Source organism: Crassostrea angulata, chromosome 4 (assembly GCF_025612915.1).
Source record: "Crassostrea angulata isolate pt1a10 chromosome 4, ASM2561291v2, whole genome shotgun sequence".
NCBI lineage: Eukaryota > Metazoa > Mollusca > Bivalvia > Ostreida > Ostreidae > Magallana > Magallana angulata.
The window spans coordinates 13,459,519-13,746,610 of NC_069114.1; the positions used below are offsets into that span (position 1 = coordinate 13,459,519).

General features: G+C 33.6%; 18 protein-coding genes, 1 long non-coding RNA gene and 2 pseudogenes across 28 annotated transcripts in view; 6 read left to right on the plus strand and 15 right to left on the minus strand.

Moving 5' to 3' along the window:
- Positions 1-4,330: 4,330 nt before the first annotated feature.
- LOC128179629 (transient receptor potential cation channel subfamily M member-like 2) lies at positions 4,331-28,592 on the minus strand. The gene is made up of 26 exons (XM_052847134.1): positions 28,363-28,592; positions 25,501-25,786; positions 25,141-25,250; positions 24,744-24,841; positions 23,256-23,425; positions 22,839-23,012; positions 22,507-22,701; positions 21,957-22,131; positions 21,556-21,721; positions 20,169-20,316; positions 19,876-19,942; positions 18,127-18,246; positions 17,906-18,036; positions 15,001-15,257; positions 14,281-14,424; positions 12,893-13,034; positions 12,433-12,507; positions 10,632-10,772; positions 10,393-10,524; positions 9,962-10,219; positions 9,024-9,201; positions 7,907-8,378; positions 6,777-6,955; positions 6,425-6,548; positions 6,020-6,230; positions 4,331-5,433 (listed from the first exon to the last, which is right to left on the minus strand). The coding sequence occupies exons 2-26, from the start codon at positions 25,756-25,758 to the stop codon at positions 4,906-4,908; spliced, it is 4,653 nt and encodes a 1,550-aa protein (XP_052703094.1). The 5' UTR covers positions 25,759-25,786; positions 28,363-28,592; the 3' UTR covers positions 4,331-4,905.
- A 4,822-nt stretch (positions 28,593-33,414) lies between these two features.
- On the minus strand, positions 33,415-33,812 carry LOC128182071 (uncharacterized; annotated as a pseudogene).
- Positions 33,813-44,613: 10,801 nt separating this feature from the next.
- Positions 44,614-45,421, minus strand: LOC128179632 (sarcoplasmic calcium-binding protein-like). The gene has a single exon (XM_052847136.1). It carries the CDS (start codon positions 45,404-45,406, stop codon positions 44,825-44,827), a length of 582 nt encoding a protein of 193 aa, XP_052703096.1. The 5' UTR covers positions 45,407-45,421; the 3' UTR covers positions 44,614-44,824.
- Positions 45,422-51,622: 6,201 nt separating this feature from the next.
- LOC128179630 (transient receptor potential cation channel subfamily M member 7-like) lies at positions 51,623-75,049 on the minus strand. Its single transcript, XM_052847135.1, has 27 exons — positions 74,923-75,049; positions 74,148-74,452; positions 73,735-73,844; positions 73,380-73,483; positions 72,988-73,157; positions 72,420-72,593; positions 71,759-71,953; positions 71,062-71,236; positions 70,641-70,806; positions 70,079-70,108; positions 69,203-69,350; positions 68,404-68,470; positions 68,075-68,194; positions 67,726-67,856; positions 66,864-67,114; positions 66,541-66,684; positions 65,965-66,106; positions 65,510-65,587; positions 63,037-63,177; positions 62,076-62,207; positions 61,424-61,675; positions 60,869-61,046; positions 60,333-60,510; positions 58,727-58,905; positions 58,508-58,631; positions 56,455-56,686; positions 51,623-55,147 (listed from the first exon to the last, which is right to left on the minus strand). Exons 2-27 carry the CDS (start codon positions 74,409-74,411, stop codon positions 54,608-54,610), a joined length of 4,425 nt encoding a protein of 1,474 aa, XP_052703095.1. The 5' UTR covers positions 74,412-74,452; positions 74,923-75,049; the 3' UTR covers positions 51,623-54,607.
- Positions 75,050-77,257: 2,208 nt separating this feature from the next.
- Positions 77,258-77,674, minus strand: LOC128182072 (tripartite motif-containing protein 3-like). The gene has a single exon (XM_052850690.1). The coding sequence runs from the start codon at positions 77,672-77,674 to the stop codon at positions 77,258-77,260; it is 417 nt and encodes a 138-aa protein (XP_052706650.1).
- Positions 77,675-82,969: 5,295 nt separating this feature from the next.
- LOC128182073 (uncharacterized) lies at positions 82,970-88,647 on the plus strand (annotated as a pseudogene).
- A 7,350-nt stretch (positions 88,648-95,997) lies between these two features.
- LOC128182074 (THO complex subunit 3-like) lies at positions 95,998-97,652 on the minus strand. The gene is made up of 3 exons (XM_052850692.1): positions 97,640-97,652; positions 96,386-96,560; positions 95,998-96,163 (listed from the first exon to the last, which is right to left on the minus strand). Exons 1-3 carry the CDS (start codon positions 97,650-97,652, stop codon positions 95,998-96,000), a joined length of 354 nt encoding a protein of 117 aa, XP_052706652.1.
- Positions 97,653-103,173: 5,521 nt separating this feature from the next.
- LOC128179514 (E3 ubiquitin-protein ligase TRIM71-like) lies at positions 103,174-104,823 on the plus strand. Its single transcript, XM_052846951.1, has one exon. The coding sequence runs from the start codon at positions 103,174-103,176 to the stop codon at positions 104,821-104,823; it is 1,650 nt and encodes a 549-aa protein (XP_052702911.1).
- Positions 104,824-109,190: 4,367 nt separating this feature from the next.
- Positions 109,191-120,402, minus strand: LOC128181267 (transient receptor potential cation channel subfamily M member-like 2). Of its 3 annotated transcripts, none has more exons than XM_052849605.1 (9): positions 120,258-120,402; positions 114,509-114,813; positions 114,095-114,204; positions 113,746-113,849; positions 113,354-113,523; positions 112,792-112,965; positions 112,191-112,385; positions 110,436-110,610; positions 109,191-110,174 (listed from the first exon to the last, which is right to left on the minus strand). In XM_052849605.1, the coding sequence occupies exons 2-9, from the start codon at positions 114,770-114,772 to the stop codon at positions 110,005-110,007; spliced, it is 1,362 nt and encodes a 453-aa protein (XP_052705565.1). In that variant the 5' UTR covers positions 114,773-114,813; positions 120,258-120,402; the 3' UTR covers positions 109,191-110,004. The 3 variants fall into 3 exon arrangements, with proteins under 3 accessions (XP_052705565.1, XP_052705567.1, XP_052705566.1); XM_052849607.1 differs by having other exon boundaries at positions 120,303-120,394; XM_052849606.1 differs by having other exon boundaries at positions 114,509-114,810; positions 120,258-120,394.
- Positions 120,403-124,241: 3,839 nt separating this feature from the next.
- On the minus strand, positions 124,242-125,168 carry LOC128182075 (tripartite motif-containing protein 2-like). The gene has a single exon (XM_052850693.1). The coding sequence runs from the start codon at positions 125,166-125,168 to the stop codon at positions 124,242-124,244; it is 927 nt and encodes a 308-aa protein (XP_052706653.1).
- A 15,213-nt stretch (positions 125,169-140,381) lies between these two features.
- Positions 140,382-154,180, minus strand: LOC128179299 (MMS19 nucleotide excision repair protein homolog). The gene is made up of 26 exons (XM_052846695.1): positions 154,092-154,180; positions 153,856-153,904; positions 153,382-153,485; positions 153,139-153,224; positions 152,567-152,717; positions 152,291-152,416; positions 151,940-152,001; positions 151,526-151,687; positions 150,805-150,882; positions 150,035-150,115; positions 149,766-149,823; positions 148,429-148,583; positions 147,976-148,051; positions 147,284-147,491; positions 146,630-146,724; positions 146,361-146,468; positions 144,859-145,102; positions 144,604-144,697; positions 144,189-144,260; positions 143,642-143,768; positions 143,298-143,455; positions 142,555-142,741; positions 142,160-142,242; positions 141,674-141,841; positions 141,217-141,377; positions 140,382-140,613 (listed from the first exon to the last, which is right to left on the minus strand). Exons 1-26 carry the CDS (start codon positions 154,171-154,173, stop codon positions 140,580-140,582), a joined length of 3,009 nt encoding a protein of 1,002 aa, XP_052702655.1. The 5' UTR covers positions 154,174-154,180; the 3' UTR covers positions 140,382-140,579.
- Positions 154,181-154,561: 381 nt separating this feature from the next.
- On the plus strand, positions 154,562-159,971 carry LOC128181503 (ubiquitin domain-containing protein 2-like). 2 transcript variants are annotated; one of them, XM_052849926.1, is made up of 3 exons: positions 154,562-154,774; positions 156,366-156,602; positions 157,098-159,971. In XM_052849926.1, exons 1-3 carry the CDS (start codon positions 154,708-154,710, stop codon positions 157,484-157,486), a joined length of 693 nt encoding a protein of 230 aa, XP_052705886.1. In that variant the 5' UTR covers positions 154,562-154,707; the 3' UTR covers positions 157,487-159,971. The 2 variants fall into 2 exon arrangements, with proteins under 2 accessions (XP_052705886.1, XP_052705887.1); XM_052849927.1 differs by having other exon boundaries at positions 154,565-154,774; positions 156,375-156,602.
- A 4,013-nt stretch (positions 159,972-163,984) lies between these two features.
- Positions 163,985-170,543, minus strand: LOC128182426 (uncharacterized). Of its 3 annotated transcripts, none has more exons than XM_052851045.1 (2): positions 170,368-170,543; positions 163,985-167,231 (listed from the first exon to the last, which is right to left on the minus strand). In XM_052851045.1, exon 2 carries the CDS (start codon positions 167,220-167,222, stop codon positions 165,495-165,497), a length of 1,728 nt encoding a protein of 575 aa, XP_052707005.1. In that variant the 5' UTR covers positions 167,223-167,231; positions 170,368-170,543; the 3' UTR covers positions 163,985-165,494. The 3 variants fall into 3 exon arrangements, with proteins under 3 accessions (XP_052707005.1, XP_052707006.1, XP_052707004.1); XM_052851046.1 differs by lacking the exon at positions 170,368-170,543 and adding an exon at positions 169,868-170,043; XM_052851044.1 differs by lacking the exon at positions 170,368-170,543 and adding an exon at positions 169,781-170,043.
- Positions 170,383-175,227, minus strand: LOC128182427 (E3 ubiquitin-protein ligase TRIM33-like). Of its 2 annotated transcripts, XM_052851049.1 has the most exons (4): positions 175,045-175,226; positions 173,787-174,791; positions 171,000-171,121; positions 170,383-170,420 (listed from the first exon to the last, which is right to left on the minus strand). In XM_052851049.1, the coding sequence occupies exons 2-3, from the start codon at positions 174,780-174,782 to the stop codon at positions 171,119-171,121; spliced, it is 999 nt and encodes a 332-aa protein (XP_052707009.1). In that variant the 5' UTR covers positions 174,783-174,791; positions 175,045-175,226; the 3' UTR covers positions 170,383-170,420; positions 171,000-171,118. The 2 variants fall into 2 exon arrangements, with proteins under 2 accessions (XP_052707009.1, XP_052707008.1); XM_052851048.1 differs by lacking the exons at positions 170,383-170,420; positions 171,000-171,121 and adding an exon at positions 171,764-171,985 and having other exon boundaries at positions 175,045-175,227.
- Positions 175,228-181,499: 6,272 nt separating this feature from the next.
- LOC128182076 (tripartite motif-containing protein 2-like) lies at positions 181,500-183,096 on the plus strand. Its single transcript, XM_052850694.1, has one exon. The coding sequence runs from the start codon at positions 181,500-181,502 to the stop codon at positions 182,586-182,588; it is 1,089 nt and encodes a 362-aa protein (XP_052706654.1). The 3' UTR covers positions 182,589-183,096.
- Positions 183,097-186,165: 3,069 nt separating this feature from the next.
- LOC128181552 (sex peptide receptor-like) lies at positions 186,166-187,935 on the minus strand. Its single transcript, XM_052849993.1, has one exon. The coding sequence runs from the start codon at positions 187,576-187,578 to the stop codon at positions 186,355-186,357; it is 1,224 nt and encodes a 407-aa protein (XP_052705953.1). The 5' UTR covers positions 187,579-187,935; the 3' UTR covers positions 186,166-186,354.
- A 2,527-nt stretch (positions 187,936-190,462) lies between these two features.
- On the minus strand, positions 190,463-194,951 carry LOC128181009 (uncharacterized). Its single transcript, XM_052849259.1, has 2 exons — positions 194,365-194,951; positions 190,463-191,945 (listed from the first exon to the last, which is right to left on the minus strand). The coding sequence occupies exons 1-2, from the start codon at positions 194,807-194,809 to the stop codon at positions 191,599-191,601; spliced, it is 792 nt and encodes a 263-aa protein (XP_052705219.1). The 5' UTR covers positions 194,810-194,951; the 3' UTR covers positions 190,463-191,598.
- A 25,201-nt stretch (positions 194,952-220,152) lies between these two features.
- LOC128181286 (matrix metallopeptidase-21-like) lies at positions 220,153-235,095 on the minus strand. The gene is made up of 8 exons (XM_052849639.1): positions 234,351-235,095; positions 232,321-232,434; positions 230,303-230,772; positions 227,555-228,335; positions 223,674-223,970; positions 222,496-222,750; positions 222,016-222,191; positions 220,153-221,879 (listed from the first exon to the last, which is right to left on the minus strand). The coding sequence occupies exons 3-8, from the start codon at positions 230,462-230,464 to the stop codon at positions 221,562-221,564; spliced, it is 1,989 nt and encodes a 662-aa protein (XP_052705599.1). The 5' UTR covers positions 230,465-230,772; positions 232,321-232,434; positions 234,351-235,095; the 3' UTR covers positions 220,153-221,561.
- LOC128181287 (uncharacterized) lies at positions 230,767-232,056 on the plus strand. Its single transcript, XR_008243303.1, has 2 exons — positions 230,767-231,474; positions 231,868-232,056. It is a non-coding gene; the product is annotated as an uncharacterized LOC128181287 (long non-coding RNA).
- A 25,031-nt stretch (positions 235,096-260,126) lies between the features above and the next one.
- LOC128181452 (uroporphyrinogen-III synthase-like) lies at positions 260,127-278,755 on the minus strand. Of its 4 annotated transcripts, none has more exons than XM_052849851.1 (9): positions 278,646-278,755; positions 274,073-274,239; positions 273,342-273,510; positions 272,298-272,363; positions 271,525-271,599; positions 270,926-271,024; positions 269,906-269,991; positions 266,404-266,502; positions 260,127-261,497 (listed from the first exon to the last, which is right to left on the minus strand). In XM_052849851.1, exons 2-9 carry the CDS (start codon positions 274,145-274,147, stop codon positions 261,384-261,386), a joined length of 783 nt encoding a protein of 260 aa, XP_052705811.1. In that variant the 5' UTR covers positions 274,148-274,239; positions 278,646-278,755; the 3' UTR covers positions 260,127-261,383. The 4 variants fall into 4 exon arrangements, with proteins under 4 accessions (XP_052705811.1, XP_052705813.1, XP_052705810.1 ...); XM_052849853.1 differs by having other exon boundaries at positions 270,938-271,024; positions 278,609-278,754; XM_052849850.1 differs by having other exon boundaries at positions 278,609-278,754.
- Positions 278,756-278,961: 206 nt separating this feature from the next.
- Positions 278,962-287,092, plus strand: part of LOC128179865 (U5 small nuclear ribonucleoprotein 200 kDa helicase-like) — a 40,976-nt gene continuing 32,845 nt past the window's right edge. The window contains exons 1-15 of the mRNA XM_052847522.1: positions 278,962-279,119; positions 279,314-279,477; positions 279,735-279,906; positions 280,720-280,909; positions 281,155-281,213; positions 281,351-281,455; positions 282,276-282,428; positions 282,546-282,645; positions 283,279-283,496; positions 284,112-284,232; positions 284,886-284,941; positions 285,271-285,408; positions 285,720-285,875; positions 286,257-286,427; positions 286,891-286,949. Coding sequence (XP_052703482.1) covers positions 279,075-279,119; positions 279,314-279,477; positions 279,735-279,906; positions 280,720-280,909; positions 281,155-281,213; positions 281,351-281,455; positions 282,276-282,428; positions 282,546-282,645; positions 283,279-283,496; positions 284,112-284,232; positions 284,886-284,941; positions 285,271-285,408; positions 285,720-285,875; positions 286,257-286,427; positions 286,891-286,949 — 1,907 coding nt within the window. The 5' untranslated portion in view covers positions 278,962-279,074. The remainder of the gene's footprint in view (positions 279,120-279,313; positions 279,478-279,734; positions 279,907-280,719; positions 280,910-281,154; positions 281,214-281,350; positions 281,456-282,275; positions 282,429-282,545; positions 282,646-283,278; positions 283,497-284,111; positions 284,233-284,885; positions 284,942-285,270; positions 285,409-285,719; positions 285,876-286,256; positions 286,428-286,890; positions 286,950-287,092) is intronic.

Sequence of the window (287,092 nt, forward strand, 5' to 3'; positions counted from 1 at the left end):
AATGTTGTTGCCAAAGCAACACAATTGAAGATACCTAAAAGCTAGTAAATTACAATTCTAATGTATGCTGCATCTTGATAATTATGCAAAATTAAAATAACTGTATGGTAATGTTCAAACCGAAAGTAGGCGTTTTTGTTTACTTACATTGTTATAGCACCATAAGTAGATGAACAAAATCGTTGGTTTTCCTCATGCAGTTCTGTGTGTTGTATTTTGGTGTCATTAAATTATCCAGATCTTAGATAATAACACTGTTAAAAACCAGCATTGATCGTCATTTAAACGGAAGTAGTAGAATCGGCAGATTCTAAAGACCAATTCTTTTTACTGCACAAGATTTTTTAAAAGACCGAGGTTAGCCTAAAAAAATTTCGGTAAAGGAGTAAGAAAAATTAAATGTTGTTAAAGCGCACTTCACTAAAAATAGATTATAGCATGTACCACTAAATGATGTTTAATATTTTAAATTTGTAACCGACACCAATTGAGACAATTACTGATTTTATAGGTTTTAGTTGAACTAAAATCATACTTTATTAATATCTATTGGATAACATTTTTTCAGTATCAAATACTCTTTATTTTGATTGATTTAACAATTATCACATATCAAGTTATAATTAATAATCCAATTCAATAGATTTATCTACGTGCAAGATACAATTTTGTGAATGTAAATTTCTCAAATATAGGAATAATAATGTTCTACTGGTAAAACTCTTTATATTATTTGATATAAATTATTATAATATATGAATAATGAATTGTAAGTGCTATTAAATTTCGTGTGTAGCATATGCCAATAAGATGAATACCTTTTCAGCGAGCTTTACAAATTGTCAATCAAAAGATGAAATTCTTCTGTAAGATGTCTATTTCTTTACATGTTGTAAAAGATTAGAATGGTTGTGTCGTTGTGAAGATTATTAAAGAATCTCAGGAGTAATGATCGGGGCCATTATTCGTCGAAAAAAATATAATGATCCTTTTGCCAGTAGAAAAAAGTCATTTCAAATCATTACAAGGTAAAAAAAAAGTTGACCCGATTTTGCCTATTAAAAACTTCATAAGGTTTAAGTGTTATACAGTTAACAAAGTCAAAATAAGTAATTGAATGTTATTGAAATATTAAGAAATACAATCTTAAAAATCACTAATAAAATGATAAAAAATGATACAAAGAATTACTCCTGACAAGAACAAATGTTACTTTTAAATTAAAACAATGCTCAATATAACCTCTGTATTTGTGACTGAAGTAAATGCATGGTAGATTAATATTTGCATCGGATGGAAACCCTAATCTTCAATTTTCAGAAATCACTGATACTAGCTTACTTGTAGCAATATACCTTCATCGCCTGTATATGGTGTTTTGTCTCTCAGTTGATTCGATACGCAAGGGCATGCTCTTCGTATGAATAGTTTCTAAGGCGAAGCAAGCTACTGACAAGTTGATAAAACATGACTATCAACAATCTCGTTTGAAGTCATCGTTTCGTAAGTTCTATGGTCGATACAATGACCTTGTCAGCAAATACAATCTTCCACTGGGTCGCATGCTGACTGACGTTTTTCATACTAATTGTTAGACCATCATTAATCACCTAATTGTCTACGGACTTTTCCATGTTTTTTTCCGATTACGACAAAGAGCACACGCACGTACACAGTGGATGTTACCGGTCAGCAGAGGATGATCACTCCTCCTAGGCACCTGATCCTACCTCTATCTACTTGGAGGTCCGTGTTACTCTGCTTTGAATTTGTATTTCGCTTTATGGCCTTTTGAGATGTTTCACGGTTTGTTATTGTCATTTTTCATTTATTTACTAGATTGACAGACGATATTCAAGTCTTATTCCTGATGATAATAAGAATGAACATATAATGGATAGAAAGAGTGTAATTTTCTTTCTTTGACAAATTTATTATTGTATAAACTAATAAATACCAGTTACAACAATTTGTGATATAGGTTATTTTCAAACTTTATTTATCTTGTAAGGGGTCAATTGCTTCCTTGCACACTCTTTTCTCTCTTAAATGCATTGATATATTAATCACCCAAGGGAATGTTTTAATAGAGTTTTATTATTAATACAAGATATAATTTTATTTTATAAAATCTACATGAAAAGAAAAAACACATGTTGAGTACTGCCTGTCTTTTCCATTTCTTAATTAATAGTCTGATTGTGTACATACAGCCACTGACAGTACTGGACAAGAAGACTTGGAGAAAAAGTCTAAAAAGATTAAAAAATAGTTCCACGTATGAATGTAGGATCATAAAAATAATTTTAAAAACTGTCCTTTACGCATTATTTAACATTGTTTCGTTCATCAAGCAAAATTTTAATTCAAATTTCTATTATATGTGGTATGTATATTGTCTTATTTTATACTTTATGGGTTGACTATGCGTGGTTTTTTCGTATACGTGATTCTTCGAAACTTAGCAACATTGACTACCATAAGATTACAGACTATTGCGCCTGTGCAGACTGATGTCAGACTCCAAATAGTTGATCATTCAATAAAAGAATTTGGCATGTTTTCTGTTCAACATACTTATTGACAATACAATAATTTCTTTTAACTTTAACACATTTTATATGGATAAATGAAGATAAATTAAGAAAGTGTACATACGCAATATGCATAATCATTTCAGCATTCGGTGCTTATATGTTTATTTGTATGATATATTTTTGTATCGTCGATTATATACGATAATCGATGATTATTATATACGCTCTTTGTCATGGATATGGATAATAAACGGGACAGCCATTTTTCGTGCCATTTAGCACGCTTCTGTTGCTAAATTATACAAAGTTCCAGAAACTTTACCGGGAAATCTCTCTTTTCAGATAGGATAGATATGACTAATCAATTATATTTCAAAAGTACATATCAAATTCGTTAGGTAAGTAAACGTTTCATTAAATCTAACAATAAATCGATTCAAAACGAGTAATGACGTTTAATTGTGCTAATACACCGTGATAAGTTTTTTACGAGTTTTAATGCACATTGACCGTTTCACATTTCCAATGCAGACATACTGTGGTTTCATCAATGTTCGTTGAATACCAATTTTCGTGGATTTCGATATTAAGTTGATCTATGAAATTAAATGTTCATTGAAATGCAATTTCTATTAACATTTTGTATTGATTGGGTCATTGGCCAGGAAATTTACGTATCCTTGAAACTGTGATTTATACTTTATCCACGAAAATTGATACCCTTGAATATTAATGAAACTACAGTACATGTAAGAGGAAATGTACACTGAATGTAAATATTTGCATATCAGAAATCTAATTGCAGACATTACATTTTAAATGCCTTTACAGTTGTACCAGAAGTCTATATGTACAAATCATATTTGGAAAAGGTTGTACTAGTATATCGAAACAAAAGATGCCATCAGCAGTTATATATAAGTCAATGTGTATGAACTCTAAGTTACTAATACCAAAAAAAATACGCTTAAGGATAAATATCTTCATAAAAGGTTATTAGTAATCGGGACGGAATTTTCTGATAATCATCACAAAACAATATCTCAAATGTAAAACCTTTCCTGTGTAAATAGTCAATTAATGTGCAGTACAAATAAAACACACGGTTCCAAATGATTTTTTTCTTGATAACAAGAAAATAAACAATCAGTGACAACACATACATTAGACATAACAATAGACATATAACATAACGGAACAACATAAAATTACTAACAACTTATTAATATATCTACTTACATTTATAAATTAAACTGAATTTTTTAATCATGTATGCAAATTAATTTTCTTTTAAATTTGCTCACATTCGTAGATCCATGAAAATGATTATGAAGCACATATATGAGGCTTTTGACGGACTTAAAAATGATCAGTATGAAGAGGCACCATTTTTAATAACACAAAAAAAAGACTTCACAATAGAACCTGACATAAACCTTTCATAAAAGACACACAGTTGACTAGCTAAAACTAGGCCATGAGTTTAATATGCGTATATGTGAAATCATTATTGTATAATATTATGGAAGACATAGTCTCGGACGTATTACGTGAAAGCATATGTTTATTGGGCGGAATCAAAAGATAAACATTGTAAAAGACCTATTAAAATGTAAAAACTGATAATATATATATATATATATCTATATCTAATGAAAGTCAAGACTAGAAAATAGAGCTATTGTTAAGTCATCCTGTTGAAAGTATATTTAAAACTCTGATCTTGACACATGATTTAAGTGCAGACATTATTGAGTATTGTTTTCCTAAAACATTGTATCCATTTAGGGGCCCATCGCCGCCCCCCCCCCCCCCACACACACACAGCCCCAAAATTTGTAGATTTATACATGTTGTAGATATATACATGTCGAACCTGATGAAGGAAAGTAGTAAGAATGTCAGTAACGTACTATAAAATATGCTGAAAAACATATGGGACATACTGAATGAATATCTAAAACATTATTCATTTCACTGGCTAATGCTATTATACTCAGTATAGAGATAATCATGCAGTACATTGTTTTTTAATAGACGATTTTGAAAATTACATCAGTGTTGAAACAATAATTTTTACTTTAATAAAAAAAACCATTTTTGTTTTGAATATTCTTTAATAGGTGTGTGTAGTTTTGCTAAAGAATAAATCAAAACGTCACGGAATGGTACAATGGGACGAACTATAGTTGATTAATTGTTCGGCTTTTGGTTTATCAATTAGCATACTATTAACTCAACGAAATTAAAGCTCTGGCTCTTATTTAAATTGCTCTACATGTTTTTTTAGTTTCAATCTTTGATAAATAGATTAAATTTTCAAATGACTCGTCAATTGTTGTTGTAATCTAGCTATTAATTTGAAAAATTAATCTGAATCCGATAGCTGTCGATTTCGACGAAATCTTTGAAAAAGTTTTGCTCTAGATCGTAGCTCGTCTTCCGTACTACTCTCCATCCGCCTCAGTGATAACCGTCTCCTCGTTATCCTGGGAACGCCTGTATCGGAACCACTCGGTGATGATTCTGAACTGGTTTCCGCTGGAATACCCAGAGTTTTATACTGCACCGGATATTTTACTTGTTCGTTGTCCTCACTGTCAGACGAGTCGCCCGACGAATGACGTTGTAATGACACACGCCGATGTGTGTAAAGAGTTCTGTTATCCGGTTTGCGGTTGATTGTCCATGGAGACAGATTTCTTGAATGTCTAAGAGGCTGAGTTATCCCAGGCTCAGGAATATGGATCCGAGCTTCGATGTCTGTTTCAATTACAGGCTCTTCTTCATTTTCTTGGTCTGTTACATAAATTTTCTTTTCTTCTTTCAATTTTCTCTTATATTTTCTGTCCTTCTTTGTCCCCGCTCTCTTAATTTTTTCTTCATCCTTCAGGGTCTATATGAACAAGACAAATCATATAATGAACAAGCTTTTAATTGAATCATTATATAAAGTTAACTTATAACATCTGATTTGTGTAAGCTTGTAAATGCTATCAACATGTTCATGTGAATCATTTTATTTAAATTTGCAATTATCTTATCTTGTATTTCGATGTGATTAAAGTATGATTTTCTTAATTGATTAATAGTTACATCCGAGCATAGATAGATAGGGCGTGTGTTTACTGCTTTATTGTTTGTAATAAAATATGTTTAAATAATATGTTGAGATAATCTTAATTCAATGTCAAAATATCTCAGCACATCTATACTGCAACAATGATTTTCTTCCTTAAACTTTACGATATGAAAGTAAGACATAAATCCAATCATTGGTGTTTAAATTAAAGCAGAAGAAGTATTATATCGTAAAAAGATAGATTTCTCACATGATGCATCGTTTTTCACAAGTTGGTATGTTATATATGACCAACATCTACGTTTTAAAATGATTGGTACTTTACGTCACAAATTAATAAAATACTGCTTGTAATATATATATGTAACAGTTAAAATTAAGACAATGAACAACTTGAGACCTCTGTTGCCACCTCCATGGCTTCCTTCTCTTCTAGCTTCTTGGCAAACTCAATTACAGCCTTTGGTTTGGGCCATCTATTAGACTTTAACATTAAACGCTCAGATGTGTTCTCTCTCGTTAAGTTTGCTGTCTTTGTGTTGAGAAGTGTGAGGACATCTTCCTGATCAGCCGTAAACTCTTCCTCCACCAGATTAAAGAGTTCCTCAACCCTGTTCATTTTAAACATTGAGGATTTTGCAGTCATCTTTTGTTTATATACTTGTGTATTTTGTGCGTTTTTATTTTTCATTTTAGAGAAATCAAAATCACATGTTGAACAATAACTTCGCATAAAATGCAAACTATGGTTTTTACTAAACAGCCCTATTTTCTCTGCACAACGTGATTCGAACTTTATTGCTACCTTTTCTGAAGTTTGGACTCGGCCGAATCCTTGTGTTCTGATTTCTTATGCCGCAGATAGTTGGCCATTTCCTCTGTCTCAAAAAGTTGTAAATATTCCAGATGTCGCTCAGTAAACTGAACTCCTGCAAAGAAAAGCAACAAGATATTAATGGACTATGTCGCTCAGCTACACTTACCGATCAGACGCAACCTAAAACTAGAGCAGATTCCAGCTAATCCCAAAATTTACTTCCGGTTTTACTTCGGGTTTACTCGGGGTCTGCTTTTTAAAACTTTGCGTCTACTCATGGTTTAATTTGAGCGACATGTACCTTTAGGACCATTTCACATGACCTTTTTTCAACATTTACCTTTAGAGCTCTTCTTACAGCAAGTTTTCCTTGCTATCAGTTTGAAAAACAGGTACAAATGATGGATTATACTCAATGGGGGAATCAATGCAGTCTTATTGTCAAACTCCATGGTTAAGAAGTACATTTGGAACTTCCAGATTTCGTTGGATTTTTCTTCCACTTTAGTAAAGATGTGGCTGAATGAAATCAAATTAAAGAATTAAAAGATAAACAGTAGCAGAAAAAGCTTAGATAATTTCACGTAGCAAATAATTGAAGGACGATAATATTTTCATTCAGAGTGCTTTGTGAATAGTCCTTTTTTATTGAGTCCACAAAAAATAAAATTGTCAAATGTTCTTGACCAATAAATGCTAAATGTAAAAGGCCATTCAATTGATACAATAATAGATAAATTTGTATTCTATAAACATTTATAACGTCAGGAGCCTGTGAACAGCGCAGGGGTTATTTTTCTTAATAAATAACTGACAGTATTTTTCAATATGATCCTGATTTCCTGCTGTAGGGCTACATATCAATATCGACACAACTTTAATTGATTTTTTTTTATAGTTTGCATGTCTTACACCAATGATATTATAATCTCCAAAGAAATGAGTTGTAAAAGGACCTAGTATATACACTTACTGGATTGGCAACTTCGTTACCGCTATGTTTACATTTACTTCCAATGAACGTTTTGAAGAAAAAATTATTTTTTTTTTTCATTTTCCTTCACATGAAAGACCACATCACGTAAAACATCCGTACCAAAGAGAAACATCCATACGGTTATAATAAACTTGCTTATGAATCGTTGTGAAAAACACGATTTCAATAAGATAAAATCTTGTATAAAAATTGTTTCTCATTAAAACAAATAGATGTGTTTTTCCTGTTGATACAGATCTGTTTCATAAAGTTTGAATAATGACCCGAATTGAACAATGACGAGAATTCTACGGCAAACCGTACGCGCATATCTACGCGCATGTAATGATTTGTTGTGTTCCCCGTTGCGAAGTGTTTTGCTAACGCTGATGGTAATAGAACAAATTATAAACAGCGTCTAAACCAATCAGATTTCAGTATTTAAATTGAAAGCATAACAATTTAAATATAGTGACTAAGTAAACGCGCCTTACTTGAATATGGCAATGAGAAGATTGAACAACAGGATAGTGCCGATGATGAGATATCCTGCACACAGAATATATACCAATACGATATTTAGATTCTCCACGTGTAATATTTGCGGACTCATTGTGTTCTTCTGAGGTAGGGCATTCCAACAAAGACATTCAATGTCCGTTATCGATGAATTGATCAAGTTCATCCGTACTGAGGAATTCCAGCACGGACAGTTAATGTCAAATATCGACGAATTGTTGAAGTTTATTTGTATTGATGAATTCCAACAAAGACATCCGATGTCTGATAGCGATGAACTGGTCAACCTATTCTGTACTGAAGAATACCAACAAGGGCAGCCTTGGTCCGATTGCGATGAATTCGTCAAGTTCATCTGTAATGATGAAATCCAACAAGGACACTTAGTGTCCGATATCGATGAAGTAGTCGTCGGAGTTAAAACTGGACTTCCAGCGTTGTCCGCCGCTAAGGAACAAAAGGAAAAACTAATCTTAATTAATAATTGGATAAATTTTAAGTATTAAACCATTGAAGTAAAAATACTTGAAATAACGCACAATAAAGGCCAAACTAAAACATTTTACTCAACACAAGCTGAAATGTGGTTATTATTTTTGCAATCAGAGAATTCTACATTTGAATATATATGATAAGAAAAACACAAAAAGAAAACATACCTGAACATGTTATAATTATTATTTTAGAGCATTTGTGCTGTTTTATCCGCCATTTAAAGTACATTGCTCGCATATGTTAAATAAAGCCGGATTTTACATATAAAATCTTGGTTTTAATTGATCAGTTAAGTCTGTCTTTATTTTTTATTGAATAAATAGGATCAGGTGGGTAATAGGAAATGTGTTGCAGAGTACCATAGGATGTTTGTTTTAATATTTTTATATCTAGAAATTGTATTATGAAATAAAATGTTTGAATTATAAAGTTTCATTCCTTTGTGTGCATAGGTTTTTAGCTCAGTATTTAGTGCTTTTAGAATCTTACTATTGACAATCGCATCTAAATGCATTTGTTTAAAATGATAAACTTTTTCAAAATAAATATCTAGTTTTATTTTTATTTTTGGCAATTTCAATAACTGAAATACATTACTTTTCATTGATTCCTCAAATTTAAGTTCTCCATACAGCTGCCAGTAGGGATGAAATAAAATGTCTGTGAAGATTTTCCATGATGCTTCTGTTTGCCCATACAGAAGCGAGTGTCTGGACACTCCGTAAGCCGCGAGAAAGACAATTACCACTAAGAGAAAAGTCGTAAGTTCGGCGAACTGTAAAAATACATAACATTATTCAGTGTTGTATATTTTAATCGACTCAATTTCACTTTTCACAAATTCATTTTGGTTTCATTTGATATGACAGTAACTGTAAAAAATAACTTTATATCGTGGAGGTAATTGATAGTAATGCGACATGAAATAGGTATAGTCTTCAGAGTGTAATTCTATTTTTAATGGTGTATGGTTAGAATGAAAACTATGGTAATAGCACTTCTCTGGAATAGTTTCTTAAAGTAGGCATTTGTGTCAAACTTTAAGAAAGTGACGTTTTTTCAGCATAATTTATAATTATAAAAAAGCAGACAAGTTGGATATTATTTTAGGCTTGTTTTGAAGGATATGTTATTTACATTTTTTTCAAATGTTAAGCCATAAAATTACAAGATAAACCCATGATGGCCTACATGGGTCATCGAACATCATTTTAAAATTCAGCCACAATGGCGATGGTCTTATTGTATATCGGATGTCACAATCGCGTACGAATCAGCATATATCATAATTCGACAATTCAAAACTGGCATCTAAATGTGAGTGTAAACAAAAGAGAGGCAACAATAGTAAGGTTTTGGATTTAAAAAAAAGGAACAATTGTCTACTAATGTATACATGTATTGTATCATTTTAAAATATGAATACAAATAAAATAAATATAAAACATTTAAGTGGAAACTGAAAGAAAAAAACATTCTGCCTTTATATTTGGAAACGTTGAAAATTTATCAAAGCATTGCAAACTCTGACTCACCATCATTTTGATCATCTCAAGCTTGGGTCCAAGACTGCTGTTTGCTGTGTACAGCTTCATTATTCGTATGTAGAAAATTATACAGTTGATTGAGAATACAATCCTGACATTAATCGCATTCTCGTTCGTATGCATTGTAATGACCTGAATTACAAATGCTAATAACGCGAACAATAGATTGAACAAGTCGATACATTTTAGCATTCCGTACCAGTCTCTTATCTTTCCACCAAAAGTCGGGGATGGAAAAGTCAGTAGCTATAAAAAAAATTAACTCAATAATCTAACAATAGAATTCGAACTTAAGATTCATAAAAAAACATTTGAAGAAAAAATGATGACTAAATGTATATAATTATAAATTGTTAGCAACTAATATTTGCAAATATCTGCATACATATCGATATTGCAGGAATTTGATGAAAACTTACTGTGTAAATTTCATCTACAATGAATGTAAAAATCCAAAATATGCAGATTCTCTCGATTGTGGTGATTTCGTTTGGTTGGTAGTCCACTAATAGAAAGTAGGTAAATAGAGCCACAAAGAAAATGTACAGGATCTGTAAAAAAAAAAAATCAAATACTGTAAAAAATTTTATTACCATAATATGGGAAATACAATGTTTGAAAAAAAAATCAACTAGCAGGATTCCAGTGTTTGAATTACCGAGTAATGGGTAAACTTTGTAATCGGAGCAGTGTAAAACGTTAGGATTTTCTGGAAAGTCCTGACTTTCTTCTCCCCCATCGCATCGACATTCAAAAAGGGCGTAAACAGCAAGAAAGGGAAAAATACAGTCACTAAGACCTTAAAAAAATCCAAAGGAAACCGGTAAGCTTTATCCTGTCCGTATATACATAGTAAGTTCAATTTTCGCTCCATTCACTGGCATGCTATTTGTGCAATTAGATTATCAAATTTGTTAAAACTTATTAGATTCCAGCAGATTAAATGCATGGAAATGATTTGAAATAACAATGCTCAACTGCTATTTCTATTAATGGAGTGTGCGGCCATCTTAATCATTTGTGAATTAAAGAAATGTTTTCAAAAGATAAAAAAGCAATAATTATGACGTTCGGCATGTTGTTTTGTATGCAATGTCCGCACACAAGACCAGAAAAATGCCTTTGTTTATCACTAAAAATGTCAAAATGAAAAAAGATATCAAAGACGGTCATTTGTGTCGGCTCTACAAGCATTGCTGAGAAAAAGGTCAAAGCTTACTTATCTAAAATATCGCTATGCATCACATAGAGTGCACTTTTCTTCTTAAAATGTGTTAAAAAACCATCAATTCGCACAAAATATTTTTCTGTGGCTATGGAGGTACACTGAAATTATATTTTCTTTGAAAAATATATGTATATTTTATTTTTCTATTTAAGACGATGAATTTTTTGGAACCCTACCCTACTTCTCAAACGAATAAAATTTAATTCATACTTATTAAATTTAGTTTCAAAAAATGGAACTGGTATAAATATGCCTCACTCTGTCACGTTCAACACGTATTGTTTTAAATTGGCATATTGTGCTTTTAAAGACACAAGAGTTTTATATATTGACTGGAATTTTCCTGTTCTAAAAACAGATCACATGCTGAATGATAGAAAACTTTTCCCTATTTTGAGGCAAAGTTACATGAATATGCAATATTCAACCTTTTCTTCAACAAATGGTTGTGGAAAGGAAGCCAATGAACCACACTCTTATTTTTTCAGATTTTAAATTTTCAAAATACGTCTGCACTTCCACAGTTGTTCTAAGTGATTAAAAACAGTTTTCTGTTCTTGTATGCCTTTTTCACAGAATAACAACATGAAAAACATCGTTTTTATTACTTTTTATCTGTTGACAACAGTGTTGGCCAGTTTTTGGCAGATACAAGCCAGTTCAAGAAATGTTAACATTGTTATTCTCAAATGTACACATCCCCTTAAGAGTATGTTTAAATGTCTACAATTTAACGTTATTTCATTATCTTCTTTGTTATCAATAGAAAGTATTACTTCATTTATTCAAAACAAAATCGTTTTCACATTAAGCAGTTTCACCAGGAATAATAGATATCAAGATTTTTAGCTGATACATTTAAGGTGAGATATAAGTTAGAAAAAGATCAGAAAGGATCTATAAACCATATACGTGTGTTGCTTATATACGTGTGTTGCATGAAGCATGAACAATTACATGTACGTTCATACTTGTTACAGATTGATTATCTAACTAAAAACAAGAACATAATACACATCGAACATTACCAACAATGAGCATTTTGTTTTTCAAAGTTTGACCTTAAGATTTCTATAAGATTCTATACGGTTCATAATTAAATGCTATTTATGATGAATTCATCATGCCATATCTGATGACAAAAATATTAAAATTCATCAAAAGATTACCCAAAAAAACCCTTTTTAAGATAAGTCAATGTGACTACGATTCACACAGGTGTTAAGATTACCTGCCATCGAGATAAAATCCCCCGGCGCCATGTGGCGTCGATCGAATTTCGACAAGCTACAGAGGAGAGATAAACCTTTAAAGAAAAGAGAAGTATGATAATCAGAGATGTTCAAATCAACAGTCAATTCAAATAATAATTTTTGTCCCACTTTCTGCTGCATGTTTGATAACTTGCTCATCCTTGGGTAAACAATTATTATCAGATTCTGCATTGCAGTAAAACTTATTCCTCAGAAGAATTTTGTGGTATAATAAAGTGTCTCTTTTTAAATACAATGTACACAATTAATGACCACAAACTGCACATTTCAAAATTTACATGTACAGCTTCAAAACTTTGAAATATGTCAATAAAACACATGTCCTTACAAATTGACCTTGTCATTTTATTTGTGTTGGCATCAAAGTTAAAAGCTTCGTTTTTTAGCATAAAATTGTGTACAGTAAACGAAACACACCATGTTTTTTCCGGAGGCTGCGATCTGTAGACTGGTCATTTCACTCCAGGAAGGAGACTTCCTTTCCGCCAGCATCATCGCCTTCTCCTTCTGTTTTGCATGACATTCGTCAATCACGCTTCTTGCTAAGTGCTCAAACTCACTGTCAAAAGATATTACTGCCACTGCTTTCAACAATATTCGTTGCAACCAATTTTCGCGGATGTCGTTCTTCAGTTAATCAACGAAATTAAGTGCACATTGAAATGCCTTTTTCCTCATAACACATTAAATTAAAAAGACCATTGCCAAACTGTGTTTTCTCGATTTCGACAAAACGCGATGTTCACAAAATTATTGAAACCACAGGAAATGATACAGAAGCTATTTGGTTTTACAAACAAATATATGGATTGCAATAAATATTTATGCCACTCTGCATCAATTTATATAATTGTTTCTATTGTTAGAGAAAAATTAATATTTATCAGAATAACTTCGGTTAAATGGTATTGTTTCACATTTTAATTTAGCGAGACCCTAGAAAATGCAAATTCTAGTGTTGCAAGTTTTTATACTGGTTTAAAAATCTCAACTGTTAAGCAGTGAAAGCAATTTAACCCTACATAAGATATCTTAAATAGCCTTAGTCGTTAAGTAGTGGAAGCCCTTAAACATATCATAATCTACAGTAGAAAAAAAATCTTAGAATTGTGGAGAACTGAAAATGTGAAGTTTTAATCAATGGAAAGAAAGTCTGTATGAACAGTCTTTGTTAGTACCAGACATAAACAATCGAATTTGATGCAATCATAATATATTTATTTGTACACTGTGGTATAACAATGCGGCGGCAAATACAATAATCATCGCTGCCAGAAAGTATTACATGCTGGAATCATACTCATTTATATAATTTATAGAATAATTTTCATCAGTGCTAGATATGTCAATCGGATTAAAATTAGATCCTAGATCATCTCAATAATTTTAATGTCGCTTTACGAGCATCTGACAAAAGGTCACCTCCTGGTGAACTTTGTTTTTACAAATCAGATTGTCAGTTCCATTCCTCGGTTATGTGTTTTGGAAGTTATGCCTATGTATTCTCTGAGGGTGTCTAATATCAACTTTCGCTTCGTCTCTAGCTCGCTAATACCCAGAGATTCGAGAACATGTCCCAATGCTTCGTAATTGAACTCCATTTTTGTTTGAAACCCGAAAATACCATAACACTTTCTCTCATTGTCTAAGGTAATTCATGAATATCCGTAAATCAATGTTCACAAGGAGATGACCTCAAGCAGGGTTTCTCCAGAACCTCGTATAGCAACAATAAAAAAAGGAACGGATCATGGATCTGATTTTAATCAGATTGCTAGATAAGCCATTGTATATTTAAAACTTACTCTTTAAAAATCAACACTTTTTCTTTCAATGCGGATTCATTTCTATGAACATTCTTAGCCATGCTGCCATAAATTCTTGCTGCAGCCACTGCACTGGTGATTGGCTCACTCCCCATCTGCCAGGCAAACTTTGCCATCTTTTGTCTGATAAATATTGGATTAATAATTATCAAAATGACAAAAATCGTATACATATATGTATTCTCATTTTGGGTTCTTTTTTTTAATTATCATGAAAAGGAAAATGAGTATCATTACTTACCAATTTAAAGCTCTTTATTTATTTATTTATTCATTCATTTATTTATCTATTTATTTATTCCCAAATGCATGTATTGTAAATACTATGAATTCGTTTAAGGCTTCATACGAAATCGAAGAATTTTAAGAATATCTGTTTCTATTTCAAATATATGTTTGTAAAGTTTTCCCTTATATTATAATGGTCTCGTTTAAGATCAATCTTCGCGTTCTACGAAGATATATAAACATGAGAATCAGAAAAATCTTTTTGAATGTAAAATTAATGATACTGTAAAATATTGCTTTTTAAAATATTTGCTAGTTTGTATATTGAAACTTGGGAGATCAATTCAAATTAACTCATATGAAGATATAATACCATTTAGATAAAGAACACAAAACAACTCAACCGCAGTTCATTTATCAGAATGATAATAAATAACTTCAAACTACTCATTGACTTTTTGGTAACTCTACCTTAACATTAGAATGGACCAAACCATCAGCTGTTTATATGGATGTTTAAACAGCAGTTGTGGCTTCTCGGGTTTCAAGTCTAAGGAGTATTTTCTCCCTGTTATATTGTCATTAGTTTTCCTTTCCTCTATATCGTGGTCGTATTTGTACATCAGGGACTCCATTAAGCGTTTAAGATTGTCGTATGAAAACGTTGAGCGGCGAGTTTTACTACTCATCAATTTCTTTAGATGATCTGCGTCCGCTCGAAGTAATGACTGAAAAAAGCATACTGTTAAAAGTACTGTCGGGAGTAATCTGAAAGCTGAAGACTGCCCGTAAATACGCACCGTCACACAAGTACCTGGTATGTAAAGCCTTAGATTTCGTTACACCCGATTGCACATCTGAAGCTTTCTTTTGTGTTTTTGGATTTTATGCATTTATGTCTTATTCTATGTGCATAGTCTGTTTGGAAATTATGCATTGACAAATTTATTTGATGTTAGTATTTTACAGGCTTGAAAAAAGTGCGTAAAACTTGATAATTTCATCGCGACCGAGTAACACGGCGAGGCAATATGTACATGTACGTCCACCAAGGTGAGACCTCTACAGCAAAGTACTTTGAACTGTTTAGAGGTCTTTGCCTTATACAGGGGTTGTAGGGACAGCAGTGATGAAAGAGAAATATGGCGGACAGTGCCTATTTACGAGCGGTGTTCAGCTTTAACCGATTTTTTACGAAGAGCTCTTATACAGATATGATACAATACTCAGATTTTAAAATGAAAATTTTTGATTTTATCTTTAAAAATTTATAGTTTAGTTTAGCTAATCAATTAAAATAATATACATCTTAGTTAAGGAACGTGAGCGGTAAACAAAAACTTCTACTAGTTCAAAATATTATGCAAACGATTTACATTGTCATCAGTTTATATATGTACTTTATTAAAAAATGGGTAGTAAGTGTAATATTAATGGTACCGTAAAAGATTGTCGTTTTTGAATATTCATTAATTTGTTTATTGAAACCCGGATGTTCAATTTAAGTAAGTTGGAAATTTTGAAAAGCTTTGATATCAGCAATGGATAGGTAAATCTAGTGACCCGTTTAGTTTAAGTTCATAGTTTAAAGAAACAGAAAATTATTTAATTAAAACCAATCATTTATGAAGGCTGTGTTATCAAATATTACCCATTTGATCTATCCTAATGGTGTTAGATTTTTTAAACCAATTTAGATTATTTTAATAAAGAAATCCTCATAAGTTTTATATTAATTAATCAATTCAATATCTTCCTGTATTTTCTTCTCATTGAGACTTTTCTAATCTAAGTCCTATTAAAAAGGGTTAACACCGTAAAATACGTAAATGCATGAAACAACTCTTAATTACAGATAACACATATACAAAAAGGTAAAAAAAAACTCCTTAAAGTAATTATCCATACGTCACAAAACAACGTCTGACGTCATTCATGCGTTATTACGTCTTATCCTTGCCCGATCTACATGTAATTGAGACCTAATTTTAAAAGGTGTATTTCAAAACAAAGAAATCAAGCTGACATAGAAATCGAATCAAAAATCCTGACAACTGCAATAAATTGGGCCTACCGGGGTAGTAATCAGCGAAATAACATGACTGTGTCGATTGCGTACTCGTTTTCAAAATATAGACCGCTTACTTTTGTCCTACATAAAAATTAATCCATTATAAGGTTGAATTTAACCCAATTATTTGAACATTAATCCTTGAAGGTCGATAAACATCCAAAATTAAATCCTGACCGAGATCTATATTCCAGTGCATAAGGGAGATAAAAACACCAGGGGAAATAATTTGACCTATATCATCTTTATCCTATTCGCTTAGCAACGAGCATAGATTTTTTTCCCCAAAAAAATGTTTTTAGAATTAAAATCATGCGCTGAAGAGAAGTTATTTCATTATAAGAACAGACTTTAACACCAGTAAAAAAAAGTTTAAATAGAGGTTTTGTCTTGAAAGCATATATCAGGTAGTTAGCATTATCCACGCATGTGACTGCAATTTCTAAATACCAATCTCGATCCATAATACTTACCGATATCCAAAGAAATCATCTTTTGCGATTTAAATAATACAGATTAATCAACAGTTTGTTAAAATCATGTTTTCTATTTAACAATAATCAAAACATATTTTTTAGAGTTATGAAATAAAAAAACCTATGCACTGTTTTATTTATACGGATCTTTTTTCAAATGTATATTTTAATGATTTTTCCAAAAATATGCCAATTGTGATCCTGAAAGGGCCGGTCCCTTGGGCAATTTTATTTCCAGTGGATTAAGGGCGTTAAGGTTTAAATAATATCAACATTTTAGAGAATGCTGTACGTAAGTTAAAATTACAACAGCTTAAATGCTCTTTGAAAAATTATTCATTTTATATAATTTGTATGCAGATTTGTCTATTTTTTTTAACAAATAAGCAAGTGTAACATAGTTTTGAAATAATAATTCCTTTATTTTACATAGGATATAAGTCAAAAAATGTTTTTGTGAAAGTCAAATTTCAGACTTCTTTATGTATGAGAAAAGCGCCATTTTCCGCAATCGGTTCTTATTTAGCAACGTTCCTAGATTTTATAATACCGATGGACCAGCCAACAGGTTAAAATTTGATAAGAACTTATCCTCAGATACACGTTTAAAAAATATGAAAAAAATTCTGTACGTATTTTATTTATCTAGTTGGGTATGGACTATTACCTTAACTGTTTAATTCTTTCAGATGATGCATATGATCTTAGGATGCATCAAGTGTATGAATATTTGATTCACAAAGAAAAGTCAATATAAAATACATCCAAAACTATTTTACTAAATGCTTAAAGAAAACTACTTTTTTTATTCATGAGATCTATAACTGACCTTTTGGTAAAGTTGTTGTAACCTCTCCTTCGAGAGAAACTCCTTCATCCCTACGTTTTGTTGTAAAATCAATGCAACAAACTCTACCTTTTCTTCGATGATTGCTTCCATTAGAATGTCATCTAAACTCCCTAAACCACAAAGAGATTGAGTTCAATCAGGAGGGATAAAATAACGATGTGTGCACTGTAGATTAAAAAAATTATCGAGATCTTCCATACTTGGTGGCCACAACACATCTTCCCTGAAGATCTCTTCTTGGGCGATGTCAGCTCTGTTCCAGGTCAATGCCAACTGCAGTTGGTTCTTCCGGATTTCAAAAGAATCCTCTGCAGCTTTAGCTAAAATAATATATTTCAGCAATAAATATTTTGTTCAAACTGCTGTAAGCCAATTATCTCTCTTTGCCACTAACTGCCATTCTACTGCCTCCTACGTTGACTGAGTTGACTATTAAACAACATCAGGTCTACATTTTGATTTTACACATGGTAAACTTAAGTTTTATTTTATGTTGATAAAGTTTTATTTTTTTCATTGATGTTAAAATTTCACCAAAATGTTTTATCTTCAGCTCATACTATCTTTAAACAGGCTTTCATCGAGCGATAGTCGAGTAACCGTTCATTTATTTGTACCTGTGTGTTCTTTAAACATGATAATATTACTGTCATATATACCGTCCCATTAAATCAAAAACATTTAAAAACTTAATTTGAAATTAAATAAAAAATTATTTCATCTGAATGTCAATTAGCAAATTTTGGTTTTTCTTTTTCCCTTGTGACGCTTGCACACACTTGAGCTACATGTCACTTAACGCAAATCAAACGTGTTTCATGTTTAGTCATGATTGTCCCTTCCTAATCAGCTATTGGAGTTAATCATTATAAAAACAAACGCCTTCCGATTATTTTTGACATCAATTATTTATTTATGCACTGATCGAATTGATAATTTACAATAAAAGAAACATTCAATTGTTCCTTGATTCAAAATGATATTTTGATCAGATCAATGAATTAGAGGCTTAGGATATATACCAGGGGCACCGATGAAATGCACTTTAACTTATGAATCAATAACAAATATAAGAGGAAACTGTTTACTAAATGAGTACGAGCAGTCAAAACGTTAATGCGTTGAAAAATGAAATGTTTCTATTTTTCTTTTAACCAGTAAATCGACTGACAAAATTTTATTCGATGATCGTCATGTCAGAGCAAAAGTGTAGTAAATGTGTACTTGAATACTCGTTGACATCATTAACTTTTGTATTCTAGAGAAATTATCTGTTTATTGTGTTAAAAAAATAATAAACCATAATTAATTTAATTACAGAAGAAAGGCCTCCTACAATATTTTAGCATGGTACAGAGGGTTGCAAAATGTATCAACAGTGGAAATTTGCATGAAATTTTAAATTTTTGCAAAACAATTGCTGATCTCTGAGATATCAGTATTTTACCAGTGCATAATTTAAAAAGTATCAGATTATGTAAAACTATTACCTTTCCCAAGATAAAAATGTTAAGGTCAAATATACAAGTATGAACAGAATAAAAAAAAATCCAAAAAACATTAACTTATCATTATTTCATATCTAATTGGGTTGTGAAATACTTAATATAAATAATAATAAAATCCAACTTTAAGACACAAAAACCCCATTTGAAGTGTAGTGAAAATACATTTGAGCTGCACTCAAGGTCAATTGAAATGTCTTTTCTGAATAGGCATGCAATTAATGGAAACTATAACTTTGAAGACTACAATAAAATATTTCATTTCATTTTTACAATACCAGTTTTATCTGATTCAACGAATAAGAATTTTATTAAATCAGTAAGCAATTTCAAACGATTTTGGATATCAACTAGGACCATCAACACAGGTTTCTACTCTGATAGTATTATCTGTCAATGATTCCTATCATATCATAGCAAATATGGTAGAATGTTTATACTCACAATTCAGCAAGGCCGTAAGAATGGCAATATCGAGGTCTTCATGTTTGTTCATTGGAAAGATATTAATCTGTTAAAAAAAAATAAAAAGTTAATAGATTTAATCCTTTTATAAACCATGAATTACGAAAATTGTTTCAGGTAATTTATTTTTCAATACATTATTTATACATTTACAGAAAGTCAATTAAGGAGGCCGAGAGGTCAGCAAATTATTCATTAGATGTAAATCTGTATTTGACATTTATATGTATTATAGTAATAAGAATTCCATATATTTTAGCTTAAATATGTACCAAATTTCTGTGTTCCATGCATTTCATGACATTGGTAAAATGAATTTCTATATTCTTATCAATTTCGTTCTCCTTCCATCTCCCCCCGTAGGCTTCATTTATCTTGTCTCTCAGTTTGATTTCATGTTTTGATTTCAGCACCCCTTTGCTAACAATGAAAAGAGATAACTAACCCATTAGCACCTTCATGTCATCTACAGTAGATTCAAACATATCTTTTACAACACTCACCATAGCATAACATAGCATTGAAATCCCATTGCATAACATTGAAAGGACTAAGTGCGGTTTTATGCAATTTTTGCCCCCCAAAATCAAAGCTCTAGAAAGAGCTTTAAAATAAGGTGAAAGATAGTTAAAATCATATTGGAAATAAAGGTGTAAAAAGTTATCACCACAGTGACGTCATAATGTAGAAATGACGTCATGAATATTGCATTATTTTGATAAATTAATGTTTTGTGGCAAAATATGGGTGTTTTCCGATGATTTTTCGACTGGGAAACATCGAGCGCAGGCTTGCTCAAGTACCATTTTTTAGTATGATATGTATAACTATCTGAAGAAAAACATATTTTAAAATCGCACTTGAGCAGACCTGCGCTCTATATTTCCGAATGCAAAATATAGAGCAAAAATGAGAATATCTTCATTTGTTTGCAAATTTGTTGGAATTAGGTCATTTAGGTGACGTCATAGATAAACAGCGAGTGAGCAATGATGACTAAAATCAAGATTAAAGTTATTCCTCTTTACAATGATTTCTGAAGATTTCATTTTTATACGATACTATTTAAAAATTGGTTGAAATCGGGGGCAGATATTTGACCATACCGCACATAGTCCTTTCATACCATAACATTGAATCTCATAGCATATAATTAGATTCTCATAGCATATCATATCATACCATAGCATAGCATACAACATCATTTCAATTCAGTTTGTAAAGATTGATTAGAGAATAAATGTTTACATTGCAGAAAAGTGGTTAACTGTGTTTTTTTTAATATTTTAATTCGAAATGTTTGTATCTCCTCTGTATGTGGAGGCGTTTTTTTCTTAAAATCTCATATCATCACATAGCAAAGCATACTATAGCATACCATATCATTAGGCCTTTCGATTCAATTTATCGTAGCATAGCACACAAATCTCGTAGCATATCATCTACATCTCTTAAAATATCATTAAAATCCCATACCATAGCATAACATTTCTAAAAGATATGCATGAAATGACTGTATTAACATGGTGAATACTGAAAGTAATAACATTATACAAAATTTTAATCAAACTTGTATTTATACCAAATAGTTTCTTTATTTTTATTTTTAACACTGTTTTATACATTTTCTTGTAACATTATTCAGGGGTAATAGCTTACCTGCTACGTGTGTGAGAATAAGCATAGGCCAGGATATCTGCCGCCCGGCCCGTTCCTGAACAGACGACAACAGGAATATTGTGATTGAGAGACACCATAGCGTCATTGATAGCGTCAGTCCCGCCCTCTAAGATCACCAACACAACTGGTATTCCTAACCCACCAGCTGTCAAAATTACGAGGTAATCGATATATTCTCTCTAATTAATATATATATATATATATATATATATATATATATATATATATATATATATATATATATATATATATTTTTTTTTTTTTTTTTTTTTTTTTTTTTTTTTTTTTAATTTCGTCTGGCCAAATTTTGGATTTTTATTTAAATATCTTTGTAACACCCTAAATAAAGAATTCATTGAAAACATTCCATTCATTTATACCTTGTGTTGGTTTAGAGACTTTCTGCTCAAATAAAGCCCGAAACTTCGATGCTCCTTTATAATTGTTCCTGAATCCATCGTCCACAAACACGAAGTGTGTGTGATTTGGATTTAAGGGCACAGGCTTACCATGTTGAATAATGTTGCTGGTCTGAAAATGCACCGGGAAACAGCCCTAAAATAAAAACAAGAACTGAGTCGATACAGAAATATGATTTAATCATTCGTTTTGATTGAGTTACTTATTTGTTGATGAACATTATATTAGTAATGTTTGCACTTATACCGAGAAAAAAGTTGGGCATTGAGGAAAATAGAAGACAATTTCATCATTTCTATAAGCAGCTACTTTAAGGAAAATCCTAGAAACAAAGTAGAACCATCTAGGACGAACTTTAAAATCCCATCATTCCTACCTTACGTTCACTCTTATTAATTTACTACTGAACATTTAAAGAATAAAACAATATCTTTCATGCATTAATAAATGAAACTGTGTTACAAGTAGTCTCAAATTACTATAAAAAACAAAATTGGTCACTGTACTCACATTTCCGTCACTCTCCAAGTTTTTCCTGTCTTTGACATATCCCCATGGCCCTATTCCGATAAGTCGCAGGGTGTGGGTGATTCTGTCGTTATCCCATAGAAAGGACTGTCCCTCACTGACCGCATTTCCGACAGCCTTCATCACCCCAACGTTTGATCCAGTCGTAATCATCCAAGCGTTGGTTGACTTTCCTGCCTTAGGAGGATATTTACCAAAAATGTAAGTAAACTGGCAGAAAGTAATTATTTTAGGAAACAATATAATAGGCCTACGATTAGGAAGAGAAGCAGGATCAGAAATAGGGGGAAGAGATGTAAGATGATGTAATATACCTTAATGAGACCAGTGTTGAAGGTTTCTCTCATCTTGTTGTCCAGCTTGAAGCTCTTTGCCCCTCCTATTACAGATATACACAAGCTTGGACGTTTGGGTTCCATTATTTTCCAGTGTTTATCCATTAGTTCCAGGCATCTGTCTACCGAGTCATTGTGACTTAGTCGAATATACTGAAATAAAAGTTTCATCAGTTCGACGTACTATGTAATATATTTGTTCATGGTACCCTTTAGACTCCAATGATTACATATAGAATAGGAACTAAGGTGCAGGCACATAGAAAATGGTTATAGTATAGAACTTCTTTTGTAACATTTAGACACACACAAATCGCAAAAGATTATATTAACCGTTAAACATAAAGAATAACATATTTGAAGTAATTCTCTTATGAAAATGACACAAACAACTACCTTGGCAGGTTTGGAGTTTTCATAGTTTACGAAACAGATTTTGCCAAACGTCGAACAAGACGTTTTTCTGAAAGCATCCTCTTTAGTCCATGTAACTTGGGATAGAATTGATGCTAAATTTTCTGGAGGAGCATTAAAGAGGTTTCCATAATTTATGTGGCTTCGCAACTCTGGAATAGTATTGAGAATTAGAGGCTTAATGGACAATTTAAAAGCAAGTATCCATTTATTTCACATTTTTTTAATTTATAAGTGCTTGATATTTTAAAGCATGGACATTATGTGTTGGGAAGTTTAGGATTAGAACGCTAAATGAATACACAAACACAATTACAGAGGCAAATTAGACAAATTTTCCAATTAAATCAACTAAATACATGGATATGTACGTGTAATGACTTGTATAAAATAAAGTATTTATGGCACTTGAGATAATTGATTTTATCACATTTGCCCGGTAATCATTTTAAAAATCCTTATAATTATTGAGTATCTGATATTTCAATCCAATATCTTTTTAAAATTACAAACATTAAGATTTCCCCTATTGAAAACCACAACGTGTAAATTTAAAGTAATGCTTCTTGAGATGAAGATCTATGTCTTTGTATTCTACCTTGATCTTTACACTACTTTGGGTCGCATTTTTGTCTGGTAGCGAGACAGTGTACTCTATTACACAATGCATGGATCGTAATTTGCAACGTGTCGTTTTGTAGTTTCGAGTAGAAAACCAATAAGGAGATATGCTCTTTTATTAATTCTAATATAAGCTTCAAATGCCTCGTTTTGTAGTTTCGAGTAGAAAACCAATAAGGAGATATGCTCTTTTATTAATTCTAATATAAGCTTCAAATGCCTCTTGTGATCAACCATTAAGAGAGAGAACGTACATGTAGTTTCGACTAACGTTATTCCATATAATATAAGAATTATTATAAAGTAATATACCAAACCTTAAACTTTTGGTGTCTGCATGAGGAGGTAATAATTAAGTGCTCTAAATTAAATACATTCAAATAAGAATTTTGCTTGAAACCAAAAAATAATTTCATTTCTGATAAAATAAAATAATCTCCTTTTTGTGGAATAATGGGTTTTCAAATGAATGGAACAAAATGAACCCCTTTTACCAACGAATACTTTGTAATATGTTTACATTAAATTCCTTTAAGATTAAATCAACCCCATTGTTTACGTTAGTCACATAAGTGTCATGCAAAAGATAATGAGCAATTATTGACATTGATTTTATTTGACAAAAATGAACAAGAAATCACTGAAACAAGTCATATATGAAGAACAATATCAGAACGCTATCTAAATAAGGGAGACATTCCAAACCATTAATGTCAATAATATTTTAATCTACTCGTTCATTTACATGTATTATATAAGTCTAGAATGGCCAATTATTCCATGGAACAAGACATGGTTAAATATTGACATCCCAAATTGTCCAGGTGTTAATTTGAAGAAGATACTCACCTTCAGGAACAAGAAATGTTTCCACAAGTTCCCTTTCAGCAAAGTTTCGGGCGTTAGAAATCCCAACATGCTCTGTAAAAATTTCTCCACAATGACACCTAAAGGAAAGAAAGAGAAATAAAATAAATACTGACTCAAAATATTATGATCTGCCATCAAACATTACCTTACATGTTTTCTCTTTTAAAATTTAAATATCAGATATCCAAGTGCACTTAGTCTAATAATTTAAACTTATACAAGTATATAATTGAGAAAACAAATATTTGAAAAACTCAATAGGTGAATTAATCTTTAATTTAACATTAAATAGAAAATTAACATTTCTACAATTCTTTTGAAAAATATGCCTTCTTTGTTCTAAGATTAACCTTACTTTAAATCCCTGAAAACTTACTTTAAATCCCTGATCTTTTTTACCCCAATCTTTTCAGGATCTGGTACAAATTTGCTACACTCAATTTCGTGAAAATTTTGTTTCACAAAACATAGATGTGCTTGATTTCTCTGAAACAGTAAATTGACAATATCAGATTCAGTTATCGCAAAGATGTTTGTTGTGTCATGATCAATCTAGTTGTTTAATTGTACCGATAGTATAATTTCATTAGTGTAACCACTACATTTATTCCATCTTGTATATAAATGCCATACATATCTATCTATAAAATGAAAGTTTTTGAAGATACAAATGTACATAGTTCAAGCATATCCTGCATATTATTTAAGTTCTCGTACATACAACTTTTTTACATACTTTATGGAAGTCAGATTCTTTGCTCTGTCTATCTATGCGATCTTTAGGAATGCGACCAAGTCCTGGAATCTTTTTGCGCATTTCTGAGTATCGAGCCTCTTCTAACGTCAAATCAGTCTGTATCTCGTAGTATCGGTCCTGTTGGTATTTTCTCTCGGTCAAGGTCGACGGTCCTGCTCCCCCTTGGTCTGAACGAAATTTAACCCTGTCATATTTCTCTGAGGGGTGTATCTTTGTGTCCATAACAATACCCGCCATTTTTTATCTTTTATCTCTTGGTTTCTTTCTAGAAAAAAGTTATGTCAACTTTGAGTGTATGAAAAGCAGCACATTTATTAAAAATTGGTTAATAATTGGTTTTTGACTTCATGCTAAATTTCTGATAAAAATAAAAATATACTAGTTAATGATATATGATTTGAATTAGGATCGACAATGTGTGATATACACAGATAAAGTTGCCAGCGAATTACAGCAATACTACTTACGAGTACTTTATGAAAACAAAACTTGGTTTATTTCAATGATATGCTTATAATTTGTTATTTTCATCTCTTATAAACCAGTTTTAAGAAAAACCTATGATATGGCTATTGAATGAAAGATGCAAATAAATGTTCTAATTGTTCGATGCATCTGTTAATGAATAATATATCATATCTTATGGTTATTGATATAAAGCTACACATTCAGTTTCTGTAAAACTGTTTACTAATTGTGATGTATACGTAACTATGTCATTACTATGCCATAATGAAATTGACAATGCATTAATAGTGCCTGTTTGGGAGAGTATCAGTTGAAATTGACAACCCAAGAAAACCAGTGTCAACTGACACGAAGCTCACTATTTATTTTATTATATTGAATGTCATAATTTTAAAGAAAACTTTACTGCTCTTATTTATAAATTGACATGAATTCTACGGCACACCGAACGCAAATAGTTTACGCGCATGTAACAATTTTTTGTGTTACCCATTGGTTGCCAAGTGTGCTGCAAACGCTGACGGTAATAGAACGGATTATAAACTGTGTCTAAACCAATCAAATTTCAGTATTTAACATTATTATAAATCTTATTCATATTGGAATATGTCAATCAATGAAACCTACGATTTAATGCTCGTTTAGTTTAGATGTATGATGCATATATAATGAGCATTGCCATTCTACATTGACCACAAAGACCTTTCTCAAACTTATTCGGTAGGGATCAAATACATAAAAAAAATTAAATCTTAAAAAAAAAAATACAGTTTGATAATAATTTGGTGTACAAAGTTGGTTTTTACAAGTGAATTGACAGTGATTCGTTAAACAAGAATTGATGCCATTGGTTTGTCTACATTAAAAAAAATGTGTTTAATTTGCCCATTAGCATGATTTTTGCTCATCTAAGGCATTTCTATGTGTTGTTCCATGACCCTCTGGCAAACAATGCTAGAAAATTCAAATCAGTGCTTAATTTATATCTGGAAATAATTTTAACAACAATGTTTGACGTCGAAAAATTCCAGTCTTGACGTTGTTGCTAAACCCTACACATCGTTTAGTTATATTTGTTATTATTTCTTTTACAGATGAGTACACATATTTATTTATATAGGCGTATGCAGTAAATTGTAGTCAAATGATATCAGGTTACTATGGATTTTTAAATCAGTTTTGGCAAATTCAAATTTTGATAAAGCCAAAGTCGAATCATTTTATTTACCATTCATTGAATGGGAGGAAAATGAATTAAAAGAAATTTGTTCATGCTAACCACTTTTCCAAACAAATTCTAAATAAGAACTTTAAACATATCAAATTATCTTATTCATAATCAAAACAAGTTGTGGTCTTAAAGTACTCCAAGGTTGTTATTTAACATTTGTACGAGGAAGTTTATATTGCTACCATGGCACCATTGTCTAAGTCCATAAAAGATGTTTAAATATTAATCTCTTAATCTTTTACAATTTTTTTCAATTCGTTATTTTTTTTAGCGCTCTGAAAGGAAATTCGAACTTGATTTTACCCGCACACGCTTTTACAAAACTTTGTAACAAGAAATTTAGTTACTGCAGAATAGCGCACAGACTTTAGATATGCATACAGAAATTTTTCTTCCTATAAGTTGGTTTCTATCATTTACATTTGGTCTACACTGACATGACATTTTACATTTATGAATAGTTGTATTACTTTTTTTACAATTTTACTCCGTCTGCAATTAAAAAAAAATTTGTTTACCATACATGCAACAGACATTTTAATTATGTTCATACAGAAATTTTTTTCCGCACATCTCTGATATATATACTATTTTAACTCTTATTCTAAGTTTTGGCTGAAATCAATACTCGCCAAGTATATATCGGCAGTAAAATATTCAAAAATGAAATAGGAGTTAGCGGTAAAAACTGAACATTTGCACGGAACAACATTAGCCGGGAAGGTTTAGATGTGTCTTGTAGGTACTGAATCTATAAAGTAGAAAATTAATTTTCAAAAAACTCTCCTTCATTTTGAAAATGGAAAAAATATCTAAATTTCAACCTAGAACCTATAAACCAATTAATAAATGAACCAAAAAAAACTGCACTTAGAAAGATTGAAAATTTGAAGTTAGTATCGGATATGTTATTAATCAATCGAAACACATTTTGCTAAAAACATTTTCACATTAATTTATATGAGAAACACGTCACTTAGAATTGAATGTTGTTATGGCAACAATTTCAAGATTCAATTGAAGTTATTAAGTTGCAAATTATTACGTAGGCTGTATTTCATTTTTTATGTAAACTTGAAATTAGACTGTATAAACCGTATCTGTCCAAAACGAAAGTAGACCATTTTTTTAAATTTACTTACATCTCTTATGGTATCACAAGTAGGGGAACTAATATCATGCCTCAAAACAATTATGTTCCTCATACATTTCTGAATCATAATTTGGTGCCAGTAGATTATCCTTCTTAAAAGCTCCTTTAAAAAACATTACGGATTGTCATGTGAACGGAAGTGGTGGAATCAGCAGAGAATTTAAAGACTTCTTCGTTTTACTGCACAAGATTTTTTTAAAATTCCCAAGGTTGGCCTACTTTATTGATCTGTTGGAGAAGTAATTAAATCTACCGATGTTAAATCGCTCTTGTCTAAAAATAGATTAGCTCATATTATTGAATGTTGCTAGAACTTTAATATTTTGAATTTGTAAGCAGATAAAGAGCAATGAGTGCTGTATCATATGTTTAGTGGTACTCAATTTATACTTATTAGATATGACAATTTGAAAGTATCAATGTACTTAGTTTATTAAGCAAACAACACATATCAAATTGTTGTTCAACATCAAATTAGTTGGAGTTATCTATATTTGTGCAAGATACACTTTTTAAAATAAGTATATCAATTGTATCTTTCAAAACACTTCATTTTTCCAAATAATTGAATAAATAATGAAAAGGCACTTTCAATATCTGAACAAAAAATCCTTTTGTTTTTTATCTTTATATTAAATATTCTGAAACCAAATACTGATTGCAGTGGCATATGACACTCGTAACTTTACTTGAAGCTGATGAAGGGATGGGAAAAAAAGAGAAAATACAACTTCAATCACAGATTACTGGAATTATTAGTACTTAAACTTTTATTTTAAGTTCATATAATTAAGCAAAAGTAGGATTTTGTACGTAATAATGTTATGCATTAAAATATATTCTACAGATCTAGAGCAACACAACACAACAGTACGATTTTGATTCATAAAATGGATTTGATATAGACACCATTGTGCTATTTATCATTTTACTTACGATCAATTATTTTCAAGTATGGATACGCTATGATATACAATCTAATATTCAAATTACTTTGCTTTTATTTACTTACATATACTGGTGAAAGAGGTTAGAATATTGTTTAATAAATAAAATTCTAAAGTTTTTAGCTCACCTGAGCTGAAAGCTCAAGTGAGCTTTTCTGATCACATTTTGCCTGTCGTCCGTCTGTCCGTAAACTTTTCACATTTTCAACATCTTCTAAAGAACTACTGGACCATTTTTAACAAACCTTTGCACAAATCATCCTTAGGCAAAGGGAATTCAAAGTTGTGAAAGTTAAACGGCCAAACCCTTTTTTTTTAAGGAGAGATAATTAGAAATTAATGAAAAAATTTGAGAAATTTTCAAAAATCTTTTTCTAAATAACCATAAAGCCTGGAAAGCTGAAACTTGTTTGGAAGCATTCTCAGGTAGTGTGTAGATTCAAAGTTGTGAATATCATGACCCCCAGGGGTAGGGTGGGGCCACAATGGGGGTCGAAGTTTTACATACTAATATATAGAGTAAATCTTTAAAAATCTTCTTCCAGAAACTAATCAGCCAGGAAAGCTGAAACTTGTGTAGAAGTATATTCAGGTAGTGTAGATTCAATTTTTTGAAAATCATGATCCCTGGGGGTAGGGTGGGGCCACATGAGGGGTGTTAAACTTTTACATAGGAATATATAGAGTAAATCTTTAAAGATCTTCTTCTCAGAAACTAATCAGCCAGATGATTCTTTATAATTGTTAAGACTTTTGCTCCAGGACAATTCATCGGCCTCACAAGAAGGTTCAAAGTTTGATGTAGCTTTATATCCCATATATAAACACTTGTTAAGGATCTTTTTGAGAACTGCAATACTCAACATGTGATATGACTATAAAATCATCCCGTTAGAAAAGGGACTGATGATTATAAACATAAGAATATCCAGGGGGGAAATGGATTTTATTTATACATGATCTACATGTATTGTTGTACATTGTCCAGAAAGTTTGTATTATGACTTCATGAAGCTGATTTTATAATACCTATTGTTCCTCAAGTGAGCGATGTGGCCCATGAGCCTCTTGTTATGCTTTTTTTTTTAACGTAAATTATCATTTCTTTATTCTTCATAATATCTTCTCAACAGATTGCACTAGCAACCATTTAGACCTAAAACATTTTCATCAGGCAAATTCTCTATGTTTATTAAAAATCGGCATAGATATTATATAAAAAAAGAGTTCTGCCACAATACACTTTGTTTGGTAATTCACTTTCTGATAAACGCAAAGGTAAAACAGAATTAGCGTATTTCTATTCATGGTTTTGGAGGAGACATTGTTTAAAATATTTTCTAATTTCTTTTTATATTGCAAATGTTTATCTAGATGTAGCAAACCCTTCCAGAGATTACGTTAGGAAATAATATAACCATTTCATTATCATATTGTTTTAAAGACTTAAAAAATCTATTGTACAGCATCATTGGTTATTAGCAAACGGTTAGTTTCTGTAAAACAGCATAACATCCTGTCTGTTTGTTTTTATCGTCATCTGCTGTAAACTGAACCCACTACCTGTTGGACAAGGAAATGTTCATAAGCGGACCGTGCTGAAAGGCCCCTTCGCTACTTGTCCGACTTCCTCTAGGTATCTTCATGTAACGCAATATCTGGGACACATTTGTTGCAAAATATACCAATTTCTTGACGTCGATGATAGAAAGGACACGATACATCAAAACGTACCTATAATTAGTTGTTGAATATTTTATTTCATATATTAAACTAATGGCATTTTTTTTATATTCAATCCAATGCAAATTAGCATTTCCATCTATTATCTTCGTAAATTAATCAACAAAACCTTACTTAGACTACGTGTAAGCGTAAAGTTATATCACTTCTATATCATTGCTGAAAATCGGCATATTATGACAACACAGGAAACAGGAAAGAAGTGAAATCTGTCGGTATTTTTGAAGATGAGATGGTCATTTTTAGATGGGGTCACGTGACCCCGTCTTTTAGTTTACTGTCAGTCGAATTCTCAAACAGGAAGGTACGCGTAGAAACATACAATAAGTCTACGCGTAAGAAAATAGAGCAGAAAGTTTTCATGCATCTCAGTAAATATATATTTTAAAAAACCGGCAATAAATCTTTTTAAGTCCTCTATGTATAACCCAAATTCTATAAAGAAAATAAACAAATAGTTTTATTGATCAAAATATTCTATTGTTTAATGGGCTCGTCCACCAGCATAAATGTCATGATGAATTGTCAACGGCGTTGTGCATTCAGTTACGTAACTCATCCCACGAATCGCTACAACTATTGGATCCGAGCAAGAATAGTAGACTCATTGTATGTGTTCTACGCATGCCTTACCCTCTACAAAAAGCATAGATACAGGTGCCTGTAGTACATGTAATATGAATTTCTAAACCTAGGTACATATTGTATAATGGTGTTTGTATCCATTAGTTTGTCATAAATTATGGAAACAAGCATCGAGAAATGAATATACATAACATTGTATATATTCAAATTCAGTTAATATTCTGAATCATGATTACTTCTGCAAGTGTAAACAAAATGTAGTGCTTTAAAAGAATGTTTTTACTCGATGTGCTCATACTCAGAATTTTGCAAGAGAAATTGGAAAAAAATTCAAGCAGTTTAGATAAATGTAATTAATATTTTTTAAGTTTTATAGTTCAAGAAAAAATATGAGTCACTTTATGATTCTTCGGGAAATCAATTAATCGACCGCAAAAAGTTTTGCATCACCATTAGTTTGAATAGGAGTTAATATCGATTTCATTAAATGCTGTAACAGATATGCAACCTGTCCGAGAAAATGGGGGATTTTTTTTTATTAAAAATTACTTACATTTTGTAGTCTTTTATCATGGCAGTATAAAGATTTGTCGGGCGTTGTTTGGTATCATTTTGTTCTGCAAGTTCTCCAGCGTATGTTTATAGCAAAGAACAGTCTCATGCACCGTTAATGTCCTGGTAACGGCCAAATAAAACAACGCGACTTTTACTTCCTGTTATATTTCAGGCGAAGCTTTCGCAAACAAGCGCGATATTCTTTTCATTTTAATTTAATTTTAGACGAGGTTTTATGAATTTCATACATACACTAAGCATTTTAAGGTAAATCATTTCTCATATATTTTTGTTCTATGATTATTGAGTGAATACAAGCTTATGAATTTACTGTTTGAAAACACTTAATTTTGTATAGAGTCACATAGCGTTACGTTATGACGTGACTCTGTTTGTGGATGCTATAGAAAAGGTTGTAGGTCGATCGAATCGAAAATAAGTTTCCCAAACGCAATGTGCCAGTTTTGAAAAGATGTGAATTTTATTATTACAATCTATCACCTGAATACTACCAAACTTCATGCCCGAGCCGAAGTCTGGAAGGGTTATACATAGCTGTCTTACATTTATGTATTGAATAGGTGTTTCATTGGCTTCCAGTCTAGTTGCGGTATGACTGCTTTTCATCTCTAATGGAATTTTGTACATAGAAAATAAAAACAAGTCTGAATTTGCCTTCTCGTTCATTGACTCTTTAGTCAATTAAACTGGATTTAAATTTTGAACAATGCTTTGTGAGCAAAATCTATATAGATTAAACATTTTGGATGACCAATACATCAAACAATATATAAAATCTAATCGATCGAAGAACGTAATTTTTTGTTAATGTTATTCTTTTTTCAATACTTTATAACGGACAAAACCAGTCACATTCATGATTTAAATAACAATTTTACAGATATTCTTGAATGAAGTGTGATATGATAATAATTAGTTAAAAGAAATATTATTATAATATTTTCAGATTCATCTTGAACTGTAAAACTTAAAACGATTTAAGAATTCTTTAAACGATTATTTGTTGTTTTGTTTCGTCATATTCAGCTTATTTTAACATAACATAAACTTCAAAGCACCCCTCTGTCATATCGAAAATACTTGTTTAGATGTCAACAACCATGCTTTGATCGGATTAGTTCCTTTCATAATTCATTTACCATTTTTTCATTATAACTTTTTGTAAAAATGCTAAAATATTTTGATCAATTTCAGTGTTCAAAATAAAACGGTAAGTTTCCAAAAATTTTCATGATGATATCATGTTTGCTTTGATCGTCATCTGCCTTTAACTGAACCCAGGCATCAACTAATAGCTGTACAGTGGGCTTTCCATGGGCGGTCGTGAATAGCTCGTATGCCTCTCATTCTTTCCCTCGTCTACCTGGCCAAACTTAAAAACTTTGAACCCATAGGCGAATTCATCTTTGGTAAGAATCTGTTTCATGTCTGCTGTGACATATTTTGCAATGTCCTCGAAACATCGCTCCATTTCCTTACGGAAAGCAGCATTGTCTCTTTGGTAGGCCTCTTCAAGGGATTTCACGAATTCATCTTCCGTCATCGTCACCTCGGGACCCTTACGGAAGATGTAGTCGTTCCACCATTTTTTTTATTTCAATTCCCTACTATTTGGTCCCTTGCCTCCTAAGTGGTCTTGAAACTCCCCACTTTGAAGATGCCTTCTCTCGTAGTTGGTTTCGAATTTTTGCAAACTTCTCAGCCGACTCGTCCATGTCTTCAGAGGAATATTGCTGTCGTGGTTAGCATCTAATGTGTGAAACCAGATTGACCACTTTGACTTCAAGTATTCCTTTTTAGACGAAGGCTCTATGAGCCTCCTCTATTGCTACCGGTCAGCTCACATGTGACGTCGATAGTGGATTTGACGGACACCACCTAGCGGCAAAAATTGCAATATTTGTTTGGGATTCATATTTCAATATTATTATTGAAATTAATATCTTGTTTGCAATTACAATAAATAGAACTATACATATTGCGATCAATAAACACAATTTCTCTCGAAAATTTTTGTCCATGAGTCATGAGTTTAAGAATAGGAATGGTGTGTAGTCGTTTAGTGGCTATTTATACTTTTTATACAGCTTCGTGTCCGTGACGGCAAATAATGAGGATTCCTCAAGAACCATCTTGTGTTGACCGAAATATTGAATTATCATGAGATTCAATGGATAAACACGACGTGGTTCTTAGTCTGTATCGCATATTACTTGCGCATTATCAATTAATCTCCTGCGGAGATATATCTTTCTATGTATAGTACACTCCCGCCCCCGACATCGATCCAATAAAATGATTATTCAACAAGTTGAACCACTGCTATATGAACTTTAGTATTCCCCCAATTTAGTACAGACAATCGTGATCGTAGCATGGCACATTTTAGTTAAGTTTTACTTGGCATGCATACTAAACCTACTATAAGGATAGTGAAACAAATAAATTAAACATCCAGATTACACCCTTTAACGCACCCCCCCCCTTCCACACACACATTCAGTGTGTGCACAGGTAGAGTACCCAGGCCACGTGCTGTGAAGCTTGATTAATCCTGCATTGTCTGGCCAGCGCTGTCAATTTCAAAGTAGGTTGGGAAGTCAGTGTGTTTTTGCAAGCTGATAAGAGAATTTGCGTGAAAAAAGTGTAAAAACATTTGACAGAATACATATTTTCTTTTAAAAGTGAAGTACGGGGTATTACAAGATCCGCCGCGGTATATTATTTAAAATTTAGCTTTAAAGAGATGTTACAGCGAATTCTCTTCATCTTGGATATTTTTAAATATAGTTAGATAAAAGAATAGATCTTGGATATTTTTAAATATAGTTAGATAAAAGAATAGAAGTCGTGCATATACTGAAAGATTGAATCTTTTTACAGCAAAAAAAAAACTTGCAATTGCGTGTTAAATATTTTTCCGAAATTCTTAATTTATATCTCTAAACTTTTGTTTACACCACAAGTAAAATCTGTATAAATTCGTGATATTTTCATCCCTTGCAGAAAGTCACGATGAAATGTTTACAGTTGATGCGCAAAGCTGTTGATCAAAAGGCTGAGCTAGCAATATTTACTTATTGGACCGCCTGAAATGATTAAATCAACGGTAATTTTGAGCAAAATTAAGCAAAATGATCTTTAGCGCGTTTCTTATATATAAATATTTCATCTCCATAACTTTTTGAAACGCTTAGAAATATATTTGATCACTCTCTACAATTGAAACGTACATTCTGCAAAAGAAAAGAACAACAACTATGCGAGATTAAGATCATGCACGTATTACCTACATGTAACATTAGGGGTTTTTAAGGATGAACGATTTTTTTTTCATATGAAAAAAGTTCACTGTTCAAAAGTTTTGATTGATTATGTATCATAAATTTTAGTATATATTGTGAATCATTAGGTATAGTTCTAACTTACAAAATATTTTTTTGTTTGTAATTTGTTGTGGCATATTCCATATAAGAGCATAGATATGTTATATTTAGTATTGCAAACTCTTAATTGATACTCTACACCTTCTATACCTTAAAATTTGAAGAAGAAAAAACCATTATTATTTTTGGGAGTTGATTTTTATCAATTCTCCTATGCAGTTACTCTGGCAAACCGGAAGTGAAACTGTGTTTGGACCTAACCACAGATCATCGCCAGGGGCGTAGCTAAGGTTTAAGGTTTGTTTATTATGGAAGCATATTAAGACAGGGAGAAGCCCTGTTGGGGGCCCAAGGGGCGAAGCCCACGGAAGCTGACGAGTTTTCAGCATTTCAGACACTTAATTTTGAGTATCCAGAAAAAGGAGTTCCATCAAAATAACCCTGGTTTTAAATGTGTAAAATTCTATATCTTACTTCATCATCATAATAACATTAACGATAAAGAAGAAAAAGTAGTGTCTGATTTATGATGAGATTAATTTAATTTTATATATAACAAGTACCCCGTCCTTCTCTAAAATAGTAATAAAAAAATTGCTCACACCTCGTAATATCCGCATATTTTCTGAAGGTGGTGCGAAAACAGATTTCACTAGCGCTGAGGGCTGACATTTACATGTATTGTAGTTTATTTCATTTGGTTTCTACTCATTAATTAATTAAGTTCGTTATTGTTATTTTACATTCAAAATTAAAAAAAAAATGAAAATATCAATAGAAATTCAAATGATCAGAAATTGTTTTAAATAGTTATATGTTAAGAACTTGATTTTTTTTTACAAAACAATGTGGAAGCACCTACTTCCGCGCTTCAATGGAAGCTACGCCACTGATCGCCGCTGACAAGACCTTGTTCTCGAAAATAATCGATAAATTCGATGTAATGCATTATGAAGCATTAAATATTATTATAGTTCAATATTGCTTGAATCCATATAATTTTCCAGAAATATTTACATTACTGATACATAGTTTGATGGAATTTATTCTATCTTAAAATATTACGCAACATGATTCATATGATGTTTTCCCAGAATTCTTAAAATTGTCGGAAAAGCCCGAAAATTCATATTATGAAAATATGCGTTATTCAATTACGGATAAGAAACTACTTGGCATGCAAAATTACATATCGTTGATTTTAAGATAAATATCAATCGATGAAATCAACTCCCGTTGGTACTTCAATACTTGGAATTATTAGATTAATCTCCTCCGCAATGATGCCTCCGTCTCTCAGTACTTTCAGTACTTTGATTTCTGTAATGATATTAAGATAAATGAATTCGGTCAGTGTCAATAGGATAGGTTCTTATTTCATAGTATTTAATGATTTGATTTGGACGTCGTCGAAACAGCCGTAATTTGAACATAGATATTAAATTATGCGCTGTTTTGCGTTTTGATTATTATTTCCATCGTAATGAATTCAAATATTTTTCTACGAAAGAATGATAGCGAGTTATGACATATCCACTGTATCTTTCTGGTGGTTTTTCATAGTATAATTTTTTTAATAACATACTACCATGCAGGCCTCGGTATTATGAACCTTTTTATATAAACAGGTCAAATTTCAATCATTCATTAAAAAAAATTATCATTTAATTATACTTGAAGTTTGTAAGTATTGATCAACATAATATAAAGACACTATTACTTATTATATAGGTTAGTTACTGACTCACTACGGAAATATATTGGGTTGATCAATCTCATAGATGGCGAGGCGAAGCCGAGCCGTCTATAAGATTGATCAACCCAATATATTTCCGTAGTGAGTCAGTAACTAACCTAATAAGTGTTTTGTTTTCCCGAGGACTATCAAGCGACATATATATACAATGTATTCACAAATAGCGATGAAGCCATGTACAAGATGCCTAACATCTCGTCCAATTTAACTCATTTAAATTATTCAAAATTCAATCTCACCTTTCAAATACTCTTTAAAAATCCTTGCTTCACCCATGTTTACTTACAATGTTTTGTTGCTATTCAATTTAAAATGTTTTTTCCCTTTCCTCTGCAGAGATTTGAGCAAATTTCGACGCTGCCATTTTGTTCTGCTCCAGACAAAACAATGTGACGTCAATATTCAAAGGGCAACTACTCTAATTTTAAAGAATTTCAAAGGGCAACTACTCCAAATACTTTAAGAACTTACGGCATGCGGTTTATGTATTAAATACTATGAAATGTCGAAATGAGTAAGCGAAGCGTCGACCAATGACGGCCATATTGCCTAATATTATTTCTCACAGAACAAATATAGAGATATATATGCTATGTTTAAACCAATGAAAATGTGACATTTCAGTCCAAGGGAAAACAAATTTAAATAGTAGTTCATTTTTAATCACAACACAAGAAATATACTAGTCCTGGTTTTAGGAAACTGGACTTTTTACTACCTCCTTCAATAAGAAGTTTTCTTTGTTTATTGCAAGAACCACACAAGTGCCTAATTGGCGAACCAGTGTATCAAAGAACAGGTAAAACTTATCGTTTTTTTCTCCAAACACAGATGATACAACTTGTTACTAAGGGAGGAGATTATCCTGCAAAGGTGAGTGCTTTGTCTTTTCATTTAAGGTTTCTCCACCCTTGATGATTTTAGGATAAACTCCGTGTATTTTTTATTTAAATTATAGGGCAGTTATAGCGACGACTGTTCCCCAAGCAAACAACACATAATTGTTCTACTCATTTCTTTATTTAATGTATTTTACCATATTAAGTCCATTTAAACTTGCCAGTATGAAAGCAAATTTACAGTGCATTTTGATACAATTTTCCAACAATGAATAAGTACAGTTTAGCAACATAAACGTCTATAAATTTTGAAATAATGGTTCAAACTCCCTGAAAAATTTATTTGTACATTTGTAATTCATTATATATCCTATCGAAATTTTTAAAGAAACCTTTCCCTTGCCAGGTAAAAAATTATAATTGTAGTCTCTGTCACGTTTGCCGATGTACAGTTTATCAGATCTTCGTTGAATTCAGCGATTTTAACTCAAACTACTCTCTATGAATTGTTAAACATTAGTGTCATTCCAATAGATTAACATAGTCTAAATGTGTTAAACACAAAACTACATCAAGAAATATTAGCAAAACCATGCATAACATAACACTAAGAATATAACCGATAACGGTACAATATTTGAAATCTCACGATGACATCATGGAACAATCGAAATACCCTAATTGGTAAACAGACTCGTTCCTTGAAAAGCTTACTATGAAGAATTGATTTTTCATTCACACATATATTTTATTCTATATCTGGAAGCAGCCTGAATTTGAAAGAATGATACTTTTCTTACTTACCGTGATTTCGATTCATTCATTTGATTTACCTTCATCCCTAACTTTTATCTTTACCACTTTATCGGTAATTTAAACCCTTTTGGATAGTTCTCTGGTCATCCTTTGTGTTTCAAGTCATTTTAAATCAGTCCATATATTGCTACCATAATTTTTAATATAAAAAAGGGAAAAAAAACAATTTTTTCAGATTTTCTTCTATTTTACTACAAATTTATTGATTTACTGAATTTGCTGTTGATATATTTTCTCCAAAAAAAAAAACAACAAAATGATTAAATCAATATCCATTTTTAAAAAAAACTGTTAAAGTTGTGTTAGTGATATGAATACACAAATTTAAATGCAAAACTCATTTTTGCCATCTTTAAATTTGAGAAATTGTCATTCTTAAAGTAAATGTATATTTAGCATGTCATTCATTGTAGGCTTTAAAAAATAAAATTCATCAGAGAGGAATTGGGGAGTCAATATCTGATGCTAGGTTATGAACTTTTTTTTTTATAGTTTAAGGACGATGATTAGCATGTTGCAAAAGTGTGAATGGAACAAGAGGATAGCTAATAAAACAAAAAACTACTTACTTGATCACTTAGGTTGTTTGTCGAAAGGAAAAACCCTTATGATTTGTTTAATTTTTTGATTCCGGGAAAAACTTATCTGCATTGTGACTAATATTCCCCATTGATAGTACAGTTCATAGAAGTACACAAACTCAGAGACATTTGAAACACAAATACAAAAAAAAATGTTAACGAATACTACGACATTCGTAGAAAATAGTAACAACACGTCATCAATCGAACCCGCTGCAAACATTGCAATTAGTCAAAAATCCAATCCACACTTTGCAAAAGTTGTTTCCCTTTGCGGTATTAACACAAAGGTCAAAAGGTAAAAATCCAAACTTTTTCCTTCTTTATGCTACCAGATATTTGCGAGTCCTGTGATAAAATCTCTGAATTTATTTAATTCCTTCGATGTGTGGGTTGCCCCATCCTTCACAACGGAAACGGAATTTTATTTTCAAATGACAAAGTTACAACTTTTTAAACTACAAAGGCTACTGGGAGAAACCTATGGTTTTTTCCCTAAAGTTAGCGGCCAACAAAGGACATAACTTTTGTAAAGTGTTGATTAGTCATATTGTCGGTGATATTCTCTTCGCCTCATCAAGCGAACTGACATGCTGTTACAAAAATGACATTTGCTTATCAAGCGTATCTGCTTTGCATGTATTTGCATGCATTGTTGTGGCAACTCAAAATAAGTTGAAATTGATTTTGTGTAACATACAGGTTACACTGATTTAAATGGGAGTTGGAAAATTGTTGATTACAATCAGCCAATGACCTAATGGCTGACAATGAATTAAAATAGATGTTTGTGCTCAAGTCAACAGTTGAAACAAATTACAGAAATTACACAGAATGCGACTACTACTAGATTTCAAATGTCTTCTTTATCAGGTGACAATATATATTAAATCAGCTTCCTCTTTTTTATATTTGATGTACCAGAATATGTATTGCGACTGTAAAAAGAAAAGGGTTTCTTATTTCTTGGTGTCATTATCTTTTGAATTTGTTTTCAAGCACTAACACTTGAGTTGTAAGATCTACTTCCATTCTATTTTCGTAAAACACAATCTCTTATCAAGCGTTTCCTGTTAAATGTCTCAAATTAACGCATGTGTACATGCATTAATATTTGTGTAAATAATTTTCGCATTCATATATAATATAGGTTGAACTTGATGAGCAAGCTATACAGGGAAGATATTACCCCACGAATTAAGCGTATTAAAACTACTTGCAAACAGCACATACAAGTAACCAAATTTAGTACGTACAACTACGAGCGACCTTTCGGCTTCAGAATATCCACGAGGCACACTTCTCCTCTACAAGTTTAATGAATTGTTTTTGTTTTGGTTTTTTTATATTTACTTTTTTGGCCAATACAGGAATTTGTTTTTCAATTTGAATCACTGTAGTTATATGGAACATAAAATTGAGTTTCAGTCAAAAAGGCTTGAAATGTTTGACATCTAAACAGTGAAGATTTTAATGGTGTATGACACATTTTCATACGATATAGAGATTTCAATGATCATGTTAAACATATATAGTCACTATTTCACAATTCTTTTAACGTTTATAATTCTTATATTTGTCATGTAATCTTGTAAATCCAAATGTGCAATCGTGGTGGTATGTGAGCCTGAGTATGAATGTGTGTAATTCTGACCATGTAACCAATAAAACTCGGGCATAACAACATAATGATTTGACTCAGTTCCCTCGTATGATGCACATTTTGCAGTTTGATTGTTTTTGTTGGTTAATTTAACCTTCAACTTTGCACAATTTCAGTCCGTACATTTTGCATTTGCATCTTCATGCTCGGAAATAAGCACATCTGACATGATACAAATTGACAAAATCTTCAGTCTACAAGTTTGTCGAATTTTAATGACTTTTTATGGCAAATGTCCGAAATGGACCAAAATAAACATAATATTCAGTTAAACTGTTACAATTAACTTTTATAGAACAACACAATTTTCGATCGAAAATGATATTTTTTGTAAAATTATTGAGGTATGATTGAGAAACTGGACCGAACAAGAAGAGGTGCATGTGTGTACAGATCGTTGACGGTGTGACGAATGCGCTAATTTCTGTAATAAAATTTCCATGGTATTATACAAAAAGGGGTTAACTTTTTCTACAAAACGAAATGTCTAATTTCTTATATCTCTAAAATAATTTAACATGTAATTTTAACTGGATATATAAGCTGAATGCGTACTATTTTATAATTAGACGGATCCAGAAATCTTCGTTGGGGTGAATATATGTTGAGTGGCATAGGGGTTTGGAGCCGTTATGCCCCATGTAGCTCTATTGCTTCTGAGTTCGAAGAATTTTTAAAGAGGATTTTGAATTAGTTAAAATTAAACGAGTTGCAATGAAATTACGCGGAAAAATGTATGTTCACATAGCTATATATATTTTTACCTTACCTAATCTTTCAGCTTTTCTGATCAAATTTTGTCTGTCGTCCGCATGTCTGTCCGTCCGTCCGTTTGTCTGTCTGTCTGACCGTGAACTTTTCACATTTTCAACATCTTCTCAAAAACTACTGGGCAAATTTTAACCAACCTTGGCACAAAGCACCCTTAGGCAACAGGAATTCAAAGTTGTGAAAATTAAGGATCATGTCCTTTTCAACCGGAAGATAATTAAGAATAATTAAAATTGTGTTTAGAAATATTCAAAAATCTTCTCAGGAACCAATCATGACCCCTTGGAGTAGTTCTTGGGGTCAAAATTTTACAATGGAATATATAGAATAAATCTTTGAAAATCTTCTTCTCAGAAACTAATCAGCCAGGAAATTTGAAACTTGTGTGGAAGCATCATCATGTAGTGTAGATTTATTCATTCAGTTGTTATAATCATGATCTCCCGAGGGGGGGGGGGGGGGGTCCCATGGGGCAACAATGAGGGTCGACTTTTTACATAGGAGACGTCAGACAAATTTTACCGTATATCAACTGGTAGAATTTTAATCATAAAATCTTTTAAAATACTATATACTTTATTGACAGTTATTTTTCAAAATTAAAAAGCTGCTTTATAGTAAACAGTACATGTTCACAAGTGACTGTAAAGCTGTACTATAACAGCCCGGCCTCTTAAAAATTTTGATTAACCATCTTTACTAAGTGAGTGTGTATTGAATCGGCATTTAGAACGCCATAGTTATGTCCCGTGATAATTGCTTAAAATCAAAACGTCAATCTTTACCTTAGGTTTTTTTTATATGTTAACGACAAAATGAATCATTTTCAAAAAATTAATTTATACACATTTTAATTTCACGACAGTGAACCTTTTCTTTGGAATTTTTATTCTTAATATTTTTTGATTTCGTATTGATAATATGTAACTCAATAATTTTATTGACCGACCGACAGACCCCGTTGAATTTTTCTTTTTTCGGGTGGGTGGGGGTCTTGTATCAACCTCATTGTTTAGCAATAATGATGCTTTTGTGGATATTTTCTTTAATCAGCCGAGCTCTATACTGCTTTAACAATTTGTTTCATTTACACTAAGATAATAAAAATGCGTGTTTTTCTTATTGATAATGTGTAACTGAATTATGTAATTGACTGACCGGCAGACCCCGTTTAATTCTTTTGGGGGGGGGGGGTCTTATATCAACCTCATGGTTTAGCGATATACTTGTGTGGATATTTTCTTTAATCAGCCGAGCTCTTTAGTGCTTTAAAAATTTGTTTCATTTACACTTAGATAATAAAAATACGTGTATATGTTTAGTTTTATCTTTAAACAAAGTCATAATATGTAACAGTTTACAGATCTAAGAAGATATATCCGATGCCGATCGAATTCTTTACTCGCATCTTTTTGCATCCATTTTCTTGATTTAATGTAAAACGAGCTCATAATATTTTTTCCGAAAAAACATAGTTCCCTAAAATGTTGTTATCCAGAGATAATATGAAGAGACCTGATGTTTTTTTTATTCCGTTCCCATTCAGGCGATTACGGTATGCCCTTTTCTGCAGCTAATTGATTAGCCCATGTATAGAAGTTAAACTATATTACTTCTATATCATTGCTGAAAATCATCATTTTATGACAGCACAGGAAATGGGAATAAAGTGGTATCTATCCGCATTGGAGACTAGACTATGTTTTGGAAGATGAGATGATCATTTTTTAACTTGAGTACTACTATGAAAAACTTTAAACAAACCTGAAAAATTGAAAATACCAAGTCCATTAAAATGCCCCAAAATGCGGGTTTTTTTTTTAATAAACACATAGCAGAGAGATTGAAATTGATTTAATTAATAATTGATGGCGAGAGAAATATAAAATAATAAACGCGGTGACATCAATTTTTCTATTGTCAACTTTCCTTACTTATGTAGCAATATACCTTAATCACCTGCATATGGTGTTTTTGCCTCTCAGTTAGTTCGATACACAAAGGCATGCTATGAACAGTTTTTAAGGCGAGACAAGCTACTGACAAACAAGTTGATAAAACACGATTATCAACAGTCTCGTTTGAAGTAATCTTTTCGTAAGTTCTATGGTCGATACATCGACATTATCAGCAAATACAATCTTCCACTGAGTCGCATGTTAACTGACATTTTTCATACTAATTGTTAGACCATGATTAATCGCCTAATTGTCTACAGACTTTCCTGATTTTCCCGATTACGACAAAGAGCACACAGCGGGTGTGATCGGTAGGCATATGATGCTTACTCCTCCTACGCACCTGATCCTACCTCCATCTTTTTAGAGGTCCGTGTTGCTCTGCTCTGAATTTGTACTTCATTGTATGGATTTTTGAGATGGTTGACAGTTTGTTATTGTCATTTTTCATCCATAAGAAAAATAAAATGTACAATTACGATATTGTATTTGCAAAATTACAATTTCACAGATATAAGTTTTAAATGAGGTGTGTGGTATAATAATGATCAGTTTTAGATATTTCATTATATTATCTTCAAACCAATCTTAAACTTAAAAGCTGACACCGATTCAAGAATTCTTAAAACGATTTATTATTGTTTTGCAACATTCAGCTTATTTCAACAGAGCATAAACTTCAAAATGTATCGAACATGCTTTTTTAGTGCTCAAAAGCCATACTTTGATCAGGGTAGTGCCTTTCATAATTCATTTGCCATTTTATCATTTTAACTATATTGTAAAATGCTAAAATATATCGTACAATTTCAATGTTCAAAAGCAAATGGTTAGTTTCCATAAATTTCCATAATGATATCCTGTTTGCTTTGATCGACATCTGCTGTGAACTGGACCCAGGCGTCAACTAACAACTGTACGGTGAGCTTTTCATGGGCGGCCATGAACAGCTCGTATGCCTCCTCAATCTTTTTCTCGTCTACCTGGCCGACCATAAAAGCCTTGAAAGCATCGGCGAACTCCTCTTTGGTAATATCTCGCTTCATGTCAGGTGTGAGAAAGTTTGCAATGTCCTCGAAACATCGCTCCATTTCCTCACGGAAAGCAGCATTGTCTTTTTGGTAGGCCTCTGCGAGAGAATTCACGAATTCATCGTTCGTCATCTCGAATTCATCGTTCGTCATCTTCACCTCGGGACCCCTACGGAAGATGTAGACGTTCCACCATTTGTTGATGTCAAACTCCCTACTCTCTGGTCCCTTGTCTCCTGATTTGTCCCTTCTTTCTAATTCCTCCTTAATTCCCGCAAACTTCTTGGTCGCGATGCCCACGTCCTTAGTGGATATTACACCGTCGCGGTCATCATCTAATGTTTGGAACCAAACTGACCACTTTTTCTTCAAGTATTCCATTTTTCTGTGATGAAATACAGATAAATGAATTCAGTCAGTGTCAATAAGATATATACTTATATCCTAGCATTTAATAATTTGATTTAAACGACGACGAAATAGCCGCAATGTGACCATAGATATTATGTTGAATTATGTTTTGAGTATTATTTGTTTAATGTGTATCATATATACCATATTACTCACACAACGAGGAAAATACAAATCAGTTTATGGTTATGTCTTTTATTTGAATAAATTTAAATATTTTTCTACGAAAGGATATCACGAGTTCTGACAAATCCACAGTGGGGTTTTTTTTCATTCACAAAAGTGTGAATGGTACAAGAGGATAGCTAATAAAACAAAAAATCTACTCACTTAATCACTTTAAGTGGTTTGTCGAAAGGAAAACCCCATATGATTTGTTAAACCTTTTTGATTTTGGGAGAAACGTATATGGATTGTGACTAATGTTCCTCATTGAAAGTACAGTTCATAGAAGTGTACAAATTCAGAGACATTTGAAACACAAATACAAAAGAATAATTGTTAACGAATACAACGACATTCGTAGAAAATAGTAGCAACACGTGTTAAATCAAACCCGCTGTAAACATTGCAATTAGTCAGTATACTTAGTCCAATCCACACTTTGCAAAAGTTGTTTCCCTTTGCGGGGTCAACCCAAAGGTCAAAAGGGGAAAAAAACCTTTTTCCTTCTTTATGCTCCCATATATGTGTGCGTTCTGTGATAAAATCTCGTTGACTTTGTTTTATTCATTCGATGTATGGGTTGTCACATCATGGGGCAATCAAAATACACAACGGAAAAGGAATTTTATTGTCAAATGGACAAGGTTACAAACCTCTAAACTTCAATGGCTACTTTGAGAAACCTATGGGTTTTTTCCCAAAGATGGCGACCAAAGGACATAACTTTCGTAAAGTGTGGATTGGTCTTTAGTGTCGGTGCTATTCTAAGTTGCTTCATCAAGCGAACTGACATGCTGTTACAAAAATGCCTGTAAACGTATCCGCGTTGCATGCATTTGCATGCATCGTGGCAACTCATCAAAATAAGTTGAAATTGATTTTGTGTAATATACAAGATATGCTGATTTAGCATGGAGTAGGAAAATTGTTAATACAATCAGCCAATGACCAAATGGCCGACAATAAATTTAAATAGACGTTTTTGCTCATGCAAATGGTTGACACAAACTACAGAAAGTATACAGAATACGACACATACCAGATTTAAAATGTCTGCTTTATAGATGCAAATCAGCTTCCTTTTTAAAAAAAAAATTTAAATAACAAAATATGTATTGTGACTGTAAAGAGGAAAGGGTTTCTTATTTCCTGGTGTCATTTTCTTTTTTTGCATTTTTAAAGTACTAACACTTTAGTTTCTATGTCAGATATAATTTAAGTTTATAATCGAAAAACATGTAGTCTTTATTCAAGAGTATCCTGTTAAATGTCTGATATCAACGCATACATGTATGTACATTTATTAATATTTGTGTAAGTAATTTTCGCATTCATATATCATACAGGTTGAACTTGGACTGCAAGCTGTAAAGGAAGATATTACCCTACGAAAGAAGCGTGTTTAAACTACTGTGGTTTCATTAATATTCAAGGGTATCATTTTTCGAGGATAGGGTAAAAATCACAGTTTCAAGGATACGTAAATTCGTGGCTAATGACCCTTTCAATACAAAATGTAAATAGAAATTGCGTTTCAATGAACATTTATTTTCATGGATCAAGTTAACAACGAAATCCAAGAAAATTGGTATTCAACGAATATTGACGAAACAGTACTTGCAAACAGCACATACAAGTAACCAAACTTAGTACGTACAACTACGAGAAACCTCTCGGCTACAGAATATCTACGAGGCACACTTCTCTTCTACAAGTCTACTGAATTATTACTTTTTTTTTACTATTTTAGCCAATACAGGGATTTGTTTTTCAATTTAAATCACAGTAGTCATATAGAACATAAACTGAGTTTCAGTTCAAAAGGCTGGAAAGGCTTAATGGCCCTTAAATAGTGAGGACTTTAAGGGTGTATGACAAACGTCTAAAGATTTCAATGGTCGTGATGTTAATCAAATTGTCTTTATTTCACAATTTTTTTAACGTTAATAATTCTTATATCTGAATTCATGATTTACATGTGTTCCTTCGTCTATTTTTTTATGGACTGTAACAAACTGTTAATGATACAACACCGCTTAATCATATAAATATCATGAATCGGTGCAATTGCAACGCCTATAATGCTTTGAAATATTGCATGACAGTTGACATCGCCAACGGCTAATGATATATCGCCGCTTAATGATGGAATTGTATCATTCGGCGTCACAAATGCACAGCAGCCGTAACGCTTATTGAAACAAGCAAATATCTACACTCTCAGTCAACCGCTTATGATGCAAACTTGTTATCATTAGGTGTCGAGCCTTTAATGATACAAAATTGTAAAATTGAAAGCAGTCTTTTATGAAATAACACCATTTGATTTCCCTGAATTTGCTCAGCATTAGTGGCAGGTTATTTTACCATAACATGTACCTTTACTGTTTTTTCAAGTTCTGCATTAATGATGAAACTTCATAAAGTAATACAGATAGATAGATAGATAGATAGATAGATAGATAGATAGATAGATTTAAATAGACAACTAGATATAAATACTTCTAATGATAAACACTGTTCCTCGGGCTGCAGAAAACTAATGACTACTAAAGTACTTAATTAAAACAAAATCAGTGCATTTTGTTGGGTTGATTTTGGAAAACAAACTTTACTGGCGAAGTTTTAATCTCTGAACGATTTGAATGTTCAGATACCAGACGTTTTAACAATTGATAGTCAAGTGAACTTGTTATACTTTAGACAGAGTTTCCGGAGTAAAAATCTGGATATTAAAATGTTGGGCGGGAAGCTTCCTATGATCGGGTTATCCAATTTGTCTTTCATACAATTGGTACATTTGTGCATATTACTTGGGTTTTGATTTTTTGATTATTTATGCAAGATATATTAGCTGCTGATTTTTATTAGGTTATAGTATTGCAGTAAGGTAACCCTATACTCCCATGAAAACTCCTTCTACAGTTTTTAAGATAAGAAGGTTTGGCATGCAGATCAATTGCACATCTATCAGACAAAGCTGGGGTCATATACTTTGAATTGTAATTAAATACTTTCAGATACATTCAATTTGATAACTTTGCAATTACTTGCACTTACAATTAATTGATTATTTTCAAATTCAATTAATTATTTCTAATCACTTCGACGAATGTAATTAAATACACTCAATTACTTTCTTTTATTTTTAAAAATATTTAGAACAAATACTTGTATAATCAGTATTGAGTTTATTTTAATCATCATTTATAGATTTTGCTTTAAAATTTCTATAAACCATTTCATTGACATTAAATTCATCATAATTGAGTTCATGTATGAGTCTAAACAAGATTTTCTTCTACAGTAAATCACTATATCATTAGCCGTTGGCGATGTCAACTGTTATGATAAAAAGCTTGACAACAATGTCTGTAAATAGTTCCCTTTCATTGGGTACATGCTGTGTATTTCTTACTTAATATTCACAGTGTGCGTGTGTGACATATTAATAAGTCTGTTTATCTCCGTCATTTGATGATAGCGGAATGTGATGCCTTGAAAAATATCATGTACAATTCCCACACCTTATTTTGTTATAATTTAAAGAGGTTCGATCCTCTGATTTTGGGTAGCCATTTTGGGTCACATCTAGTCTGGAAATTCTGTGTCATATATGAATTCTACTTGTAAATTCCTTTTTTACAATGCCAAATAGAACATATTGAATGAAATAGTGAAGGAAAAATTCCATATTTAGAGAGTGTAGTAAGGGACTATATTTTGTGGCGGAAGGTTTTTAAGAAGAAAATGAACATTTTTCATAACTCAGTTGTTTTAGAGAACTGTAATTTTAGCTTTCTTATTTTCCGTGCAGACCAAATTTTCAGATAGTTTATGCATTGGGATATCTTCGTGTTGTTTCAAAAAACATATTTCAACAATATTTCAATATTTCTATCGACATATATTGGCATATTTAAGTGATATTTCATAAAAGTAAAGAAAAAATCAACACCAATTTTCCCCTAAAATTAGCTTATTTCATGCTATATCTCAAAATTTACATTATAGACCCATACTTTTGGTTTTATTTTCTGAATATTTAAGTTTCATTTGACAAGTCTGTCATAATTTGAGAAAAAGTTTGAGACTTTTAAATTATTTAATTGCATGTTGAATCGTTTATGAATAAAAATAGTATTTTTCAGTGCAAAAAGGTCAAAATATCAATAAGGTGAAGAAATTGCAAACTTTTTCATTATGATAATTTTAATTTTATTAATTCTAAATAATGTATATTTGTTTTTGATATCATGGTTCATTTCGATAAAAAATTATAGACTGAAAAGCGATTTATGTGCAATTTGCAATTTCAGTGCAGAAAGGTCATATGAAATACACTGTAGCACCGAAAGGAGCATATAGACCCCAAAATTTTGTTTTGAATTTAGGTTTAGATATGTGTGTAGATGTTAAAAAGATACTTTAGAAAAAAACTTAGAGACTTTTGATCGCAGGATCCAACGTCCTTAATTCTGGTTGTAACGCGCTTTCTGATCGGCTAAAAAATTTTTTTATATGGTATAAAGAATGTGGCCTACGTCATAGTAGGACTAACGTCAAAAATGTATGGATCAGCCTGACGTTACGTTTTAATTTTTTACAATTTGATGTCATTTTAAAGGTCAAATGACTGTTTATATACAATTAATAGCACAAAATCAAATTATAAGCAATGAATGCAATATTTTTTAGTTTTATACGATATAAAATGGTTTGGGGCAGTTTACGCTTTTTTATAAAACCGCTTCATTGAATTCATTCCTTAACGAGGCCGAGTACAGATCGAGTGCGCACGCTTTTGCGCAGCGTTTCATTTGTATTGTGACGTCATCTTTTTGCTTGGTTGACGCCATGGCGTTATAGTTTCAACTGCAGATATTCAGCGAAATGAGTTGAAAATAGTTCGTTTGATGCGGAAAATTGATAATATGTTTTACGGTGCTACCGTTCTGGCGAGCGCAGCAAGAATTACACATACCTTGCATCATTGTCAACTTATAGTTTTATCTAGGTATCAACGAACGTCAAAGAATTTTTGAGAGTATTGCTCTACAATAAGTATGCCAAATGTACTAATTTTAATGGTTATGATATATACAGCGCAACCCCCTTCCCAGAGAGAGAGAGAGAGAGAGAGAGAGAGAGAGAGAGAGAGAGAGACCGGTACCTGTTTGTAGGTGTGTAATTTCCCACTTTTAAATATAATGGTCTGACTATATGCAATATCTTTATAATTTTTTTAACTGTTTATATTTCCATTTTATTCATTTTTATTTATAGTTCAAAATGTGCAATTGTTTATTTCCTTCCTACTCATGCATGCACAATTACTTTAAAAATGGATCGATATGACAGTAAAGAATGGTTCCTGCTAGTATATATATATAAAATCTCTATATTAAAAAAAGATTAAAAACAAATTATATGTCAATGAGGCAGGTATCACAGACTATACTGAAATAGCCAGTACACTCATTACAGATGTTTGATCCATCTCTAAATTGATCGCGGGAAATATAGCGCGAGTGCACTGTGACTTAATCCATGACTTTGTTCGTCTTTGTTTACGTTTCTCGTCTCAATACGGAGGTATGGAAGCATGTAACAAATCTTTTGAGTCTCGCCAAAGCATATGCGGTATTCAAAACGTGTCTTCAAACTTTAAGTCACCGTAAATTACGGGTTAAAAGTCGGCCATTTTTGGCATAGCACCACGGGTGAAAACATTAGAGAGCATTATGGGACGTAGACAAAAAAATTTGTTTGATGAACTGTAGGTTTAGCTCGTTCTTTTTCCCGCACACTGGTTCTTAGAGCTCGCTTCGCTAGCCGGCGCTGCGCGCATACAATTTCAACTGTTACCCTCCCAAACAGGCAATACTATATAATGTTAATCTTTAAATCCCTCTTGGGGCTCCAGCATTAGTCTGGGAATATCTATCTCTCTCTCTCTCTCTCTCTCTCTCTCTCTCTCTGTTGTGTGTTTTCCGTGCATTTCCTGATACCATGGATAGGTTAAAGATTTTGTTTTAATTTTATTCTTAATACAAATATTTTGATGTTAACAAAATCATAGGATCAGCAGAAACCATCAATACTAATTAAACAATACCATCATACATAGCATCATGATATGATTTGCATTTTATATGATACATGTAAGTTTTATTCCCTGTAGATATAAGATACTCAACAATTAATCATATAAATTAAAATAAAATGTAGATATCATATTTCTACAGACATATACAGGGGACATCAGTTAATTAACATCATATAAGTACATGTGCACTACATTACTAAAAAAAGTGAACATTTATAAATAATTGACTAACATCTTCACCAAGAAGGACATTAACTTAAGGTTTTCTTTCAAAACACTACATTATCTCCCTACTTGTAAGACCCATCTGTAATAATTATTAAATATTTTTAGGCAGACTAATTTCTTGGTTATAAAGAAAAATTAATATGAATTTAAAGGTGTGGGACACCTTCATATTGAGACAGCTTTCTTTCAAACTAAAGGAAACAATTTATTTATCTTTAAGTTTTGTATACCATCTAGATGTTTTATATGGTATATTACAAAGGTTTAAGTCTTCTATTCATTTAAATTTGCAACTCATGAGTTTGAAATCTCCGAGGCTTTAACCTTTTTTTTCATTGTCATTTCTATTTTCAAAATAATGCATTGTGAATTGTTGAACAGTTTTGAAAAAAAGGTTATCCTACTTTAATTTGGTTATGATGTAATACTTCCATCCAAATTACATGTGTAAAATCTCAAGGTGTCTCATAAGTATCTTTGCTTGACCAATACACAATCAATTACACATATTCAATACATATATATCTATTTCAGTAAGTTACTGTTTGTAATTTGGCTTTGAAATCCATTAACACGGATTAACCAAAAAAAAATATTAAAAGTGATCAAGAAATTAGAAAATTAGGAAAATAAAAATTTTTTTGTTAACACATGCAAATAAATAAAAAAATAAATCAAAATAGTAAAAATGAGGTTTTGGGCGGAATATAAAATGAGCAACATGTAAAGGCATATTTTTCCTTGATAAAAAAATAAAAAATAAGAAAGGTCAGACTTCATAAAACAAGAAATATATCATACATGATGTCATAGAAGACACTGTGTCAATGAGGATTCATCGCTCTATGAGAGTGAAATGTCTTGAGAATAAAAATAGTATGCAGATAATGTCAGATGAGACATTGTATCAAATTGGACGGAATTTTAAAAAAGTAAAAATTACGAACCGGTATTGAACAGAATCAATGGAACTTGCTTTATTCTAAAAGACCTGTATGTGTATACTGATAGTTGGAATGTTAAGGTTTTTAGTGTTGAACTAGAAAAAGTAATGATTTTTCAATGTCATTTGTTACATTAAACAAAAATACTACATTGGTGTGAAAATAAAACATAAAACAAAAATTATCAAAGACTGATATTAAATTTGAATAAAACAAAGACAGAATAGAATGAAAAAAAAAAAGAAAACTAAGCTAAAAAAAACCATTTCATAAACATAAAATAATATAAATACAGTGTTCATAAAAATAACATGCATCAAGAGATTGGAGCTTTGAGGAATGTAACATAGAAACAAATGTGAAAAATTTTGATGGAATGAATTCAATAACTGATCATACTATTCGTTCATTATGTCATTAATACTACATATTTTCAACAAGTACAAAAGGTCAAAATTCACATTACATGAAAAAAAAAACAGGCTTTAAACAGCATTTACATCCTTCAGTTGCCAATATTATGGGCATTATTTACTTCTAGAATTCAGATTTGCTGTACGCATGATTATTATAATCTCATGACATCATTCAAGCAAAAGATAAAGTGAAACTAAAGAAAACAATTGCAGTAAGTCAAAGTATTGGGCAATATGGACAACAAATTCACAAAGTTGATTCTATTGGTGTCATATGCAAGACTAAAAATTGACTCCATGACTAGTAGTTTGACAAAAAGTTAATAAATAGTGTAAATGAAACTAAAAAAAAGGTTTCGAATCATAATCATATACAGTGTTATTATACATACTCTACAACAACATAATTCATATCGTTATATCACAGAGAGCTTGGTCCTGATTTTGGGTCAAAATCACAGTGAATCTAGACATGTCTGATAGCCAACACTCACTGATAAAACATGATGATCAAAGGGAGCGAAATCTTCATGTGAAACTTGATAAGATTCAAAGCAACCTTTTTCCATTTAAAACTTTAAAAAACTTTTTATTATTTCAATTTAGCAATCGCAGTGCCATTTTGGCAATAAAATTTTTAACATCTAATACATATTAAAAGGGTTTTGATGAAATTTCAAACTTTAAGATAAACAATTAATATTCAGTGAAGTTGGTGTAGTCAGCAAATGCTTTACAATATAAAGAATATTTTAATAGTCTATGTACTTTAAGACTCCCAACAAAAACTAAACTTGAACTATTTGTGACCAGATCATATGGCAAATAAAGAACCATACTGAAAAACGCTGACATTCATTGCAAATAAATTAAAAAATAGCACACTTGCAACATTTCTACTTTCATTTCATTCCATCTTTATAATGGAAAGCATATAACATGTGCTAAATTTGCAGCAATTGTTTCCATGACAAAAAAAGAAGAAAAACCTTATTTATGAGCTCATTTGATCTAATACATTTGTACCCTTGTGCCACTATTAAAAAAAATATATTTGCTAATAAAAAAAAAATCCAACAAATGAAGATTCTTAAGGTAGCTTAATATCTACAGCGAATTTTTTTTTCACTGGCCAAAATATCAAATCAGAGAGTTTCAAATCAAATAGTTCCACATCAATAAAATTAATAACCATGTTTAAAATAAGTTCTTATTTAAATTGCCCTGCTGTCCTAAAATAAGTGCACTCACAAAAACTGGCTTCAAGTCAATTTGATACATACATTTTCTGCAACAACTTAGTAATGCCTTAATCTGTGTCAGATAGTTGTCGACTTCTAAATCGCTTGAAAAATTTAGATTTTGATCGTCGCTCATCTTCTGTGCTACTCTCGACCCTGGTTAGTGATTTCTTTTTCCTGGATTTCCTCGGAACATCCGAGTCGGAATCGCTCGCTGGTAATTTTGATCTGGATCTTCTTGGAGTGCTGAGAATGTTATACGGTTCCGGAGTTTTTACTTGGGCATTGTCTTCCACATCATCTGAATCTTCAGATGAATCGTTTTGCAGTTTGAGCGGTGTGAGGCGCCGCTGTAAGTAAGGACTTTTGTATGGCGACTCCTGACTCGCCAACCGCGGAGACAGATTCCTGGTTGTGGTCGGAGGCAATGGCGATGCCCATGCGTTGTCGGGAATGTTTTTCTGTGCCTCACTTTCAGGTTTTGCGTTATTTTGTACGTCCATGTTGTTTATTTTCTCTTCCTCTTGTGTTTCTTTCTTATGCTTCTTGTGTTTCTTTTTCTTCTTTTTCTTCTTCTCTTTCTTGGCTTGCTCCTCATCCATCAAAGCCTGAATAAGATAAATCAAACAGATACTATTACTGTAAATCCTTATATTACGCGAGTACTTAATTCCGCGATCCTGCTGGTTTTTATCAAATCGCGAGAATATAAAATCGCGAACGTGGAAGTTTTCTCCTTATTTCTTATAGTTTTCAACTCTCAGGAAATAATGGCGAGATTTTTAAATTCGCGGAGGATGCTTCTCGCGGTTTTACGCGGATAATAATTCCTCGCGTTTAATTAGGAATCTACAGTATATCATCATCTGTCTCGGATGATCTTGCTCTTAAATCCATCTTTAAATATACAGACTAATCAATCAGCACAATTTATATCATAGGAATAGCCAAATATGATGTAAATCTAAATACTTAACCACGCACATACGTAATTAGTTATATCAAAGGGTATTGTAAAATCTTCTCAATCTAATGTCTGAACTTATTGTCAAAATATATCCCAAAATAGCCTACCCTTGGTGATAAACAATACAATACCCCATCGATCATACACATGAACATAAAAATCTATCAAGGGCAAGGCAAGGCAAGCTTCGACTTTTCATTTTAAACTATACTTGGATACTTGTTCATGAACTGATGTTCAATTTAGAGTCATTTTAAACAGGAGGTAAAGACATATTGAATATCGTCTTTTGAGAGTGTACGCATTCGGGATATATTTTATTCATAAAGCACTGAAATTAAATTTGATTCATACCTAATTTTCTTCATAGATCATTGAAATAAAAATCTGTAACATGTTTTTTCATTCCGTTTAATATATAAAAATAAAGGTCAGATACACAAATTTAAACCAAGCTATTTTATGAAGCATCATTGAAAGAATGCATATCTCAGATTTCATAAATCTGAAGTCTCCTTTCATTTTCGCCATTTGGGAATGTGGTGTGGATACAAATCAAATACCTAAATGTAACGACAGTCATCAACATTTTTTGGATGTACCATTGTATTGATTCATATATTGTAAATTCCTTATTAAACATGGGTAATTAATATCTGCGCAAAATAATGAGAAGCAGTCCTTGTGGATTTTAAAATCTTGTTTAATTTATTTTTCAGAGAGTTTTGAGCTATATGTATTTATGACTCTCAAGATTTGATGCAAAGCAGTGGAATTGCGGAATTACGTACTCATGTTAAATAGGGAATTTACCGTATCAGTTCACCAAGACCTTGTCACAATTTGATGATGAAATTATGACATCATATTTGATAACATCAATTTCATCACACTATGATTGGCTGAATTAATCCCATGACAATCTCCATGACAATGACCCCTACTGACCTCTGCCACCTCCTCCTCTATGACTTCCTTCTGCTCTTTTTCTTCCAACTTCTTGGCAAATTCAATGACAGCCTCTGTTTTGGGCCAGCCATTAGGCTCCAGTGGACAAGATTCGAATGTGGTCTCTCGTGGTAGTTTGGTGGTTTGTGTGGCAATGAGAGTGTGGTTGAAAGAGCTGCCACCTTGGTCTGCGGTTAATTCTTCCTCCACCAATTTGAAGAGTTCCTCAACTCTAAAAGGTGTTTTTTTTCAAATATGAAAATTGAGCAATATTTGTCATAGCCATATACCAGTATCACATCAGTAGTACGTACATCTCAGGTAAATAATGTGGCCCATAGGCCTTTTGTTTTGATTGAATTGTACAGAGCTGCCGCAGTTTGCAGATAATAAGTTAATGGGCCGGGACAAAGAATAAAAACAAGTTATACAATTCCATTCAAAATGTTTAAAATCATTTAAACCCCATCTTTTCCCACATCAGGACTACCGGTGTCATATAATATTTTGATACCGCGAAATATTGAACCCGGGTTCAATATATAATGCGATATTATGAACCCGGGTTCAAAATATCGCTGCGATATATTGAACCCCCCCATAAAATATCGAACCCCGGGTTCAAAATATTATGGCCGCGATACTTTGAACCCCCCTCTATTTTTCATTGCTATTGGAAAGGGGGTTCAAGATATTATGGCCGCGATATTTTGAACCCCCCTCTATTTTTCATTGGTATTGGAGAAGGGGTTCAAAATATTATGGCTTCGATATATTAAACCCCCTACCTTTTTCCAATTCCCATTGGATAGGGGGTTCAAAAAATTATGGCTGCGATATTTTGAACCCCCCTCTATTTTTCATTGCTATTAGAGAGGGGGTTCAAGATATTATGGCTGCGATATTTTGAACCCCCTACCTTTTTCCAATTCCCATTGGAGAGGGGGTTCAAAATATTATGGCCGCGATATATTGAACCCCCCTCTATTTTTCATTGCTATTGGAGAGGGGGTTCAAAATATTATGGCTGCGATATTTTGAACCCCCCTTTATTTTTCATTGCTTTTGGAGAGGGGGTTCAAAATATTAATGCTGCCATATATTGAACCTCTTACCTATTTCTAATTCCCATTGGATAGGGGGTTCAAAATATCGCAGCCATAATATTTTGAACCCCCTTTCCAATGGGAATTTGAAAAAGGTAGGGGGTTCAATATATCGCAGCTATAATATTTTGAACCCCCTCTCCAATAGCAATGAAAAATAGAGGGGGGTTCAAAATATCGCGGCCATAATATTTTGAACCCCCTCTCCAATGGGAATTTGAAAAATAGAGGGGGGTTCAAAATATCGCGGCCATAATATTTTGAACCCCCTATCCAATGGGAATTGGAAAAAGGTAGGGGGTTCAAAATATCGCAGCCATAATATTTTGAACCCCCTCTCCAATAGCAATGAAAATAGAGGGGGTTCAAAATATCGCGGCCATAATAATTTGAACCCCCTCTCCAATAGCAATGAAAAATAGAGGGGGGTTCAAAATATCGCGGCCATAATATTTTGAACCCCCTCTCCAATGGGAATTGGAAAAAGGTAGGGGGTTCAATATATCGCAGCCATAATATTTTGAACCCCCTCTCCAATAGCAATGAAAAATAGAGGGGGGTTCAAAATATCGCAGCCATAATATTTTAAACCCCCTCTCCAATACCAATGAAAAATAGAGGGGGGTTCAAAATATCGCGGCCATAAAATATTGAACCTGGGTTCAATATTTTATGGGGGGGTTCAATATATCGCAGCGATATTTTGAACCCGGGTTCAATATATCGCGGGGTTCAAAATATTATATGACACCGGTACTAATCTAAGGGTCATGAATTTCGGGTAGCTTCTTCCATCAACATTATGAAAATGTGAAATTCATTGCCCAAGGGTCATGATAAATCTTTATGCGTATTCAATTTGTTGCTGTTGGTCTATAATGTAGCCTGCAGTTTTGATCCAACAGCTCTGTGGCCTCTGCACAATGTAATTAGAACTTTAATGTTACCTTTTCTGAAGTTTAGACTCAGCTGAGTCCTTCTGTTCCGATTTCTTATGCCGCAGATAGTTGGCCATTTCCTCTTTCTCAAAAAGTTGCAAAAATTCCAGGTGACGCTGAGTAAACTGTACCCCTAAAATGTAATAACAGTGAAAAAATAAATCATAACTATTAAATAAAATTTTTAAAAATAAAATAGAAGTATTTTTTTAAAAACTCGTTAATTACCTTTAGACCTCTTTTTGCAGCAAGTTTTTCTTGCTATCCATTTGAAAAACAGGTAGAGATGGGGGATTATACTCAATGGAGGAACCAAGGCAGTCTTGTTGTCAAACTCCATGGTTAAGAAGTACATCTGGAACTTCCAGATCTCGTTGGATTTCTCTTCCACTTTAGTGAAGATGTGACTGGAGAGAAAAAGAAAAATTTTACAAAATCAAAATGCAAATTTACAGATGGAAACATGAAGAAAAAAACAAAACATGTAATCATCAGCATTTTAAAAGAAATGAGCATCATCAGTGGGAATGCCAAAATAATACATTCAAAGGACTATGTGCGGTATGGTCAAATATCTGCCCCCGATTTCACCCAATTTTTAAATAGTATCGTATAAAAATGAAATCTTCACAAATCATTGTAAAGAGGATGCCTATAACTTTAATCTTGATTTTAGTCATCATTGCTCACTCGCTGTTTATCTATGACGTCACCTAAATGACTTAATTCCCGCAAATTTGCAAACAAATGAAGATATTCTCATTTTTGCCCTATATTTTGCATTCGGAAGTATAGAGCGCAGGTCTGCTCAAGTGCAATTTTAACATATGTTTTTCTTCAGATAGTTATACATATCATACTAAAAAATGGTACTTGAGCAAGCCTGCGCTCGATGTTTCCCAGTCGAAAAACCATCGGAAAACACCCATATTTTGCAACAAAACATCAATTTATCAAAATAATGCAATATTCATGACGTCATTTCTACATTATGACGTCACTGTGGTGATAACCTTATACACCTTTATTTCCAATATGATTTTAACTATCTTTCATCTTATTTTAAAGCTCTTTCTAAAACTTTGATTTTGGGGGGCAAAAATTGCATAAAACCGCAGTTAGTCCTTTAAGAAAAATTTTGGCAGCTATTTTCAAACTATTAGATAATATCATAAAATCTTTTAATCTTAAAGGGACATGGTCACGATTTTGATCAAATTCTATTTTTATGATTTTATTATTTGCAATGCTTTGGAAATGCATTTCTAATTATCAAATAAAATTTGAGAGTCATTTGTAGAGTTATAAGCAAGAGACAGGGCTCACAATTGTTTGTCATGTAAACAAGGCTCGTGTCCTATTTTTGTTTACATTGGTTCAATATACCAGTAAAAATCCTTTTTCCAGCCTATTTGTCAATCTTTTTATTTATTCTAAGCATAGATAAACAGTTCTTAACGTTTAAAACATTTGTTTTAAGTTTAAAACTGAAATTATTACTTCAACGCTCAAAATGTAAACAAACGCTTTGTTTACTTAGCGAAGGATTTCAGCTCTGTAACTCGCTTATATCTCAACAAATGACAAGCAAATTTTGGTTGCCTATTAAAAATGCCTTTCTGAAGCATTGTAAGTATTAAAATCAGAAAAATAATTTTTGACCAAAATCGTGACCATGCCCCTTTAACTATCAAAGGCAACAGAATATGATGCAATTTTAGTTCATTTGCAATATGATTACAACACAGTACTTATTAATATACTGTTCAATAAAATTGAGAAGGTCCATATCATTTTCAAATATACATGATATATCAATCAATGAGGGACTCACTTGAATATGGCAATCAGAAGGTTAAAGAGCAGGATGTTGCCCATAATGAGGTAACCTGCACACAGAATGTAGACCAGCCAGTATTCCTTCTTGCATTTCATCTTGGCCACATTGTACGCCATCCTTGTCATGGATGAGCTGCTGAAATTCCCCAGCGACTCGAAACAATCTTGGTCCGCTGAGAAACGAAAATATAAAACTAACTTACTATGCAGTGACTGACAAATAACTTACAATGCACTGATTATTCTACTACAGTTATTGCTGAGATCAAAGAGATGCCGTGGACATTATTCCGCTAACGCCTCGGCTTTTATATTTCAAAACAACATTTCTTGACCTCGAAGGTTATTCTGCAACATTCACGAAAACTCGTACTTTATTTCTAAATAACTTACAATGCACTGACAAATAACTTACAATGCACTGATTAATAACTTACAATGCACTGATTTATAACTTAAAATGCACTGACAAATAACTTGCAATGCATTGACAAATAACTTACAATGCATTGACAAATACATTTAACTTACTATGCACTGCATTTTCAAAGTCCAGTTCTCCATACAGCTGCCAGTAGGGATAAAACACAATGTCTCTCAGGATATCCCAAGATGCATCTCTCTGTCGAAACAGTAGCGATTGGCTGGCCACTCCATAAGCCAGGAGAAAGACGATTACCACAAGGAGAAACATCCGCAGCTCATCAAACTGTCAAAAACAAGAGCACATCTTGATCAATGACAATAGTGTGTATATACACTGTACATGTATCTGTACATTCATTTTGTCATAAATCTAATTATCATTAGCTGCAAATGGGGCCAAAACTAGACACAAGAAGTCAAGGTCTCAAAAAAAGTATTCTGCCCAATTCCCAGTCAACAAATGACTTACAATACCCTTAAATTCACATATAACTGTACATCAACAGCCAAGGGAAGGAGGTTAAGATGAAGGTGGAGGTAATAATTTTTACAATAGTGCATACAGTAATATTCAAAAGAATGCTTTTTATGATGAAAATACGGAATCAAATTTAAAGCAAGGTTGCCCTGCATTCACAACGACTTCCAAATCCAACTCACCATCATCTTGATCATCTCAAGCTTGGGTCCAAGACTGCTGTTAGCCGTGTAGAGCTTCATAATACGTATATAGAAGATGATACAGTTAATTGAGAAAATGATCTTGGCTTCTTCAGCATGTTTCTCCATGTCGATGATCCGGACCAAGAATGCTACGAGTGCTAACAGTAGATTCAGCATGTCCACACACTTTAACATTCCATACCAGTCTCTTATCTTTCCATGGAAAGTTGGAGATGGAAAAGTCAGCAACTACAACAAAATTTTATTTGTTTTAAACATATTTCTTTGAAGAAGAATGATATAAATATTATATTATTTAAAAGACTGTGCGTACAAGCTAGTCCATGTACCCAACTCATAGAAATATCTTTTTTGTTTGAATGCATTTGAGTAGTACTGTAAAAATGGAAATTTACATGTACAGAAAATTTAAACTAGTCTAGGTACATGAAAAGCTGAAAATTGTGTTAAATACCATTGTGGTGAAAAACTCAAAACTTAAGAGTGATTAATCATGCATCCATGTATTTAATACCCACATGTATTGTTTGACCATAGAAAATGCGTTCTCAACCACCAGCTTAAAAACCACTTTTACAGCTAGTACCTTTCAGTGACTATATCTTACAGTAAAAGTATGTAAACTTACTGTGTAAAGTTCATCCACAATGAATGTGAAAATCCACACAATACAAACAATCTCTATGGTCGTGATTTCATAGAACTGGTAGTCCACTAACAAAAAGAATGTAAACAGGGCCACAAAGAAAATGTACAGGATCTGTGAAAAACAAAATTAATATTACTGTTAAGGGAGTCACAAAGAAAACATACAGGATCTGTAAAAAATAAATGATACTGTAAACAGAGTCACAAAGAACATGTACAGGATCTGTAAACAATAAATAATACTGTAAACCAAGTCACAAAGAACATGTACAGGATCTGTAAACAATGAATAATACTGTAAACAGAGTCACAAAGAACATGTACAGGATCTGTAAACAATAAATAATACTGTAAACCAAGTCATAAAGAAAATGTACAGGATCTTTAAACAATGAATAATACTGTAAACAGAGTCATATAGAAAATGTACAGGATCTGTAAACAATGAATAATACTGCAAACAGAATCACAAAGAAAATGTAAAAAAATCTGTAAACAATGAATAATACTGTAAACAGAGTCATAAAGAAAATGTACAGGATCTTTAAACAATGAATAATACTGTAAACAGAGTCATATAGAAAATGTACAGGATCTGTAAACAATGAATAATACTGTAAACAGAGTCATAAAGGACATGTATAGGATCTGTAAAGAACGCATAAAACTGTAAACCGAGTCACAAAGAACATGTACAGGATCTGTAAACAAATTTTAGTCAACGGAGCCTCAAAAAATGTAAAAGAACTGTATGTGCACACTGAATAATTCATCAAGATCACCAAGAACATGTATACAAACTGTAAAAATAAAACAATTCTGAATACTAAAGTTAAATGTAAATATAGCAATTATACATTTACAAACATAAATGAGAGAAAAAAAAAAAAAAAACATTCATAGACTAGCTTCATCTTAAAATATAACAGTGTATAACTTACCGAATGGTGAGTGAACTTTGTAATGGGAGCAGTGTAAAACGTAAGGATTTTCTGGAAAGTCTTGGCTTTCTTCTCCCCCATTGCGTTGACTTCTAGAAAGGGTGTGAACAGCAAGAAAGGTAAAAATACAGTCACCAGCACCTAAAGGAGAAAGGAATTCAATGTAAATTATAATGATAAAATTCATCATGATTAAGACTATACAAATTTATGCAGTTAATCTTCCAATATGTAATTAAAACATGATTGAATCAAAAATAAAAATAGGAATCTCTTTCATATATAAGATTACATGTACATGTATATACCATTTATTAAAAATTTTACCCTGATTGCATGTAACCAGTAAACAAAAGAATGCTGAAATTAGAATTTTTAAAGACATCGTTCCATCTCCCTCACTTTAACTTACTAGTTTTGTAAACACAATTCATATTTTTATTAACACAACAACAGAACACTTTGACTGTGTTACATCCAATATCTAAATACCAGTTCTTTTTTAAACATCACTCGTCTGGTTGATTTTACAACCAAAATTGAATCTCTAGCTCTATCAAATTGATGAAACAATGAAGCAATCAGTTAAACATGTATAAAAAAAAATTCCTCTGCATATTCTTATGTTTATCGTTGAGCCTCTTTGTAACAGGATGATTTAACAGTCATACCACACAAATATTATACTTGAATAACCGAAATATCTGCAGTTTAACAATCTCTGATCCTAAGCAATCTTCGATACATGTATGTCTAAATTATCTGGAATTTTTTCATTTGTACCATAGATCTACCATTTATAGAAAAAAAATTTCTTGGTCCCATAGTGTTTATATCTCAACCCACTCTTCAGAACTGCTTGGCTTAGTGGTTACATGGAGTCCCACAATTAAGGTAAGCTTAAAGGGGTTCCAGCCACAGGTACACAAGTACAACTCTATTTTCCTCTAATTTGATCTCAACTTGTGTATTTTTTCAATCATATTCAAAGTGGCCAAAATTGAAATAACTTTCTAAAATGCATGGATACCATCAAAGAATTTCTTTCTGTTATTTTTTTTCATTCATAAAGTTTGAAGGATAAATAACTTTTTTTACGATCATGACAAAAACATGTTGAGGCCGAGGATAGGGGAACCTTAACCGCTATCAGATTAAGTGGAACCCTCTGTATTTATAAATGTAAATAATACACTCATGAAGACAATGGAAGTTGACATATGCTTCAAGAAGATAATAAAGGAGAAGTACGTGCTTTGAATGTGAGGAGTTTTATCATGCAGTGTAAATCTCTGATAATAATATAATCCTTTGAGTAAGAAATTCAAAGTTCCTTTAAGATACTTAATGTTATGATCTTTACAAAATTTCAAGAATCATACCCATTTATGTGGTCTGGCTTAAGAGACTTAACTTCAACTTAAAATTATGAATTTATTAAGTAAAAGATCTTAGTTTTAATTAGAAAATATTATATTGAAAGTTCAAATGGATTTGGTAACAGGCAAAGCCTATGCAAACCTCTCTCCAAAGTAGAAGATTCTAGCAAAAATGTATCCTGGCCCTTCACCTTTCGTTTTTTGCACACACACAAAATATAGTCATACAACATACAGGTTAAATTGTGCAGTTATTTGAAACATCAAATAAATAATTAAAGAGTGTTCATTAACACTTATACAAATTTCTCAATTTAGACACAAGAAAATAGATGTATATTATATTATACTACATAAATACTACATGTATGAAAATGATATAATTACTGTGGTTTCATTAATATTCAAGGGTATCAATTTTCGTGGATAAAGTAAAAATGATATGTAAATTCGTGGCCAATGACCCTATCAATACAAAATGTTAATAGAAATTGCATTTCAATGAACATTTAATTTCATGGGTTAACTTAAAAACGAAATCCACGAAAATTGGTATTCAACGAATATTGATGAAACCACAGTATATCGAGTATAATGTAATACTCAGTCTAATACTCTATAATATCATGTACTTAGAGAAAAAATCACCAATAATTGTGTAAATGAATAGGAATGACTGACTTATTATAATGCTTATAAGTTAAATGTACATGCAAAGTTTAGAATTATATACTTAAAGTGCTAAGGTTTTCTTTCAATCTTGCCCACAATACACACTTACACACAAATGCACAACACGCTCTCGAACACAGTTAGCAATGCTATATCCCCTCCACAACAAGATGCCAGAGGGGATAAAAGAGAAAAAAGATGAGTTTGGTGACAGAACACATTGATTAATTAGACAAGTTGACTATAGTTAGACAAGGTGACTACGATTCACGCGGGTGTTTGGGTTACCTTCCATCGAGAGTAAATCCCACGGCGCCATGTGGCGTCGATTGAATTTCGACAAGCCACAGAGGAAAGATATACCTTTAAAGACACAAGAAATACAACATTACTCGTCAAATAAAAATGGACATTTTGTTTACCTTGGAAGGGGACGATTGAATTCCTCGATTCCAGGAGGTATCAATGGAGTTCTTACACGACACTGAGGACAAGTACGCCTTTAAAATAAGGAGCAATTATCATACCATATAACGCAAACCTCTGACACTTCGTTACAATAAAAATCTTGGCTTTGTTGAGTTGACAGATCATCAAAATTTAATGAGCAAAAAAAGGTAAGCAGTGAATTACTTTAAATTTTAGATTCCATTATGATGCCACAATCACTCATATAGAGTAATATTCACCCAGAATCCTGAGATTCTTAAGTATGGAAAATGTGTACCAAAAAACACACCATAGCACACCATAAATCAGCATCATGTCCTTCCATAATATTTTCTTATCAAGACTTCTGACATTTTCAAAAAGTTGATTGCCCAAATTATTTGCTCCAGTTCTGAGAAGGTTGTAGTGTACGTTTGCCAGAACTCACCCTGTTACCGGCGGAGGCTGCGATCTGTAGACTGGTCATTGAACTCCAGGACGGAGACTTCCTCTCCGCCAGCATCATGGCCTTCTCCTGGTGCTTGATGTGACACTCGTCCAACACGCTCCTGGCCAGGTGCTCAAACTCACTGTCAAAAAGGAAATATGGAGGCTTCTGCAACTATGTAATATTAACTCTTTGGTGTTTTAAGAATTAGTTATGTAATGACTGCGTGGGTACTACAGCTATGTGACCACTGTAACACTTCAGTTACAATACTACTAAAACTTTACAGTAATTTAACCACTGTCACAGGGGCTGAATATTACCAGATGAGGATAGGGATTATAGTTATATAACAACTGTGATAGTACATATACATCATTGTTACCATTGGCGACTTTCCATGCAATGAAATCACATTGTCGGTATAGTTCTGTAATCACTGTTGGGCTGTAGTATTATTAACTGTGGCATTACAGTGAGAAAATCCTTGCCACAGTGCAATAATGTATCAGCTCTAACAGTTATTAACATTTTGAAAATATGTATTACTATTTCAGTAGCCATATAAAGACTCACTCTTTGTAAGCCAGCACTTTTTCTTTCAATGCGGATTCGTTTCGATGGATGTGCTCCGCCATGCTGCCATAAATTCTAGAGGCGGCGACGGCACTGGTGACTGGCTCATTCCCCATCTGCCAGGCGAACATCGCCATCTTTTGCCTAAAGAAAAATGTAAGTTATTTCACATTTATGTTATGTACAATTGCGCATATATGTCGCATAATTCTTGCATCAAAATTCAAATAAGATGAGCCCTCCCATATATTCATGTATGTATTTATGTATGAATGTAAAGGTTAGAAAGTTGAAAAAAAAAGTTTTTAATAATTAAAGGCTACCTTAACATTAGAATGGACCAAATCATCAGCTGTTTGAAAGGGAATTTGAAATGCTGCTGAGCATTGGTCAACACTGGGGAAAACTTCTTCCCCGGCCCTGTGTCAACAATACTGCTTTCGTCAAAATTGTGGTCGTATTTATCCATCAGAGACTCCATGAGGCGAGCCAAGTTGTCATATGAGAACTCTTCACTATTAATCGTACGACGCATCAATTTTTTCAAATGGTGCGAGTCCATACGACTTAATGACTGCAAAGATCAGTGTATACAAAATGTACAACCTACAGTTTCACTACCTATTTTTCAGTGTGTTAGAAAAAGGAATAAAGATTTTCATTTATATCAAGCATAGGCTTCAATTTTTGTGGATTTAGTGAAAATCAGTTAAAAGGTTATAAAAAATCAATAGACAATGATCCTTTCAATACAATTTCGTATCAGACCATGCACTTCAATGACATTTGATTTCATGGATCAACTCAATAACAAAATCAATGAAAATTGGTTCATCAAAAATATTGAAGAAATCACAGTATCAGATGCAAAAAATGTGTCCTCAAATACTTTAATACTGTAAATTCCTTATATTACGCGAGTACTTAATTCTGCGATCCCACTGAATTGTATCAAATCGCGAGAATATAAAATCGCGAACGTTGAACTTTTCTCCTTTTTTCTTATAGTTTTCAACTCTCAGAAAATAATGGCGAGATTTTAAAATCCGCGAAGGATGCTTCTCGCGATTTTACGCGGATATTTATTCCTTCGCGTTTAATTAGGAATTACATGTAACAGTATGCAGATTCTTTTTTACTACATTTTCTAATTTTTAGATTGATTACAATAACTATAACACTAACCTTGTCATAAAGGTCTTGTAATTTCTGTGTGGTAAGGAATTCCTTCATCACCACGTTTTGAGTTAAAATCAACGCAACGAATTCCACTCTCTCTTCCATGATGGCTTCCATCAGAACATCATCCAAACTTCCTAAAAACACAGAAATAATTTGCATATATAACATAACATTGTGTGTGCTGATATGCATATAATTACAAATATCAAGAGTTTTTTGGTCAAAATATGATCCTTAAGATATGGAAAGGAAAAATTTTCTACTATTTCTTTGAAAGCATATTTTTGGATTAATGATGGTGTTCAAAATATGAGTTTCATAAAACATGCATATTTAATCCGATCTTCCATACCTGTCGGCCACAACACATCTTCCCTGAAGATCTCCTCCTGAGCGATATCAGCCCTGTCCCAGGTCAAAGCTAGCTTCAGCTGGTTCTGTCGGATTTCATCAGACGTCTCTCCGGCCTTGGCTGAAAATTTAAAAATAACATGAAACTAAATGAAGATAACGCATATATTCCTATAAGATATTTGATTTTCGTCAAACTGCAGAACTCAAAGCACAAGCACATAAAAACATTGACAACGACATGTCTAAAATGTTACTAAAGTTCGTGATTTTTCCAAGTTTAACATAAATTAAACAGTATTAAGTCATGGAACAATGAAAAGAACTCACAATTCAGTAAGGCTGTAAGAATAGCAATATCTAGGTCTTCATGTTTGTTCATTGGGAAGATGTTGATCTGAAGAAATGAAGATAAAACAAAACCAGTTACAACATCAGATAAAAATCATCGAAGATTAGAGTCAACACAATGTTCAAGAAGTTGATTACATGTATATTCAAAATTTTCATTAAAAAGTTTATCATTTTCATTGCTAAATTCATAGAAACAATTTTAATTCTTACTTCATTGATAATATTGTATACTTTCAAACCCCACCGTAATACAAATACCATAAGAAAGATATATCATTCCAGTACAGAGGGTTCCACTTGATCGGATAGTTTATTTGTCAGACAAAAATTATCAGATTAACTGATTATTAGATTAACCGATTCAGCATTTTTGTGGTCCAGGATTTTGGTATAGAATAAAATATAACTTGGTTCAAGACATAATTTATCAATGAAAAGATATAATCTGGATGTAATAGTTTGAAATGAAATTATTTACCTTGCATTAGCAATGAAATAGTATTTTAGTCTTTATTTTCTTTGTAAATGCACAATTTGAAGATTTCGGTAAAAATATTTTTATCATGGCTTCAGAATCTGTTTTGATAATCTTCCAGAACCATGCACTATCGATTATGGTTATCAAGAGCAACTAGCCGTTTTCAACGGGACCCTTGATTTGCTCCCATTAAATCCACAATACTGATGTTTACACAATGCTGAATCATGAGGATGGCATACAATGGCTAGTTTCTGTTTGGTTTAAAAATGCATAAATCATAAACCAGGTACATACCAAATCCCGGTGCTCCATACATTTCTTGACGTTGGTCAAATGTAATCTGATATTTTCTTCTATCTCCTTTTCTTTCCATCTTTCTCCATACGCATCAAATATCTTCTCTATCAGTTTGTCTTCATGTTTTGGCTTCAACTCCCCTTTACTTATAATGTAAAAAGAGGTTAATGGAATTATTTTTTTAAATATTTAATTGTGCCATCTTTCTTTATACTTAAAATAAATATGAAATGCCTTCATCGCTAAATTTTATATTCAAAATGAAATTTACTGGTAATTCAAAATATTTTTTTGGTCAGTGCTTCATACTTATCATATATTCTAAACTACAGTCACCATATATTAAATGATATCTTCAACTTAATAATAAGTTCATCACTGAAAATCTATTCCCAGTCTCACATATGCTTACTAGCAGCAATTGTCTGTCAAAGAGGTGGCCTTTCATCAGATTAAAATTATATAAAACATGTCTTGACTTTTAAAAATGTAAAGAATTTGGATATCAATAAATGCACATATTGATTATTGATAACACAACATAGTGAATCTCAGATATTTCATCATCATCATCATCATCCTCATCTGTATAAGAAATTTTATCATCAAAGTGTACAATCATGTGGATTTCATTCTCATATCAACTGATCTTACCAAAGATAAGTGAAGAGCAACAAAATGCTTTAATTATATTTTCAAGCAGGCTTTCAGTGTATGTGACAGAAAAGTTGGATTAAAGAGTAAACAGCTTCAGTTGTTTAACATTAAAAACTGACACTCCAAGCTGGATGTAATACATGAAATTATGATTGGCAGATGGTACAAGTAAATCACACTCTAGCACTGCAAGAAGAAATTCTAAGCCGTAATTACCGATTTCTGGGAGTTTTAGAATCATGATGTCTAAGTATATACAGAAAGTCACCCATCAGATATAGTATATGTTACATCATTATGAATAATACTGAAATTGTTTTTTTTATTTCTATTGCAACACAAAATTGGATTGGCCATATAACAAGTTTATCACAATTTAAAGATACCAAATTTTATTGGCAAGAGCAATTTAGATAATACATATATATTGCATTTATCCGAGATTTGAGAAAAAATTGTTGAATGTTCACTAAACCTTAGTACTTATAGGTATTTCTGATTTGCAGTTATATTCAAAACATATGTACATTTTGTATATAATGAACTAGATATATCTAAAACATTTATTAGCTACACATGAACATGTATTTTGAATTCTGGGATTTGTATACCATTAGTTAATTTTTTAAAAATTCATTATTTGTATAACAGGCAAAGAATCAAGACTTAAATGTCACGATAGCAAAACATTCTCAAAATAAAGTATATCACACAAGATCAAAATTAGTGCTACAAGAATGTCTAAGATTTAAGTACCATCAAGGGCAATAACTCTTACTTGCTGCGTGTGTGAGAATAAGCATAGGCCAGGATGTCTGCCGCCCGGCCTGTTCCTGAGCAGACGACAACGGGAATATGGTGATTGAGAGACACCATGGCGTCACTGATAGCGTCAGTCCCGCCCTCTAAGATCACCAACACAACTGGTATCCCTAACCCACCAGCTAAGAAAATAATACAAAACTTAGTACAACATCAAGAAAATTACATGCTGGCAATTTTAATCACAATCACCTTGAATTTTAGTATTAGTTGTAAGAATATAAAAGTACCTCTAACACATAAATTTTTAAGGCTTTCTTTGAATTTGTTCATATGGAACAAAATAGTCAAAATACTAAAAAGAGGAAAAACATATAAAATGATTTTCATAAAATTAAAACAAGGAAAAATTTATATAAACAAAATTCTTTTCCTACCCTCTGTAGGTTTGGAGACTTTCTGCTCAAATGATGCACGAAACTCCGACGCTCCTTTATAATTGTTCCTGTATCCATCGTCGACAAACACAAAGTGTGTGTGATTCGGATTTAATGGTACTGGCTTACCATGTTGAATAATGTTGCTGGTTTTGAAATGAACTGGAAAGCAGCCCTAAATTTAAAAATAATTACAGATGGTGAATCCTTGGAATGTATCCGAGTGATTATTATGGATTGAACAAATAGACAAAGTCTAGTAATGGTTACACATGTAACGATGTTTCTTAAAGACCTCCGTTTCCCATATTGAGTATTCATGTTCAAATATAAGCTGATTAGAAAAGAACTTTTAGAATTATTGTATATAAAAAAAGTATAGAACAGCTTGATGAGAAATACAGAATATTATGTCAGCTTATTTAGCACTTCACTACATACAGACAATGACAATCAAAAAATAGTCCACATAGCTGGACTAAGGTGAAATAACCCTTATAAAACCTAATTAATATATACTGACCACTTTCATTCACAAATGCATGATATTTATGCATCTTTGAAAATCTAAAACAAGAATTCCACCTTATTTAAAAGTTTAACAGAATGCCTAAGATGTGTCCAAAGCAATACAACTGTGCAGAGTTCGTAACAAAATGTTTTTTAAAATGAACCATAATATGTTAAATGCACTTACATCTCCATCACTCTCCAGGTATTTCCTGTCTTTGACATATCCCCAGGGCCCAATACCGATCAGACGCAGGGTGTGGGTGATGCGGTCGTCGTCCCACAGGAAGGACTGTCCCTCACTGACCGCATTCCCGACCGCCTTCATCACCCCGACATTTGACCCAGTTGTGATCAGCCAAGCGTTTGTTGTCTTTGCTGCCTGAAAAGAAAATTTACTCAACATTATAAATGGTGGCAAAGAGTAAGAATTCCAGACAGTACCCGCTAAAGAGACCATTGAGAATCTTATTGGTTTACAAACCTGTTTTTGAAATCATTTGATTTAAAAGTATGAACTCCTTATAATCCTTATTTGATAAACGATTGATTTTATTGTTGAGAAGGTTAATTCTTTAAGGTTTCATTACTTTTTTAAAAAGTTGGTGATAATATTAATATCTGGCATGAAACATAAAACTGGTTCATTTGAAAATGGCCTTTTTTTTATAACTAGAAAAATTTGACCAACTCGAACAGCCAACCCTCCCCCCCCCTCTAAAAAAGTTGGCTATATAACTATTTGCCTCCCCCCCCCCCCAAAAAAAAATGTATTATGCATACCAGGTAAGAAGATCAAAAGAACAAGAATTGGATGAGCAAGAAGAAGATTCTAGCAAACAATATACCTTAATGAGACCAGTGTTGAAAGTTTCTCTCATCTTGTTGTCCAGCTTGAAGCTCTTTGCCCCTCCTATCACAGATATACACAAGCTGGGACGTTTGGGTTCCATTATTTTCCAGTGTTTCTCCATAAGTTCCAAGCATCTGTCTACGGAGTCATTGTGACTTAGTCGCACATACTGAAAGAACATTTTCATCACTGATCAGTAAAATTCACAATACAATTTGAGGCAAAAACATGCCATATCAGCTTAATTTGTACTAAAACAATCACACATCAAATAGAAATCTACAGTGGCTCATTTTTAACTTCACCTGAACCTGTACTTCATTTATTTTCAATACCTTCTTTTTTCCTAATGTTATTGCATAAGGGTCATTGACAATGATACTAATGACGGAAAATAGAAATAATTGTGACATCAATTTCATTAACATTCAGACTTTATATATATAAAAAATTGAAGATTTATACTCTATAGATTTTTCAAGTTTATTATATTACAGTAGCATTCATTAAGTACGGGTATATTCTAAGAGATGCATGCACTGAATAAAGTTAAATCTGTGTACCTTGGCAGGTTTGGAGTTGTCATTGTTCACAAAACTGATTTTGCCGAATGTTGTACAGATGTTTTCCCGGAACGCATCCTCTTTACTCCAGGGAACTGAGTGTAAAAGTGAGGCTAAATTTTCTGGAGGAGCTTTGAAGAGGGTCTCCCGATTTATGTGGCTTCTCAACTCTGCAACAGATGAAAAGTTTGAAATTTAAAGATCTCAGCGTAATGAATTGTCTTGTTATAAAAGTTTCACTTTTTACAATTATTCTTCAAATCTTCACAAATTTCACAAAAATTTCATTATACCTGTCTGACTGAGTAAAAATTTGTGTTTAAAATGTTTGGTAAATATATTTATTTTTATTTCCCATTTCATCAAAATGTTTAAATGATAGGGAAACTTACTCTCTGGAATAAGATATGCCTCCACAATGTCCCTTTGAACATTGTTCATTGGTTGAGCACTGGAAAGTCCAGCATGCTCTGTCAAAATTTCTCCACAGTGGCATCTGACAGAAAATTAGATAAACAGTATTAAATATTGAATTTAAAAGTACTATTACAAAGATTGTTTCATTTTTATTATTTCCTCAAATTTAAACATTTAAATATGCATTCATTTTGACTGTTATTCATGTTATTAGGTTATTCATATCAATTTGCAGTAAGATTTTCATTTTAACTTTTACATGTTTTATTCACAAATTTTATTTCAGTGAGATTAGCAATAAAAATTTTATTTCATTTAAGTTAATCTTACTTTAAGTCCCTGATCTTCTTCACTCCAAGCTTTTTAGGGTCTGGCACAAACTTGCTACACTCAATTTGTCGAAAATTTTGCTTCACAAATACCACATGGTCTTGTTTCCTCTAAAAAAGTAAATACACATTATTCAGCTAACTGAGAGAGCACAAATGATTTCTCTTCTCTGACAAAATTAAAGCAATATACATGTTCTTGTATATTATCAATTTTCTGCACTAAAAGTAGATGCACAATGTATTCTATTCCTTCAAAATATTTAATAATTATAAAATATTGATAATAAAAATATATGTTTACAAAATAATATTCATGTCATCAATTTATTATTAACTTCAAATTCAAATATTAGCTGCTTGTATATAAAGACAACAAAATTCAAACATCTGTATCATCATTATCTCATGAACCTTCTGAAATTCCAAATCCTGGCTCTGTGTATTAATGCGATCTTTAGGAATGCGACCAAGTCCAGGGATCTTTTTACGCATTTCTGAGTATCGCGCCTCCTCAAGTGTCAAAGCTGATTGCACCTCATAAAACCGATCCTGTTGGATTTTTCTTTCTTTCAAATTCATGGCCGATGGACCAGCTCCCCCTTGGTCCGAAGAAAATCGAACCCTGTCATATTTCTCTGAGGGGTATATCTTTGTGTCCATTCCAACACCTGCCATTTTTTTTATTGTCTGAATTTTGGATCAATAACACTTGCCTACTTAATAAATGAAAATAAAATAAAAACAATTTTTACAAGTTCCTTGCAGATAAAAATAACTTTTTTAAAACTTAAATAAATCAAGACAGTATTTTTTTTTCTTTATTTACATATGAATCAACCTAATGTATTTAATTGGTGAGAAGAGTAGCTAAATTGAATAAGTTGTCATACATGTTTAAATCTGATTGTTTTTAATCAATGCAAATTATTCCCTTTTGTCTGCGTGTACGTCGGGAAAGGGTCATCAATTTTAACAAGAGTTTGATTTGGACCAGTAACCTTGCATTAAAATTTCAAAGTATACATTCTAACTTAATCAAATTTCGACAAAAATTAAGGTTTTAATTCATTTTGCTCAACAATGCAATGTCAACATTGTCAATGAATGGATTATGAACATGATGAACATATGAATAGAACTTCAAGCACGCAGGGCTATAACAAGGTATAATTTACAATTCACTTACCACCACAGCTAACAACGAATTAACGTGTACTTAACGTTGCTATACGTCATTCAATCACATTGTCAATGAGGATTTTTTTTATGGCCCTGCAAAAGAATTATCTTTCGCCATGTTTCAGTGCGTGTACGTGAACCGGAAGTTTATGATGCTGCCATGGCGCCATTGTTTACGAATGTGAATTTCTAATAAGATGTCGGAACTGTTCATCAATTTTCATGTTTTTTTTAAATATAGTATTTTTGAAATACCTTAGATCAATTACGACTGAATATGTTTGCTCATATTTATACGAAACCATGTCAAGTACTTGGAGATTGTAATATTAGACTCGGAATATGAAATTCGTGAATTCCCGATATAGGCCTACATAGAAGGTGCAAATTGAGTGGGATTTCAATTGTTTAGATTGATTAATGAAAGAAAGGGAAATATGAAAGATAAAATAAACTCTTTCATTCTTTAAAGATTACCACTGACATTTGTGCCATTATCAAAATTCGTTGAATATATTGAAATTGACGATCGCGAGGAGGACACGGTATTATAACCTAATCTTTAATTGATTTGATTTGAACATACTTTATTGCATTATATATATTGTATTTCAATGGAATTGAGCACAAGTTATAAAAAACTTGATTCGTCCTCTCCCTTTAATCATAACACAATGCAAGTTTAAACAATTGCAAAATATATTATTAATTTTCTTTGATTGCTCAGTGGAGTTTTCAAGTAGACAAGTTTTACAAACTGAGTAAAGATGTCTATTTGCTTATGTACACGCGAGTGATGTTAAACAGTGAAAAATTATGTCATCAGACCCAAACACAACTAAACGAAACATATGGAAAAAAAAAAGAAAAAAAAAAGATCGCGTCACACAAAACAACATATATATAGTTTGCAACACCATCTGAATTTATTACGAAGAAATATATGACTATATGGTCAGATGTAATTTTAGAAATAAAAATTAAGAGTGAAATATACATGCCTTTATTGGTATCATCATCCGATGCATGTATAGTCCATCCCCATACTACATATATTTACACGTGTATACTCATATAAGAGGTATATAAACGATATTAGTTGTGAAAAATCAAGAAGAGAAAAACCAATCCCAATGTTTAGTCAAAATGAGAGAAATGTATGATATGTATATTACTATAGGATATATGTATGGGTCAGGATGTTTTAGTGTGTAAACCAGGCGCTTACAGGATCCATCTCTCCAACTCAAGTCCGCTCCGCTACTCACAAAGCTACGATATACTCGACTTACGGAGATGTTCCAGATCTAAATACCAACCACAAAGGTTGTACTTAATTGCATATACACCGTAACTGCACTGGAATATTTTAAAGCCTTTGTTTTCATTTGAACAGGGCGAGGCAAAAATAAATGGAAATTGATTGTAAACTAAAGGGTTTACCTCCTCCGCAAATTTATAAAGGTATATAGTCAATTTGTTTTCGATAAGAGGAAACGCATACATCAGTATGCAAACACTTAGCATAAATCAAACTGAAATGAATAAACAAGGTTCATTACGCATCGCATTTTTTCTTTCTCCTTCTTCAAAAAAATATTTTTAAAGAATTTTGTTGAAAATTATTTTATTGGCACACGATGAAGTACAAAAATTATTTATTAAGCATCATGAAGGAACTGCGCATACTTTCATGATTAAATTGTTATTACAATACATACCTTAATTATTGTTCATAAACATTTTGAAAGTTTCAGCATGTAGAGGTACATGTAAGTGTATACATTGTCGTTTCGTAGCCAGACACTTGCCAACCGTTAATGCGACGATGGAGTCTACGCGTAAATTGTTTAACATTTATTTACTCATTAGTTATTTTAATTAAAACATGTAAGGTCAGTTTGACCCCCGTATTTTCCTCTCCATGTGTTCATCAAGTTCCCAACATAAGAGCGACAAACATTATAATTTTGTAGAATTTTAATCGAGCTAGTCTTATAGCCTCCATATTACACCAGGTTTATCAAATGATACAGCAAGTCCATAACAAGCTTATCTAAATTGACTATTTGATGGCCATGTAAGATACACTGAACGAATAGTACGCATCCCACGCACTGGTTCTAGCTGACGACGGCTTGTTAACATCGATCAAAATATTCTTAAAAAGCATGATTATGTTACTATTATTCATTATCTCCAACTATTTTTTTTACGTATTTAATGCAACAATATAATGTCAAAAATAAAACTTCAGCGCACCTTCTAGTATACATTTTTTTCAATTGGTATATTTTATTTTCTTGACTGTGCCATCATCTCCAGACTCTGCCACAAAGAGTTCATCTTTGGTGTTGACACATTCCCCTTGGAGATCGCAAATTGCAGTTTTCGATGTAACGTAAGAACTGTCCGTCCTGATCAAGGATATGGGTGCGGTTACTGGTGGGGTCTGATATCAAAATTCGACTCTGGCTGTCTACTGCGATCCCGTGTGGATCGAACGGCTTTTTAGAGGTAGAAGGATCACCCGAGTATTTAAAGCGTAGTGCCCCACCCTCACTGACCACAACTACGGCACCAGCCCAACAATCAGACACACAGATATCCCGGTTCCCGTTTTCGGTAATGTACTTTGGATGGGTGAGTCGACTTGATGAATAGAGACCTCGACCCTTGTCATCAAATTGAATAGTTTGTGTCTCTGTGGAGCCCCAGTAACGTACAACTTTTGTTTGATCAAAATTATTATTGACCATTATAACGAGGAGGTGGTCGGAGAATGCAGAGCATACACCTTGAGGTTTCCACCCCGGTAGCCACACCATCTCTTCAATATTTGTGTTTTTCAAAATGTTCACAGTTCTATCTTTGTCATCAGTATAAACTAGATCACCATTGCCGGTGATTGTCATATCTTGAGGCGCGTTTCCAGACTTTGTTTGAACAGACTTTATCAGTTCCCCATTAAGGTTGTAGAGTTTTAAGATCTTGTCCCAACCACTAGTCCAGATCTCCTCATCGTTCTGAGCAACTACGTTATGCAATCCATTCCCAAACCCAGTATCAATTTTTGCGGTAACTTCTGGCTCTTTAAGCATCGCCATTGGGCTCTCTTCTGAATGGTTCAACACGACATACCCATATTCTTCCACCACAGTAGATGATGCGGACAGAGTTCCGAAACGATGAGCAAGTTCCTCTGTATCTATTTCTTTTTATTTCAGAAAAGCACGGCAACGATTTCGTGATCTTTATTAGTGGCAGTTTTCTAAATTTAGAATTTCTGGATACATAAGCATCAATTAGGGCTGAATCGCCGGAATACAGCATCTTTTTTAAAACAAGAATTCTCTGAAAGATTTCAGAAATACTCCTCGAGATTTCGTTTTCCTGTCTGTCCAAAACTAAGAAATCTTTACAAAACATTTCATCGATATCAGATTTCAGTTTTTTGGTAAGGTTTCCTATTTTTCTGTGCCAATATTGTCCCAGTTTTTCTATGTCAGTTGTCAAGCTATGAGCGTTGTTATAGAGTTCAGTTTTCTGAAACTGAATGTCAGCTGCAATCTCTTGATATTTCGGATAAATCATTTTTTCCAACTCTCGTAAATCTTTCTGTATGACTTTTACTTTGTTCATTTGACTTTCAAAATGTTGTAGAAAATCATGACCTTTGTGCACCTGTGATGCAACACAATGCACACAAATAGGAACGTCACATTGTTCACAGAAAAGTTCGCAATTCTTTGTAGGGTGCTCGATGCAAGTCGGATAATTAACAATTGATCCACGCTTTTTGAACAAAACCACACGGTGCTCCTTCGATTCATCTGAGAGATGTTCCGCAACACAAGCCTTGCATAAACCAATGCGACAAATGTCACAATACAGAAGTGGGGTAGGGGTCCCACATATATAACATCGTATAACATCCTGAAGACAAAAATCGGGATCCATTGTTATGCGTCTTTGTTATTTGTGAAATTAATCAATTTGGTGTTTTTTTTACAAATACCACCGATTTGCCTTTTATTGGTAGCACACACACATATATATATATATATATACAAAACTATACAAAACTATTTTAAAAACCCATTTTAGAAGAATATCAATAAGAAGATAAAAAGGAAACTGCTACATTTGTATATAGTATATTTATACCAGGTTTACAATCAGCGATAGTAAATTAAACTTGTATATTCATCCTGGGGGTCATACATTAAAATTAAAATACAATAACATTTAAATTCCATCGAAACCTAATATATTACCTGTTACACAGTGAAGAAGGCTCTGCGCACAGATAAGAGAGCACACAAAGATGCCCTTGCAACAAAAGCAGAAGAGGCAGCCAATAGAGGAGAGCAGGGAAAACTTTACGAAATAACAAAAGCAGTGAGTGGCAGGAAGAGACCATCTCCAAACTTTCCTGTCAAGGACAAAAAAGGGACAGTTGCTGTCAAGAGAGAAAGAGATGGAAGACAGTTACATGGACCGAGCATTTTGAGGAAATACTGAACATGCCACCTCCAACTCATGAACCTGATATCAGTGATCCAGCAAGTAACATATACATCAACATTGAATCACCACAAATTCCAAATTGTCTCTGCAATACAATCCCTAAAAAATGGAAAAGCTCTGGATATGACAACTTAAATGCAGAATTATTCAAAACAGATCCTTTACTTACAGCCACAATTTTACAGTCAATTTTTCATGACATCTTGAAAAGAAACACCATACGAATGAATGGAACCATGGAGTCATCATTAAAATATCAAAGAAAGGCAACCTGAATGATTGCAACAATTGGCGAGGAATAACACTTCTTTCCAACCCCAGAAAGATAATGCCCCAAATCATCAGAATATCCATAGCTTTGGATGTCAAACTGCGTAAAACACAAGCTTGATTCAGACCAAGGCGAGGATGTATTGATCAACTATTTACACACAGAAACATCATAGAACAGTGTACAGAATGACAACGACAATTATATCTTAATTTTATTGATTTTGAAAAAGACTTCGACAGCATTCATAGGGACACTCTCTAAAAAAATTATCTGACAGATATTATCAAGAGTTTTTATGTCAACTTCAGATGCAGAGTTGGAAGCACCAACAGCGAGTTTGATGTTAAAACAGGAGTCCGTCCAGGATGTGTAATGTCATCAACACTCTTTATCATAATCATTGACTGGATCATGAAGAATACAACATCTGACATCCCGAGAGGCATCAGATGGGGCACATGTACGACACTAGAAGACCTGGACTTTGCCGATGACATAGACATATTCTTCCACTCCGACCAGCGCATTCAAGACAAGACCAACAGACTCCACAAGTACGCAGGAAGCATTGGGCTAAAGATAAGCACCAAAAATCAGAGGTCATGACCCTAAATGTTAACAACCTAACAGCTGTTAAAGTGGAAGATCCCATCCTCCCACATACCAGCACCTTTACGTACTTCGGTAGCAAAGTAACAACAGATGGTGGAGAGGAGACTGATATCGAACAGAGACTATCCAAGGCAAGAGCAGCATTTAACAACCTACAAACTGTTTGAAAATCTAGTCAGTGCACTACTAGAACAAAACTAAAGCTATACAAAAGCTGCTTCATACTTATCCTTTTGTACGAACCAGAATGCTGGCGAATGACAGAGAGAGAGAGAGAGAGAGATCTAAGCAAACTGTCAACTTTCCTGAGAAGGATCTTAAGACTATTTTGGAGTCTATATTCAGAAGACGTTGAAATTGGCTTGGCCATGTACTTAGACTCGGATGGCATTATAAAGACAGCTCTCTTCTAGACCCCAGAGGAAAACGGAAGAGAGGAAGGCCCAAAGTCACTTGGCGGTAGACAGTGGAAGCCGAAATGAAAGAACAAAGGAGAAGCTAGGGCACACTCCAAAACACCCTATATGCCAAAGGTGTCACGGGACAGTAAGTACGTGAGTAAATAAAAGTACCATTGCAGAAGAATATCAATAAAAGGATGAAAAGAAAACTGTTATATACTAGTATTTATACATATTTTTCGGTAGTAACTTAAAGTTATATATTCATTCTGGGTGTAATACATAAAGTTTAAAATACAATGTATATATTACCTGTTGCACATTCGTAGTTGATCTGGCAATTTCAGGTGGCAACTGACTTAAAAATCCTTGTGAATCGATTGTAATTTATAAATTAATAACACGTGCAAGTCGTTGTATCGATTTATAATGGACAAAAAAACAAAGTGTAAGGTTGGGTTGCGTAATACCCTTTTTTGAAAGTACAAACCAGCAGCCATAATTTATGCTTTTGAATTTTTCAGAGTCGTATCTGAGGGCAAGTCTTGGGATAGTCTCGAGATATTTCTTTGCATGTTTAAGGAAAGAATGAGATTCTGAGCAAATAACGATGAAATCATAAATTAGAATATCTAAACCGTCGTCGAAGAGTGAGTTGTTTGCCTGTCGGTGATTTTGTGTTTGGTTTGGGGTGGGAGTGTCTGAACATTTTGAAATAAATCACATTAGTACGAAATCGTTACTTAGTAGAATCATTTTATATTTAGTGAATTAGTGCGTACCAAAGCACAATGATTATATGTGAAAAGATATATAAGTACCATAATTAATAAGTAATTTCAGGAGCTATTCGACACTATTAACTGTATAACAATACAGATTTTCATCTTATTTTTAAAAAATCAGCACAATGTATACGTTGAGAGATTCCTAAATGTCTATTGACAGTGTATGCAAGATATCATCTTCGCTAGCCAAGGGTTTCTATAATTCCCAACGGTCCTCACGAACGAAAATTGTGTCAGGGACTTGAAGAACTTAAAATTATCCTCAACTCGTAGAGAATGCCCGACTCAATCGCAACAAGAATATATCTTGCCATCTTCGCTAGCCAAGGGTTCCTGATCCGCAGCAAAGAATTTTTTCTGATCATTATAGCGCTTAATATTGGAATTAAATGGAAGTGAGTCTTCCGGAAATAACCCCTATATAAATGCCGCAGCAAGTCCATGATTGGATCACTAAAAACAAATGTATGTAAATTTAAAACGTTTTAAAAAGCCTCGGAAGACCCTGCACTCCACGGTTTTGTCTAATGATACAGATATTGGCAAAAATGTAGAAAATAATATTTTCACTTGTACACAGACGATATTCAACAACACTGGACACCTATTAATTCTAGAGGTTACGAGGAAATTTCGGTTTAACTATTATCATTCTTTCCAAATTACAAGAAAGCAATGTATCGTTAATTTAGCCTCAGCTAGGACTGTTCATAAAGCTCAATGTTGAACACTCTCTAGTGCTGTCATCAGAAAATTGAACATATGCATCATATTGCTCTTAGTGAGGTGAAAAAATGTACCTGCATTACCTCTTTAATTTTTGTGATGCAAACATTAACGTTTCCGGTGCTGTCGAGAAAGAAAATGCTAAAGTTGCATTTTTGAATACTAGTATGTGAAAGAGAGGTACGTACCAATTAAGACAATTGATTGATAGAACCATTATAACAGGAGCTTGGACTTTTGGTAGTTGTGTCAAACAGCAATGTGACGTATGCCTGTCTATTTCATTGCTGCCCACTCAGTGAAAGCTCATTGAACTCAACACGATTTGTCTGGCTTTTGAGCTAAGACTACGCAATCGGTGCATATTTCACTTGAATCCAGCGTCATTTTTAACATGTTTTGACGCAAGAAATGATAGCTACGTCCTACGGAAAGTCCAAGGCCTTGTTAAAATGGTTCTAAACCTACTACAGATCATTAGATCAAACGTACACAAATATTAACAAGAAAAAAAGATTTCGATGATTGGCACTTAAGAATCGTATTATTATGAACAAAAGCCAGTATACATAATTCTGCATTGAAAAAAGGGGTTTGAGCTTAATTTATTAGCAATAGGATTGCTTTCAGTACTGCAAACATGGATACAGTATCCATTATTAGTGAGCTTGTTGGAATTTTTGTGTTAAATAAATTTCAGAATTCTCACAATTGTGATTTCAGATGCCAACATTGGAGAATCTTTTTAAAATAAAAAAAGATGGAGCCTATGTACACCAGTAACCGTTAAAGTCTGTGGCGTTTCTGCTGAGAAGCAGTGATGTGAACCAAAGTGGCGAGGAAAGGAGGCGTGTGTATGTTGGTGTGGCTGACAGCACATCGCTATCAAGTGCACTGTCTACGATCAAGAAAAGCTAAGAAACATGGAAGTTGGGAGTACTGTTATGTTGATGAACATAGTTGTCAAGCCAGACAATTCCATCACCATAACTAGTAAGTCAAGAGTGTGTAAGACTGGTCCTGTCAGCGTGTCAGCTGAACATGACAGGACAGCACTGGAATTGGCAGTCCCACCCACATCCCCAGAGTCTCCACTTATCGATGTGGAGAAATCACCTGTGAAAACCATGATGTCTACCAGAGGACAGGTGGTTGCAGTTAGTAACAATTTTCGTACATAATTGTTCAATTGCCGTATATTTTGTTTTTGTATGAATGACACTGTAAAATGTAATATACATGTAGATATAACCTGCTTTAAACTAAACTTACTTACTGTTACATTTTAACATATATTAATTTTTTACAGGAGGAAATGACAAGAAAAGTACTAGTACGGGGAAGGGATGTAAAAATTAAAGCCCTTGTTCTGAAGGATAAGTCGGCCGAATGAAAAGTTTTTTTGTGGCAAGACCTATCATGTACACCTGTTTCTGAAAAAAAAAAATCTTGTTAATTTCTAAGAACTATGGCTGAGTGGCCAGCAATAAAATAGACAGGCCTACGCCACATTGCTGTTTGACAGAATTACCCAAAGTCCAAGATCTCGTTAAAATGGTTCCAACGTCAGAAAAAACGGCATGCACTTAAATTTTTGGATGTTGTCGGTCCTAGAACCCACCAAGCGGTGCAGAAAAATTGAAAACCACATTAGATTTTATTTAACGATTTTTTTCCATTAAATATTTTAAACCAGTCAAAGTCATTGTGGAATCAAATCATGCTCGCTTTGCTGAAAACGAAAATATCATAGATGAAGCTCAAGAAACGTATGAAAACATTGGAGAACCAGAGGATGCATGGGCAAATCTGTGTCCCGAAACTGAACGTGATAGAGATGAATGTGTCATGATAAAGTCTCAACACCAAAACTCAGATGAATTTGTCGAAACAATTCCAGACATAGAAAATGACTTGCACAAACCTGATGTCTTATATCATGTACAGCAAATCAGTGTCTCAAATGAAGAAATGTTGACCATAGTGCAAAACTTAAACAAAATCCAACAGAAAGTATTCTACTTTGTGAGAGACTGGTGTATAAGAAAACTTGTCAATGAAAATCCAGCTCCATTTCATATATTTCTTACTGGTGGGGCAGGTACTGGAAAAAGCCAAATTGTGAAAGCTATCAATTTCGAAGCATCACGCCTTTTCTCTAGAAGTCTATCATCACCAGAATCCTTATCAGTTTTGCTGACAGCGTTTACTGGCACAGCTGCTTTTAACATTGGAGGCAGTACAATTCATAGCGTTTTCTCATTGACAAAGTTTTTGCCTCTGCCATACGAACCACTAAAAGAACAATCTTTAAGTGAAATCAGAATGAAATTGGCAGACTTGCAGATTCTTGTAATTGATGAAGTATCGATGGTATACAAGAGGCTATTATTCTACATTCATGAGAGACTGGTACAAATCAAGAAATGTAAAGATCCATTTGGAGGAGTTAGTGTGATTGCTGTTGCTGACTTTTTCCAACTTTAACCTGTAAAACAAAAAAAAGACGAGAGACTTTACAATGATAACGCATCATATCCCATTGACTTTTGGCGAGATTTGTTCCACGAAGTTGAATTGAGTGAAATTATGCGTCAGCGCGATGATGTCCCTTTCGCAACAGCTTTGAATTTGCTGTGCACAAGAACTTTAGAAGAACCTCTAGCAATCGAAACATTAAACACAGTAAATGACTGCATTAGAGAAGGTCCCGAAGATGTCCTTCATGTTTTCTCTACTAATGATGAGGTAAACACGTACAATTTAAATATGTTGAAACAAAAATGCAAAGATTTCATACAAATTGATGCAAAAGATTATCAAAAAGATAAAACCTCAGGAAAACTTTGCCTTAAAGATAAACCATCCCAAACCAAAAATGACAGTTTATCAAGCTCGCTCTTGCTTGCAGTTAATGCACGTGTCATGCTAACAAGAAACTCCGATGTTAAAGATGGCTTAGTTAATGGAGTAATGGGATACATTTCCCACTTTGAACATACAGAGGCGGACAAGTCAAACGTTAAAGCAATAGCTGTTATCTTTGACAGTCAAAATGTAGGAAAACAAACTGGAAAGCGAACTAAAAATGGAAACATGGTTTTAATTGAGATAATCCAAGAAGAAATTGTTATTAGAAAATCAATCGCAATAGTGAGACAACAATTTCCATTAAAACTCTCATGGGCCTGTACAGCTCACAAAGTACAAGGTATGACTGTAGAAAAAGTTGTTGTCAACCTTGACAGAACATTCGCTCACGGTCAAGCTTATGTGGCACTGACAAGAGTAACATCAAAAAACGGATTGTTCATTGAAACAAATGACAAAACAAAGTTGATAAAGAAGTTGTATGCGGATTCAGGTGTTAAATCAGCCATGGAAAACATGCAAAAGCTTGATCTTGACGGGCCCTTTGAGAATGACTCCAACAGTACAATAGTTGTACTTCATAACATTCAAAGTTTGAACAAACACTTTAGCCATATGGAGGTCAACAGTCGATTTACAAAGGCAGACGTAATTTGTTTAACAGAGACATGGTTAAAACCTGATCAAGACACCACTCAACTAAACCTAAATGGCTTTAAGTTTCACCATCTTACAAGGATGCAAGCGTATAGCAACATTGATGAACAAATGAAGTCGCTGCGTAATTCAAAAGAAGGCGGAGTCGCTCTCTATCTCAAAGAAAATGATGATGAAAAACATGTAATTCATCATTCGATCCAAAACATAGAAAGCATTGTTGTCAAGTTTTTAAAAAAGAGATTAGTACTGGTCAATGTTTACCGGCCGCCTACTTTAAGCACAACCAGGTTTTTGCATTCCCTGAAATCTCTCGTAGACACAGTAACACTACAAGGCGAGACTTGCATTGTCCTAGGAGATTTCAACGAAGATACCAAAACGAAAGGACCAATACAAACGTTTATGAAAAACAACGGGTTTAACCAGATAGTAGTTTTTTTCACAACAGAAGGTGGAACCACCTTAGATCATGTGTATATATCAAATCAAAATCAAGTACACGCTGAAAGAATCTCCACGTTTTACAGTTATCACGAGGCTGTAGTTTTCTTTCTTTGAAGATATATACGTGTTCTGATGCTGTAAAGATGGGTTGTCATGATTACAGACTGAGATATTTCGTTGAAAAACTTCATCTTAAATGAAATTCTACAAACCTTTCTACAGTTTACTAAAATCGGAATATTTCCAATTTTTGTTATAGTCAGATAAAGCACTAGTCTCTTGTACATGTATGTATGATGATAGAATTATAAATATTATTCTAGATAAATACCAGTGCGTTAAAACATTTATCGAACCTGTACTGACTTCGATAGCTAAAAAGATTAAACGAATTCAAAAATGTAAAATAAAACAAAACCCTTAAAAAGTATAACCAATGTATCGGTGAAGGTACTGTGTGTAAATAAAGGTAGATTGTATATAATATATTTCATGGACACTGTATAACAGTGGTTTTCTTTTCAATATCAAGTTTTATGAAAAAAAATTAATGCACAAGTTTACCCAAATCCATCAGAAATATTATTTTTATCACATGTGTAGCTCAATATGATTATAGCCCATTTATTACCTTTCTGATATTGCAATACAATTTTAGAACATGTAGATTTCAGCGAATAAGTACGGGAATACATGTTATCACATTTTTATATAAAAAAAAATTAATAACATATAAAGATAAATAGATTTTTATTAAATGATATATTTTCAGCTAAGAAAAAATATCAAGGTATGTGGTCTCCCTTTTATGTTACATCGATCTCTCTACAACCTCTAAAGGTGTTTATATGCTGTCAATGTACTCGTGATCATTTGCACAAACTACAAAATGTAATATCTTTACATGATAATACACAAATGCGCTCGTTAGAAATAGTTTGATATAAAGAAAAATTGGCTAGCCCGTCCGATTGAGACAAAAGGGTCTGTTAAGTCTTTTGAACATTGCTTAGTTTCTAAGAAATTACTTGTAGTAAATCAATGATGCAAAAACGTTTATTGCACTGCTGTTTAATTAATTAATTAACCTGTACCACATTGAAATCATATGAATAGCCATAAAGAATACGACCAGCGAACTTAATGTTTTAATGTTTTCACAATATACCATCTGAATGTGGAATGGCCAGCTAATTAAAAAAAAAACGTTTGTGAAAAATAATCTCACTTTGGTTTTTCCCCCACATTTATTTAGACATGTACCAAGAAGGGAGGTAGTGTTTGGTCCCAATGTATGCTGCAAGGCAACAGTTGTTTATATTGAAAAGAAATGAGCTTTTAACGAACATTGTTCAAAATCAAAAGTCCAAAAGATATACATGTATAAAATATGAGTAAAACAACGAACAACTACAAATATGAGGGTAGGATCAAGTGATATGAAGGAGTGAGCATCCTCTGCTGACCAATCACACCTGTCAGTTGTCGTAAAAAGTAAACAGAAAATTATTCCGTTAAAAAATTCGATGAATGATAATTGCCTACTTATATGTATGAAAAACGTCAGTCAGCATTAGACCCAGCAGAAGATTTTTTTTTGGCCGACAAGGTCGTTGTATCGACCATAAAGATTACGAAATGAATGACTTCAATTGAGGGCGTTAAAAATCTTCTTTTATCTACAGCTTGCCTCGTTTTTGAAATTGATCATACGTAGAGCATGCCGATGCATACCGAATCAAATTAAAGACAATAATTCCATATACAGTCATTATGTTTATCATATAAAAATGAAATATGTATGGAACGATCTTAATTAACCGCACCATCTAGCAGGAGGTAATGACGATAGAAAACCTTTACCAAAAATACAAGAAACTAATTATATCGATCATTTTTATCTTAATGAGGCATTATGTATACCCTTTACTCAATGGATTAATTTGCTTTAAAAAAAATAACATAGTTTTATGTACTTGTACAGTATATTGACAATACGTGTTTGATATTTTATACCAAAAATCTTTGGATGGATAACATTTTTTTGATTTCCTTTTATAAATAAGCAGCTTCTTAATAACTCATGCTAATAGAAGATTTTTATTTTGTTATAAACCTAATCAACAAAGTGCTATTCTGAAAACTTTCTTCTGTTTTGTATTATAACTTGACAACGTATATAACAATTTATTTTTTTGAATATATACATTAACAACTTTTAATCTGATGTTGTGATTGTAAATTGCTCACAGTGTCGAATTGTTTTCATATCATGATTAGACACAAAATCACATTTTGATGAAAAATCAAGCAGCGCTTCATGACTTCAAATTTTTTAAATCCGAATCAATTGATATTGTCTTCAATAAAAATAAACTTTTAAAGATACAATTATGTTGTTAAAATTGTTTTTCGCAGGGACATAACCTCTTATTGTGTGGTGGTAATCGCGCTGGTATCAATGATAAAAGTTCAATGGCAAGATCCCTAAAACACATTTTGACCACATATCTCAAGAACGGTTAAAAATTTAAAAACACTTGATGAGCCCATTATGACTTTATTCACAACAACTTGATATTTAAAAGAGGTCCATCATATTAGGGATCCAAATAGCCCAAAAGTATTACACAAAGGTTGTTTGATATGTAATTTGTATTTGACGAGATTTTGAAAGCGTTATACTCAGAGAGTGAATAAAACATTACCTGTCTTCAAAATATTTCTACCCTTCTGAAAAACATACTTTCAATCTCTTCTTTAACTTTTTGAAATCAGTCACGGTAAGCTGAATTAGGTAGACATCTACGGCACGGACTGTACACTGAGTCAAGGAATGGTTGAAACACATCTTTTCAAGAGAGTTCAATGCTCGTGCCTATTTTAAAAAAAACTGTATTGGTCTCTATCATAAAACAGAGCTATACATAAACATATTGGCAATGCCCAAATTTATTAAAATGCTTATATATTTGAGTTTGTACATAATAACTAAGATTTGTGATTTCACGGAATTACATGCAACTATGATTCTATATGCTTCCTTAACACCCACAAGTAAAGATTAAAGCATGTTATTATACCTATTTCTTCTGTCTCCTATTTTGATTCATAACTATTAACGCTCGAAATTAAAATCTGTCACTTCCGGTCGAAACCGGAAGTGAAACAAATTTTTCGAAAAAATGAATTTTCTCATCAAATCTAAAATGAATATGTGTTTTGTACAGCCTATTAAGCTGAATCTAACACTGAAAGCCGTTTTAAAATCGGACGATGCATTACAGAGATATCGGGGTTTAAAAATTGATTTTTCCGGAAATTTTGATTCCGCGTCTTTGGTTTAAAAAATAGCGTAATGTTCAAAGTAAAATTAACTCGTACCAAAAATAACTGTTAAGTCGTACTTGAATACATTCGGATTTTTTTGTTAAGTCGTTCTTGAAATCAGAAAGGTTTTTGTTAATTCGCACTTAAAATCATTCGGATTTTGTTAAGTTGTAATAGGAATAATTCCATTTTTTTTTCATCTTTTTAGTTTAGTTACTCTTGTTACTGGTTTAAGAGCTCTGCTTCTTACAGGAACTTCTAGCTTTACTTCCGACATTAACGGAAGACCCACTCGTTGCTTTGCAACGAGCTTTGCTCTAGTTATTTATATTTTTCCCCTTTTTCTCTCGTGAATTTCTCAGAGATGTCTGGATGGATTTTTATAAAATTTTCAGGAATGACAGAAAATAGAAAGATCTACAGGATTTTAATTTAAAAAGTTCTAAATCCACTTCCAGTCGTCCGTTTCCTGTCCCGCAACAAAAAGCTTGTCACCTCGAGATCTAAAAAACGGTAAAGACTTAAACATTCAAACTTTGTGGGATGATAGACCTATAGCTGTAAATGTGTTTAAAAACTTTTGTTTTGTTCGTCATAACTTCCGGTCGTCACCGGAAGCACTTAAAAAATATTTCTTTTTACGCATCAAATTTTTTGTCAATAGAATAAATATAAAAGAATAAATCTATACATAGGAAATCTCTGCGATGTAATATCAACAAAAAATTTCTACTTCCGGTGAGATATCTCAATTATCTCAGGTAGCTTTTTTAAAACACATTTTGTACCCGCGAGATCTCAGAAACTATAAGCGATCAAGACACGAAACTTTCATGGATGACAGACATTTGATTGAAGATGTGTTTAACCGGTTTCATTTTGTCTTCCGTCACTTCCGGTCCATACCGGAAGAGTTAAAAAAATCAGTTTTTATCAGTTTATCAGTTTAACTTTTTTCCTTTGATATATTTTAGTTAGATAAATGAACAATAATGTACAAAAGGCAAGTATACAAGAAATATTGAATACAATTTACATTGAACACTTCCGTTTGCCCGTTTCCTGTCCAGAGACCAAAAACCTGATTTCGACGAGATCTCAAAAACAGTAACGAATTGAACAACCAATTTTTGTGGGATGATAGACCTATGTATGTACATGTGTTAACACTATTTTGTTTTATCCGGCGTACCTTCCGGTCGTCACAGGAAGTTCACCCAATTATGATATTTTTAAAAATATTTTGGTTATTTAGCATTGAAGTAACATCTTAGCTATAGAAATACAAAAAGTCATCTACACATGGTAAAAAAAGATCTACTTCCGGTGAGATATCTCAAATATCTCAGGTAGCCTTCTTTTTTAAAAACAAAGTACCCACAAGAAACTGTGATAGATCAAGACTTATATAGATAATGGACATTGATTGAACATGTGTTTAACGGGTTTCATTGGATCCTACGTCACTTCCGGTTAATACTTGAAATGTTCAAAAGCAATAGAACTTTTTTTAAAACTTTTAACTTTTTTAAAAACATTTTACTCAATGTGATAAACAGTAACGTACGTAGGTGAACTAACATATCTACTTTCCGTTTTTTAAATCACTTCCGTTTGTTCGTTTCCGGTCCCTAGATAAAAACCTTTTTTCAACGAGATATTATAACTAACGAAAACTTGGACATCCAAACTTTGAGGAAAGACAAAATGTACATGTATCCATTTTCTGTTTACAAGATAACTGGATTTTTTGTGCAGATTAATACATGAGGAACGGAAGACCTGTTTGTTGCTATAGCAACAAGAGTCTAGTTTTCCTTATTTTCAGTCACCCGTGCTATTTTTAGAATTGTTTATACCCAGTCACTCATAGGGAGTGATGCCCCATTGTTATATAACCGATCACTCATTAGGAGTGATGACAATTTACTATATAGAGAGAGCGAAAATTTAATACAGGGCAGTGCGTTTTTGACTCCGTTTAGACTCCAATGTGATATTCTTTGGATTTATTGTTTATTGTGAACTTGTGTTGATTTTATATATCTATATCGAGATTTTAACAGTTATTAAAATAAAATGTAAACAAAACATCGGACTTTTTATTCCCAAGGAGGAAATTAATCGCCTGGGGCGATCAGTGCTTAAATATCAAAAAGCTACCTGGTGGACAATTGGTTTAATTAATTACACGAAAATGGGAATAATTGCTCGGACTGCGTTACATAGTGTATGTTTGTTACCGCATGCGCGGATCCAGAAAGCATTTCCAGGGGGTGTCCGAGGGATAATTTTGTTTTCCAATGTCGGAGAGGGGTTTTAAGGCCTATTTCGGGAATTTTGCTATATAATCTTATTAATTTGAATTTCCCAAGAGGTGGAAGGAATAGTCCATGCACTATCTTCTAGGTCCGCACATGAACGAGAATGATCTTTCTGTTGGACCAAAACAACGAACTGTATTAAACATGCGTTTTTACACATATTTTACAATCAAGTTGAACAAAAAGTGTTATTCAAAATACCCCAAATGACTGTATTAATGATTTCGTTAATAAAAAAATATATAGGCTTATCGTGAAATTTTTAAAGCTGCTATGCCCGATTTCATTTAAAATTTTGTGTTCGCTTTTATACGATGGCTATGAAAAGTATGTGTATCATAATAGACATTGCAGTAGTTTTCCAGGTCCATTAAGCCATATTTTAATGAAAAAGTGATGTACACAATTTTTTACAAAAACAAACGACATAAATTGTATTGATTTCTTTCGTCTCATAATAAAATTCGCTGCTGAGGTCAAGGCAGGTATGGTTGTATTACGACTTTGAAAAAAATTCAAATCAAAAATAAACGTCGGTACATTTTATTCACTAATATTTGGGGAAGTGTTTTGTATACATGTACAATCGATACATCACATGCGGGTTGAATAAACCCTATCATTCGGGAACAAAACCAACCGGTTCCCGTTTCTAAACATTCCCTAGATGGAGTTGGTTTGTTTGTTTGTTTGTTTTGTTTTTTTTGTGTTCTCATACAGAAATTTTTTATGTACTTTAGATAATTCAAACTTTGAAAGGAGACGGATTTGGCTTGTGTAAATAGGCATCTTTTTAATAAATTTGGTCTGTATAGAAAAATATTTGATACTCTCATAGCCAAAGAAATCGGACTATGTAGCTTTAAATTATCTGTATGTTTTAAAATCTTCCTTTTCTCGGACAGGTGAACACTATCTTAATTTTTACATTTTATTCCATACAGAGTAAAAACTTTTACCACATCATACGTGTAATATTGACAATCACGATCGTCAAATGTAAACGTTTGAACTCTCGGAAAAAAATGTATAATTTTGTTCTTAATGTTCTCTAATATCTTAGCTTATTTATCGTTACAACTACGATTGTGATTTATATCATAGTTCTAATATTCAAGAATCAAAAACAATATAGACCTAAGAAAGTTAACGATTACACATAGTTCATCATCATACGATGAAATATAACAGTTATGAAATGCAAAACATTTACGATTCTATATCTCGATTGGAGCTAGGGAGTTTTTTTACCAACTTGTGGTCTTACAGTTTGTTTTGGTGATTAAATCCGCTTGACCAACTGAGTTGTCTAAAATATAATAATGATAAAATTTTGTGATTAAACATTGATATATTTTATATACTAAAATTATACATAAACTGAAAGAATAAAAACTATTTTCATGAAGTATATTACAGTCCTAGAAATCTTTCCTTCCATTACCGCTATATTTGCGCCTTTAAAAAACTTCTATGACGTCACCCATTGTATTTAGTCAACGTTATTTTCACTATTCAACCAGCAGGTGTTGGATATATAAATATCCAACTGATAGGTGTTGGATATTTTTAATATTTTTAATATCCAACCGTCAATCAGTTGGATATTCAAATATCCAACAGGGCATTAAACAAAGAAAACTGAAGAAATGTTTCAACATAAATCCAAATTTATAAAACAGAATTTTGTCATCCATAAATGTATATCCGATAAGCCACGAATACATTTTTTGCAGAAATATCTCCTTTTCTTAATTTTGATAGATTCGGGATCACATATAAATCACTTTCATAAACTTTTAGACTTCCACTTTGAACCTTGAACCATATCACTACTTCTAGTTAGGTTAACAATATAGGAAATATTGTCGCACTATGACTTCATAAGACTCCTATCAATTTTTTAAATAAATCATCGTCTGTTAATTGACGTCAAAATTCTGATTTTTCCTTTCTCTTTGCAAGTTTAAAATATCATGCATTCAAACGGTATCCATGTCTTTCCATGAACTGTGGATCTCTATATACATTGTACAAGTGTGTACTTTGCGTTAAAAAATTAATCTTCTAAATCTATGTCTGCTCAGTACAGCAGTATGGTTTTCTATAACTTGCGCACCTGTTCACTCGTCCATGATTAAAAAGGTGTGTTTGGTTAGACTATTGTGTATGGTATTGCTGGAATTAAACTTTTGTATGACATCACAGTTGGATATATGAATGGGTCAATGCTTCTTAGAGGCTCAAATGGGGGAATTTTTTTAAGTAAGATAAATAACTCGATAGTGTTGAATAGTTTAGAGAAAACATCCCCTCCTCGGGTCTTCAGCCCTCGGAGGGAATGTTTTCTCTAAACTATTCAACACCATCTCGTTATTTATCCATTACTTACACACAGTAGATGCTCTTTATGACCATAAAACAGGTAATGACTTGAAAGTCCGTGCGGTCAGAACCATCCATGTGAAAATTAAATGTCTATGATGTGCGGTGTCCAATTTTAGAGACACACTTGAAATTTAGTTTCAAGAATAAATGTCTCTGTTTGAAATGCTCTGAAGAAGGAGACAGAAGATACGAAAAAGGTATCAATAGGACTTGAAGCGCGCACGCAGGGGGTGGGGGTGTGTGCACTGAATTCTTGATCTCGAACACGGTCGAAGAAGCATCACCATTATCTCCAAATAATTTATTACATGCATTTCTTGTTTTTCTGTCCAAAGATTCAGTTGTGTTCTTTTACATGCATGAAAACTACAGTAAAATGTCACCAGATGGAATTTTTTTTAATGTTGATCATCTGGCTAAAATTTTGTTCTAGGATCAAAGTAATTGTTCAGTGCCCATTCCTCCTTATTTGGCATATCGCAGTTTATATTGCCGTTCATTACTTAACTCTGAATGAAAAAAATACATATAAAGTACATGCTTCCTTTTGGTGCTCTGTCAATATTTCAATTCTAAGGTAAAGACACACGGTCTCCTTCAAACGATTCATATTCTCTCGATTTCTTGCATATTATACAATACTAGAGAACGATGCTGTCTGTAGTAGCGTTTTACCTGATTTATGTTTTAAATTTAAAAAAAAACGCATGGATATTACCGATGTATTTTATTTGATTTTTTTAAGCAGCACTTAGTCCAACGGCAGCATGAAATAAAAAAAGTCGCGCACACTCGAATTATACTCGGCCTTCCTTTCTGAGAAGAAGATTTTTAAAGATTTACTCTATATATTCCTTTGTTAAACTTGGACTCCCCATTATGGCCCCACCCTACTCTTAGGAGTCATGATTTTCACAACTTTGAATTTACCCTACCTTAGGATGCTTACACACAAGTTTCAGTTTTCCTGGCTGATTAGTTTTTGAGACGAAGATTTTTAAAGATTTACTCTATATATTCCTATGTTAAACTTCGACTCCCATTGTGGCCCAATCCTATCCCCGGGGGTCATGATTTTCATAACTTTGAATTTACACTACCTGAGGATGCTTTCACACAAGTTTCAGCTTTCCTGGTCTTATGCCTCGTGAGAAGAAGATTTTTGAAAATTTCTCGGAAATTTTCATAAATTCCTAATTATCTCCCTTTGCAAAAGGGTGTGGTCCTTAATTTTCACAATTTTGAATTCCCCTAGGCAATGGATGCTTTGTGCCAAGTTTGGTTGAAATTGGCTCAGTGGTTCTTGAGAAGATGTTGAAAATGTGAAAAGTCAGGTGAGCTATTAAAACAGAAATATCGGTTGCAATTCTTATAAAATCTTCTGAAGAAAAAACAGAGACCAGCCTCTCATTGCTTATATCTTTGATTTCTTGGGCATATTAAACAATGTCATATAAAATGCATGAACTACATACTAAACTTGACATCAGTGAAACTTAATTCAGCTTTAGAATTCAAAAAGCGATAAATTTTCTAAATATTATCATACATAAATATACAGAAACATTTTGCTGGTAGTAGATCTGAAATAACACCATTTTTAAAACAAGAAAAATAAAATTATCTAGTAGGTTTTTGAGACCATTATGAGTGTACATGTTTGGTGTCTATGCAACAAAGTACTTGTGAAGTGAATCTTAAATCTTTATCTTAATATATTGTGCACAACTCTTACTACCTGGAGAGGGTCCTAATACAGGCTAGCTCTGCTACGTCCCAAATACTGTCCAAGGCGTCTGCACTACCAGTGGCAAAGTACTTTCCCTTGGGGTCAAACTCGATACAGATACAGTTAGCAGGGTGAGCATTCAGGGTGGGCTGGAGTTTTAAATCTGGGTAGCTGTCAATGACAAGGTGTTCTATTTGCATACAGTTCAATTAATTTAAAATTACCAAAATGCTACACAAGGTATTGAGTAAAATAAATATGCACAATTATGAAAAACTAATTACGTTACATTGAGCTGTCGTATCCATCATTACATATCCATTGGTTCATTAATGCTTCATAATACTGCAATGTTCCATGCTTCATCTATCTATAAACTACATGTACATGTACCTCAGTATGTTTATGCTGCCTTTCCCACTCGTCAAGAAGAACAGGTCCCCGTCATTGTTCCACGAGATCTCATTGACCTCAAACTTAAACTGTTCCTCCGCCTTTGACCTGTGAATTCTGACATCAATGAATGTAACTAAGTCGTCCTTGTTGCCCACCGCTATAGTGCTGCCATCTGGTGACCAGCAGATGTTTATGTTTTCACCTTAAACGCTTCGAAAATATGTCGATTCTCTTCGTGATTACAGCTTTCAACTAACATTGATTATCAGTTGTTATGTACAAAAGCGTGAAATAGAGATAATATACTGTTTCCATGTTATTGGCAATACAAATTTGTCATGTCATTTGCAACAGACGATCATAAATACGTGACGGATTATAGATAAAGGTGAGCAGATATAATATTTTCACTTGAACCATATATGCATGATTAATATCAAATTTAAATTCCGTAGTACCATATCTCTTGTATTAATTGATCCCAACTCCCCAAAGAAAGTGGGCACTTTATGTACATTCGGCAGGAATCTGGGCACACTAGGAGAATGAAAATTTCATCAATTAATTTTGAATATTTTTCATATTATAACCGTTATTTGGTTTCTATTGGATGTGGAATCAGTGGAAAAATATTAGAAATGCAACAGTTTGTATCATAATATGGGTCTAAATATAGCAACACGATGCAATTCATGCAAAATCCTACTTATTTACAACTGTTTTTAAATGATTTTGTTGTCTCTGGGTCTTCTCTCCACAAATTTTGAAACGTGTAAAGATCACATATTTCAACATTAAAAATGTCGCTTTTTAAAAAAAAGATGGAGAGATAATCCAGAGATGACTAATTATGTACTTATTCAAATTATTTTTTGAAGGATAAAAAACAAAGTCGATTGATATGACAATGTTGTTTCAAACAGTATTTTATAGAGCATATTGTCAAGTCTCGCATGGCTCATTATGATCAGTGGTTTCGTCCTGGTTTAGTGAATACAAACATGCAGTGGTTTGGGTTCAAATCCAACTGGTGGTCTTTTTAAAAAAATTAAACTTTTTTGTTTATAATGTTTGTTATTATAATGTTGAATTCTAATATACCGGTATATTTTAATTTGTCGTTATTGATTTCTAGATCTGCTGTATGAATGCTATATTTTTTCTTATTACTATTTTTTAGGATATACACAATATAACTGCATTAAAATATGTTTGAATTAACATTTCCAATATAACTAGTTATCGGTTTACCTCTCATTACCATTTTTTAGAGCTTGTGAGTTTTTTAATAACCGAAATAGCCATGTACTTCGACTCTCAACATAATATATTTTTGTTGAAACCTGTACATAGACTTTCAAGGTTATAGACATTTAAATCCCAATTGATTCGTGTCGAGGATTCCTACAAACTTACAATCTTGTGCGCTCACTTTCTTTAAAACATTTGCAGTATAAGACTTGCATTGAAAGTTTGACACTTAACTTATGTATTTTAATTAAAATAGATATAGCTAGGTAGTAATAGCAGTGGAAGCCGGGATTTGCAAGCCAAATGAGGGAACGACAGAATCTTGAAAAAGAGCATGTTTTTAATTACCCCACGTACACGTGTATCACTATGGACATTTATTGTATGTATAAATATGCATATGGTTGTTTATAATTTGTATTGTGTATAAAAAAAAGTAAAAGGCAATATAACTACTAACATTTTGTTTTACAGAGTTAAATATGAATATAATGCATTCATCAAAAATATAATTTTTCGGATTCAAACATTATCATGAGCACTGCTAACCTTATTTCTACATTTTAGCGTATACTTGTAACTTTTTAAAAATGTTCTTCGTCATTTTTTTTTTATTAGAAAATTGGTCCCAAGATATTTGAGACCAAGTAAAATCAAGAAAGACAACTCTTAAACAAGATCTTTCAAACCAAGAATTTTGCAATGGTTCAATATTTCTTTTAATTTTTCAATTTCATTCAATTTCTTTTTTTCATATCATTAACCAATGAATATCATTTCTATTTTCAGATTTTTGTGGGATTTCATCCAGCAGTTTGCCATAAAAGAATTTTCAAATATTTTAGTTTCATCTTTATGTTGATTCCAATAAAAATCATACAAACCTCATTCATGATTATTTTGTTTTTCATTTTCAAACTTTAAAACAATTTACTTTCATTAGAATTTTAAAACAGAAATGTTTTGTTTTCACAAGTCATAATAGCCCAGAAAACTTTAGAACAGATGTCTAACAACTCGATCGGCATCTGGTGAATTCGACATCTTGTTATTTTTTATCATAAATTAAGACTGGAAAATATAAAAAGAAACACAAAACCATTATGTGCTTATGACAAATAAAACTTTCACTTATCCTACTGTCTATGCGTGAATAAAAACAGTTTTAAAAAACTATTTACAGATCTGAAGTATTTATGTTTAATACAATAATTAACTATAAAATCAAGGAGGAAATACGTTAGATGTTTAAACACATTATTTTTTCCCTTAAATTATCTGCATTGTATTTATAATAAACATTTTAATAATCATTTACACTCAAAGATACTTAATCATGTGTTATGCAATGTGTACCTTGTTTAATTGCTAAAACAACAAGATGACAAGTGTTGTATTCATAGTATACACGGAAGGGGTACCAGGTGCTATTTAAATTCCGTAGTACCATATCTCTTGTATATATTGATCCCAACTCCCCAAAGAAAGTGTAATTTATTGTACACATGGAAGGAGTGCATGAGGTACTAATTATGAGGAGATTAATGAAGAGACCCTGTCAACACATGGGCTTCCCTCGCTGTGTCACTTGTTCTTGCGACTTCAATACATATCGACATATATATTGCAACAGCAATGGATAACAGCACAATATCATATGAATCCACAGGTGCTTATGGAACGCCGGGACTGTATTATATGAGGATTAAACATTATACGCAGTGATTTCCTCATTCTATTTGGTAGTAAAGTCATTATATTAGGTCTTTTATACATTATATCGTGTGCATTTTCCATTATATACAGCACTTCTTTCATTATATGATATAGTTATATCACTATATTATGTACATTTATCATTATATGAGATGCTTCCAACATTATATGAGGTGCTTCTATCATTATATGCGGTCGTTCTAACATTATATGCGGTGAACACAACATTATATTATGTACTTCTCACATTACATACAGTATATTCATTATTATATGTAGTATTTCTGTTATTATGATGATGATGAGCGTTAAATATTATGCCCAGTCCTGTTTGCATTCTGTGCGGTAGTTTTTGTATTTCATTGTGATGTAGACACATTATTATATGCTGTGCTTTCATCTTTATGATGATGACCTTTCGGAAGCTTTTTCTCGGAATGTCTCAGGAATATTAACGCAGAGTTTTCAGTATGACGGACCATTTGATAAAGTTGGTTTAGGTACGACTCGGTTTGGGTAAGACTTCACAAAAAATCTATTATTGGAGATCATTCAGGCTTATAAATATATTTCATAATGACAATTTACAATTTGGTACAATTCAGAGGCGTCGGATGCAAATTGAAAAAGTGTGTGTGGGGGGGGGGGGGGGGGCTTAGACTATTCAACAGAAACCTCGACAAGAATTCCAAAGATCATTAAAATTCTAATTCCTTTGGGGGAGGGGGGGGGGGGTGTAGTATACTTATGACTATAAGTCCAATCTTACTCGCATAAATTTTTTCCCAAATCATGAAATTCCTTATCTCGGGGGGGGGGGATACTTTACATATGCATCCAATTTTCGATATCACTATTAATGTTTTAATCTTTTTAAGGTTAATTCAGGAACAATTTTACTTGCTGCGAAAAAAGTGTGTGGGAGGGGGGGGGATGGGGCTGAAACCTCATGATGCTATATTCCTTATGGTTAGGTCTAACTTTGCAAATAGAAAAGACGTCTGGTTCCGACGCCTATGCGATTGAAGTAACGCCATTTATTTATTGAAACGACAGAATTATACAATATGCTGGGGGAGAGGGGGCATCTCGTGTGAAAACAGAAATATGTAGATTTATCTTCGATTTTCACCACAGGAAAGTTGTACATGCACACTTTTTTTGGTTTACTTAAAAAGTGAAATTAAATGCAAGTAGAGATGTGAAACTTAACTCTCCTACTTGTGTGCATGAGCTCCAAACCGGACACGTGTACATAAAATCCATAAAAAAGATTGTTTACTAAATATGAATTATCAAATTAAAAAAATATTATAGCGGAAACAGAACATATAAGTTGTCAACATTTTATTTTTATGTATGCACGAATAAAGGTCTTATTCTTTATGAATTCAATATGCCAATTATATATTATGCAGACATTACCAATGACTTTTCAAGCTCGAATGGCGTGCATTGAAAGTAGAATGGAAGGGGGAGGGGTGTATTAAAATTTCAGAAACTGCTCATTCATCTTCATTAAATGCAGATCTAAAGTTTACTATTTGGGATAAATTTAATCTAAATTACTAATTTTAAGTAAACGGTATTTATTAATTTGGCGGTACTTAAAGAAAAATTTTGTCACAAAGAATACATCTGTGAAATATAAAAGCAAAAGCCCTACCAACTCAAATGTTAAGGCCAAGGTTTAAATTTTTGCGGACAAACAGATTGACGAACAGGGCAAAAACTATATACTTCCGAATCTTCTATTAGGACGGGGGCTTAAAAAAGCTTAAACTTAAAACTTAAAATGTCTTTCCGCTAACTAACGAATCGTGTACCTTTGGCAAGCGAACAGTTATATCATGGGAATATTGTATAAGATATTCCGGAACTTTTCCAAAACCAAGAAATAAGAATTCCTTTAACGCTAAATGGGCATTTCTAAGAGAATAATTTTAAATTTTGGCAAAGTCCTAGAAATATAGATAGAAAACTTAACTTTAAATAATGGATTGTGATTTGTGTAGTAATGGAATTGTTTTTTTAAACTTATCAGGTGAAAAACTTAAATAGACAATGTGCAGATCTATTTTCATGCCTTATAATTTGGAAAGATATAATTTAATCCTCATCAAGTATTTTAATTAATAATGTTTAAGCAGAGCTTGACAAATAGCATTGCCCCGTCAATGGGTGCATCCATCTATAAATTGAGCCATTTTGAGGTCCCGAAATATATCATTGATTTTTTCATAGCACGACCTTCGAAAAAAAGCTTCCGAAAGATCATCATCATAAAGATGAAAGCACAGCATATAATAGTATGTCTACATCACAACGAAATGAAAAACTACCGTACGGAATGCTAACAGCACCGGACATAATAGTTAACGTTCCTCATCATCATCATAATAACAGAAATACTTCATACAGTAATAAATATACTGTATGTAATGTGAGAAGTACATTGTATTAATAGTGCCTGTTTGAGAGGGTAAGAGTTAAAATTGACACCCCGAGAAAACCGTTGTCAACCAACGCGAAGCGGAGGTTGACAATGGTTTTCGAAGGGTGTCAATTTTAACGCTTACCCTCCTAAACAGGCACTATTTATTTTATAATACGGAATGTCTTAGTTTTTAAAGAAAACTTTACTGCTTTAATATAGGATGACGTGAATTCTATGGCGAAACGTACGCGCATAATTTACGCGCATGTAACAATTCGTTGTGTTACCCGTTTCCAAGTATGTTGCTAACGCTGAGGGTATTAGAACGGATTATCAACTGCGTATAAACCAACCAGATTTCAGTATTTAACATGAAAGTATAATAAAATATAATGTTGTGTTTACCGTATATAATGTTAGAACGACCGCATATGATGTTAGAAGCACCTCATATAATGATAAATGTACATAATATAGTGATATCACTCGTCATATAATGAAAGAATGAAGTACTTTATGAAATGGAAATATGCACACGATATAATGTAAAAAAGACTTCATATTATGAATATACTACCAAATATAATATGACAACACTGCGTATAATGTTTAATCCTCATATAAGACAGTCCCGGCGTTCCAAAGGTGCGCGTGGACATGACCGTGCACTACCTCCCCCCCCCTCCCCCAACTTTGCTTCCTGCATGACTGAGGTATGTTTACACTGAATTCTGTGTTTTATGCATGAATAAGATGAATGTATGCACTTTTACAACACATCAGCTTTTATAGAGAAATATTGATTGAATAGGAGAATCTCAAGTCCAAAAACAATATCTATTTCTTTGAAACCAAAAAAAATAGCCTACATTTTAAAGCTGAATTGAATATGTTCAGCATGCAGTGATAAAGAATGTCTGATCTCTATATTTAAACCTCTCAACAATGTGTGATCCCGATACTGAACTAACACATATACGGTACAAGCACATTAGTACCTGGCATTAAATTCAATCAAACGATCTTGCACTTGTAGCAACTGACCAGGAAGAATAAACACCAGAAGCCCGCCATGTTGGATCTTGAAGACTTGTAGTTTACCAATGGGGTAGCGTTAGGTAAATTTTATAATCCCCTTTCTTACTGTGTTTTCTTAATAATCAAAAACGGTCAAGAAAAATTTAAAATATGGTGACCATGCACATTGTCATATAATGTAAATCAAATGCATGAAATAGAATCTCTGGATCCTACAAATATAGACATATTAATTAAATCAAGATGGTATATAAATGTATACTTCATCAATACAGACTGAATTTTACTTTTCAGGTCTACTTCCTCCTATAGTATTTTAATTACAGCTAGCGGTTTCCTGAACATGGACCCCCTATACAGCCTCCAGGATCTTGTACGCTGCAGCCTTTGTGAAACCTCTGAGACTTCCATGTACTGTAAAATTTGTCATATACATCTGTGTAAAGACTGTGTAGAGAAACATTTCTCTGATTCCTCAAAAGTTCATAATGTGGTGCCACTTAAACAATATCTAACCACTTTGAACAGCCCTAAATGTAGGAAACACCCCAAAAAACAATGTGAACTCCACTGTGAACAATGTGATATTCCTATTTGTGCAAAATGTATATCATCTGGAAAACATTCAGGACATAACCAAGTCGGCATTTTCCAAAGTTTTGACAACAAAACAGAAATTTTACAAAAAGATTTGCAAGAATTAGAAAAATCCATTTATCTTAAATACAAAGAGATTGCATCCAACATCCAAGCGCAGAAAGCTGATCTGAGTAAAAACTCCCAGATATTGACAACAACAATCGACAAACAAGGAGAAGTCTGGCACAGAGAAATAGACACCAATATCACAAACCTGAAATCTAACGTGGAGGAAATGGAATCCAAACACCTAGTCGTCCTGAATAAACAGGAAGATGAAATCACACACACCATTTCTGAAATCACACAGACCATTGCTGAGCTGAAGAAGTTACTGAACTCCAAAGATGTCAGCCTTGTCTCCGAGTACAAATCCAGGATTGCTGAATTCAGAAGATTGCCTCCTAAACTCAAAGTGTCCTTACCAAACTTTAAGCCTCAGGAAATCCACACAGATCAGCTGATTGAACAGTTTGGTTCTCTGTCAGCATTATCTTTTACAACAGAGGAACAAGTCTACAGCATGGCGCCCCCAGACCGGTCAATTATGGGTGTACCCCAGGTCATCACAACAATAGACACAGGGTATGATTATCTACACGGTGTAACGTGTCTGAATGATACAGAGATCTGGACACGTGGTTATGATAACATGATGAAACTCTTCAACCTCCAGGGAGAACGAGTGGAGTCCATCCGAACCAAGTCAGGGAACAGGCCACACGACATAGCAGTGACAAGGAGTGGGGATCTAGTTTATACTGATAACAATGATAGAACTGTGAACATAGTGAACAATACACAGATACAGACAGTGATCAGACTACAGGGGTGGAAACCTTGCGGTGTCTGTAGTACCTCCTCTGGTGACCTCCTGGTTGTCATGGACAGCGATGGTTATAAACGATCAAAAGTTGTGCGTTACTCTGGTTCCACAGAGAAACAAATTATTCAGTACGATGACAAAGGACGACCTCTCTATTCATCTGGTCCTTACAGTAATTACATCAGTGAGAACAGGAACCTAGATATCTGTGTGTCAGACTGTAACGCCCGTGCAGTAGTGGTGGTCAATCAGGCCGGGAAACTCCGGTTTATCTACACTGGTCCTCCCTCTCCTACCAAGGAATCATTTGATCCATGGGGCATCACAACAGACAGCCAGGGTCGGATCCTGACAGCTGACTATTACAACCACCGTATCCACATCCTGGATCAGGACGGACAGTTCCTCCGCTACATTGACAACTGTCATTTACGGCATCCATGGGGTTTATGTGTGGACGCCAGAGACAACCTCTTCGTGGCCGAGAACAACATAGGTGAAGTGCAAAAAATTCAATATTACATGTAAATCAATTAACTGTATCAATTATACGTAAACAAAGCGTATAAGTATATATTACATACTGTGTGTAAATATAATGTAAGCAAACTATTAACATTACATGTCATCGTTTGGTGTGTATCAGATGTAAACACGCTGTGTGTGGATAATTTAATGTATCACACATAAACTGACCGTGCCTACAAGATGTAAACAGACTGTCTAACTGTATCTGTGTTAGGTTTACATGAGTTAATCATTCCCTTTATTCAATCTTTATTTGTTTATATATCATATGTTTGTATGCTAACAAATTGTTCTTTCATATTGATATTACATCTCAAAACAACAGACCATGTTTATATATTATATGTAAACAAACTGTATGTGTTTATATATCACACGTAAATCAAGTGATTCTATGTACATGTATAATACATATAAACTAACTCCTTTTTCTATTAGATGTATATAAAATATTACTTATTAGGTTTGTTACTGGCTGTTTAAAGAAATTTGTGGGGTCGGTAAAGTCCATAGAAGGCGAGGCGGAGCCGAGCCTTCTATGGACTTTACCGACCCCACAAATTTCTTTAAACAGTCAGTAACAAACCTGATAAGTGTTTTGTTTTGTCGAGGACCTAAAGTTTGATATGTAAACAAACGTTTGTGTAGAAAATCAGTACAAATAACGTTACGTCCGCCATGTTGCCCTATAAATTTTGACGCTTGCCTTTTAAAGAAATTTGTAAGGCAGCCACGTGACGCGTTTCATCCAATGACGTCGCGACATTCTAGTCCGAGGCAAAACAATGACTTTTACTGTGTCTATAATCTGTGTTTGTTACATTAGAATGAATGGACTGTATTTGTTATATGTTGTTATCAGCAAACTCTGTGTGACATGTTTTAATTACACATAATGAGTTAACAGACAGGCAGCACTCAATTCTTTACCAGCAATGGAGCGAGGCCACAAAGGGACTGAGGCCCATTACTTATATAGAGGAGTGATACCTGTATATTAAAACAATCAGAATTCACACCCAATGAGACAATTGTTGTGACTTACCTTTAAACCTTTGGAATTAGAATAGATGTTTGATTTACTGCTAATCTTGTATCTTCTGTTCTAACTTAATAGAATTCTTTTGTGGACTTTTTTGTCCCTTGGTGTTTTTATCTGAAAGATTTTTCAGAACTGCTTACAAGATTCTAAAAATGTATTTAGACCATGAGTATGTTGACATATATATATACATGATACTGCTTATGAATGATAATTGATAATTTGTTTTTAAATAAAACTTTAAACAAAGAAATCAATGTATTGATCATCAACAACTAGCCTTTTAAATTTGACATCAACCACATGATGGCGTCAGAACTGTGGCGCCTGCAGGGTCAGCAATTGTCCAATTGTCATGCTAACTTATAGTTTTATTTAAAAGAGAATGGGAATTATATTATATAAAATAAAAGTACAAAATTTGTACATTTAAGAACTAGTACCAATTTGTCTTCGTTGAAGCGGCAATAATAACGCCAATCTATGGTCAGTGGAGCAGTGAGGTAAAACGCTCACGCTATCTCTCAGCAAGTGCAGTTATGAGTGTGGATTGACAGCAATGTCTGAGATGATTTGACTGCTATTTGATGACTGTAACAAATAAAATTCATGTGAAATATGAAAATATGAAATATAAAAAAAAAAAACTGTTTGTTTTAAGACACTCAAGCTTTCAAAAAAAAAAATCAATTTTTTTTAGATAAAAAGATATATTAACGGCCCCGATTTCCTATGTAGTTTTGAATGTTATCAAATTTTTAGAAGGCAGTATGGGAATTTGTTGAAAATGCGCTAAATGTCACCTTTTCCGATTATATTTTTGTTTTTATCTCTGTCCATTATTTTTTTTCGACCGATCGATTTAATCTTTAGAACTGGATCGTGAGGGTTTCAGCGCTGTCAGTATCTATAGAATTATGATTCACACCTGGTTTTTTATGAATTAGAGAGGCAAAACTGGGTGTGTATAATAAGCCCAAATCAAACAAATAAATGCTTTCTCTGGTGATTTATGCGCGATATGAAGGTTGCAACATTGCAAAAAAATAAAAAAATAAAAATATAAATAAATATTATTAACAAAACACGCCCTAGCGGGTTAATATTGAATTTTTATCCTGCGATGATCGCTACCGTCATAACCCGCATGAATCATCAATGAAAGTATTTTGTTGTTTCTATTTACATCCTCATTTTAACAGATCAATGAGTTGTTCGTAAAGAGTAGGTAAAATTAACTAAAACATTCTTAATGTACATCAATACTTTAAATAAACGGAAAGGGTAAATCATCTTGAAACTGTTATCGTGCCAGTACCTACGGTGTCGCAAAAGTTCGGAATATTTTTCCAAACATGAGTAGTTAATGATAATGTATTACTAAAAATATTTGACATCATAATTACAGCTCATACTTTTATTACCATATATAAAATTATTGACTCGCTGTTTTCTGCTTTAATACCGATAAATCCTGATCGAAAAAAACTGTATAATATTATAAACGTTGAACCTACCTCATATTTTTTATCGGAACTTATTTTTTAATTCGTTTAGCAATAATTAATCAGTAACTTTGTAATCGTCAAGAGCAATCTCGTTATATATTCATTTTCTTGTGACAATTACTGAAGAACTCGAGAATATCAGACGGTTTAACGATCCCGTCCGAACCTTGGCTTCCTTTTCATATTTGTTTTAGTCGATGGAGCGGATTCATAAAATTATTTACGACTTTGATGAAGTGTGTAAGATTTACAAATGATTTTGAAATATGTATATGTAGGATACATAAAGACTTATTATACAGCTTGAATACAGCGCACTGACGGTGTATTTATATGCATGCATAAGCTTTGGATTATGAGTAATGGACGGTTGAGAGTTATCTTAAACCGATGGTGAAATATACATTCAAAACACGGAATCAATCTCTGCATACTGCATGTTTTTTCTATAATACTAAATCTGCATATTTGCTGTGGAAGGATCACACACGGATAATAAGTATCTGGATGTTATTTTTCAGGTGTGGGCACGTTCGGAATGTGAATAAGCAAAGGCGGTGTGTGTGTGTGGGGGGGGGGGGGGGGCTTAACAATTGTAGAAAAACAATCACAGTAGCTAAAAATGTGTCTAGAATCGACCGGAAAGTAAAAATATCCAACATACACTAAAAAAAAAACCTTTTTAAATTATGTGAAATTTATCAATATTGGATGGGGGTGAATATCATCCGATCTAGGGAAGGGGCACTCTTTTCCATAAATTCTGCATAAAGTCGAATGGAAAAAATCTTTTGAACAGGAAGGGTGGTGTAAAGGGCATGATCCCAGCAGTGGTAAATTAGATACTTTTTTCTTTTTTCTGTGAGTATACAGGTTAAAGTTTAGTTACCGTGGTGAAAACTTCAAAAGAATAGTTCAGTGCTGCTACTATAATTGCATCAATAAGTTGTACAATGGATCATGATTAAACAAAATTGTATAATTAATACTTTACTTCTGATATTGTTTTCAAAGTTCTTTACTAAAATATGACATATTTAATCCTGTCATGAAAATCGCATAATTTATGTTGTTAAAGAACAGAAGCTACTAATATAATTTAGCTATTGATTATTTATATGGAAAAGACAGTGTTTATGTAAATGAAATATGTTCACATAAAATACCCCACTACATGTAACTAGTTTCTCATTGATATCCTCAAATAAACTGAACAACCGCCATTTTTTTTGGGGGGGGGGGGCAATTACTTTTCACTAGCAGACAACTGCGCTGACAGTAGAAATAACAACAAACCTTTGTCTCTGAAATAAATGAATAGCATAGATGCAAGCATACAACTATATGCAGCGATGTGAAAATATACTGATAACTAAGTGCTGTATTACGACTAATTCACAGTAATGATTGTTGACGTTGCGTATGTGAAACACGACGTCATGATTTTCCTATTGAAAAAGCATCTCTGTAAATGGGCAAAAAACTCTACTTAGAATAAGCGTATAGCCATAGAATTTTAGATTTGAGAACTTTAAGATGTGTTTATTAAATGATATCTTCAACTTAATAATAAGTTCATCACTGAAAATCTATTCCCAGTCTCACATATGCTTACTAGCAGCAATTGTCTGTCAAAGAGGTGAACATTCATTTGATTGAAATTATATAAAACATGTCTTGACTTTTAAAAATGTAAAGAATTTGGATATCAATAAATGCACATATTGATCATGCATAACACAACACAGTGAATCTCAGATATTTCATCATCATCGTCATCTGTATAAAAAAAATTATCATCGAAGTGTGTACAATCATGTGGATTTCATTCTCACATCAATTGATCTTACCAAGATATGTCAAGATCGAGCAACAAAATGTTTTAATTATATTTTCAAGCAGGCTTTCAGTGTATGTGACAGAAAAGTTGGATTAAAGAGCAAACAGCCTCAGTTGTTTAACATTAAAAACTGACACTCCAAGCTGGATGTAATACATGAAATTATGATTGGCAGATGGTACAAGTAAATGCACACTCTAGCACTGCAAGAAGAAATTCTAAGCTGTAGTTACCGATTTCTGGGAGTTTTAGAATCATGATTTCTAAGTATATACAGAAAGTCAGACATCAGAGATGGTATATGTTAGATCATTATGAATAATACTGAAATCAATTTTTTTTTATTTCTATTGCAACACAAAATTGGATTGGCCATATAACAAGTTTATCACAATATAAAGATACAAAATTTTATTGGCAAGAGCAATTAAGATAATACATGTACATGTATATTGCATTTATTCGAGATTTGAGAAAAAATTCACTAAACCTAAGTACTTATAGGTATTTCTGATTTGCAGTTATATTGAAAACATATGTACATTTTGTATATAATGAACTATATATAAGTACAGGTATATCTAAAACATTTATCAGCTACACATGAACATGTATTTTGAATTCTGGGATTTGTATACCATTAGTTAATTTTTAAAAAATTCATTATTTGAATCAAGACTAAAATGTCACGTTATCTTAGTCATTCTCAAAATAAAGTATATCACACAGGATCAAAATTAGAGCAGCTACAAGATTGTCTAAGATTTAAGTACCATCAAGGGCAATAACTCTTACTTGCTGCGTGTGTGAGAATAAGCATAGGCCAGGATTTCTGCTGCCCGGCCCGTTCCTGAACAGACGACAACGGGAATATGGTGATTGAGAGACACCATGGCGTCACTGATAGCGTCAGTCCCGCCCTCTAAGATCACCAACACAACCGGTATCCCTAACCCACCAGCTAAGAATATAACACAAAACTTAGTACAACATCGAGAAAATTACACGCTGGGAAATTTTAATCACAATCACCTTGAATTTTAGTATTAGTTGTAAGAATATAAAAGTATACCTCTAACACATAAATTTTTAAGGCTTTCTTTGATTTTTAATTTGTTCATATGGAACAAAATAGTCAAAATACTAAAATGAGGAAAAACATATAAAATGATTTTAATAAAATTAAAACAAGGAAAAATTTATAACAAAATTCTTTTCCTACCCTCTGTAGGTTTGGAGACTTTCTGCTCAAATGATGCCCGAAACTCAGACGCTCCTTTATAATTGTTCCTGTATCCATCGTCGACAAACACAAAGTGTGTGTGATTCGGATTTAAGGGCACAGGCTTACCATGTTGAATAACGTTGCTGGTATTGAAATGAACTGGAAAGCAGCCCTAAATTTAAAAATAATTGCAGATGGTGAATCCTTGGAATGTATCCGAGTGATTATTATGGTTTGAACAAATAGACAAAGTCTAGTAATGGTTATATACACATGTTTCTTAAAGACCTCTGTTTCCCATATTGACTATTCATGTTCATACGAGGGTCAATCAAAAAATACGAAGACTTTTGTCATAGCTATGTTATTTAACGTCATATAATTACTTAATTTGGTAGACTTAATTTAGCAATAGTTTCAGACAATTTGCAAGAAAAAAAGTTAATAAATTTCTTTATTTTTAAGAATTATTTAGAATTTAATCCTGCAAAAATGAGGTCACGGCGCACGGTCAAAATTTGTGTTATGTCAACAATAAACCATATAATGTTGAAAGTATTATCTCAATAAATTTGGCTTAAAACCAAATTATATTGAAACTTCAAATTTAGTATAATCATGGTATTCTCTGTACCAAATAATGACGGGATATATTGTTTTGTCGAACAGATATTAGTTACTTAAGTCAGATAGTCCTCTTTAGAATTGACTAAAAACATCGACGTCGCCTGATGTCACGGCGCAACGAGAAGTACAAATAAAATGGATTTAACTCAGGGAAAAGCCGATACAAGCTGTGAAAATGCTCAATGGTGCAAAAAATAAGTCAACAAATATTTGCAAGTTTGTGTTTAACTGTAATAAATTTTGTGGGGATGGTGGTCATTGTTGTTTGAATACAAAACAGTCCGAAAGAGAGTAGACTATATGTAAATATTTGGTCATAAAAGAAGTAACGTCAACCGACGTTCAGGGTTATCCTTATTGTAAACTAAGAGATACACGGTTAGAAAATGAAAACTTTGAAGAACTAACTTATGATTCTCGAGAAAATGTGTGCAAATAAGATGTTAAGTGGTTCAGTGCCATTTTAAATTGTAAGAAGAGAGGCACAAGAGACTAAGCGTGATATATTGATGGGGTATATCTATAAACTGTGCGTGTTTAATTTTGACGTCATGTTTTGAACGTTACCGTGCGCCGTGGTGACAAAACATGTTGTTTTTAAAAAGGGGTTACAAAAATACCGTTTCATCAAATGGACTAAAACTTCGCATATCAGTAACATAAGTGTTGGTGCACAGATTAATTTGTTTCGTATGACTTTCATGAAAAATATATGATAGACAGCCGCATTGTCTTCGTATTTTTTGATTGACCCTCGTATATAAGCTGATTAGAAAAGAACTTTTAAAATTATTGTATATAAAAAAGTATAAAACAGCTTGATGAGAAATACAGAATATTGTGTCAGCTTATTTAGCACTTCACTACATACAGACAATGACAATCAAAAAATAGTCCACATAGCTGGACTAAGGTGAAATAACCCTTATAAAACCTAATTAATATATACTGACCCCTTACATTCACAGTTGCATGATATTTATGCATCTATGAAAATCTAAAACAAAAATTCCACCTTAAAGTTTAACAGAATGCATTTATAAGATGTGTCTTAAGCAATACAAATGTGCAGAGTTAGTTACAAAATATTTTTTAAATGAACCATAATATGTTAAATGCACTTACATCTCCATCACTCTCCAGGTATTTCCTGTCTTTGACATATCCCCAGGGCCCTATACCGATCAGACGCAGAGTGTGGGTGATGCGGTCGTCGTCCCACAAGAAGGACTGTCCCTCACTGACCGCATTCCCGACCGCCTTCATCACCCCGACATTTGACCCAGTTGTGATCAGCCAAGCATTTGTTGTCTTTGCCGCCTGAGGAGAAAAGTTATTAAACATTGTAAACGGAGTGACAATTATACAAAGCACCTGCTGTTGAGACCCATGAGAATCTAATTTGGTTTACTAACCTTTTTTTTGACATTGTTCAATTGAAAGGTAGGAACTTATTCCTACTGTAAACCTTATTTGATTTGCTATTGATTGATTTCATCACCTCTTAAGCAGTTGGTGATAATATTTGACATGAGGTCACCTACACAGGTTCATTTTAAAACTGCTTTTTTTAAGTTGAAAAATTTGACTCACTCCCATAGCCTCAACCCCCCCCCCCCCCCCAAAAAAAAAAAAAGTGGCTATAAAACTATGCTCTCCAGCATGTGTTGTAGTTCAAAGAACCAGAACTAGAAGAACAAAAGCGAGGTTCTAATAATCAATATACCTTAATGAGACCAGTGTTGAACGTTTCTCTCATCTTGTTGTCCAGCTTGAAGCTCTTTGCCCCTCCTATTACAGATATACACAAGCTGGGACGTTTGGGTTCCATTATTTTCCAGTGTTTTTCCATACGTTCCAAGCATCTGTCTACGGAGTCATTGTGACTTAGTCGCACATACTGAAAGAACATTTTCATCAGTAAAACTTCACAATACAATCTGTAGCAAAAACATGCCATGTTAGCTTAATTTGTACTAAAACCTTAACTGAGCACACATCAAATAGAAATCTACAATGGCTCATTTTTAACTTCACCTGAACCTGTACTTTATTCATTTTCAATACTTTCTTTTTTCCTAATGTTATTGCGTAAGGGTCATTGACAATGATACTAATGACGGAAAATAGAAACAATTGTGACATCAATTTCATTAACATTCAGACTTAATATAAAAAAAATTTAAGATTACTCTATGGATTTTTCAAGCTTAATATATTACAGTAGCATTCATTAAGTCAATTCTAAGAGATGCATGCATTGACAAAAGTCAAATCTGACTGTATACCTTAGCAGGTTTGGAGTTGTCATTGTTCACAAAACTGATTTTGCCAAATGTTGTACAGATGTTTTCCCGGAACGCATCCTCTTTACTCCAGGGAACTGAGTGTAAAAGTGAGGCTAAATTTTCTGGAGGAGCTTTGAAGAGGGTCTCCCGATTTATGTGGCTTCTCAACTCTGCAACAGATGAAAAGTTTGAAATTTAAAGATCTCAGCGTAATGAATTGTCTTGTTATAAAAGTTTCACTTTTCACAATTATTCTTCAAATCTTCACAAATTTCACAAAAATTTCATTATACCTGTCTGACTGAGTAAAAATTTGTGTTTAAAATGTTTGGTAAATATATTTATTTTTATTTCCCATTTCATCAAAATGTTTAAATGATAGGGAAACTTACTCTCCGGAATAAGATATGCCTCCACAATGTCCCTTTGAACATTGTTCATTGGTTGAGCACTGGAAAGTCCAGCATGCTCTGTCAAAATTTCTCCACAGTGGCATCTGACAGAAAATTAGATAAATGTATAAAATATTGAATTTAAAAGTACAAAGATTGTTTCATTTTTATTCTTTCTTCAAATTTAAACATTTAAATATGCATTCATTTTGACTGTTATTCATGTTATTAGGTTATTCATATCATATTTGCAGTAAGATTTTCATTTTAACTTTTACATGTTTTATTCACAAATTTTATTTCAGTGAGATTAGCAATAAAAAATTTATTTCATTTAAGTTAATCTTACTTTAAGTCCCTGATCTTCTTCACTCCAAGCTTTTTAGGGTCTGGCACAAACTTGCTACACTCAATTTGTCGAAAATTTTGTTTAACAAATACCACATGTTCTTGTTTTCTCTAAAAAAGTAAATACACATTATTCAGCTAACTGAGAGGCAATTAACCCCCTCTTAAGCACAAATGATTTAAAATTCTCTTCTCTGACAAAATTAAAGCAATATACATGTTCTTGTATATTATCAATTTTCTGCACTAAAATAGATGCACAATGTATTCAAGTCCTTCAAAATATTCTAATACTTAATTGTGAAATACTGATAATAAAAATATATGTTTACAAAATAATATTCATTTCATCAATTTCTTCCAATTCATATATTAGTTAGACAACAAAATTCTGTATCATCATTATCTCACGAACCTTCTGAAATTCCGAATCCTGGCTCTGTGTATTAATGCGATCGTTAGGAATGCGACCAAGTCCAGGGATCTTTTTACGCATTTCTGAGTATCGCGCCTCCTCAAGTGTCAAAGCTGATTGCACCTCATAAAACCGATCCTGTTGGATTTTTCTTTCTTTCAAATTCATGGCCGATGGACCAGCTCCCCCTTGGTCCGAAGAAAATCGAACCCTGTCATATTTCTCTGAGGGGTATATCTTTGTGTCCATTCCAACACCTGCCATTTTTTTTATTGTCTGAATTTCGGATCAATAACACTTGCCTACTTAATAAATGAAAATAAAATAAAAACAATTTTTACAAGTTAGCAGATGAAAATAACTTTTTTAAAACTTAAATAAATCAAGACAGTATTTTTTTTCTTTATTTACATATGAATCAACCTAATGTATTTGATTGCGCCCATGAGAAAAGGGTGCTTATGGCATTTTTTACAAAACAGAGAAATAACGTCACAAACATATGACGTTACGTCATAACGTCGTCTGAAAAGCGTAAATTTTATAACGCGTCATTTTCATCGCGTTTAGTTTTTATACCTTTTTTTAAATCTAATTTTCACATCATTATAAATCAAAACTTATCATACTTCATTTGAACACAAATTTGATTAACTACATGCATTTCTGTTTTTCCCGATCTGAGCTTAATGCTCCAACTTGGCTATGATTTGGAGAAGAATTATAGAAATATTTTATCAATTTTAGGTGCTTCACCTTTTTTTTTTTTTTTTTTTTTTAGAGCGCATTGATATTAACATATTTACACCAATTACATCTAATTTAAAAAAATCTTATTTCAAATATTCAGACCATGCACATACTGTTGATTCCTTATTTTACGCAGGTTCTCAATTAATTCCGCAATTCAGCAGTTTTCCATCAAATCGCTAGAACATAAAATCGCGAATGCCGAATTTTTATCATAGTACACGTTTAATGTAGGTTAATACATATGTCCAGAAATAAAAGCGAAATTGTAAAATTCGCGAGATGCACTTCTCGCGATTTGACACGGGTATTAATTCATCGTGTTTAAATAGGAATCTACGCTTAAAGTGCGTGGATTAAGAAAGCAAAAAAAAATGAACCTAACAAATACATGTACTTGTATCGTCTTTATTCAGCAAGTACCGTTGCCGGTATTGTTTTAACGTAGCTGCGGGACTGTAGCTCCCGGTCTGAAAAAAATTCGGATGGACGACCTGGGAGGTCGTCCATCCGAATTTTTTCAGACCGGGAGCTACAGTTCTGCAGCTAGTTTTAACGATGTACGACTTTTTAATGTATGCTGCATGTACAATAAACATATCTTCCTGATAGATTACACAAAAGCAGTAAGTAGAAAAAATGTCTTGTTAAACCAGCTAGCTGAAAAATATCACAGTAAAAAAAACTATATAGAAATAAGAGAGATTAAAGTCTGCAGTTCTGCACCCATCTCACCGATCCGGTAAACACTTGTATTGTTTAATTTGTCCTAAGTTTAGATAACATGTGTTTGTATTTCCTTGCACATCCTAATGTTAGGAAAGCTGCATTTACATGTACAAAATGAATCTGATATGCCCATAAAAAACTCAATTCATTGTTTTAATTCTTAACGAGACCAGGTCTAATTATCTCTACCCTATATATTTTTTTATGAAATTTCCTGCATGAAGTTTCACTGGTATATCAATTATCTTTAACAAAAAAAAAAAAATAGCGACCCCGATTTCCTTCAATGTTCCTTCAGTAGTCTTCAATGTTATCAATTTTCTTTAGAAGTCCCTATGGGAATTTGTTGAAAAGGCGCTAAATCTTATTTTCCCCTCATATTATTTGTATCTTTGCCCACGATTTTTTTTCGACGGATTGATTTAATATCTAGAAGTAGATCGTGAGGATTTCAGCTCTGTACGTTTCTATAGAGCTACAAGTATGATTTACTCCTGGTTTTTTAATGAATTGGAGCGGCAAAAATGGGTGTGTGTAATAAGCGCGAATCAAACAATGAAATGCTTTCTCTGGTAAGTAATGCACGATGTGAAGATAGCAACATTGCAATAAATAAATAAATAAATAAATAAAAATTAACATAACACGCCCTAGCGGGTTATGTAATTTTATTCTGTGATGATCGCTACCGTCATAACCCACATGAATCATTAATGAAAGTATTTTATTGTTTATATTTACATCCTTCTTTTTACAGATTAATGAATTGGTCGTAAGGAAAAGTAAAATTAACTTTATTATTGTTAATGTACATCAATACGTTAAATAAACGGAACCGCTACGTCATCTTAAATGGGAGGTTGAGTCTAAAATCATCATGAATCTTTCGTGTAGTCGAGGATTTTTCTAAAGCTAGTCGATTAATGTTTCGACCAATCGATAAACGAATGTAGATTTCAGTCCTGTCAGTTTCTACAGAGATTTGAATTACAATTAATTTTCTTCAGAAATAGAAGGAATCATACTTGGTGGATGTAAATAAAAACAAAGAAGTTAACTCAATGTACAACTTAATCAAAACACCACTTAATGTTCCTATCGGCCGTGTTTTTTGTTAAAAATGACGTTTTAAACAGACGATTTCTTCTAAAAAATTTTATTGAAAATTGCTATGTTAATATTAAATTTTGCTTGTAATTCTGTCCTTATTACGTCGATTTTGTTTTTAATATTGTTGTATATGTTTAAAAGGTGTTAAACAGTCGAATGATTCAGAAATGATGTAATCATACTCTTATCCTTTTCTGAAAATTAAAACTTCCTATTTCAAGTTATAAATTTAAATGAAGAGCCACAACAACAAAATAGTCATGACGTGACTCCTATTATATAATTATAGGTTAACTCCAACGTAATTATACATTGACCTGATTTCTAAATAAAAATTAAAAAAACCAAGATTCTTTACGACGACGCACGCAGTATGCTTAAAAAAGGGGGAAATGTTTTCTTGCCGGTACCTACGGTGAAACAAGAGTTCGGAATATTTTTCCAAACATGAGCATTTAGTGATAATTTATTGGAAAAAATGTAGACATCATAATTAAAACATATTTTTACTACCATATATAAAATTAACGACTCGCTCTTTTCTACTTTAATACCGATAAATCATGATCGAAAATGTTTAATATTACAAACGTTGAACCTACCTCATGTTTTATATCGGGACATATTTTTTAATTCAATTAGCATTAATAAATCAATAACTTTGCAATCGTCAAGACAAATCTTAAAACTTGATGACGGACATTTTCTTCTGACCATTACTGAAGAACTTGAAAATTCAGACAGTTTCACGATCCCGTCCGAACCTGAGTTTTATTTTCACATTTATTTTAGTCGGTGGAGTGGATTCATAAAATTATTTTACTGATTTAATTGTGTAAGATTTACAAATGATTTTGGAATGTAGGATACTTAGAGACTAATTACAGCGCACTGACGGTGTATTTAAATGCATGCATAAGCTGTGGGTTTTGGGTAATGAACGGTTGAGAGTTATCTAAAACTAAAGGTGAAATATACATGTGTACATTCAAAACACGGAATCAATCTCTGCAAACTGCATGTTTTCTCTATAATACTAAACCTACATATTTGCCGTGGAAAAGTAAGTGTCCGGATGTTGATTTTCATGTGTGGGCACGCCCGAAATGTGTAAGCACGGGGGGGGGGGCTTAACTGTTGTAGAAAAAAATCACGGTAGTTTGAAAAAATGTGTCTAGAAGTGATCGAATCGAAAGTAAAAATATTCCACATACACACAAAACCATTTTGTATTATGTGAAATTTATCAGTATTGGAAGGGGGTGAATACCATCCGATCCAGGGAAAGGGCACTCTTTTCCATAAATTCTACATAAAGTCGAATGGAAAAATCTTTTGAACAGAAAGGGTGGTGTAAAGGGCATGATCCCGGCAGTGGTCGATTAACTACTTTTTTAATTGTGTTTATCTGTGAATGCACAGGTTAAAGTCTAGTTACTTCTGAAACAATTTCTAAAACTTCAAAAGAATAGTTCAATGCTACTACATGTATACTTGTACAATGGATCATGATTAAAACAATTGTACGATACGGGACTTCTGATATTGTTTTAAAAGTTCAAGTCTAAAAGATGACATATTTAATAATGTCACGAAAATCGTATATGTTATTTATTTAAAAAAGAACAAAAGCGACTAATCTGTTTTAGCTATTCATTGTTTATATGGAAACGACAGTGTTTATGTACATGAAATACGTTCACATAGATTACTCCACTTAATGGTTTCTCGTTGATATCCCAAAAGAAACTGAAACTAAACAACCGCCGTTTCTTTTTTTCTTTTTTTTGAAAAATCGCTTTTCAGTGGCAGACAACTACGCTGTCAGTAGAAACATTTTACCGGGGTATTTATGATTAAAAAAAAAACAATAAAAACAAACCTTTGTTTTTAAAATAAATGATAACATAGATGCAAGAATATAATTATATGCAACAATGTGATAAGATTCTGATAACAAAGTGCTGTATTTTACGTTTATTAAATGACTAATTCACAGTAATGATTGATAACCTTTACTTAAAAAACGTTTGACGTTGCGTATGTGAAACACGACGTCGTGATTTTCCTTATGAAATAGCATCACTCTAATTGGGAAAAAACTCTACTTAGAATTAGCGTATAGCCATAAAATTTTAGATTTGACAACTTTGAGATGTGTTTAATTCAATTTTGTAAAAATCTTAAAATGTGGAAAAAATGCCATAAGCACCCTTTTCTCATGGGCGCAATCATTTAATTGGTGAGAAGAGTAGCTAAATTGTTTAAATCTGATTGTTTTTAATCGATGCAAATTATTCCCTTTTGTCTGCGTGTACGTCGGGAAAGGGTCATCAATTTTAACACGAGTTTGATTTGGACCACAGGGGCTTGTGTAGATAATAAAACATCGTTATAAAAGTGGGTACCTCGGAGGAAAAATAACAAGGGAGGACGCCATCTTGGATACCGCCTCACTTCATCAGCTAATTTCTCATTGAAATTGTTAAACTAGACATATGCGCCCATTCGTATTCCTTCATAAATGATTTTTCTTTAAGATCTCACCTCCAGTTTAATTCTTTTTACGTCTACATCAACAAATTTTATCTTTTTCTCGCGTAAACATCCGAATCGACAACTCCCTGGCTTTTTCCATAACCAATCATATGACAGAGATCTCACTTGCCATACTTTCGCTTTTGCAGAAGCCAGGGAGTTGTCGATTTTGAATGTTTACGCGAGAAATCATCAAGTTTGTCAATGTTAGTGTAAAAAAGAACTAAAGTGAAGGTTATATCTCAAAGAAAAATCATTTACGAAGGAATACGAATGGGCGCATATGTCTAGTTTAACAATTTCAATGAGAAATTAGCTGATGAAGTGAGGCGGTATCCAAGATGGCGTCCTCCCTTGTTATTTTTCCTCCGAGGTACCCACTTTTTTAACGATGTTTTTTTTTCTACACAAGCCCCTGTGTTTGGACCAATAACGTTGCATTAAAATTTCAAAGTATACATTCTAACTTAATCAAATTTCGACAAAAATTAAGGTTTTAATTCATTTTGCTCAACAATGCAATGTCAACATTGTCAATGAATGGATTATGAACATGATGAACATATGAATAGAAGTTCAAGCACGCAGGGCTATAACAAGGTATAATTTACAATTCACTTACCACCACAGCTAACAAAGAATTAACGTGTACTTAACGTTGCTATACCTTATTCAATCACATTGTCAATGATGATTTTTTATGGTTCTGCAAAAGAATTATCTTTCGCCATGTTTCAGTGCGTGTACGCGAACCGGAAGTTTATGATGCTGCCATGGCGCCATTGTTTACGAATGTGAATTTACGGTGTGTCGATTTACCCAAATGGACCCAAATGGCGACCCAAATGGCGATTAAAGTGGAAAACAAGTATAATAAAATCCTTATTACTAATATTATTACTTGTTTTATGGGGTTGTTAGCCGTTATCAAGAAAAATAAAAACCCAAATGGCGACCCAAATGGCGATTCAAAAGGCGATTCAAGAAAAATATAAATTACAATAAAATCATTTTTAGGCTAATCTTATTACTTGTTTTATGAGGTTGTTAGCCGTTATTCAGAATCTACCAAAAAAAATTGTACTTTAATACTTCATATATATTTTGTAGAGAACCATTATAATTGTTTATTTTTTTTTCTACTCACGCATAAAGTATATATATTGCGTATATGTTTGTAATCTTCTCTATGTTGTAAATAACAACCAAAGAGATAAAATAAAGTGTTGAACTGATAACTATTTAAACTGCTCACCTGACATTGACATGATTTTGTTTTGATATTAATGCATGTAAAAAAAGAAATTACTGCAATCATCTACATGTTATTTTCTGGTGGTTCACTTTGTAAGCTTTATGATACTATTAATGAATAATTAATTTATCTAATATTGTTATATTTAGCTACATCAAGCACATTTTACATATATAGAGCACATATATTCTCTATTTCTTCAAAATTGGTTTGTTAAAAAAAGATAATCGTAAAATTCTTTCGCTTATGTATACTTCGTTTATTCAACCACATTTGGAATATGCGTCAGTAGTATGGGGAGGGTGTCAGGCTTTTGATTCTGAAAAACTAAAGAAACTACAACTTCAGTCATGGGAAAAGACGTACCGGTACTATTATTTTACACACAAGACACAAGACTCCGTTAAAATTGTGCGTTAAACATATATATATATATATATATAGGTATATATATATATATATATATATATATATATATATATATATATATATATATATATATATATATATATATATATATATATATATATATATATCTATATACATGTATATATATATATATATATATATATATATATATATATATATATATATATATATTAAAAGAAAAAAAGCAACACTAACTGCAAAACATAAGCGCTTTCATTGTTAAAAATCTTCAGACGTTTGAACGTCTGAAGATTTTTAACAATGAAAGCGCTTATGTTTTGCAGTTAGTGTTGCTTTTTTTCTTTTATTATATTTTTACCGGACACTGAGAAAATACTTTTGTGATTTGGATATTTATATATATATATATATATATATATATATATATATATATATATATATATATATATATATATATATATATATATATATATATATATATATATATATATATATATATACTATAATATAATATATATATTCAAAATAACCGATTTCATTATATCCGTGAAATCAATGCAAAGAATATGAGAGGTAAAAACTGGGGATTTATTTCTATTTCAAAATAAGCAGAATTTCAAAATAAGCGAGTTCAATATAAGTGGAGTAAGCTGTATATAGATGCAATATTATCTGATCAAGCCCTATATAGTGAACTTGGCTGGGAAACCCTTAAATCTCGATGGTTTAGCACCGCAGTACTTGTTAGACTTAATTCAGCCATACTTTCCAACTGAACATGCATATAATCTTAGGTCTAATGGCAATTTTTACTCTCTGCCACTATGTCGGACTACTTCTTATTACAATTATAGCTTTATTCCGTCATTTGGGTCGCCATTTGGGTCTTTATTTTTCTTAATAACGGCTAACAACCCCATGAAATGACTAAAACAAGTAATAATATTAGTAATAAGGATTTTATTATAATTGTTTTCCACTTTAATCGCCATTTGGGTCGCCATTTGGGTCCATTTGGGTCGCCATTTGGGTTCATTTGGGTCCATTTGGGTAAATCGACGCACCCGTGAATTTCTAATAAGATGTACAGAACTGTTCATCAATTTTCATGTTTTTTTTTAAATATAGTATTTTTAAATACTTTTAGATCAATTACGACTGAATATGTTTGCTCATACTTATACGAAACCACGTCAAGTACTTGGAGATTGTAATATTAGACTCGGAATATGAAATTCGTGAATTCCCGATATACATAGAAGGTGCTAAATGAGTGGGATTTCAATTGTTTAGATTGATTAATGAAAGAAAGGGAAATATGAAAGATAAACTCTTTCATCCTTTAAAGATTACATTTGACATTTGTGCCACTATCAAAATTCGTTGGCTTCGCAGTCATGCACCGTATTTCAGTGTATATATATATTTTCAAGTAGACAAGTTTTACAAACTGAGTAAATATGTACACGCGAGTGATGTTAAACAGTGAAAAATTATGTCATCAGACCCAAACACAACTAAACGAAACATACATGTATGGAAACAAAAAAGATCGCGTCACACAAAACAACATATATAGTTTGCAACACCATCTGAATTTATTACGAAGAAATCATGCATTTTATGAAAACACTATATGGTCCGATATAATTTTTTTTTAAAAAGAGTGAAATGTAAATGCTTTTATTGGTATCATCATCCGATGCATGTCTAGTCCATCCAGATACTACACATATTTACTCGTGTATACTCATGTAAGAGGTAAACGACATTAGTTGTGTAAAATCAAGAAGAGAAAAACCAATCCCAATGTTTAGTCAAAATGAGAGAAATGTATGTATACTTGTATAACTATAGGATATATGTATGGGTCAAGATGTTTTAGTGTGTAAACCAGGCGCTTACAGGATCCATCTCTCCAACTCAAGTCCGCTCCGCTACTCACAAACCTACGATATACTCGACTTACGGAGATATTCCAGATCTAAATACCAACCACAAAGGTTGTACTTAATTGCATATACACCGTAACTGCACTGGAATATTTTAAAGCCTTTGTTTTCATTTGAACAGGGCGAGGCTAAAATAAATGGAAATTGATTGTAAACTAAAGGGTTTACCTCCTCCGCAAATAAAGGTATATAGTCAATTAATTAATTTGTTTTCGATAAGAGGAAACGCATACAACAGTATGCAGACACTTAGCATAAATCAAACTGAAATGAATAATCCAGGTTCATTTCGCATCGCATTCTTTCTCTCTCCTTTTTCAAAAAAAAGATTTTTAAAAGAATTTTGTTGAAAATTATTTAATTGGCACACATTGAAGTACAAAAATTATTTATTAAGCATCATGAATGAACTGCGCGTATTTTCATGATTAAATTGTTATTACAATACAGACCCTAATTATTGTTCAGAAACATTTCGAAAGTTTCAGCATGTAGAGGTACATGTAAGTGTATACATTGTCGTTTCGTAGCCAGACACTTGCCAACCGTTAATGCGACGATGGAATCTACGCGTAAAGTGTTGAACATTTATTTACTCATCAGTTATTTCAAAACATGTAAGGTCAGTTTGACCTCTGTATTTTCCTCTCCGTGTGTTCATCAAGTTCCCAACATAAGAGCGACAAACATTATAATTTTTTAGAATTCTAATCGAGCTAGTCTTATAGCCTCCATATTACACCAGGTTTATCAAATGCTACAGTAAGTCCATAACAAGCTTGTCTAAATTGACTATTTGATGGCCATGTAAGATACACTGAACGAATAGAACACATTCCACGCACTGGTTCTAGCTGACGACGGCTTGTTAACATCGATCAAAATATTCTTAAAAAGCATGATTATGTTACTATTATTCATTATCTCCAACTATTTTTTTTACGTATTTAATGCAACAATATAATGTCAAAAATAAAACTTCAGCGCACCTTCTAGTATACATTTTTTTTCAATTGGTATATTTTATTTTCTTGACTGTGCCATCATCTCCAGACTCTGCCACAAAGAGTTCATCTTTGGTGTTGACACATATTCCCCTTGGAGATCGCAAATTGCAGTTTTCGATGTAACGTAAGAACTGTCCATCCTGATCTAGGATATGGATGCGGTTACTGGTGGGGTCTGATATCAAAATCCGGTTCTGGCTGTCTGCTGCGATCCCGTGTGGATCGAACGGCCCCTTAGAGGTAGAAGGATCACCCGTGTATCTAAAGCGTAGTGCCCCACCCTCACTGACCACAACTACGGCACCAGCCCAACAATCAGACACACAGATATCCCGGTTTCCATTCTCGGTAATGTACTTTGGATGGGTGAGTCTACTTGATGAATAGAGAGCTCGACCCTTGTCATCAAATTGAATAGTTTGTGTCTCTGTGAAGCCAAAGTAACGTACAACTTTTGTTTGATCAAAATCATCATTGACCATCATAACGAGGAGGTGGTCGGAGAATGCAGAGCATATACCTTGAGGTTTCCACCCCGGTAGCCAAATCATCTCTTCAATATTTGTGTTTTTCAAAATGTTCACAGTTCCATCTTTGTCATCAGTGTAAACTAGATCATCATTGCCGGTGATTGTCATATCTTGAGGCGCGTTTCCAGACTTTGTTTGAACAGACTTTATCAGTTCCCCATTAAGGTTGTATAGTTTTAAGATCTTGTCCCAACCACTAGTCCAGATCTCCTCATCGTTCTTAGCAACTACGTTATGCAATCCATTCCCAAACCCAGTATCAATTTTTGCGGCAACTTCTGGCTCTTCAAGCATCGCCATTGGACTCTTTTCTGAATGGTTCAACACGACATATCCATATTCTTCCACCACAGTAGATGATGCGGACAGAGTTCCAAAACGATTAGCAAGTTCCTCCATATCTATTTCTTTTGCAGAAAAGCATGGCAACGATTTCGTGATCTTTATTAGTGGCAGTTTTCTAAATTTAGAATTTCTGGATACATAAGCATCAATTAGGGCTGAATCGGCGGAATACAGCATCTTTTTTAAAACAAGAATTCTCTGAAAGATTTCAGAAATACTCCTCGAGATTTCATTTTCCTGTTTATCCAAAACTAAGAAATCTTTACAGAACATTTCATCGATATCAGATTTCAGTTTTTTAGTAAGGTTTTCTATTTTTCTGTGCCAATCTTGTCCCAGTTTTTCTATGTCAGTTGTCAAGCTTTGAGCGTTGTTATAGAGTTCAGTTTTCTGAAACTGAATGTCAGCTGCAATCTCTTGATATTTCGGATAAATCATTTTTTCCAACTCTCGTAAATCTTTCTGTATGACTTTTACTTTCCTCATATTAGTTTCAATATGTTGTAGAAAATCATGACCTTTGTGCACCTGTGATGCAACACAATGCACACAAATAGGAACGTCACATTGTTCACAGAAAAGTTCGCAATTCTTTGTAGGGTGTTCGTTGCAACTCGGATAATTAGCAATTGATTCACGCCTTTTGAACAAAACCACACGGTGCTCCTTCGATTCATCTGAGAGATGTTCCGCAACACAAGCCTTGCATAAACCAATGCGACAAATGTCACAATACATAAGAGGGGTAGGTGCCTCACATTTTTAACACCGTATAACATCCTGAAGACAAAAATCGGTATCCATTGTTATGCGCCTTTGTTATTTGTGAAATTGCTGCAAACAGAATAATCAATTTGATTATTTTTTTTACACATACCACCTATTTGCCTTTTATTGGTAGCACATATATAAACAAAACTATACAAAACTATTTTAAAAATCCATTTTAGAAGAATATCAATAAGAAGATAAAAAGGAAACTACTATATAGTATTTATACCAGGTTTACAATCAGCGACAACATATTCATCCTGGGGATCATACATAAAAATTAAAATACAGTAACATTTACATTTAATCGTAACCTAATATATTACCTGTTACACAGTGTAGAAGGCTCTGCGCACAGATAAGAGCACACATAGATGCCCTTGCAACAAAAGCAGAAGAGGCAGCCAATACAGGAGAGCAGGGAAAACTTTACGAAATAACAAAAGCAGTGAGTGGCAAGAATAGACCATCTCCAAACCTACCTGTCAAAGACAAAAAAGAGAAAGTTGCTGTCAAGAGAGAAAGAGATGGAAGACAGTTGCATGGACCGAGCATTTTGAGGAAATACTGAACAGGCCACCACCAACTCATGAACCTGATATCAGTGATCCAGCAACTGACCTATACATCAACATTTAATCGCCACAAATTCCAAATTGTCTCTCCAATACAATCCCTAAAAAATGGAAAAGCTCTGGATATGACAACTAAAATGCAGAATTATTCAAAACAGATCCTCTACTTACAGCCACAATTTTACAGCCAATCTTTCAAGACATCTTGGAAAAAAAACCCATACCAAATGAATGGAATCATGGAGTCATCATTAAAATACAAAAAAAGGCAACCTGAATGACTGCAACAATTGGCGAGGAATAGCACTGCTTTCCATCCCTAGAAAGATCATGGCCAAAATCATCAGAAGAAGAATATCCATAGCTGTGGATGTCAAACTGCGTAAAGAACAAGCTGGATTCAGACCATGGCGAGAATGTATTGATCAAATATTTACACTAAGAAACATCATAGAACAGTGTACAGAATGGCAACGACAATTAAATATTGATTTTAATAATTTGAAAAAGCCTTCGATAGCATTCATAGGGACACTCTCTGAAAAATTGTGCGATCATATGACGTCCCACAACATCTGATAGATATCATCAAGCGTTTTTATGTCAACTTTAGATGCAGAGTTGGAAACATCAGCATCGAGTTTGATGTTAAAACAGGACTCCGTCAAGGCTGTGTAACGTCACCAACACTCTTTATCATACATTTAGCCATTGACTGGATCGTGAAGAATACAACATCTGACATCCCAAGAGGCATCAAATGGGGCACATTCACGACAGTTGAAGACCTGGACTTTGCCAATGACATAGCCGTATTCTTCCACTCCGACCAGCACATTCAAGACAAGATCAACAGACTCCACAAGTACGCAGGAAGCATTGGGCTAAAGATAAGCACCAAAAAAGCAGAGGTCATGACCCTAAATGTTAACAACCCAACAGCTGTCAAAGTGGAAGATCACATCCTCCCACATACCAGCACCTTTACGTACTTGGGTAGCAAAGTAACAACAGATGGTGGAGAGGAGACTGATATCGAACAGAGACTATCCAAGACAAGAGCAGCATTTAACAACCTACAAACTGTTTGAAGATCTAGTCAGTGCACTACTAGAACAAAACTAAAACTATACAAAGCTGCTTTCTACCTATCCTTTTGTACGGATCAGAGTGCTGGAGAATGACAGAGAGGGATCTATGCAAACTGTCAACTTTCCAAAGTCCCTGAGAAGGATCTTAAGGCTATTAATGTCCAATACCATCTCAAATTAGGACCTTCTCGACAGGTGCCAGCAAGAGGAGATGGCCACAATCATCTTCAGAAGACGTTGGAATTGGCTTGGCCATGTACTTAGTCTCGGATGGCATTATAAAGACATCTCTCTTCTGGACTCCAGAGGGAAACAGAAGAGAGGAAGGCCCAAAGTCACTTGGCAGTAGACAGTGGAAGCCGAAATGAAAGAACAAAGGAGAAGCTAGGGCACACTCCAAAAGCTAGCTAGTGACAGACAAGGATGGAGAACCCTCGCTACGCCCTATATGCCAAAGGTGTCACGGGACAGTAAGTACGTGAGTAATTAAAAGTATCATTGCAGAAGAATATCAATAAAAGGATGAAAAGGAAACTGTTATATACTAGTATTTATACATATTTTTCGGTAGTAACTTAAAGTTATATATTCAATTATAACACTTACATTTAATTGAAACCTTACATGTATATATTACCTGTTGCACATTCGTAGTTGATCTGGCAATTCCAGGTGGCAACTCGATTGTAATAAATTAATAACACGTGCAAGTCGTTGTATCGATTAATAATGGACAAAAAAACAAAGTGTAAGGTAGGGTTGCGTAATACCTTTATTTGAAACTACAAACCAGCAGCCATAATTTATGCTTTTGAATTTTTCAGAGTCGTATCTGAGGGCAAGTCTTGGGATAGTCTCAAGATATTTCTTTGCATGTTTAAGGAAAGAATGAGATTCTTAGCAAATAACGATGAAATCATAAATTAGAATATCTAAACTGTCGTCGAATCGTGATTTGTGTGCATGTCGGGTGATTTTGTGTTTGTTTTGGGGTGGGAGTGTCTTAACATTTTGAAATAAATCACATTAGTACGAAATCGTTACTTAGTAGAATCATTTTATATTTAGTGAATTAGTGCCTACCAATGCACAATGATTATATGTGAAAAGATATATACGCACCATAACTAATAAGTAATTTCAGGAGCAATTCTATACGATTAACTGTATAACAATACAGATTTTCATCTTTCTTTTTTTTTTAAATCAGCACAATGTATACGTTGAGAGATTCCTAAATGTCTATTGACAGTATATGCAAGATATCATCTTCGCTAGCCAAGGGTTTCTATAATGCAAACGCTCCTCACGAACGAAAAATTGTGTCAGGGACTTGAAGTACTTAAAATTATCCTCAACACGTAGAGAGAAAATGCCCGACTCAATCGCCACAAGAATTAAACAAACTATTGAAAAAATATTTTGCCATCTTCGCTAGCCAAGGGTTCCTGATCCGCACCGCTCCTCAGCCAAGAATTCTTTCTGATTATTAGAGCGCTTAATATTGGAATTAAATGGAAGTTAGTCTTCCGGAAATAACGCCTATATAAATCATGGTCTATCAAATGCCGCAGCAAGTCCATGATCGGATCACTAAAAACAAATGTATGTTATAAATTTCAAACGTTTTAAAAAGTCTCGGAAGACCCTGCATCCCACGGTTTTGTCTAATGATACAGATATTGGCAAAAAATGTAGAAAATAATATTTTCACTTGTACACAGACGATATTCAACAACACTGGACACCTATTAATTCTAGAGGTTACGAAGAAATTTCGGTTTAACTTTTATCATTCTTTCCAAATTACCACAAAGCAATGTATCGTTAATTTAGCCTCAGCTAGGACTGTTCATAAAGCTCAATGTTGAACACTCTCTAGTGTTGTCATTCACCTAGGGTATCAGAAAATTGAACATATGCATCATATTGCTCTTAGTGAGGTGAAAAAATTGTCCCTGAATTACCTCTTTAATTTTTGTGATGCAAACATTAACGTTTCCGGTGCTGTTGAGAAAGAAAATGCTAAAGTTGCATTTTTGAACACTAGTATGTGAAAGAGAGGTACGTACCAATTAAGACAATTGATTGATAAACCTACTACAGATAATTAGATCAAACGTACACAAATATTAACAAAAAAAAAGATTTCGATGATTGGCACTTAAGAATCGTATTATTATAAACACAAGCCAGTATACATAATTCTGCATTGAAAAAAGGGTTTTGAGATTAATTTAGCTGCAATTAGATTACTTTCAGTACTGTAAACATGGATACAGTAGCTATTATTATTGAACTTGTTGGAATATTTGTGTTAAATAAATTTCGGAATTCTCACAATTGTGATTTCAGATGCCAAAATTGGAGAATCTTTTTAAAATGAAAAGAGATGGACCCTAAGTGCCACCAGTAACTGTTAAAGTCTGTAGAGTTTCTGCTGAGAAGGAGTGATGTGAACCAAAGTCGCGAGGAAAAGAGACGTGTGTATGTTGGTGTGACTGACAGCACCATGGTTATCAAGTGCACTGTCTACGATCTAGAAAAGCTAAGAAACATGGAAGTTGGGAGTACTATTATGTTCATGAACATAATTGTCAAGCCAAACAATTCCATCACCATAACTAGCAAGTCAAGAGTGTGTAAGACTGGTCCTGTCAGCGTGTCAGCTGAACATGACAGGACAGCACTGGAATTGGCAGTCCCACCCACATCCCCAGGGTCTCCACTTATCGATGTGGAGAAATCACATGTGAAAACCATGATGTCTACCAGAGGACAGGTGGTTGCAGTTAGTAACAATTTTATTAATTTTCGTACATAATTGTTCAATTGCCGTATATTTTGTTTTTGTATGAATGACACTGTAAAATGTAATATACATGTAGATATAACCTGCTTTAAACTAAACTTACTTACTGTTACATTTTAACATATATTAATTTTTTACAGGAGGAAATGACAAGAAAAGTACTAGTACGGGGAAGGGATGTAAAAATTAAAGCCCTTGTTCTGAAGGATAAGTCGGCCAAATGTAAAGTTTTTTTTGTGGCTAGACCTATCATGTACACCTGTTTCTGTGGGACAACATGTCAGGATCACCGATGTTGTTGTACAGTCATACAACAATGACAAATCATTGTCAACAACAAGCCGAACACAAATAGAGGTTAATATACATTTCTTTGCTAAAATTAATCGTAGAAATTGAATAGACTAGTCTAAATGTTCCTCGAAAGTAATTCAACCTTTAATGAAACTTCTGAATTTTTAAAATTATGTTTCATTTAACAATCGTTTGTTGTTGGATTTCATAGGCTATTGACACCCCAACAGAGTAGGACTTGATAACAAACATCGGTGTCTTCACTTTGAAGGATGACAACTTGCTGGTAGTATAGGACGACGGAGAGATCTATCTATCATACAATGTTTCTAGGAAGCTTATGATGGACTTCATGGGGTGTTCTGCAATCGAAGTTGAAGGAGCATCGACAAACAAAATGCCATTGCATGTGAAAATAACAACTGAGAACGAAAACATTCTAAGTATACGGTAGCTTAAAAATGTATTGTAAGTGAACTCTCCTAAATTGTTTTTCGCAAGTCAGGAACCAGATTTGTTTCAAAAAATTTCCTGTAAAGCAGTGTAAAAACTGTTGTTTTATAAAAACGCATTTATGTTATGGTTATTGATTGGCTTTAATTTTTTTCTTGTAAATAATTTTAAAATCATGTTGTACATAAAAATTCATGTATGTACAAATTGTAATGAAGTTTACGTCATTATTCACTGTCATGAGAAAGTAAATTAATTTTGTTTGTCTGGATATGCATTTTTGAACTAATAACAGCATTAAACACTGTGATTTTTTTTGTGGTCTCATTCTTGATGGCTACTTAATGAGGATGAGTAAAAATATTCTCAAATATAAGGCACAATAACTACTAATTTTTTGTAGTTCATGAACATTTCGTATCAATGCATAATGTCAAAAAAGAAGCTTAATAAGCGTGTTGCAGCAGACGTTTAGAGCATATTGATTCGCAACTTGTACAAGGAATTGTGGCTTTTCCAGCAGTTGACCATCTTCCGAATGGGTAAACATCGCATATATAAATAGCCAGATTTTCTCACAGCAGTAGTTAATGCTTAGTTCCTAAACGATGTACATGTATCTGTATTGAATTTCCTCCAGAATGAAACATGGTAATTTAATTTTCAGCATTCCTGGACACATAAGCATTTACCAAGACAATCTCTAGAATAAAGCCTAATTTTCACATCGGGAATCCCTCGAAAAATTTCAGAAGTGCTTCATAACATTTCATTTTTAGCTCACCTGAGCTGAAAGCTCAAGTGAGTTCTTCTGATCACTTTTTGTCCGGCGTCCATTTGTCCGTCCGTCTGTCTGTTCGTCTGTCGCACTTCATTTTTTCTCACTTTTTTTCGTTACTCGTTTAAGGAATAATATGAAACTTGTTGAACAGGATAAAAGAAGCCATATCTCAAAAATTTGATCATTGACCTCATGTAAATTTTATATCTGCAGTGTAAAGTCAATATACTTAGTTTAATATTATAAATGTTTAAGCATTATCATTTCAGTTTTTTGTTTAACTGAATAAAAAATTAGTAGGGATTTGAAACACTGTTATGGAAAATTCGGACTAAAATATTTATAGAATTTGTGAATGAAACATAATGCTTTGTATCTTTTTACTGTCATTGCCATCCATAAACCTATTTCATTTTTTTAAATTGTTAAGCAATTTTTATTATTTTCACAATTAAGAAAGTCTCAATCATAGTGTGAACTTTTCTTAAATTTTCAAAAAATATTCAATGGCCAGTAACTCAAAAAGTATGTCATTGACCTACCTTTTTGAAAGTGAAAAATAACACTACCATGAAAGGTCAATAACACACAATAGATGGGGGTTTTTTCATTATCATAAAGAAGTATGTCATATAATCATATTTAACCAAGACTTAAAGTCTGAAATAGAGCTTGAAATTCGTCGTTTATCCTAAATATAAGAAAGTGATATCCAAGACTTACCTGGAGGAAGTATCGCAAAAACGAAACTCAGCGCTGTAATCATCAGTCTAAAGCGCCTTAAGGCTCCCGGCCATGACGCTGTTATAAACAAGCATATCATACACGGAGGGAATTCACTATAGTAACCTTCCTCGTGAAAATGTACAATTCAATAGTGTCCTATGGTAAAATTCCTCTTCAATAGAAACAAGGATTGATTCATTTGATTGTTACCTTATACGCCTTATACAAGTATGACAGTTTTAGACCAGTTGTCTTACTGTCTAGTCTAATTAAAATTTTATAAAAAATTATTTTGTCCCTCATATTTGAAATTCTGATATCAAATCAACAATTCCCCAACGAACAACGGCAATGGTTTCAAAATCGTTCGCCTTACTGACTCGTTTAACTTGCAAGAAACAATTTACAACAATATGGAGCACGGCAGCAATGTATATGTATATAAGCTTTTTAGATTGTAGCAAAGCTTTTGGTATATATAGTCTGGAGGCAAGGCATTTGATATTGGTGCTACTGGCAAAACATGGATGTTGATTAACAATTGTCACCAAAAACATTGCAAGCTCTATTGTTGTAAACCAAGTTCAGTCAGAATGGTTTCATCTTATAGTCTGTCCCAAGATATTTATAAATGCTGCACATTTGTACGATTTTTATTAGGTCACCTGAGTAAACTAAGGTGACCTTTTGCTATCCGTTTTTGTTCGTCGTCGTACGTCGTGCGTTAACAATTTTACATTTTTAACTTCTTCTTATAAACTACAAGGCTAATTGTTACTATTTTGGTATGAGGATCTCTATGGTAAGAGGAATTTTAATTGTCAAATTCATGGCTCTACCACAGCTGGGGCCAAATATGCAAAAAAGCCAAATTTTCAAAAATCTTCTTCTCTACTCCCATACACGTGAGGAATAAACTGGTTGCATGGTTATAATGTCTATGAAGCCCTCTACCAAAATTGTGAAATTCGTGACCCCTAGGTTGTGGGTTCTGGCTCTAGGGTTGGGCCAATATGGCCATATAGTAAAAATGTATGAAATCTTAGAAAATCTTCTTCTCTAGTCCCATATATATTTCTTTAAAACTAAATGCATGATTATGATGTCCATGAGGCCCTCTGCCAAATCTGTGAAATTCATGACCCCTGTGTCAGGGGTTCAGGTTTCTAGGGAGGGGCCAATATGGCCATATATTAAAAATGTTTTGAATCTTAAAAAATCTTCTTCTCTACTCCCGTATATATTTGCTAAAAACTAATTGCCTGGTTATGATGTCCATGAAGCCCTCTACCTTAATTGTGTAATTCATGGCCCCTGGGTCAGGGATTCAGGCTTTAGGGTGGGGCCAATATGGCCATATATTTAAAATGTATTAAATCTTAGAAAATCTTCTTCTATACTCCCGTATATATTTGTTAAAAACTAAATGCATGATTATTATGTCCATGAAGCCCTCTATCAAAATTGTGTGTGAAATTCATTACCCCTGTGTCAGGGTTTCGGGCTCTAGGGTGGGGCCAATATGGCCATATAGTAAAAATGTATTAAATCTTAGAAAATCTTCTTCTCTACTCCCATACATATTTGTTAAAAACTAAATGCCTGGTTATGATGTCCATGAGGCCCTCTACCAAAATTGTGAAATTCATGACCCCAGGGTCAGGGGTTCAGGCTCTAGGGTGGGGTCAATATGGCCATATATTAAAAATGTTTTGAATCTCAAAAAATCTTCTTCTCTACTCCCACACATGTGGGCAAAAAACTGAATGCATGGTTATGATGTCCACTTACTCCTCTACCTAAATTGTGAAATTCATGGCCCCCGGGTCAGGGCTAAGGACATGAGGGGAGAGGCAATATGGCAATATAGTGTTAATGCATATAATGTTTAAAATTTTTCTTCTCTATTCTCACACATCTGTAAAATAAGAGACCCAGGGGCCACATCGCTCACCTGAGCAACAATTGCCTTAACTCTGATCAAATTAGCATTACAGTATCAAAATATCTCGACAACTAAGTACAGTAGATCTTGCAAACAATAAATTTGAAAATCTGCCAATTTTTATCCACATTTCTTTTGGTAAATACCAAGCCCTTTTTGTTTTTGTACCTCTAAGAAGATTTTTCTCTAATCCTATACACCCCCCCCCACCCCAATTTTGAGGGCCCCACTTTTCTCGAGGGAATCATGGTTTCATCAAACTTAAATCTGCATAACCTGAGCCTTTTACACAAAGTACTGAGTTTTGGACTGAAACTTTCTTAGAATATTTTTAAAGATTTTCTCTATATATTCTTATGTAAAAATTCAACCCGCAATTGTGGCCCCGCCCTACCCCCAGGGACTATGATTTTGCAAACTTGAATTTCAATTACCCGAGGATGCCTCTACATAAGTTTAAGCTTTTCTGGCCAAATAGTTTTTAAAAAGAAGATTTTTAAAGATTTTCTCTATATATTCCTAGGTAAAAATTCATTCCCCATTGTGGCCCCGCCATACCCCCAGGGACCATGATTTGAATAAACTTGATTCTACACTATCTGAGGATGCTTCCGTTCAAATTTGAGCTTTTCTGGCCTAATAGTTTTTGAGAAGAAGATTTTTTAAGATTTTCTCAATATATTCCTATGTAAAAATCCATTCCCCCATTGTGGCCCCAACTTACCCCCGGGGACCAAGATTTGAACAAACTTGAATCTACACTACCTGAGGATGCTTCCATTTTAATTTGAGCTTTTCTGGCCTGATAGTTTTTGAGAAGAAGATTTTTAAAGATTTTCTCTATATATTCCTATGTAAAACTTGATCCCCTATTGTGGCCCCACCATACCCCCGGGGACCCAGCTGATTTGAACAAACTTAAATCTACACTACCTGGGGATACCTCCACACATGTTGAAGCTTTTCTGGCCGAATAGTTTTTGAGAAGAATTTTGAAAAATACCAACAAACTTTCGATAATTCTCCATTATTTCCCCTTTAAAGAGGGTGTGGCCCTTCATTTGAACAAACTTGAATCCCCTTCACCCAGTGATGCTTTGTGCCAAATTTGGTTGAAATCTGCCCAGTGGTTCTGGAGAAGAAGAATAAAATGTGAAAAGTTTACAACAACGCCACCAACACCAACGCCAACGACGACAGACAACGGACAAAGTTTACAATTATGTTTACCAGGAAGTCCTCTACTGAAATTTAATTTTCATGTTCCCTGAAATATGGGTTTTGACTCTAGGGCAGGGCCAAAATGGATGTATAGGTGTTAATACATATAATGTTAAAAAATTATCTTCTTTACTCCCACACACTTGAAAGGAAAACTGAATTCATGATTTTGTAGACCAGTTTTTCGCCGAAATTATAGGTTTTACAGATCTTTTTAAAAGATTTCAGGCAGGGACGTGGTCGTCATTACTATTCCATGATGAAACCTAATTAATTAAATGCATATATGAGACTCCTCGACAAGTTTGTGTATGGGTTATATACTGCTCATGTGACCGTTAAGGCCAATTGGCCTCTTGTTGTATCTTGTATTTAATATAGATGATCTTTTAAATAAATTTGTAGTAAAACTGGTGTGTTGAATGTTCAAAGTAGTTGCCCCGCCTTAGCAGACGATATATTTGAAATTATGTGCATGATGGGCTTTCATTTGTACTCGAATAGGGTTTCGGGTCACGTGATCAGGTTATATAAATAGTAGGACCATGCGGTGGCGTGGCACTCTGAGCTCGCTCGCTAGCGATTTAGTAGGCAGGTAAAATGGCAGATATGAAATGCGCTGCTTTTGGGCTGTCAGATGGTTGTTATTATGTGTTTTTGTGTAAATAAAATAACGCTAGCGAGCAGGTACCTATATGTAGTACTTGTTGATTTTATGCACGTAGCATTTTATTGTTATTATATATTCGGACGAACGTAGTGAGTGTGAATATGACATATTGTATTAATCTATCTCCAACAGGTCTTAAGTCACTTTTAAACACTGCATATATGTATTCAAACAAATGGCGAATTAGATATATTTACATTTTCCAGTGTTTTCGCCTGTGATAACACTACGTATCGATTTTGTACTATAAAACCCAAAACTTCAAATGACGCCAAATTGAGGCACCAGTGGGGTTTGCCTATTTATATTTTAATATTTAATCGAACGATGGCGTAGATTACATAGGCGTCGGAACCGCGGGGCTGGGGGGGGGGGGGGCTTAGCCCCCCCCCCACCCCCACCCCCCCCCTCATTGTTAGATCTAACAATAACGCACATAGCATCATAGAGGGTTCAGCCCCCCACTTTTTCTCGCAGGAAAGAAAATTGTTCCAAAATTACCTTTATAGAAGACAGAAATATTGAGAGCCATAGGATTTTCCTGATTTTGGGAATTAAGTTTTTAGTTTTTTTTTTTTTGTTTTAAGTCTTTTTTTTTTTTTTTTTTTTTTTTGCTTGTCAAGATATCTGAGGATTAGTCTAGCCCCCCCCCCCCTTTTTTTCAATTTTAATCAAGTAATAAGGAATCATTCTTTGAATATTATGAGGTGATAATTTCGGTCGGGGCGTGATCAAATCTATATGTAAAGCCCCTCGGGCTATATTGGATTTGATCGCACCCCGACCAAAATTATCACCTCATAATACTCAAAGAGTGATTCCTTATTATCGCAGCTAAATCAAGTGTGATAATATTCTGTCCAAAAAATGTAAACTTGATAGAAGCATAAAATGTTTGATTCCTGTTCAGGAGAATTACAATCATCTATAGACTTTCTACAAGGATTACAGAAGCATGCACAAAGGGCCAAACTAAGCACATTACGATCTTGGCTCGCAATTTCTCAATCCGAATGTAGTCATCAATTCCATCTTAGGGCCCTCCAGGCTTTATTGGATTTGATCACGCACTGACCAAAATGTTCACCTCATAATACTCAAAGATTATAAATCGTTATTCCTTTAAAAGAATATAATATTATGAGGTATTTCTGTATGGAATATTAATAACCACCTTTATATACCGGCCCTTTTTGCATGCTTCTGTAATCCTTGTAGAAAGTCTATGTTATATAGGTGTGATTGTATTATGTATTAATGAGTGTGATTGTCCTATTCATTTTATTTTAGGCAACTTTGCAGTCGCCTTCTAGAGATATTTGAAAAGAATACCGTCTATTACATTCAGTAGTAACGTGTACATAAGGTACATGGAAAATGTCTACGATTTATAATAGACGTCTACAGTTATATGATGATGTTTATGATAATTTCTTTACAATCTTATCTCTTCAATTAAATATAAAAAGGTTAAGTTTATCAATAGAAAATAACAAAAATGTTAAAATTTGTTAGTTGAATGTATAAATTAAAACACGTTATTCGATTTTTAATAAAAATGGTAGAAATTAATAAAATATATAGCTTGTGAACTACAGAAAGAGGGTACGAGTTATCTCCTCTTTATATTTGTCGTGTGATATTAAAAATGAATGAATTTTCTTTAAACTAATTGTTTGCTCAAGCCAAATAAATGTTCATTGACTTTTAGAATCTGAAGTTTGTCATACTTTGTATCCAACATAACTGTAGATATATCCACAATTAAAATCACGAATTTATTTTTTAAATGTAGCTGTTTTCTGTAGCAATATATCAAAATATATAAAAAGATTGGTTTTCAAATTTTTTTTTTATTTATTAAAGTCCTTTCATTCTTGTTGTATATGTGACTTGAAATTTCTCTTTTCGTAATAAATGCAATTTCAAGAATCTAGGTCGTATCTATATACATTCAAAGTAATATAATTCAATTTTCAATTGTATGGTATAGCTTTCGTCTGAGTTCGTCTGTTCGTTTGTCTGTTCGTTCGTCTGTCGTCAAAAAACATAAGATGAAGGGGATTCAAATTTGTTAAAATGAAGGGCAACACTCTTTTTAAATGTGATATGATTAAAAATTATTGAAAAGAACTATACATGTATATCATATAGGTCATATATGGCCCCCATAATTCGCCATTTCTGTAAGTGTTTCATGTACATTAAATTGTTACGTTATATTTTAGAAACATTGATAAAACATATTTTTTTTTATCTACCGGTATTTATTTAATTGTTTGCATCCATCGGCAGTTTATTACGTCAGAAGTTACGCAATTTTATGATTTAATCAAAATCATTCAAAAATTGATAATTTTCGTATTTTTTTTCGGATTGGAAATATAGAGCGACACCTTGAACAAGGTAAATATGTGTGTCCCTTATTAGTTTTGGGTGTATTTGTGTACAAAGAAAAGAAAGAATTACAGATAATGATTATGTTCATTAGGGTGCCATTTTAGGTCCATATCATAGAGTCCTTTGTTGGTATTCTTTAAAAATATTCTTCTAAAAACCATATTGTTTTTGCCTCTTGCTATTTTTCTTAAAGCATCCTTAACTTTAAAAAGCATCTTATCAATAACAAATTTCAGTTTCTGATTTGGTTATATTATTTCTGGTGCAATCTTGTCACAATTTCTTTGTACATTCAATCTGTTGTCAAACTTTGTGCGTTTTAGGTTTCGTTTTGTTTTATTTTCTTTTTTTTTTTTTTTTACAAAATTAAGCTTGTTGACATAAAATGTTAGATGCAATGATTTTGGTATTTGTGATATTTTTCCAGCTCTAGTAAATATTTCTCTGTAACCTTTACTTTGCGAATCTGTATAAATATTGTCTTCAACGGCCTTACTTTAGGGAACATTTTTATTTTTGTGCTTTATTATCTTTTTAAAAATGCTATTTGGTTTTACCATGCAGATTGCAAAAATAATTTCTACAATTTAAACGATAAAAGTATCTTTCATTCGAATTTATTGGAATGTATAGTACAAAAACGATTCGTAGTGTTATCACAGACAAATACACTGGAAAATGTAAATATTTATACGTAAAAGTCGGAAGATAAAGTAAAATACATTCTAATGGATTTTTAACACATTTAACAAGAAATTGTCGTTTAATGTTCAAATGTTGCATTACAGATTTAAAAAAAAAAACAGAGAAATACCCACCTCTTTACTCTATCCTCTCCTTATAATGAGACGTTAGCTTGAGAAAGCTCTTGGAATGGGCAACAGTATTTAAAACAATATGAGCTGCAATTTTCATATTTAATTTTTTTAAGGAAAATGTTATTTTCTACTAAAATGACAAAAATATCATGGTTTTGTGTGAAAAGACCATCAAGAAGCCTTAGTTGGAGCATAATTGAATTATTGTCGTCCTGTACAAAAATTGATTTGCTATATATTCCTTAAAAGAGAAATATTTCCTTTGACAAAAATTAATGATGTTTTCAAATCTTATTTATCATAAAAGTTTAAGTCATACTAGCACGTTTTAGCAGAAAAATAGAATTCTAAAAAATACAGCTCATTTTGCTTTAATTAATATAGTGGTTAACATTCACCCGTGGGGTATGCTAGTTCATTAAACTCGTAAAATAAGGCACCTTTTCTAAGTGAATATGTTGCTTTATAAGTAGACCTCTGTTGTCTATCTGAAAGGTTCTAGAAAATCCACTTACCCATAGCTATCAGGAAACCTTGTTTTAAAGCCGATACGCATAAAAACTATGTTCCATGCATGATAGCGCGATACTAGCGTGGGGGTTTCCCCAGACACGTTGTTAAGCTTTTGAAAATGGCCCTCTCTTTTTTTGCAAATGGTCCTATATTAATATCGGAATGCATATAAAAAACTGCACACAAGAGTTTTACAGTACATATTTATTATAAGCAAATCTCGCAAATATGTGGCCTCTGCCAAATACAGGTACATTTATACCACAGCATATACCACAATATTAACATTAGACAGCTAAATCAGCGATGCTAGGTGAGATACATCTGTACAAGTTTATTTACATTTATACAGAAACTATTTTTATTTATTTATTTAGATCTATTTATCTTTCAGGTCACTTTTTTCCACCAGGTTCTCCCAATAGACACCTGAAATAGAACATTTCAAGAGTCAAAACTTGTTACAAAATGAGATGTAAAATGTAATATAATATAGCTATATAATTCGAGCAATTTTATTTTAATGGTTTTAAAAAAATGTTTGTAAATATCATTAATACGTAACATTATCATGAAAAGTACTTGTCATGATAATGTTACGTATTAGTGATATTTATAAACATTTTTTTAAAACCATTAAAATAAAATTGCTCAAATTATATAGCTATATGTTACATTTTACTTCTTCAAAAGTAGTTGAAATTTGAAGTTTGAAAATCACACAATAACCTCCCTAGATAAAAAAAAGTTTGCTTTCCTTCAATAAATCCCACATTCTGTTTTGGTAAAGAGCTAAATTACATGCAAGTAAATTTACAGTAACCGTTTTAATATTTACAGAACATAATTGTGTCATCATGCAAAAACTTTTTGCTTGATTTCCTTGCAACAAATGCCATATCTTTAATTACAAACAAATAAAAAAAAAAAGATTTTGCCGAAGACATGTGACACCATCAAATTTTTAATCAGATGACCTTTGAACCTTATCATATGACCTTTGAACCAAATCAAGATGACCTTTGAACCTACCACTCGTTCCTAGCTTTCACAGCCTCCAGCCTGACCAGTCGTTTCTTGTCGTCCAGCACGCCCTCCAGTGACCTGACTACCTGGGGTTTGTAGGGTAGGATCACAGGGGCGGGCAGGGACACAAGCTCCAGCAAACACCGCAGGGCTGAAGTCCGCACCCTCTGTAAATAAGAGCCAGTCAGTTACTTCCTGTATACTAGAACCTCTCTGGTTCATAAAAAAAAAAGAAAACTGGGATATTCCCATTCTCAAATCATGCATTAAAACTAAAGAGGAAATACAATGCTTAATAAATTGTGAAGTTTTTAGCCAGAAAAGCAGCACATTATTTTTTATCTTAGTCGAAGAATGAAATTTTATATCTGACTTTATTAATTTTAAAATGCACACTTTTTGTTCATGAAACTATATTGTTATACATATATTATCGTTACTGACATCAACCTCTCAAGCTTACCATTGCTGGTTTGTAGGTGGTCAGTTTCAGGAGCTGGGGGATCACCGAGTCTACATGTTTGACCAGAAAATCAGGGGCATCAGTGATCATTGTACACAGCGCGTCCATAGTGGACTGTTGTAACTGGACGTTATCACACAGCAAGGACTGGACCAGCAAGGGGAACAACTGACAAAAAAAAAAATCAGCACATGTAGAATATAAACAAGGGAAACAACCAACATGAAAATCGCATAATGTTCAAATATTCTGATTGGCTTTTTTGCCTGATACCGGTAGCTATTTTAACATATTGCATGTGGACTCATCTAAAATAGGTAAATTACATGAATTAGAATATCTCTTGGGCCAAAATGGAGAACAGGAAATGGTCTTTTACAAGTGAAGATACAAAGAAGGTTATTGATATACACTTGAACATAAAGTTCTTAGTAAGTGAAAAAGAGTTTTTTTCTTGGCCATCCAAAATTTACAGTCTATGATTACCTGAGGCAGTTCTCTCACAAGGACAGACTTGGGTAGAGACTGCAGACAGTGGGACAGGGCTATCAGATAGTTCTTCTTTGTCCCTGGAAAAACAACCAGTTGTTTGTTATATGTGATACACTTGTTTCAGTTATTTTATTTAAATGCATTATTGATTTCCTTGCTTTTTTGGTCAATACCTTTATCTATTAATTCCTGCACCTTTGCTCTATCATTTAAAAGACATTTGTTAATATGCTTATCAATACTTTTGCTCATTTTTCAATATCATACACATGCATTTCACCATTGAGCAACAATCCAAACACTGCTAATTTCAAAAACTAATCTTTTTTGGTAAAATCTCCAAAACCATAAAATTGGAAATAACATTGTAAGTTGCAATATAAACTTACCTGCTGATGCATTTTGAAATCCCTCTGTGAGGCGGCTAGAATTTTCAGTGAAGAATCTCTGTTTATAGAGCATGCGGATGTTGGCATGCATGGACGGATTCAGGACATCCTCATACACTGTGAGTATGACCTCCACCCCCTCCGCTGCCCGGTCACCCAGGAACTCACTGTCCAGCAAACCAAGCAGCTTCAAACAGTTAAAATAGAGGTAATTTAATTTTACAATAGAAGTGGATATTACCAGAAAAATCATATTGCAATACTTGATGGAATATGGTAATAAATAATGCAATACATTGGGTAAAACAGAAGTTTAAAAATTGATTTCATAACATCTTCAAATTTGTCATTGCTATGAATGAGTACAGGGTTTTGTTTCAACCTGACATGCATCAACTATAAACGTACTAAGTGTTATTTCACAACTTATACTACTGGTCTGCTTATAATATTTGTTCGAGATCTTAATCAATTACAATTAAAGTCTGCACAAGTTTTTGATAGAAATCAGTGATTTTTCATTAGCTTCAAAAGTTTGGAAAATCAAACCATGTTCAAGTAAAAACCTGTAACAGTATATAAAGTGGCATATAAATGAACAATGTATAGAGTTTATCAGCACTTTTTTGCAACCAATACTTATACAGCTCAATGTCCTACCAATGAAGTCTTGATAACTCATCTCAGCTATCCATTTTCAATATTTTATTTGTTATCATTAGAAGGCTTTAAAGAATACTTACAATGTTTACAAACTTGCTGGCCTCCTTATGGCCTCGCATGACAAGAGCTTTTGTGACCCAGACACACTGCTGCAGACAAGAAGTGTCCGTACTTGTAGAGGTCAAGGTCTGTACATAAAAGTCTCGTCTTTGTTGTAAATACACTGCCATCTCTTCATCTATCAAATGCAAAATTGCATCACATAAAAATAATGATTTCACAATTGTTTTTAAGTTTAGCAAAAATTCTAAGTAATAGATCTGAAAAAAAATTAATATGCATGTACCATTCAAATTAAAAGTACATGTACATGGGCTTTAAAATTGTTCGATACAAAATTAGTAAAAGAAAAAAATTAACATACCATCTGGAGCTTTATTTAGGATTCCTGCCAAACATTTGGCTGATTCAGATCTGGTGTAGTCTTGGTTACTTCTGAGTGACAGATCAGTCAGTAGTTCTTGATATTTCTGGATGTCAGGCATCGTGAACTAGAAGTTAAACACCATTCACAATAATACACATACTAGATGTAGATGAATTCATTTTTTTGGTGTTACATGTGTAAAACCTTTAATGTATGTAACCTACTAGAAGAAGAAAAATTATGGGTATTCAAGACAGATTTACAGACATAAGAACAGAGAGAGACTGAACATTTACATGTATACTTCAATATTTAGGACATACACTCATCTTTAAATACATTTAATAACATAATAATTGAAGTGTTCTAGGGGTAGCTTTACTTGTGTGCGTGTCCATAAAATTCATGTTTAAAATGAAAATATTTATAAGGTTTACATATCAATGATATATACAATATATATATTTTCCTCATATCTGTTCTCTCAAATATTGCACACCAATTCAATTATGACAAATGGAACTAGAACCAAACAATCACTGACCTGTTTAGGACTGGAGCAGAGTGTGGGTGTAAGGAGAGTCACCAGGCAAGTCTGTTCTGATGGTGAATCCACCTAAATCATGATGGATAAAGATAAAAAATTAATAAATGTATCAAATAGATAATGATATGGAGGAAATCTGCAGGTAGATACTGGGAGAATATAAAGTTTCAAAAGTTTAAATTTTTTTTTTTACAAAATAGATGTCATCTATAAAGCACATCAAAACTCTTTTGTTTTTAGATTTTCTCAACATTTGAGAACTGTTTCATTAAACCATCTGCTAATGTTAGTTTTATCCTTCATTACTATCAAATTGGGATAGGAAGACATGGAATATGTTAACATTGAATAATAAACAATTCTACTTGTCAATGAGACAAGTTTTTGGCACTTTTTTAAACATTAACTGTACCTGTAAAGGCCTGAAAGACTTCTGTTGTGTAGTATCACTGTTAGAATCCTCACAATAAAGCTTTGTGACCAAGGTATACAGTCTGGCATACGTTCTACAAACATGACACACAGTGGATTACTTTTATATACCGGTATAAACATTTTTAAAACTATTTTTTAAAAATTTGTTTTCAAAATCAAATTGAAATTTTTGTTAACATTGCTGTTTCATCCTGACTTCAAAAATTTTTTTGGGATGCATAAACCACCTTACCCTGAATCTAACAAGGTGGTGACATTTTTGATGAACACAGACAGTGTCTGAAGTACTTGGGGACTAGACAAGACGTCACTGTAATTATCAGACACAGCATTAGACGCACATATTCTGTAAACAGCGGGCACAGTCTCCAAAGACAACACAGATACACAGTCCGAATTTCCTCTGGCATACACAGATATGTCTACTAAACACGATGTAATCCACAGGCAAGTCTGTAGGGCTGACTCACTCATGGCTGAAAGTAAAATAACAAATAATTATTGAATTTATTTTAAATTCATTTCAAATCTAATGCAATCTGCTATGTTTTATCAATGTAACATACTGTTAACATACTATATTTAGCATGTATGATATTTGGCAAAATACGATTTTTGGGAGTTGATTTTTAATCAACTCTCCTATGCAGTCACGCGGACAAACCGAGAGTGAAACAGTGTTTGGACCTCAGCACAAATCAATGCTCCTGACAAGACTTAGTTCTTAAAAATAATTGATGAATTCGATGTAATGTATGCTAAAGCATTGTTTTTCAAGGAAACTTATTATTTAGAAATACCTTAAAAATAGTCAGATTTTAAATGGTACGAACAATTTAAATATTTTTGTAGTCGTATATATTCCTACGCCAGAGTTCAATATAGTCTCGTTCAACTCGACGCTCGGCTGTCTCTGTAAACCCTTGTCGGAGATTTACGGTGTCAGCCGAGCGTTTGGTTGAACGAGACTAGAGTTCAAAATTGCTTGGATCCATACAATTTTCGAGAAATATTTCTACCACTGATACATATAGTTTGATTGAATTAATTTTATCTTTAAATATTATTTAGCATGATTCATATGGAGGTTTCTCGACATTCTAGTCGAAAAAGTTCAAAAATTCATATCATAAAAATATGCGTAATTCAAATTAGAAACTACGTATACATGTACTTGTCATGCAAAATAACATATCATTGATTTTAAAATAAATAAACATCGACAAAATCAACTCCCGCCAGTTCTTCAGTACTTTGATTCAACCAGTTAGCGTGGATTTGTTTTAGCGCATTTCTGAATATACGGAATACCTATTTATTTACTTATAAATTTTACATTTGGCGATGTACTTGATTAAGCAGGCCCCATTTTCCGCCAAAAACACAAAACAGAATACACAACCAAATGTTAAATACATTTATTAGTAATTCACACCGTAAACATGCTTAGGTAAATTTTTAACGATTTTGATATTTTACTTGCCAGGAACACATCAGAACCAACGGCATTAAGAAAACTGGACATTCATTGCCTTGGACTAACAATAAACATGCTCAGGTACTAAAAATTGCCCTTTTATGCATGACCTTGTATAATTTAATTTAAATTGATATTGGTGTATTCGGGGAATGTGCGGTACGAAAAATGCTTTCTGTTGGTTTTAAAAAAGATATCATAAAATTAGAGTAAGGCTCATCTTCTATGTTAAAAGATGTTCCCATATTACAAAGTACCTTGAGATTCTTGCTGTAGTTTGGACAACAATTGTTCAGTTGTCTTTGATATCACACTCTTGTGGACAGAAAAAATGGCAACAAATGGCAAAATGGCCTCTCCTTCTTCTGTTAAAGAGAATAAAGAATCTATCATGCATCTAGTATATGAAATGTTTATGTAAAAGTTGATACATTGTGCACCATATATTGTGTTCAACTTTGTTATTTCAGATGCAGCACTAGATAGTAAATACATGTAAACGTAAGAAGAAAGGAAATTCAGTTACCTGGATTAATTTTCTCTATAAGCTTTGGTAGAATTTCTGTAGAAATTTCTGGGTAAACTTTCATCATCTCCTTACAAGGTTCCACACAAGAACTCCTGATTGAAAGGAAACCAATCAAATAATGAAAGAAAAATATAATTAAATGTCATGCAAAAAATAAACACTCAGGTACATCCATTCTGACCAACTACTGTATGCCGGAAAATACATGTATCCCCCCCCCCCCCATTAATTTTAGCCCATTTCGCCCTCGTTGTCAGCAGTCAAATTTAAAACTGGGTGAATTCCTACGTCTTAAAGTATTTTTTTTATTCACAACTTTGTCTGGGCAAATTCAAGATGGGGCGAACCATTTGCAAATAAAGGGCGAAAATAACATGGGGCGAAAATAAACCTGTATTTGGTACTGTTTATGTTCTCATATAATCAATGCACACTGATGCAACTTTGTGTTGAAACATATATATTAAGTAAATGTATTGCTACTGGCAATACATTGCGTCAAGTTTCCAATGTTTTACATGTATGTTAGATTTAATCTTTTGTCACAGGGATTTTTTTGTTAAGAGCTAATGGATATCTCCTCCATTCATTTTCAGGTTTATACTTTCTATCTACATTGTTTTTTTTAACTACTAAACTGGTTTCCCTTACCTTACAAGTTTATCTTCAGAGTTCAAAACTTGCTCTAGAATGCACCAACAGGACGTTTTCATATCCTCTGATGTGAGAACACCAGGCAAGGTCAAAACTTGACCTAGACCTTGAACTGCAGCTGAGGTCAAGGTTCCATTCGACTGTGATGTTGACGACATTAGAATCTTGAGAGACGATGATATCATTTCTGATACAACTTTGGGAGCTGCCAATAAAAATCGTTTTGATTCATCTTACTTTCTATATTGTGTGTATTTTCAAATGCGCTTATATTAGCAGTATAATACTGAAATTAAATACATTGTTTTAAAGGTGACAGCACACTAGTTAACTTAAAGTAAACCCTAAGTGGTGATTTTGACAAATAGAATACCACTTGCATATGGAGTTTTAAATCATCATTTGATGATTCAAAGATCCAGCTCTGCCATCACCAAAATTTTCAAATCACTCAACTCAGTTATTTCCTCAAATCCTTAAAATAAATGTATAAATTTGAGGTCAATAATCAGACTTGAGGCTGAGTAATGACTTGAGGACAGTTGGTGATGGAAGGGCCTAGTGAAACAAATTTTAAAGAAACATTTTAGAGGTTACATCTTTCATACATCCCGTACATTAGCTAGAATGCAACAAATGACAAAACTTGTACTCTTTTACACTCACACATAACCTCAGGTATTACCTACCCTTTCCTCCAGCAAAGGTCTTGCAACTGCATAAAAACTTGACTAGCATTTCTATTATCTGTTTCCTTTGGGTTGCCTACAAAAATAAAAGCAATAAAATTGTTCATAAAATCATCTGTATTTCAATGGGACATTTTTGCAGTCTAACTACTTAAGTTACGCAGTTCTAGCAAAGCTGTATGATTTTTTGATAAGAAGCCTTTTTTAAAAAAACAAAACAATGGATTTTGTGAGTTGGTGCATCAAATAATTGGGCACAAATCAGATTTTAGGTAATAAAATCGTGCATTTAAATTTTAAAAATAACAGTACATTTAATGATTCTTATAATTACACTGTTTTTGTCATTTACAGCAAGCAGTGTCTCTAACAGTTTACATTACAAAATAACCCTCTGATTCATGAAAACAGATGAAAATGCATTTATTATTTTACAGTTTGATTGGCACTCACCCCGGTAAATTTGTTATATAAATCTTCCAGGAGGGGCACTGTCTGACCGACCACAGCACAGCAGGCATGGTCCGACCCCAGTGCCAGGGCAAGGAGCAGGCGACAGGAGGGGACAAACAGTCGTAGGTCCTCGTCCAGGAAGTGACGCTTACTGTCTGAAAAACAAAACTTCTATACTTAACATCACATAAAGCACTGCCTGAAAACAGAAAATCTATTCTTGAAACCTAGCACATACAAGAAGATTTACATGAATTCTTATCTCATCCGTTCATAAATCAGTTACGACAGGCTAAAGTTGTAAGTGGAACTAGACACGATCTCGTTGCGAGCAACGAGGAGGTCTTCCGTCCAATTTTAGAAGTTGATATACATGTATGACCTTCAATTTTGCTATTTACCAGCTAAACATGATTTTGGAAATAAAAGACAAAATTCTTGTTTTGTTTCTATAATACATGAATAGGAGCTTTGATTGGAAACATTTAGATCCCTCTTGTCCCCTCATTTAAGGGGCTAGCCCTTTTTTATATATCAAATGATAGGTCTTTTTATTCTAAACACATTTTGTACAACATCTGTTAAGAAGGTTACCGTTCTTGAGATATTTGGGAACGATTGTTTTAGGGGCCGACCCTTTATCTCCTTATAGGGGCCATTAAACGAAACCTTGATGGTTAGATATTATTACAAACATTATTCTAAGCATCATCTCCTCTGTAATGCTTTTCAAAATATTTCTTCTTTTTAAGATATAAATGATCAAAGTATCGGACTTCTAGCCCCTTAAAACCCCTAATTATGTAACATTTCAGAAAACTTTTAACATACGTAGATAAATGACTAAAAGATAAGCCGTTTTGCTTCTATAATGCATTACAAAATATTTATGATAAAAGGGATATAGATAAGACTTTAGACCCTTCTTGGCCCTTAATTTGAGGGGCCAGCCCCTTTTTCTTGATATCAAATGAAAGGTTTTATTATTCCAAACACATTTTGTTCATAAAGTGTTTCCAAATTTTTTACCGTTTTTGAGATAATTGAGAAAGATTGTTTTAGGGGCCGACCCTTTATCTCCTAAAAAGGGCCATTAAACCAAACTTTGATGGTTAAATATAATTACAAACGTTATTCTTAGCGTCTTCTCTTCTATAATGCTTTTCAAAATATAACATAAAAGAATGAGAACTCGTAGAAAAACAGTAAGGTTTTCTGCTGAAGACGGAAGACCTTAATAACAAAAAGGCACACAAAAAGTAATATATGTCATGTAGCACAATCTTTGAAATCTGGCATAAAATGATTAAAAAAATGTTCGCTTATCTCAAACCAACCTTGCATGACTTCTTTGATAAAAACATCAACATCTGAATCTTCTGTAGAAAGACCAGGCTACAACAGATAACAATGACAGCTATATTAAATTATATTTTAATTCTGAATTCAAAATTATACACCTAATATGAATTATGAATGACTATATGTTTGGGTTTAATTTTAAAAGAGAGAGAGAGAGAGAGGGAGACTAATGGGTGATAAGAAAAAAGGGGTTATCAAGGTTTCAATTTGCTAGCTATGATTTAGAACTTGGACATTGAGATACCTGTGGGGACAAGGCAGCTGACACAGCGGTGAGGGCAGTCTCTGCAGCCGACGACAGCTCTGGTGTCCTAGGACTAAATATCTGAAACACAATGCGTACATCATATACTATGGAATTATTTTTATTCCTTGGGGTCAATGTTCATGGGAGACCAAAAATTGTTTTGGTTCGTGGGGATGTAATTACGTTTGTAGCAGGTTCTTTTTCATATATAAATATCCACAAATGCTTGTATATATATGTTCGTGGGAATGTATATTCCTGAGCGAGGGCTACCCACGAAAGCCACAAACACTGGTCCCCCAAGAACAATGATGATATCACAGTACTATAGTTTCATGTTTCATTCATATTTGTTCAATACCAACTTTCATTGAACCTGTTGTTGAGTTGACCCATGAAATGAATTCATTTGTCATTGAAGTGGAACATCTAACAAGTTTACATATTGTATAAATCGAATCATAGGCCACAAAATTTACTCATTCTTGAAACTGTCAATTTCATTAAATCATTAAATTTGATGAAAATTTATGCCCACAGATATATAATAATAAGAAACAAATGTACATACATGCATTCCATGTACTGCAGATAATGAATTGTTAGTTTTCATAGTCCATTCTCCCCTTCATTTATGTCCCACTGACCCCTACATGTAAGCATTTTGATTGGTCAGTACTCACCTCCTGTTTGATATACCTCAGTACTCACCTCCTGTTTGATACACCTCAGTACTCACCTCCTGTTTGATACACCTCAGTACTCACCTCCTGTTTGATACACCTGTAGAGAGGAGCCTGGAACTCCTTTATACACTTTGATCCATACACAACAGCACTCTCAGCCTGCAATTACAATTACAGTAATATATAAAGTAAACCCATGTACATGTACAGTAACTATAAATCTCAAGCTGGTTTTGGCAATAATTTTCAGTTTATCAGACTATACATGCACTGTATACAGTTTTGTATACGCCCCATGTAATTTTTGCCCTTCTACACTTGCCAACAGTTTTGTCCTGTCTTCAATTCGCTCAGATACATTTGTGTTTTAAGAGAGAAGAACTGAGACATAAGTACATGTATTTGCTCAGTCTTAAATTTGACAGCTGACAACGAAGGCGAAAGGGGCGAGAATAAAACGGAGGCAAATATTTCCCTGCATACAGTATTGATCGTTATACAATCGTAAGTTTAATTTGTTCTTTTAGGAGTGTGTGTTTTGGTGTTGTTAGATTTCATCCAAAACTTTTATTTCATATATTTGGGGTAGGGAAGACACTCTCAAGGCAGTAAAGTGTCAATAATATTGAATCCTAGAAGGTTTCAGACTGAAAAGATCTTAGAAGTCCCTTTCATTGATGTGTTAGCACTCTTCCATACATTTACAATTGCCAAAAAGTATGGGCTATTGCTTACTACTAGCTTAGAACATTTTAATATGTCTTCAATAATTATTGCTCTTCATGCAAATATAAATATATACCAGTGTAAGCAGGGAATCTAATATGGCGCTTTGAACATCCGACTGCATTTTGTCAAGAAGTAAGGGAACACACAAAGGTCCGAACTCCGGGCAGGCTGACAGACATCCTCGTAATCCGAAGATCAGGTCCTCCCGAGTGATTCGGAACTCATCGTTGGGTGGCTGAAAAATATGATATTAGTTTGAAATCTTGCATATCAGGCGCATGTTGGTTCCATGTGCAAGAGAAACAACAAATATCAGGAGTTCATTACACAATGATCTATTTTATACAAATATATGACTATGCATTTTATTTGTCATCTATTCCTGTAGAAGATGCTTGCAACTTCTTTTTAAAAACAGTGAACAATCTTTGGGGTAACTGAGGAGCTAAAAAATAAGGCACCACATATGTTGGAGCCATAGTCTTACCGGAGTGAAATCTATGGGGAAATAACAAGAAGTGACCTCAAACATCTCCTCCACAAAGGGACCTGGAAAACAATGGCATTGAAAGGATAGGTTGTGTGGCACATACATAAATGAATGCATATATACACTGAAAATTTTGAGCAAACTTCTCAAACATCTGATTACCTAGCATATACCGTGGCACATAAATTTGCTTTTCACAGAACAAGGATTTTAAGTATATTTGTTTGAAATATGGTACAGGTATAAATTAGCTTGTATTTAATGTAGTGAACCCGATACTGCACAAGAGAAGCAAAAATGTGATTACTGCTACATGTAAATTACTGACAAAATATAGATACTGCTTACCTAAAGAGAAATTCAGAATGATGGTTCTAGCACAGTGGAATGCCAATAAGAGATTGCGAGGGTCTTTCTCTGTATCCATGGACTGAATAAAGCCAAACACAAAATCATTTCCCATCTTCTGTAGTTCTGCAATACAAATGCAAAGTCAATGCCCATCTTCTGAAGATCTGTTTTAGTTTTTAAAACAACTCAATACTTCAAAAAAAGAGAGTCTTGCAGACAATTCTGAAATTAGTACCAGTATCTGTGGAAACATTTTCTGGATTTGGATTTTACCTGGGAGTTTATGGCTGAGTAATGTGGAATAAATGTTGTACACTGCACACCTGTCTGTCTGTGATAGGGTTTGAACCTGAACCTCTTTGAATATTGAGCGGCATATCATATCGGCACACCCCTCAGGGAGATTTGATCCATTCCCTGTCACCTTTACAACAGAAACATGAAAAATCATGATATACCGGTATACATGTTATCACTTAGCTTGAAATATTATATCTGCAAGACAAAGCATATATTTGTATGTAAATTTCTGAAAGTTGTATTTCCTTTACCTTTGAAAGAATGAACATCATGAAAGGATAAAATAATACTTTTGAAAGCTTGTAGCTTTTTAATAAAAGATCTAAACAACAAGGAGAGAGAATGTATAGATTTTTTCCTGAATATTTGAACCAATCTAGAATATATCCATTAATATTCTTAGTTCATTACCATGAGGTAACACATTAAACAGGGAATATTTTTTCAAGTAGCATAAGAATTTCTACAGGTCACATTAAAATGGTTGAAGTTCTAGATAACAGATAAACTAGCATGCAGTCAAAATGAAATTGTTATTGCCCTACCAGAGTCAGAATGCCTTTGAGGGCCTGAGGCTGAATGGAGTGGTGATCCTGAAGTCTCTCACAAAGGTAAGTCACCATTGTCTTCACTGAAGAAAAAAAAATCACAATGATAAAACTTCATCAGGTTTTTTTCATTGAGACCATGCAATTATTTACTTGTTACATATACACATATGTATCTGTAGAACTTTTATTTTTGCAAGCTGAAATCTCAAAGATCATAATTTTTTTATATCAAAATACCTTCCATTGGTGAAAGGACAGTGTTTGGAAGCTTGCCAAGAACCTCGGACAGTAACTTGATCACACGTCCCCTGATCTCATGGTCCTCACTGGTCAAATACTCCCTGGTAAATACAGATTTCAGAATAAACATTTGATGTTTAAGTACATGTATGCTTATAATTAAGCTTAGTTGCACAGTGAACAGCAAATACATTTCCGACTCTAAATATGAAATGGGTTTCAAATTGCTGTATGTGTTTTCATAAGTGCAGCAAGAGGAGGCAAAGCCTGTGTCACAAAGCAAGGCTTAATGGTAACATGCATTTTATATGTGCATTTTACACAGTTTATTTTCTCTTTCACAAAAATCAAATTGCACTGTTAAAACTCCAAAAAATCCCACTTGATCTAACAGTTACACTGTTTACAAATTATGATATGCAAGATAGCTTAGACTTTTTTCACTGCATGATTAATCACAAACAAACTTACCCAATGCTTTCCACGAGTTCAAGAAGAGAAACAGATTTCCCTTGAAGCCCTAAAACTCATAAAGGTTAAAATAAGTCACTGTCATCCTTTTCTAGTCAATTTACACGATTTCATAATTATGTAGATTTGGTACAGTGTTGACTCAATAACTTTATTAAAAGGTTTATTTGAAATATAAAATTTGTTCAAAATTCCACAGAACATACATGAATATAACTATTCATAGTTTAACACACCATTACTAAGGACTTCAACTGCAGAATTTTCCAAAAGTTTGATATATTTTTCAACTTCACTCTTCCACATGGGCGCAGACATCTTTAAATGGATATATATTCGGTGAACATTTATTGTACAGAAATAACAATTCCGAATTAGTTTTAAATGCATAATACCATGCATATTCACTTCAGATAATTTGCATGATAATACTTTTTATGACATGTGTTTACTAAAACAGTTTTCACTTAAATTTGTAATGATAACTTTAAATCTTACAAAAAATTTTATGATTTCTTTTCGGAAAAAAAATCCTTTATGAATGTAGGTTTTTTTATGTTTTCCATATTGTTTATAAATATGTTAAATTTCCTTTGTTTTTAGCACTTTAAGGATACTGAAAACCGAATTTGATTCGATTTAATAAAGTATGATACCACATTAACATGTATCTTTGTTTTGGTAATAATATTTATATTTTTATTTTTGACCAATCAAAATCCAGCTTTCACGATCTCCGGCACATCAATATTTTGGACTGGACGTCAAAAAAATAAGGGAAAATAGACTGCGTCAGACCCACTTCGGCTGTAACGAATTCACCATATACACTCAATACGCCTCCTGTTTGAAATGGGGGGATGTATTGGGTCGAATCGGGAAAACGGTCCGTCCTCGGGGGAGTCGTCGGAAGCGGCAGGTATCGTTGTTTTCCCCAGCTGTTGATTCTGCCCCTTTCACTTTAACTTGAACTCTTTAAGTATATCAGCTGATCCGCCAACCTCATTTCTTACAAAAGTCTGATATGAATTCATAGTTTTCAGTGTGTTTATTTTGAGTTTTATATGTACCACGCAGTGATTTTGACACTGTACTGAAGTGAATAGTTCATCATCCAGGCAGACTTAATAAAGATTAATATATGGATTCTAATTTAAACCCTGCTATTGAAAGAATATACCTATTCTACAGCTCTTGTTACTTTAACAAATTACGTTGATGATTATTTACAAAACTCATACTGCAAGCAAAATGCTAATTTGTATGTCACAAAATTGGCATTGCTGTCTCAAATAAAATGGCCATAGTGTGGTAGAGTCTGGTATATGGCATTCCTACTAGAGCTCTCTTTAGCTGGTTTACTTGGTTAACTCTTAGCTAGACCGGTAGAATGCTGGATTTTCATGCCAGAGGACTGGGGTTCAAACCCCAGCAAAGGCAGTATTTGACTCTGTTAGTGTTAACATTTGGCACCCAATGATGAATGTGGTGCTATGCCAACCCCTGGAACTGAAAGGTTAGCCCCCTGCCAGGGGAAAGAACGTAGAGATCATTTATGGGGCAGAATGTGACAATCGGACAGATTCAAATTCTAACACCAGACAGCTCATTTGATAGAGTATACTTGATTAGAGAATCAGGGGTCCACGTTTTCAAATCCTGGTCTGGTTGGTCATTATTTCCCTCATCCTGTACATCTGGCAACTAACAATGGGCCTGGGTATTCTCTGGTGGGTGAGAGAAAGATTGTCTCCAGTTCTTTGTCCCATAGGTGTTGGCGACTCTTTCCTTGGAGAGGAACAATGTGATAGAGTCAGCTTTTATATAAATGGCAATTCTACTAGTTCTGGCTAGTGGGTTAACTCTTTATCTCGATCGGTAGTGCTGGATGTGCATGCTAGAAGACATAGGTTCAAATCCCAGCAAAGGCAATTTTGTCTTTGTTACAATAATTTCATTGATTCGCTGAATTTTAAAATGAACAAATTGCTTACTGAGAACATTGGTTAAACACATAACTTCCTGGGTACATACCTGTATAGTTAGTGCTAGTAAAAATGTAATTGTACTTGTATAAACAGTATTTGGTTAATTTTATAAATACAGAAGTACTTTATCACATACACATTTAATTATGCTCTCTTAAAACTCATTATAAATCTTTCTTGATTTCTAAGGATATCACTGTTTAATACCCGGTATGAACATCACATACATTATATAAAGGGAAGATTTTATATTTTGTATTCAAAGATTGAAAGAAATATACCGGTACTTGAACTAGCTAGGCTGAATCACTTTAAAACAACCTCACAGTTTCTTTTAATAGTAAGATATTGATTGGTCAATGATCAGCAAGCATTATTACTTGGATTAACATCATTCAATTTTATTTCTACGTGGGTTTGATAAAGTTTGGTGTGTAATAAACATTTACCATCGGTGTAAGGAAAAGGTTAAAAGTGGTACGTTACGTACACAGCAAATTATCCTGGTATATGTTCACTTAGTTTCTATAGGGCGGAACCAACCTTTGAAACCAGAAAAACCGAAATGGAAGAGCGAGGTTCCACTGACAGATGGTCAGCTACGGTCCAAACGTGATGAGTTCTGGGACACAGCCCCCGCCTTTGAGGGGAGGAAAGAGATCTGGGATGCACTCAAAGCCGCAGCGTATGCCCTGGAGACAGGGGACCATTCCCTAGCACAGGCCATTATAGACGGGGCCAACATATCACTCCCACATGGTATCTTGATATTTATTTTATCTTTATTGTTGCTCAGATTTCCTTTTATTTGTAAGTCAGTGATTCTGTGATTTTGTTATAAAATTATATTGTAAAATAAATCAATTTCATGAAATTTGAGTTTTGATTTTCTTTGTGATGTACATTTGTTTGTTTGAGGTTTAAGGCTATTGTTTTTTTTTATGACTTGAAAGATCATGCAAATTTGTGTTCACTGTAAATTGGGTGATTTTCAGCAAAAATTTGGTCACAAGGTTTTGAAAGTTTAAAACAAAACAAAATAAAAGCTAATTCGCATGGTCTCTTTAACTACAGAATTCTAAGTAGTTGAATTCTTAGTAGTTATCTTATTTTGTGTTATTAGAACCTTTAGGTCATAACATGTACCTATGGACAGTATTTCAAATGCCCATTGCAAGACATTTAAGTTATGAACCAAAAAGAAATTTCATTTATTTATTACAAATAAAAAAAAATTTTCACACTGAATTACAGGGACCTTGATGGATAGTTACGACGAGTTAGGAAATCGCTATCAACTCCCCGTCTATGTCCTGAGTGCCCCCACAAACTTAATTGAGGACATTAGTGAAAGTGAGGCCGGCGGAGATTCTGAGAACCAGTCCCCAGGATTAGAGATTCCCATCAAGTTCCGAATTTCCTCCTCCAACAAAGACCTTAAACTGTACGTCAGGACCACGGACACTGTGTTGAAACTCAAAAAACGAATCTGTGATGAAATGGGCATTGAACCGCAACGGCAACGCTGGTTTTTCGCTGGACGTCTGCTAGGAGATAAACTGAGGGTGGAGGACGCAAAGATTCCAAAGAGCTACGTGGTTCAGGTGATAGTGTCCCCTGAAATTGGCGACAAAACAACCTGATTCAAGTCTTTCTGTTTGTGTGTTTTTTTTAAAGAATTTAGTTTGTACTTTTTATATCAAGACTTTTTTATGCTTTGTATTATGTTTAATTTACTCAATAATGTTCTCTCGGGAAAAAGGGAGATCAATCCTTTTAGTGAACAAAATAAGTTAATGGTTGCCATGGTAACACGTTTTGTTAATCTTGTTCGTGAATAAGACTTCGTTGAGAAAATATTTTACATGTTCGTTGATGTTTCAGGGGCATATTTTTGTTTATTAAGAAATTAAAAGCCAGCAGGGTTTTAAATGTTATGAATTCTTTTGCTGGTATTGTTAGGTTTGATGATATTTTTATTGAAATAAATGTGTGATTTATAGCAAATTGAAAATATTTGATTGGAAAAGGTTGCATGGTTACAAACCGGTACCTGTTTATGAAAGTATGCATTTAGTATATAGTTCTGAGATTAAATTATTTACTTGTTGTATAGTTGGTCACAAATCAAAGAAGAGCGCAGCGAGTCAAAGTTTTGCCGTTATTTTTTAAAAAATTTAAATGAAAGTGCTTACATCAGATATGGTTCATGTACCGGTACATGGATTAGGTTAATAAATCTGACAGTACCCGCTACCCAGAATATAAATCCTTTTTTTCCTTCTAAATATACTTGTGCTTGTGTTGTTGTTATGTTTCCCTATATGTCATGTAAATTCAATCAAGTTCTGTTAATATACAAGTGAAATTGTTTATTACATTTTGCATGTAGAAGAGCTTATATTGTTATGAGAACAGAAACTTAAAACTCTGCGCTCTTTTCATTTCATATTTCTTTGAAAATTTGATGTTTTCTTATAATAAGTTTTTAGAAATTCAGATGAACACACTTGAACCATATTTTCTTAAAATTTCTGTTTTAATTTGTTTTGATGAATTATCCCTTTTAAATATATTGTTAAGATTTGATTATATGATATCATGATGTATTGGGGAAATGTTACTCCTGTAAACCCCCTCTCCCATAACCAGTGCTGTCATGTAAAAACATGTAGGTTTCTTTTTGTGTATCATCAGTGTTAAACTGATCAGCAAAATACTATTTTCACCTGGGTCAAACATGATATTTGGAACTGATGATGGAAAGCATAAAACTTGATCAAGATATCATAACCTTACTGTTTGATGATAAAAAGTTCAGATATGATGATATCAGGTTAATGCAAACATGATATCTGGTTCACACAGACGTTATATCTGGTTCACGCAGACATGATATCTGGTTCACACAGACATGATATCTGGTTTACACAGATATGATATCTGGTTCACTAATACATGATATCTGGTTTATGCAGACATGATATCATGATCATGCAGGCATGATATTTAGTTCATGCAGACATGATATCTGGTTTATGCAGACATGATATATGGTTCATGCAGACATGATATATGGTTCATACAGACATGATATCTGGTTCATGCAGACATGATATCAGGTTTATGCAGACATGATATACCAACAATAATCAAGAGAATATACAGGTTATTAGAAAAATAAATTAAACATGACATATTGCCTTTGCAATTCACACATTGTATGCATTTCAATTGAATGATTGGCGGTCAAAAAACCCGCCCTCTTGGTTGACAAGTCTTTACAAAAGACTTCCGGCATTATTATCATGTGTATGACACTAAACATTATCGTTGTATTATATTAAAGGTATATGTATGAGTTAGTCATTTAACTCACGAAATGATATAAGCCCCAACTTATCATGGTCTTTGTAAAAGACGAGTCCATTCAGTCTTTCAGATATGACCTTATAAACATGATGTATGTGTAGTCGATAGTTTTTAATGTTTCAATTGTCATGAATCATGAACATTTTAAAATTCACTAGTTATTTGTAAAGAGTCATATTAGATCTTATTGAAGGGCATGTTACAGATGAAATTACAAAGGAACTATGTGGGCATTTATCATGTTTAACTGTTTGCCATGTTTGCTATAGTATTTCATTATTCAGCTTTGTGAATTATTTTGAAAAATATGTCCCAAAAAAGAAAATAAATGTATATGCGTTTATATGAAATTCTAGATATCATAGAAGCTGTGAAAATGCCATTTTTCACATTCAAGTATTTGAAAGTAGAGTTAAAAAAAACTTAATTCATTGTGTCTTATTTAATGATTAACTAAATAATGAAATAAGTGATATATAATAATGTAAAATTAAAGTTTTGTTGGTTTTTTTTGTTTGTATGTACACCATTTTCAACAAAAATATAGTTGAAACAGACACACGTGTAGGTCCTTGTACACGAAATGTCCTTTGTATGTTTTACATGTGCAATAATGTTATGTAATAGTAACACACCTGTGTTACCTGTGAAAGACAGGGACACCTGAGTTTGTTTCTGTACAGGTGAGACCCCCACCTGACTGAATATGTCTGTAAATCTGGATATTTGTCAACACAATAAAAAATTATTTCTCCATGTGTCGCTTTGCTTCTCACAGGAAACGCAATGGGAATTAACTTACCCATGCTTATTTGATTAAATATGCATGTACAAGTAGGATATTTTGTATAACTATGGTTATAAAATATCCTAGTTGATATTTTGGTATGAGTATAGAATTTAAACAGCAGAATGGAAATCTTTTTAATGCTCTTTTACATTTTTTAACAAAATAAATGTAAGTAATATTTGATAGCATATGAACAGAAAGTACCAAATGATTGATTAAATTGACATATACATGTATATTGATCAAGTTTTTATTCAATTAAGATTAGTTATAGAATTTTGATATGGGAGACATTGACTTTATTTATAGAAGCGACAGTCTTTGTCCATTTATGTTTCCTGTTTCCATATTTAATTTATTCAAATGGAATATCACGAATACCTATTGACTTGCAAATATAACTCGGATGTATAAATCAATCCGCACGATTTGGTTCAGGCCTAAGGTTCATCACGGAATATACGAGGAAGTTCACGGATATTGCACATGTCTATGCATGCAATGACTCTGATGTCGGAAATCATGCAAAAAAAAAAAAAAAAACCAAGGTAGCCAGTTCAATCTCGTGACATTTGATTGCATTGTACAGTAAATAAAGGGACACGTGTCTTATACATGTATTGTACATATAAGTCATTTTTTTTAAAATTAGAATTTTCGAACACCCCCGCCCACGGATAAGGGATTTGAGGCTTGGCGGAATTTCAAATCAACAAAGCCATATTAATGGCAAATTAAGCACATAATTATGTAAAACTCAAACAAAATGGGAGCTATTTGAAACATATTTATCAATATTTTGAAAATTTGATCACAAGAAATCTCTTTGTAATTTAAGAATTCCTTGTCATAGGTTGTAAATTGAAGTAGGTAGATTTACCAACACCCCTAGAGAAGATAGATAATGTAATAGATGCAATTCTAACAGTATAGATGATGAAATTCATTTTTTGAATACATGTGAAAAATATGATCACCAGAGAAAAGATCTATTTCAAAATAATTGTTTATTAAAAACAAACTTCCAAATTTTTCAGTTTTAGATAGTGAACAAATACTTTTTTGGTTACTTAATACAAGATAAAACAAGGAAATTGTAAAGTGGGAAAATTTATAAATGATTACATTCTATAGTAGCAGTGACATAAATAACAATTGTGTATTAGAAAGATATACTGATTTAAACTGGGAACACTTTAGAATAGGGACCGCGAGATTTCGATCAGTTGCCAATCTCTGTTATTTATGTCTCTGATAGTAGTTATACATTTTATTTTATAAACGTACATTGTACTCTTCTTATCTGAAATGGTACAATATTGTTGGAATTAACAATGTCATTTACTAAAAGTGTTATACTTTAATAATTGTTATAGTATTTATTGGCATATCTCTCTCTTGTAATTGTAATAATTTGATGCTTCTCTGTTCTGTAGCCATTTTCACAAAAATTCTTACGACAAATATTTGACTTAAGTAAAAAAAATCTTGCTGGGAAGTTTGTTTTCACAAAACTCTTAAGAAAATCCCAAGTGTAAAATGTGTCGTAACTTTACGGCTGCTGCCATGCACCTACTGTTCTGTATGACGGACAACAGAGGACCATAATTTACAGTTCATGTGAGCCATAGTGTTACAAACAAATAGGAAAAAATTATATTAATTAAGAACCGTGTGAGAAATGTATGACCACGAAAAGGTTTCAAGATAAAACTTTAATTATATTGTTTTGCATTTATTGGACCCTAAATAAAAGTGCATTTTTTTATTCTAGAGAAGTACGGGGTATTAGAGAAAACTTCAGAGGAAATGGCTCGAAAAGCATACATGAATGAAATATTCTGTGTCTTGTGATGCAGTGTATTGTGCTCCATGTGAATTGCTCGGCAGTCAACGTGATGATGCCAAAGACCGTACATTAGAGAGAAAGCTTAAATCTTATTTAATAAGATTTAAGCTTTCTCACAGATGTACATTCTTTAGATAAAAATTAAATTAATCACGCCATCAATCAGACACTTCTTTGTCTTCTTTATTGTTTATTTCATGACGATGATGAAATATGCATTTTACGTACACATTAAAAACTATACATTGTAGTTATTTTGATGAAACTCTTACTTCTGGATACATTAAATCAAGTGTCTGAAATGATGAAAACTCACCTGCTTCCGGGGGCTTCGCCTCCTGGGCCCCCACCAAACTCCTGTCTTAATTTGCTTTCACAATTAATACACAAACCTTAGCCACGCCCCTAGCTGTTAGCCAACTTTTTTTGTTTTGAAAGTGAAAATTTTCATATTTATTTTTCTTTGCGAATATGCTAGCTGAAAATGTAGTGATGAGATTGGTCCTTTAAAATTTTATTTTTATGAAGAGGTTAGTTGGATAAAAAGGAAATTGCCTTGCATCTAGAAACATACTATCGTAAACTGTCAAATGAACATATTTACACCAGATATCTGCTTTTTCTCACAATTAGCAAATTTTGATTAAAACTGCAATGGCAACATCATGAGCAGTGTAACACCTATTTTAACTCGCATACGTCATGAAACGTGTCAAATTCTTTCTGAAATAGTGAAAATTGAAAACTTTGGATTTGATTTTGAAGACACTACAGAGGCATAATTGAAAGCTGCTGCAGGAGAAAAGAAATTGACTACATGAGAGAGAATAATACAAGTACAACTATAAATTCATGACACACAAAGGAACAAGTGCACGCCCTAACCTCTAAGGTGTTAAGCAGAAAAGAAGCCTAGCAATTTATTATAATTAGCGGATGAAAAAAAACCCCAATCTTTTCTTCTCAGGCCTCGGAAAACTGAAATGAAGGGTAAAAAGGCGCAATAGAAGGAATTTTTAACCATTGAATCTACATGTAAACCATCAAACGGAACAAGAAACGGAAAAATTAAAAAAAAAAAAACTAATGGAAGGAAATTTTTAAAACAAGACTTGAAACAATCAACAAAACAAGAAAAAAGCAGCCAAAAACGAAACAGAAATACAAAGGCCTACAATAAATATACAAACATGAGGCAGTAGGCAAAGAGAATAAAAAGCGTCATTATGCAAGTGAACAAGAAACATCAAGGCAAGACAACATTAAAGTCCTGTACGCTATCATCCGGTTTCTCACTAGAAAATGATTCGACCAGTCCCTAACACAAAGGACATGGAATGAAAGATTGTTACCAAACTAAAGCTCAGCCAACAAGTATGTAAGAAAAGGGAAAAAACATCCTTCTGTAGATCTCTTAGATCCAACTTCCAGCGTCCTTCAAAAACAAAAATACGCAGAAATAAATATATATTTTAAAAACTATTAAGGCTCCAGAACCAGACAACATCCCTGCAGAAGGCGCAAATTAAAAGCACACATAGATATGTTTCACCGATTGTTTTATGAATTCTAAAGTTAGATCTCGAAGAAAAAGAATGTATAACCACATTGAAAAAAGGTAACCACGTAAACCTAACCCCAAGAATTTTATTTGTATCAACTATAGTTAGGGATGCACACTGTTTCTGTCTCACTTCAGACAAATAAAAAAAGAAAGCATTATATAAAATTCTCATATTGAAATATAGGTGACATTATTGAATGCAGAGTCACGTAATACGTGATGAAAAAGGAAATAAAACTTTTTGACAACTTTACAGAAATGATCTCTTTGCCTTTTGCTGCATCTGTTTAAAGTTAGTAAGATCTTTAACTAAACCACTATAAATAGTCAAACCATAATTCAGTCAATATTATTTTAACAATCAACGGACATTGCTAAGACATTAAATTGACAGATCATCAGACCATCAATGAAGAGTCCCAAGATCAGCACAATGAAGACCAAGGTGCTCAAAGCAAAATCTATAACGTGGAAAAATAAGTAATGAAATGAACACTAAATACGTGAAATGAACACTAAATTGAACACTAAATGAAATAAACACTACAAGGGTATTGGACATGAATAAAAACAAGAGAAATTTTTGTTTAAAAACTAATGCCCCCTCCATCTGCGAAGAAAATAAACGGAAACTACAAATAAATGGAATTTTTTAAAGTCCAAGGCACATAACTCTGTCAAAATACGAGCGTACCCAAAATCAAACTTGGCCTAGATATTATTATGACAAACCTTTTTATTAAATTTCATTTTAATATGTGCATCCTCTGCCAAGAAAATGAAAGGAAACTGCAAATAATTGGTATTTTTCCACGTTCAAGGTGCATAACTCTGTCGAAAATTGCTCGATCATACCCAAAGTTTGATATTATTATGATGATTCTGTATACCAAATTCCATTTCAATAGGTGCATCCTATGCAAAGAAAATGAACGGAAACTGTTGGTGGACCGATCGACCGAGAGACAGCAGCGAAGCAATATGTCTTCCCCTCTTCGAAGGAGGGCATAAAAAGAATGCAAAAAGAAACAGCAAAATAAGATATACTTTATTATGGTGCCCTATAAAGATTAAAGGGCAACATCAGGAAAGTGTTAGACTAAAATTAGTCTAAGATAAGACTATTACATTCCAACATAAAAAAAACATTGCTCCGAAATCAAGTAAAAAACCAAATTGCTTTGAATAATCAAAATCAGTTTGCAATGGTTATAAAGGACCGTTCGTATTTTGAACGCCTGCAAGTGAAATGATGTGCATTTTCTCAGGAATTACATTTACAGATAGGATAGATATTGAAGTTTGTTCAAGCCATGATCGCCAAGGATAGGATTGGGCAACAAAGGGGAGGGGGTCGATTATTTACATAAGAATGTAAAGAGAAAAATCTTTTAAAGTCCTTTTCTCAAAAACAAAAATCAAAAAAGCTGTAACTTGTGTGGAAACATCCTTAGAAAGTGTTTGAAATTGAATTGAAGGTTGTTCAATTTATGATCCCTTGGGATTTGATGGGGCTACATTGGTGGGGGTAAATTTTTCATTGGGATAAAGTAAATTATTTTCAAAAAGTGTTATAATATATAGTATTACTTACATGCAGGCTTTGACATTGTTGATTCAAAATTGTTTAGGCTGTGGACCCTAAACAAATATTGGGTCCCACATGTGTTTAAAGTCTGATGTAAGTTTATATATTAATGAACAATTGTTTAAGATATTCTTGAGAACTGCAACGCTTAATATATGATATAGCTACAAAATCATCCTGTTATAAAAGGGGCTCAATACTTAGTACAACACGCCGGTAGATTTAAATTTCAAAATTAACATGAATACAGGGATTGAAGATGCGATATTAGTGAATGACTATAATGGAAACATTTACGAAACTCTATCGTAGGTTCTTCTTCCGACAACTTATGTTTATTTTTGATTAAATACACAGTTTGCAAGAGCCATTTGAAAAGAAGTAAAAACATTCATTGTTTATATCATTATGACAATAAGAATCAAGGATACTTATATAAGAAGGCATCACCACATTAGTTCACGGATTTGCAAAAGATGTACCACATTCTATTGAGAATAGTAATCCAAATACTTAAAGACGGATATTGTTTTCTTGTCCCATTGTCCGACTAAGAGGTTATTTTCTTCATCTACACAAAGTCCACATGGATTCTTTAGACCAAATTCCTCGTTTATTAATAAGGCAATAAAACTTCCATTCTCATCGACAATGTGAACAGTATTGGATGCCCCGTCACATATTAGAAGGTGTCCTAAGTCATCAGTGCAGATTCCATTTGGAGAAAATGTCCTTTGACTCGACCCTTGATAGGAAAATTTGTGTCTTCCTGATTTCGATACAACTACGACAGCTTTCTTTCTGTGGTCAGAGGTGCAAACATCTTCGTTCTTGTTTTCGCAAATGTACGTTGGGAATTCATACAGACGTTTCTTGGTCATATTCTTATTGTATTCCCGTATCATTAATCCATCATTGTCGTATCTTTTAATTTTACTCTTAATTTTAGACCCTTGTGTCTCTTTGACCGTACCCACGAAAATGTCCTTAGTTATCTTAGAACAGAACACACATTTCGGAACCCAATCTTCTGTACTAATGAACTCTGTCACCTCTTTTTCAATCGTAATTTTACTGATGACCCTCTTTTCTTTGTCCGCGAAAAGCAGATCTCTAGCCTTGTTTGTCGAATGATATCCTTCACCCCCAGCAGCATTGATCTTCTGTAAGAGTTTACCATGTAAATCGGCTTGGACGATAACGCATCTAGTGTCACTTACCCATAATCTGTCGATGTCAAATGAAATGTGGCACCCATCATGGACTCCGTTTACATTTATTTCCTTCAACTTTTTAACGGCTGCTGACCTTCTTAAAACCATTTCTGGTTTTATTTTTGTTTTATCTGGTATCTTCTGCTTTGTATCTAATGTCAATTTATCATCAATATCCACAATCCGTTTTGCACCGTTTGCTTTAAGCCTGACACTACCGAACAATTTGGACACTTCCTCAATAGTGGCTCTTCTTGGTTCGTACTCATAAGTATCAGGAGTGTGAGTTTCAGGAATAGGAATGGTTTTTATTGTCGTATTTTCCCTTTGACTGACTATGATGTCATTTTTATCTGTATTCAGAAGTTTCGATTCATATGTTTGTCTGAGATTAGTTAGATATGATATAAAATCTGTTAAAGTATCTTCTTCATTATTAAGATTTTCGATAATATCTTTTTCTATTTTTCCAAGTTTGTCAATTTCACCAGAAACTACATAATCGACAAAAGTTTTAAGAGAATCAGCTTTGGATTTCAAACCCCTTCTAATGTTTTTAAACATATCTTTTATATTTGTAACATCTTCTCCGACATTACGAACAATATTGTTAGACGTTGGTATTAAATGTTCCCGAATTTTCGATATTTCGCTTGTACGTGTTTCAGAATAACATTCATACAATTCTCTCATATCAAGGAATAAATGGTCCTTGTGAAATGGCTTTACAGTGCATTTCTTACAGACAAAAGTCTCGCAGTTCGAACATAATTTACACAGGTTTTCGTCAGTGTGTAATTGACACTTCTCATTTAGGAATTTAAAAATTTCCTGGTCTGAAAATTGGGTGACCTTGTGGTGTGATGTCATTTGGTCCACACTGTGTTTGTCCTTGCAGGAATCACATAGTTTAAGACCGCAGATGTTACAGTGGAAGTCACAGCGTTCTTCACATTGGTCACAATTTAGATGGAATTGTGAAATTCCAAAGCCAGTAGCCATATTTCAAACCTATTTAAATACAAACACATAAAAAATACAATAAAATGGTTCCGAAAAGAGGTGTAACTAGATACAATCTCGTTACGAGTAACGAGTAGGTCTTCCGTTCAATTTTTAAACGATACGATTAAGATATCATTTAATATTTATTCGTTTGATGAGATATCGGCGCTTCTGATTGGTTGAAAAATTTCTTTGATACCTGCATCAATAAAATTTTTGCCGGATCTACTTTTCTCAACTGTTCTGATTAAACACTATTTATAGAATGGGAATTTCCAAGATAAACACTGTCAACAAAATGTAAAGTTGTGTCTGTCAGCAAACAAAATGCAACCTTGTGAATATAAAAACTTGAAAGTTTAACCTTCAAAATTAAACAAAACACATTGTTAAATTAAGCGTCTTCTCACGATTATGTCTGCTTGAGATCAATCAACATTTACAGCGAGGCTGGCTGTTTCTTTTCCAGGAATATTATAACGAAAAAATAGGCCTATAAACTTTCACGGTAACACTGCTGTTCAAATTTGGTAACGATAATTTTTTAAATTTACACACGTAGATAATCGGTCATCAGAATAAGCGTCGTAAAGAAAAGCTATGAGTACTCAGTAACTAATGCATCAACTCCTTCGGTGCATTCCAAGCGGCAGATATACCATTTAAGTACATCACTGGCTATCTAGTTACCACAACGTGTACAAAAGTCGCTTATACTACTGTTCTTTGTCGATATATCAGCTATTTTCGTCCACGATCGCCTTTCCTTGGATGTCCAGTTGCATATTTCAGCGATCTCACATGAAAACTAGTTTTATTACGAGTTTTTCTGCACAGTGAATAATATCACAAGCTATCGCATGTATTTTTCTTTCGTTTTCAATTTAGCCGGTTCAGATTTTAACTCGCTATTTAATTCAGCACAATAGCTCTGCATCAGCTGAAGGCGCATCCATTTTGAATATTGTTGCTGTTGTTGTTTTGTATTCATACGCGCCGCTTCATTTACATTATTTACATTTCTGATCAATGACACTTCACATTTTTTTATTTGAAAATGTTTAATTAAATGATAAGAAATGAAGATAATAATTTTTCTATTGATCGACGTATCAAAGAAAAAATTGACCGGAAAACTTTTTCATCAATGCGCTACGCGCATTGATGAAGTTTTCCGGTCAATTTTTTCTTTGATACGTCGATCAATAGAAAAATTATTATCTTCATTTCTTAAATCAATGAAATTTCAGAATTCCCCCTCAACCACTCCCTTTTAGATAATGCATACGATTGTCAATATCCCTTGAAATGTTTAACAAAGAGTTTTGCTTTTTTACATACAGCACATTAAAAATTGAAGATTTTAGTCCCCTATGATCCCTAGTTACGTCATCAATTGGTTTGGCAATGAGTTTTACAAACTGATATTGCTACGACCAACAACTTTGTTTCTGTAATGCATTACAAAATCTTGATCATTTTTAAGGTATGTGTAATAGATTTTACGAGTGTCTTGGCCCCTAATTTAAGAGGCCAACCCCTTTTTTCTTGAGTTCATTCGAAACATCTCACAGATACTAACATTTTTTGTTCTTACACTTATCTAGAATTGTTGTTCATTTTTTAGATACAAATGATTGAATAGTTTACGGGCCAGCCCTGTAGATCCTTAATGGTGACAGACTTTGGTGCTTTGATAAATGGAATCGATTAGAATTATTAATGCAAACATTTTCTCTTCTACAATGCTTAACAAAGTATGTCTCCTTTTCTATTATATATTTAAATATATTGCGTCAAAGTTTTAGTACTTTGGCCCCTAAAAATCCCTAATTACGTAATAAATGGGCGTGGCAATGATTTTACCTGATAGATATTGTGACGATCAACAACTTTGCTTCTATAATGCATTACAAAATCTTTATCTTTTTAAGGTATGTGTAATAGACTTTACGAGTGTCTTGGCCCCTAATTTAAGAGACCAGCCCCTTTTTTCTTGAGTTCATTCGAAAGGTCTCACGAATACTAACATTTTTTGTTCTTACACTTATCTAGAATTGTTGTTCATTTTTGAGATACAAATGATTAAATAGTTTACGGGCCAGTCCTCTAGATCCTTAATGGGGACAGACTTTGGTGCTTTGATAAATGGAATCGATTAGAATTATTAATGCAAACATTTTCTCTTCTACAATGCTTAACAATGTATGTCTCCTTTTCTAAATATATTGCGTCAAAGTTTTAGTACTTTGGCCCCTTAAAATCCCTAGTTACGTAATAAATGGGCGTGGCAATGATTTTTTCTGATAGATATTGTTACGATCAACAACTTTGCTTCTATAATGCATTACAACATTTTTATCATTTTTAAGTTATTTGTAATAGAGTTAACAAGTGTCTTGGCCCCTAAAAAAAGGGACCAGCCCCTTTTTCTTGATTTTGTTGGAAAGAACCTTTGATTATCTACTACTTTTGTGATATATGTCTTAACAAAATATCAACTGATAAAAAGATAGAGATCAAAACATATGAAAATATTGAATAAAAATTCGCACTCAATTTTCGTGCACAGGCGAGCTCCAAGAAATGGCGCCACTGGCGTAAAACAACATAATAGTGCACAACTTCAAACTATAGACTACCTATCCTGAAAATTTCATAGTCATATCTCTGACAGTTTCTGAGATCAGCTCTGCACAAAGTTGGTCGTAAAAATGTACAAAATGGCCGATAAATCGGTACCGGAAGTGACGACAGGAAAAATCTCAAAAATGTATTAAGTTTACATCAAGTCCCATCTTCGATTCTGTGAAAAAATAGTTGAAATCGGTTGAACAGTTTTCGAGAAATCTCGTGCACAAAATTTGGAGAAAAAAATAGTAAGAAACAGTACGAAAACTATAAGGTCTTCCGGAAACGGAAGACATTAATAATATTTTATCTCTGCGTTAGTAAGTCTTCTCCTTTTGGTTTTCAAAACATAGAAGATTTGTGTCATTCTTTTCATTCTTTTATTATCAAGCAGAAAATTTAAACGCATGCCATTTAAACACATTTCAACAAATTCAAAAGCTTAGTTCAATATCGAAAACTCTACTTCTTGAATCGATATAAAATATAACATTAAGGCTGGCCTTCTTACCTCGTCTTTGACGAAAAGAACTCTCGTTTTCTAAATGATGCACTCTAATAGTCCTGTAAACAGAAGAAACGACGGCATTTTATAATTTGTCGACACATTTCGAAACTGAAAGTCGACTAGTACTAGTATGTGAATGCTAGTTATAAGTATGCAAAATAGTTTTCCTATCTACGATGTCCTTGCACTTGGTTATTTTTACCTTGTTTATTGTTTATGCTTGATCGCTTTCTAGCCATTGCTGTATGTGCATAATGTGAGGAGCCAAAAGGGGAAGGAAATACCAATATATATATATATATATATATATATATATATATATATATATATATATATATATATATATATATATATATATATATATGGGCGGATGAAATATTGATCACACGTGTAGAATACTAAGTTCAAGTTATAAACCCTGGATTCTTTTAATATGTCCCCTTGCCCTTAAACCCAGCAGTGCATAGCAATTTCTTGTTGTGACAGGAACTGGGATTGGATTTTAGCAGATATTAAATATAGATCTGTATTTGTGTAATTTTGTGCACCTCCAGATTTTAGAACAGTTACCTGTATGAAGATAGACGTCGCAGCGGCGAGATCTTGAGAAATACATGTATGTTGTACTCACTTACCACAATGTAAATTACGCAAAGTAACTTCTTTACGTGGAAGAACCTCAAGTAGATCTCATTTTCTATTCACTTCATTTTATTTGTATCAACTATAGTTAGGGATGCACACTGTTTCTGTCTCACTTCAGACAAATAAAAAAAGAAAACATTATATAAAATTCTCATATTGAAATATAGGTGACATTATTGAATGCAGAGTCACGTAATACGTGATGAAAAAGGAAATAAAACTTTTTGACAACTTTACAGAAGTGATCTCTTTGCCTTTTGCTGCATCTGTTTGCAGTTAGTAAGATCTTTAACTAAACCACTATAAATGGTCAAAACATAATTCAGTCAATATTATTTTAACAATCAACGGACATTGCTAAGACATTAAATTGACAGATCATCAGACCATCAATGAAGAGTCCCAAGATCAGCACAATGAAGATCAAGGTGCTCAAAGCAAAATCTAAAACGTGGAAAAATAAGTAATGAAATGAACACAAAATACGTGAAATGAACACTAAATTTAACACTAAATGAAATAAACACTACAAGGGTATTGGACATAAATAAAAACAAGAGAAATTTTTGTTTAAAAACTAATGCCCTCTCCATCTGCGAAGAAAATAAACGGAAACTACAAATAAATGGAATTTTTTTAAGTCCAAGGCACATAACTCTGTCAAAATACGAGCGTACCCAAAATCAAACTTGGCCTAGATATTATTATGACAAACCTTTTTATTAAATTTCATTTTAATATTAGCATCCTCTGCCAAGAAAATGAAAGGAAACTGCAAATAATTGGTATTTTTCCACGTTCAAGGTGCATAACTCTGTCGAAAATTGCTCGATCATACCCAAAGTTTGATATTATTATGATGATTCTGTATACCAAATTCCATTTCAATAGGTGCATCCTATGCAAAGAAAATGAACGGAAACTGTTGGTGGACCGATCGACCGAGAGACAGCAGCGAAGCAATATGTCTTCCCTTCTTCAAAGGAGGGCATAAAAAGAATGCAAAAAGAAACAGCAAAATAAGATATACTTTATTATGGTACCCTATAAAGAATAAAGGGCAACATCAGGAAAGTGTTAGACTAAAATTAGTCTAAGATAAGACTATTACATTCCAACATAAAAAAAACATTGCTCCGAAATCAAGTAAAAAACCAAATTGCTTTGAATAATCAAAATCAGTTTGCAATGGCAATAAAGGACCGTTCGTATTTTGAACGCCTGCAAGTGAAATGATGTGCATTTTCACAGGAATTACATTTACAGATAGGATAAATATTGAAGTTTGTTCAAGCCATGAACGCCAAGGTTAGGATAGGGCAACAAATGGAACGGGGTCGATTATTTACATAGGAATGTAAAGAGAAAAATCTTTTAAAATCCTTTTCTCAAAAACAAAAATAAAAAAAAGCTGTAACTTGTGTGGAAACACCCTTAGGAAGTGTTTGAAATTGAATTGAAGGTTGTTCAATTTATGATCCCTTGGGATTTGATGGGGCTACATTGGTGGGGGTAAGATTTTCATTGGGATAAAGTAAATTATTTTCAAAAAGTGTTATAATATATAGTATTACTTACATGCAGGCCTTGACATTGTTGATTCAAAATTGTTTAGGCTGTGGACCCTAAACAAATTTTGGGTCCCACATGTGTTTAAAGTCTGATGTAAGTTTATATATTCATGAACAATTGTTTAAGATATTCCTGAGAACTGCAACGCTTAATATATGATATAGTTACAAAATCATCCTGTTATAAAAGGGGCTCAATACTTAGTACAACACGCCGGTATATTTAAATTTCAAATTTAACATGAATACAGGGATTGAAGATGCGATATTCGTGAATGACTACATTTACATTTACGAAACTCTTTCGTAGGTTCTTCTTCCGACAACTTATGTTTATTTTTGATTAAATACACGGTTTGCAAGAGCCATTTCAAAAGAAGTAAAAACATTCATTGTTTATATCATTATGACAATAAGAATTAAGGATACTTATATAAGAAGGCATCACATTAGTTCACGGATTTGCAAAAGATGTACCACATTCTATTGAGAACAGTAATCCAAATACTTAAAGATGGATATTGTTTTCTTGTCCCATTGTCCGACTAAGAGGTTATTTTCTTCATCTACACAAAGTCCACATGGATTCTTTAGACCAAATTCCTCGTTTATTAATAAGGCAATAAAACTTCCATTCTCATCGACAATGTGAACAGTATTGGATGCCCCTCACATATTAGAAGGTGTCCTAAGTCATCAGTGCAGATTCCATTTGGAGAAAATGTCCTTTGACTCGACCCTTGATAGGAAAATTTGTGTCTTCCTGATTTCGATATAACTACGACAGCTTTCTTTCTGTGGTCAGAAGTGCAAACATCTTCGTTCTTGTTTTCGCAAATGTACGTTGGGAATTCATACACACGTTGCTTTGTCATATTCTTATTGTATTCCCGTATCATTAATCCATCATTGTCGTATCTTTTAATTTTACTCTTAATTTTAGACCCTTGTGTCTCTTTGACCGTACCCACAAAAATGTCCTTAGTTATCTTAGAACAGAACACACATTTCGGAACCCAATCTTCTGTACTAATGAACTTCTTTTTCAATCGTAATTTTACTGATGACCCTCTTTTCTTTGTCCGCGAAAAGCAGATCTCTAGCCTTGTTTGTCGAATGATATCCTTCACCCCCAGCAGCATTGATCTTCTGTAAGAGTTTACCATGTAAATCGGCTTGGACGATAACGCATCTAGTGTCACTTACCCATAATCTGTCGATGTCAAATGAAATGTGGCACCCATCATGGACTCCGTTTACATTTATTTCCTTCAACTTTTTAACGGCTGCTGACCTTCTTAAAACCATTTCTGGTTTTATTTTTGTTTTATCTGGTATCTTCTGCTTTGTATCTAATGTCAATTTATCATCAATATCCACAATCCGTTTTGCACCGTTTGCTTTAAGCCTGACACTACCGAACAATTTGGACACTTCCTCAATAGTGGCTCTTCTTGGTTCGTACTCATAAGTATCAGGAGTGTGAGTTTCAGGAATAGGAATGGTTTTTATTGTCGTATTTTCCCTTTGACTGACTATGATGTCATTTTTATCTGTATTCAGAAGTTTCGATTCATATGTTTGTCTGAGATTAGTTAGATATGATATAAAATCTGTTAAAGTATCTTCTTCATTGTTAAGATTTTCGATAATATCTTTTTCGATTTTTCCAAGTTTGTCAATTTCACCAGAAACTACATTATCGACAAAAGTTTTAAGAGCATCAGCTTCGGATTTCAAACCCCTTCTAATGTTTTCAAACATGTCTTTTATATTTGTAACATCTTCTCCGACATCACGAACAATATTGTAAGACGTTGGTATTAAATGTTCCCGAATTTTCGATATTTCACTTCTTCGTGTTTCAGAATAACATTTATACAAATTTCTCATTTCAAGAAATAAATGGTCCTTGTGAATAGGCCTTACAGAGCATTTCGTGCAGACGAAAGTCTCGCAGTTCGAACATAATTTACATAGGTTTTCGTCAGTGTGTATTTGACACTTCTCATTGAGGAATTTAAAAATTTCCTGGCCTGAAAATTGAATGACCTTGTGGTGTGATGTTACTGGGTCCACACTGTGTTTTTCTTTGCAGGAATCACATAGTTTAAGACCGCATATGTTACAGTTGAAGCCACAACGTTCTTCACATTGGTCACAATTAAGATGGAATTGTGGAGTTCCAAAGCCAGTAGCCATGTCTCAATCCTATCCAAATACAAACACGTACATCAAAAATACAAAAGAACGGTTCCGAAAAAGAGATATAATCATAGTTTATCTGTGCGTTGGTTTGTGTTTTTCAAAAAAATGTGTTATTCTTTTAATTCTTTTATTATCGAGCAGAAAATTCTAACGCATGACATTTAAACACATTTCAATAGATTCAAAAGCTTTGAATATCAAAAATAATACCACTTGCATTAATAAAAAATTATGACTTTATGGCTAGCCTTCTTACCTTCGTCTTTGGCGAAAAAAAATCTCGTTTTCTTAATCATGTACACTACATGTAATAGTCCTGTAAACATAAAAATGTCGGCATTATATAATTTGTCGTCATATTTCGAAACAGAAAGTCGACTAGTACTGGCATTTAAATACTAGTTATAAGCATGCACAATAGTTTTCCTATATACGATGTCTTAGCACTTGGGTATTTTTATCTTGTATATGCTTGATCGCTTTCTGGCCATTGCTGTATGTACATTATGTGAGGTGCAAAGAGGGAAAGGAAATAGAAGATAGATAGATAGATAGATAGATAGATAGATAGATAGATAGATAGATAGATAGATAGATATGCGCACCATATTCAAAGCCTAGACGAAGCAATTCAATTGAAATGTCTAGAGGCTTAACACTTTGAGATGGTCACCATTTCAATGATGCCTACAGATTTAAAAGTTAATAGGTTTATCACAATCATTCAAAACTTAGAAGTAAAAGACATTTCCTATGTAACAATGTCACTATACCCAGACGTCATTCAGTACACAGGTGTAGTCAAAGTTAAAGCGCTGTATGAATAGAATTGATGTTTTTTTTTTTTTTACGTTTCACTTTATTTGCAGGGATAAGATTTCTGTAACAGAAATTTGAATAACGTGTATGAAGGTATACTGTATACATGGATGAAACTGTATAATGTATGATCTGGCCGATGCAATCTGTCCAAACACAATTTTCATATGCGAAAGGACATTATTATCTGAACATTATTTCACATGAGAATTTGGGACATGTCTTTCTTCATTTTATATAGTCACTGCAAACACTTTTACCATATGTAGTCTTTAGGTAAAGTAGGGGCCCGATATGATTAAGGAAAATATTACAGCTGTACCCACATCCAAGGATTCAAACTAGAGATGTTGCTCTCTTGATCTTGAAAATAAGAATTTTTTCCAAGTTCACTGCATATCCTTAAACCACTCTTTAATTGAGGTATGCCAATAATAGGTAAAAGAGATGGGGGTTTACTCCACAAAAGTCATATCGGATGTTCAGAGGGATATATTGACTACTTCAGGGATCCTGCATACTGTAACACTACATGTCTTAAATTTGTAGAGCAAAGCAGTTACAGAATAGATCTTTGAACAGCAGATCCATTCCTTGGCGAAATCAAACAGCTGTTGTTTTGGACTCATGCAGCCAATGCAAGTAATTGTATAATGTTTTATTTGGTTACACCTTGTGCATAGTTTCAACACTGAAGAAAAATATATCGGTCGTTTTCGATTTGAACAGATGAAATATTGATCACATATGTGGAAGGCTAAGTTGAAGTTATAAATCTGGATTCTTTTAATATGGTTCCGTACCCTAAAACCCATCAGTGCATAGCAATTTCTTGTTGTGACAGGAACTGAGACTTGATTTTAGCAGATGCTAATTTCAGATGTGTGATTGTGTAATTTTGCGTACCTTCAGATTTAAGAACAGTTATGATGAAGAAAGACACTGCAGCGGCGAGATCTTGAGAAATATGTTATTTACACTTACCTCAAAGTATAATGCATGAAATAACACAAGGTAACTTATTTACGTGGAAGCACTTCAAATAGATCTCATTTTCTATTCAAGCTGTCTGACGTCACGCCATGAATATTTTGACAGTATGTGATGTTGTCCCTGGTAACCAGACCAGGAAGTTATATCATAGACTCTCAATGGTGGGTTGTGGTTTGTATTTTAAAATAATATTACGGGGCTCAGGTTTGAATAAATTAAAATATTGAATTGATATAGTCGGCTCATCAATTCAGTTAAATGTTTCAATATTCATTTTTGAAAGTGATAGTAAAATGGCTAAATTAGGTCAGTAATTGTGTTTTTTTTAAAAAGAAAATCAATGTAAACAGCCAGGGATTTTCTTAGTTTATCCAGCATTTCATAGAGAACTATTTAAAGGGGCATAGTTACGATTTGGGTCAAAATTTATTTTTCTGTTTTGATATTTACATTGCTTTAGTAAGGTAATTCTAAACATAATCAAAATTTGAGCATCAGTATTCGAGTTAGAGGCAGATACAGAGCTCACAGTTCTTTGTTTTGTATATAAAAATCAGCTTATATTTTTGTTTACATTTTGAATGCTGAAAATGCCTAAAATGAATGTTACAAACTGTTATAATCATAACTAAATGATATCCCGCGCAAGCGCGGGAATTAACACTTAACATATTAAAATAATACAATGCTTAATATACATGTATAGAACCATTTTTATTATCATTTTTGTATATACTGTGTCCTAATTTTCCTTAATGCTTTCTTTACATATTTTTAACTGAAATAAAACCAACTGCATGGCTAGATATTTGGAGTAGCGGGCAGGGATCAAAACTCTAAACTGAAATGGATGATGTGCGTGGCCTTAGCAGCTGTTTGGAAAAAAAAATAAAAAAGTTTTTATTTTATTTTAAACCAGTGAGAGGGTTTTAAGTGGAGTCATGTCCCTAAATTGTTCATTAAATCAAATTTCACTGTAATTTGTATCCCTGTTCCAAATAAGAATTTCAGATAAAAGACGGTTTTGAAAAAGTACCTGGGGCCCTCCACCATTCAATTTCCCCGTTCTATAAACACATATCATTTATTGATATAGACGTAGATTACAATCTGTTCATTGTTTACAAATTATTTCATAAGGATTACTACCAATCTATCGTTTTAAAACATTATGTAATTTAAAATTAAACGCTAGTTTATGCATATTTATTTGCAAATTTCAATTTTTAAGGAAGGAGTCTTTTCTGGTTTTCGACTTGTCAAAGGTAAATTTGATTAAATGTATATTAAATTAAGATAAAAGGAAATTAAAATATCATATTTCTCTCTCTTTTGTAACTATCATTCAACTTGGCATAGAAATAGTAATCAAATTTAAGAATCTAACAAGTATTATATTTTTGGCGGAACATTGGCATAGGAAAACATGTTTTACAATTCAGAATTGCTGTAGATTCATGAGTCTAATTACCATTATTAATGTTGGAGTTTCTCAACTAATATGAACTAGTGATAAGTTACTTGGGTTTTAGAATATGCTTTTAAAATATGATTTGCTTTTCAAATTACATTTTTAATAGTTTTTAAGCGCTCATTCTATATATAGATTTGTGTGAAAAAATTACTAAAATCGCATATTCTTTCTTATTAAATGGTCAAAATATAAGCTTTTCTGTCAATTTATATCTTTATATAAGGTCTTCATGATTAGTAAAAATCAGAAATATTTTAATATTGGAAGCATAAAAAATTATCCAAATATCTTCAAAATTTAAGAAATTAGAGGAAATGTGGGCTAGACAATATCAATTTTAGTAGCAATATTTATTGCAATTTATTCGTATAAACTGATAGGCATTCTAATATTCTATCATTTCATTAAAGAATTGAAACTTTATATCTTAAAAAGATGTCTACATAACTGCAGATAACTATTATTTTTATCATCCTTTAAGTTGAGGAAAAGGGTAGTGATCTTGACCTGACATTGATGCGAAAACAAGAAGGTCAAATTTGATTAAACTGATAGAATCATTTGGCTATATGATGATCTGTTTGATTGGATCAAAATTTCACGAATTTCTTAATGTAAAAAGTATTTTCCTTAAAGCCTAATTGTCAGCTATTAAGTATTTATCCAATTGGTTAACTCGTCCTTCACTTTCCGCTATGACGTTAGTTAGTCTAACTGCGTTCCTGGGTACTCTGTTCTGGAAAGTTCTTGCCATCAAAACTATCATAAAATGAAAATTGCATCAAATTAATCCATTTTAATAGTTAAGTTTTATTAAATTAACCATAGACTGTTGATCCAAAGTACATGTATCTGTCTGCGATGCACGACAAACTTGTCCTGTCAACCCGCGTTCTAGGTTACCCCGTTCTATCCTATTTTCCCACCATACGCGTGTTTAGCAGAGCGAATGCAAGAGCTCGCCAAAATGATGACGCCTTTTTGGTTGATCAATAGAAATGTCTGGCTAAAAGGATAATGTGCTGGAACTTATTTCTGGTGCACCTTCTTAAACGATGAATTGCATAAAATCTACACAAATTTTGGATAGTTTTTCGAACACAAGTAAATAAAAACGACGTCTTTAATACAGTTTCCATAGTCCTGACACATTATTATGAGGATAAAAGCATTATCGCTTTCTTAAAAAATTATTGCAACGGAAAATCATCTTTGTTTGTAGACATTTGATGTTTTTTAATAAAGATGAAAATAATGGGTGGGCCTTGGTACAATAGAGCGACATGCCTGTCAATACATTGATTTGAATTATAGCTTTTTAACATATGTGTCAACATTTTTCGAATTCAGTTAAGTTTATTCATCAGTCAAGTGAGTAAAGATATGCAACGTCATACGAAATGACTTCATGCCTGGTAAACGACAATCGTTTATAATGGTGAAGGCCAATTAAATTTTTCAATGTTTTTAATTGAGGAATTGGGCGCATTCATTCTGGTGCATTGAGGTACACTTTTCTTCTTTCACACATAGGATTTTTAAAAATAAAATACAATAACTAGTAAGTAGTAGAGGGAGAAAATGTACCTTAATGCTCTCATGTATTTTAATCGTTTTATAAAGTGATTGGGGGGGGGGGGGCTAAAATAAAGGGAACTGGAAGTTAACCGTTAATAAGTTATTTATATTGCATATGATCTTATTTTCTGTAAAAATTGTATTCCCTAAAGGTAAATATGTCAAAGATTAAGTATATGCATATATAAGTGTAAAATTCGGATATTCATTTTAGGTTAATCTACCGAGGGGCCAAATGACACAATATCCTTTGAATGGCCATATTAAGCCAGTGTTGCTCAGGTGAGCGATGTGACCCATTGGGTCTCTTGTTAAAATTTTATTTATGCATCTTAATTTCTTTCTGAGTAAGATTTTTTGACAATTATTTATCATGAGGCTTCTGGGGGTAAATACAGGACAGTTATTAGGTCAAAACTACTGACAAAGATTTTTTTTGTAAAAACTCGTTCATATTTTTTTCTGTACATATGTCAAAATACGTAATTATGTTATTTACATGAAGAGTGAATGCTACACGTTATTTTTTTTTCAAGATTTTTTAAATTTACCAACAAAACTTCTACAGAGTTGGATATAAACTGACAAAACAGATTATTCCAACAATTTTAAGAACACGATATAGTTGATGTTTACAGAGAGTCTTATTGGTGCTAGATTCATTATGACGGTATAACTAATGTTTCTTTTTTCGTAAGTAATGTTTTTATGGTAATTAAATTAAAAAAGGAGCAATATCCTGATATTTTTTTACTAAATCTTGGCAAAAGTAATCCTTTATTCAATTTGATAAAATTTTGAAAAAGAAATGTAGAGCTTGTATAATGTCATTATGGAGAGACTGAATACATTCCAAATAGATTTCATTACTGAAAAAAGATCAAAATATGTGATTTGTTACCCCGATACACCCAATGAAACAAAACTACTGTTATCAAGCAGCATTGTTAAATACTATATCTTGTTCAATTCAATTAACCTGTAGGCACTTTTCGTTTACTAGATCTTGGCCTAAGAGATGTATAGTTTACGGAATTGGACGACATTTTGTTGGTAAAGTTTTAATGAACGCATTTATAACATGTTACATTTTTCATAAATATCCACGTACTTGATTTATTTTTTGTTGGTGATGTAGAATAAGACGGTGATTCTGATACATGTAACAGGGTAACAAAAATAATAAATTAAAGAAATGCAGTAAAATATATTGGAATAAAAAATTGTTCTTGAAATTTCAGTCTTTAATAAAGTTTTGAAGATTACGTATGTCCATGGACCCTGTGTATTGCCTCCAAGATGTGGCATGGTGTCATCTCTGTGATACCCAGGTCCCCCTTTTACACTGTGTCATTTGTAACATACACCTGTGTAAAGAGTGTGAGGGGAAACACCTCTCAGATCAATCCAAAGACCACAAAGTGGTAAAATTTAAATATCGGAGGTATATTCCTAAATTTCATAAACATTCAACAAAAATATGTGAACGTTACTGTGAGAAATGCACAATTCCTATTTGTGCACTCTGTGTTTCCTGCAAGGAATATCAAAGTCATGATGTCGTAGACATTTTAAAAAGTATAGAAAGAAGAAAACATCTTCTACTGAAAGATTTACACGATTTACAAAATTTCATTTATCCAAAATATCAAGAAATTGTATCTAGCATTTCACTGCAAAAAGCTGATCTAAATGAACACTCCCAGAAATTGACAACAGCGATCAACAAATATGGAGAAGACAGAGAAATAGACTCCATTATCTACACTCTACAATCTGATTTTTATGAAAGAGAGACCAAACTCCTGACTGTCCTAAATGCACAAGAAAATGAAATCACACACACCATGTCTGAAATCACACAGAGCATCGCATGTCTTAATAAAATTCTGGAGTCCAATGATGCCAGCCTTTTTTCTGAATACAAATCGAGGAATGCTGAATTTCGAAGATTGCCTCCTAAGCTCATAGTTTCTTTGTCAAGTTTTACCCCTCAGAAGATCAACAGAGAACAACTTTGTCAACATTTTGGTTCTTTGTCAGCACTGTCTATCAAAACAGAAGAACATGGCTACACAATAGATTCTCCTGGTCCTGAGTCCTCTCCCCGGGACAGACTCCTGATTGAAGAACCACGGATCATAACAGAGATAAACACCAAGTGTGTATTTCCTGTTTTATTACGCAGTGTGTCATGTAAAAGTGATGAAGATATCTGGACATGTTTTAATAACAAAAAAATACTTCTCTACAACCTGCGGGGTGAACTTGTGAAGTCCATCAAAACCAAGTCAGGGAAAAGGCCATGGAACATTGCAGTGACAAGGAGTGGAGATCTGGTTTATACTGATGACCATGATAGAACTGTAAACATAGTGAAAAATATGCAGATACTGACAGTGATCATACTACAGGGGTGGAGACCTCACGGTGTTTGTAGTACCTCCTCTGGTGATCTCCTGGTTGTCATGGTCAGTGATGATAAACAAACAAAAGTTGTGCGTTACTCTGGCTCCACAGAGAAACAAAGTATTCAGTACGATGACAAAGGACAACCTTTCTATTCATGTGGTGGTGGTTATAAATACATCACTGAGAACAGAAACCTAGATATTTGTGTGTCAGACAATGGTGCCCGTGAAGTAGTGGTGGTCACTCAGGCCGGGAAACTCCGGTTTACCTACACTGGTCCTCCCTCTACTACCAAGGGATTATTTGATCCTCGCGGCATTACTACAGACAGCCAGAGTCGGATCCTGACAGCAGACTGGAACAACCACTGTATCCACATCCTGGATCAGGACGGACAGTTCCTCCGCTACATTGGAAACTGTGATATATTATATCCATTGGGTTTAAGTATGGATAATAGAGACAACCTCTTTGTGGCCGAGTGGATCACACGTAAAGTAAAGAAAATTCATTATTGCATTTAAAGACATGGAGACTAAAAAAAAGTTTTAATTTTTGAATTTGACAGTGGAAAAAACGAGAAGACAAACATTTATATCAAATGTGATTATACGGGAGGTTTCATGCATTATTATCAATCGCCTATAAGTTTACAAGTAGTTAAATCTCATCCAGATTTTCACGTGTAAACTAACTAACTAAACAAACTTTTTGGACATTGTTTGATTTGAGTACGGTCTAAAAAAAAGTTACAGTGGTATATTCACATTGAGAAAAGGGGAATTTGAAGTTATTCGATGTAATTTATCAGAAGTTCATCTTGTCTACATTCTCTATATATGTGTAGTGAATCATTCATGATAGATATATTTGTGCGTCATCATGTCTCTTAAAGTAACAACCATGCAGATGATTTGTGTAGATAACATTATAACAGAATGTATGTGTACATATATCTTTTATTCTAAAACATTACATGTATGTTTGCCCTGTAACCAATCTGTGTGCGCTGTATATATCTATGTACGTGTAATGATTCCATAAAGTGAATTGCGTTCTACATCATTTATGACATGTTCATTAAAGAAATAGACTGCATGTTGATAAGATCATAGGGGTATGACTTTTGTTGGTCACATGATCAAATTCTGCAAAGCCCACGTCCAATATTTTATCACTTACCAAGCAAGTTCATATCTCAGTGAACTTGTTAATTTTTTATCCTTTTATATCACGATGGTTAGTCCTTACTTATGTAGAACTGTTCAGTGATAGAAACAGACCTTTCCTCGCATTTTCTTTATCATCCACTTAAAAGACATTATATTTAATATAATTTAATATATTTCATATGTCTCTTGGTATGCTCGATTAACAATTTGCTTGATTTCGTACTCGATATAAATAAATATTTCAGGATTCAAACGATGTTAATATATAAAAAAAAGTCAGGTTCCAAAACACAGATTAAGGTGAAAAGTCTACGGTGATAACGTTGAAAAAATTGTGCGAGGTTATAATATTTCGATTTAACTTCTAAATGGTTAAAGATGATAATAAACAATCCGTAAGAAATTTGTTTTTGTTCGATTACCTGTTAATTTTTTCGAGTGAAATATCATAACGTGCTGATGAAGAAATCGACGTAAAACGCCAAGACATTGGAACAAATTGTACGCTTTTTAAATTTGTTTTCAAAGTGCGTTAAAACTGAGATCAAGTTGACGCATTTTGAATATTTTTATGCGCGTTTTGAGTGTTTATCCAAATGTTTATCAACGCTCTTTGAAAAAGTAATGAATAAATCACCAATTGTATACTTTGGTTTCAGTAAGAAGGTAGGGTGATTAACTGTTATATTTTTTTGGTAAATTCTGTTGAACAAGATATATATCGTCATCCATGGGAAACGTGGAAAAGACAACAAAAGACTCAACAATTACCAGTGTACCATCACTGACACCCTCATTTTTTCTTCCTAAACATCTTATTAATTTTCATAAACTTTAGAAAGTTAAGTCATATGAAAAAAACCCAATTCGACTTTATATGTATTCATAGTTTATCCTATGATATAATGCAAAACATGTAGATTTTTAGAGTGAAAAATTTTATTACCAAAAAGTAATTTCATAATAAATACGATACTTTTAGGAACAGCCAAAAAAGCATTATCAACTCAAAATAGACATATTATTAATTATTGAAAATAATTTTTAAAACATGGCACATTGTGTATGTATTTATATTTTGTCATCCAGTTTTTTGTCATGTGCTCAAATGAAAATAACGCCACTTGGAATATAGCTCATACATTTTTTCTATAAAAGTAATCATCTTTTTATTTTTGATTTTGACGTAGCTTATCTTTAAAACCAAACATCGGTAAGAGATTATTCCTAATGGAGTAATTTAACGTGTTTTTGCAAATAATTTATTCAAAAATTAAAAGAATGGAAGGACAACTGACAGCTAAGTGGTGCAGTTCATTTAATATTTTAATCATACTAATCTCTACATTTTTTACCTTTTTGACCGGGGGGGGGGGGGGGGGATGGGGGTGAAAGAACCGTAATAATTAATTTTGTTATACTTTCATGTTAAATACTGAAATCTGATTGGTTAAGACGCAGTTAATAATATTTACTATTACCCTCAGCGTTAGCAACGCACTTGGCAACGGGTAACATTAAAAAATATTACATGCGCGAAAATTATGCGCGTACGGTTCGCATTCACGTTATTCCTATATAAAAGCAGTAAAGTTTTCTTAAAAATTTTAAAAAAGACATTCAGTATAACAAAATAAATAGTGCCTGTTTGGGAGGATAACAGTTGAAATTGACACCCCTCGAAAACCATTGTCAACCTCCGCTTCGCGTCGGTTGACAATGGTTTTCTCGGGGTGTCAATTTCAACTGTTACCCTCCCAAACAGGCACTATTTATATAATGTGTGTGTTGGTTTCATGAACATTAAACAGATCATACAATTTTCAATTTTTTTCTTCTATTTCTGTTTCACTTGTTGCTGCATCATCTCGATCGTTGCAAAATTATGTTCAATCAAATTCATCAAAATGGCATATATATGAACGCTTTGACAACAATAATATAATACATGTATATCCTCTTTATAATTTTAGATGACCAAGTTCTTAAAAATAAAAATGGATCGCTGGGGGATATTTAGAATTGTTTTAATGACGATATATTTGACAGGTCTGGCAAGAGAATCACCTTTGATGTTACATGTAGCAGTGAACTATGAGGTTATTCAGAAATGGGCCATGGAATTGATTACAATACATTAGTAAAAAATTTAGTTTCAAAAGTCAGTAAAATACAAACACGTTTTTGAATTTCTATACGACGTTATTATTACAATACTGAAATAAAACTGTTTGCTAAAGAATGTTTCGTAAATTATGGTCGACATGGAATATATATTCATAATTGTGTATGCATTAATGTATATTAATTAGAACCATTTTAACAAGCGCTTAGACTTTGGGTAGTTGTGTCAAACAGCAGTGTGACGTAAGTCTGTCTATTTCATTGCTAGCCACTCAGCCATGGCTCTTTGAAATCAACAAGCATTTCTGGCTTTTGAGCTAAGACTACGCAATCGATACATATTTTGCTTGAAACCGCGTCATTTTTAATTTTTTGGTTGGACGCAAGGAATAGAGAGTTAAGCCCTACTGAAAGTTTCTTGTCTTGTTAAAATGGTTCTATTTGTGTACGTACATGTTTATGTAGGTGATAATGAATGTATATTAATAAACTGCAAACATGTAACAAACTTGTTGTGTGTAGAAAAGTCTGTTAAAAATGTGTATAGGTTTATTCTATCTTTCTGTCTAATATATTATAAATTTAAAAATAGTTATAATTTTAAGCAATTATAAAAATATTTGCATCATAAATTCTAACGGCTTACGTGTATCTGACAATTATGTTCTTTATACAGTTACAATTAAACTATAAATCTTACAAACATTTAGCGTAATTGTTATTTGTAAAATTATAACATAACAACTGAATGTTGGGTGTAAAACAGTGAATGCAAAATTTATATTTAATTCATTTAAAATGTGTTTAAAAAATGGAAATGATTTGAATTCGACGTTAATGTCTAAATCTTTATTCAAACTTTTAATTGATCGAAACAATGTTTTTCAGATTCAAAACTGTTCAATATTGCAAAATACTAGTACAGGAATTTTCAAAGAAAGCCGAACGAATTACATGTATCAGAAATTGAAAGCACCTGTACTATAACGTCATTTTATATTGTGTTAAATATCACACTTCTGGTGTCAACTGAGGAAACCACAGAAATGGACCGAGATGTTCTTCCGGATTTGTCTTCATCCTCCTTACAGATAATTTGTCTGAGTTTTCGCCATTTGTTTAGAAACATGGCGACAAGCGTCAAGCGGAACCCTTCGCTCATAGTGCAATACAGTACGAAATGGATAGGATAGGAAACCTGTACCAGTAAATTTAACACGATCTCAATGGTATGAGAATTCGCCGAGATTAGATTTTCTCCCGTAGTCAGGTTTGTTGCCACCATGACGTAGTAGGCGGCAATAGGCATCTCTACAATACAGACGCTGTTGACGATCAAAATAACCAGCCACGTGGTCAGACGGCTATCACGTGGCTCATTTTCACCGGAACCAAACGTGCTTCTCCGTCGAATAGTGTGTCTCCGTTTTTCTGCAACTCGGATTCTCACTAGCATTATTGTGCTAAAGACGATCATAGCTACACAAGGTATGATGTTTACTGCGATAGCTCTCACCCAAGAGTATGCAACGACGTATACTTCGTCGACAAAGTCCGAGGGTGTCCGAAAACAAGTTGTGATTTCTTGATTGGGATCCAACAGAGACTGTACACTCGTCCTCGTGTATTTATATTCAAAGAATCGACTTAAATGGCACCCGATTGCCAATATGAATATGAAAAAGGCGAAAATATAAGTTCGCTTTATTCCGCACCATAGTCGCACGTTCAGTGGATATGAGACGCAGATGTATCTCTGCAACGCTAACAGTGTGGTCAGCCATATTGAAGCTGTGTGCGTGATTGTGGGTAGGAACACGGTCATGTACTCCCAGATGTAACACACCTCAAAGGAAATAAAGTCTCTGTAGTTCATCAGACTGTAAACGTATACATACATTGGCGTGGGAAGAAGGATGGTCAGGGTATCAACAATGGCGATGCATCGGAGCACGAAATGTGTCGGGGAGTTCATTTTCAGTTTAGAGAACACCACCACAAACAGCACATTGGTCACTAGGACCACCAAGCATAAAATCGGCGTAACGTATCCGAAAACAGGCAAGGAGATATCAGTGTCGTGAAACTCTTGGAAGTTAAGTCCAAATGAAAACGCGGCGCCATTTTGCCTATCTTTCGAAGTAGAATTGATGTTTTCCTGAGATTTGATGTAATCTTCCAGCCACTGAAGATCACTCTCCGACAGACCTTCCATCATTTTACATCAATTGTCACGAAGTCCTTTCGCTGGCCACCGATTTTTAAACAGCCGTGCTGGAGATAATGTCATTTCTTTTTTATTCCAAGAAGAGGGTCACAAATTTCATGATGCTTTCACAACATGTGATTTTTCCCACCCAAAGTAATGTTTCTAGTGACTGTAAGTTATATACAATGTCTCCTTTCGACTCTCTCCCTTTATTAATCCGATCTCTTCATATATTTGCACTGTCAGACTTTTCCGCGTTAAGTGGCGATTGGTTGCGAAAATTTCGATCAAATCGCGCTATTTTGATAGTAGTTAAACTGTCCATCCAAATCTAAAGGGTGTCATCTGATGTTCAAATGTTTGCAGAGAATGTGTGCAGATGTTTTGTACCAGATCTGATCTATAACTAATCCCATTCAAAACAGAGGCGTAAATGTCCTGTTATTATCCGAAACATCGATTCTTGGCCAAATTCAAACACCGTTGTTTTTCTACATCGGATATGTAGACAAAGTTTTACTATTTACCGATTTTGCGGATGTAAATAAACATACGCTCATGACGTAATCCACTGTAGATTTAAGTTTACAGGTTAATATATTATTGATTTCATGATGGACATTATGTTTACATAAACAACACTTTAAAAATTATTATTAATTTTGTTTTATCTACTTCATTGTTTATTGAGTTTACAATTAGTAGTTTCGACAATTTCTATTGTTTTTCTCAAATAAAAATTATTCATACAGATTCGAGAGTAATTAAAAAAGAACAATGTAAAGAGATCCATTTTAACAAGAGCTTGGACTTTGGGTAGTTGTGTCAAACAGCAATATCACCCCTGCGAATGTTATTGTCATTTAAATTTTAGATCACGTGATTTTATTTGACCCTTTCAGTTTCGCAGTAAAATTCATGTCTCGTGTTTATAGTCTATTTCATAGAATCTAGGTATAAAATCTAAAGGCTTATTGATTTTAAACTGTATCTTCATTAATTGGTGGATAAAATGTGTTTTAGAAATAAGTGCGACAATTAAAAAAAAATAGTTTTTGTCTGGTGTTGCAACAAATAACATGCTTGTAGAGATTCCCCCCTGAGGATTAATTTTCGATCCGCGCCTGACCTAGTAATAGCATCAATAGTGAAACAGACTTTACTATTTTATGCAGAATGTTTCTTGAAAATAGCTCGGAATACTAAGTTTTTATGCAAAACAGACACCCATTATTTCTCTAAAAACATGGTATTGCACACCACAAGCATCAAACATGGCTATGATTTTATTAAGCAACCTAATATGTATATTTTCAACCACTCTACACGTGGTTGAACACGAACGATAACTCTGTTCTGAATATTATCGTTTAATACAAATAACCGCTAGATGATGAAATAAAACATACACCTGAAAAAAATCTCCATGTTTTAACATAAATCCAAGTAGGATATGATACGAAAAACGACCAGTACTTGCGTATTTTGAGAATATTATCCGAACACTTATACTCCCGTTCGAAATTCCCCAGGAACTGAACAAATCTCGGTGAAGTCTCGTGAACTTTCATTCGAGCACCTCTGGATTTATTACATACTTAGCAACGATAAACAAAACATACCGAACACATTCGCAGGGGTGAATATGACTTAGGCCTGTCTATTTCATTTCTGGTCACTCAACCATGGCTTTCAGAAATTAACAAGATTTTTCTTGGTAAGACTACTGAGTCTATGCATATTTCACAAGAAATCAGTGTCGTTTTTAACTTGTATTTATACAATAAATAGATAGTTACTTCCTATCGAAAGTCCAAGATCTTGTTAAAATAGTTCTAACTACATTTACCTTATAGAAAATTCATATCTGAATTACTTCTAAAATAACATGTGAACAAAAAAGGTATTCGAATTAAAACCTTTAAAATCTGAAACAGGTAATTCATTAATAGTAAATGATTACTATTTAATTATACAATTCGTACCTGGATCAAAAGAAATTATAATTTTCGATAATTAAGAGACAATTAATATTTAGACATGAATATCTTGAGGATAATACTATATATATTTATGAGAAACCATCGATGTTCAAGCTGTTGCAATTGTTTAATAACGAACATTTTAAAGATATGTGTAACCTCGGCAAATATATTTACTTTAGTATGAAATTAAGAAACGACATCTGTAATTAACTTTAGATGTTGTTCTTTTGATTTTATTTCTACTTGACTTAATGTCATTTTTCATATTTTTGTATTTACTAAGGTCTCCTGTAATACACCCACTTCTGTACTTTACAATGTTTAATTTGCATAATCTGATGAGCTGCAAAACTTAAAGAAATAATGAATGAATATTCAGTGGCAAATGCTATTAACTTCTGCGAGCTTATGTCTTGTACTAATGGCACAACTATGAAAAAATTATGTTATTTTATTATCAAAATATACCGTCTCTTATAATAGTCTGTCCTCCATAATTCTGTTTTTTTCGTCCTTAAATGTATATATTGTATATAAATGCTTATTTACTATAATAATTTATTTACTACTTATCTATTAGTTTATAACATGTACCTCTGACTTTTAAACTGTATAAATTATGCTGTTTGACGACCATGTATCATTTTATGGTTTGAGTAATAAACTGAATTGAATTGAAATAGAAAAACAAGGTTATGGGTGTACGCTTGTAGCAGTAGTTACAGCTAGCAAATAGAGTTATACTTCGATGGAATATGGTTGTTTCGAAATTGGTTTTGACTAAGAATTTCGTCTGTAATTAAATCGTGTATCAAAAAAAATTATTTCAGTTACATCTAAAAGGATAAGTCTGCCGTTTCTTTATAGAATATATTATATGAATGAAATAAATAATTACAACACTAGTACTAATATAATAAATTGTTATTTATACAGTATAACAAATCAAGAAATGTACAAAGCTTTAGTGATGTGTAGTGTTAAATGAAAGCACTACAAGTCATCCATGCTTGTTGTTTAGACTTGGAATATAAAACAACAAGTATATATATACATTCATATAACATGTATATATTATTAACAAAGCACATAACAAAATCATGCATACAGTTATATATGTTCCTTGTGCATAGCAGCAAAATAAACTATTCACCACTGCATGGAATATATAAGAATTGCTTGGGTTTTTTTTTTAGAACAAAAGCCATGGTGAAAAAAATATAAAGATATGGATATTATCAATTTTATCATACACAATGTACAAACACGTTCACTAGAATACATGTATGGTTTTGACGAACTCTTTGCGAAAATCGAAAGTAAAAGATATTCATTGTTGAAAAACTTCAAATGATATCAATCGATAACAATTAATTTCTCAGAAACGAAAACTAGAATTCTTCTTAAAACTCACACACATAACGTCTTTTTGCAAAAAGGGGGCATAAACGCATCTCGTAATTGATTGCTTATATAAATCGAAATTAAAACAAATATAAACAATCAACTTAAACTTACTTTATGAAAACGTGTTATTTGTACATTTGTTGTACATAACAAGCAATATAGCCCGAATATCTAACAAGTAACATGTAATACGAAATTATCAGTCATCAATACATGAACATGTGACCAATTAGCAAGCAACTCGCTATGGCGTCACATGAAATATGAAGTTACCAGACAACATCACATATACATGTATAACCAAATAGCCGATAGCAAGCTATGTTGTTAAATACATTATTGTTACTCATTGAATTAAGGCAGAGATCAAAGTTAAGGCTCAATATACCAAATTAGGGTCCTCATGGCAATGTGCAAAAATGGAACTGATGCGGCAAATGTTACTCCTTCTGATAATACAACTTGAATAGTTCAACATTGTCCCATGTTGTCTTCGATTTATTTTTTCTGTTGTATCTTATCGAAATCGAAATGAAGGAGTCAACGTTAAACATTCGTCCTTTGAGACTACCGATACGGAATCCCATAAGGGTTTATATAGCTACAAACACTTTTCAAAACATTAAACGTGTTTTTATTACATCGTCTCTAGTTGCGGCGATTGCAAGTGCGGCCTACTGGTAACTGTTATATTTGGTAAGTGTGCCGGTAATGTCGAACCTGACGACTTTTCCTCACAGTCAGCTAACCACCTAAAAATGCGTTGCGTGCTGCTCATTTTCTTCGGGAAGTAATGGTTCAGCACTTTTTGCGTTAAATTAACTACATCCGGTGTTTTTGGCGGGAAAGTGTCATCGAGTTCTAAATCGGAGAGCGTGATGTCGTTCACATCCCGTTTTCTGCCGCTGGAGATGGGACGCCGAGACCTTTCACTGTGTTTGACTGGCTGTACATCAATATCACTGAGATCACTGAATTCTTCTTCTGCAAGAAAATGAAGTTGACACATTGAAGTAAAGCTATTGTAATATTTTTTTCAAAAAAGGAAAAAGAAAGTTAAAGACCTGTCTTAAACGAATTTCCATGTTTGCTGGCCATAGTTAACCCTTTTTGATACGACTAAAGCTTGAACGAATTGTTCACTAAAGACTTTTGGTACAAAATAATATCTGAAAATGATTCAAGGGGAGCTCAAATTTCATCGGCAACTTTTCTGACCTTTCAAACAAGCGGACTAACAACCTCGAATGTATTACGTTGGTGTCCATGACAACACCGCTTTTTCCCTAAACTTGAAATATAGATACATGTACAGGACAATGCCAATGTAGAACCTGTTGAAACTTGAGCTTATTTTCATTAACATAAATAATATAACCCACAAAATACCACAGAAGATACATTCAAAGCTTTAGCCAATACTTTGACCACAGGGGCCAAGCCCGTTTTAACATAAATTCCAATGTAACCATAAATAAAGAAAGGGGTCGAACTCTGACCCAGATAAAAAACTACCAGCTCGCTTCAAAAGCCTAATAAATCAATTATTTTTTACAACACTTGCAATATGCGTGTATTTTTCAGAAAAATAATGTCTAAGATACACTCATGCCGAATTTCAAGTTGATGGGTCTTAAAATAGCGAAGATATACGTCATTATTCTCTCGAATTCGCCAGTTTATTTTTACTAGGACATTTACCGGTCCAGGGCACACGATGGGATTTTGCCTCTGACAACAGCAGTATTGCAACAAGTCGAGAAACATTCGCACTAATCTTTTAAAATCTCACATCAAACGCACGCTATTTACTTCCTTAAATTCCGATAAAATTCCGTATATACTCTCCAAACTTAACTTTTATTCTGCAGCCACATCAACTTCTGACCAGACCGGCCATTGTGATAGAAAATGTTAAACTCAATTTCATTGGTTAATATTCCTGATGGTCCAATCAGAATCAGTATTTCTCGAAGACGTCAAAATGGCTGGCCCTGTCAGAAGTTGATGTGGCTGCAGAATAAAAGTTCAGTTTGGAGAGTATTTACGGAATTTTATCGGAATTTAAGGAAGTAAGTAGCGTGCATTTGTTGTGAGATTTTAAAAGATTAGTGCGAATGTTTCTCGACTTGTTGCAATACTGCTGTTGTCAGAGGCAAAATCCCATCGTGTGCCCGGGCCCCACCGTCACCAACTTTCTTCAAGTCAATACTCAGCCTCAAATCTGAGGTTTGACCTCAAATTTATGCACTTTTCTTTAAAGGATTTGAGTTGAGGAATGAGTTGAGGGATCTAAAAATTTTGGTGACGGTGGAGCCTGGACCGGTAAATGTCCTAGTAAAAATAAACTGGCGAATTCGAGAGAATAATGACGTATATCTTCGCTATTTTAAGACCCATCAACTTGAAATTCGGCATGAGTGTATCTTAGACATTATTTTTCTGAAAAAAAACACGCATATTGCAAGTGTTGTAAAAAATAATTGATTTATTAGGCTTTTGAAGCGAGCTGGTAGTTTTTTATCTGGGTCAGAGTTCGACCCCTTTCTTTATTTATGGTTACATTGAAATTAATGTTAAAACGAGCTTGGCCCCTGTGACTTTGACTAAAGGAAATGATTCCATTTTGAAAAATTCTAACATCCGGTAATGTTGATACATTAATTCGATGTGATTTTCCAAGCTCTACCGAAAAGGCTCGAGAAGGTTATAGTGATCTTTACAGATAATACAATGTATTTATATACAGATTTCTTTAAAGGAGATTGTAATATACGCCTGTTTAATACATTAAATGTTGTATTCTGATTGCCCGAAAGGCCTCTGAAGTTAGTAGCAATGATTTCCACCAAATGGCATTAGACAGGAATTCTTTTGTAAATAAAAACACATTAAAATTTGTTTCTCGTTACCTTTTTAACTTCAGACGCAGAAGAAGCACACCCCCCCCCCCCCCTCCCATTTTCATTTTGCTAAATGTACATGCATATGCAATTAAATGTAACTGAAATAAGAAGAGTTGGCAATTCAATCTTGAATAGAAAATTTGAATGATGAAAACAACAAAGCTTGAATAAAAAGACTTAGGAAGTTTCCCAACACCACTTTCACAAACCAAACTTTTACAAACATACATGTACCTTAAACATGAAAAGTAAACGGTTTAAAATCCACGAGGTAAAAAGTTCAGAGTTTCTTGGCATCTACTGGTACCATTCAAGGTTGAATGCACCTTTGAATAATCAACTTCAGAAGAATTAATCAGTGATAATCTATACGATGGTTTTATGTTATATATTTGCAACCCTCGACCCCTCACCCATCCCCACCCCCACCCCCACCCAAACCCCTCCCCCTCCCCCACTCCTGAGATTCTACTCCGAGTAATGATGGATTTCAATACCTAGTCCGTTATTCCAACACAGCTTGGTCAGTGGCTGATCCAAAGGTAAAGGGGTACCGCATCGATTCTTCTCACGGCTGTTGGCCCGTCGGAGGATCAACGTCGGGGATTCGAACCCGATCGATCGCTTATACATGCCATTAGATCCGAACAAATCAGCTGTCTCACTGAGAACATTACTGCGACTCCCTCCGCTTCCTAGCACCTGACGCTGCAGCCTCGTTTTCACAAAAGGAGTTTCTGGTCGTAATTCCTCCTCTTCCGGCCACGGATAGAATACCTCGTTGGTAAATGGAGTCCTTACGGCTTTCAGTGGCTCCCTTTTCCGAAGGACGGGGAGTCCATCTCTTCTCTGGGACTGCTGGGTCCGAGGTCGGAGTTTGTTTTGTTTAGCTAGGACCTCTATAGAGGTATGAAGCATGTTGAATCTACCAGGTTTTAACATTGGTGATATTGATGTCGTAGCGCGCCAGTGGAAAATTAGTCCTGTCCAAACACTCACTTCTTGCACAATGACGCATGATACCGTTTTCTGTTCCAAATTTTGTTTATCAAGTTCCAGTTATTTTGACGGTATGCATTGGAGTTTGCCTATACACAAGATTAAAAAAGAGAAGAAACATTTGCTACAGTTTAATTAAATCTAATCCTCTGGAGGTCCTGTATGGGATAGTGTTACATGCATTTCGTCAATGAACGATTCTGGTTTTGTTGATTTAAATAAATTTCATTTAAATGATCTATTCTCATCGATTAAGATTCGTTGAATTAAACAAACATGATAAAATGATCTACTTAAATGACAAATTGAAGTTTTCCCCCAAATTTCAATGGGTCTTGTAAACAAAAAAGGAGTTTATAACAGATTATGGAGAGGATTAAAACTTTGAAATACTTGGACACGAAACGAACTTCGGATTACGTAGGGTAATGCCTCGCCAGGTGAAAATGCCGTCTACCCATATTTCGTAACATTTAGCCCCTTTAGTCCAATAATTGTTTAAAGGTAAAACGAGTACTGTATCAAATTTGTATTCAGCTTACTGTAATTGGTGTATCGATTTAATCGCTAATCTTGTAAAAAAAAAAATATCATTGTTGATATTAAATAGATTCAATATTTATTTGATATTGATTTTATTAAATATAAAAAAAAATATTGTTGGACTTTGATTATGAGAGAGAGAGAGAGAGAGAGAGAGAGAGAGAGAGAGTATTCATGTTTTTAAGGAAGTATTTTTAAAATACTAATAGAATAGAATCAGTGTGGGATGAAGAAATTCCGCCATGGGGACAAGATCTATGACGAGGCTTTCCCGATTCCTAGATCCTAAATCTTGGCCCCAATGTAGAAATTCACTACCACACACAATTTAGTACATTGTATATATAAAGCAAAGAATTTGTTTTTTGGTTTTTTTTACAGCGACGTTGTATACTACATGTAGTTACACAGTGAAAGCCAGAAAAGTCTCACACTGGACGAACCGATCTCACACCGGTTATAATGAGAGAAAATTTATCTCTTATGTTGGACGAGTACTAGTATGCAGATAAGTGTGAGTCTGCAGAAACAGAGTCCAGTAGGTTTAAGCACGATAAAAATCCCTCTCAGTTCAAGAACTTAATTAATTTCTGTAAGTTCAGTTAAGATTTCCTGAATCGCGAATTCTATTATATTTTTTTATGAACGTGTGATATCTTAATGTTTATTTTTAAAAGAAATTGTTTTGGGAAACTTGTTGATGAAGTAATTCATTTTGATTAGTTTAATTTGTTGTAGTTTTAATTTCCCAGGGTCACTAGAATTTTTAGATAAAACGTAGAAACATGAACAACAAGAAGAAAAAAATGCATAGATGTAAAAGAATTTGTTTTGGAATAAAAGTCATATACAAGTATGTAAATATGTTTTATTTTTCTGTGACATTTCCATTAATCTAACACCGTACAAATTATTTTTTGCAAGATGTACAAGATAATTTCTCTGAGAGAAACGGCTAGAGCTTGACTGCTTTAGAGTTACCGAACTTTGACTATAAGGAGATGAAATTGAGAGGAAGTATCAATTTCAAATAAAATTCATATTGTCGTTTAGAGATACTCCGTTATTTTCAATATGTGCATTTAAGGTTATCATGTTATGTTTATTTATCGTTAATCTAAACGGTCATACGTGTGAAACCAACAGGTTCTTTAATTCAATCATTTGTCATTAACATCTGTAAAAATGACAGGTACATGTACTAGTATTTTTAAATATGTTTGTTTGCATGCATATAAGTATGTTTATCTTAAAACAACATTATAATATATATAATATTTGATTAAGTCGTAGGACTGTATGAAAAAAATAATGATTTTGCTCATTTTTTTTTTTGATAGGGCAAATGGAGTAAAGTTAAGTTTCAGGGTAATGCGTTTATCTTCGTATCGTTTATCTGTAGTATATAATTTATAGATATACAATAACATATTCTTCCTGCATATTCAGTGTACAATGACGATCGAAATTAACACAATAATAGGATGTCTCGCCAAAACACAATTAAATGCAGGAATTCCATAGGACATTACTCTCCATAGCTCCACATGACTCTGCGTGAGCAAAACAATATCGGCCCGCCGCCATTTTGCTTCAGCCGACAGTCGCGGGTTGTTAGGTCGGTTGCCATGGTGACTGGCGAAGGTCAGCCAATCTTAACTCTCCATGTCCAGACGGCATATTGATGTTTTCCCGATGTTCTCCAGAAACGTGGAGAGGCTACTCAAATCTTTGTTGATTTAACCGACTTTATTTGGATGCTTTTGGTCTTCGTGATAACAATCGTTGACCTAAATATTTATTGTTTACGACACCAATCTTCGTAATAGGCCCTCATAGTGCTTTACTATATGGCACACATGTCTAATAGACAGACAAAAACAATCCAGATATCAAATAATCTCGGACAGTTTTTGATGTTTTTCCCCGTATTTCTGATTTATTATTATTTGATGTTTGTTTGAAGAGAAAAAAATGAGATATGTAGAAGAGGACCAATTTTAGTCATTTTGTCTTTAATCGTTCTTAATAATTTACTAATTTACACTCATAAAGTGATCATTAAAGTGTGCATTATTTGTTCCAATTTTTTTCGCTTTATTTCAAACCCGGATAATTTTTCTTCCATCGTCCCACTTGAACTTTCATTTTCACAATGTACATGTACAATTATAGATGAAACTTTTCTGTTAGAAAATCATAACTACATGTACATGTAATATACGCACAATTTCAGCAATACTGGTAGATTTTGTTTAGATATCTTCCCCTGTGAGTTTACATAAGAATCATTTTTTCACCGTGAGAAATATCTCTCTTTTCGTACCAGGTACGCAGCTAAAGGAACCAAGCGCCTTTCTCCCTTTTTTATTAATCGATCTTGTTTTTATATTTACTGATATAAAAAAAAACGTAAAGTGACCCTCAACGTTTTTTGAGGCAATATTGAAAATAATATTAAACATTTTATCATATAGATATACATTAAATTGTAATATTCGAGCGTGTGCCTGCACAAGATGAGAGTACCTTATATGACCTGATGGTCAAGGCCATTGTAGAATATTTTAACCTCCTGGAAAAGAAGAGCTTTGTATAAAAGTGTTCACAATAATTTTTTTATTATCGATTCGATTTAAAACTGTATACATTTAAGTTTCTTCTTTTTTCTTAATTTGATAATTACATGTATATATTGTTAATGGTTCGAAATATTATGTTGAACATGTTGAGATCTGATGCTTTGGGTTGTTTCTTTTCCACCCAGTCATGTTACTAAGACAATACTTTATACTACATTGATTGTTTAAGAGGGATCGATGGTCGTGACCATTTTTAGACTGTATTGATCTCCTTTAAAAGAAGAGCTGTATATTATAATCTATGAAAATAACCAAATTTTAAAGTTTTTTTCTTGACTAAATAAAAGTTTATAGCTTAACAAATCATAGTTTAAATCTTTTTATTGAGATATAATGGTTAATGTGTTGACCATCCGGCCTACTTAACTTAAGAATCAAGTGGAATCGTAATGGTAGAACACGTATGCTGAAGAATTATGAAATTGCAAGTCCAATTAATTTACCAGCAAATCCAACGTCAAGATAGAGTTATCCTTCTTAGTTGAACAGTGTACTGTGATAATGTGTATGTATGTTAGTGACCTTACAGGTAATTTTTTAAAACAATAATTTGAAAACACATAAATTAAATAGCAAGCTGATAATTATATGTATTCTTGTGTGAAAAGCTTAAATTTAAGAAACGGTAACTTGTATATTATGGTCAAGTTGAAGAGGTAAACGATTTCCGAATTGACAATCAAGCTTATAAAATCCGTTTGAAATACTGGCATTAAAGCAAGGTTGCATAGACGTTAAAATTACGCAGTAAACTCCACTGGCATGATTTTAAAAATCGAAATGACCTTAGTACGACAGGTCGTCTAGCTACTATCATCGTAAAAAATGGTCATGTTTATCCTTATGTTCAAAACAATCAGATCATATTTCTAATATGACTTCCGGGCACTTAGACCATCAGATAATTTAAGAACCGTTGACACAAGTTAAGGATTCTTGTCGTAGTTCATTTACAAACAAGGCGGCGTTCGTTAAGCGGATGAGCCGCTTATCTCAATCCCAGAATTCCACCGCCCTTCCGTGTCGTCTGCAGTAATGATTTGACCGCGTAAAAAAATCGCGTTAGAAAAGATTTGAATTGCAAATACGTTTCTTGTTTTGATATTGCAGTCAGATTCCGTTGGTTTTTTTTTATTACTGCTATGCTATAGGCTCAAAACAACCTTTAAAGTTTCCACCCGAGTATAGTATCAAAACGTGCCATGAAGATTAAAAAGGACAGTTTCGCAATTTTTCTAGCTGAACACTTAGCAAAAATATAATTTATTAAGTACAAAATCGGTTGCATATTTTTTAAATGTATATGACAAATATGGACATTGTTCGTTCTTGGCAATCCTTGAATTATTATTCAATTTTATAATTTTTTTAAATTCCTAAATTTAAAGTAATTTTACAATTTGACCAGTGTGATTATTTTAATTTTTTATTTGAAACCAAATACGCCATGGCGAAAACTATCCAAAATTTGATCAAAATCATATCTTGTGATGTTATTTCGTACAAACGTAGAGACATCATAGCGCAATCACGTGACTTGATGACATCATCGTGTCGGTGATTACCTCTGGAGGTCATCTTCATCACCTCAGTCTCATCCCGCCAATCAACAAAGTCTCGTAATAAGAAGCAACAGATCGACAGAGAAATCAAGACGAGGCTAATTTGTTACGCTCACAAAGTACAACCTGTTTTGTCGTAAGATGCAGACGGCTTTATGGCTCGTAATCTGCATCTCAGCGGTGCACGGCGGGATCTCTGATACTGCACACGAGACGACAGCCTGGCAAAGATGAAAGCGTTCAGAGAAATTGTTTATATCCTGATGTAAGGTGCTTCGTTGATTTTTTTTTCAATAAGGTTGAAATATTCATTTACCATTTCTATTTATTATTGAGAATTTGTCTTTCTGTTTCTTTCAGAGTATTTGGATAGTTACGAAATACCCATCATTGGGTCTATCGTATCGTAACTATCCAGCATATCCTTAATATTAGTTCCTATGGCATAAGTGTTATGCGAATTGCCATAAGCCAACACATTTTATTAAAGGAACTTCAAATCAACATATCTACATCTCTCTCTCTCTCTCTCTCTCTCTCTCTCTCTCTCTCTCTCTCTCTCTCTCTCTCTCTCTCTCTCTCTCTCTCTCTCTCTGTAATGATTTCCTTATGTGTCTCGATCAGCGACCCTTACCCAGATATTTTTATCCCACACAATGATAGAAAAAATCTTGAAATCATTCAAAATGAAATACCGTCTAGTACATTCATCAGAAATAGCACAAATCTATTCAACAATAAATTTAGCACAGATGTTGGTTTTCTGTTGTTTCCATATTTTATCATGTGTGCAGCAAAATTCCTTACCATCAGATATTTCTAGTAAAGCGACCGTAACGGATTATGTATTTATCTTATTTTCAGTACAAGAGCACTTGCAAGATCCCCCCCCCCCCCAAAAAAAAATGTGATAAATGTCTACCAATTTTTTCTTTCACGTCACATTTTCAAAAGGTTGTTCAATGTAATACAAATTCTTTATTTCTAAATTTTGTCAAATCAAACTTTTTCGGGACAAAATTCTCTTCTTTCTTTTTTCTTTTTAAAAAAAAAAGGGGGGGGGGGGTACGTTGGTACAGCTGAGTTCCGGTAAGCTGAATATTCAGCTCAAAGTTTCTTAATATTTTAATTTAAACGATCGTTGTTTAATCTTTTTTTTAGATTTGCAGTTTGTACTTAATTAATTAATGCTTTTATATTTTTTCACTACATATAAGTACATACATGTAACCTAGCTGCAAATGAATCGAGAATAGTTTAATTATATCAATTATGTTTATAAATTTTATTGCTGTATTTCGATCGATTTGTCATATTTAAACGCACAATCTGATTTTTTTTAAAAACTATCAATATTAAAAGTAAACATATGATATTATCTTGAATCAATATCCACGACAATGATTTCTTACTACTCCCAATTGATTCAGTATACAACTCAAAGACTTAAAATTGTTCGACTAGTTTATTTTTGGTCCCGATGTATTAAATTCCCCTTAATGTTGTCGCCCGTCTTGCAGCCCTGATGGAAACGCCCACAGACTCAAAAGAACTGTTAAGCCAAAACGGATACATTTTCTACCTTTATCTACAAAAGAGTTCCGCTAGAAGCTGAAAAATGGCGTCGAGTTCCTTTGTTATCAGGAAGGTATCAGGACGGATCAATTAGTTTATATGTTAACTACAAAGAACCGGTATTTAGGATTTGTTAAAGACATTGTCTCAGTTTTTGTTAAAAGATAAAATTGAAACCTTTTTACAGTAACATCACAAGGTAGCATTATTGCGTATTGCGTATACCAATCACTTCAATTTCCTTTTCCTTTGTACGAAAAAATTGACAATAAAATTGAATCGCTGCTAATTGCCAATGTCCATTACAATAGTTAACATCCCTATTCTTCCTCAATTTACATGCCTAATTCTTGTTTAAATTAAGACTCACAGAGAACCTCCCACGCAAAGGCAGGCCAAACGAAACGTTAACAAGTTTTGATTTGAATGCTTATGATGCATCACGACTGTTTGATTTCTACACAAATGAGAGAGAGAGAGAGAGAGAGAGAGAGAGAGAGAGAGAGAGAGAGAGAGAGAGAGAGAGAGAGAGAGAGAGTAACGTTATATTTCGTTACCATCAGGTCTCAGAAGTTTAACAAGAACCTGCGTGGATCCAGAAATATTTCCAGGGGGCGATGGATATCTAACTTTGCCAGGGTTTTCCGAGGCATTTTTTGTGCAATGTTACTTGGTAAATTAAAGAAATTTCGATTTTAACAGGGGGAGGAGGCGACACTTTCTCCCTGACCCTTTTCTTGATTAATGCATGAAGAACATTTTAAGTGCATCAAGAAAAAATAAGACCTTTTAATTGCTAGATGGTCAACTTCATGTACAAAATTAATTTTAGATGACTTCTTATTTGTCCATCGGCTAAAAAATTCTACTGGCCTTGACGTATCATCATTAAGGTAACAGCACCGCGTTTTCTTCCTATTTTGAAACAATTTAAAACAAAAAAGTGTATCTCTCTCTCTCTCTCTCTCTCTCTCTCTCTCTCTCTCTCTCTCTCTCTCTCTCTCTCTCTCTCTCTCTCTCTCTCTCTCTCTCTCTCTAAAAAGCAGGTCGTTGTTATTCAATCAGAGACACTCAAAGACATTCCAGTTCTCACTTCACTTTGAAACGTGTGAGAAAAAGGTGGGCAAAATACTCCAAATTCTTAGACCTCGTAAAAACACGAGCAATAACAATACAGAAAATGGCCACTCAAGCCATACAGCGTGTTGAATTTATTGACTCTCAGCCACTTCGGTACAACCGATATTTCAGAAAATATGTGTAGTATCTCAGGTATACATACCTCAACCCAGTCTTTGAGAGTATAAGTCTTTAGGTTTAAAACTTTTTACATTTTAACGTAGAAGCTCTAAATTTTAGCCTAACAGCATTTAAAATATTTTGTTTTAAATCTTTTGAGATGATGCAAACAAAAAAAAATTTACCCAAAATTTCTCAGGCAAATTCTTTATGTATACGCCCATTTTCGTGTTCATTACATTTATGAAAGTAAACCGGAAACGTGCACCGTTTACGAATGACAAAAAGAAGTTTTGAAATCTTTAAAAAAAAAAAAGACTAATAATATTTAATTCAAGTATAAATAAATTGTACTTGCAATTAAAAAGGAAAAACTCTCTTACGGAACACGAAAATATGTGGAAAACCAAAAAAAAGCTATTTGAAATGTAAAGTTTATTCGATGTACGGTTTGTAAGTTTTTGAAAACTCCCAACAATTTGAACAAATTCTAAAAGTGCAATTCCATACTCTGATTCAGTAAAAGACTTGCGTGGGAGAGAGAGCTACTTGAGAGTATATTTAATTAAATCAAGGTCCTTAACATTGCAACGCGGAAATAATACGTAAAAAATTGTAGACGTAGTATTTAATAGGACTTCTTGAAATGCGTAGTAAATTGGTATAATAGATTGGTGGAAAATTTACAAATCCCGCCTGTATTTCTTAAAACTGGACTAAATGGTAAAAATCAGAGAGAAATTAGAAATGAATGAAAATTTGTAACGAAGGACATACAAAATGTAATTGAACGGTTTATTATCCGTCTCAGTGGTCTGCAAATCTTAGACCTGTAAACATGTACCTGTTTATTGTCTAAGATAGAAACATAATTACCATTAACTTTTATAGCCCTCCTAACGCCGAGCGGGAAATTCTCCAGAAGTCTTTTTTTTTCTAACACATTAAGGCATCTCTGGTGGTTTTCTACAATGGTGAGATCTTCCTACTCAGATCTTTGCCAGTTACACAGAATGCTGTTTCAAAACTCACAGATAACATGTTGAAAGATTTTGACAAATTGTACATGCAATATCGTACGAATTAAAAGGAGTCTGGGGTGTTGGGTTTTTTTTCCTTCATACCGACTGTAGTTTGTTTCTTACTGTGTGGTATTTCTTGCCAACATCGATCTAGGAAATGAAAAACTGCGTTTCAATTCTAGTTCCAACTTCTCTGATATTAAGGAGGCCAGATGGTCAACAATTTAACTATTTTTTTTTATCTGTTAGATCTATATTATATTTACATTGAATTTTAAGATATAATAGGTTTCACGTGCGGATCCAGAAATTTTTTCCAGAGGGGGGGGGGGGGGGGGGTTCGTCGGTTATATGAGTTTGCCCGGGGGGGGGGGGGGGGGGTCGAGCCATATTTTATTTCTGGTACTTTTTAATTTTATAATGTAATTTAAAGAAAGAATTTTGCAAGGGGGGAGGGGGTAAATTCTGAAATTTCTATATCTTTATAAAAAGATCTTCTTCTAAAGGAGGTCAATACAGAATAATAATGGCAAAAAACACCGAGCCCTCTCAAAACCTTAAATTGTTTATTTTTAATATTTGAGTAATTAGTAAACACTAATTTTTGGATATTACTGTTGGTTTAAGGTTTTTTGTAGATTTTTATTTTCTAAACTATTTTTATTGAATACTGGTATCATTTTAATTTTTAAAATGTATGTTACACGTAAATTCAATAATTATTGGGGGGAAAAATATCATCAGTTGAATATATGAAACCATGATTGAATGTGAGTGAAACTACTTAATGCCAATAAAACCGGAAGTTATTCATTCAAACTAACGAGCAAGTACTACCGGCACAAGTCTTTAAATTTGTTTACCATTTTATTTACACACTCCTTGTATTTCTATGTCAACAAATAACTAGAAAAACCACAAAAAAATAAAGCTTGGGGATTATCCCATTGATTGCTTTTTGCGTACCAAAGTTTTAAAAGCATAGTTTTGCAAATTGAGGGAACCGCAAACTTAAATTTATGTAATGTGGTGCTTAGATGTTGACGGCTTTTATGAAATCAAACAGATGTTTATGCATACTTTGGTGTAATTGTCTTACAAATAAAACTTACTAAAAGAATTTCAATAACGTTCGAAAAATACAATCTTTTAAAGCTACAAATTTCAAAAAATATATTTTTTTTTATATTATTTTGACAGTTTTTTGAGAATAAGAATTTTTGAAATTGAAATGGGAACGTAAAATTTGGAGGATGCTTTTTTGAATATAGTTTTAATGATGTCAAGAACATTTATACCAGCTAAATAAAATTGGAAGGTGTTGAGAAAGTAGACAGTTTTGAAGTCAAAAATCTTATCTGATTTGAGTCATTAAAGAAGTGTCTTGTTGTAAATTTGAAATTTACTTGGTGGGTGGAAATACAAAATTTACAGCATGACAACTACCACAAAGTATATTCAAAATGTACATGACAGAAGTTAAAAAGCAAGAAATAAATAAATCAATAAATAAATAAATACATGTAAATCCAAAGTCTCTTTTGCAGTAATAATTAGAAAAAAAACACTTTAAAACACTGTTTCAAAATATATTTCGACCGTGTTACCGGTCTTCATCAGTCGTGTTATAAATAAATAAATAGATTTGAGTTTGAACGTAAATAAATATAAAGAATTAACAAATACTTCAAAATTTCAACTTTAAATACGCTAATTGGTGATAAAGCAAAATCATAGGGGAGAATTGTTACGGTTTGAAATAATGAGTAAAAAAATTCAACGAGAGATTACATTCACATGCATTACAAAATCTGAAAAAATTGTTGTTTAACAAAAGTTGAAATTTTATCTTTAACGGTATAAATCTTCGTGAACGGAGAAAAATCAAACGAAATTTAAAATTTAAAATCATAATGAATGTATTGATTATAGAACTCAATGAAATTGATACAAAATTATTAAAGCTAATATTCATAAAATTACCGATACTTTACTTTTAAAACAAAATAATGCATGGAATTTACACCTACTTAATATGATCAAGAAACATTAGCAAAATAAGTATTAATTTTGTAAAAATGAGCGCTTGTAAGTACATGTACAAAAAGTCGCACACGTGTCAGTATATTGAATATTACTGGTAGGTAATCTGAGAATATAGACTTAGATGCTAGTCTAGGTAAAATGTGGGAAAAGATCACTCAGAGTCTCTCTATTAGTAGAGGTCAAGAGAAGCTGACAAGAAAAACAGGAAGAGCTGACAACCCTGGGGTCTGGCAGGTCGCGCCATGATTTGGGGGCAAAAAAAATCTCCTATTCAATCTGTGAGACAAGACTTTCTCTCAACTATTTAAATCATCAACCTTCTCATTATAACCTAATATACATGTTCCAGGATGTTACTTCCGGAAAATGACGAGACTAGAGAATTACGTGTGTTATTGTATATGCATGTATTATTCTGGAAATTCTGTTAACATAGTACATGGGAGTAATTTCTTGTCCTTTATTTGTAATTTTTTTTATTTGTGGTTTAATCTTTCGTTGCAGCCCAATTTTGATCAGTTCCCAAACAATCTAATCATAATTTTTGCAATTGCGATGTCGATTTCATACAATCAGAAAAAAATATGATCTGGAAAACTACTAACTTAATTATTCTATGCGATAACCATGTCACGCACTCACAAAACAATTGTTCTAGATTTTTCTGTTTATTTACCAATCATTGGATATTACAAGATAAAAACACAAAAACAAACTAATTTATCCCGGATCATTGATTAGGTTTTGGTCCGACTAATATTTGTTTGTTACGAGTTCCTCTCAACTCTAAGCCCTGTTGGGTTACACTAAGTTTGATGTACAAGACGCTTGATGATGACATTATACAATCGTTTTCGATTAAACGCTTTGTTAACCTAGTTTGCGACCGAGTCTGATCTATATGGGTTCTGTAAATCAGTAGTTAAGGTAAAACGAATTTTCCTTTTGATTATGAGAGCGCAAAAACGAGGTCGATCTGCGTTAAGGCTCATGGGGGCTAATGCTCAATTTGATCGAAGTTCGGCTAGACGTGCGCGTTTATCTACACCAACTTCAATGTTATCGATATATGCCAGTTATCAATTATTTCTGCAATAAAATACAATAAAAAAGATTAGCGTAATAAAACGCCCCGCGGAGCTACAATGCCGTCTGCGAGAGTACGATCGTTGTAGAATTTTTAATGTCTGAAGACACAAGAGATGTGCTCTGATCTACGTGCGTTCTTCAGACGATAGCTTTTTATTTGATCAAAATATCAGTGAAATTCTCCCTTACTACTTTCCAAAACCAGAGGCCTGGAAGTAAGAAATTTCGAGTTAACTCAAAACAATCGCGAGTTTACGAGATATCACGAGAGTTCATCTGGAATGGCTTTACTCGATGTGTTTGTTATTTTTCATATCGCACTCATTACTGTAGGGAAAGCAATTCTTTTACTTTTCAATAAGATAATTATAAAGTTGTGGAGCACAGTCAAATCTTTCAATTCACGATCAGAACTAATTCAAATCAAATGTAATTTAGTACTTGAGTGCGCAATAAATGTTGTTTGGATGGTTTTGTTTTTGTTTTGATCATTACTACCTGAGGGAAGGTTACAGAGTTTCTTGTGGACGATCAGGAAATCTCAAAATAAAGTAAACTATAACGACCTTTATAAACTTATTGAAATAAGTTCATACAAAGGATTATTTTAACATCGGGATCGGAATGCAAACAATATTATATGATTATACTTATTTGACCGGTATGAAATAACCGTAACCATTTTTATATCAAATATCGTTAAAAAGTTTAACCGTTGGAAAATATTTTATTTCTAAGACACCTGCTTTAAAGATAGTTTCATCCATAATAGCGTTTGTAAATATTTTGGTAATGTATTAAATTATATTTGTTGATTTGAATGAGGTAAATGTTTCCTAAAGTATCTAGGTTTTTATTTCATGATCAATTTTTTTAGATTAAATACGGAATAAAAAATTCAACATTTACAATTTTAAAAATATCAGCAATCTGAAATCAATGGATAAGTCTATATTTTCTTATAACTAATAAAAATACATGAAATCACATAAACTTCATGTCACTACTAAATCTGTTTACTCTGCATATGGTATCTTTGAGCTAATTTTTACCCCGTATGTTTTGATTCTTTGAGAGAGTTGCATTGATAAAAAAAAGAAAATGATTTGATTTTCATATGAGGAAAAACGATTTTTAAACTTTTGATACAGGATGAATGTTCATGTATATATAGTAACTGTATTTAAAGTAAAATGAGGTTTATTTTTCTTAATCTTATTCTGCTTCAAAAAAATTCTTTTTATAACGTAATTTTAAGTGAGGATTAAGTTAAAAACAAATCGTTAAATTTTATCAGAGAAAAAAAGGTACAATCAATTTTTGTATATGACGACAAAAGTGTACAGTTGATTCAATCAAAGCATTTAATAGCCTTTTTCAGCATGATAGATTACATAATATTTTAGGGGATTGGTCAATTTTCATATTAAAATTTCCAGAACATAAATTGTTGTTAACATGTATTTATTTTTTAAATTGTAACGTATGATTATACAAAACAGTTTCTATTTCCTTTACTTCAAAAAAGAAGAGAAATTGCGGGTGATGTTAAGAATATCGGTGCTTCTTTGGAGCGTGAATTTCGGAATAGTGACTCGGTACAAGCTCGTTATTTCAGGTTTTTACACGGTATTTCAATATTTACAAGTGTTTAAACCAATTATCCACTTTGTATGTCGCGGATTTGGAATGTCCTATTTACCACCCTACATTCCGCGAGGTGAAATAGTGCTCGGTTGCAAAAAAGCGAAGATGAAGATACAAGTATTGTTTATATAGTCTTCAGCAATAAAACACAGATTTTGAATCGGAATCAAGATTAAAATTTAGAGGATTACAATATTCAAGGAATCGAATGAACATTTTACTCTTTTACCATTAAATAAGAACACCATCTTTTAAAATTTGGTTATAGTTATCAAATACCCATGTACTTCAAAATATTACAGAGTTAGAATTATCTTTTTACAAAATGTTATATTTTAAACCATACTGATTCATGTATGTGGTTGGGTAGTAAAAAAAATCAAAAATTAGCTTTAAAACATGGATGATTTTTTTTTTTACAAGTTTTACAATATATAAAGTAAGAGATACATTTTTAAAAAAAAATCAAAATCAATTCCTTAAGCTTGATTTACTTATTTATATATATATTTTTTTGGAAAATTGAAATTTCAATTTTTATCTATAAAAAATAATTGAATGCACAATAAAAATGTTTCCGATAAATATTAGTTTTTCGGTGTTATTTGTACAACGTTGCGTTGATTTCCGGTCAAGCGTCATCTATACATAATCATTGAAATTAAACCCTTATCTTATAATGACCCACTAAGACGGTCAGACTAACATATAGCTATACTTTCGAATTACGCAAAGAAATGCTTATACATGTAAGCTTTTAGCTACACGTATGTAAGCTAGAATCTAAAAAGTACAATGTGAGTTTTTGTTTTAGGTCATATTTGAAAATGTTGTAACAACAGAATACAAAGTGTGTAAAAGTATACGATATATATTCTACTGATGAAAATATGAATAATATCATAAAAAAGATATAAATTCATTGTGGCAGGTACTCCCAACATATAAGTACTAAGTCTAGTACTTTATGAGACGAAAATGAGATCATAACGTCGGACAACAAATCTGGCCTTGCATCAAGGTCATCCTCCATCGTACGATCAATGGAAGTAAATACACAGACTGGGTGATTCATGCCCGCAGACAAGATGTAAACACAGGCATCACATACACGATCAATGTCGTCACGTCAAACTCTCTAGTCAGCAGAGGTAGAAAAGGAACAAACGGCTCTGCCCCTAACTTCCCAATTACTTTCACTTTCGGTTTAATCAAACCTGACACGCAGTGCTATAAAGCTGTTATTAGATAACGATTCAGGGCGGTACGAGCTTTAACTGTATACTGATATACTAACACATTTACAGCTATGACTAAGCCATGCATATACCGAAATATCGCCCTATACTATATTATATATTAGTAGATATATAGATATCTGATGACTAACTAAGCCCTATTGCTCATACTATAAGTAGTTTACACTTTTAGTTTAGTTGTTCCGAAGATATCAAGGAAAAGGACAGGCATCCTACGCAATGTAAGTTATAACGTTATATTCTGAAATCTACGACCCATACAGTTGTGAACCAATAGCTATAATATATATATACATTTTGTCACAGAATATAACGTTAGAAACTTAAAACCAACTCATCATAAGATTTTATGATGTTAGAATAATACGATATTTTAAAAATCATTATATATGTACCCCAAGGTGTTTATGTTTGATCAAGTAAGGATTTTCTAACAGATTTTTAGCAAAAAATTATCTTCATGGAATTATCAATGAAAGTTATGATATGCCAAAAGAAAAATGTAGCTTTTTTCAACAAAGAGTTTGTATGAGACCCAGAATCTTCTGTTAAGATTTTATTTTTCTTTACCAATGTGTAGCATGCAAGTATTTTTGCTAATTCTACCCGTTCATGAATGACCAAAAGAAATGATATTTAGTAGCCGTTAACGTTGCACCCCCCCCTTCTATATGAATAGATATGTTCTAAAACTTAGTCCATATGAACAGAAAAATTGTTAAGAATGCCGGATGGTCTGGGCAATTTTTAGAATATTTCAAATTCAAAGATCCCTTAGTATTCTTGAGCTTTAAACGTTTCTGTGAATTACTATGAGCAAAAATTATAATAAAGGAACTCATCGGCATAAATCGAGAAAATAAAGCGAATAATCTTTATATTCAATATTGTAATCGTATCATTGACAATATTTTTATAAAGTTTTTTCGTATGCAACTAAATCATATAACCCCCCCCCCCTTTTTTTTTTTAAAAAGATACTTTGCCTCAATCCGCGGATATAACCAACGATGTTTCAACAATACCAAGAGCTGATATTCAAAGCAAAAACACGCGATCAAGTATGCAGATACTGTAATACTACCATTTTTCAAAAATCTCTAGCGTTTTCTAAATTTTCTTTGAAAGAACAGATGTGGGATTATCATATCCGGTAAACAGAGTGTGTTTCTGATTAATTACAGAAATATTCCACTTTTGGCATCGTAAAAATGTCGAAAACGTGCTACCGAAAAATTATTTATTGCGAAAATTATAAATTCTCGCCGAATTTCATTGACGGAGTCAATTTATGTTCTCAGTGAATGAAATTTCTTAATCTAGCGTGATTTTGTACAAAGGAGACATTAACAAATTGCATAACTAAATTTGATCCAACGAAATGCTAATTGAGAAATTTTCTTGCTGCCGCCATATTGATTTCCCATAAGTCCTCCAAAATAGTAACCGGAAATTGAGCGAAGCATTTAGCAAAATACCTGAATGGAAATGTGTCAAGACTAAAACAAGCGAAGAGACTGATAAACAATAAATAAACTGACTTGTTTGAACTTGGCTATTTGAAGAAGCTTAGCTAAAGTATTTAGGCACATTTTTTTCCGGAAAAAGGTAGGTCGTACACAAAAGACTCTTGGTAATTAATTGAATTTATATATGTTCAGGACAGAAACAACTCAAAACAACTCGGGGTGTTTTCAATAGTAAATAACCAAGAGTATTCTAATTATTTTGGGGAAAACTTTCCCCAACCTGTCTAGCAATGATCGATAACGGTTTAATAGTATGTCTTAACATCTCATTCACAAGCACTCAGGATTCAATAAAGACTTAAGGCAGGAAATGCCACTTTTGGTGCTAAAATTAATCTCGAGAGAGCGGAGAGTGTTTACCAAACCCTACGTATAGTGAATTACGATCTATTGAGTATTGAACAAGCGTGGGTTTAACCCTCTTATTTTCATTCACAAATAGGCACCACGGGTATTAGACAGATTTCCAGACATCATGGATACTGTACATGCAAGTCAGTACCCATTGCGGGACTCAGACTTCAAATTTGTAATCACGTTCTGTTTTACAAGCCATTACATTTTTAACAATTTTAGAGTGAAAAAAATGGTCAGGATCTACTTTTAGACATTACAATTTTGTTTGCTTCATATCATGTTCGCCTTTATTTTATAAGAGACCTTCGTTGACAGAAATACGCACTTCTTTCATAGATCTATTTCAAGTTACTAAACCTTTGTTTAAAAATATGGAAAGCAAAAAAAAAAAAATAATAATAAAGAAAAATGGTTTGAGAAAAAGAGACAGTTTTAAAGTTGCCCAATACTGATGCACGTGGATGCAGAATATATACACTTTATGTATGTACTTTTTATTAATTTGATTGATGTTAACAGCAATTATTTTATTTTTCCGACAGTAGAAGTCTTCTATATCTTTATTCATTACAGTTATACCATTACACCGCTGACATTATTCTCCTTTACATTTATCTGCAATACGGCGCTAACTGCGTTCGAATTTGTTCGGTTATTTTTACTTCTATTGCTCATAAGAGAGTAATTTTTGGAAACATTTGGCGCAGTCGCGTTGCCGCCAGAGACCAACCAAACCCTGGAAGAAGTTTCACGTGATAAATACAACATTACGTAATGTTTCCTTTATGGCCTGTGTTTGAAGTGTATTTCACACATTAGCTTTTCCCCGGAAATAAGGAATCAATTTTTCCGAGACCGCACTGTCGGAATTCATATTGTGATAAAATATCAAAATCATGATTTGCCGGGGAGACCGCGCCAACACCGACACATTTGGTCGGCGGAATACTGGTTGGGCTGTCAAAATAACGGCACTGGAGCAGTAATGGTTGCAAAAGTTCTTTTAAGATTACGAAGCACGTAGTTTGTTAATAACCATATTGAGAGCCTAAGTCACCGTTTTCATTAGATTTGAGCGATTTCTTTGTCACGGAGTGTGAATAAATGACTTGGATGTGCAATCTTTTGTCTTTTTTCGGGATGCCTTTTTTCCTTTCTGTCTCTTCTCTCTCGAGTTTTTGTGATTCTGACTCATTCCTATCAAATGGGGATATAATTCTTATTCCCATGGACACCAGACTTTGAACAACAGAAACAAACTCAACGAAATTATCATTGGTTCAATGACAGACTCACTTAGTCTATGAAATGACTTCTTAGTGTCAAGTTAAGAAATTGCTCCCTGCTTCCAGTTTCAGAAAAGGAGCGAGAGAGAGAGAGAGAGAGAGAGAGAGAGAGAGAGATCTCCATTTTTATTTACATAAGCTGGGCGGTGTATATCTATATGATCCGACCGACGCCCTCGTGCGGATTAATTACTTAAATTCACACATAAAATAATGACCGACAGTTACAGGGCTCGAGAAATTTAAAAGGATTACTACCCCAGTGTAATACACATCCTTCGTTCTCTGACTATTGGAGCCGTGGATGTAACCCAAGAACACTGCTCAATTTATCAACCTCCAATTTCTATTTATCACCCTTAATGCCGACATCATAAATATCACATGATAACATCATTTGCCTATGTTCTATTCAGTCTTTGGTAGTGTGTCATTTCAGCTAGAGATATAAAACGGCGACTTTTTGCCCAATTAGTCGTGCTCGGGGTAGTTCGCTAAATATACCACCCCTTGCGATAAAAAAGCTCGGGGTCGATGGGGAAGCAGAGGCGCACACCCGATCCAATTTTCTGACAAGGAGACGCAGCGCGCGCCGGTACAGTATATTGTTGAATAAAGAACCCGACGAAAAAAAAAACCCGCACAATAAATAGGTATTTATGTCATTAATTATATACTTTCCATTCACAATTACTCGTCTGAAACTTTTATATGATATTTCAATGCATTGCTTCTCAATTTAATACGATTATTTTTCAGAAATGAAATGTTCTTCGAATTAAATTTTTATATATGTATATACGCGCACTGTACACTGGGTTTTCGGCGAGACGGTTATTTTGAAATTTAACCTTGAATATCGCTTCGAATATTTCGCAAACAGTATGAGTGATGCGTGATATAAATTTCGCAGAAAGGAATTAATTCTATAATGTATTTCTTGTTCGAGTGATTTTTTGCTTTTTGGATTTTTTTTTACTTACCAACGTAATTTTTAATGATATTTAATATTTGTTTAATTTTTAGTTTCAGCAAAGAAAGATCATTAAAATACCAGTATTTGGGATAAATTTGCAAATCCTTCTAACTTTTTTGTATATCTCATAGTGTTTCCATTTGTTTTGCTCCCATAGGAACAGAAGTTTACCAAAGTTCATTAATCAAAAACTAGTCGGGTCTCTTATATCATCTTTCAAAAACAGTTTCTCCAAAATTGATACACTACGCGTAATTATAAGAGACGAAGAAACAGGCCCGCAGCAAATAGCATCCAGTGCGAATCGAACTTACAATTTTTTTGTTGATTAACAACATCGAAATAATCCAGTTTCTCTTTGCCCTTTAGCACAGTGATTGGTTCAGGGTATTGTTTCAGAAAACAAAATGATAAGAATAGATTTATAACGTATAATTAGTCAGGTACATAATGATCGCCCGGTTAGGATAATTATGGTGAATGGGGCTGAAATACGCGCCTGATTTATTGCTAGGAGACTAAACAGGGCATAAAATTTCACCACCAACGCAGACGGATTTAAACAATTACCGTACTTGTTAAATGACCACTTTATTGGTAGAATAATCACTTAATGTGAGCGGGAGAGAATTAAAAAACGATATTTTTTAACCCATTAAAAATCCGTTGTTGTCTTCTTATACTTCTTCCATATTTAATATAACTAAGTATGAAATGACCACTTTATTGCTAGAATAATCACTTAATCATTAATGTGAGCGGGAGAGAATTAAAAACGATTTTTGTTATCCCATAATAAATTCGTTGTTGTGTTTAAGTTTAAAATCAAAGATTTCTAAACTTATATACGAGGGTTGTTCGGAAATTATTGAGACAACTTCAATATTTTCTTTTCTAATCGACGAATTTTGGTGAAAATTGGCATAGACACTGAAGAAACGCCTACAAATAATAAAACAAAGTAATATTAAAAGAATATTTAATATTTTGTTTACGACGGTAGGTAAACAAGTCGGTGGTCGGGGTACCCGGCGCAGCCATGAACTCAAGATTTAACAACTTAAACATCTACTTTATAAGTGTCCGTAGAATTACAGTTTATGATAAAAGAAATCAAATTAAATATTTTTATTTTGCTATTCTTTGCGACTAACTTTTTATTAAGTTTCACTGATGTTCAAGTTGAAATACGGATATGGTACACATATATTTACCAAACAATAGAAATCTGACAACGACTTTACATTAAATTTTGACGTCAAGGCGGCGTATGGAACGCCATGGCTGCCTTATGTTAGATGATTTTATCATATGCTGTGGGTCTATTATTATATGCTGTGGTTCTATAATTATATGCTGTGGGTCTATAATTATATGCTGTGGGTCTATTATTATATGCTGTGGGTCTATTATTATATGCTGTGGTTCTATAATTATATGCTGTGGGTCTATTATTATATGCTGTGGTTTTATAATTATATGCTGTGGTTCTATAATTATATGCTGTGGTTCTATTATTATATGCTGTGGTTCTATAATTATATGCTGTGGGTCTATTATTATATGCTGTGGATCTATTATTATATGCTGTGGGTTCAATTATATGCTGTGGTTTCATAATTATATGCTGTGGGTTCATTATTATATGCTGTGGTTTCATTATTATATGCTGTGGGTTCATAATTATATGCTGTGGTTTCATTATTATATGCTGTGGTTTCATTATTATATGCTGTGGGTTCATAATTATATGCTGTGGGTTCATTATTATATGCTGTGGGTTCATAATTATATGCTGTGGGTTCATAATTATATATGCTGTCGTTTATTCGAAACTAGCTATTCGAATTCGGATTTCTCGTTTTGGAGTTTACATTTACAAGCACTTTCAGCTGACACCAAGGACAATGGTCGTGTGACCTTGACTGAGACCCATATGCTAAAAATTGCTTTTCAGAACTTTGTTGTCGCCGGGCGCATAGTGTTTCACAAACACATCTTGTTTCAATTTATCAATATTATACTTTCAGACAAAGCAGAAAATGTGTTTGTGTTTTAAATCTTTTATACAATAAAAAATGATTAAAATACTGAGTATGCAAAATTGATTTCTTGTTTTATTTACTATTATCAACTATAATAATTTAAGCTTTAATAGTAATCGTTGATGTTTTAAAAGATTCTTTAAAGGGAGTGTGCTATTAAAAATCAAGTACAAGCTTGAGAATCTATACTGTTATTTGAGAGTACGTTACTGAAAGTCCAAGTAGCTCAAAAAATTCTATGTCTCGGCATCTCTCTTAGCGCAGCCGTACGTGTTTGCTCACGAATTCTATCAGGACACATTTTTATAGTGCGTTACCTTTTCTATACATGTACGCAATGTTGAAAACACTATCTTTTATTTGTCTGAGGAACTGAAGTAGAGATGTGCATTCAGCCTCGCCCAATGCCCGGAAATCCAACACAGATTCAATTTTGCGGTATTTTATGCCACTGTAATCGAAGATTTGGGGGTACATAGTTTTTCACAAACACATCTTGTATTTATTTTGGTTAACTTGGCTTTTTTCCCTTTGAAAAACTACTCATAATTCATTAAATGACATGAATTTAAGATCAGAATTTTCTCACTCTCTTAATAAATTTATGATGGCGGATCCATAAAAGAAATACAGTAACGGTGCATTTGGGGGGGGGGGGGGGGGGGGGGGGGGCAAACAAATTATCAAATTAAAATCAGATGCGTTTGTGAAACACTATGCGCCCGGCGGCAACAAATTTCAAAAAAGCAATTTTTTAGCATATAGGTCACAGTTAAGGTCACAAACTCATTATCCTAGGTGTCATTTAAAAGCACCTATTTAGTGAAGTATGCATACTAAATACGAAGTCTCTTTCTCCTATGGTTCAAAAGTTATGGCGAAGGTTAAAGTTGACAACAGACAGACAAACAGGACAAAAACAATATACGATTCGGACGCATAAAAATGTGTCCTGATAGAATTCGTGAGCAAACACGTACGGCTGCGCTAAGAGAGATGCCGAGACATAGAATTTTTTGAGCTACTTGGACTTTCAGTAACGTACTCTCAAATGACAGTATAGATTCTCAAGCTTGTACTTGATTTTTAATAGCACACTTCCTTTAAAGAATCTTTTAAAACATCAACGATTAATAGTAAAGCTTAAATTATTATAGTTGATAATAGTAAATAAAACAAGAAATCAATTTTGCATACTCAGTATTTTAATCATTTTTTATTGTATAAAAGATTTAAAACACAAACACATTTTCTGCTTTGTCTGAAAGTATAATATTGATAAATTGAAACAAGATGTGTTTGTGAAACACTATGCGCCCGGCGACAACAAAGTTCTGAAAAGCAATTTTTAGCATATGGGTCTCGGTCAAGGTCACACGACCATTGTCCTTGGTGTCAGCTGAAAGTGCTTGTAAATGTAAACTCCAAAACGAGAAATCCGAATTCGAATAGCTAGTTTCGAATAAACGACAGCATATATAATTATGAACCCACAGCATATAATTATGAACCCACAGCATATAATAATGAACCCACAGCATATAATTATGAACCCACAGCATATAATAATAGACCCACAGCATATAATAATGAAACCACAGCATATAATTATGAACCCACAGCATATAATAATGAAACCACAGCATATAATAATGAAACCACAGCATATAATAATGAACCCACAGCATATAATAATGAAACCACAGCATATAATAATGAAACCACAGCATATAATAATGAACCCACAGCATATAATAATAGACCCACAGCATATAATAATAGACCCACAGCATATAATTATGAACCCACAGCATATAATAGATCCACAGCATATAATAATAGACCCACAGCATATAATTATAGAACCATAGCATTTAATAATAGAACCACAGCATATAATTATAGAACCACAGCATATAATTATAAAACCACAGCATATAATAATAGACCCACAGCATATAATTATAAAACCACAGCATATAATAATAGACCCACAGCATATAATAATAGACCCACAGCATATAATTATAGACCCATAGCATATAATTATAGAACCACAGCATATAATAATAGACCCACAGCATATAATAAAATCATCTAACATAAGGCAGCCATGGCGTTCCATAGCGGCGCATTGTAAACCGTCCATCTGGTGGAAATCTCAGAGGAAGGCCTTTTAAGGCCATGCAAATGATTGAAAAACTATAGGATGACAAGACAAGATATAGAGCATCAGCTCATCAAATTTTTTTTTCACTAATTGTTCAACTAGAATTAGATCAAAGGGATTAATTATCAAGTACTTTTGACACACTTACTGTTGTCAACAGTTCTTAAATATATATAAAAAAAAATGACTGCAATAGACATTTACAGTAATAAGACTTTCGGGTAAAAATATACTTGATTTTTCCTTAAAAAAAACAAGAATGAGAGAAGTTGTAATTGATAACATCTTGAAATGAAAACAAAAGATGAGAAATATAGAATAATTCTTATTTCCTTTCGTTTGTAAAGTGTTTAAAACATATGAGCAATAAGAAGCGTTAAAATGACGTTGCGAAAAGTTTGCGGTTGCGCTGGGTCACTGGACGAAGGCACGTTGGTCAGCTTGCCAGATATGATCTATTTAGGCCAGGGACGAGAAACTTTTCACATTGGTAATCTCTATCCTGATTTACGTTTTGGTGAAATTTCAAGAGTTAATCTTTTTTACCAAAAGAATACGAGAAAATGTCTCAATAATTTCCGAACAACCCTCGTATAACAATCTTAGTTGTCTTCTTATACTCCTTCCATATTCAATATAAGTAAAAAATGGCCACTTCATTGCTAAAATACTAGTTATCACTTAATGTGAGCGAGAGAGAATTTAGAACAATCTTTTTCATCACATAAGAATTGACTGTTTGTTGTTGTCTTACTATACTTCTTCCATATTTTATATTCCATAAAGCTCAAAACTGACAGTGTATAAAGCTTTAACGTCTGTGCATTTATAGACGAACTCCGAGTAAACACATTGAAGTAAGATCCGCGAAATTACAGACATGATTTAAACTGAATGGCCGTAGACTGTATGTGTGTGGTAAGGCAGATAAAGTGTTGTATTGTTCAGAAATAAGTGGAAACCTGTTAATAGTGTTGAAAAGATCACGGCTGAATTTACACGATATACCTTGAGGGGGGTTCAACTCTAACACGCCGAGACAATCAACTTTCACCGTCAGTGAATTTGTTAAAAAATAAGATTGACAATTACAGAAACGAAAAACGTGTCGAATAGTCAGTTCCAGACATGATTTAGTCGTAAAACAGTAATTCCCCTGGACACCAATAGCCGAAATGTTAGCATCATTTGTCTTTATACCTCTTCAATTTTACTGCTCGTAATAGAAGAGGGATTAAAAAACTTTATCTACTCTTTACTTTCTTTACATGCACTCAAGGTTCCTATATACACATATATAGATGTTTATCTTGAAGAGAATTACTATTTTGAACAACGACCTTGATTGCATTGACAATTCATGATTTTTTTCTAGTTTCAAGGGCACGTTATAGACTACTGTAAACCTTATTAACATTATATTTTAGACGCAGTTCGGCTCTTTCGGGGCTATTCAGATTTTAATTTCATAACTTTATAGGACAGTCTTTTAGATTTTGCAAGCGCCGACCTCAAAAAATTATAATCAAACTATCAAATACAAGTGAAACAACTGCAGAATCAAAGTCGTTTTAATGCGGTCATTGTCGTTTTGTCCTATTAAAAGGTATGATAAAAGGAAGAGCTACAACTATTATGGGTGAAAGAGATGAAGCTCAAAGGATGCGTTTAGTGCACAACGTTGTAAAGTTTCCATGACGCATCCATTTCCTGTACCCTGCATTTGCGTACATACATGTATAATAATAGTGGACAGTTCAGCACAAAATTAATATGACAAGTTTTTATGTATAGTGAAGAAATCTTTATATCATCGAGTTAGGCACTGAACTTTTACTGATATCTCTAAACCTAACAATGCATTAACTGAATTCAAATTCTCCAACCCTATTTTTTTTTGTGGGGGGATTTTTTTTTGGGGGGGAGGAGGGGGGGGGGGGGGGGGGTAAAGGCTAAAAGTTGATTTAAGCATAAACGAAACGGCATTACGGCGGTATTTTCTTCAATGAACCAAATGATCACTAGCCAAATTTTAATTCTGTACCACAGATAAATGCTGATAAACTATTTCAAAGGTTTATTACATGAACCTTATTTACTTTAAAATACATCCCAACCATGCATTAGTCTCTAGAAAACAATTTCCTTCCAACTTGTTCATTTGTCCTCTTGTCTAGTGAAGATTCTTAGGGTATGTTGAATAACGATTTATAATATATAAAATGCTTTATATTTTTGTTTCGTTCCATCTATCTTAGAAATAAGTAGATAAAGAAAATCAGGAACACCGAACACAGACTGATTGTTGTAATAAACTTTATATCACCAATGATCCATCAAGCTGATTTTAATAAGGATCTGTTTCAACAAAATCTCGCTTTCAGACAATTTACTCGTTCTCTTTCACGCGCACATTTGCTCCATTTACTAAACCCCACCCTTCAGAGAGTGAACAACCCTTGGGGGTGAACATAGTAAATGTCACACACATCAATCCTCGGCAAAGAAGGACATGATGGCAATAAATAAATTAAACAAACACGAGAAAATGTACAGTTATACCAAAATTAAAATCTTAAAACATAACATTATCCATAAATATGCCTGGTGACGAAACAGAGACAATCATTACATCTGTTAGCGACAATAAAAAACAGGTCACAACAATTAGGTCATATAACCAAAATGAGGACAAATATCAACAAGTAGGTCAAGGTTACATTGATCAACAGTAGCAACATGCAGGTGGTATGTTCACGCAGATGACGTCATTTGATATGTAAATGATTATATTGCGTCATATATTGCATGAAATGATATCATTTAAAAAATAATACAATGTATATATCAAAACATCTTGTAAACTGGCCAGAATACTTGTGTATTATTAAAATTCGGTAGCGCAATTAATACAATTTTCTTATTTTCTAGTGAAGATATTATCGAACTACAAGTAATAAAGGGCGATTTTGCCTTTTAACTATAAATCTGAAGATGTTTGGTAAATCTTGAAAAAACCACGAGCCACAGGAAGCTTCTCATACAATGAAGAACAACTGGTGATTGTAACAACTCTTGACAACATATAATCTGCGATTGAAGAGGTTTCAAAACAACTTGGGAATGTGTTGTACATAAATATTTGTCATTGTAATAAATTATATCACAAGTGTATCATGGATACCACCATATGCAGAGCACATGCGCAAAAACTCGTCTGTCCGTGCGAACTACTCGGGCTCCTTCCGGTTTCTTTCTCGCAGAAAGAGTTTTTTCACTGAAGGCAAAAACATCGAGCTCACAGATTTTTCCCCCCCAAGAACACTTCAATACATTGCTAAAATGTTGCAAGAAGTTTCGGAAAAACTGGGAAACAAAATATTACAAGCCGATTTGACACTTGCAAAATAATTATGTATCTCACTGGATCAACTTCCCTTTTCGGAAAATTGGAATCGCCTTGAGCTAAGTCTTCTTACGCAGCAACCATGCAGATTTTGCGAAGTTTTCGTACAACCTAAAATGGCTTTAACAAGGAAACGTTTTGCATAGAAACTTCAGCACACTTCACTGACACTCGCCCCTATTTTAGCAATACTGAGTTTTCATATCGCACAGGAAGAAAAGCTATGCCCGTCTTTTTTCCAAGCAAAATTTGATAACAGTAAGATAGTCGCTCATACGATGAGCGAACATATGACGTCACATCTACGTTTTTTCAGTTCCATCAGGTGGCGCGTCCATTGTTCTGACGTCACATACATCATACCATTTCTCATACCAAGTTCCGATCTTTTTCACAGAGTTTCTAATCTGTTTTTGTCGAGGGTTGAACAAAACATTTTCCCAAACAGTTTCGTCTTTCAGGAAATACACTTTTTTGTCACTATAAGAAAAATACGCGACATCTAAATCGCTAGGCAAAGGATCCTCTCCTTCCATTGGTGGAAACTCCTCCCATATTTTTCGTTTGCGCACGCAACATCCTTTTGTGTGATCCGCTCCTTTAGGATCATAAACATAAACCTAAAATCAAAAAATAATTTTTAATTTTAGTGTATGATGCGTTTTCTTAAAGTTGTAACTTTGTTTGATGCATTGCTGTACACCCCCCCCCTCTCTCTCTCTCTCCCTCTCTCTCTCTCACACACATTTGACTTACCATGTCTCCTTTAAAGAAATACAAATTTCTGTCTCTCATGTCAAAGTAGACTGTATCTATGTTCGCGGGAATACCCTCGGTTTCGTCAGGTTTAGGACCGAAGTCTTCGGTGATTAGACGAGGCCAACCATCGTACACACGGTCATTTTCGCTATCGTATTTGTAATAGTGTTCACCTAAAACAATGACGGGAAATACTATAATTTCAGATTTGTTACATTAAAAGGTGACTGTATTGAGTGAGCAAATATTTTGTAATAGAATTAAGTAATTAAAGAAATTAAATCAACCAAATGAACCCAAGCCATATTTTAACTTTGTACCACAGATACATGCTGGTTAGCTTCTTTGAAAATAATATTTCAAAGTTTTAATACCTTAAATACTTTAATATAAATCCAAACTCTGCATTAGTTTCCAGAAAACAATTGTTTTTTCATAACTTTAATTCTTTTATTAGATATTTTGTTGTTTGCAGACCTTTGAAGAAGTAGGCTGCATCGGTGATTAGTTTCCCGGAATAGAACCAGACATGCGCATAGCCATCAACGTAGTTCGGAACTCCTTTCCATTCTAGGGCGACGTACAGAGGGTCGCCATACCGTGTTCTGTTGGCGTGGTTCTCATACATCCAGTAATGGTTCTTGCGGAAAATGTACGTATTGTAGATGAATGAACTGTCAGGCCGCTTACGAACCCAGTCAAAAATCGTATTAAACCGCCCTTTGCATACACCTGCAAATAACAATACGCCTCATCAAATGTAAACATTCCAAAACGTTTGTCATAATATTTAGGAAATTAATTATACGTGTCTCTTGGGCTTTTTTTTAAAGTTGATCGGCCAAAGTTATTCAAAGAATTAATACTCGACTCGGATGAATTGACTAAGGAAGAATCTGTTCTTAGCATGTGGTAGCAATTTGCTTCAATACCTCCCCTCGTTCTGTAAGCTTTAGTGAGCCATTGTTTTCAATTGATTGTGTTAATAAAACTGCATTCTTGTGACATGCCTCTTCTTGAAAAGATGCCTGAATCTGCCAAAAGGGCTGAATTCCGTTCATTGATACGTTTCCCTAACAGATGTACGATTCCATGCAGATACTAGTCAATGGAATTCTTAGATATAAGGCTTTCTGATTGATAAAAGAGGAAGCTACTGGGTGAAATCAAGGGAACAGTTCTTGTTCGAACACGCGGAAGAAATAGGCCAGCACCTGTCGTTACATAGGTACATACCATCTTGTACATAAACGCTCCTATTTCTGTTTCACCCAGAAATTATTGACGCACAAATCTGTGCACCTAAAATACTGTCAAAGGAATACCATAAATTGTTAAAAAGAAGGAACGGTGTTTATTTTAGATCTATTCAAGACGCATCCTGTTTTGATTTAAAAAAAATTATCTACAAATAGGTGTGTTAAACTTGTTTTCCATGTTTAATACGAGAACCTGTTCTGAGAGTCAACTTTTCCAAGGCTCTGTGTTTGCATGTTTTGCATCTAAACTTTAGTTTAACCTATGTTAACACGATCACAATATGTCTTAATACTAAGCTTGTGATGAAAACCCCGGTCGTAGTCTACATTCAACATACATGGACATTAAAAAATTAAAAAAAGAAATAAACATCGGCATCGACATTCAAAACCCACCATATATCTTCTGCACGGACTTCCGGTCTTCCCATCCAAGTTCGAATCCCGCTTGCGGCACCACGTTCTGGTGGTATATGGCGTACATTATGGAATAGCTCTTGTCGGTGTGGGCCAAGCCAAGAACATGACCTATCTCATGGACCGCCACACGTAGAAGGTAGATGCCATCCTTGGAAATGGTGTCAATAGATTTATAGTCCTCCTCGTCATCAAAATGAACGTTTCTACCGCTCCAGGAATGCGCAATCTCGCCGCCATGGCCGTCAAACTTCCGCCCGCAATTCTGGTGTGAACCTGAAATGGATAGTTTTTTTAATGCATTCTAGTAGAACTTGCAAAATATGTTCCTTTTTGTTGTTTTATTCCTTAAAAACAAAGTTCTAGTAAACTACAAACAGCGGAAAAAAAGCTAATGATATAAGACAGATTATAATTTTAATAAAACACAATACTCTGTTATTGCCGAATACTCTCAATATAACGAATAAAAAAAATCACGACGCTTTTAAACAGGCAAATAACGAAGTGCCAAAGAATTGCTGTGCTTGAATTAGCACCTAGATTAAATGCTGTATTTTGACGGTGCAATTCAGTGGAAGGGCATGGGATATTATGAGGCAGTCGCTCGTTAAATGTGCTGATATGATTATATCAAAAATATACACATAATCTGCCGCGATTGTCGAAGTATGTTAATTTTATTAAGAGAACTAACCCACTGACCCAGTGAAGCAAGTACGGAGCTCTACTCGAGTCATGGACGTTACCGTAGATCTCCACAGTGAAATAATGGTTCTATTGGTGACAAAATAAAAGGGTTATATCATGTAGATTTTAATGAGAGCATACTAATTTTTAATGATATTTTCTATGCTACGTGTTTTCTGATTTTAACATTGTACTTGTTGTGCCGTTCCTTGTCCAACTTTTCAGCGCAAAGACACGTTTAGAAAACAAAGTCAGGATTACGCTATGACGAACGGAGAAAGCTTTGACATTTTATCAATCATATCAATTTACGACAATCGTTCCAGATTACGGCATTGCTTCCGGATAACTTATCTAGTGGAAGCATCTATTAGATGAGCACAACGATCAAGGTTCTAGGGATGACAAAATGGATATAAAAGTAAACCGAATACACGTCTGACATTTTCATTATAAACTAGGTTTTAGTTTTCAGGCTAATTTTAGTGTCTTTTAATGTAGGGCCTTTGTGATTTGATAAGTTTGCGTAGATATAAAACATCGATATACTCTGTACAGGACAAAAAGCCAAAGCTATTTATACGTAAAAAAAAATATCAATAATCGAAGCTGCTTTCATAAAACTACAGTGCAAGCCGAAAGAAAAAAAATTCTCACTTACGGGAGGGATTGAGAAGTTGGAGCATACAAATAAAGGGGGATAAAAAGATTGTTGAAAGCCAGACGACAATTTCAACACGATTTCTCTTAACAATGGAGAGTTGTAAACAGGAACCTCGGCTGAATAGTTTCTGTTAACTCCTTACATCTTATATTAATGAGTTTCTCTGTTGCATTTACGATCGCATGCAATTAGAAAAGAGACTTGAAGAGAGAGGGGTGTAGTCTGCAACCTTCACACACTGAGAAAAAGGCGTTTATCTGCTGTGCACTCTGACCGATATCTACCTCATTTGATAAATAAAAAAGCATAATAGGACCATTATCCCACGAATACAAAGATGACTGTCGTGGAAAATGCCTTTTATACCCTAGACCAAAAACGAGGAGTTGTGTCGAAGAAGTTGCCCTACAAACGTCATATTATGTAATGATTGCCCCTGGGGTGCGCTAATTTGACGTATTAAATGGTCCCTTCTTGCTCATTTTCCCATGTGATCCACAAACAAGCATGTGAAAAAATCCAACAATTATGAATGAGAAGGTTTTGTCACTTTTGTGACTTTGGCGTTACTCTCACAAAGAATAGAGAAGGCTAAAATGTCTACGTTTCGGCACGATGTACACTATGATCTTTTTCTTGGCTCATTTTGATATCTGTTCTGCAAAACGATAAATATTACGCCACAAACCGCAATTATAACATTATAGCTCCAATGGGGCGGGTATCGCCATCTTGTGGTAGAGTTAAGGGCGGAACATGGTTTCCACATCAAAGAGTTCCAATCTAGATCTTGATCACAGAGACACTTAATTGGCAGGGGAATCTGCATGTCGGTATTAAGATCCCTGGTGCATCGATTTGCATCAAACAAATGTGCTTGTTAATTCGAATTTATGTTATGCACTCTAGGAAATTGCTTTATCACTTTACTTACATTTGAGTTAATGTATAAGCCTCACGCATGTAATATTGAAAAATTTATCGAGAGTTTACGAACTAATGAAATAATATTGAATAATTCTGCGAGCCGGTCTGGAAATCAAAGAGATCGGAAATGTAAAGAGTCTGTATTGAAAGTTGTAACAATTTATTTGAAATAAAACGATTGTGCATACTACAATTGCAGCCTTCTAGCTATCAAGCATATGCATAAAGGCTTCGGAAAATAAAAAAAAGAAATCCCTATGTTGGTTTTGAATAAGAGTGCGGTATATCGATGAGCATGTCAATCTCAAGGCATTCTGTACTAGGTAAACCACAGACGGATTACTCCTAGGCAATAACCCGGCGAGGAAGGATTTTGTTTGGACAAAACGGTCTTAACAATAATGTAATTTAACCCTGAACGGAAAAACATTTTTTTATTCATTATGTAAGAAAAAAATGGGGGAAAAGTAGCTAAATTTCAGTGCAAAGACTTAATCAAATTTGATTTCGTTTTATCAATTATCGAACTCTCAAAACGAAAATAGATGTGATCACGCAATTTATTTCAGCGAATATGTATACCAAAACGACGAGTTATACATGCCATCCAGTGACATTGAAATATCGTCTAGATTTGAAAGGTATTCGGATTTTCAACAATTTCGTCTTGTTAACCGCATTTTACTTTAGAGTGCGTTCCGCCATACACCAAAAAATTAAATTAATGAGTTTTTATCTATTCCTGTATACTTAGTGTAAGTAAGTTTTAGTACGGGTTGGAATATAATCCCAACTTAGCACACGGGACAGCTGTTGCATGATTTGGAATACACACTTTGTGGGGATCATTTCATTTCCGTATTCGGGCCACCGACCGCTACAAATTCTAAAACATTTGGTTGAGACAAAACAAACACTTCTCCCGGTGAAACCTCAAAATGTCAAATAAAACGTGTGGTAAAATATACAAAAACAAATCATAATTTTAATTAAAAAAAACACAAAAAGTCAAAATTAATGCTTGCATGCTTGTTTTTGCAGTAATTATCCACAGAATTCTTAAAAACGAAAATAATTTCCTTCTTTAAATTCAAGTTTCATTAAGAATGGATACTATTGATGTTGCCGTAGTGTATGTAGATGGCCCCGCTGCGTTCTTTTGTTGCCCCCATGAAGAGAAAGGGGGTTGGGGGGGGGGGGCGGGAAGTACCCACCCAGAATCAGTGGTAGATAAAGTCTCTGTTTAATATATGATTGCTAGGACCTAGCCCTAAGGGGTTAATCTACATCTGGACAATTGACTTCTTCCTCCTCCTTTCATGAGGGGTCATACGGACACGGTTCGAAGCTACGCTGATACTACATGTATATCAGCTTATTTAATTTCAAACAATATTTTATTTCAAAATGAAATAGGATCGGACAGCAGGCATGGCCTTTTTTTGTCCTCTCCCTTAATATCAGCTTATAGAGGTCTAGCAAAATTCATGAGATAAAAAAATGGGATTTGGTGATGTAAGGGGGTGGAGATGTAAAAGTCATTTATGCGCTCTATTTTCAATATATGAAAAATTAGTACCTCTTCCAAAGGCAATCTCTATGTCTACCCGGTTGATATCGCCCGAAACATCCTCCTCAAATATGATCGGAATCACCTCGCTCCACATCCTGAACGCCAGACGTAGGCTAGCTCTCTGCTCCTCTACGGGAATCCGCGTACTGAAACCGTCCCGCAGCATCCGCCATCGAATATAGTCCTTGGTAAATTTCTGTCCGTCCCAGACGGGTTCACCCGAAAGGGAATTATTTTTTACAACAACATTAGCTATGATGGAGCGTTTCTTTCGCTCTTCTGGAGTATACGGTTTTAACAGCTCCTGTTTGTATTTCTCGGCATATCTTTTGATATATTTCGTCCGTCTCAATATATTTTGATTTTTGACAGAATCACTAGTAAGCACATTTATTAACTTTGTCTTGCTGGCGTCTCTTCGCCAACGCCGTCTATTGACGGGATCAGCGTCAGAGTTTTTGGAATTGGAATTATATAAGTTATCATTGCTCTCCTCCATCACTTCCGGTACAGCGTGGTCGGCTATAGCGTCTTTGTCCGCGTTGCCACATCGTGACGTACTCATGAATTTCCTCGTGACGTCATCTAAGATTCCCGTGACCGGAAGTTTATATTTGATTTGATAGTCTCTAATGGCGGTGTTGACTTGAGATGCACTGCACATTGGAAGATCCGCCTCCACTTCTTTGTCGGACAGCGGATGAATACCCTCCATCACTTCCATTAAGGCTGACCGTCGCCTTCTCTGAACCCGACATTTCAAATAGCCATATTTTTCAAGCTGAATCTAAAAAAAGAAGCAGTGAGAGGTGTATAAAAAAGAACACTGACCGAAAAATGTCGCTTGGTGTAAAAATATCGTGCGTGTAAGCAAACTGATATGCTTAAAAAACTTAAACATTAGGACAACATTAGGCTCCGGGTTTTGGATGTCGCATTTCTTATCCTGAAAGCAAATGCCTAACGCGCATCAAAGTTGACCCGATGCGTATACTTTTACATGACATTACTTCGCATAGCATGTATCAAATAACCTTAATGACTCTTTTTAATCGGACTCGATATTCTGGTAGGAAGCTATCGACCTGGGATCGGGGGGTCAATGGTCAAAGCCCGTGTTCACCCAGACACCAACGTAATATCTGTTTACAAGGATGGGTTCGCTGACAATGAGACGGGAAAAACTCCCACCGTAGAGGGTTTATCTCCTTTAAATTAATACCTGGCCACCGTCAATGGTGCTTTATAGGACACTATACAGATCCCGCTAATTCACGCAGAGGTGAAGGGGCTTGGAGATTTAATGATTATTGTTACCGACTTGAGTCATCCTTTTCTTACAGATTTCGTTTTCATTAGAGAAGGTTTTCTATTTTTTTTTTGTAATGGTTTGTATCTTCGGCGCGACTCATCTTTTTTTCAGCCCTGACTATGTAGACAGCCAGCGGGACCTCTTTTTACCCCGTACATCGCCAAAAGAGAAAGTGTTTCATTACGAATGGTACAGCAGCTTATTTTACACATCATGTTTAGGCTTCCGTCGCTCATGAACCTGGCACTAAACCTATATTACTTATTTTACCTACATCTTTGTGTTCACTGACGGCTTTCTCATGTCGGCAGATTTCTATCGTGTTCAAGATAAAAACATATTCTCAGGCCATAATACCCGAACTCTACTATATTTAGACTTTTGATATAATGCTTGATTTATTCGGTACACATTTCTTCTCCAATATTTGTCTAATATTAGCGAAACGCCTTACAATATCACCTTTTGTTCCCTTGCGTGTGTGACATACTTTAACAAAAGGGAAAAAAATGAAATCGACGGCAATCTCATATGAGAAAGTGAATTTCGATCACACTATGTCGGACGTTTGAAATTCTTCAGACCCTTTCGTGTATACGATGCACACGACATGTGGAATGACTTTAAAGACTCTGGGGTGAGAAAGGCCAAGCACGCATGGCGAGAGACAGCGTCCGGTATCTGAATGCTACTGGTGTGTTCTTGTGAAAAGAACATATCACGGCGCAATAACTATCTCCTTGATGTCTCCCATCTTTCTTTCACTCTCTCCGTCCGCCTCTCTTTCCTTTCCTTCCCCTTTCCTAACTACCCATCTCATCTCTTCTCTTACTTTCCTCCCTCCGTCTATCTCTCTTTCTTACCCTCTCTTTCTCTAACAAAATTTCATTACATATAAACTCTACCCGCATCAGTTAAAGACAAAAATTCTTTTTTTTTGCACGCAAATGCCTTGTAACATAGGCCTCACAACATTGTTATGTAACAATTTAGACGGATCGACCTTAGGAGAAGGTGTTAGGTTTTTCCTCTCTGGTGTCTGAATTCAAAAGAACGTCTAGCTCCAAAAAACCTCTCTGTAAACTGAATATTTCACTGGTTTCTTCTTCATACGTGAAATCAGATGAGCGCTAATCGTCTGTTCGTTGCGCCATAAAATCTTAACTCAATTCTTGAAGTCATAACATTATCGTAAATTTTCACTATCGCATTTTTTTACTATCTTTTAATTCACTTATTCGTGTCTGCTACTTTCAAACAGGCATTTAAACTTAATGATCAGCAATATCGTTTCATGATCATTCAAAGAATACATGTACATTTTGATATATCAACACGTACCATGAATGGAGGTATTGTCGCTAATGAATTAAAGATTTGACAATGAAAAAAAAATAATTTACAACCTTTAAACGATCAGATCAAGGTTTTTCAAAACTTACCTCTGCTTCTCGTCTGTTGTGAATTATTGTCAATTGTTGATCACGAAGGTATTTATTTTGATCCGAATGGTCGCGTAACTGGAAAAATCGCTCTCCGGGCGCCGGAGGTAAGAAAGACAGTATCTGCATCACTGATAACCAAAGGACCAATAGTTTGGCCATGTTCTAACAGCAGTACATAAGATGATTGAAGCCAGGTTTTTGATTTGATTTTCTTTTATAAACAATTTTTTGTGGTAAATCGTGGAATCTTTATTTGTCACCTGTCGTGTCTGATGTTTTCTTGAAATTGACGACGTGTGTAGTCCTTCATTTTCTGCAAGTTGTCATGTATCCCGAAATATCCCAGAATTCACTTTTTTTTTAAATAAAATAAAAATCACACAAGCAGCAGTAAATCCAAGGTATTTTGACACTGATCACATTTAACAATTCCGAGAGTCACTGAAATCTCGTAGTACTGCCATCGGCTGAAAATCAGAATAGAAAATGTCATGTCGGTGAGAGCTATCACTTGATTAGAGAACGGATTTGTTATCCAGACACTTAGCGTATTTGCAGTCTCAGTGACTGATATTACACCAAGATGGTATAGTCTACAATGTCTACACGACTACAATAGCTTAGAAACAAGTCTTCTGATCCTAATATATGTCTAATAGTTATACCCAGTTGTCAATATCGGCGCGTGTGAATTGGTTTTTGTAACCCCCTTTTTCATCCTCCCTGTTTTCAACTGGCCGCGCGCCGGTATCTCGTTTCTTTGCTACGGGTCAATAGAAATATTCATACATAACTTTAGTTTGATACTACTCGTAGTATAAAAGGGGGCAGAAATGTTGATAAGATTACCTCAAGGATGATTTTAATAGGGAGGGTTGGAATTGACTGACAGCCACTGACGTCTGCACTCGATACACGTGCCGAGTAATTCGTCGCGAGCAGATTGTTACCTCCCAGCTTAAATGACTCTAGAATTTCAAACCCGATCGACTTCTCTCTGATATTACATGTATTGGCTGTGTGTGTTGTTTTTCTTTTTTTTCTATTCTGAAAAAATTCCCATTGGCTTATACAGATCAGAGAGAGAACGTATTGTTTACAAAGTTTGTAGACAAAATATGTAAACAATTTGGACGCATGGAGTATCGTGTTTTAATCACCGATAGCCCGTAAGTTGTATTATTCTTTTGATAAAAAGATTTCAAATAAGGTTACTTTGATATTATTTTTTTCACAGACCTTTGATAGCTGATTTTGAATCATTCTTTTCTTCAATGATAAAACTTTATTTCTCTCTGACATGCAAACGCGTGCACGTTATCCAATGCGGTTGGTGACAACAAAAAGTAGCCATGCACGAGACATGAAGACCTCTGCTTTAAGACATTAATTAACGTCATGATTAATTACTTTAAATCTTAAATTACATAAATCTGAAACAACGGCGAACCATTGTACAAATTGATAAAATATATCAAAAAAATGTAACAATGAGGAGTCTACAATTACAGTAAATACGACAGATCGTTGTTAATTAAACAAAGTCATACCTTTTTTGGCAGGTGGGGGGATTTCTGGCCGAGGTGAACCACGAGGGGTTTGTATTTTTTTCTTATGAATGGAAGAAAATTTGTTGACGTGCGTTTAAAAAGGCCAGCCTGGGAGTTCGCGTAAAATTGTGTGTCATTTGATGGACATTGTCCGTCGTTTGTACGCCAAGAGGTCGTGAGATTAAAAGAAAGTGGAATCCATTTTTTTCTCTTTTCTTTTTGTAATTCATATGAACAGGCCACTGCCTTAAGGAGAGGTTAGGACACAAATGGTGCTTGCTTCTGTATGGTACTGGCCAGAATTTCATTCAGAACCAACCCTTTCATCGTGTTAAATCTAATGCTTATCTTATTAGTCACCTACAGGAGTTTCTCAGCGTACTTCAGTGAATTGGTTGAGGAAGAAAATAAACTTAATTAAAAAACACTTCAGAATTATTGAAGGGAGGTAAATAAGACACTTACCAAACTTGCAAAGTTATGGTTCCTGATTTTCATTATCACCATGGAGACAATCATCTTTCGCAGCAATTAAACTAACACTGACATAGTTAAGTAGAAGGTTGGGCGGCGAGGCATCTACAATATTGACAAAATGACGCACTTTTAAAAACAAGAAAGAGTTATCACTTCGTGAATGCTCAACTCTTAACACCTTTACTATCATTTGTCAAATAAAATAAAATGGTGGTCATGGGAGACGGTAAAGTGGGTTCCATTGAAGAAACAGGGCGGTGCCGGAATGGTTTTAACACGTTCTAGCCACTTCAAAGCCAGGTTTGAAGTAGTCGTACTAGACCTGTATATTGAGAGCTCTGACCTTTCCAATCAAGATTTGTCTGTGTAAACGATTTGATCGTCAGAGCGATTCGTCAACGCTTCATCGCGACAATCTAAAACAGAGTCCCAAATTATCTTATCTCTTTCATATATGTTTGAAACAGTACGTAAGGTATATTACGGAATGTGAAAAAACTCAAAACAAAACCAGAAGAAGAAAAAAAAATCGCACATCGCGAATGAATGCATTTATACATTTTGTATAAGGGTTATGCTTTTGATAGGTTTTCTTTGGAATACATCAGTATATACGAGTGCCAGGAGAAAAAACACAATGGAAATCAAAATTTGTCACATTCCTTGTAGCTGGTCTAAACACATTACTGGAGGCTCGCCTCAATACTGGGTGTCTGCAGTGGCCGTTATGACTACTAATCAACCATCCAGCATCTGTAGATAATTAACAAGAAACGCCAAGCCTTTTGTTCACTCTCTCCGACTCTTGACCAAATATGCCTGGTATTTTCTGTGAGTAGCGCAACGTACCCTTGGTGAAAGTTACACAATTTGCGCATATCGCAAAACAACACTCGAAAACGACTTCTGATGTCGTAAAAGTTCCCACATGTCGTAAACTGGTCTTAATTTCTATCTTATTACAAGCGATGTTTCTCTAGAAGTTAATCACTGTCATTTATTATAAGACAGGGATGATCTCATAACTGCGAAAGAAAATTGTCACATCGTACAAGAAAAATAATTAATTTTTTTTATTAAAAAATCCACATGCTTTTTTGTACAGTAAACACTCTACTTCAAAACCTGTATTTCAAATAATACAATCCGCCAAAAAAAAAAAAACCAACCCCAACTTATCATGCAAATGTTATCCTTAAATATCCATTTAATTTGAGACTCATAAAAGCAACAAAGTAATCATCCCTATGAATTAAAAAAAAATGTCGGTGGGATCAGCTTGCGATCATAAGATGTGTGTTTTATCAGCCCTTGTTATACACGGTGAATACACCAAACTTGATAAATTCTCCTACACGTTTAAAATCCATTTAGAGAGCAAGTTTCATTGAGAATTATATGCAGAGACATATACACACAGTGTTTATGTGTAGTCAAGCCCTTTAGCTTCTGATAGAAAGAAAGGGAAAAAAATGTCAGGGGTCGTTATATTGATTTAAAAATATTCTTAAAAATACATATTGATTCATCCATAAATCTAAAATAAAGTTTTTAATTTTGTATTTGAAAAAGAGAGGAAATTCCTCTGAGCAAATTTGCTGGAATACTTGATGTTTCACAAAACGTGATTTCGATGGCTAATAAAGTTCGGTACACAAATGAGAAAGTTTGTATTGAAAATCTTTAATTTCAAAAGGGTTTGCTTCTTGTGTTAAGTCTATATGAATATACATATACAAGTTTCTGAGTAGTATTCGAGATCAAATGAAAAACTGCAAATCACCCTTCCATTAGTTTTGTGTAAATTGCACTGTACAACTATGTCTAAAGAAATCGCTTTGAAACATTTTGCAATATGTCGAGTTTCAAGACAATTGTACCCTTGCACTCATAGGCAGACTAAACATAAAATATCGGGCGCGTAGTTTTTATACCACTGAACAATGAAGGTTCTAAGTCTTCGCAGACGATAGAAAAGCAAATACACAGCGAGAATTTTTTTTTACTATTTTACCTACCTCTTAGGTAAACCATCCTGCTAATCCATAACTTGAGACACACTTTATTATAAAAAAAAATCTAGTCATTTAAACCGTGTAGTGCTCAACAGACTTCAAAATCACTAGCCATCACACAGAGTATTAGTATGTATAACACCAAGAGACAACATCCTACACGAGTCGATAGGGTCACATATACAGCAATGTCAAACGGGGTACTCCACAAGCGGCAGAGCGACAAGACACGCCGGTGGGAGGGGGATAAGATAATCCTGTCCCCGGGAATTTACAGGCAGCGCGGTACGTTTCCTCGCAGACTCAGTGCATTCAAAGTGGACAAATGCCAGCGATTTGTCTCCAGTTCTCAACAGCCAACTCTATGTATCAGCCTGCGTCTAGCTAAAGGCTGGAGATATAGCATCTATAGCATCAATAACACCTCCATGTTTGCTTTCTGCTAATCCTCCAGATTAACGATAATCTGTGCGCGACTCGTCATCCTCACAAATTTCAACTCTGATCCCTGGCAGGGTTAACAATACGCACACTCACACAAACACATGCAGCGGAACCTACCAGAGTAACGTATTTCACCATCCAACTCTCAGTTCCCAGAAGGTTTTGCTATACTATGCCGTTTTTACTACGCCGTTTTATATCAACCGGATTCTTGATAATTCTCAAGAATTACACATAATTTTTTTTTCGAATCGTTTATCTCTCTCTCGCTCCACAGCCGTCCTTTTCTGTAATAATCCCTTTAATACACGGTATCAAACTTTCGTTTTTACGCCTTCATCAATGAACTTAACAGGTGTATGTAGTTCTGTACCAGTCAAAACAAACCTGAACCCACATACACCCCCCTTTTTCCACTCTTTTGCCGACGACATAAAAAATAACAATGTGTTTATATTTTTTTACACTCCGTCTTTTATTTTTTTATTTTTCTTTCAAAGGGTATAAGCTTCTCTTTCAATCACCTCCATGCCCATTTTATGATTTATCTAGACGTACGAAGCGTCGGATTCGTCATAATATGACGGATTACCACGGCGCTAAAACGCATTTAATGAAATGCATTACGATTTTTCTTAACAACAAAATATGTACTTGTACAACTATTGTCTTGTTTATACCAGCATAAATTATGCGGTTATTTAAGCGGGGCACCTGTTCGTTCCATTATTTACGAGCTCAAAGTCTTTGATTAACTAAAAACTTCAAGGAAGAATGGATGGAATTTTTGTATACATGTATTAGGATTCAGAGTGTCTCTTTATGGATCATCGACTTAAATGGCTTTTCTCCCATTGTGTCATAATTAGTCCATCTTATTCATTATGCAAATTAGGAAGCAAATCTCGTAAATATTCATACCAAAACATAACCTTTAATGACCCACTGACCTGATATGTCCGAGTTAAAGTAAAACAGCCTAGTGCGATTTAACTTTAAAAGAAAATACTATTCTGAATTTTAAAAACCCCAGGTATTAAAAATGATTTCAAAAACGTATCCATTGTAGGAAAAGAAATTAAACTACTTCATTGACAATATACATGTAGGAATACACGAGACGTCTGGTCGTACGAAATTCTGTGTTTATATATGAAAAGAAAACAAACTTCAAGCATGGACGTTTCCCTTGTACCACAAGACAAAAGAAATATTTTTTATGTGTTTCATGGAGCGCAAACCGTCTGCCAATTGTTTCAAGAAAACGTTGACCTGATCTCGGGAAGACTCTGTCGAGAAATCGCGTCTGATGAGTGCAAAAAGTTCGGACATCATAAATATGCCTCTGAATGTCGTCCTCGGGAAAAATATCCTTAGAAATGATATTATAAATATAATTCAAAAACATAAAAATGTACATGTAAATCTAAAATAAACTTTTATTTTATTGGTCTACAAATGTATGTTGAATATTTTGATGAATTTTGCATTTTTACGGGGGGGGGGGGGGTGTTTATGATAATTCACAAAATTATTATTTACCAGAAAACGAACTTCTATTTTGTTTTAATTTTCTGTTTAAGCGCAGTTTAAGTGTTTTAGACTACAATTTTTTTCATTGTGGTTATTTAAATAGGTTCAAAACAATTAGAATTACCATATTTCGTCATTACCGTAATGTTTTACCACTGTATACTTTAAAACAGAATCTACGGTATAAATATATCTATATAATAATACTTGTGTATACAGACGCGCATTATCAGGCGGAGAGCACATTTGATAGCGACAGGTAAAACGGCTAGGTAGATAACTATTACCTACATACACCTGGCTGGATAGTAAACGCTGGATTTCCCACGTAGTCGAAGAGAACCGAAAAGTCTGTGTACTTTATATTCCAGTACAAAGCTAACCTTGAGAACACACATAGACCCTTTTCACACCAGGGGTGTATATACCTACATTTGTATTAGATAATACCCCGGGATTCTATTGTCTCTCCGTGAGTCACCGCCTTATAGTTGAACCCACCCAAAAACTTCAAATTAAACGGAGATAAAAAAGAGAGAAATAAAACACAAACAGCTTTAACCGTTCCTTCCATTCTATGTCTGGGCGCCCTACCAGGATTTTATTTCAAAAGCATATACAAGAACTTTCATCACACGTTTGACAATGTTGTTGATGTTTTTGTCCATATCTATAAATCGATCGAACAGTTACGTCTGAGTCTAATTCTATTTTTTTTAATTGTAATTGGTGCTTTTATTAAAATAAAGTCCATTGCATTTTTTTAATGTAGTGACATGAATGATATTTGACGTAAACAGGGCGCAAAGCTAATGCAATAACATACTTTTCTTCCAATAAAATTCTTTTAAGCCCAATAAGGAAAAAGAATTGAAAGAAATAAATGTCCTTTTGCAGACAACGAAAACAACGAAATACTCGATTTGCACATTTTACCATCATAAGATATAATGCAGAAAATTTAGTTGTTGTGAAGACAAAATTAACTCTGTATTAAGTGCATTCAAATATATGCACAGTGGACCTCCTTTAGACCAAGGTATGTTCCAGCTTTAATGGAACCTTTGGATAAAGACCGAACAACCACAAGCGGGTAAGTTTAGTGTCAAAGTAGGCGCTGGCACGATAAAAAGAAAGACCTTGTCCCTCGAGAGAAATAGTCTCGATTACGACGTAAAACAACACGGAGATCAATCAGTTTTATATAGTTCTACCGAAGTCTGACAGATGTAATTCTGATGAAGTCACTGTGAATTATTTTACGTAATTTTTTTTTAAATTATGATAATATATCCTAATAGAATCCTAATAAATCACGAAAAGAGTCTTTCTCGCCACATGGCGGAACTGCATCTGGTTCATTCTACATATTTCTATCCGTTTGAAGCTTTTTTTTCAGCACCGCTACTTTATGAGGGAGACTGATTTCTGTTGACAACAGAAAGAAATGAGAAATCTGCACACTTCTTGGCGATGAAGATAATGTTTCTCTGCGGTTGATCACACACCTAGTCGTATTTCCTAACGATGTTATAAAAGCGACTTAACAACGACTGAATGATCTTTAACTCCTGCGACGCCCCCGTTTTCAAGGCAAGACATCATTGAACAAAAAAAACCAACCCCAGCGTGTCTTGTCTTATATCGGAAACCGCGAAGATAAGTTGTAACTTTTACTGATTCTCGCTAAAAAAAGATAAATGTTACCATTTCCTCTGACATAATAAATCGGCTGGTAACATCTTCATTATGTGATTGCGGTGCTGTAGATTAACATTAGCGATCCCCTATCGCATCCATCTTCACTGAACGCGCCGAGGTAGGTAGACGAGTTGAAGGGTGTGTTCAGTTTGCTTCAGACATATGTATGAACAATCTCTTTTACAATGTTTTGCAAGTGATTTTATACCTCGAAGAACAAAGATGTAAACCAAAAAGTTGTCTAATTGTCTACTTGTCTAATATGTACAGAAATCCTGATGCAAACGCGCAGTACATTGAGTAGTACAAAGCAAAACAAAAAAACACTAACGTTTATTTTGTAAGTTTATGAAACGAATTATGGAGATATACATTGTATATGTATACGAAATATTTTAAAGGCTGTGGCAAAGTTTAACATTAAACAATTGTCACCGATTCAATTTAAATCTGATTTTAAATCAGAATTAAGTTTTTGATTAAAAAAATTAAAAAGTGTCGAGCAATTTACTGGAATTTTAAATGATGTAATGTGACATTGAAAAATAAATCTTAACCTTGAAAATATTTTTAAATAACAGTTTGCATCGATTTATTCTTCTTCGTCTGTTTGCACAATATTTTTTAAAACTATTTTTTTTAGATAACAATTTTGCAATATTCAGGCCCAAGTTATTTATCACGACGATATGGAACTTTCTTTCTGTTACTCTAAAAAATATTACGCGTGCTTATAAGTAAATGCATAAAACTAAATGAAATGCATAAACCATAAATATCTTATCTTCAGGGTATAAACTGAGCCCAGTATCAATGTAAATGGAGAATTTTCGCTAAGAGACATTATTGAATTTTTTCTCTGATTTATCTTTTCGCATATGAGACCCGGTTTTTTTATGAAACCCAATCAAATGTAATTTACTGTATAACAATAAATTGATGACACAATTTATGGTAGCCTTGAAGGATAAGTCAGTTTTTCACTTGTCAGTATGTCTGATGCCAAAGTATACGAGCACCCAAAGAAGCTTGAATTTTACTTATTTTCAATCTGGGTGATTGTAAAATTGTTTTGAGAGAGAATTACGTAGCAACCCTAATCCAAACAATAATTGGTCACTACTCACTACTAATATTTGAAATATTTTAATAGGGATTCTTAGAAATTTTTTCTTATAGTAAGATTATTTACTTGGTTGTAGCATGGATAATAGATACGCAAAAATGACATATTTTTAAGGTTAGGTGTAGTGACTTTGAATTTAGATCGCTTTGAGTTATAATTAGAGAATTTCATAACATTTTACATAAAAGAAGCAGACTTAACCATGACGTCTGCAAAGTGAATATCGTTTGAGACAAATTTTGTTAGGCAAATGAAAAAGAAGTATCAAATTTTACTAATAATGCTTTTTTTCTCCCACTTATGATCATAATTATTGCGAAAGACGTTTATGACTAGTTATTTCATTAAGAGGACAATATCAATTAACCTTTCGTTTGTTATCTGTTGATGTTCCATTACAAAAGAGGGGTAAAAAACACAGAGGGGGGAATAAAAAATTGACGGAATACTTCAGAATACTTAAACAGGTTGTAGTTGAAATCGTTAATTATCTTAAGCGTTTGTATGCACTTTCAGCAGCCTTTCACTGTTTTCAAATAATTAACCTTGCGCGGAAACAGTGTACTTTTTGGCCGAGATCGCTTTGCTTTCGCTGCAGGGTGTGCATTAAATATCATTAGAGCTCTTTTGAACTCCCGTCAAAATATTTATTTGACAAAAGTGAACCCGCAACGCCGAGTTAAGTTCTTTCTAGCTCAATAGCTGCTTCATAGACACTCGTATTAATTAGATCTATGGGTTTCAAATGAAGGAAGTAAATTTGGCAATTTTCAAACCAGCGGTAGACACTTTCACTTCAGAACATATTATACGCAACAGACTTTTGTTAATTTTTTTTAAAGAAATTAAAATAATGAAAAACCTCCAACAAATGATACAATATGAAGCAGTTCTGTTTCTTGTCGATTTGCTCCAGTTTGCCTTTCTCGTCCGGGTTCGATAACGAGCATATCTCCTCTCGCTTTTTTATTTTTTTCGTAAAGTTTATCGAAATCATCTCTTTAAGCTTCAAACCACCATCAAGTGTATGGAAATGAAGATGTTATTGAGTTTAATGCACGTTGCCATCAGAGGGATTAAAACCCATAGCTATTAGATTTATATCCATATTTTATGCATGCATTAAACGATCGCAGTAAACACAATATTCAACCCACAGGCTTCAGTACGATGGGTTTTTTTTTCTGCTACTTGTATCTCAGTTCAATTTGCTCTCTTCCTCTGTCTCGATATCAATCAAAAATGTCCAAACGGAATACGACGGAGCTAACATATACCTGTTCCAAAAATATTTTTACGCGTGGAACACAATTAATAAAGCACTTGGAGTTTTGTTTTGTTTCCAATTTTTTAAAATTTGCATCAGGAGCAGGTGTAAAGGATTTTGTGTCAAGGGCGACAATTCGACTTTTATTTTTTTTTGGGGGGGGGGGGGGGGATTGAGGGGGGTTAAATAAGTTCTACGTTCAGTAGTACTGAAATGCTTCACATCGGGGAATTTTGCAGAATAAAGAAGGGTTGTAGCGCTCTGGAAGCATGAAATCATTATCCATTGAAGTTTACAAGCATTATAATGCTACAAAGGAAAAATTATCTTCTTTTTACCATGAATACAACTTGTGTTTACACCAGATAGAAATAAAGAATCAAACGACGGAAAAAACGTTTAGATCAACTCTTTATTACTTAATTCATAATTTTGAAATAATTTGATAGTTTAAGAGTTATTTTTTTTTCACAGGTGCTTGTACCTTTCTAAAAGCCTGTGATTTTACATAACCTTTCTAAAGAGTCTATGTCGAATTCAACTTTTGATCTAAGAGCTTAGCACAGGTGTGCGAATTTTTATAACTTTTAAAGAGACCTAACGAATTTGATTTCATGAATAACAGCTTTTTATGCGGTTAATACCTGTCTATGTTCATTCAGAAATTCGAACAGAGTGCTCATTTCTATATTTCTTTGCGTAAGACTTTTAGATATACGCCTATAGATATAAGAACTATATCAGTTTGATACGAGGGTAGTGATGTGATTATTTATTTTCAACTGTATGATTATTTTATCCATTTCCAGTGCTGGTGGGGTGGGGGGGGGGGGGGGGTGGATAGATGGTGTGTAAAATCGAACGGTTTGGAGATATTTCATTTTTTTCCCCTGTCCAAATTTCGGTAGCTTATATTTACACATACATTAACCTTTTTGTGATCTCCCCCTAACTCCCTGTTGGTATAAATGTTTTCAAATACACATTATATCAATGCCACTTATAGCTGTTGTTTCTATGAGAGCTTCCAGATTATCCAAAAGTAAAAAAAAAAGTGGAAGATGTAGCAATATTTTGGTAAGTCTCCTAGTAGAAATTGCTATCAAAATCTACTTTTGAATTCCTTATCTAAGCACTCGCGTTTATTATTATTTAGGAACAGAAATAAATCCACGCGGATCCAAAAATACCCAAACTAAGAAAAAATCCGAAGATCCGAAAGGATGAATAAAGATCTCCGAAAAGTAAAATTAACATTTTCGGCAAATAGATCTCGGTTTTTCGTAATAAACTATAATCCAAAGTGTTGCAAATCAAGGGCTGTTTTAAAGTATTTAAGGTCGAATAAAGGATTTTTAAAAATAATTTCATATCAAATGCACATGAAGACTTTACCTTAAACATATTGCAAGCATATACATGTAGTATATACAGTGCATAAGATGGACATGAGGAAACGAATCAAGTATATATAATACATGTACATCAAGCACGTTGTTTAATCGCTGCTGTCATAAATACTAGTAAAAGCTGGTCAGCAACACGTTCATTTAGAATCTGAACACTGAATTCGTAATGTAAAATGCAAACGTTTGTAAAATAGGATAGAGCGCAGTGGTAGACCGCAGACAGAGTATGATATACAGAACTTACCTTTTGTACGTTATGTGTGTGTGTGGAACTATTAACTCCCATATATAGATTCACTCGCACATCTGACAACCGCGTTCACACGAGTCCGTTATGGTTATAAACCGAATTTATAGGTATACTTTACTAAAAATCAAATCGATTTCTTAATTAGCAATTTAAATACGTCCCGGGATTTTTTTTTAAATATTTTTTTTGTTTTTTTTTTATTTTCACACAATCCCGAATTTAGAACTTTCATTCATGTTTTCTATTTTTGATAGCTTGTCCTTTGAGGGGAAAAAGAACACACATGCGATATTTTGGTTATTTTTTCGCTGGACACGAAAGCACGGAACCTAAAATAGCTAATGCTTTTTCACGTTGGAGGAAGGAAAGGGCTTATTAAGGACTTTCTCTGGATATTAAATCAATACCTAGCAATGATTCCAGATCGGTACGGTCGTTTTCTTTCGTTGTCCAGAGCTTTTCTCCCCTCCCCGGTTTTTCGGAGAGCCCTGGAAACTAATTGAAAGTGAACGTTCGTCAATAGGCCAATGACCTAAGAGGTCAACGCCGGACTCTTGCTGTCTAGACGCGATCGCAAATCGGCTGATATTAATAAACACCGATTTTTGTTTGTTAATGAAATATGACTTCGACTGCTTTTTGCTGTCATAGATAAAACACCTACCAAAAATGTTTACGAGAATGTTTTAAGAAATGATTAACGTTAGGAACTGCTTTTACGTTAAACCTCTTTATGGTGAATTATGACGTCATTACGGTTTTTAGTTTGCTAGGATAGGTCACTGAAAGACGATGATTCATATTCAGTTTGATAAGTCTCTCTCTCTCTACTATCAAGCAACTGTTTTTGTCATTGATAAAAATTGTCCAAGTTGATGTACATTTAATGATTTGACGTACTTTGCGGTAAAAGCGTCTCAATACTTTTCATTGATAAATTTGTTATTTATAGTACCTTAGCACTTAGTTCCAGTGTTAAAAGATAAAGATATCCCAGATCCATTTTCGAAAAAGGGCAAAAGTCTATCATGTATATAGGTGTTATTAAGGGGTAACCCGGATGTTCTTTGATGACATTGGTATCTCAGACTGTCATGGAGGTACGTGTACGGAACTCCTGCATGTTGTGACGAAGTTAATTAACATAATGGTTGAAAATTTATCAATTTCTTTAAGGATTTTCTCCGCTTGTCAACAAATGAACCACCAGATCCACCTAAAACTTTAGAATATGATGTGTTTACCAATGAACTATTATTATCCAGAGAAAACATCCGTACATTTTAACTTTAAAAATAGGGTATCTTCCTATATTTTTTTATTTAGAGCTCTTCTTTCAAAGGAGATCAATGCAGTCTAAAATGGCCACGACCATAGAGCCCTCCTAAAATGCCTCTTTCAAATAGACATTCAATTATTTAAAATTCATGAGTTCAAAACCAGCTGGGGGGGGGGGGGGGGTGAGTTTACAATTTTTACATTTCAAAGATTTTTTTTTTTGGGGGGGGGGGGGGGAGGGGGATTAGGGTCAAATATTGTATAATTTTTCAATTGGGATTATATTTCGAATATGATGTACTTGTACTTTTATCCATGCCCAATGCCAATGGTTAAACTGTTTGTAATAAATGCTCATAAGGTTCGTGGAACTAATTTAAAATGTATTTAAACTGCAGACGCAATATCATGGAGTCTGTTCAGTATCCTAGAAAAACTGAAAAATACTTTTGTTGGTTCTTATTAATTCAAATAAGAAAATATATTTTAGAAAAACTTTTCAATATATATCACAAAGTGACGAAAAGACACTTTACAGCTAGATGCAGGGTTTTATTTTATTTTTCATAAAAAGTAAAGGTGTACCGAAATTACATTTCTGTAATCATTTAACCGAGTGTTTCGGGTATATTGTTTTCATTCAAGAGGAGAATCATTTTTGGAATATTATTAAAGGTGCCCTTCAATCGCAGCTTCTCGGGCCTTTCCGAGCCTGCCGGAAAGGCCCGAGAAGCTGCGATTGACATTCGAGGTGTTTTTCCGAGCCTGTCGGAAAGGCCCGAGAAGATGCGATTGGGTGCCCTTCAGAGAATCCAGATAAGAAACGATAATCTATTACACTGATTTTTGTTCTAAGTAACTTTATATCGAAATCATCCTATAAATTTTTAGTTAACTTGTACAAAGAAAGATCTTTTGGTATGCATAAATTCATAAGAAAAAAAATAATTTATGTATAAAATTGGCAAATGAGAGACAAAAAGTTAGAATTTTGTTTTCATAGTAAATTTGGTAAAATAAGTTATTCTTTTTTGAAAATAGTTTCATTTATAAATTTTCAAAACACTTCAATATTTGTGCACCTCAGCGAAGTGTATAAGGAGGCTTTAGAAAAATCTTCTTTTTTTTTCTTACATTGTCACATGGCATTATCACGAGAAACACATTTGTCGTCTAAAATGGCATCAACGCTCCTCTCAAAGGGGAATTAGAGGGAAAATAAAGCATCAGATATGAAAATCCAAGTTATTTCTTTAAGTTTATTGATTTGTTAACTAAACAAGGAGGGAGTGGGGGGGGGGGGCGTCAATCAGGTCTTAATTGCAGCCATAATGAAACTTGGAACACTGGTGCTGAAATTTCTCATCAGTCGACGTTTATAGAATTGTACATGTATAACCAGTCACAGCTATAAACCTTGAACGACGAGCGCGGGTGATGTAGGAAAGTGGAGGAAGATTAAGGTTTTTTCTCCGACAGTAATAGCCTAAAAATGTAGTTCAATGTTATACAACATCTTAATTTACGATCAACATGCACTAGTTGCATTGCATTGCAATAGTCATAGTACACCTAGATATGAAAGGAATTTCGATCGTGAGGTATGAAAGGACATTCTCGGTGCATTGTGTTTTTAGGTTGTGTTCCAAAACCCAATCAGATTTTGCACAGGTGTTTCGGCCTATATATTCAACCTTATCAATATATCTGATCTATATAGATATACATTTAAATTGGTTTTGACGTCAATTAATATTCAGTCATTATTGTAAGAATGACAAAACAGTATACACTTATAGAGTACTCGTTCACACTGGGGAAATATCTCGATTAATGATCGACTGGATTAATGGGACATTTAAAATAATTTGAAATGACAGAATGAATGTAGTGTTTTGTTTTTAAAGCTGTTCTTCATCGTTTTTCAGCAGTATATGTTGTATACATTAAATATTTTAACGTAATCAGATTTCTATAATATAACCCCCTCCCATAGACCTTTTTAATACACATTCCATCCGGAATGGTTTTGACGTGTAGTTTTTTTTCAAAGTCACGTGATACCCGAGACCAGCGTCTTTGTTGTAATGGTTAACTCAATAATAATATTTGATTAAATTCTTATGTTATAATTTAGGTTCTTTATCAGCCCAAACTTCATTAGTGGTCATAACTGAAAGCAACATCGATGACCGATTTTATCATATAAAAAATTGAACTATCATGGATTTGCTCCCCCCCCCTTTTTCGGGGAGCAATTAACAAATGGAAGTGAATCGAAATTGAAGCTAATGGACCCCACCCTCCCACTTTCAAAAACAATGCTACGTGTCTGCTCGTATTAAGATTTTTTCTGCGCGCATCGAAATGACGTCATGAGACGAGATGACAAATTATTGGTTATTTTAATATCTTCTTGATTTGGCAGAAATCATGCACCTTGCTTAAACCTCTAAATGTTAGTACGTGATTTGGCAAAACAAGAGAGCGATCGATTCTCAAAAGACTGATTTATTTCGACATCTGACCATAATTTATTGACACCGACTGTGGAATGTCGGTGTCCATTTTCTCCATCTGTGGTCACACAATGCACTTCTTCTGTTCCGTGGCACGTGGGTGGGTGCACGGATTTCTGGTCACCCATCTGGAAGATATCGAGTGGTGCACCCCCTGTACCCCGATTTGTTTGTTCGTGACATGAATTGGTTTAAATATAAAACTCATTGAGCTATATCTCCATTCATTAGCAAATGGGTTTTATCTTATGAAATCAAAATAATACCAAGTTTTAGAATTACATTAATATTGTCATTTATGTACGAAACTTCTAAAACATACAGGTATTACGTTTAAAAGCGTTTGATGGTTTCTACCCCCTGGTAAGTAGTCATGAAAAAAAAAAAACCCACATATTTATGAAGAAAAAGAAAAAGAATTTTTTACATTCTTCGGATGAAATTGAAATAAGTTAAATAATAACTAAACTATTTCATTATAAATCTTTTCAACAAATTCCCTTTTCTTGCTAATTCCCTTCTAATATTACAACACGTGCGTGATTTTCAAAGTCACCAAAAATGGCCCCCAAAAGCGAATTTTACCATGTATGAGGGGAAGCAAAAATATAATAACAATACCTACGTATTTAAACAGTTAATGAACTGTTTTTTATTGCTCATAAAAGGTCGACTTCTTATATTGTTACCAGTTTGTCCTCTTTCTCTAGAGATGTCTGTACGGTTTGAACTGGGTGAGAAATTCCGTTGCGTCGCGGGGTTTCGTGACGATGTAACAGGATACTGTATGTTTACCCACAATGCTTTTCACGTCTAATGTTTTTTGACGTCTGCGCAGACAGGAATGTCTTTATGACGGACGGTGACTTCGTTCAATCCGTGCAAATATTCCATAAGGTCACCAAACACTTGGCGATATTTCATTAAGGATGACAATGGTTGTGTACAGAAAAGCTAGCATTTTGTACTACATAGATAATTTCGTATTTCATATATGTAAATAACATTCAACTATTGTATTATTCCCCCTACCTCGAATTACTCGGATTACACAGGCAACTGGGGTAGGCTTACACATTTACCGTTAACAATATCCATTAACATTTACCCCCTAGGTACAAAATTACTTTCGTTCAAGATGACATAAATGTTGAATGGGTCTTAAGAATTCTTTTTAAAAGCGAGTAATAAATTTTGCGTAATTCATCGCGATTAAATTACGAAACGCACACACAGGGGTCAAACAACCTTAAATGAATTAATACATTACCAAAAATCTACATCCTTGATTTTAATGAAGTAGTTACCGGCTCTTAACACTTTTTGATATCTGTAAATAAAGCATTGTGCGAGGGAGATATTAAAGGATGTCTATTGGAGCAAAGAACTGCTTTCTCCATAACATATTCGTGCGTGAACGTACTCAACTTCTGATGACGCCAAATTTCCCACGACACTTCATATAGGGGTTTTTAATTTTGCATTCAAAATGCAAAAGAGAAAAATAATGAAAGATATCGGGTAACGTAAAAACAAGTCTTGTTTACAAATTGAATATTAAAGGTTCAGGGTACTTGTTGATATATACAATTATGACGAATGCTTTTCTTATTTAAAAAAAAATGCATACAATTTTATTCTACTCTCATTGCGTTGCGTAACATACAGTCGATGTTTGTTGTCATATTCACAAAACACATTTTTTATGATAATAATCTTAAAAAATAAATGAAAAATATATTACATGTAGCTGAAATGCACACAATCCAACGTGCCTCGCGGGTCACAACTTGACAGAAATAGCCCAGTTTACTAAAGAACAATAGAGTAGTTATTTATTCCTGCGATGGTTAATTCTCTTTTCAGACCGTCTATGTACCTTAATTTTATTACCGTCTTCCCTGAAAGACAGTGTAAAGAGTTGAATTAAGTTACAGCTTTCTGATTGGTAGAAAATGTACATGATGTAAAAACTACCTTTTTTCATTGGTTGAAATACCATTCGGTGCAAGGGATATAATTTTCTGATGCTTAATCCGTTTGTGGGAAAGAACCGAGAAGTTCCGATTGATACAAACTAAAAACAAAATTCCGATTGCAAAACGGAACAAAATAATCAAATTGAATGGTATCATCAACTGATGTTAACTTGGAAGTCTAGTCTGATTTAAGAGGCCAGACCTTGCACTATTAAAGTATAAGCTCTCCATTGCGTTATCGGTGCAATTTATAAAAATAACAGAAAGTTCTTAATTAATTGATATAAACTGTGTACAATTAACCAAAGTAATTAGTTCCCTGCTTGTTTACACTGGACAACCCCACCGCGTGCCATACTGTGCTGTGAGGGAGAGGTATCACGGACTGATACAAATCGGGCTCCCGCATCACGTGTTCGCGCGGACAACTGTCAGCTGTGACCAATTTAGATCCTGTTAAGACTCGGAATAAATCAAACATTGTGCAATAAATTAAAACTTCAAAAGAATTTTTAAAAAAAAACCTAAAAATAATTCTTATTTTAGGAGTTCCGCTTGACAGCGGCGACGCAAAAATCTTTTTTAATGTTTTTGTGTGTAAACTTGCTAAAGTCGTTCTGTCGGACGATTAGTTCAAATCAAAGTCAGGAAAGTTCAGATTGGTCGAATCTTGCTGCCGGATCTGTTGAAATCCAGTAAACCAGAAATGTGTTTATGAACAAAATTCCGATAAAAAGAATACACTGACAAACTTAGAATTATATCAAAGCTGTCCTTTTGGTTACGTTGATTACGTGCAGAGCCATGTACGGCATTGTATTACAGTGATATGTTCATGAATGCTTTTACTTATTTTCCATAACTGAAATCTGTAACTGTATTTTATTTGGTTGTTTTCAATTCTGCGAGTTTGGCAGAAAGCAGCATACAAAGCTTTTATACGACTATAATAAGAACTGACATAAAACAAAAACACGTTATATCTTGAAGATTAGAATCAATTTCTGTTTTATACCGTACACTCAAAATACTATTGTAACATATTTATATGGTCCTTTGGAATGAAAAAAAACAACTTCAATTGATCAATAATTATATCTTGAAGATTAGAATCAATTTCTGTTTTATACCGTACACTCAAAATACTATTGTAACATATTTATATGGTCCTTTGGAATGAAAAAAAAACAACAACTTCAATTGATCAATAATTAATTCTATATCTTTAACTCTGAGAGCTAAACATAGTGCTTTGTCTTTATTATCATTCCTGATCTAACATCGATTCCAACTGCAACAACCAAATGGTCTTCGACCGTTTTGGCACGGGGTATCTTGAAACACCTTGTCTTGAAAGGCATTATGAAGTCCAATGCATATTGTCGTGGCATCTTTTAGCGTTGTCCACAGTTCTTTAGACCAAGAAGAGTTTGGATATACGCATCTCTTATGACGAAGAGCCCTTAATTAAAATCATTTGGGATTTTTCTTTACTAAATAATAGTTTATAAAAATCATGTCTGAGAGTTTAATGCAGTTCCGATGGTTAAATTGTTGACTACCCAACCAATCTAAACACAAGCTTCAAGCATATTTAGAACCATTTTAACAAGAGCTTGGACTTTGGGTAGTTGTGTTAAACAGCAATGTGACGTAGGTCTGTCTATTTCAGTGTCGGCCACTCAGCCATGGCTCTCTGAAATCAACTAGATTTGTCTGGCGTTTGAGCTAAGACTACACAATCGGTGCATATTTCGCTTGAAACCGCGTCATTTTTAAACTTGTTTTGACGCCAGAATTAGATAGCTACGTCCTACTGAAAGTCCAAGGTCTTTTTAAAATGCTTCTATCTTAATTTACTAGCATATTGATATTTTTTGAAAATGTTACGTGAAACAAGTCGTGCTTTCTCGCTTACTTTACCCATTCACAATACTCTTTCTTGCTTTGCAGAGATCCGCCGTACTAGAACTTGGAAATATCGTGTTCGACATCAATATGCGTAAAACATTCGTGATTCATCATCGTAACAAGTAATATAAATATATATGGCGAGTGACTTTAATGTTTTGAATTTTGCCACTGGATAGCGGTTAGTACGCTAATGGTCCATTGGGCAACCTTGAGAAGGAGTTCGTATATTATGTAAAACAGTTTTGTTCCTCAGAATGCTTTATTATCACAAATCATTTCATTTTAAACTAAAACACAATGTACTTTTTGTAAATGACTTTAACCTTGCACTGTATTTTTTCACCCACTCTGTGCAATCTTTCTGTCGTAAAAAGCGCATTTCCTTAACAATTTATATGTATCATATGCATTAAATGTTATTGATTTTTATAATACAAAATAAATGTAGTTTGATAATTATAAATGTTAGTTATGAGAAAAACTGTCAACATATAAACGTTAGATTTTTTTCATTTCAGAACTAGTCCCGTCATTTAAATGATGTATGTAAAACAAGACAATTGATGTCTGAAAAACGGAAGCAATTTGACTTTAACGCATTGACATTCATGATCACGAGGCAGCTAATTCAGCTCCCATTTGCCAGTTTCCATTTGACCTCTTCTTATGCATTAAGGAAAAATGGTCCCGATATATCATTTATTTTGATGAATTCGATGCCATATTAACGTATCGAAAACTGTTGCTTTTCTGTAATAAAAATAAAAACAAAGTCGTTTTCCAATGTCCCAAAAGGACCTTGCGGAAAATTTTTGAGAATGGACGGTTACGAATATAGTGTTATAAAATGGTTGTTGGTGAGTCAGGAATGGCCGGCGATGAATTCATTCTGAATGAGGGTCAACGACCTAGGGATATTTTCAAATTATGATCGCATAAACCTAGACTCCGTGATCCTGAAGAACGGGGAAAACCCTCGCTGTCAGAGGGGTTCCGAACGAAGGTCAATTATCGCACAAACTGACACAAGTCGGGCGACATTTATGTCGTTATTTATAATGAATCTAGACCTCTATATATATAGATCCTTTATTTTTCCCCTTTTGGAAAATTAAAAAAAGTTGCGCTGAAGCGTTGCACATTAAAACTGGCAAATGTTATTTTTGCACAATGGCCTGCAGATTTGGTTTTATATTTGTTTGACGAGACGACATAGGTTTGCAATGGGTGTGTTCAATAATCTGTCAATGACAGAGATAATTCCGGAAATCGCACTCAAATCGAACTGACTAACATGTGGCCAATATTATTATAAGCTCTTGTTTTCGAATCATTGAAGACACAGTTCTGTTTTCAGGGTATTAGCTCGCTTGACTTTTCAGAACTGGATGTGGGTTTTATGAGGAGGTGTGTCTGCTTGATATTAATTCTGCTATTTCATATATATATATATATATATATATATATATATATATATATATATATATATATATATATATATATATATATATATATATATATATATATATATATATATATATATATATATATATATATATATATATATATATATATATACCTTTAAGGTTGCAGATTTAATTCTTTAACAAATCCTTTTTATTACAAATATGATAAACAGCTATTTATACTTTTTGTTGCCAGCTATAAACGAAATTGAAGTTTATCTTTTTATAACATCAGATTCCGCCATGTAAGAAATAACAACCTCCTTAGTATCATTGCGGCGGGTTTTTAAAATCATTAGAATATATTTGAAGAAGATTTAGGAGCACTGATAAATCTATAGATATCTCATATGAGATAGAGCAGTGAAGCAAATCAAGCATAGAACCACATTATATCTATAGGAAAGACTAGAAAGCCGGAGAACTAGAGTCATATAGATACCCGGTTGAGGAAACTGTATTGTTATTCTCTCTCTCTCTCTCTCTCTCTCTCTCTCTCTCTCTCTCTCTCTCAACAAATCATGTTGTTGCAAAAACCGCAGAATTTATTTATTAAATTCTTTGACAGGTTCCACGTTATGGGCGGACATAATTCTGCTCAAAATTTCCCTCCGATCACTTGCAGACAAACGGTCTTTGTTAGAAAACATGTTGCACCTGAAACCTGAAGGGTTTACAAAAACAAAGGAATCTTCTCGCTATCATTCATATTGTTATACCTATTGCACGTAAAATAAAAAAAAAGACACAAGGTGATTTTAGTTCGATTTTGAGTGAAGAACTTATACCAAAATTTGCCAGGTGATTTGTACCTCGTCATATTGCTTTGTGATAGTTTTTACCTCGTTTGACCTTGACTTTCATAACAAAATATACGAACAAAATTATTATGATAAACCTGAGAGAGAGAGAGAGAGAGAGAGAGAGAGAGAGAGAGAGAGAGAGAGAGAGAGAGAGAGAGAGAGAGAGAGAGAGAGGAGAGAGAGAGAGGAGAGAGAGAGAGAGGTCCTTTTTTAATCTAGCGAAAGCTCTGTTAACTTCCGGTGCATTGAGGTTATCAAGCAGTATCATCAGTGTAAAATTATTAAAGGCTGTTGTAAATCACAGCACCGTTTAATTTTCATCTCATCGCAAATGATTAGCAAATCAGTGAGATATGTTCCAGAGTTGTCATACCGGCATTCTGATTTTAATCTGCTATGCACAACCTTTACAAAAAATCTAATTTACAAGAACACTAAATTATAGCTTCCGTGCACAAAAGTCAACTACTATTTATCACATAAAGAAATACTGATAAATATTAAAAATGAATTGCACTCAATTCTGTTAAATGTTTATTACAAAAAAGGACTTGCATATTATTTCAAATACTGAAAACATATTAATATTTAATTTAAGCGCAATAGAGGACAAGAATAAGCATGGAATGCGCTAAAAATTGAATAATGCGAAATTTAAGAAATTTTGCAGAATTATATTTTATTTGAAGCTAGAACTTTATAAGGTACTTTAAAATATCAGTGAATTTTACAATTATCATATTTCTTCCAAAAATAATATTGCTGCTGTTCTAACTAAAAGATATGCAATGCTAAAAAAAGGTTCAAGATTGTGGTTTTCAAATTATTGATTTAAGACGACTTAATTATCATCAAGGTTCTTTGATTGCGGCAATGCGATTCGAATCACGCCAATTTTGGCGGAAAAAAACCATGCAAGTCATAAAATATTAAATTTAAATATATCATTATCCTTCATAATAAAATATATTATTAATATCATCTGTAAGGACTGAATGTTTTTTCACAATGTTCTAAGAACACAGTAATATTTTCGTCATGATATTTTAGTCTGTTTGATTGAAGAGAAATGTTCACGACTCCGTTTCCTTGATCTCCACATGGCTGCATTGTATGTATTAAATTTGCATGAAATTGACCCTGGGATTTTCTAATATTCCAAGTAATTCTAGTATTTCTTTTAATCTAAACTCCACTTTTTAAATACATTTTAACATCAAGATGTGTGATCCGAAGAAGTAATATAATAAATAGAAGGTAACCTTTTTTCGTTACCTCTACTTGTTAACTATAAATTAAAAGATTCTTCATATTGTGTTTTTTTATATATTAAATTATGTTTCTATATAGTAAGGACTAGAAAATCTGCATTCATATATATTAGTAGTTTAAAACTAGAATTCGTGATACTAGCTGTACATCGATGGGGTTTTTTTTTTAAATCGATATTTGTTGAGAATAGTGTACATGTTTATTTAGTTGGTATTTGCAATTTTGAATAAATAAAGTCTTTCTAAATTTAACCCCCCCCCCCCCCCCCCCCCCCCACAAAAGACTAATTTAAATGTATGTAACTAAATAGTTCCTTTGATATTATACGGTATCAGCTAAAAATGAGATTAACTTAAAACTTGAATAGTAATTTCAAAATGATTCTAGTTCGATATTGGTTAAAAAATGCATCTTTCATGCGCTGATACAGAAACATTTTCGGGGGGGGGGGGGGGAGGGAAGGGGAGGGATGTCCGAGTGATATTATAAGTTTGCCGGGAGGTTGGGGGTTGAATGGGTTAAAGCATATTTTTGGTAATTTTACTACTAGTTACTTAATGTATATTTGCGAAACTTGAATTTTCCAGGGGGTCCGGACTCCCTCACTCATTTTAGATCCGCGTATTCGTATAATGTAAATACACAATCATTGGTTTAAAAAAACGTTTGGTGTTAAGGGCCCTCCACACATCTGAGACAAATTCTGAATATTTATATAGGCAGCCCATTCTTTTAAATTACTTAATGCATTTGTTCGACTTGAAAATTAACCCTAAAAAATCAATTTTGGGGGGAAAATCAACTTTTTAAACTTTACCGCTCTTCATGAAAATAGAAGTCCCTGCAGTATTCGAACTCGGGATCTGAGGGTTGGTAGACCGAAGCTACACCCATTGCGCTACAGAGATAGACACCAATATTCGGCGATATAAACTGTTTCACAATGTATTAAAATCGAATTGTTGTGACGTACTGTCATAAAAAGTAGAAGTCACGAGGTGTCGGCGATCCTTAGAAAAACCATGTGCACGTGAAAGCAAACGTAACCGTAATTAATCATACAAAACCTTTGAGTACCAGGTGTAATTTTCTCTTTTTTGCAATCGGTGGCTCGTAATTATAATGATTCATTAAAAGACATCCTTTTATTGTAATGCTTTTTTGACAAGACGCCGATAATTCAGTACAATGAAAACCAGAAAACCGCGAATTTCTCTCGACTTTAGTTTTTGCTGCATTTATATGAACGGATCGCGTATTAAACGATTCATTCTATAGAAAATTAGATAGGTTTTGACAACATAAAAAATGAATTTACAATCCACAAATTAAAAACTGAATATCTTAAACTTGAAAGAAAACACATAGATTCTAACAAGTTCAAAGAAAACGGTGCAACTTTGAAGTACATTTCGTGTGAATCAACGCGGACTTGGGAGAAGACATGCATGAGCGATATGCTAATATCGGTGACATGGGAAGTAAATAGTTAATTAGAAATTAAACCTATGATCATGACCCTCACATCACGTAACGTCGGTACCGATTGAAGGCTGGCACATTATCATTGTGAATCCATTTTTTAAAGTATGTTTCTCTTTACACATTCGACAGTTTTAAAGAACAGAGTGGTTAGTCACGTGATCAACATCAATAAACAACAAGCTAGCAGAAACACGTGGATCATGCAAACGCTCGCATGTTTTTGATTTACGAGCCAAAGCTGCCAGATTTGAAATAAAGTGAGTTTTTATTTCTTTAATGTTCATACTTTACCTGAATATAATAAATAAGAATTACTTGCGGGAAATAAAAGTATTAAATGCATATTTCGACTTGCTTCGTTTGAATTACACATAATTCAACCAAAAACCATTTTGATGAATTATGAAACAAGAGATATTATATAATGCGATGATTTATCTCTAGGTTTTATATGCTATTAATTATTCTGTCTTCAAAGAATTCATATGAAATAAAATAAATACTCTTTTCCTGGAAACAGTCATCGTTGCGATATTACGGTCAATCAAAATGCTTATTCCGTTTGCGAAAGGTGCAAACTTTTGTCATAACAAACCAATGCACTAAACTGATCCGTTTCCCATGATTTTGAATTTTAAAATTTGGGTTTAGTTAGGACTGGGTTTAGATGGACAATAAACAATTTACGAAGTTTGTGCTAAAGACTATGTGTCATTGGTTTCAGATTTAATATAAAAAAAATCAATCAATCAATTATCGGTATAATTTTGTTTTTATAAATGTTGTAGCATGGATTTTCCTCTAACTCTCTGATGTTAACATTTCAAAAGACAGTGATATTTTTCCCACCTTGCAGGGGGTATAGGAAAAACTATTTCCACCGTTTCATTGTGTAAAAGTGCACTTCTACTTTTCACATTCCGCTTGAAAAATTACACTACGACAGATGTGTTGCCCTATATATGAATAAATTTTGTTTTAATTTAACATTAGACAGCTGTTGACATAATCCGTTTTCGAACGGAGAGATTGTTTCTTTCTATTTTGGTCCGTGAAGATGTGGGCGGCCTAATCGTGATTCAAATCTCTGTCTTTCCGTACCGTAATCTGGACCCTGTCTATCAGCTCCACTGAAGGAATTCAATCTCACAAGAAGAGTTTCGCAACAATGATCCGGGAATTTATTGACGTTAACGCCATATATAACACTCACATGGATCGAAGGACACTTGTTATCCGTCGGCTAATTGATACTGAATTAGGTGCTTTATCGTTGTTTTCTGTGTGATTAAGAGAGAGAGAGAGAGAGAGAGAGAGAGAGAGAGAGAGAGAGAGAGAGAGAGAGAGAGAGAGAATTAAGGATGGACCATAGTATATAGTTATATATACCGGCAATTTCCTACCTCTCAACAAACAAGAGTTTGTCCAATTTCGTCTAAATACGATGTAGGATATTATAAAGGGCATGGTCACGATTTTGGTCAAATTCAATTTCTCTGTTTTCATTATTTATAATGCTTTAGGAATGCATTTCTTATGATCAAATGATATTTGAGAGTCAGTCGTAGAGTTTTAAGCAAGATCTATGTCTCGCATTTCTTTGTAATTTATACAAGGCTCGTGCCCTGTTTTTGTTTACATAGGTTCAAAATACCAGACTGAGTAAGAAATCTTTTTTTTCAAGCTGATTTGACCATCTTCTCTTTCATTTTACGCATATATAAACACTTCCTAACAATATTTAATTCACATGTAGGTCTAAAACAAGAATTTTTACTTTAACGTTAAAAACGTAAACAAAAGCTTTGCTTACATTTCAAAGAATTGTAAGGTCTGTAACTCGCTTATAACTCAACAAATGACAGTCAAATTTTGGTTGCATAATAAGAATGCCTTACTAAAGCATTGTAAAAATTCAAATTCAAATCAGAAATATAATTTTTGACCAAATTCGTAACCATGCCCCTAAAAAACAATTATTCTATAAGAAAATTCACCATATTTTTTACGGTGTTAAAATGTTGACTATTACCAGTCTTGAAAATGCATTTATATTTAGACTAAAACATTTCGTACGAAGTTGATACTGCTACCTATTTGAACTAAATATGACCAACTTACCGGTTTAGACTTCTACAAAATCTAATTTCTAAACAAATACGACATAAATTGCTTTACTTCGTGCATATGTAGGTCAAAGGGGCAGCACTAGGGAGCAATAAGGATTACATGTAATGGTCCAGACCTCGCTTTTAATGTTCTATAGTTATAGACAAATTTATAAAATCGCCGATTTAGTAGGCGGTATATTACATTTTATCCAAAACTATTAAATTTCTGGATATCATGGGTTTTGTATTTATTTTATATTCCAGTTATTATCTGATATATTGTAATAAGATAATGTCAGCGCGCATTTCTCATATACGAGAACATTAACTGGAAGAATTGTACCAATAATCGAAATTAAACCTCATTTTTGCACACTCAACAAAAATAAAACGAACATTTATATTTAATATAAAGTCGTGTAATGAACTTTAACCTTAAATTCAATAATTAAATAAACTTGTGAGAAAAGCCCATTGCCAACGATGCTTACCCACTCATAAGTTCCTGAGTTGATTTTTATTTATCCCATTCTGTATTTTCTTTTATAAATACATGCATTACATTATAGTTTGCAGATTCCAGGCAGAATTTTTCAACCATTCTTAAGTTCCATTACTAAAGGCTAAGCAAATTTTAGCAACAGATAGGCAAGGCAAGAGAGCGAGAAAAAGATGGGTAATGAGACAAATCAAAGAACAGTATTATAGACAGAGTGATTTGCAAACAACCAAGGAACTGAAAAACATACTGTACAAAAATTAAAAGGTTCAACAGACCAGCAAATGGAAACAGCTAAAAATCCAGACAAATAAATTAATTGTAAAGTTACATGTAAAACAATAAAAAAAAACCCCAGACTGACAGGCAAACAGACAACAGATCTCGTCAAACGCATAAAGAGGAAAACTCAAAGACGGACAAATGGATAATTAAGCAGACAAACGGATAAACAGGAATAGACAGACAGACAAATAGCCAATACACCAGACAAAATAAAAGGGGAAACACACACAGACGGACCAAAGGGTAGTTACATGTATACAGACAAAGGGAAAAAGAGGACTATATAAAGAGACAAACAATGAGCCACTTCAACAAAACACAAAACGACGAACAGAGACAGCCGACATTTTTCTCTTTGTTTTGAGGTGGTTGCAATCAAGTCCCCGAAGACTGGCTTGAATCTGGCCATTATTATTTTGTTGCTTCAGTCACCAGTCTGTTTCATTTACATTTCCAAACTAATCCCGTCTGCCAAATTAAGTTGTATAAGAAAAGTCTGCAAAATGAATATTTAGAGATGATTCACGTTTGTATGTTTTCAGTAAACGTAGAAAGTCTGTAATTTTTTTTATCCTTTCTCGAGAAAATCCGTCTTCGATGATTATATTTGGCTGAGTCATCCCCATCATGCTTATGTGGCTACTGTCTTATAAGGCTTTGCATACGCATTCGTCTAGCCGACGTAGATGAGGTCCCTTGGCAATTTGCACTCTCGAGAAAAAAAAAATCCAAACATGCAATAAGGAACTAGAAAATTATGTAATAATTTTGAATTTTGTGGTGAACAAATTGTAAAACGTATATTTCATCTTTTATGTTTCTGGCTCCTGGCTTTTCCAGAGACAATAAAAAATGTTTGTTGGATTTGTTTAAGGTATAATTCGCGTGATACTGAGCTATATTCAATAGAGAGCTGACTTTTCCCTTTTGATGAATTGATCCGAAAGTTTTCTTTAATAATTTCAATCGGCAATCGTATCTTCTCTGCAGTTTTCTGTATCTGCTGTCACGGAAATAAATTTTGATGCTGCAAATGGAAAAGAATTGCTCAAAAAATACAGTTGCTTTGTCAAATAACGCAAGATCATTACTCAATGAGAAGAATAGAGGCGCCAATTTAAAACATTAATGTCCCAATTTCTTTTTTTAACTCCATCTTCACTTTCACTGGCTCATCCCTTAATTTTTCATAATATTTTTTACTTGACGGACTGTTGCACATTGATTTATTTAATATTTCAAACAAATCAAGTTAGTTTTTATTTAGTTCAGTTACAAGTATTGAATATCAATGACAAGAGTATCTGAGAAAAGTACAAAATTTTAAATAACCCCTATATGTAGAAAACAAGGACGTGAAAACTGTTGAAAAAAATATTGCATTTGATGCTTGTTTGCTTGCGTTTATAACTATTAGTCCGTCCGATTATCTATCTATCTACTAGTATCTATCTATCTATCTATCTATCTATCTATCTATCTATCTATCTATCTATCTATCTATCTATCTATCTATCTATCTATCTATCTTTTTCAAACGTTTATTATTATCGATTATCGATTAACACTGGCACCAGACCAAACAAGAGTACAAGCGTCTCCACCGTTCTCCTCGCTCACGATTTAACGATTATCGCTGACCCACTGACTTACTTCAAAAAGGTTCCATTTAGACTTCACGCAAGATTACTCTTCGTCAAATGCGGTCACGATCAAATATTCATGTTCTCCAAAAAACTCTCCCTTTACGACCCCCTAACACGCATTCTCTTACTAATTTTATCTTGCATACATGTATTTGTATTAATTCTGCACCATTTAATCTTATTTTTATCCAGAATTATTATTTCATCTGTGACTTTCGTCTTTCGACAGATGCCGGAGCTTCATAGAACCCAATACGACTTCAGAGATGGAGAGGAGAGAGGCCTCCATCTAACAGACTCCGAACAGATACTACAACATAGCGAATCTTTCACGACAGGTCAATTCCTCAAAGAAATAAGAGGTTATTTTAAGGTGTATAGAGTTTCATACAACACCATTGTTACCTTCCCACGCGAAAGATTTCCTGCATGAAATCTTTGTACATATCTTCCTGTCTTGATGATGAAATACGTTTTTGATAATACGATATATTGGTGGCCTTTTATCGGTTCTTATTTTAGGAATATCTTTAACTCGTGATTAAAGCCACTAAAATAGATAGATAATTTCTAAAAATAAAAAGAGGTGCGTGAAAAAAAATGATCCTATTTTCTCACATATCATAATCATTCAAAGAATGAAATTTTCATGGCAAAAAAATAATAATCAAATTAACATCTGCTGAATCAAAATCCCACACATGCTATTCCAACTGTTACTAAATGTGAGGAATAAATTCTACTTGAAATAAGCTCGTGAAAACAACAACAAAAGAGCGTTTTAAGAAACCATGATATCGTATACTTCTTTATTCAGTAAAACAGTTTGCATTCATTACAATGCCCGATACACAAGAAGTAAATCAACAAACAAAATAACAATAAATAAATTGATCGAAAACAAAGATTCTATACAGCTGACTATTGAAAACGTTAAAAAAAATAATTTCACAAGAAACTACTTTCAATGAATCTGAATTGACAAAAATGCACGAAAATCAATGGACCACTTTAGATTTCTGACACACTACACAAATTAAAAAAAAGTTTTCAGGGACTGAATGATTTTGCAAGGACGAAATAATTTGTGTTGACTTACATGTGCTATGGCCAGAAAAGGACTCACTATAACCTTAATCTGGATAGTTTTAATGACGTCAGGCGGATTTATTAATAATACACATACGTGTACCGAGTAAAAATTGATGTTAAACAACTTATGTTGTGTACTATGCAAGTACATGTGTATCACAAAGACTAACTTGATAAAATTGGAGAAAAAAAATTTAAGGGGGGGGGGGGGAGGGTATTTGTGCAAAAATGTTTTAACAGTTTCGAAACAATTCTGCTATTTCCAAAGTCTTAGTCTTCAAAAATAAAAATACCACCGTTACTATATCCTAAACCAAATAAAACGATTATTGGAAAGTAAATCTAATCTACTTTGCTTTTATGAAAATCATTTTGAAAAAATCTTTTATTTATGATAATACAGATCATTGCACTTAATTAATATATCACATCACATTTATATTACGATGAAATAAAAATCCGATCTTATATTCATTGGACCAAAGAAACATGATTTGACGACTATTCTTTGAAAATATGCATCAATTATCCAATGAAACACGAGGAATCTTCCATCAATGAAACTAATAACGAACACTGATATTGGCTAAAGCAACACACCAAAGCACAAAGAAACCATGTAAATTAATAATATATATTAATCCAAATAAAAATATTAATGAAAAAGAAGAGGGGGGACATTTTCTTGTCTTAGTATGCCATGTTGAGGAGGGACTTAAACGTATATTCGGTTATTTTCGCCTAAGATCCAATTTTCGTTATTTTCGCGGTCTGGCTTTCGTATAGAATAAAACACAGGAAATGTTTGCAATTAAGTTTTTGTTATTTTAAATCGCAAAAATGACTTGAGCAAATAAATAGGTTATATACATGTATTAACTGCCCTATTTTCACAAATTTTGTGACACGCAAAAAACAAAAAACCCGGATACATGGTACATTGGTTTAGGGGCCGGGTTACTTCTGTAAACAGTCGATCAGACTCTGGGGGTCGGGGCGTCTTAGGGTGGCGTACACTGGGACGTTATGCTTCTTGAGTTCGCCCTCTGTGGTAGGACCAACCGCCAGGATCTGTAACAAAGGGACAGAACTGCAGCAGATGTTACGATACTTTACTGTTCCAATCGGAACATCGCTCGGCCTTTTCCGTGAAACCGAGAAAAACTTGGCGGATGAGGCCGAGAAAGTTCCGACTAAAAATGCGTCAAAGCAAGAGACCCAGTCTAAAGAAAAGAATCAGTCTATTACTATACTAAATTGACTTGTTCCTAGCGTCTTACGATACTGAATCAATGTACATGTGTTACACAAATATGACAAACTCCACTGCAACTTTCAACCGGGAAAAATTAAAGATATCTTTAACTAATTAGTAGTAGTGTTTATGCACTGAGCTCAAAAGCTCAGAAGCTTAATTTTGTGAATGGTTAAAATCTAAAAAAAAAATTTCAAGAAGTGCAATTTAATTCAAAAGTACGCGTAACTTTTTACCATGCGATATCATCGGAATTATTGCAAAAAATATTTGGAATGATTTCATCAAAGGAAGTAAGCATTTTAAAAGCGTTATCAAAGAGGATGTTTCTGTTGTTACAATAGAAATATCATGAACACAGAAATTCGGATCCTGCAAAGTTAGCAAAACGTACTTTTGTTTCTGTTTATTTGGCATTCTCCGACAATCATTGAAAGATTTCAACAGTTTGTAAAACAACATGGAGGAGTCGGAACGATAGAAAGATAACACAATACGACTGGGGAGGGTAGCATATTTTCTGTCTCAGTACGCAAAGGTTTGTTCCCTCTGAATGAATGGTTTCGTTTGTAGAATACTAGATATTTCGTATCTATCGTATCGGTATTTTCTAAAGATCCCCGTTAGTCGTGTGTACGTCGTGTAAACAATGTATTAGTCGTAAGCACTAAGCACTAAGCAAAATGAGTTCGTATGTAGAATACTAGATATCTCGTATACCGATATATCCTGTATCGGTATTCTTCTACAGATCCCCGTTAGTCGTGTGTAAGTCGTGAGTAAATAATGTGCTAGTAGTAAGCACTAAACAAATCGTACAGTGTCTAAGACTTAACCGCTACTGTAAATACCAAAGGTAGAGCATTTACTATCAATTCCTGAAAAAAAAATTGTTTGATCTTCGCGAAAATACAGCACATGACGCCATTGTTTTTATTCCAAGAATATTGTTGCCTAATCGAAAATTTAATTTACATTAAATATGTTTAATTTGAATTAAAAGACAACAAACATTTAATACTGCTACGGAATTCTAAGCACAAGCATACGGTCAGCCTACATCTTGTAAAACAAATGTATTCCAACAATGTTTCACCAAATTAGCCATTAATTAATATTCAGATGACGACAATGGAACGGATATCAGTAAACTAACTGTATAGATAAATCTTTATCTCCGCGGTAAATCCGCGACTGTTTAAGCCTGGTGTCGTCATCAAATCTACGAACATCGCTAATGTTTGTTTCTTGTGAGGGAGGGAGAACCGGGGAGTCACGCTCAACTAGATCTTGAATCAACTCCACGACTAATTCAAACACAGCCATGACGTCAGTGATCGGAAAACAAAAGTCCTTATCTGATGAAAGGAAAATCGTACGCCATTCGCCCCAAAATTTTGGCGCGCATTTTGCTCGGTCGAAAAAAAAATTGTACAAATAACAACTGTAGAATTAAATGCATTTGTATCTATATAGTCTCTTAAAGATACGGATCCATTAACAACTTTTGTCTCACAAATGTGTTAATCTTGTAAATCGTCTATCCGCGAGGCTTCGATCAGCGAACTGTTTTGTATCAGGCTTGATATAACATACGTCGTCTTATCTTGGGTTCTCGTATCTGGAAAGTTATCGAATTCAATTGTACAGGGAGGTTTAATACAAAAAAAAACGCTATCTGTCTACAGTGTTGTCGATGCGTTTATTGTGATATTCAGCAGTTCTCGTTAATCCCGATTATTCAAATCACAAGATTAATTGCTTAATGTCCTCCACCTTGTCTACAACTTTGTGACTTCTGATTGGTGTAAACACTCACGTGACGCCGGCGACAGAAAGATACAAAGCAGACAACACGAACGTCAAGAAATTCAGAATATTTTTTTAACTATTTAAGCACACTTATATTTTAAAAATAATTAAACAGTGGTTTAGTGTACATGTACTAAACAAAATATCTATGCTTTTATAAAAGTAAATAAATCGTTAAATACCGGTAACTATCATCTGATTATCCGTGGTAATAAAATGAAAATTAAACTTTCAGAAAATGTTAAGCTTCGCAACCCAACGTTGCATACCTGTTCACGCTTTGATAAAATTTACTGCAAAAAGGCGAAACGCTGTTTGTATTAAAGCGACCGCTGATATTTTACCGAGGCTTCGTCCCAAGGAGCATTTGGTCGGTGCTATAGGGCTGATGGAGCGCTTTACACCGTACATGTACAATCCGTCCATCACACGGCTCGACTAGGCCTTGTGAAGTTAAACACGTGCTCGCTTTATGGGGGGAAATTGCGCGATTTATGAAATAATCCATTAAAGATGATGGATAACGTTATTGATAATATTTATACATCTATCTATGACAAATATCTACAGGTGAACGCAGGTGGCTATCCAAAAAAAATAATTAAAACAGAATTCGTGACTTTCCGAATCTTTGTTTTGTTTGTCATTAATATTCTTTTTCCCCCTACTTTGAGACAAGTAAAAGGAGCAATTTGAAAATTTTGGTATACAAATCTACTTTCGCCTTGACAGTGTATCTTCAATACACGATGACGACAAGAAAATTCTATGCCATAAAGAATAAAACATTGATGATGAAAAGACGTAATAATGTAAATAATGTGTTCCGAGAATGAGTGATGCAAATCAAGGAAACCCGGTAACCTCGAAATGAAATGTATGTAAAGTACAGTATGTGATTATAGTGGGTATATATGGAAAGGGAAAGGAAAGGGCCAAAGTAGGGTTGGGGTAAACTAGTCATTTCACAATCTCTTTTGAGCAAATGGTGTTTAGCTGTTCTTGTACCCAGGGTATATTGTGTCTTGGGATGACGGGCTTTAAATAAGCTAATGTGTTTTTTCGTGACTTTCTCTCGTATATCATTGGGAGAGAGAGAGAGAGAGAGAGAGAGAGAGAGAGAGAGAGAACGCAAGCGAGTTGAGTTGGTTGTGGTAACGGATTTAGTGGACAGTAAACATATGACATGTCACAGCTGACAAAATGAAATGGAAGCAACGCTTTTTTCTATGCTATTTAACTGGAAAGTCACACCGTTTCTCTCTTTAATGGTGACAGGAACCAGAAGAAAATCGTCTGGTACACGGAGAGAATCCCCGTCTCTAATGAAAACACGATGTCTCTATCTCCTTTACCCAGTTTCCAGCGGCAGACGATACATTTGGCAGACGATCAAACTTGCGCGCGCGCGGACGTGTACCGTCTAACCCTGACCCTAAATGTGTGAATGGAGGAGGGTGGATCTCACAGACAGTAACGGTGGGAGGGGCGGATTATATCTGAACGAGGTGACGAAATATGTGTTGTCTAAATAACGCAGATATGTCATCGATTTTCGGTGTGGGGTTGTGTTTACATCAGACGGAGAACTTTTGTCTACCTTTTTTTCTGAATTATTTATAAATTGATTGTACTTTTAACATTTTTGTATGGCTAGCTTTTTTATTTTGACGATAACATGGGGCCGACATCAAAGGATGTAAGAGTGTTGGTTTGTTAGAGAAAACGTGATGGATCGAATTCTCCGATCGGAGGCAAAAAATTCATCTTAAACAGATAAACAAACTATTCTTTAATAAATCTGAGATTGCGGGGTGCCTGGCACTTCTTACAAACTGTCGACATTAATTTGTCCTTGAAATCTAGAAACCCAAATTGTTCTACAAGGTTAGACAACTCTACATTTTTTTGAAACTTCAGTGTGGAATTTTTAAAAGTAAATTGAGTCCCGTTTTTTATTATCCAAACCGGTAAAATTAACACTTCTGTTTTAAGAAAGAGATTTTGCAGGCCTGAGACATTTAGAAAATACAGCAATATTTTTTTCTTTGTTTGTTTGAAACAAAAACGGTTATAACTCTACGTTTAAACAGACGATGTCAACCTTCAGAAATGTTCGTTAACTTATTAAAATATCAGGTATAAATTGTCCATGCTTTTATGGTGAAAATAACATTATTTTTTACATGTACACTGTATGACATGGATTCAATTCTCTCGTGTGCAGATCTGAAGTCCCAAACAGCTAAACTAGTTAAACGACATGAAATTACCGGTATATCATTTAGTTTTTTTAAAATCTTAATAAATATATGCATGTAGTACTAACACACGGTAATAACAAAATGATTAATTTCTATTTATAAATCATCGGGGATGCATTTAGTTTTCATGCACGCCCATATATATAGTCTTGCAGTCGGCAGATAGACAACGTACATTAGCACGTTTGTCAAACGCACGGCACCTTAGCCGTTGCACAATTTTATACCTTTCTAGTCCAGCTTATGAGTTACCAGTCAGATACTAAAATATGCATTAAGTAGTTCATGCCCTTTCCATTTTTTGTTTAATCAAAATTAAGCTGCATGTACAAAATGAAGCCCTCTCAAAAATGTTTCCCAGTATTAATCAACCCTTAAAAATATGTTGGATAGGGCTAAATTATTGCATCTAACTGATGGATTAATTTGCAAGATAAAGAGATGACAAAGACATAAAAGATACCTCTTTCCCAACCTAATAATATTTTTTTAGCAGATATCTTACTTTGACTGAATTGACAGATAATTGTGGGAATTCTTCAAAGTTTACGTAGATATGTTACTTTGACTGGGTTGACAGATAATTCAGAGTTTTGGTAAATATCTTACTTTGACAGATAATTCAGTGTTTTGATAAATATCTTACTTTGACTGAGTTAACAGATAACTGGGGGAATTTCTTCAGAGTTTTGGTAAGGACTGGCACACCAGAAGGACTAAACATCACCAAGGAATCTACGGGAACCTGGAGGAAAGAAAAAGTTACACTGTGTAGACAAAGAAAAGTACCTTAATTATTAAATACTGTGGTTTCATCAATACTCGTTGAATACCAATTTTCGTGGATTTCGTTATTAAGTTGATCCACGAAATTAAATGTTCATTGAAGTGCAATTTCTATTAACATTTTGTATTGATAGGGTCATTAGCCACAAATTAACGTATCCTTGAAATTGTGATTTTCACTTTTTCCACGAAAATTGATACCCTTGAATATTAATGAAACCACAGTATATAGCATTATGAATTTTTTTTTCAAACAACTAGTAAAGTTAACATAAACTCCATTGTATTATACAATAACCCCCCCCCCCCCCCAAAAAAAAATGTTACATGCAGCACACAGGAACCTGTGATGTAGCATTGCTTTTAGAAAAAGATTTCAAACTATTCACTGAGGGAGAATTATTTGATCTAACTAAAAGAGAAATTATTCTGAAATAATTAGTTAATTAAAGGAATAAATAAAGTTTTTGGATGGATTCAAACCAAGAACCAGGATACATGAAAGGGTACTAATTAAAAACCATAAAAACCATCCAAAAAATGAATTCAGAATTCAATGGTTGAGACGTATATCAGACAGTTCAAATTATTTATTTCTAGTTCAACAGTAACAATATTGCTTTTGTACATGTACTAAGTATTGTACTATCCTTAAAATTTCATGCTTCATATTTTTCAATATGAATTATGTCACAAAATTGTGGAGTCCAATTATTCCCTAAGCCTATACTTCCTTGATATAAAAGATATGTTATATGCAGGCAATGTATGGGTCAAAGTCTGGCCATATATCACTCAGTTCTCCCATCTAACAGTGGTTTAATTCCAGGGACACTTTATTAATCGATCAATATTGCTCCACATTAATGATACCTCTAGCCAACAGAAGAGAGAAAATAAAACTTATCAACACATCATAAAGACCCATAAAAGACCTAAAACCATTTCCTGCTTCTGGTAGGGTGTAAAAATAGCAGCGAGGCCTGTAATGTGCACTCTCTCTCTCTGGTTTAATCGCAATGACGCGGCAGTAAGTAGCACAACTGAATGGAATGGGGTCTAATCTACAAGCATCAAAGAATCAACGACAGACCTTGACATTATATAAAGACCTTTTGGTTTCCATCTTAATCTGCAATGTGGAAAAGGGGGGGGGGGGGGGGGGGGGGGGGAGAGGTAGGCATGGGGCATTATATTTCACTGCAGGCTGGATGGCTAATAAATTATCCATCAAATCTACCCGAAACATTTTAAATATAATATATGGCTAAAAACTATTACATAGTAAAAAAAATAAAAAAAATCAAAATTTGAATAGTTTTCTATATCTTAATACAGAACTCTTCATTTCAAGGAGGTTAATTTAGTCTAAAAATGGCCACGACTTTTCAGTCCTCTTAACCGCCTACAATAGTGTACTGGATATTCCTGATATCCTATGTCCTCAGATCTGGTGTCCCTTTGCTTGCTATAAATGTGTTTCAGAAATCTGATTGCCTTAAAGAGACGATGTTGCTAAGATAAGCAGCGATTAATCAGGAACCAACTACTATTTATAGAGTTGTGTGTTGACAACTGAGATAATAAAGATATCACCGACCTATTTAGAACATACAGGATCAACATTGTCTTTTCAAACATGAATGAGATTTTTAAGAGGGACACAAATATGATATCTTTAAAGATATTTTTATGAAACTTATTTTTTGGTGTCATCAATGATTGATTGATAATAATTGCCCTTGTGCATTAATCAGTTCTCAACTGAAAATACCATGCAAAGAGGAATAACTCTAAAATCTTTGTGATCATCAAGCCACAGGCAGAAAAAGTGATGTCTGTTAGAAATATATTGTATGCAAGAATGGGCCTCAGATTCCCCCTAGGAACACCAAAAAAAAAAATCTTCCAGCAAACCACCCAACCCCCCGCCCTTTACATACATTTTATTCCTGGATCAGCATTTTGAATGTAAATCTTTTAAAAATAGCAATTCTTGTCCAATTTGATCATTAAAGATCATGCATATTAAGACCAAAAAAATATAAAGTACATGTTTTGTTTTTTCTAAATACAAATGTCACCTGAAGTCAAGGCTTTAAAAAAGCTGAAAAAAAATCTCATATAGAATATGAATACAAAACTAGAAAACTGACCAGTCAGGAAGGGCCCCACTATGACAATTAATATAGAGAAGTGAAAAAAACTTTGAATTCCATCCTCTTTATATTAACAATGATGAAAAATAAATGCCCGGCAGAAGATGTAAAGAGCTGGAATATATAGGATCTCGTGATTTGTAGTTGGATATGATTTTCATCCAACAATTAAAGTGTTTTTTTCTTGAGCCTTTATAGTGAGGGGATAAAACACACAAGTTGGATAAAAATCATATTATACTACAAATCATGAGATTCTATTTATCCCATGTTTCATACACCGCAATCAATGTTTACACTGTTTATAAAACTCTACATTATTTTACTTCATTATGCCCAGGCAAGTCCCATTAAAAGTCACAACTGTGGGATATCAAAAAAATATCCAATGAGTCATATCCACGGGATAAAGTGGGTTAACATGGGATGAAATAAAATTTGTTAAAAAAAACCAAAGAATTGATACCAATGCAATGATACCTAGGCTTTACCTCTATTCAATAAAATTATTATAAATCATTGTGTACGGTATTTTAACCAAAATAAAATATGAATATTATATTTTAAATCCATATTTCAAAGAATGTACACAATACTACACATCATTCAAAATTGACCTTAACTTCAAAACAAAGTTCATTTGCAGACACAGGCAGTGCAGTAATTAATCTCAATGTGACAGATAAAGATAAAGCTTAGGATTTTCTTCCTGTGGAAGGTTAATTAATCCCAAAGGACAAATATTGCACAGCCTTCCATGTATACAATGGTAACATTCTCAGCAGTTATCTCTCTTTGCCCATTCATTCTCAGCAGTTATCTCTCTTTGCCCATTCTTCTTATACATAGTTAGGAATCTACCCCACCACCCCAGCTCCAAACCAGAAGACATAGAGAACCAAACTTAGCATCAAAATATGTATTTCTGCCTACTGAAATACCATACCAAATTTGAACTTGATTGGGCACCCATAAAAAAAGTTATTAGAAAAAAACAGGAAATTTGTGGACGGAAGAGTGACAGACGGACGGACAGAAGGACGGACGGACAGAGTGATTACTATAGGGCACCCGCAAATCCTTGCGGGGCCCCAATTATAGAGTCATTTCAATAAAATTATTAATATGAGCAAATCCCCCCACCCCTTGTTGTTGTCCCTTTCCCCAAACTTTATAAACGATTAAGTACCTGTAATGCCTTACCTTGCTTTGTGTGATCATGAAGATCTCATCTGAGATGTCATCTTTGACTATCGTTTCATACACCTTTACCTCTGTCACACTAAACCCTACATGTAGAAGAAAGAATTAGGATTTTTAGAATGTAAACATCTGTACTGTAAATTTCTAATTAAATGCGAGGAATTAATATTCGCGTAAAATCGCGAGAGGCTTCTTTTGAAGATTTAAAAATCTCGCCATTATTTTTCTTAGAGTTGAGAACTACAAGAAATAAGGATAAAAGTTCCGCGTTTGCGATTTTATAGTCTCGTGATTTGATACAAAAAAGCGGGATCGCAGAATTAAGTACCCACGAAATATAAGGAATTTTATGAGTTTACAGTATACAGTAAAAGGGCTTATTATGCTGGTGGTTTAATAAGAATGCATTATCTATAGTCAAACAATATGTGTGCCTGGGCATAAAATACACGGCAGCATGATTACACTCTTTGTAACCTTACATTGTGGTTTTAAGCCTACCGCTTATGTGCCGTTATGTAAATGTTTCCTAGTCATAAATTACCACTTTAAGAGTATTATATTCTTACGTTACCATACACCAATACACTGTGTTGATACATTTTACTGAAATCTTGATTCCAGATTGAGAATAAGTTTCACTATTAGTAATGCAATGGTTTCCAGCATTTTGGACTATAATTGGAGCATGGACTATAAACTCAAAAGGATTCAGGAAGGATCACTATTAAAATGGTAGCCTATATGTAGTTTGAATACCGGTACTCACTGTATTTTTTTTAATGTAAATGAATAAAAATCATTTGTTTGAAAAAAAATTTTGTTTTAATTTTACTGCCCTACCTCGTTCATTTTGTATTTTGAAGTGATGTTTAACAAAGAATTATTTTTTGGGTGGCCTAATTACCGTACACATAATTAGGATAAACTGGCATTAAAAATTTCTCAGAAAATTCAAGATACATGTAACAGATATAAAAAGATTACACGTAAGAGAGGCAGAGAAAAAGATGAGGTTACTTTTATACTGACTGTGAGCTTTCAGTGTTTCACATAACACATCCCTACACAGGTTACCACAGGGAAACAGCACTTCCCGATTCTTTGCCTGCTCACTGTCTGCAAAACAAAGACCAGGGATCCCATCAGATTAGCTAGACTCACCAATAAACTGATGTTCTTCAGTCATCATTTTGAAGAAATTCTGGGAATAATAGTCACTGTAGTAAACTTAATATTTCAAATGCTGTTGTTTCATTAATATTCATGGTTGTTAATTTTCATGAATTTGGTGAAATTAAAATTTGGTGGACACATTTTCTTTATTCTTGGGCAACTGTCAAATTGATTGAACCTGATATCAAGTATCTTTCGTTTAATTTCAATTAAAATGTGTTTTAAAGTTCAGCACTCTTAAGTTCATTGTACAATTTGATTTTATTATGACGTGTTTCACAATTAAAATCTCAAATCTTAAAATTTCTGTAAGTTTATCCCAAATTTTTTTCTCAGTCTCATAAGCTCAAGATAACAAGGTTTAATTGCAATTTTTAGATATAAGTATCTTCTTTTTCAAACCTTTCTATTACTTACAATAGATACTGGCTCAATCAATTTACCTTCCACAATAAACTGGGACAAGAGCTCGGCATTCCCTGTAGATTCCCCTGACGTCTGGAAACCCAATTTTTGAGCTGAAATAGAACAAAAATTGAAAAAATGGAATTGGAGTTTTTAATCAAAAAGTATACAACTTCTGAATTGTTTCAACCAAACAATTAAATAAATTGTACATGAATTCAATACATGTTCAATAATTTTTGCTTTAGTTTGATTTATCAGAGTCTGGCAGGTAGGTATAACTGTAACATACATTTCAATGTGGAATATTGCATATGTATACAAGAGAATTGTTTTGCCATGGGGGGTTGTAAATAAAAGGGATCAAAATTGTTATTCAAAATAACTACTTAGTTGTAAATAAAAGGAATCAAAATTGTTATTCAATATATTAACTACTTAATTGAAAATAAGGAAAGGAATCAAAATTGTTATTCAATATAACTATACTTAGTAGTTTTGGTGGTCATTGCTGCAATTCCTACCACTGTTGCAACACTATCATTTCATTTAGGACAATATCATTCACTGTAAACAGGGTTATTTCGCCCCGGCCGTGTTATTTTCACTCTTGTACACTTGCAAACGGTTTTGCCTTGCCTTGAATTTACTCATACAATGTTGTATTAATAGAGAGATAATTTGAGACAAAAGAGTTGCCCAGTCTTAAATTTTCTCACTGACAACGAGGGCGAAAGGGACAAAAATAAAACAAGGGTGAGTTATTTCCCTGTATACAGTATTTGTTTCATGCATGATTTGTTCACAGTACCTGCTAAGGCTGTAGCCTTTCCTACAGTGTAACATTTTACACTCTGTATCAACAACAGTGGAGTGTCTGAAAAAAAGAATTGAAAAATTTATATTTACAATAAAAAAATTACAGTCAAATAATACATAATAAACATGTACATACAAACATAAGATCAGTTTTAAAAAAGTTTTAATTACCTAGTACATAAAACCCCGTTTGTAAGTAATTAACATTTTAATAAAATCATGAAAGTAAGCAACTAGTTAAAATTAGAAAATACTTATTTCTTGCTACCAGGAAGTAAATCTTTACAATATATAATCATGGTAATAATTATCCATATGACATATATGTCTATGGCAAATAAGAAGTCTCCTGAAAAAAAAAAACAAAAAAAAAACATGTAGGGGGAACAAGGCCTATTTATTAATAACGTTTTAATTTTCCAGGGAGTGTTGTCGGGATTACCACCCCCCCCCCCCCCCTCCTCTTTTTTCACATAAGGCTTGTGTTTTGTACCATTCAGCCTAATTACCATTATAAAAAGTAATCCTCTACCTGAAAATATATACAGTCGCACATTGTTTGGGTAATTTGCATATTACATAAGTTTGAACAAAATATTTCATTGTACAGGTTTACTGGAGTGTGTTTCTCAATGCCATGGTCAAAATCTGTCTAGTTTTCACATAATTAATGACTCATCTTGATCTGATTAAATGCACATTTAATAATTTTATACAGACAACTATCATGCAAGGTCTCATCTTTTCAACAAACACAGTTAAAACTGACTTAATAAGGTCCACCATCATATTCAATATTTCCGCAGCATATCGTCATCTACTTTGACTTATAAACAAAATGTCCACAATTTTAACATGGTAACCCTTCACAATAATATTCTTAACCAGAAATCACCTCTTAACCCAATACATGTCTTTTATAATCCAGGTATGAGTAATCCCCCTTGTCAGAGGGTCCTTGAACCTTGACTCACCCCTTTTTAGTATTAAATTGAATATCCATTGAAGAGAGCTGTACTATAACTATAAGACTGACCTGTTGAGTTGAGGGCCAGTCGTGTGGCCTGCACGGCCCGTGGACTGGTGAACACTATGGCCAGGTACTGGTCTAGTTTCCTAAGCAGCTGGGTGTACAGGTCAAGGTTAATGAAGTGAAAGTCAAGGATGGGTATGCAGTGGCCATCGTAACCATGACTCTCCAAAGCCTGCAATCAACAAACAATGACCTTGACATCTATATATGATACATATGACAACTTAAAGGCATAACCAATTTGGAAGACTTTGTTTTAATTTTTAACTAGCTATTACAAAAACATAGATCAATGCACATAATTGATCCAAAAAGCACTCTATAAATGTAGTACATGTATAAGGCAAAAAAAAGGCCAAGGATCAAGATAAAGAAAACTAAGGCCCAGACAGGGGAAAGGTATGATAAGTGCAAATAAAAATATCTCATACATGTATTACAAAACATAATTTCTAATCAGTTCCATTAAAATGAACTTTTATGAAAATCATAATTTAAATAATGTTTCCTTCATATGAATAACAGAATAAGGTGTGGTTATTGTACATGATGTTTTTTTAATGCATCACACCATACTGTCATATCATACAGAGATAAACAGACTTATTAATATATGTCCCACATTAATGAAAACAACAAATTGAATGTGAATATAAACAACACACAACAAGTACGCAACAAAGGTGAACTAGTTAATGGACATAGCTGTCAAACTTTTAATCATCATACCATACCTTTAAGTAAGGATCATTATCATCTGTTGTTCCAGATTTGAATAGAACAACCAGATTGGAGTTCTGGATTTCCATATAAATATATGTGACTAGAACACCAAACTGCACCTATTTGCGACTCAAGTTCTACCATCCGTGCTTTTTTTCATTTGAAGGGCTCGCGGAAACTGAAACGCAAAAAAAAAAAAAATCATCGATTATACAACGTTTCTAGATCTAAAAAAAAGCATATATCTTCATTTACATCTACTCGATTACAAATGATTAATTGTGTTATGTTATATAATTATATAAAATTTACATTTCACATATTTTTTGCATGTTAAGAGAGTTGAAAGCTACAGCAGTTATATCACTATAATTTAACACACATAGGGTACTGAAAGGTGAAAACGTTGAGTTTTATTTTGACCTAGTAAATGTTGAACGCTGTAAAAATGCAACATCACATGTGAAAATCAATTGAAGTTCACACTTGTGGTTGTTACAGTGGCTCTTCCATTTATATGAACTTACCCGTAAAAAGGATAAAAAAGGATTTTTATTAAGGTATAAATCACATTTGCAGACAAGGCAAGAATTAAAAAAAAAAATGTTTATATAAGCACTAATCTAAAATCATTATTTTTTAAAAAGATATAGCCTCATAACTGCACGCAGTGGTGCGTGCATACAAATTTTCATAATCCACCAACATACATTAATCAATTTGTATGCATACACCGCTGCAGTTATGACACATTTCAAAACGCTGCTTGAATGAATTAATCCGTTAATCAATGCATTATTCTTTCAAATCTAAATTCTTTTTGATGGTATGTTTGAAATAACCTGGGGATCAATCAATCAAGAAGCTGGCCCAGGATTATATAAGGCAGGGGTGGAGGAAGTTTGTTGCTGCTCTATACACCACACTGTGTAAAGGACAATGGTGATGATGTATAAAATAAAGCTAATAAATTAACTTTCAGGAAATTATGTTCATTTTTGGGGTGATTTCTTTCGAACGATTTTTTATGTCATGTATACTAGCTAGGATACATTACTGAATGACTTAATCTGGTTATTTTTAAACACATGGATATTTTGGTTTTCATTGGAAAACTGACAATTTGCCTATTTGTCATTAAAATTTCTAGTTACCACGGGAACCCTTTTATCATACGTAACATCAAATATTACTATTGTCAACATTTTTAACAATTTCCATACCTTTCAGTAATTAACACACATAGCTGATTTCTATTTGTAGAATTTGATCAATATAGAGGCAGATAAAACTCAAGATAAGAAAATAAACTATCTGTATAGAAATTAGTAGAATATGAATTCCCAACTTAAATAGACTACATGTAAAAAAAAATACATGTAAAAGTATAGTACATTGTATGTAAACTAAAATTTTGTATAATTGACATGAAAAGCAATCATAATGCACTTTATCAAAAATTATATATAAAAATTGCTTATATATAGTACATTGTATGTTAACAATCCAATAAGATGAAAGAAGAAATAATTTTTCTTACTACGATGCACCACTGTACATACTGTAATTTGTAATGCTCAGTACAGATAATTAAGATTTGGTGAAAAAGAGTTCCCTAGATTAGACAATTAGTACCGGTATATAAAGCTATGGTCAAGATCAAAATATTTGATTATGACACAAATCCTAGTACTGCCACACCAATACTTATTTTTGAACGAATTGTAATAAAAATATTATATCTTTGACACTTCTTTTGAAACACGCAATATGAAACAACAAATTGAAACTACAAATTGAGAAATAGTCATGCTGTCTGGCCGGGTTGACATAAATGTGTATTTTTGTGTCAACTGTGTCAACTGTAGTGAAAACTGTAAAAAAAAATTCAAATTTCAACTGCACTGTTATGACTACATGTATTAAAATGAACTAAATTTCAAACAGCTAGGCCACTACGGAGGTCTACCATAAATTTCCATAATACAAGTGTAATTGTAGAATGAAGGAAGACTTTTAAGCCATAATTGCATTAAATTGGGGATGAATTTAAGAACTTATCAATATATTAAGCTTTCCTGTACAGAGCCTCATTGAAAATTCCATCAAATATAATAAAGGCCCTAAGCTTACTATAAATGCATCAGTGGGTCTTTAATGATTCAGATTTTAAATAGATCATCTGACACTTTTATAACATGCCTATTTAAAAGCTTTAACTGCACACAATTTTCACTCTCACTGTAGTGGAAGAATCAGGTGGGGTGGGGGGGGGGGGGAGTCAATTTAATGAGAAGTTACTGTGGAATCATTAAATTTCGTGGAGGCCAATTTTTCGTGGATTGCTTAAATTTTACAGGTTCGTGGGGACGTAATTTCGTGTATTCTCTAAAACTTACAAATGAAATATGCCTTTATTACCATTTTATTAATTCGTGGAGGATGTTAATTCGTGGATGAGAGGTACCCACGAATTCCACGAAAATTGAGCCACCACGAAATCTAATGATTCCACAGTATACTGTTATTAACCAAAATAACTACGGTATACCTTCTACCTGTTCTTTACACTTATAAACCAAACGCATTGTCATTATAGACAATATAACAGACCATGCATACAACGGCGTAGATACAGTACACATAAATAAATCAACAGGTAGCCATGAATGATCAACACTGCATGATTGAAGATTATACATGTACCGGTACTCCATTGCACAGCTGAAGGAATGACAAAGCAATTTCATAAGAGTAAAACTTAAACTGCTGACGACAGTAAATTATCTTGGATCAAGGCTAAATGGCTAATGCATGTACACAAATCTACTGCAAGAAAATAAACTGATAATTTTTTCCTCAATTATTAGTACATATGTATATTTTCAATCTTTGGAAAATTCCTTATTTCCTGTAAATGGGGATGGCCCCTCCAATAAAATTGCTCTTTAGTCGCTAAGAAGATTTTTAAAAATACTTATTTAATTCCTGAAGTTTATCATATACTGTGAAATTATTTTTAATTCTAATGGTGGGGGGTCTATGTTCATGAGTAGCCGAAAATGTTCATGCTTTGTGGGCACGTAATTTCTTTTGTAGCAGGTTCTGTTTCATTCATAATAATTATTATACAAATGCTTGTATAATTATATGTTTGTGGGATGTAAATTCGTTGGCAAGGGTTACCCACTAAGGCCACAAACATTGGTCCCCCATGAACAATGATGATTCAACAGTACTCAAATCAATTTCGTCTGCCTTTGGCAAATAACTATGACAATGTGTTAAAGTAAAACCTTTAATTTATCTCAAAGCAGAAAAAACTCAGTTGAAATTTGAAAAAGCTTTTCAAACAAAGCAAAAGAAATTTTAACATGTGATGTCTCAATGATCTTGCGCTGTAATTCCCACAATAAATTTAGTGGTGGATCAAACATCTGTATTGAGCTTTTGGGCTTATAGATAAAGGGATGATATATACAGCAAATTTCATACTTTACTGTTAAACCAATCCAAGCTAATTTTGTATGATATATCTATACATACATGTAATAGTCCTGTATTACAATATTGGATCTGATTTGCTATTTTCTTTTTTTTTTTTTTTATAGAATATACATATAATTTTGAATCTTAACATAACATTTTATCAAATAGGCTAACCCACTACTATAGAGTTTTAGATTCCATGATTAAAGAATTTACATTTCAGATTATCCTCATACCTCAATGTGCATGAAGCTGCTGGTTTAAGAGATGGAAAATGTCTTAAAAGACTTACTGGCAGTGGTGTTAACAACTAAGGACTAACAATATCAGTTTTATGGCCTTTAAAATTGTTGTCCATCTGTAAAGTACTAGAACTTATCAACACTGATCAACGTAAATTGTCAAATAAATATGCAACCCTGTACACAATTTGTTTCCAAATATTTTTTCATGAACCAATTTGGACTACGTTTTCAGTGTTAAATTCAGTGTGAAATTTGCTAGCAATTCCAAATGTAAATAGATATGCCAAAACCAAACTCGAGCATATGAGCTTAATTTTAGTAAGTAAAATGTGCTGTCTGTCCCTGTATCTCAATTATCTTATCTTAAATGACATAGCGAAAGGTAACTTCTGATTCAAACTCCTACTCTAGAATTTACATGTACTACCCATGTTACCAACCCGTTGTCATCCCTTGGGTCTGCGCCCGGATCACACTGCAATTATCTCCCTGACAGCCACTAACGTTGCATTTCTATCATGCTTTATGCACCCTGGCACCACCAATGAAGTAAAAAATCTAATTTTAACACTTGATTATAGAAAAACATCAATTCACTTAATCCAAAAAAACAAACAATTTTAACACTTGATTATAGAAAATCAGCAATTCATCCAATCCACAAAATAGATATATATCAATATACACATGTATAAACGGTATATTCTGCATGTACTTCAGTTCAGGAGGGAATCAAGGAAATATCACTATCACTATCAGCTGATCGGTTTAAAACAAGAAAACGGAACGTGGAAAAAATGACATTACTCTTACCGATAGAAGATTGTTTATAGAAATATGTAAGTCACACCTTATCTCATAAATTCGGCGTTGTTGACTTTTTTGCACTCTGTTCAACTGTCAACTTGTCAAACACGCACGTTGACGTCCGATTTTCTGATGAATGGAAAGTATTCCGATCCCGATGTTAAAGAGAAACCCAATGTAAATAATCATCAGTCGTGATTTTAATGTAACAGTAATAGTTACATTAATGAAATAACAAAGACAATATACAACAGGTGATATATATGGTTTGGATTGTTTTGTCATAACATTAACATAGGATAATTTTTTTAATTTAAACATCGGGCTCAAAACACAACAAAAAAAAATCGCGGAGTAAACAAAGCGACATCTAGCGGAAGCGACACTACAACGTTGTGAAAAACCATGCTTTTTGATTTATAGAATTATTACTTATTTGAAAATTAGGAAAGAAAAAAAGAGTTAAACAACCATGGCTGGTGCAGCGGCCAGAGCATTGCAGTATGAATACAAGGCGGTAGGTGTCAATTTTATGTATGAAAAACTGAAAGCAGTTGTAAACACAAACGCCGGTACAGCAAAATTTGTTTACAAACGCAGAGTTGAAATCTAATTATTTGAATTCTACAACAATAATGGAAGATACCAAGCATTAATTTTTTGTAATTATTGGTATATTACTACTTTTAATATTGTCATTTATCATTTCAGAACTCTAACCTTGTATTGCAAGCTGATCGTTCGCTCATTGAAAAAAGAGCTCGCGATGAACCCACGGGAGAAGTCACTTCCCTTGTTGGAAAGATTGCAGGAACCAGAATGGGCGAGAAAGCCATGAGATCCAAACCTCCTCAGATGGAAGAGCGAAAAGTCAAGTAAGTTTAGTCACAGTTGTGATTTTTTGGTTCTTGAATTCAGGAATCTTAAATTCCTGTCTAAAAGACTGATGACAATTTTATATGCTTAGTTATGTAGTGGATGTTGGGTTTATGTGTATTTTGTGTTGTCTGGTCTGACAGCATGTCATGGACAAGTTGTTATGACGGTTAACCCAACAGTTGCTAAAAAATAATGCATCAGAAATTTCTTGAGTATTTGATATTAAGTGTATTATAATTTCCTCAAATTTTAGGAGAACAAAGCGTGATGAAGCACAAAGGGATATGATGAAAATGAAAGGAGCAACTTTATTGTCTGAAGGCATTGACGATTTTGTTGGAATCGTCTACAGACCTAAAACCCAGGAAACCCGACAGACGTATGAAGTTATTCTTAGCTTTATCCAAGCTGCCTTAGGTGATCAGGTAAGCTTAACAACCAAAGATTAGTTAATGTATGCTAAAATAATTGCTGAAGACACATATTGAATCAAGGGATTCAGGGGGCAAAACCACTGTTAAGGTCAGACGACACATTCCTCGAGCATCTTTTTTGTATTTCCTCATAATTAAGAGTTCCAATAAAAATTATTATTTTTCTAATGATTTTTAAAATGATTAAAATTTACTTGTATATGGATGTATGCCTAGATGGCCGAGTGGTTAGGGCCGTGGCCGCTATCTGCCAGGAGGGTAGGTTCTAGGGGTTGTGGGTTCAAAGCCCAGCCCAATATAGTGAATTTCGCCGTGCTTCTCTTATATTTTGCAGAAATGCCTGGTAAGATATCCTAATTTTTTTGCAAGAAAGCTTGTCAGAGTAGCAGTAGTACTTAGTAAACCATTGTCAAATTCCTGGAAAATGTTATATAAAATTGAGGAACGTGTCGTCTGACCTTAAATGAGCAAATTAAAGCCTGAGGTGCATCTGAAGGTCATTTCAAGACCTTTATCAAGGCCAAAAGATTTTCTTTTTATTGCGGTGAATATAAATTTAAAAGCAATATTTCTGCATTTAAATAAAAACTTTAATTTAGGAATTTCATAGGACTTCTGTAATTAAGGAGCTTTTAACATTTTAGATGGTAAACATGGGAAAGATCTCGACTTAAGCAGTGGAAGGGGAAAAAATTGCTTCTCTAAATTCCTGTTTGTGCATATCAATTTTGATTTGCCAAATGATGAAGATTTTAATTAGATTTGAAAGAAAGGACTCATTTTTTTTCACAAAATATTTTTCAGCCTCGCGACGTATTATGCGGTGCTGCAGATGAGGTCTTACAGGTGATGAAGAATGACAGATTGAAGGACAAAGAGAGAAAGAAGGAAGTAGAGGAGTTACTGGGGGGACTGGCAGAGGAGAGGTTTGCCGTACTTGTCAACCTTGGCAAGAAAATCACTGACTGGGGGCAGGAGGAGAAGATGCAGACAGGTAGGGGCCTGTTAGAGTGTCCGTTTGTAGTAAAAAGGTTTATGAAACACTAGTATTTAAAAGTACATGTAATGTACTTATGACTTGTGAGGGTGTCCTTTTGTATTTATTAACTGTGTGTATTTGGGTGTGTAGCTATTGTGAAATTTGGAAAAACAAGAAAAATAATGTGATATACAATAAAACATGAGTCTAATGATGGTTGATTTAGATGTAGCTGCTAAAGGTTGCTTTCCTTTTTTCAGATGACAACATTGATGAGACATATGGTGTGAATGTGCAGTTTGAAGAATCAGAGGATGAAGTAATTCATTTATAAGCAATCTCTCTATTCTCTTCTCTCCTCTTCTATCACTGCTTTTAATTTAAATTTAAAAATGATTGATGATTGCGATAAGATGTACATGCAAAAGAGTATGAAATAATTTGCTGTTGACATAGTTTCAGGATGATGGAGACGTGTATGGTGAAATAAAAGAAGTTGAGGAAGAGGAAGATGAAGATGAAGGAGTGGAAGCTGAGTATAATGACACCCTACACACCAATGTAAGTCATTGTCTACATCACTGTAAGTCATTGTCTACACTAATGTAAGTCATTGTCTACACCACTGTAAGTCATTGTCTACACAAATGTAAGTCATTGTCTACACAAATGTAAGTCATTGTCTACACAAATGTAAGTCATTGTCTACATAAATGTATTAAGTCATTGTCTACACAAATGTAAGTCATTGTCTACATAAATGTAAGTCATTGTCTACAGAAATGTAAATCATTGTCTACACAAATGTAAGTCAGTGTCTACACCAGTAATAGTCAGTGTCTACACCAATGTAAGTTATTGTCTACACAAATGTAAGTCATTACCTACACAAAATGTAAGTCAGTGTCTACACCAAAGTAAGTTATTGTATACACCAATGTAAGTCATTGTATACACCAATGTAAGCCATTGTATACACCAATGTAAGTCATTGTCTACACCAAAGTAGATCAGTGTCTACACCAATTAAGTCAATGTCTAAACAAATGTAAGTCAGTGTCTACACCACTGTAAGTCATTGTATACACCAATATAAGCCATTGTCTACACCAATGGAAGTCATTGTCTACACAAATGTAAGTCATTGTCTACACCAATGTAAGTTAGTTTATACACCAATGTATTTCATTGTATACACCCATGTAAGTCAGTGTCTACACCAATGTATTTCATTGTATACACCAGTGTAAGTCATTGTCTACACCAATGTAGTCAGTGTCAACACCAATGTAAGTCATTGTCTACACAATTGAGTCTAAACAACAGCTTATGTTATACTCTAACAGTTGTTTTATTCTATCACATGGCATTGTGCTTTCAGTTGGCGGGAGAAGATGGGGGTAATAAGTCAGACTCTGGCCTCCACCCCAGGGACATTGATGCCTTCTGGCTCCAGAGAAAGCTGAGTAAACACTACCCAGACGACCCCACCATGGCCCAGACCAAGGCTGGAGAAGTTCTACAGACTCTCAAGGTATGAAACAAACTGGAGCAATGGTTGTAATAAAACGTGATGGGTCAGTTAAAGGTAATTAATTTTGCTAGTTGATTATCGCTCTTGTCTTCAATCATCTGAATGCTCCTGTTACAGTCTGCGAGTGATGACAGAGAAGCAGAAAACCAGCTGGTCATGTTGCTGGGATTTGACATGTTTGATTTCATCAAGGTCCTTCGACAGCACAGGCAGATGAGTAAGTTAACAGACAACAGTGTCATATTTTTGTTTACCTTAATACATGTATACATGTACTTTGAGTTTTTTTTCTCAATGGAAGATCTTGGTTGTTCCCATCAGTACAAAGTTGATGATATTATTGATGAAAGTTGTTTTCAATGGTGTACTTTTGTTAAATTCTGCCTATAATTATACCCCCGCTCTGAGGGAGAAGGAAGTATACTGTTTTACTCTTGTGTCTGTCTGTCTTTCCGTAACAAAAGTTTCTGTTGCTTTTTCTCAGCAACTATTCATTGCAGATGCTTGAAATTTTAACACACTATTTGTTTAGACATGCCATATGGTGGGATATATTTTTTTACCAATCGGATGTCAACTTCCTGTTAACTGACAACTTTGTTTATTTTTAGCCCAAATTTTTGTCAAAGGTTACTCAGCGATGTTTGAAATTTTAACACACTATTTGTTAGGCATGCCTTATCATGGGATATATTGTTGTATTAATTGGATGCCAACTTCCTGTTAAATATTGCCTTTGCTTATTTTGCATATTCACATCAGAGCTGGGGTATCAATAGTGAGCATTGGCTCACAGATATCTTGTTTTGTTCTGTGCTGTTCTAAAATGTCCTGAATATTTTGATTTCAGTTCTGTACTGTACCATGTTGGCACAAGCTCAGACTGATGAAGAGAAGAAGGGCATTGAGGAGAAAATGTCTGCAGACACAGAGTTGTCGGGGTACCTCAAGGCCCTAGGGGCGACAGACAAGGAGGACCTCGTGTCTGAGGAGAGGGCTAGGCGCCAACAAGCCAGACAGAGCAGGGTGGCTGCAGACATTGAGGCGATGGATGTAGATCAAAGTCAGGTATGATAGAAAATTCTGACAGAGTGTTGTAGATTGATATGGAAGCAAGGCTGGGTATGAGGGGAGATTCTGACAGAGTGTTGTAGATTGACATGGAAGCAAGGCTTGGTATGATAAAAGATTCTGACAGAGTGTTGTAGATTGACATGGAAGCAAGGCTGGGTATGAGGGGAGATTCAGAGTGGGTAGGGTGAAAAAAAACCGAGGTGATGAATGTAGACCAATGCTAGGTATGATGGGAGTTTTATGGATTTTAAAATTGATATTGAGGCAGTATGGGTGTAATGGAAGATTTTTCGTGAGCGTTATTTTCAAACCTTAAGGTTCTGAATCTGTCTGATGATTTTTTAAGAGTTTTTATCTTAAACATGTTTGTGTAACAATGAAATTTATAGAGATCATAGATTTTCTATGGTTATTGTTTGGGTTTAGTGGATGCTAGAACCACACAGTCGTCTCATTCTTGAGAAGGACAACAGATGAAACTGAACTCTTTCAGTTTGTTTTACAATGAACTGTTTTCATATTTCTCTTATTTGTTATTACTGCTCAATATCTGTTTAATCAAACTATTGAAGAAATGGGATATTAAATGCTATGAACTTTTTTTTTCAGCAAAAACTTGGAGAGGTGAATCTGGTTGACATTGAGGACTTGACATTCAGTCAGGGCAGTCGTCTGATGGCCAACAAACGATGTCAGCTGCCAGACGGCTCGTACAGGAAGCAGAGGAAAGGTATGACCCTGCTTTATACTGTGTGTGGTAGGAAAAAACTTAAATAGACAGTATGTGTTGAAATGAAGCTTAATATAAAGGCCTAGCTTACACGGTATATCTGTGTTTTTTTCACATGTCACAAAATTTTAGAAAATGGCAGAAATCTGTAACTTTGTTAATTTGTGTCAGACAGTCATTTTTCGCAATCTATAAAGTTCTTATAGAAATTGATGCAGGATATGATTTTTGTGTAATAATTCAGTAATTTGTGATTTAAAAGAGGTCGCGAAAAAACCCAAAATTAGATCATCAAGAAAATTACCGGATATAGGATATTGTGTAGTGAAAAAGAAAACCTTATGAAGACAAGACTTGCTCTTTGTGTGAGCTTATATAGACAAGCCTTGTACTGTGTTTGGTGGAGTAAAGCTCATATAGCAAAGTCTTGTATTGTGTGTGGTTAATAAAAAGGTTTTATAGCCAATGTTTATGCTATGTGAAATAAACTTGCATGTAATGTACTGTCGATGGCCAAAATTAGACATTTGGAAAATTATTAAAGACATGTATTTGTTTAGAAAAATGGTTTGAGTTTGTAAATATTAATATAAAATTCAAAGCAATATACAAATCTGTGATAAAATCTTGACTTTATGAATTGACTATTTTAGGTTATGAAGAAGTACATGTACCTGAGTTGACGCCAAAGTCTTTTGAAACAGATGAGGTATGTTTTGCTGTAAATGTACATGTATGATGTGCAGTATGGCATGGTTGTTTCTATGGGGATACTCAAATATATAGACCAAATTGTAACCATGTGAGTCATTTCCTGGATGATACAAGTTACATAATAGAAATAGATATAATGGCAAGCAAGTATTAAAAAATTAACTTTTAATCTTTCTATGACATTGAATAAAAGCAATTTTTTAGTATGTGTACTTAATTTACTTAATATATTTTTACAGCATGTTTTTCACAAAAAAATTTCAGTTGAGAACTAAGTAAACTTATGTCATGATATATATGTGATGGTAAACTCTAATTTTGCAGACCCTGCTTCCTATAGACAGACTACCTAAGTATGCCCAGCCTGCGTTTGTGGGTTTTAAGTGCCTGAATCGGATACAGAGCCGGCTTTGGAAGTCCTGTATGGAGTCTGACCAGAACCTCTTGCTGTGTGCTCCTACGGTGGGTGTCCAAGAATAGGTCTTAGACTAGCATTTCTACGGGGTTTTGCTAAATGTGCTCTTACATGTAACTTAAAGATTTGATGCATTGGAAAAAAATGATGAAAATTTTGTCACATCGAATATTTATACAAATAAATATTCATTTATTCAACCCGGAAAATTCCAAACTGTTGTAAACTTGAAGTCTTGATCTCTTGAAGTTTTTCCTCTGTCCCATGGGCTTTGAGCCTTTGATAGTCACCTGTAAATGTACACACCTACATACAATTAGTTATAAGAGATAGTATAGATAGTTGTTACTATTTACAGGGAGCTGGTAAGACTAATGTAGCCTTACTGTGTATGCTGAGGGAGATAGGGAAACACATTAATGCTGATGGCACGATCAATACGGACGAGTTCAAGATCATCTACGTCGCCCCAATGAGGTCACTCGTACAGGAGATGGTTGGCAGCTTTGGAGAGGTGAGGGATTGAAACAGAAAATGTACATAAATGTAGATATGAACGTGTACATGTACAATATACATATATGTAACTAAAAAGAATTAAAAAGTTACAACAGATTACTTTAAGTTTGTTAGTTCACTTTTATATATCAAGGTTGATGTTAGTTATGTAACAGAGACTAAAGTCAGGATCATGGTGGTTAAAAATACCTCTACATAGTCACAACAGTTTAATATTAGCTCAATATCTGATATCAGTATTTATTTTGATGCTGTGTATTTAGAGAGAATGAAATTTGTATGTGTTAAGGGTGGACTAGATTACACTAGATAGTAGAAATTATTGAATTGTAACTTAATACATGTATATGATATCAATATATGTGTCGATTAACAGAGGCTGAAGTCGTACGGTATCCGTGTGGACGAGTTGACCGGGGACCATCAGCTGACCAAGGAACAGATCACCAACACCCAGATCATCGTCTGTACTCCCGAGAAGTGGGACATCATCACCAGGAAGGGCGGCGAGCGCACCTACACTCAACTCGTCAGGCTCATGATATTCGTGAGTACAAGGCTGAGCATTGATTTAAAATTTCTTTAATATGGGATTTTTAAATGTTTGTCTTATTTTATGGTTAGTGAGTGTCCTCCTGAAATTCAAGACCTTGAGTTTTTCTCAGGTGAACTTTTTGGAAACTTAAAGGAAATTAAATTGTATAAAATTTAATCATTCAAAAACTAAACTTGCATGTAAATAAAGTTGTAAACAAATAATATGAAAACCTTGTTAGATACTTTAGGATATTAGGTGTAGTTTGTATAGAATACGTTGTGTAAATATGAACTATTCCATGGTTTTTCAAGGTACATGTAATGAGTTGCTTTTTCAGAGAGCCAACTGAAACTTGTGATGATAAGTGGGAGTTGTTCTTGCATTTTTAGCAAGATGTTCTTGGTTGCTTTTGTTCTGCTTCATAATGGTCTAACTAGGTGTCATAGTACAGTGTCTGTTTTATAAATTCCAGGATGAGATTCATCTTCTCCATGATGACAGAGGACCAGTTTTGGAGGCTCTAGTGGCCAGGTAGGGAACTATTAGCTTAGGTTATACAATCTGGTTTCATTGGTTGAACTGTAGTTGCTTGCATTGCTTTTAAAATAATGAGACCCAAGTAAGATTAAGGCAGGTGTTCAGTATTTTTGAAACTCAATATATTTTTTAAAGGT

Bases quoted from the DNA above. Each gene is read 5' to 3' on its own strand.
- LOC128179629 (XM_052847134.1), bottom strand. From the start codon at position 25,758: ATGGCGGGTATTGTTATGGACACAAAGATACACCCCTCAGAGAAATAT. The intron at 23,426-24,743 runs GTGAGTATCTTC...ATACTATTCCAG, and splicing joins AACATTTCTTGTTCCTGAAG to AGTTGCGAAGCCACATAAAT. The intron at 10,773-12,432 runs GTAATCTTAACA...GATTTTTTTAAG, and splicing joins GGATTTTATCTCGATGGCAG to GTCTTAGTGACTGTATTTTT.
- LOC128179632 (XM_052847136.1), bottom strand. From the start codon at position 45,406: ATGGAATACTTGAAGAAAAAGTGGTCAGTTTGGTTCCAAACATTAGAT.
- LOC128179630 (XM_052847135.1), bottom strand. From the start codon at position 74,411: ATGGCAGGTGTTGGAATGGACACAAAGATATACCCCTCAGAGAAATAT. The intron at 61,676-62,075 runs GTAAGTTTACAT...ATTTTGTTGTAG, and splicing joins TTGTGGATGAACTTTACACA to TTGCTGACTTTTCCATCTCC. The intron at 58,632-58,726 runs GTAATTAACGAG...ATTACATTTTAG, and splicing joins CTGCAAAAAGAGGTCTAAAG to GGGTACAGTTTACTCAGCGT.
- LOC128182072 (XM_052850690.1), bottom strand. From the start codon at position 77,674: ATGGTCAATAATAATTTTGATCAAACAAAAGTTGTACGTTACTGGGGC.
- LOC128182074 (XM_052850692.1), bottom strand. The intron at 96,164-96,385 runs GTACATGTACAT...TGTCATTGACAG, and splicing joins GGCAGCATAAACATACTGAG to CTACCCAGATTTAAAACTCC.
- LOC128179514 (XM_052846951.1), top strand. From the start codon at position 103,174: ATGGACCCCCTATACAGCCTCCAGGATCTTGTACGCTGCAGCCTTTGT.
- LOC128181267 (XM_052849605.1), bottom strand. From the start codon at position 114,772: ATGGCAGGTGTTGGAATGGACACAAAGATATACCCCTCAGAGAAATAT. The intron at 112,966-113,353 runs GTATACAGTCAG...ATGTTCTTTCAG, and splicing joins ACAACTCCAAACCTGCTAAG to TATGTGCGACTAAGTCACAA. The intron at 112,386-112,791 runs GTATATTGATTA...TTTTCTCCTCAG, and splicing joins TCAACACTGGTCTCATTAAG to GCGGCAAAGACAACAAATGC.
- LOC128182075 (XM_052850693.1), bottom strand. From the start codon at position 125,168: ATGGAGGAACTTGCTAATCGTTTTGGAACTCTGTCCGCATCATCTACT.
- LOC128179299 (XM_052846695.1), bottom strand. From the start codon at position 154,173: ATGTCTGCGCCCATGTGGAAGAGTGAAGTTGAAAAATATATCAAACTT. The intron at 146,469-146,629 runs GTAACTGAATTT...TCTCTTTAACAG, and splicing joins TATAGAGAAAATTAATCCAG to AAGAAGGAGAGGCCATTTTG. The intron at 144,261-144,603 runs GTACAGTTAATG...ATCATGATTTAG, and splicing joins AGTCTTTCAGGCCTTTACAG to GTGGATTCACCATCAGAACA.
- LOC128181503 (XM_052849926.1), top strand. From the start codon at position 154,708: ATGGGGGGATGTATTGGGTCGAATCGGGAAAACGGTCCGTCCTCGGGG. The intron at 154,775-156,365 runs GTATCGTTGTTT...ATGTTCACTTAG, and splicing joins GGAGTCGTCGGAAGCGGCAG to TTTCTATAGGGCGGAACCAA. The intron at 156,603-157,097 runs GTATCTTGATAT...ACTGAATTACAG, and splicing joins CAACATATCACTCCCACATG to GGACCTTGATGGATAGTTAC.
- LOC128182426 (XM_052851045.1), bottom strand. From the start codon at position 167,222: ATGGCTACTGGCTTTGGAATTTCACAATTCCATCTAAATTGTGACCAA.
- LOC128182427 (XM_052851048.1), bottom strand. From the start codon at position 174,782: ATGGCTACTGGCTTTGGAACTCCACAATTCCATCTTAATTGTGACCAA. The intron at 171,986-173,786 runs GTAAGTGACACT...CCTCCTTTGAAG, and splicing joins TTGACATCGACAGATTATGG to AAGGGAAGACATATTGCTTC.
- LOC128182076 (XM_052850694.1), top strand. From the start codon at position 181,500: ATGTCTGAAATCACACAGAGCATCGCATGTCTTAATAAAATTCTGGAG.
- LOC128181552 (XM_052849993.1), bottom strand. From the start codon at position 187,578: ATGATGGAAGGTCTGTCGGAGAGTGATCTTCAGTGGCTGGAAGATTAC.
- LOC128181009 (XM_052849259.1), bottom strand. From the start codon at position 194,809: ATGTTAAAACCTGGTAGATTCAACATGCTTCATACCTCTATAGAGGTC. The intron at 191,946-194,364 runs GTATTGAAATCC...ATTTTCTTGCAG, and splicing joins GTGTTGGAATAACGGACTAG to AAGAAGAATTCAGTGATCTC.
- LOC128181286 (XM_052849639.1), bottom strand. From the start codon at position 230,464: ATGGCCAAACTATTGGTCCTTTGGTTATCAGTGATGCAGATACTGTCT. The intron at 228,336-230,302 runs GTAAGTTTTGAA...TTCTTTTTTTAG, and splicing joins ACAACAGACGAGAAGCAGAG to ATTCAGCTTGAAAAATATGG. The intron at 222,192-222,495 runs GTCTGCAAACAA...TCATTGTTTTAG, and splicing joins TGCAGCCTACTTCTTCAAAG to GTGAACACTATTACAAATAC.
- LOC128181452 (XM_052849851.1), bottom strand. From the start codon at position 274,147: ATGGAAATCCAGAACTCCAATCTGGTTGTTCTATTCAAATCTGGAACA. The intron at 271,600-272,297 runs GTACTGTGAACA...GTTCTATTTCAG, and splicing joins AAAGGCTACAGCCTTAGCAG to CTCAAAAATTGGGTTTCCAG. The intron at 271,025-271,524 runs GTAAATTGATTG...TTTGTTTTGCAG, and splicing joins GTCCCAGTTTATTGTGGAAG to ACAGTGAGCAGGCAAAGAAT.